This window comes from Seriola aureovittata, chromosome 24, assembly GCF_021018895.1.
Source record: "Seriola aureovittata isolate HTS-2021-v1 ecotype China chromosome 24, ASM2101889v1, whole genome shotgun sequence".
NCBI lineage: Eukaryota > Metazoa > Chordata > Actinopteri > Carangiformes > Carangidae > Seriola > Seriola aureovittata.
Window position 1 is genome coordinate 3,094,193 of NC_079387.1, and position 287,175 is coordinate 3,381,367.

The window sequence follows — 287,175 nt, forward strand, 5'->3', positions numbered from 1 at the left end:
AACCATCATGGATGCAAACGTGGAATATGATTGAAATACAACAACACCTACTAAATGGGCCGTGTGGCGGGATTGTTTTCCCAAGTGGAGTCCGATGCCTCGATGCCAGGTTTGTTGGGGTGATTTATTTAGCAGTGATCAATGTGGAAGCGTTTGAAATGGGATATTCCTCCATATTTAGTCTTATTTAGAATTGTGGCCCTTGGTGGATTCAGTCCTTGAGCTGGAACACAGCTGAGGGTGTAACAATATGTTTGTTTGCCCTGTACCGGTCGCTACAGGACGTTCACTTCAGTGTGTGTCGTTCGTCTGTGAAGAATGTCACGTGAACCAAATCAAATTAGCCAAATGCGTTGTAATCACTTCTCCATCTCAGCATGTGCAAAGCCACACAGGTGTTTCCACTTAACCCGACTAATCAGGCCTCACCTCAGGTTTGAGGGAGTTGCAGCTACACCGAGGATAACGAGAGGCACTTGGACACGGTGGGCCAATGAGAACGTTGAAGGGGTAAATTTGTCCCATTCTAACTGGTGCACTGAAGCTAACAGGAGAGTCAGGAGTCCTAGCACAGTCCTGAGAAGAACTCAGAAGAAAATAAGCTTTTTCCTTGGGTTAGCTGTTGTCTGGTAGCTAAACAATGCTGCTCAGTTCAGCCCCTGGCTCTATTGTAAACTAGACTTGGAAGAGTTGCTTGGGAGTTTTACAGCATCGCAGTAACTTACGTAACACTGGACAAAGAGTGGATGAAAGCTACGTCCCAACATTACTTAACCAAAGTTGAATGAACCAAACTGTAGCTCAGGCAAAGGACTGAGTGTGTTGCTAATATAGACACTGGTCTGACATGGAAACCTCAGCGCATATTTAGTCCCTGGCTTGATTCCCAAGGAAATCCCAGAACTTTTGTATCCCTATCCAGAGTAGCTAAATCCACCATCTGTACATCATATGGCCCATATAGAGAACGACTGACTCGGACCCAAACTATACAGGAAGCCCAACGTTAACAGACCTAACGGCGGCGTTTACGAACCCTAGCAGCACTTGGACCACAGTTCCTCTGCGTCTCACATCTGGATAAAACAAAACAAGCGTCGACGTATTAGCATTGCCAATATGCCTCTGGGTCGTAAATCATCAATTTATGAATCATAAATGTGCAGGAGAGTCTCAGGAGGATCTTTCAAATGGATTTTTTTTTTTTTTGGAACCTGTGAAAGACAGATGTGTCATGCAGGTTTCCATCTGAATGGCGCTCTTTCTTCTACTCCAGACAGGTAGCTGAGGGAAATGAAAGGGTTGAGTGGGCGACACCGAGCTGACCTTTCCGCCGCGTGTGACGTCTTATGACACCTGATACGGCGCAAAGGTCAATGGCAAAAGCCAAAAAGGGGTCAGATGATCTGAACGGAGCTCTCCGGCAAAGTTTCACAAAGTGGGGAAGGGAAAAAAGGGAAGTGAAACTCGATAAAGCAAAGGAACAAAAGCTTTGATCAGCGTGGGTTTTAAAAGGTCAGTTTCAGCACTGACTGATGTTGCAGACATCTGAGGTTAGAGTTTGGCACTTGTAAGACACTTAAACTCCATTTAAACAGCAAAATCAACATGACGAATAACGGGATGTGAGCAAATAATCAAATAAAACGAAATAATCGAGAAATTATACACAGAAGCAACAGCCTACTCCAACATGACCAGGGTCAAAAGCATTAAATTAACTTATCTTGGACTCTGCTGGGACTCTGTTTACTAAAAACAAAAACATGCTGATCATCTACAATCCTCAGACATATATTGCTATCTGCCAAAACATCAAGTGAATTATGAGCGTTTTGTCCTCAGCTCCTCTCCATGAGAGTTGACCATTTATCTCACTGGACACTGACCTCGCTGAGCCGTAAACTCAGGTCACTCTGAGTGCAGTGTGCCCTAATCTGGACCTTTTTTTTTTTTTTTTTTTTTTACAGCCAGTCACTGTGTCTTTGGAGAGCACATTTGTTATGGTTAAGACAGCATCGCACAAATATTTAAAGCTACAGTACTTTGGCAAAACAAGTCCACAGATATCTGAGGGGAATTAGGAAGCTTTCTTGTTTCACATGCACAAACACACCCTTAACTTTGGAAGAGTCGAAGCACATTTGGTGTCATTACACGGTCAAATTTCACCAAGTCGTTTCTGACAAAGAACAGATAACACACATTAGGGTTTGGGGGTATGGTGGGGTCCATCTCATCTGGCAGCTTTACAGAGGGACAATGAAAACCATGTTTGTGGTCAACATAAGTATCTCAATACTCTAATTGCATCTGAACAAGTATTTAGATTTTAGTGGAGATTAAGATCTGAGCTGTGGACTTTCTCCAGAGAACACATTATCTCTGGATTCAAGAAATCAAACTGGGAATCGAAGTATTGTGCGTTGGTGTGCAGAACAGTGGAGAATCATCAAGTCTGCTTATGTCTTGTGACAGATGTGATGATAAAAGGTCATTAATTTAGAGTTTTACCACAAGAAACCCTCATCAGTGTGTGGATCAACACTGTAAAAACGTCAATCTTAGCAAGAGCAGGAAGTTAAGGGAGTCTTTATTTGTTTTTATGGTTTCTGTGACCAGGGGAACAGGCGAAAATCACCACATATTTATTTATAAGCCATTTTGAAAGAAAAAAAAAATCACATTAAGGGACCAGTAATAAACTGGTCATAATCTCACCACTGAAATTTGGTCCATAAAAGCAATTTTTGAAAAACTTCACCATAAATCTTAACAAGTCATTCAGTCATGTTGACTCTAAATTTGTTTTCCTTAAAACCACATTTTCCTCATGATAATCAGCATGTGACATGAATTCTGTTCAGTTTGGTCTAATTTTCTTTTTCTGCCAAAATGTTCATGTCTTGCTTGTAGTAATGGCACCACGTGACTCTCACTCAAACTGTTTTTTTTTTTTCTTTAAAAATTACCAGCAACATGGTTTGGAGATTCACTGGCTCTCAGCCTTGTCAAACATTTAAATTAAGTTTTCAGAATCCTCTTGCTTGACGCCTGATCTTGTCAGAAGTGATCTGCCTCGTTCTTAAGCACAAACAACCAGAATATAATCGCTTTTAAAAGGCTGTGAATGCTGAATGGCCACTCTGCAGCGAGAGAGAAAAGGTCTTATTCAGTCGCCTTCAGGAGCATCGTCTCGTATCTGGCAGATCTGGAGACATGCCAGCACCCGCCCTGTGAAATCAGCATCTGAGCGCACGGAGTTGACAAGTGCGCCTCCCCCTCCAAACGTTGTTTGACATACCCATCGTTATAGGCTTCGCCTCTGGCAGTTTCTTTTTTAAAAGGCAAGCTCAAAGCCACAGATTATACATTCTGCTCACAAACCGTGTGGGTAAAATAACCAACAGAGAGAGCGCGAGTGGGAATCTCTTTCTCATTTGGAGACAAACAGCTTGCGCGTAAACGGCACCGGGCATCACTGAAGGGACAGATACGTGGTGTCTGGATATTTTATTGTCTTTTTTAATAAATTGGTGACTTCGAGGTTGAAGGACAACGCAGGGGGGGGGGAGGGGGGGTCAGTGTGTGAATCTCTTTGTGGATTGCGTGCATCGGATGCGGTGACATTTGGAACCTTAGCGCGCAAGGCACCTGTGGATGCAGCTAACACCCCCCTGATGGTTGGACTCAAATCTTTTGCCAAGAAAGGATTCACCACGAGATTTAGTTGATAATCGTCGCGGTTTCGGTCACACACTCTGCAGTTTTAGACGTGAAGCGCACCATGCTGCTGAGAGTTTCCTTCCTGGTGCTTCCCCTGCTAAGCATTACCGGCTGCGGCTCGTCGTACGTGCCGTGCGAGCCGTGCGATCAGAAGGCCCTGTCCATGTGTCCGCCGGTGCCGGTGGGCTGTCAGCTGGTGAAGGAGCCCGGCTGCGGCTGCTGCCTGACGTGCGCGCTCGAAGAGGGCCAGCCGTGCGGCGTGTACACCGGGCCGTGCACGCGCGGGCTCCGCTGCCTGCCCAAGAACGGCGAGGAAAAGCCGCTGCACGCGCTCCTGCACGGCCGGGGGGTGTGCAGGAACGAGAAGTTGTATAAACTGCTGCATCCCTCAAAAGGTAGGCCTGTGCAGAGATGACTGATTCAGATCACAGTGACTGTAATTACGCTTAAACAGGTCACTGACAATTTGAACATTAATTAACTGAATGAATTGAGTCATCAATTGATGGCTGCATAAATCTGTCCTTCGTTAACCAATAGTGTCAATACTCCTGATATTCATGTCAGCTCTGATAGTATTTCTATTGCATTGCAGAAATCATGTTTCAACCGAAGATCTAAAGGGCTCTGGTGCAAAGAAATAGCAAACAGCTGGACAGAGATGTTACTCCTCCCTTGTCAATGCAGGAATTTTAATGAAGCACACAAGTGACACCCACACCCACAGTCAGCTAGTGATGCAGTGGCATGTGAAAAAAAAAAAAGACCTAGACTGTAATCACCAGTCCAAAAATCAATTTCACACTCAGTCATGAAACTACTCGTCAGGTATGCTATGAACGTATTTTTATATTTACTGAGGCTGAGGGATGAAACACAAAGAAAGAGGGTGAAGGGAGGCTGGATGCCCTCCTCTGTCTTTGGGAGCCAGTGAGGCTGATACGGGTCAACTCACAGCCCTCCTTAAGACGAGTCGACACCTGTCGTTACCAAGGCACACGACTCAAAAGCCCTCATGCGTCTTGACCCTGTGAACTCTGTCAACAATTGGTGCCGAGTGCCGATCAACCTGTCATCTCTGTTTGAAAGGCCCTTGTGGGGCTGCGTGCTGTAAATCAGTAGGTTTCGTGTGAGTGGCCCATCGCCTCGGGGCCCATCAGCTGACATAAAACAAGGGAGAAGATTACAGGTGGTGTTCCTTTGAATGGCAGTTCAGGGACAGTCACTGTGTCTGCTACAGGGAGCACTGAGGAGAGCTTTGTGGGAATCTTGGCTTGTGGCCCTTTGCACTCACTATCTCCGAGGTGTGAAATCCTATTTTACCATCTTCCCTTCGTCTACAGTTTCTTGTCTTTTCTTTTTCCTTTTTTGTCTTTCAGCCTGTCTTTTGTCAACCCCACCGCACACCTCTACTTTTCCTCATCTACCACCTGTACCTTTTCCCACACCTAGCCCACCTTTTTGTCTCCGTCTCTCTATTCTCTCCCCCCACACTGCTTCTTCTCCTCTTTCCCTGCCTGGCTACTGTCCCTCCTCATCTTTTCCACCCTATTCTTATTCTCCCCCCATCCCTGGTTTCACCCGTTCCAGTCTGTCTTGTGCTTTATTTTCCTACAGATTGGAGTTTTAGTGTTGAAGCAAAGCTACTCTGGAAACATAAATAATCTCACTGGCTGAGTTAAACCTCAGTGGGCTGAGCCAAAGAACCACAGTTTTTCTGGCTAAGTAACATTAGCATTAAGTCCAGTAACAAACGGCAGAAGATAAGAAAGAAGCATTGAGACATTGCCAGACAAATATATCAGTGTCACATTCAATTTAGCTCTATCAAAGATAAGCATGTTCTCTAGCTATCCGTCTGACATTTACAGTCATTTTTTAGTTGTTTTTATCATCAGTTTTCTTTTTAGTCAGTTTGCACTCAAAAAAAAATCTTTGGCTGCACTCATTCAACCAGAGACTATTTCAACCTCCAGTGCAGATCTGCATCTGAGAAATTACTGTAAACTCCAATCTTCTATTCATCTCTCCTTCCCCCTTCCTCCCTTTCCCACACTATCATCTGCTCCCTCCCACCTCACTTTGTTCGTCCCACCCTGGTCCCTTCATCAGGCTCTCCCCCGCTCTTCTACCTCCCCCTTTCCCTCCCCTCCCGCCCTCTCCTCTCTCTCTCTCTCTCTCTCTCTCTGTCTCGGCACTGCAGGCAGGCCCAGGCTGTGCAGTGATTCAGCAGAATACAGGCTGAGCGTGGGTTACTGATCCCCCCCACCCCCCTCTCCCGTCTGTCTGCCCGTCAGCTAGCTTCTCCATTAACACCACATCTCTTGCTTGGCGCTCACTCGACACATAAATTAAACAAAACCTATGTGCACACTGATAAAACTGACATTTCATGCACAGTGGAGAAGATTTATTAAACCATATATTCATGATGTAAGTAAGCTTTTTGCACAGCTACTTTAATTCACTACTATGGAGGAGAGCAGTTATCATTAAACCTGCATAGAAGCTAAAAATAATAGGAGTATTTGTGTTATGCTTGCAAGTGCATGTGGCACCATGAAACTCTAGTTAAGAGCGAAGGAAGGGAGGAAGGTTTTCTGTTCCTGCAGGGATCCGGCTCTCCAGGATCCCTGAGTCTCTCAATTCAAACTTGAGGAAAAGAGAGAGGAAGAAAGAAAAAAAAAAAAAGAAAGACATGATCACTCAGCACAGGTCAGATTAGACAAGATGGAGGATTAGCAAGTGAAGACTTGATTGGACTTAGAGTGGCTGCTGATCTGCCTCAGCTTTCTCTGGAGAAAAGAAAAAACTGTGTCAGCAGGAAACTGGAGGGAATCTCTCGGTTTTTCCAAGAACCTGTCATTATGGGCACTGATGACATCATCATGATCTTCATCATCATCACTGCTGGGAGAGGGGGCTTGGGAGGTTTTAAGCATCATTTGAAACAAGGCAGTGACCTTGTTTCACCGCCCAGTTAGCTTAGTAGCTTAGCGATCACGTCAGCGCAGAAATGGAGGGGTTTATATGCAGAGTTTGCAATCTGCCAAAATGCAGCGGAAATAAGTGCGTGACACAGCAGTGGAAATGGGCCAACTGTGGCTTAGGACACATTCAAGGATAATGCATGTTTAAAGCTATAAATGAAGTGAAATATCAGTTTAAAGCTTTTGGGAAAGAACGATCCAGCCTCAACACAGTCGTTGTGGTCGAATGAATAGAGGGTGGGATGAGGGAGAGGGGTGAGGGCTGAAGTTTGTACAACTGTGTGAGACTCCCCAGAATTTCGCAAAGAGCTGTATTTTTGCACAGATGAAAGGTGCATGTACATGAGGGCTTCTGTGGGGGTTGGGACCCAAACTGGGCTGCGGCTGTTTGTGGTGGCTTGCCACATGACAAGTGTAATAGTATGTTTTCATGGGCCTGGGTGCCAGGGTGAGACTAAATGTCTCATTTAGGTCACTGGCTATAAAAGTTTTAAAACCCCTGGTCTACATATACCCCAAACTGGCAACCCAACTTGCCATAAATGTAGGCTATGTTGTCCAGTATGTCAACACATCCAGTCTGAAACTGGCCAGTAGCCACGAACTGTACTAAATAAGCATTTAGCTTGTGCAGTGAAATCATCACGTTGTGTTGTGACGTTTCCAAATTCGACACTCCTGTCCTGTGCCCTCCTGAGTTTGACTTTGCTTTTTAATTTTAGCCACTCAAATAGGTACATTTCCAGGTGGGAGTCATCATAGTGCTTTTGATTTTGACCCCTCTTCAAACAGTCTCTTGAAAGCAACAGAAAAATGCTTTGAAGCCGTGTTCGCACAGGACTAATATTACACCTGTGGACATTCAGTTGTTCGTAATAATTGGTATCATTGGTTATTTTAATCCTGCTACGTCTGTAATTTGTAAAGTACCGACCATACCGTGGCGAAGACAGTTCTCTGATAATAGTAATCCTGCGTGAATCAAGCTTCAGATAACTGCAGCTGCACATTCTTGTTCTTGCTTTTGTAATTGTGTTTTTATTCTGTTATCCCCATGCCTGTAATAATTTAAGAAAGGAGTCAGTTGTGAACTGAGGAGTTTTATGCCAGTTTAAAATGTGAATTTAATATAAACAATAACATGAAATGGATTTTGGATGGAGTTTTGAATTACTTTTTAGGGCTTTTCTTTTTTTAATTATGGGATTTTTCAAAAATGAAAGCACATGTTTGGCGGAGACTTTATTCAATTATAGTGCAGTGGGAGTGAGAGTGGACTTTCTGACCACTAGTAGCACTATGGGGTAATGTTTTGATTTGTTTGCATGTCACGCTCTACTAGCACATGCACAAGTACATAAACAGTATGTGCATGCACGAGCACGCATGTGCAAAACACATTCCTGCCAGATTCTGCATGCAAGCTATACGATGTCCTTCAGTCTAACACAATTTCCCAGCTGACTGTTGGTCAGATGTAAACAATGCAGTTTTCAAAATTAAATGCACTCAACCCTTTTATTAGGCCTTAAACCTCATGTCTTTATCCTCTCAGATGAATCTAACGATGACACCCTGCTGCCCGTCCCCGAGTCAATGCTGCCCCAGACCAAGGTGCCCTTATATGGAAGAGACCACATCAGCAGTCGGAAGTTCCAGGCCATGAAGCAGGCCAAGGACCGCAAGAAGCAGCTGGCCAGGGTGGGACATGCCAGCAATCTGGACTTCTCACCGCTAAGCTTGGACAAACTGGACCCCGAGTTTGTAAGTGAAGTAGACACTACAAAGATGCATACCAGAGTGAAAAACTGACTCAGCTCAGAGCAAAGTTTTTGCTCCATTGATCGAGATTTGAAGCAACTTTTCTGAAGCATATTTGGTCTGGATATTGACAAATTCAGCTTTACTTTAAATTTAGAGCAATCGCAGATACTGCATCCTACTGCTTCAGGCTTTATTTGTCTTGCACACTGGAAGGAAACCAGTTCTGACAAATCAGCCAAGATGCCCCGCAGGGCCAGTTTCACACGTGACAACGTGGTGTGAACACGTGTGAAATGTCAAATTACTGAAGTTCTCATTAGTGGAGGTGTTTCCCTCATCCTTATTCTTGATTTCTGGGGATTTTCGCAAATTTTCAAGGGCATTTTGAGTCATAGTTTTTAACTCTGGTGCACAAATACACACTGTGATCACACAAGCGCTCACACCTGTGTCTGTGTGTGTAGGGGCCCTGCAGGAGAAGATTGGATAATCTCATTCAGAGCATGAAAGACACTTCTCGGGTCTTGGCTCTCTCTCTGTACATCCCCAACTGTGACAAGAAGGGTTTCTTCAAGCGCAAGCAGGTATGGATACCATCTGGTTTGTAACAGCGTTGTGGTTTTGAAACAACTTTACACTGAAGCAGAAATACCACAAGAAATCATCAGAAAACAAGCTTCTCTAACCGCTTTTCTAACCACTTGTTTCTCGCAGTGTAAACCATCTCGTGGTCGAAAAAGGGGGATCTGCTGGTGCGTCGACCGGTTTGGCGTGAAAATCCCCGGCATCAACTACGCCGGAGGAGACCTGCAGTGCAAAGATCTCGACAGCAGCAGCAACAGCAACGAATGAGAGTCCAAGTGGCCGTACTCGTTGAGCCCTGTTCCTCTGAGAACCTGCCAATCAAGCTAGCACACGTAATGACTGCCAATCAGGAAAATATGGCACAAATGCTTCTATATGGTCAGGTGTGATGGACTGCGTTATTGTTTTGTTTTTTTGTTTTTCGAAGGGGAGCCAAACTGAAAAGCTTGCTTAGATGAAAGTCTGCACATGTGGGTCTTAACTGTGGCTCCCCGCTGACTGTGTACTATGTTTGAGGTTAGCTAACACCTCTTCTCTTTATATCCATAGATAATAGAGAATTATATATATTTGTATGATATTGATAACCTGTTGTGTACTGAGTCTGCGTGGCAAGTTCTATATTCCTAAATTTACTCCAAGAAATAGACATATTTTAAATGAGTCCGTTCTCATCTAAATTAGCAATGTTTTACTAACTGTTATTTGTGTGAATGACATGACATATAAGAGCCCTCAACCTACTGTCACTGAACACTATCCTACTTGCAGGAGACCAAGCAGGAAAGGGGGGGGGGGGTCTGCAGGAGACTGGGTGTTTTATACCGTCAGTGTGGGCAGAATGAGCTGATAGCCATTTCTTAGCTAGGGAATTAACATGTTATATGTTGTTTGATGAATCCGTACAAAAACCAGTGTAAAAATGCCATTTTATGGGGGAGTTGTGTACCGCTCTATTTCTTGGCTGGGAGCAGTCACTTCCCTGCGTCTCTGCAGGTTGTCTGGAGAAAATAGAAATCCGTGCTCAGAGTTCAGCATTAAATTCTAGGAAATTCAAATCAGAAACTAACAACAGTATGCTTATGATTTATGGAACTGTTTTTGCCAGTTAGAGATACTTATTTTCTCAATATTTTCTCTGGTCTAAAACTTTGTCCTCACGGTGCACTTAGCAGTAACTGTAGCTCATTATTTTTTGCCACTGTCATATGAGACTTGTTTGCTTCTACTTGTCAAACGTGACGTTAACTGGTGAAGCAGGTTGTATTTTGGACAATCAAACCTGTCTCAATGCCGAATTAGCAGATTTAAAAATTTTCCGTATTCACTGTTGGTGCTCACTAGATTTCCTGCTCTAAGCTCAGAAAGACTCAAAGTGCTGTCATGAACAAGCAATTAGGATAAAACCTCACTCATAAACAAATACTGTGCTGTAACAGGTTAGATATTTGACTTTTGAAAGGTCATTTTCAAGTCCTGACAACTGTGTCCACTGTTTGTTAATGGTCTTAGTGTGTGTGTGTGTGTGTGTGTGTGTGTGTGCATGCTCCTGAGTGTGTGTATGTGCTATGCCCGTATAGTTCTCAACTTCAAATATCTCTGATTTTAAATTTGTATGAGCCCAGCCTACCCAAGCTACCAGCCAGCAAACACGGCGCTGTGCTTTTCCCTCCACAACTCGCACCCAAATCATATGCAAAGGCCCCACGTTGCTTATTTTTCCATGTGTAGGGTCTTCACTGCCACCACACAGGCAAATCCGTCAGCCGATAGTGACTTGCTCTCAGGGCTCATCCGGTCCTTTATCCAGCGAAGAGCAAGGTCGCTGAGTTTGTATGTAAATTCAAGTGCCTTCTGCCCCACGCCACTTTGAATTTTGATTTGCATGTGGATCCATGGTTGTCGAATGCGTGAGAAAAGAGGAAACAAATTTCAGGTGTGGATGTGGTCTGGAACAATTTCTTTTTTGGTTTTCAGTTGGTTGCTGACAAAGATTATCATGATCTTCCAGTCAAGCGCTGCTGAACGTACGATGACGGCGGACAAATCTCTTTGTTCTATTGTTAAAAATTTGATCCTTTTTGTTATTGGTGTTGTTATTGTTGTTGTTGTTATAATCTCAATGTTCAGTTAATGACTCTTATAATCTCGGACATTCCTAATGTCAAATCACTATATTGTGATATTAGGAGAGCTTTGACAGGGGCTCATCAGCCTTTTCTTCCCAATACAACACCTCTCTTGTGCTGTTGATTCTTGCACACATGTAAACACAACACAGTGACACTTTGAACATTTCAGAATCTCAATTTTAAAAAAAGATTAATGTGAACATTATGGTGAAATATTTATCAGGCGTGTAATTGATGTACTCGTTTTGTTTTGTTTTTTTAAACGACAAAATCACTATTTAAATAAAGTTCCTGTACTCACAAAAATGCAGATCTGCACTTTTGTCTTGAAATGTGGAAACTTGGAGATGGTAAACCGATGAGTCAGCTGGTGAGCTTTTGTGTGATAGTCATCTCTGTGACCTTGACCTTGTTAAAGACGCTCAGGTGACGCTCCATGCAGGTGGTTTCCGCTGTCAAAACCCACTGTGACATCACCGATGGGGATGTTTCCACCCCTAGTGCTCGCTGTGTAGTTAGCATAGCTGCAGAGACTAAAATGCTCCACAGAGCTGAGGGGAGCTTCAAAGCTGGGGGACAATTACCTGTCAGTTCATCACTATGAGTGGCGACTATCACATTACACATTACATTTCACCCATTGTTAATATGAAAATATAGGATTAGAGCAGCTTTACGATTTTTTGAGCAAAATTCAACAAGCCACAATAGGGTGAAACAAGAACTTAATCATAATGGCTTCGATTTTACTCATGATGTTAAGGGGGTAGGTTCAAAAACTAAGGCTGCATGTTCATAGAACTCAGTCATAGGGTTTTTCCAAGGATTTGAAACGCATGCTGCAGTACAACCAAAAAGCTAAAACATACTGATGAGTCTGTTTTCTGTATTCACATTTTTTGGCAAAAAAATCATTTTTTTCTTTATTTTCCTCTAATTCTCAAATTAGCATTACAAATGCACTTGTATGCCTCTGCCAAGCAGCCAAGTTGCAGGAAGTATGTTCACAATCTTCTTGAAATAATCTTGAAATAATGGCCAGAAGTCTTTTTGCAGAACATTATGATTTCACAGTGAAGTTGACCTTTGACCTTTTGGATATAAAATCATCCTCACTTCATCATCATTTTCTCCTATTAGACATTTGTGTTAAATTGTGTCATGATTAGCGTACGAATTTGGGAGTTATGGCCAAAAAACGTGTTTTGTGAGCTCACAGTGACCTTGACCTTTTGACCTTTAACCACCAAAATGTAATCAGTTCATCCTTGAGTCCATATAAAGGATAATTACTGCGATATCGCAATAATGCACTGGCTCTCACTGGCGCAGAGGCAAAATAAAAACACAATGAGCACAAATTGAATTTAATAACATTTTAATAGCGTTATCTGCTTATGACTAGGCAGTCTAAAGTCATGTCTTCCCTAGCGCTGGACATTTAATGCACGCTACTGCCAACATGTACTATGTATCAACTGTGTATTAAAAGCCAGGTGTACTCAAAGCCTACAGTATAGCATGAGGCGTAACAGTAGTCTGCAAGCTAGGACACGAACACACACCTAAAAACACCAAATATGTTGAAGGCTTTTTCGTTTTTCAACACATACAGTACAAAACACTGATAACAGAGCAAATCTGAGCAAAGTCACAATTAGTAAAGCAAAGACACTGACACTCCAGCTGACGCCTACTGAATATCTATGAGGAAAAGGAGTCTTATCTTTACTGCTCCCCTTAAAAGTAATCTGCACTTACATCCTACGCAGCAAGCTGGACTCTATCTTTCAATCCTTTTTGGTGGTTAAGATTTGAAATGTCACTGTCATCAAATGAACTAGAGAAACATACACACAGAAAGATAATATATAGCTTACTCAGATGTTCTTTGTTCCCAAGTACTTTACAGTTTTTTAGTTTTTATTTATTTATTTATTTATTTATTTATTTAGTCTCATGCCGCACTATATCTGGGCCATGTCAGGGAGCTCCAGCTCCAGCTCTCTGAGGTACTGGCTGCAGTTGGGGTCGCCCCTCACGGTGGGGGCTGATGGGATAGGTCGGCCGGTGTGAGGGTTGACGCACCAGCACTCGCCCCTCTGGCCGTGGAGAGACATCTTGCACTGAAACATAAATGATGGTCGTAAAGCATCACACACACACCAATTCAAACAAGTTTTCACAGCAAAAAAACCTTGATTCATATGTTTTTTCCTCTTTTAGTTCTATATTCAGAGACATTTGAGAGGCTTTGTGTCATTTTTCCCTACTACATCCTTGATAATGATAGAAAAGTCACCTGTTTAGCATTTCTTTTTGTTAAAACTATCAATAAAGCATCTTTTTTCAAAGATATCTTTTTAAATACTGGTGCTTATAGAAAAAACCCTGATAATACACACTTTTGCTGTATACTATGGTTTGTCATGACTCTCTAGAATAACAATAAACTAAAACATCCTCTTTCCCAAAATGCCTGGACTCACCTGTTTGAGGTTATACTGCCCCCTCTTGTCACAGTTGGGGATGTGCAGGGCATACAGGTCTTCCAGGGGACCTCGGTTATCTCTGAAGGGCATCTTGGATATCCGCTCCAGGACCTGGTCAAGCTCCTGCTGACACTGAGTCTTGAAAACAGCAGAGACAACAACAGCAGTCATGTTTACAGGCCTGCATAGACACATCTGGGTGTGTGAGAGCCACAGGGTTTCTGTGACACATGGCGGCCAACGTCAAAAATTGTTTTCTAACAAAGAAATCTGATGTTTTATAGAACTTTAATTTGTTTTTATTTATTTATTTTTTTTTAAATGAAAATCTAATTTAGAAAATGTTCAAAAGTTTAGTCAAATCCATCCGCACAACAGAAAACTGTTCCAAGATACAGCAACACTAAGATGTGCTTGCATGGAAATCGGCACATTTTTGACACAGCACATAAAATCTAATAAAATGCACGTAAACACACACACACACACACATACACACACACACACACACACACATACAAACACACAGTAAACCTAGAAAGCTGAAGGGCTTTTTGTAATGAGCATATGAATCACGATTCTTGCCAGTAATGAATAATAACTCTTGCCAGTGACCTCGGGTTTACCCCACAATTCACTGAAGCCAAATGTCTTGTTGGGACACACGAGAAATAAAGTTTCTGGTAGAGCAATAACCTTTAAATGATTTTTATGGCGGGTGGAAAATACCATGATGCTGGTTACAAATGCCCAGGGTTCACCCATGTGTCTCGGCTCCAGGATGCAGAGCGGTTCAGGTGTATTTAAGGTCAGAAAATATCTGCCTTTTGATTAAAGGGCAGCTTTTGGTGTGAGAGTTAAATGGAAGGAAAATGAACTGGGGGAAAAAAAAAAAACTTGTCTTTGTACCATGACAGTTTTAATCCCCTTTAAAATTATAATTTGGTATTTCCTTCCTGAGCCTTGAAATGAATTCAAAGTGCTCTTCACATATTTACTGACACATTCAATTATTAACTGCACTTTGAATCATCTTTAAATACAGCAATAAAACACTTGTCAAGGAAAAATCCAAACATGACGGGCTGCTGCACCAGAGGGAGGCGCTGCTTTGTTCCACCCTCGGCGACTAAAGAATATTTACACCTGCACTACTATCATGATGCCATGTATTTCAAAGAGCGCAAGCTTTAACACAATGTTGTCTGATTGTTTTAGGAATAAATGATATGACTGGTCAGTTAATCAATTATAATAATCAGAAAATCAATAAAAAAATAAAAAATTAGCTCAAACTTCAGGAATATGTGATTATTTAAGTCATTTTATAAAGTAAAAATGCCGTAAACTCAACTGATTTCAGTGTCTGAAATGTGAATATTGGCTGGTTTTCTTAGTCTCCTATGACTGTAAACAGAGTTGGTTTCTCATATACAGTCACATTGCAATTATTCAAACAGAACTGGAGTGGCTTTTGTTCAAGTCCAAGATATGTCTTTTTGGTAAAAGACCTTGCTGATTCCCGGTCTTCAACATGAACACTGCAAGAGATCTTTTCCTCGAAAACGCAAGCTCTGCTTTGCCTCACCTGCTTGGGCCGAGTAGGTTTGACCTCTTCCACCTTGTTGGTCTTCATCTTGGTCTTCATCTCCTGTCTATGCTGGCGCACTGCGCTCTCTTTGGGTCCCAGCCAGGGGGTCTCTTTACTGGGCTTCCGGACGGCCGGGATCTCACTCACGCCCTGCTCAGGCAGCGGCTCCACGGTCTCACCTGCAGTTGTGGAGACACCACGTAAAAGCCATCAGATCAAACTGTGAGGATCTAAGAATTTCGATTTCGAATTGATCTATAAAATGAACTGAAACACTGTAAACAAAGTCCAAAAAAAAGTGTTGCCAACAAGAATGCATGACAGAGTAGAAATTAAACTGGGCTGGAAAGAATTTCAATTCTTGTTCAAGGACACTTTGATGGACACGTTTGCCGCTGAAAGCACTTAACCTGTGACTCCTCTGGACCGTCTCCCTGTGCACTCAGCCACCCTGCTGCCCTCCTGACATCATTTTGGTAATGGATTGGGCTTTTTAGAGGCTGGGAGTGGGGTGAGATAAGCTCTGAATTGCACAGATCATTTTTCAGAGTGACAAAGAGTGCGGGCCGCTCTGCTAAAAAGGTTTGTGGAAATGGATAGATGGACTTCGAGCAGCTGCAGAGGTGACGCTGACCCCGCAGTCTGAGCTCCTTGAGCGGAATAAAATGACAACTACTGCTTCTTATTCATAGACTACAGAGAGCTAGACTCCCTAACAGTCTTCTTTTCTCTTCTTATAGTCCATGTTGCAAATGTTTGATGCCTTCAGGAGCAACATTATGTTCATCAATGAATGTATTTTGGGTATTTTGTTGTATGTTTTATGCAATTTAATCAACTTTCTCCATTTTATTCATTTATTTTTGTTGGGAAAGTGGGCTTGGGAGGGAGAAGTAAATAAGAGGGTTTGGAAGGGAGGATGTTACCGCCCGCTGTGTGGTGTAGTGATTGGTCCTAATTGAAATGAGGGAGGTCGTTAGCTGATCCAGCGCACCTGTGCCCCCTCCAGGATATAAAAGCTGGCCCCGCTCTCATTCTGCTGGCGTCCACACTGTGCCTCTTTCTTTTTGTTTTGGCCTCCACAGCACAACGCTCACAACCATGCATTGCGAACACTTACACTGTTATTTATTTAGGTTCTCATTTTGTGTTTGTGACAATTTTTCAAATTAACATAAGAGATTTTAACTAATGGTAATATTGGGGGGGCGGTTGGGGTCCAAACTGCTGTTAAAGTGTTCTGAAATGCACCAGCACAATCAATGAGTCACTCGAATCCTTTTCCCTTCTCATACAGCGGAGGAACCACATGCAGCTCCATTAACAAGCTTGTGGGCTGAGAAATGTTGGCCACCGCTGAACTTTAGTCACAGTCAGGTTTCCATGGTTGCTTTTTTTCCCCAAGTTATGTGATTCAGTTTCATAGGCAGATGTTAAAAAGTGGTGATAAATGAACACAACAGTTGATATCATCGGAGATTTAAGGTTTTACACTTGTGCTTGGAAGATTACATGATGAGTTAATGGGTCCAAACCATATTCAGTCTAATAGGGTCGAGGCAGCATCTGTGTATCATTATATCTAATACCTGGGTGAATTCAAGCCAGCTCGGCCCCGATCATGTGGTGCCATCACATCCAAAGCTGCTGTTCCTGCACAGCAATCCAGAAGAAAGTTGTCCATTGATTTGGATCTATTAGAATAAGACTTTCCACTGCTTTTAACTTACAACAAAATAAACTGTCAATGAAACCATCATGTCAAATAGCTGAGTCCCATCCAGTGATTCCTCTGAGCAGTTTTCATTGACTTTGACCACCTTCCTCTCTCCTTGAAGTCTTGTTAAACATCAACCTAAAAAAAAAAAAAACCCTCTCTTCAAACAGATGGAGCAAGCAATGTGAGAGTGAGAGGCCATCAGGTCCAACCCAACTTGTTGTTTCTGACAACAGAGCATACTTTGCGGTTGGGTTGGGGTTTAGGGTTGATGGGGAGGGAGTGGAAGAGGAGTGTCACTCCGAACCAGCTGACTTCAGATGAAGAAAGAAGAAAAAAAAAAAAAAGTTAAATGATTCAAATTCCTTTAGAAAGCAACATGATCACATCTCAGCTCAGTTTAGCTACTAAGAAAAATGTTTCAAATAGTGACTATATGTGCTGGGAGACTGTTTATTTTCACATTTTCTCATTTCTTGCATGTATTTCACGTATGCAAGACTTCACGTGACACCTGAAGGAACGAAGGGAAATAAGCACAGACAGTGGAGAAGGTCAAATAGTCGGCCAGTAAGTGGAGAGTTCACAGTTATGCAAGGGCCAAGCTGTAACGTGCAGACTTGTGGAAAGGCATTTGTAGGACAGAGAATGAAAGCGAGTGTGTGTTACTGGTGGTGGTGGTGGACTGGAGAGGCATTCTCTGCACTCTGCAAGAGGTAAATTTGACGTCCGGTTGTAGAATATGATTACAAAAGGCCTAAGAGAGAACGGGAGAAAGGAAATTCCAAACGAAGCAATAACAAGGTGCTGGCGCCTTCTGCCATCAGATAGATGTGGTGTTGTTGGACTTCAGTTCCCCCTATGACGCTCCACCGTGTTCTCTCTGGCTTGTCTTTGAAGACCGAGTTTCTTCGCGAAAAGGGGCAAAAGTCAACTGAAATCAGGTGTGTCCTCACATGTGTGTGTGTGCACGCGCAAGTTGTGCAGATAAACACACAAAACACTCAGGAATATTGGCAGCTGGGGTGACTTTTGTTTTGCTGTCTTACATAATCCCCACAGTATCCAAGCGCAATACCATCACTCCCTCTCTTCTGAGGAAACCTGAGCTGTTCACTCAAATACACAGTGTGGCCGCGCGCACGCACACACACACACACACACACACGCACATACGCACATACGCACAAACACACACACATACGCACAAACACACACACAGAGGAATTGGACAGTTTATAAGCAAGAAAACAGCAATCTCCCACTTGAATGTACATGCACACACACAAACACAGAGGGTCAGGACCCCACTTTTAGGGGGCACTAGGCCTCTGCAGTACAAGCCGTCCCACAGCGGTGGGCTGGGGATCAGCAGTATCAACAGAGCAGCAGGCCTACTGTCCAGTCTACTGCTTGAATTAATCCTCACACAATGGCCTGAGAGGCTTCCTTTCTATATCTGATCCATGTTGAATTCCCAGATGGCACGTAAGCCAGAAGTGTCATGTCCGATTGTCCAGATTCTGGTCAACTGAGCAAATGGCAGACTTGGCCGTGGTCACGGAGAACGGACGGGTTGAAAAAGGGAAAGATCCGAGCACACCGAGCGTTCTCCCGCTCCATCGTGTTTCCATGGATACAAATCGACCCTTGTTTTGTGGGGGCGTGATGTGACGTGAAGGGATGGCGACTGGCTAGCTTAGCTTTCAAAAGTTACTGGATGTGAATGGAGTCAAGAAGCAGCTTCTGTCAAAAGCAGGACAATGGAACACTGAGACTTTCACTGCGCATCAAACGTGAAGGTCACACTTTAATTTCATTCAATGGGTCCCATAGTTTCAGGACCTGATATGTTATTGTAAATTCCAATTAATTAATTACATTTAATTGTTTGTGTAATCTTAGTCTTTTAGTCTTTTAGTCAGGGCACAGCAGGTCCATTTAACAGGCAAACATGTAGAATTTGTCTAATGGAAAGTATACAATTCAACATATAGGATGGAGTTTTAAATCATAAATAAATCCTTTAGTATAAATACTAAATTTACTAGAGAAAGAAAAAGTAAGAACCCTTTGGAATTACCTTTTGTTTCTGCATTAATTGGCCATAAAACATAATCTGATCCACATCAAAGTCACAAGTGTAGACAAACACAATGTGCTTCAGCTAATAACACACAAGCAATTATTATCTTTTGTGTCTTTACTGAACCACGCCCAGTTAAACATTCACAGTGCCGGTGGATGTTCAACCTCCTTTTGGCAACAACAACCTTTGTGAGGTCTTCCAGTAGCTGCTGATCAGACCTGCACAATGTTCAGGAGGAACAATTCAGCTGCTTCAGCTCAGACATATTCACAGGATGTCTGGTGTGAATGACTCTCTGAGGTCATTCTCTACTGGGCTCAGGTCTGGGCTCTGACCGGGCCACTCCAACAGGTGGATTTTCTCTGTTTGAAGTCATTCTGTTGTAGATTTACTGCTGCATCACCAAACTCGTCCTGAGCTCCAGCAGGTGGACAGCCACCCTGAAATGATCCAGTAAGCAACCTCGATAAACTTGGGAATTCATTTTCTCCTCGATGATGTGGAGCTGTCCGGGCCCAGAGGTTTGCAAAGCCGCAAATCATGATGTTTTCATGTTGGTATGCAGAGCCCTTTTTTTTTTTTTTTTCACAGCATGCATAGCGCTGTGTGTTCTTCCCAAACAATTCAACCTTATCTCATCAGTCTATTAAACATTTCCCAGTAGTGTTGTGGAGAGTCAGGCTGCTCTTTGGCAAACTTCAGAGGCGCAGTGATTTTTTTGGAGCGCAGCGGCTTCCTCCACGGTGTTCATGGCACCGTGATTTGCATATGGTAGACTCATGAACAGAGATGTTAACCAGCTCCAATGATTCCTTTGAGCTGTTACTCTGAGCTTCTTTGTTACGTCACTGATTATTCTGCATTGTGTCTCCGGAGTCATTTGAGCTGGACGCCCACTTTTCCAGAGAGTAGCCACAGAACTAAATCAGCTCCATTTACACACAGTTGGTGATGACTCTGTAACCCAGCTTTATGCAAATCAACTATGCCGGCTCTAAGCGCTAACCCACACCTCTAATCTGGTTTCACTGACTCCGGGTTTGATAACCCCCGACTCCAGTTAGCTTTTGTGGATGTCATTAGCCGAGAGTTCACATACTTTCCCCAACCTACACTGCGAATGTTTGAATGACGTGTTCGATATGGACAAAAACAACACGATGATTTGTGTGTTATTAGTGAAAATAGATTGTGTTTGTTCATCATCCTCATTCAAATGTAACTTAGGCCACATTTTAAGACATAAATGCAGGTAACTTTTTCTTGTCGCTACATCTGATCTAACCCAAGATCACACAAAGACATCAGAGCAGCTTTGGTTTGACTCTTGGTAAGTAGGAACAGAATTCACCCAAAATTGAACTATCCCTTTAAATCTAGGAATGTAGAAAGAGGTAAAAATGAAAAGAAAAAAACTACATCTCCTCAGTAAACCTCTTAACACGCCTCTGAAGTGTGAAATAGGTCATGTGCCACTTAAGACATTCATGAAAGGCACCGCATAGAGTAGCCGCAGTCCATCATCCATTACAAGGCCTGGTGGGACTGTTTTCCTAGAAACACAAACTCAGCAGAGTGCAGATGTGTTTACCTTCCAGGCTCTCTGGCCCGCAACAGTCATCTACCAAGCAGGCTTTGGACAGGCTCGGGCACGTACGTACACACCGTTGGCACCCACGGCCAGGCAACTCGCTGACTACCGGCACTGCTGGGTGTGAACTCTGTGGGACCTAAACTAGCCATTCCTCAGCCGTCCTGCAGCGTCACCAGCAAGTTAAAGTTTTTCATTGCTCAACATCCCAGAATGCACAGATATTCATTATTCACGTTAATGACTCGGGCGATCCCCTGAGCTTCCCTCTAGTGTCACCCATCAGCTGAACAGTGGGTGTGAGAATGAGCATGGGGTCTATAGACAACCTGAAGATTGTTTGTCTTCACCTACACATCTCCCTCCGTTATTATAGGAAAGAACAGCCGAGTGCAATTTAATATAATGTCTGGAAACATTCAAATATATCAAATATAAGGTTTTTTTATTTTATTTCGCCATCTTCAAGGATTGAATAACAGCGATATAGATCTTCCCTTTTTTTTTTTTGTCCCTCTCCCCTGCAGCGCCCTGTGTCCCCTTCCCCTCCAGTGTCAGTAGCATTTCAGACAGTGTTTGTATTGTCTTAAATCACCCTTGACCAAAAAGGAGGGTGGGAAGTTATTCTGGATCTCAATAGGCACGAGGAGATTCTTGGCACGGGTACATGTGAAGTTGACGCCTTGGGGGGAGATGGCACAAATGCCCCTGTTTTTTGGAGAAGCCTGGGGTGGGGAGGGGGATTATCTCGGAGCTATTTCAGTCCTGCGGGCTCCGTCTGGACGCCCCCGCAGGTACACAGGAATGCCCCTTGTTAGCTAACAATGTTATTTCAGCGACCAGATGGCACAGGAGGTTTTTTTTTCCCCTTTTCTTTCCACCTCATTTTTTCCTCTCTATAACGACTTTTATAACAGTACTGATAGAACAAAAGGTTTGTATCAGGTTTTCCCTTCTCATTGTCTGGATAGGTTTGGGCGACACTAACACAAAAAATAAAAAAATAAAGGGTTGTTTAAGGAATTAATACCCAATTAACAGGATCTCATCATGAAGAATGGGCCTCGTATCACGTATCACTTTTTCTCATTCAGGTGACATTCAACCAAAAACGGGCTCTGTGTGGGCTCCATCGAGCAACTTGCTCCCTTTTCAAGGTCATATATGGTACGATCCCAGTCAAAACATCTAAACGCCCATCCAATCTGATTAGAGGAACCTTTATTTGGGTCCAGGTTTCTGTGGGAACAGAATATCAAGTGATACTGTGCATAAACAGAGAGGGTGGTGGGAAAACTAGTGCGTGTTAGTTTTGAATAGGGAGAGATTTCAAATATGGACATTTCAGCTGGAAATTAATGAAACATGGAATCTTTTTGTTATTAGTAAAAGTCTGAAATTGTAATAAAAATATACTTTTTGAGATTTTATCTTTATGATATCGTTAACATCTCGGAATTTACCATTGTAATCAATTCTTGGGTTCATACCAGACCCGGGAGTACCTCCTTTCATCCTCCTGGTGATGTCGCTTTGAAATTTAAGATCTTCTATTAAACCTGATCTGCAATTGACAACAGTCATCCCTGGCTCATCACTATCGAGTCTCATCTGACGGAATCCATCCCAGGATATATATATATTCCATGAATACTTGTAAATGTCTGATACAGATACTGAAACCAAAACTAGAGAGGGCTCAGCGGAGAAAGATGTACCAACGTGTTGCCCTTCAGTTCGTCTGATATTGTAACATGTCTCAGTGGCTTTGGTTTAAAAGCTTAAACGTTCTCTCTATTCATTTATTTTTAGATACGAACATGAATTGAGATACCTCTGGCACCGAACTGAGACTTTACTTGAAGTGGTAGGGCTGTACATGCCAATATAATTCCTTCAGGTTATATTAATGAAAGCAGACTTGCCTGCAGTGTAACACATGCAGACAATCACTCATGCAGCACACACAAACAAACAGATCGGGGATGCTAAAGGCACAAGGGGAGGAAATAAGAGCGCACAGGATTTGGTTTTGGTCTTATTCGGCTTAACTGAGTGCAATGCATGTTTCCAATTCAGATGATCAGCTGAAATCAGTGGATCCACATGTCTGCGTGGCCCCATGCATAATTTGAAGGTTCGTCCGGGCATCCACAGAAACAACACAGGCTATTTGCTGAATTAGTGTCACAGCGACATCTCCTGTAACTCTGTCTCCATGGCTTCAATTAAAACAGATGTTTACAACCATGTCCTCAGAGATATAACCTTTTCTCGAGGTGCACCCAGAGATCTTTGAAATACTATTCAATAAATAAACCTCAAGTGAGTGCTGCAACAACCAATCTGCAATGATTTTACTCATCGTTTTAGTTGTCTTTTAAGCGAAAATGCCGAACATTTGCTCGTCCTAGCTTCACAATTGTGAGGATTTGATGCTTTTCTTTGTCATTTATGATTATAAACGGAGCATTTTTGAGTTTTTAGACTGTAGGTGGAACAAAACAAGGCTCTGCAGACATCAGCTTGGACTGTCAAACATCTTACTGACGATTTTGAATCTATTGCTAGTGTTTTTTCAGAGTGGCCTGAGCCTAAAAACATCCTGCTGAGCCAAATGTGACATTTCGAAATACTGAAAGTCATTTCATGAAGCAATATCTGTTCATTAATCATAAATTACTAATATGCTGCAATTAGTTGCTTCGATAGGTTAAAAATTCCCTGTGGTCTCGGCCAGAACAGAAAACGAGCCACTACGGTGCCAGAACATTTCATCCGATCAACATGTCATCATTAAGAACAGACAAAAACCTAAAATTCATTGCTGCACTTTATTTCCTTTGCTTTTTTGGATTCATGTTTTAAAGGCACTGAGGTATTTTTATATCTATTCAAACAAGAAAGGAACTGCAGTATAGTTTTTTTCATACGTGACGTCTCGTACTGAGCCTGTGCAAATGGTTTGAGTTCTTCTCCTCCTCATGTTTGCATCGCCCGTTCGCTCTTCCCTCCTATGACTGATTTGTTCCCACAAAAAGGATCCTCTACTCCTCTCTCTAACTTCCTCCAGGTCTCTTACATGATCGCTTCAGGGTCGAAGGATTATTAGCTATGACCTTTGACCTCTTTGCGGTTAGCTGCAGCGCCGTTGCAGGACGCATCAGATCAGAGATTCGACTGTTGCTGTCAGTGCAGCTCTGGATAATCCAGATCAGATCAATTCTTGCTCTGTAAAATCTGGATGAATGTCACCCCTGACAGGATATAGGGCCATTTCCTTGGTGTTCCTTGTTAGAGGTATACAGGGTAAATTGAGGGAGTGGAATAAAATAAACCAGAAAAACAAGATGTTGAGGGTTGTAAACATCCAAATAAAGCAACTGCAGTATTTCATCCTTTGATTCTTTGCCCACGGGTGTCAAATCAGCTTAAGAGTCACCGCTCCCCCAGCTCGGCTAAATACAACCAATTCATTATTGTATTATAATCAGCCTTTTTCTCTAATTTACAGATTAATTCCTGGAACAAAGGAGATGCAGCGATAGTGCCCAGAACGTTAAAGTTTGCTCTCAATCTTCCAAAAGAGCCTGTGAGCTGATTTCTATCAGGGATTTCATTACTTCCTCTTTTTTGCTGTGTATCTGAGAAGAATTTATTACAGGAAATCAAGTCAGTGGAGTCTCAAACTGGGCCAAATGAAAGCCGGAGACTGACAGTAACCATCTGTAACACCAACAGTAAATTTATCAAGTCTTATTACACAAACTGAAAGGCGTAAGTAGAGCAGAATTTAACGGACAGCTTGTCGACTTCTTCTGCAGCTGAAAATCTGTGCGTGAGTCCGCAGTTTTGACCAAAGAAGCAGAAAACTTTGAGGAACTTTCAGCTTCACTTTAATGAAAAATATCTTCGTCTTTCATTTTACGTCCTTGAGAGAGCTGCACACTTCACTTGGACCTCTCACCGTAACACTCTTTACCTCTGTCTTTGTCAGAAATCACTCTTCCATCTGCAGCAGCGAAGGCTTTTATCCAAAACAACTCCTCATTCAGCCTTTGGAGCCAATTTCTGAGCTTTTACTGTTTTCTTTTTTTTTTTTTTGATCACATCTAACCACATCTCAGAGCTTTCAACTTGCAAGCTGAAGCACAGCCTGACCCAAATGAGGAAAAAAAAAAAAAAAAAAATCTGCGATAACTAACAAATTGCCTCCCTGCAAGCAAGCCTTTACATGATGAGTTCATGTATTTTGTTCTGTTGTTTTGCTCTTACGTAACTCTGCACTCCCTGTTTTATTACTTGTCTGTTATTGCTTGAGGAGGGCTACAGAAATAAACTTTGCTGCATAAGGTAACATAAATGTGGCATTAAGTCATTATCGTGGCTGATTATGAAATCATAAATGTGTCATGAAGCTTCTGGCCTTTTGTCAGCACGCTGGAGAGTCCTTACAGAGAACAGGGTTACTCTGAATGCCGTCTCCGGTAGTTTCTCTACGTTCCAGGAGTTCAGTGCCAAAATAAACACGTGTCAGTCTGGAGGTAAACTCTGACAAAGCATGGATTTGGAAATGAGTAGAAATCACACCCCGGCTGGCTCCACTGGACCCTCATTGACTGTGTGCGTTTGCAGCCTCAAAATCAGCCAATTAATGAGGCTGTTTACTTTTCTTCTTCACTGTGACCTGTCTTTGTTTAAACACAAACCACATGAGCCTTGCTGGCTCTGGGCCACATGAAGCTTCATTGTGACCCTCCTGCACATACATCCAACTCATTTTCCAGCTAAACAATCCACTTAACGTAGTCACTGTCAACAGCACTTTACAGTTACTTCTGGTCAAAGCTTAAAGTCCACTTTTCCAATCAATGCAGCATTCCTCCTGCTGTCTCTCTCCGTTTCTTTCTCTCCACTCCCCTGTGGAAATGTCAACATCAATACTATGATGTTTTCTGTGTCCATCCCCGTGAGTACAACTTCTGGGAATTTTGCAGGCCACTACCTCTCTTCTCTGTTACACAGTTTTAAAGGCAGATTTTCTTTTTTCTTTTTTTTTTTATTGGTTGAGGGGGTGATATTGGGAAAGACTGGAGGGCCAGCTGTTTGGAGCATAGCTGCAGTTAACTTGTTCCTTTTTGTTTCTCTCACCCCATGCACACAAGGATGATTCACAGCACTTTAAACAGGTCTATGCAGCACAGGGATTAACGGGAGTGTAAGAATACCTCATGCAACACGCATAAAATAGGTCATTACCCTACTTGAAGTTGAGAAATTGCACATCTCTGAAAGTGCTGGCAGTGCAAACTTCAAGATTATTTCAAGTTTGTAGGCAAATGGCTCCAAAGGGGGCTTATAACTATCAAATTAACGCGAAAAGGCTGTGGACATCAAAGCAAATCTGTATGTAATGTCATAAAAATATCTTAAGAATATCATCCACTAGAACTTCAGCGTTGAGTAACAGTCTCTATTTTTCACAGATTTGGGCTCAGCCTTCGTGACAATGCAATATTTCTACACTATTCCTCAGGCTGCAGTCTAGACAGTGTCATTAAAAATTGATAGAAGAAAAGCAGGTTTCCAGTAAACTGACTGACCGCTGGTTTGCTCCCGGTGCTCCTGGCTGAAAGTGGTCGTCTCGGTGTCCACTTTGCGCCGGCACTGCCCCTGGCCCTGCACCAGTTGCTCCAGGGGAAGCTCCGAATCGGGCGTGGGGTAGCATCGGAGACCGGTGGAACACCTCGGGGTGTACACGCCGCACATCTCGCCCTCTTGCCGGGCGCACACGGGGCAGCACCCGCAGCCCGGTTCGCGCACTATCTCCGCGCAAGTCTCGGTGAGCTTTGGGCACAGCGCCTGGCGCTCCGCGGTGCAGCCCGGGCAGCGGAACACCATCTCGGCCAGGGAGGCGCCGGCGAAAGACGCGGAGAGGATCAGCAAGCTGCAGCCCACGTACGACAGCATCGTTATAGGCATGAGGTTTTTGGTCATTATCATGGGGCGATGGAAGGCAATCCCAAGTGAAAAAAAGGGGAAGAAATGTGCATGCGAACAGGTGAAGCCGGGGGCTGGGAGGTCTGCTGGGTCCTACAAATTCCCAGGTTTGCTCTCGGGGCCACATAAGGGTGTGAATTTGGGGGAAAAGGAGGACAGAGGATTCAGTTCAAATATTATCTTTTAGCTCTGTAAAAATGTTGGCAGAAAATTACATAAAGAAAAGATTAAACTGTTACCATCTCCTTATTTTCTGCTTCAGTGGTTTTATATTACCCAGGATGAGAATAATGGTTTTAAAAGTTTGACTGAATGCATTTGAAGTTGTGAGAATACTTGTACCAGCCCCTCTACTGACTGGAGATGAAGTGTTAATGACTTTTCTAGTTCCTAAAACTGGAAGGTAATGAGAACAGATTGTAGATTTAGACACATATTAACAAAGACACTTCTCCTCACATATAATAAAGAGCAAAGCGTACAGTTGTGTAATATGTCACTGTTAGTCTCACTTTTATTCAAATCAGGATGAAATATTATTCATAATTAACACATCCTCCCCTTTACATGCATCAACCATTGTCAGAAAAATTTTAAATGTGTCACAGAATCGCAGTATGTGTTATAGGCATGCAGGGCCAGGGTTGTCTCTAAAGGGACAGTCACACAATTTATGGACATGAACAGATTTGTGCTTCTTGCTTGTCTGTGTGTTTTTTGGCTGCACTGAACTGATGTGAGCCCCATCAGGATCTCCTACTCCGCCTCTTTGACATGCTGTTTATTGAACTTTAACCCCCACCGATAATACCGTCATCATCATCACAAGATAAGAAAATATCATGAGGTGTTATTATCTTATTCATCTTTCTACTCTCTGGTTGACCCTTGACCTCTTCATGGCGATATCAAGGGGAAACAGAGCTTCCAAACAAATAGAAGTGCTTTCTCAAATGTAAAACAGCATTCATTAAAAAAGAGAAGAAGATGTGAAACTCAGAAACAGCACACTGAATTATAACTGCCTGGCTGGAGGACTCGGTATTACTATACATACTGTGGCTTGTTTGTTTCAATCAGCACAGCCTGCCCCAACTGCCAGAATGCATAAATAAACAAACAAACAAACAAAAGGACTATGTGCAGAGCATTCCTTACATGGAAAGACCTCCCCACTGTGGCTGACATGTCCATTGACACTCAATTAAAAGTCACCAGCTGCTACCAACTTATATGCCTGTGCACAGTAATGCTACTGTGCACGTATACAGCAATGTTTCCTATCGATCGGCGAGGCCAAGCCTTGAGGTGTCGTGCTTGCCCACCGAACAAGCTCCTATTAACCCCGTCCAGTGTGGTAGACTAATCGGTGTTTATCCAAGGGCCCAGAAATAGAAGTGGCATGTGTAACCTTACTCCGCAGATATAAATGCAGATTATTTTGTTTTGTGGGTGCCCCCTGATTTAATACTATTTGGCCCTATTCACGATCGGCATCCTACCTCACCTTAGGAGCGGAGGGAGGGAGAAAGGGGACATTTGAAGCTGTCTTGTATCTCAGGGGTGTGAGTCAGGAGGATGCCCAGAGGGCTGTTTGCACATAGAACCTCATATGTCATTTTATGAAACCATGGATGGAAAAGAAGCAGGAGAGAAGGCCTGGCATTTTATAAATATGAGCCTGGGGGCGAGGATTTGTGTCTGGGATGGCCACTAGCTAATAGGCCTAACAGGCCGCAGTATCTGCCCATGTGTGCAAAGTAATCCCCACCAAGGTCAGTTACTTAAATTCCTCCCCATGGAATTGTTAAGCAAACACAAACTCTGGATAAACTCTACATTGATAGAGGAAGGTATGGGATCACTGATGGGCTGAGGACACATACAGTGCATGTGCCTCAGTGAGTATACAGAGAGAGTTTTGTATGCAAGTGGTCATCTCCCTAATTACAGTACAGTAAGTCCCCAAAACTCTGCACGTCCTTTCAACCATATCATAACACTTTATTTTATCCCCTATTTAGCATTTAGGCTATATGCAGTATATAAACACATATAAATACAAAACATATAAATAAGACACCAAAATAAGGACATTTTAAAGTGTTTATTAATGTATTTAAAAACATTTACTACTCCTCTTATGAAGCATCAATAACTTGTGATACAAGATTTAATTGGTAATCAATAACACAGTATTACATAGCTGTAATTATATGTAATAATATTAGATTTGATTACACACATAAATAATAATAATAATAATAAAGAACTGTTCATGTACAAATATTTCACAGTCTGAAACGTGGCCAATACACATGAAAACATATTGTTATATATGATGACTTCTCTAATCATTATCAGTTTTGGATGCCTCATTTAGCATATAAATGTGTAATATATGTGTGATGTAATTCACACAGGCTGGTGCTGATAATACTGACAGGCTTGACCAAGAGGTAAACCACTGCCAACAATAAGTGTATGACTACAGACTGAAAAACACCTAAATATCTAAGTGGAAACACCTTTCTAGATTTCACTTTCCGAGAAAGGCTCAGTCCAAAATAACTTCTCGGAATGAGCCAAATATGTTAGTCCTAATCGATGCAGCGGTGATATAAACCACTAACTAGGCAATTAATGTTTGTAACGCTACACTTCATCCAACTAATTTTGAGCTGCTAAGCCTCACAGCAGGCCGGCTGGAAGACTGCTGCAACAATGGCAGCAGCCTGTTTAAAACTCAGAAAGACTGGAGTGTCCTTAAACCCTCTTTTACTTTGTGTTATAAGACTTAAGACATCACAGCTGTCTCAGAGTCCAAAATGCATATTCCTAAAGAAAGCAAAGTATAATATTACTGTACTGTTGGCTCGGTGCTATACTTATCAACTGATACGGGTCCCGAAAGACATCCTCATGTTCATTTTTCAGACTTTGATAATGAATGTGTGCACTGTTTAGTGTTTGGTTTTGATTATACTTGATTAAGGCTCTCTTTGCTTGGACTACTGATTGGATAAGTAGAGCTAATGGGTAGGAGGGTTGGAAAAGTCATTTATCACCTGATTACTGGGCCTGTATAAAATGAAGGTATGCAAGTCACACTTACAGCAACTAAACAGCTGGATTACGTGTTTATTCCATAACTAAAATGTTAGAAATTCGCAACATAACATGTTTTTGAGCAATTTGAGTATTCCGTGGTCTTTTTATTTGAACGTATTACTGCTTGAGAAGGAAGTCCTAAGTAAAACTAGTTTTCATACAACTGTGCATGAGCTTTAGCTGGTGCAATGTGCAACATCTCTCTGAATGGAAATGTTTACCAAATTACACTACATAAATCCTTACATGGAAATGTTTGCATCACAAGTCCCAAATGGAAAAATGCTTATGCATGTGTGTTTTTTATATGTGTGTGTGTGTGTGTGTCTCTCTCTCTCTCTCTCTGTGTATGTGAGTGTGTGTGTGAGTGTGTGTGTGTGTGTGTGTGTGTGTGTCCAAGTGTGACTGTGTTTGTTTGCTGCCTAGCAACCAGTGATGCATGTGCAAATTAGGAAAGTTCTTGCTTTATTTGCTCATGCAAATCTTTGTGAAGTATCTGTTATGGAGCAACAGTGTTATGTACTCCCAAACGAAACAAAATAAAGACCTAGTGAAAGCTCTCCTAATGCGTTGAATAAATGTGTGGGTTTACAGTTTTAAAGCCCAGAAGTTGAAGCTCTCACCCTAGTTATATTCTGATGTCACCATTACACCATACACTAACACTGTAAACTCACTGTTCTTCTTGTAACAATGTTGAAATCATCACCGTCTTTGTAGTAATGTTTAATAGACATGTCTTGAGTTGCATCCCCTTAAAATCTTATTCTGTAGCTAACATGTTTGTTACAACATCAAGTTAACATAAAAGTCAAAAGCTTTCTTACAAGCTGGCTGGTCGGCAATTTTGCATGATAGTTGTGTTTTCATAATAGCTACCCTTAATTTGGGTCTTCAAATCAGACTTGATTTGATTTACTTTAGTCAGAAATCAGTACGCTTTCTACAGCCATGCAAAGTAGGCATGAATAACACTCATACTCCTTGCCCAAGGAGCTACCAAGCTCTGTTTTTTATTGGTGCCATGACTCGGATATGGTTTGACCAGCGTCTGCCAGCAGGCAGATGTGGTACGAGTCTCAGGTTGGTAAATTTGACAGCTGGCATTTATTAAAACCTCAGCCACCATGAACTCCGTGCCGCTTGGGTCTTAAAAACTGGGAAGCACAAAAGGTCCAGTATTGACCTTTAAAGGGTCCATACATGAAAGATTTGTAGTTCTGTATCTGGTTTTATGGATGAAACTTGGATCTTATGTTTGCTTTTGGCTGAAAATCATATATGTAAACTACTAATGCTTGGCACAGCTGTTTGCATTTGTAAGATAGTAATAGTTGGATGGATTAAGTGTCTGCTGGTTGTAGTGAGAGGCTAATTTGACATTTTCATTTACTCATGTTATCAAGTATGTGTTGTGAAGTCTAGACTCCTTGCTAAAGTGCTCCACCCAGTGGCCACCTACAGTACCCTCAACCTACAATGAAAAAGGAGCACAGAAATGTACTCGTTTAGTGTGATGTGATTTAGAGGTTAAACTGGTGCTAATTTCATGGAAATATTGTGTTTTCTAACATGACATAGCATTTGTACACTTGAAAATAAATCTGTACTGTGTTTAGGTAGGGTAGTTTCTCTTCCTTTGTCTCACACGCGCCAATTATGGGCTATAATAGAGGGAAGACACTAATCTATTCCTTTATTGGACAGATTACAGTGTGGGAAAGGGAGATGTTGCGCCTTATTTCGAGGAACATCCTTTTTGGTCTCTTGAAGCCACCGTAGAGGCTTTAGGCACCTCGTCATGTGATGCAAAAAATGTCAACATCACTGTGCACTGTGCTATTATGCCGAGAAGTTGCAACTAAAACGTTGTTTTTCTTCAAATAGCAAACTAACATGATTTAGCACTTTACGTGTCGACGTAAGAGCTTGATGTTAGCTATCTATTTTTTGGCTGTCACTGCAGAGGTATGTCGTTTTAGCTTAGCTACCAGGAAATACTGTTGGCTAGTTTAACGCTACATTAGCTGAGGCAACGTTAGCTGCAGCACGTGAAGTGCATAGTTTTCAATGTTAAATAACAATAACTTAAAGTATTTAAAGATAGGGACCTTTTTATACAACGACTGCTTAAAAGTGAAAATATGCTTTATTGCCACTGTTGATATGGAGTCGCGCTAACATTACGCCTTTCTCTTTGAAACGTTACAGGATGGCCGTATCTCACACTGCCCAGTCCTCCCTTGTACACAGCTTGGCCACACTCCTCAGAAATGATGGTAATGTTACACTCACTATGTCCAAAGTGTAGTTAAATAACAAGTACAAATTAATTATTAGAAAAATGATGTTGCACAGAGATATCTGATCAAATATGGAGTCATCCCATGTAAAATGGTTGTTGCTGTACCTCTCATTCAGTTCAACAGTAAGTGACAGCAGCTATTGGTAGAACAGTCTGAGCTTAGTTGTACTTAAAATTGGCTGCGTGATTCGTTAGACTTAACTGAGTTGTCTTTTGTACTCTCCAGGTGACTTGGTGCTGGATGGCAGCAGCACACTGACCTTATCAGCAGACAGCTTGCAGCACCTCACCAGGCTGTTTGAACAGTACTTGCTGTCCAGGAGCCAGCAGCATGGCTTCCTGGCGCTGCCCTCCCACCCTGCTGACACTGCTTCCCTGCTGCATCTTCAGTTCCTGTTCGACGTCCTTCAGAAGACCATATCCCTCAAGGTGGGCTTTGGAAGCCTTAAAATAGGTCAGCTGGTCTGACTGGGGGAAAAAAGTCTCATAAACTGTCATGGGAAAAATGCTTCACTAAAACTTTCCAGCTTGATACTTCTCCATTTGAGAACTCTGCATACCTGCTGAACTTTTTGCATTATTTAGGAGTTATCTTTATGAGGCCAGGATCCCCAAAATAGGGTCAGATGTTCTCCAGGAGGCATGTGAAGGGTGTAATTCTGGTGACTGTTGCTCAAATGCTATATCTATTACTTACACCCCTGCTGGAGTTAATAATTGTAGCATGTTGTGTGTGTTCATTTTTAAATGTAGCTCATCAACCCCCCAGAGGTTAGACTTCAGTCTGTGGTGAAAATCTTCCCGTTCAAGTCACTGAAGAGTTTGGAGGTATGAACCCTGACTACTACACACACTACACACTTCCTTCCACCCACGTCTCTTTTATTCCAACCCTGCTTCCTCCTCAGTTTCCACCACTAAACCTGTCTCCATTTTGTCTGACCGGACATGCAATCATACTCATATCAACCCACATCAAATTTCTTTTTCTCTCTTTTTTACCAGCTAAAGCGAATACCCCCGCACTGTCTAGAAGGACTCAGAGGAGTTTACTCCCAGTTGGAGGTTTTCACCTGCTCAAAGAGCCTCAGCTCCCTGGAGGTATTGTTGTCAGCAAGTGTCATTGAGTATATATATATATATATATATATATATATATGAAACGTCTTGCAACAAAAACCAAAGACTAAATAATATGTGTGTGTCTTGATCATTTTGTAGGAGCTGCTTTCTCTGTGCGGAGGCGACTTGAGCTCTGCACTGCCTTGGCTGGAACTGCACACCCTTAACTTCAGCTACAACTCCATTGTCTGCCTTGACCAGTCACTAGTGAGACAAACATACACAGAGATGCATCATTACTCACTTACTAGCCTGTGTTATCTTCATCTGACATCAGCCATCTCCACTCTGTCTTTCATAGAGTTTACTGAACGTCCTGAAATCTCTGGATCTAAGCCATAACAAGATTCAGGAGTGTGCTGAATTTCTAAAGGTAGGATAGGTGACAAAGTTTGTGTAAAAGTAATTGAACTTAAAATATATTTTCACTTGCTGCTTTTTTGTCTTTATTTTATATTTTATTTCCCCATTGCTTTCTCTCAGCCCTTGAGTGAACTGGAACACTTGAACCTGGGCTACAACTGCCTGCAGAGGGCGCCAATGCTGGGCCTGAGTGCCCGAGCCAAACTCCTCACACTCATTCTCAGGAACAATGAACTGGAGACTATAAACGGTATGCTAGACTGATATAGACAGTCAGATTTTCTCATCTTTTTCTTTAGACAAAGACAAACAGTCCTCAGCCAGAGCTGACAGCTGGCCAATCCGTTCACAGTCTTCACAGAGGAGTGAGCCAGTGAAACTTAAAAACCACTGGAAAAACAGGAAGCGGATCACGGTGCAGATACACAAACTTACGACTTGATCTGTTATGAGTTAGCAGACTTTCTCTGACAATGACTCCTACCTCCCAGTGGTTTGAAAGTCCTTCTGTTTGTCTTGGATGCTGTTTATCATCACACAGTGGAGCTATAAGTAACCTTATACCTGCCTGTTTATTATGTCTGAAGGGAGAAAAGCATTAAAATCAAATCAGATGTTTCTTTTTATTCACTTTACATACATGTGTGCGCATATGTTGTTTATATGTTCTTGATATCATGTCTTTTATCCTACATTGTGGCACCCTTTGATTAAACAGGTGTGGAGCAGTCGTCTTCACTCCAGCACTTAGACCTGGCCTACAACCTCCTGTTGGAGCATTCCCAGCTGGCTCCTCTCTCCTTACTGCACTGCCTCAAAACAGTAAGGGCACACATGCACACTCTTTTATCCTCTAAGGCTCCCGTATGGGATTTAGTGGATACACGTATTTGCTTCACATACCATATGTGAGACGAGTGCTCAGTAAAACGTAATATCTTCTTGTAGCTTAATCTGGAGGGCAACCCGCTGTTCTTCCAGAAGACTCACCGCACCTGCACCGTTCGACATCTCTCCCCAAAGGCGGCCAATCTCAGAGTGAGTAATAACCGTAGCCTGACATGCCATTTTTTGAACTTGAATGTTGAAGCATTAAATAATGATAATAATAATAAAAATGTTCAGCATGGACATTTGTCTTGGCAGTAGCAGCAATGGAATAATAACAGTTACTGTACAAAACGGCAGCTAAAGACTGAAGCAGATCACAAAATGTCCTGCTGTAAAACACATAAAATTGAAATGGAAGCTGTTAAATTTCCAAAGTAGGCTGCGATTTAAAAAAATACTGTTACAGTTACAGCAGCTGGTTCATATGCTCTGCATCAGCAGTTATTATGTCTTGATTTATCTGAAAGCACAGCCTCTCCACACATACAAAACAGCTGGCTATACCTCCCACTGGCTTGTGGTCTTCAGTCATATTGGGTTGTAAATCATCAACAGGCGGTTCTGGTAGTGACAATTGATTGAGAACAATGACATGCTATGTTTTAAAAAAAAAAAAAAAAAAAAAAAAAAATTTATGTTGTTGCATAACCAATGTTCCTTTTTTGTTTCTTTCCAGCTCAAACTTGATGGTTGCCCCCTTTCCTCATATGAATTATCAGTAAGTTTCTCAGTTAATATATGATCAACCCACCTTAGCAAATAATAATAAATGATATTAAATCATTATAAATATACATGTCATTTTAGTTTGGTTTGTTTCTGAGTTGCACCACTCTCAAAGTTAGACGACTCTCTTTTGCAGGTTCTGCCTAAACCAGGCCAGCAGATCGTCCAGGTCCAGACTTCGCCTCCAGTTGCCATGCCACCAGAACGGAGTAACCAAGAAGTGTCCAGTGGGGCAGGAGAGCTGAGTGACAGCATGTCCGTTGGAGAAGTGGGGATCTCACACATTCGCAAGAAGAAATCCAGGGTAAGAGAGCTGCTCCTAAGTGTTATAGTAGACTAGACAGGTGAATACTGACGGACTCAGCGCTGTGAAATAATTTTCTTCTTTCAAACCCTTTTGTGTTTCAGAGTAAAGTCAAAGTGCGGAGGGCCAGCATATCCGAGCCCAGTGATACAGATTACGAGAACAGACAGCTTTCTTCCACACAGAGTGGGTTTTTAATGTGAATCTGTGTCTGCTACAAGCTGCTTATAATGTTGACATTCAAGACTTAAGTGTTGTCAGCTGTAACTTAAACATAGCTGTTTATACCTCATTCCTCCACCAGGCATTGTCCTTCCCCACCAGCAGGAGATCGAACGCATGTCCAGCTTCAGAGAACAGCTGGGGGAGGACTGGCTGAGGTACCAGCACCATCTGGATGGAGCTTCCCCCTCTGCCACTGTCAGCATCAACCAGCCAGCCCCTCGCCATCAAACTCTCCCCAACGGCTTCAGCACCACCACCCCATGTCCATCCACCAGCATCGAGAAGCAACCATCACCACCATCCCTGCAGGTCCCGGAGGTCCTCCCACCTCCGCTTCTCTCGTCTGAGCCCAGGGTGGACACTTCTGATGTGGATGGAGACCTGGAAACAGAGTCCACTCTACAGTGGCCCGGTCTGAGCACTCGACAGACAGAGTCCACCTTGGAAGACAGCATGGTGGATGGTCAGGTGGTGAGCCATGGAGTTATGAGCTCTCCTGGGCCAAGTCTAGAGTCCCAAAGGTCGGTTATAGCAGAAAGCGGAGACACAAAGGAGGAAGAAGAGGTGGAGGACCTAGGAGGTAGGGTATTTTAAATTTGTTTCTCAAATTAAGGCCAATAAACTTACTTCTACAGTAAAAATGAACACAATCACAACTCTTCTGAGGAAATTAATTGGTACAAAAGGGTTTTTTAAGGTTTTTGTCCTCTTCTGATCTCTTTTCTTCGCTCTTTTGTTCATGTTAGTGGACCTGTGTCACCCCCTACTTGTTGGCGTCTTATCTGACAAAGAGGAGGAAGACGACAATGGCCAGCGGGGGAAAGGGGGGAGGAGAGAGATGTTTCTGTGCATAAAACAGGGCCTGGTGCTGGAGGTGGACATGCAGCGTGGCCAGGAGAGATGCCGTCTGGAGCTGGACAGCCTGGCTCGGGTGGAGACCACAGCTGCCGCATGGAACCGTGGGGTAAGAAGGGATGGAGAAAGAAATGGAAAGATGAGACATATAAAGAGAAAGAATAATGAGTTGTGGGGCTAAGTCAATTATAGTACAATTTACTCATCTCAGGAAAACATTCAAAATAATATGATGATGATTATCTGAACCATTTTAAAGAAAATATCATAGACTTGAGAAGTTAGTAAATGAGGTTTCTCTGTCCTCTCTCTCTTTGTCTCAGGATACAGAGGAAATGCTTCCAGCTGTGGAACTTCAGTTCGACTACATCAGCAGGGAGAAGAGGAGGAGACGCTATGTCCTGCTGGATGATGACCCACAGCAGGCTCTACAGGTTAATAACACACACACCCACTCCCGTGGGCACGGGAATATTTGCTTACTATCAGAAGCTTTCATCCTGGTAGATGACACAAGATCACAAAGTTCACACACCTGCTAAAGAGAGACTTGTACAAGTCTGGTCATGCCCACAGGCTGCCCACACCCCAACCTTGTTACCTTTGTGTTCAAATATGACGTCTACATCCAGCAGTACACACTGTACCATGTTTACTCATGAAACTTCCTCATGATTTTGGTCTCCTCATATTATGCAACATCAATTCTGTGCCAGATAAGATACAGGCCAATTCCAGTATGTTAGATTTGTGATGAGTAGTCAGGGAGTTATGAATCATGTTTTATAAACACAGACACATAACTGAGGTGACAAGTATAATAGTTGAGGCAAACACCCTGAACAAGACAGATTGTCCTCGTGTTTATAGAAACACTCACACATGTCCTGCATCTAATTATCCTCCATCTACAGATTTTTGGCCCTTTGAAAAACTTGATGTAGCTCCAACAGTTTCTAGTTTTCCGCTGCAAAGGTTTGAACATGCAAAAAACTTTCTGTGCATTTTTGACTATTAAAAAATCAGCAGAGAAAAGGAGGAGCCTTCATATATGATGAGCTCTTGACAGCTAAACTATTGTCCCCTGAAAAACTTAGAAAGTGGTTGTTGCTCACATTATAAACACATTGTTTAAAGTAAAAATGTTACTATTTGCTGACTAGGCTCTGACCGACGTGCTGTCTCACGTGGTGGAGGAAAACCAGCGGCGTGACTCGGAGCTCCATCCGAGCTGTGTTCACCTGCAGTGCCTTCGCTGCAGGTACGAGTTTGCGCTTCAAGGAGGGGGCAGTGGAGAAGAGGCAGGAGGGAGAGCGAGGCGGAGAGGGGCAGCAATGCTACCGGAGGGTGTGGAAGAACAGGACGGGGAGCAGCTGACAGAGCCCGAATGTGATGATGACACCAAAGGTGAGAACGATGGAAGGGCGATTAAAGTGAAGCAGGCGATCATAAATCAACTGTCCTGATGTTAAGGGGCATCTTAGAAATGCAATAACATCTCATAATAACAACAATGATTTATAAAAAAAAAAAGAAAAGAAAAAAAAGAACCCTTAGCACAGCTGGTGAGTGAAATAACTTGTCCAAGCACTGTGATGTTTGGCTTAGGTTTACATCCGAATCTGTCATCCTTAAATGTCAAAAAATCCCACACACATACACACACCACAGCCTTGACTCTGAATCATCCCTCAAACTGAGTCACGCACAGTCTCAGATGAGTCACGCCCAGCCTCACACACTCTAGACCATCCCAAAAAACAAAACACTGGATGCAGTCAGCCTTTTTCGCCAAATAATCACTTTTCATTCTTTTTCCTATCAATGTCAGCTGGTTGCGTGGTTGAAAATTGAAGATAAGAGAAAGGGTACAGGACAAGGTCACATGGCAAGTTCATGCAAAAGATGTTTATCAACTGACGTCAAAGCACTCCTCAACTACCAGGCTCCCATTGGCAGGCTGCAAAAGTCTGCGTTTTTTTCCCAAAACAAAATTTTGGTCTCAGATAGACTTGAGTGAAGCATCCCAGGACTTATCTCTTCTCTTTTATTGCCAAGTGGCCCATTCCGCTGGGTTCCCACCTCTATAATCAGCAGGAGACAGATAATACCCTTCGCTTCAGCAGCCACCTCCCAACAATTCGACCAAACCTGACATTAAGACCTGCTCCGGCACGCACAGACAGCACGCAGGCTTTGTTCAACAGATGTTTTGGGGATTTCTTGGATCTGTGCTCTTTTGTTAGTGTGCTTAGTTCAGTGATCTGCTGAAATTTCAGGCAACAAATACCCTTTTCATTCGCACGTGTCTGAACTTAAACATTGTTTGCCTGTGGGTTACAGAAATACATGTCCTCCAGACAGAAAAAAGTGTCTTGCGCATGTGAAACTTGTTATGAATGAAAGCGGGCATGTTTTATGTACATTTTCTTGCATCATTTGGTTGTCAGAATCAATCAGCTGTCCGCATGCTCTTGAACAGATGTGATATTCAGTGGAAAATATAGTTTTAAAATATAACCCTCAGGTAAGTTTTACATAGAGTGATAAGAACAACATTAGATTTTCTCTGTTTTTCCAATAAAACATAAGGTATCTGCATTTATAGAAAATGTCAACTTATGATTCATGACATAACAAGTTCATTTTTAAAAATGGATGACAAAACCTTAGGCTAGGGGTAGAAAACACGATAACTTATTGTATTGGAATAACTGATTAAGGCCATGGAGGGGAACATCTCTTATTCTTTGTCACTGATGCAGCTCTTTGGAAATCAGTTCCTTTACATGTATCTATTATCTTTTTCAGGAAACAGTAATATTTGTCCAGAGTGTGGAAGTGATCATGTGGTCCAGCTGGCTGTCCAATCAACTCCCTACAGCAGTACGCCCATCCATCGTCCATCCAGGCCTGACAGTGAGGATGATCACCTCGATATAACCCAGAGCACTCGCAGTGTCACTAAGGTCACATGCTTTTCTCAATGTTTTCCCTTCTGCTGTAATTTATTTCTAAAATTGTTTAGACACAATCTCATTATTGCCATTTTTTCTTTGTATCACAACAGGACGACTACACAGATGCCAGTATCAGCAGTAGTCCCATCCTGGAGACCGCCACCACTACAGAGGAGCCCACCTTCGTCGCTGCCCAGGGAAGCTCCTTCTTCGTCAGGGACGCTCCTAGTGATACCTACAGCCTCTCTTACAACACAGAGTGCCAAAGTAAAGAGGACCTGGCTGGGAGCTACCACTACACCACTACCGGTGCGACGCCACCTGAAGTCCAAGCCCAACCTGCAGGAAGATCCACCCCGAACGGTGGGTCAGCACTTTTTTAAAGCTGCAGCTGCGATTGTTCTTAACTCTTCGACATTAGATCAATGTCCACGCAACTAACCTCACACACACACTTGCATCTATCCATTCAGACTGTCAGTGGATTTAAAACCAGGACCTTCTTATTATGAGGAGACAATAGTAGGTTCTATGCTGCCCTTCAGTTTTGATTCAGTCAATAAAATCAATAAAATTGGCATTGGAGCATGAAAGTGCAGATTGGGCTTAAAATCAACATTTAAAAACCACATACAAATACAAATAATTAATGCTATTCCAACTATTTTTACAGCATAACACATAAATAGGTCTGATAAGAAAACCTTGGCATCACAACTGCTGCAGTGCTGGAAGTGATAAAGTTGTTTTTGATGTTTTGTTTTCTCACGACCCACTCAAAATGGACCCGTGCTCCACTGTTGGACCCCATCAGTTGAAAACCACTGGCTAAGTGAATAAAATGTAAGAAAACAGAAAAAAAACCCAAAACTTCAAGGTTGACCAACAGTCAGATTTTTTTTTTAAGCTGGAAGCAACAAACTGATGACAGAAACAGTTAAGATATCATTGTGATATTGGCAGGACTGTCTATTGGAGGAACGCCCAAACAGCAGTAAAATAAAAAAGGTATTTTATTACTTGATTCACATTCTGCATTTCATATGGTCACTGTAAAACACATCAGCTGTGGTCTAAACTGTTTACATCGGCCTCGCTGACTTTCCTGAAGATAAATCTAAATCTTAATTGAAACTGAGCAAAGATGGGAAGTATTTGGATCTTGTGGATGTTGTGTGGCACAAAAATCCTGTGTATCTCTGCAACAGCATCTGATTTCCGCCACATCTGTCTGCCATTTTTAGATGAACCACATGGTAACTGTGCAACAAGACAGATTGGAGTCATTACTGGAAGTGATGGGAGAGGAATGAAAGCCGAAGAGAGGGAGGGCTGAGTCGTAATAATAGCTTTCTGTATCTTTTCTTTTTTTGTAATACTGTAGTTGTAGAGCCAATACCACATAATCTGTCCTGAAACCACAGTCTCACACTGGAGACAACTTATACTCATCCTGAAGCACTGACTGACACTGAATATAGTGTCTTTTCTGGGTGACACAGTGCAGCTATTGTTGTGGAGCAGAGGTTCTGATTTTCTTCTTTCTGAAGAAGTGCTTTGTCTCCAAAGACAGGTCAACCTGTGTTTATGTGTGTGTTTGTGTGTGTGTGTGTGTGCGTGCGTGCGTGCGTGCGTGCGTGCGTGCGTGCGTGCGTGCGTGTACACATACACCTTTCACCTTTAGAAAGAGCCTTTTCTGAGGGTCCAAAGGCCTTTTTAATCTGATCTGTTTGTGCTCTCCTCAAATGAAAGACAGTGGGTTTGTTTTGGCCTCTGCAGGTCCAGGCCTTGTCATTTTTGATTAGCTGTAACCATTCATCAATGTTCAAATGACCTCCATTGCTGTTCATTGGTGGATTTACTGCTCTTAAATGCCTTTCTTTGTGAGGGCTGTTGGCTAATGCTAAGGTCTGCTGCAGTAGAATCTGGGTAAAGTTTCATAGAAGCCATGAAATATGTAAGTCTTGACATTGCTGCCAGGAAACTATGGCTTCAGTATCAATGCAAGGTATCATTTGAGGGGATAAATAAGGGAGACAAACAAAGATTCATTCATTTTTAGTATTTCAGCCTTAAGCCATGAAGATTTGTGTCCTGTTTTTTTTGACTAGCAGTTTTAATGTTGATCAATGTGTCTGTAGATGATGTGGACCTGCTGTCTGAGGACTATGAAGCGGTGGACCATCGGCTGAAGCTTTTTCTGGATGTGGAGGTCTTTGAGGAGGAAGAGGAGGTTCACTCTTTCCTCAAGGTGTGTAAGAGGAAGATGCATGTATTAAAACTTGTTGTTTCTAATCTGGAGAACTTTCGATAACACAAAATATTCATGTCTACAAAAGGACCAGTCAATGTTACTGGAATAGTTCAAACAAGTAGTAAACACTGGCACACAAGCCATAACCATAAGCCAAAGGCTAACCAGCTGCTGACCGGAGCTGACAGAAGAGAGTGGTGTAGATTCTCTCATCTGACTCTCAGCAAAGAAGCAAATCAGTCTATCTTCTAAAATGTCAAACTATTCCTTTAGAGTTTGGAAAAAACTTATTTTTAGAGGTTAAGACCCAAAAATCTGGAAACATGAGAAAGCAACCCCATAATTGTCATCACATTTTTTTTTTTCGAACATTGCTAAACTCTGATTGGTGCACGGACATATCTGACATCACACTTTTTCCAGTTGAGTCCTGCCACTTTAAAACAGCAAGAAAAGAGAGGGCAAAAACAGAAATGCAGAAATTACCACAACTGTTCCTACTTTGGTAGAAAATAATGAGTTCATGTAGGACCCCATCACTCATAATACATTTTTTTTTCAGGCTTTCACAATGTTTACTGGAGCTAATATTAATGGAGGAAACTGTATTAATGCCAGACTCTGCTGTTTAAGCAGAATTTAGCTCATCATGGCAGCCTGTGACTGATCACTCAAATTTAGCTGTGCAGTGTTTTTATGTTGCTGTTATTGTTTTTTTTGTGATTGCGGTTTTTAAAAGTCCTCTAACATATCTCCCCGATGGCCAAAAGATAACAGCTTAATGGGTGGTGACAACTTTAAGACCGACAACACTTGAGCTGTGGTTTCATCTCATTCAGCCAAGATGAACGCAGTCAGCAGTAAATCTCCAGGGTGCCCATTCAACTCCACTCTCCCTTTTCTTTCTTCTGTAGCTTCCTTGACTAGTTTTGTTCCCCCCTGCTGTCGCTCAACATTCTCAGAGACCTGTTTTAATATTCAGTGCATCCTGGGAGCTCTTCAAATCAGCAGGTTATTGCTTTTTCTCTGTCAGACACCTGGACGAAGAGCAAAGAGCAGAACAGGACCGAGCAAACCACAGCTGGAAACAGGAGGTCCCGCTCCATTCATTTTAGTTATGTTTATTTATCCAGTGACAGAGGCTGCTCTCTGTTTCCCATGTGCTTTCACTTCTGCTGTTGTTTAAGAGGAAATGAAGAAAGATCTTGGTTTACAGGTCTGATTTGAAACCTCTACAGAGTTTGTGAATATCAGACAAACTGGTGTCCGCTGGGAATATGGTTGTTAGTAGTTAAAAGTTTTGATTTTACGGCTTCATAATGCACATTATCATGCTCTAATAGGCAGTATTAAGAGGCTGTATATCACGTCATATCTTTTTTTTTTCTGTGCACTTAGATGTCAGCTGTCAAATATGGGGAGCCAGGGGAGGTTCCCTCTCTGTTGGTGGTGTCAAACCAGCGAATCTATTTCCTGGAAACAACATCAGAGATGCAGTAAGTGGAGCCACTTTAAGGGTGCAAAAAGTCTCTGCTATCTTAACTACTTACTTGTAACAATTCATTTCTAATTACTTGCAATGTGCGGTTATTTGCATTCTTGCAATAATATCTATTGTCTTAAGTGTTGCATATTTTTTGCATTAAATATGTCTGTGTTTAAACAATAATTATTTTAATTAAGGTATGCTGCAACTTCTAGGTGTCACCAAGCGCAGGTAGACCCCAACCAAAACTTAAGAAGTTTAAGTGGGGTTTGTAAAAGTAACTTGTATATGGTATAAAGCTTGAGTTAGTGAGATATTGACAAAACAAGTTCCACTTTATCAAAGGTTTAATCAAATCCTGCTGGTATGGACAGTGATTCAAAAGAGGGCGCCACACTGCAGTTAACAATTATGACTTTTGATGTTGGTGTGCAGCCCCACACCCTCTCCGTTTAAGATGTGGATAATATTGCATAACCTGTCCAGGTTTCTGGGTCACATCTTGAGAACACATTGACCTCAAAGTGTCTGTTGACTGTGGAGTCTTTTCTGCTGCTGCTTTTTTAGCCCCTTTCTTATTTATTTATTTTTTTTCATCTCCTCCATCACATAAATGAAGAGATTTTCTTCTCTCATCAAAACAAACTATATTTCCCCACAGGTCTGGAGCCCATGCTGTGATGGCTCTTACAGAATTACTACAGAGTTACAAGTTGCTGTGGTGTTACTACAGTCTTTCTTCTAGACCATAAAAACTGAGTTCTCTTGTTCCTGGCACTGTGCAAGAAACCAAACTATTATTTTGGATTTGACCTTTTATCTTAATCCTTGAAAAATGAGGTATTACATAAGCTATTACCATGGTTGCAATGAATAAACAGTGGTTTTAACAAACACATTTTAAAGTGTTGTTCTGGCAGTCACACCTCAAAGTGTCAGAGATCAAGTAAACCATTTAATTTATCTCAATTTGACAATACATTTTCTGCACTTTCTAATGCCTCATGTCTTTTCCTCCCAGCAGAGGCCAGCTCTCTGATTGGCTGCAGAAGAGAGACAGCCACCCAATCATGGAGCTCAGCTACCTGGAGGTGGGGCTGGGCTCTCAGAGCATCCACATGGAGTTTGGAGACGGGGGCGTGGCCTATACCCTCCTCGTGAGGGACAGTTTACGTTGCAAGCGCTTCTTTGGCCTGTTGACAGGTAAAAGAAAACAATGCCAAATGCAAGAAAAGTGGAAAATGGTTTCTGTTAAGTGTATGGAAAAACACATAAAAGGAAGTTTTCTTTTGTGACTATAGGCAGGGAGAGAAACTCGCTGACCTTATTCTCTCCGCAATTACTGGTTACACTGGTTTCACTTTCCTCAGGGCACATTTAGGGAAGATGCCACAAAATAAACCGTTTACTAATGTAGATAAAAAAAAAAAAAAAAAAGTTGTATAGTATTGTTGGGTCCCTGAGGCAGGTATTGGAACAGTGTGTTCCACTCACAGGCATTGTGCCACAGACTGAAAAACCCAAGCTACTCCCTCCTCACAGACTAATACTACACCACATGTGTGCTATGTGACGCAGATTTCTGCCCCGTCCCTCTCGGTATTGGGTTCACGCAGACTGAGCACATCCTGCCCACACCAACTTGTCTGAAAGGGAGGACCAGAGGCTGAGAGGAAAACCTTTTATTAGAAGGGGGCTCCTGCTCGGGTTTGGAATGTCTGGAAAAATATGGAAAATTAATTTGGCAATTTCCAGCCCTGAAACGTTTAGAGAAAACAGGAACTTGGCATTCATGGAAAAGTATTGATGCTCAGTTTCTAGTCCAGGCTTTTTTTGGAAATTTATAGTAGAGAATGTGACACATGAAAGTATTTTCCCAATATTACAGTGTCATTTCACCAATTTCACAGTTCAAGATACTGATTCAGTCAACAGACAGGAAGAGCAGTCCACATTCTTCCACTACTCTCTGCCTTCAGATGCTGTTTCTGTCCCAGCTTTCACTCACACACAGTCAGGTGAGATTATTCATTGAAGTTGCTGTTAACATTTGCAGTGTTGCGTATATGAATTTAACAGTATCGCATACAGTTATTTTAGGGTGCAGCATAAAAACATTAAAAACAATAAAGACTCACAGCTGCCACACATTACAGAAGAGTACAGACAGCATACACTTATGCAACCAAGAAAAAAAAAATGTATTTAAAAGCATTTATGAAAATGCAACCTCTTCATTTTCCCAAAGTAAATGTATGAAGGAGAAGCGTCGCTCAAAAACATATAGGTATTCATGAGCCTATCCTGTAGCATCAAGCGACATTTTTAGATGCGTTTCTCACTTTTTCCAACACACACTCCGCTTCTCTTTCTTTTCATCGGTCTCCTTCAATCTGTAGCTTGCCTCTGTGTCCTCTGAGAACTCTTTCTTTCTGTCCAGATTCATAAACAGCTCATTTACTGTGTTGAATTTTTCACGGCTGGAAATGATTCCAGATTTCTTTCAGCAAGACCACAGAGTTTGTCCAAAACAGAGCAGACAAAGTGGAAAACATGATAATAGTTTGTTGTAACCTTTCAGGTGCATCCTAAAAAAAATGCGTGAAAATCTGTGTTTAAGTGCCAAATACCTTCACATAAAGTGTATGATGCTTATATTTCCTTTGATCCTTGAAGATGAAGATAACTACTCCTTTTTTCCTAATACTGAATTAACCCCAAAACAGCTGTTGTAATATTTTATGGAAAAGCTTAACCATAACAAACCCCGTCTATCGTCCAACCTGGCTCCCATCATATGGACAAAGTTGAAAACCACAACTGGAATGACGAAGGACTTGCTGGCTGGGAGGCAGAGAGAGGATGTGGTTATAAGTGGGACAGTTTTCTGGAGCCCGAAGCCTCTTGCTCTAACCAAGTCTGACACAGCTTTATTGAAACATGAGCGATAACACGAGACCTCTGGAATCTGCAGCCAAAAGTCGGGAATCTGTCTTGCTGATCTTCTGTTCCTTTGGCCCAGTTGTTTTTTCTCTCAGAGGAATTTGTCACTTCGTTGTTGCACTCAAACTGTGTTGTAGGAGATGTGGTGAAATGAAATTTTAATGGTGAAATGCACCTTTTGGAAACTGGAAATTGAAAATGTCATTTTTACCTAGCTATCCATCATATCACAACAGTGTTACGGTGTTTGATTTAATGTGAAAACCATCAGGAGAGTTGGTGTTGGTGGTGGAGGCAGCCAAAGTAAAGTAGGAAGTAGGAATATTGACATAGACCAGAGCACCAACCGAAGTCCGTCCACGGCAAACTTGGTTCTCAACACGCTCGGCCCATCGGCCTCTTATTGCTCATGATTGAAATGTTGGATGGTACCTCGCTAAAACTGTCCATGTTAACAGGTCATTTAATCTTGCAGTTAGTCTAACGCCCACTGTTCCCCTCAAACATGTGAAAATGTTCTGCCAGCAGTGTGGGAGACTTTGACTCCAGCCCAGTGCAGATTTTCGTGACAGCGATCGAGCCATCAGCCATTTTTTTTTTTCTTTTGTCCAAAATATTTTGAGGCAAACCGAAACTCATCGCTGGCTTTTTACTGAACATTTTACTTAATTAAAAAAAAAAAAAAAAAGATTACAAGATTAAAAACAGAAATGAATCTGATTAAATCTGACGTTTTTTTGTTGTTATGGAGAGTATTTAAAAACATCGGAGACATTACACAGAACAAGACAAGAATGTGAAGCTTTTCATCCAACAGAAACATGTTTTGATGAATTCCAGGATCCACAACAATTTAACAATTCGACAGTTAAAGATTTAACAACTAAATATGATTTATTTTATAAAAGGAAAATGGCTCCGAAGCAGGAGTGGTTTGTAAGTAAAAACTTTGCATCTGGCTGTTGGTGGATGCTACTTTCTTACTGTGCATACAGTTTGTGTAGACCACCTCTCTCCTGTCCAAAAGGGCGGAAACAAAAAGTACAGTTTTAGTAAATTTAAACCACTGAGTCAGTGCAGCAGTCATTTTCCGCCTCATGCAAGACTGGTTATTGAAGCCCAATACTTTTTGACTGGTTGTGTCCATGAAATGTCTTCATACCCCTGAGTTTTGAAAACTGTCAAATGACAAAAGTTGCTTGGTCAGGTTTCCAGGCTCATTTACTTTTTCTCTGATCAGATACTTCCTGTTTAAATCAGAACTTCTATAATTTAAACAGTGTTTTCATCAGGGCCTCGCGTGGCTGTGTCGTATTTAGATAAAACTGAACACTGATGCATTTGTGGACGCTGGATCTTTTTATTCAAAAGCCAAAATGTTTTTGTAGACAAATGTTTGATCAGATAGTTGTTGTTCAAATTCATATTTTTGCAAAGACACAGTATTTTTCTAGGCACAGTTCTTTTATGGCTGGAAAAATTAAACACTGGATTCTAAAAGAGACATCATTTTGGTATCTGTAGTGAAACTGTGGTAACATATGGCCATCAAAATCAAACAATATTGGTCAATATGCAGCCCCACTGTCAGATCTCATCATTTAATCATTTTCAGAGGTCTCATCTCAAGAACTACGTTTCTCTAGGGGAAAAAAAAGAAGCTGGAAGTTAGATTAGATTAATCTCGTGACCCCTAGTGTGGGTCCCCGACCCGAAGGTTTGTGGATGAGATAAGTCATGTCTGCAGCTGTTTTGTGTCTCTCTGCTGAGACATAAAACAGAGTTTAGATTAGTTTAATTCAGCCTGCAGAAACATTCATGGACATGCCTTTTGCACAACTATAGAAGTATTTCTGGGAATGTAGGGATGTCATTATTTGACCCATATGGAAAACTGATATTAATGGACCCCCCCCCCCATAAGCATGGTATTGATAAGGCAGGGTTTATCTAATTTTCCTCCACTGTTAACCCAGTATGGTCCTCTTTCTTCAGTGTACCTTTAAATCCTTTTGAAGTGCCGCCCATTCAGACTTGACTGTGAAGCCACACTGCAGATATCCTCTCTGCCCCGTATTGTTGTCACACTCAATGACACGCTACAATTCGTGAATGTGAGCGTGACCCAGCACATTGTGTTGTCCAACATTTTCTCACCCACTGATTCTATGGAGCTGAAATTTTACACTTGCAACCGGAGACCTTTTGGCTTTCTTATCACAGCCTAGCGGAAGAAGGAGAAGTAGAAGTTTCAGACGGAGTTTGGCTTTTGTGTGAAGACGTCTTTCCATGAATGTGTGGGTGTGGCATTTTTAGGCTACTGTGCCTTCTCTGTGTCCTTTACAAGTTAGTGGTGGGTGTTGGCTTTCAGACTGGGGTTAGTCACATGGTTCACTTGATTGCCTCTGTCGCTGCACATGTTTGCCTCCCTGGTAAAGGCCCAAGTCTTGTACTGTGACAGTGTTTCGTCTCATGAAAGTGAGCAGAGAGATGCTTCCATTCACTTTCAGACATCATGGTCACAGCTCCGCACATCTCTTCCAGCTCAGAGCTGACTTTACCACAATTCTAATAGTCATAATGACGATGAGTATTTTCATTTTGGGAGATCTGTTGATTATTTTTACAATTAACCAAGAAATTATTTGTATATAAAATGGCTACAAATAGTGAAAAATACTTGTCACAACTTCCCGGAACCCGCGTTGACACCTTCAGATCGCTCATTTTCAAGATGTGCAGTTTACAATCATGTAAAAGTGAGAAGATTAACCGATTCTCACATTTGAGAAGCAGGAAACATCAAGTGTTTATTTAAAACTAAATTACTGCCAAACATTTTGGTGATGAATTGTTCAGGCATATCTCATTTCTTCAGTTTACTGAAGAAGCCTTTGTGAGCAGAGGAAAATGTCTACAAAAGTCTTAACTGTGGCCCCGAATGAGTCGGTTGTTTCAGGACTATTGTGATCGTAAAACCATCTGATTACTGTGTTTCTCTGTTGTTATCTCTTCAGGAATTGTGCGCGAGATGGCTCACAAATCAGACAGCAAGCTGCAGTCCATCTCCACCACCAGACTCAACCCTCAGCACCATCTCTGGTACGCTCCACTCTCAGCCTCAACGCTCACTCTTTTGAGGGGAGCAGCCACCGGACGCAGTGAGGGAAAATGGCAGACATTTGTGTGGATGCTGAAAGATGTGGTCTAAACAGTGTTGCGCGCATTTATATGCGGTCGGGAGGTGTAAGTTAAAGGGAGCTCTGGCTGCTGGAGAGAACACTTCACATTTCTGACACATCTTTAGTCGATTATAATCAGCTTTTTTTAGACTTCGTTTTGTAAAATGGCCCCACTAAATTAGCTGGTAAACCACATCTTAATTTGTAACACATGTTGTGCTCCTGAAGAGTGCATATGATGTGGCGTATTTTGTTATCACCTTGTGTAGCTTTTATTTTACACCTTTATTTGTATGTTTTTTCTCTCTTAAACAGAAGGCGACGGCTTTCTCTAGGTGGTCATTGAAAAAGAATGTGGTTTTCTTAATGAAAGTGTAATTTCAGAGAAGAAAAGGGATACAATTTCTCACAGGCAAGTGTAAAAAAAAACATGCTGTGAATAATCAAACATTTCAGTCACACAAACAGACTTTGTAGCAGTCTGGCCGACCTGGCAAATGTGCGTTATCCAACTAGTAGAAGTCAAATAAATGTCAACTTTCCTTTAGCTGAGGAAAAGAAAGATCATCTTGATCAGGAAGAATAGATAATAGGGATTTTTCCTCAGATCCTCAGCTCAGCAATCAGAAACGACAAAAACAAATCAGAGCAACTCATTCATGTGTTGTGAGGCAGTTAACCGCAGTCTCAGTACTCGTCCAGTGTTTGTGCAATCCAACTCCTGTCAGCTATTATTATGTCAATTATCCCCTTTGCTTCACAGTTGCTGTGAAATTCGCCCCACGATGTTGAAGCGATTCCACCTGCCACCCACAAACCACCACAGCCCTCTGTGTCTCTGCTTTTAACTAAACAGCAATCAGTTTACATTGATGGGAGATTTTTTGTGTGTTAACGTATTTACATGCAACGTTATGTCAACACTTTGTGTCATTTCTTCGGCTGTGTTAGGCCTCTGGTGTGTGAAGACATCCAGGCAGATGTGGAGGACGGCCAGCTGCAGTTTTTCTACATTCTGGCTTTTGTCCTGCAAGGTGACATCTCCTCTCACTCATGAGCTCCATCACTCACCACGTATCAGCAGAGAGATCTGCCTTCACCTGCATTCTTCCATCTCCTCCCAGCCTCATTTTCAACATATTGACTTCTTTCAAGACAGATTAAATTTCAAGACGCAACATGTCATGTCTAATGACTTAAGAGACAAAGATTGGTGCTGTTAGCACTAATAATCTAATATGTCAGCACTGTCTAGATTTCCTTCCCTCCTTTATTTGTGTTGGTGTGGTCTGTGTGGGTTCAGGTAAAGTTATCTCTGTTTGGCTGATTGAACTTGCAGTCTGGAGAAAAGGTAGAATAAGCTAGATCATAAACATTAATATTACCCAGAAGTAAGGAAGCTTCTGTGAAATGCTTGGAAAATACACTAAATGGAAGAAATAAGAATGAAAAAGATTTGATTTCCTTCGAGATTAAAGCAGATTACTCCAGGAAGAGGAAAATATAGAGGAGAGGATGTGATTTGTGGGCAGCAGCTGACGTCAGCCGCCTGTCCACGATCCAAGTCAACAACAGTTGCCATAAAATCACAAATCTCATGTTTTGATGGTATTGGCATGCATTTGGGTCTGTACATGTGTACCGCTGCTGCAGGATGCCTCTCTGTCTGTGTGTTTAAAAAGACACTTTTAAAGCCAAGGTAGCTGCAGGCTACACACAGCTGTGCACGTCCATGGAATTTAAAGTGCCGTAATTTTAGCATGCCTAGATCTGCCTTTCCCCTCTGCTCGCTTCTTCTGAAGCTGGAGCTTTTTGACATTAGATATATTACTAAAAGTCATCTTTGACTGTAGTAGAGAGCTACTTTGTAGAGCAGTGATCCATGACCATCACTGCTACCATGAACTAGATCAGAGGATAAAAGCTTGACTTGTCAAATCCTGTCTTTTAGAGCTATATTTACTATATTTGTTTGCTGATGTGGATCAGCTGATGGCATTAGGTATTAAAAACTTCATACAGTAAGAGAAAGATAGGAAGTGACAGCATTTGACCATTTTAATAGTATAGAACTGCTCACGTTTTCTTATTTTTCTCTCAGAGGACATCTGGACACCGTTGACAGTCCTGGCAACCCGGGAAACCCTCTACCTGCTCAAAGAGGATCACCAGTGGACGAAAAGCTCCAACAGCCTGACAGAGAATGAAAACAAAGAAGCGTGCAGCGGGAGCGTGGCTGTTTTAGAAACGCTGCCAATCAGCTGCGTGAGCTCGATCCACCTGTGGCCTTCGGACCAGTGCAGAATAGATATTAAGCTTTACGATGAGGTTAGTGGTATTTCCCCAGAAGTTGGCAACAAAAAGCTTAAATTACCTGCTTGTGCTTACGACGAAACACTCATGTCCAGCGACCCCTCATCATAACATGCTTCCACTTCAGCAGAAATACCATATCACTCTTGTTTCTATCAGCTCAGCAGCCAATAAAAGAAGATAGATTCATCTATTAAGAAAACATAAAACTCAAATGCTATCTTAGGTAGGAAGCAGCAATGAAATGCCATAAAGCTTGTATAACATTTTAAGGGAAATGTAACCAGTGGCTCCATCATGAACAGTGACTGATAAAGCCAAACCAATAAGAGTTTGTTCACTTGGAAAAGAATCAAACGTTTGTCGTCAAACTATTTAAAATGCAATTCTCTACAACAGTTAACAAAGGAGCAGCAGAAATGAGTATTTCCATATGATATTTGGTATCTGGGTCGTGTTCTGTTGGCTCAGTCGGCCATGCTGTTTTCATTTAAATACAGCCCGGATGTTTGTATCATCTCATCATTTCTTCTCCTTCATGCCTTTTGTCTCAGCTATGAGCTCCTGAATGAAACCAAAACTGTAAAAACATGTGTTATCAAGCCAGCTTTTGAATTGATTTGTCCCATATGTGCACAGAGCTGAGTGACTCCTCTAATTGTTCATCTTTTCACCAAGATCTGCAAACATGACCGCTCCATTTGTTTACTTGTCGCTACGAGGAAGAATTTCACTGTAATCGAGCACAATCAAGTTCTGTTTGATGTTAGAACATAATTCAGGGTGAGATCACTGTATTGTTAACTACAGCATGTGTGCTGGGATATTAGGCTGCACGGTGTTGACCGAAATGCATGTTGTCTTGTTTTTAATGGTTGTTACAACTGCGATATCAGTTCACATACATGCAAACAGAAAGCGGCCTGTTGCATCTTGCAGTGTCGTCAAGTTGGATTTTTCCCTCTTTTAATTTGAATTTTTTTTTCTCATGCTGTGTTTTCTCTTGCAGACGGTGAAACAGGAGAAGACGTGGTGTGTGCGCTCGGAGAGCACTGAGCTCCTCCAGGGTCTGCTGGCCTGGGTCAGAGCACAGTGGGAGGCCATGTTCGGAGTGAAACTGCACACAAGCCTGCAAGACGAAGCAGCATAATGGGGGAGGGCATAAGGAAAGACAAAAGATAGAGACTCTGCATGTGTGTGTGTGTGTGTGTGTGTGTGTGTGTGTTCATGTTCATGAAACTGTGTTGGTACTGGGAAATGTTTAGTGAGCGTGAGCGAGTGCGTCTTTATTTTCTCTTTACACAATCTGCACTCAGTCTGGTTCCATTACGCTCATCGCTTTCATCGTCTTTTGAGCCAAGAACTTGGAAGTGATTGCACTCATTCATGTGGTACACAAGCCTGTAAAAGCACTGGTTGCATAATTTCTCCTCCAGATACCATCCCACCAAACTTTTCTACAGCTGAAATGGAGTGTGCCTTGTTTCTTTAGCCGCTGCCATGGTTCTTATTGAAATGCACCTTAATGCATCTTGTATTGTTCTTCATTCATTGTAGCATCAAGCTGCTGTGGAGCAGATTTGGGGATTTGGACCTGAGAGAGCATTAAGTTGGGAACAAAAGTTGTGTCTGAGGATTTTTAGGGGAGTAATCCAACGAGCTGAGCCTTAACAATGTCCACCCCCTCGTGTTAAGCGGGACGGAGTCTTTCCTCGCCATCCTGGGGTGCAGCAAGTTGTGATATCACGCGCTCAACACGAGGTTGGAGTTTCTTCTGAAAGGCCAGGGCTCGAGTCTGTCACGGAGGGTCACTTCACACCCTTTCCACCCAATTAGGGTCTTGTGATGTGTCTCTGCACTGTGTTTTGTGAAAAGATGAACAGAAGCAGCTCTTCTCTTTAAAACTTGAGAAGTGCAGGACGTCTCAACTGAATCCTTTGTTTCTGTTTAGTTTATATATCAGTTTAAAATGTAGAACGGAACCGCTGCACCTGTGTGCATTGAGCATGTAGCCACTGTGATGTGAAATTGTACATGTTATATCCTCATGTACAGATGCAGGAAAAAGCTAAATGAATTCAGCATTGTTTAGAATTAGATTAACCAGTATAACTTAATTTATTTCTTTATAATTTTTTCATTATGAGTTTAGTCAGAAAGTGTCTTTTATTTTTGTATTAATATGAGGAAAAAACATCTGATGTATGATGTGTACAACCCAGTATAAAAGTCATGTGTTCATGCGTGTTTTGTGGGTTTTTTTGTTTTCAGAGACCAAAAGAGTCACACAAGAGAGAAACACACAACCACAGAATTGCAAGTCTTCAAATGTTTGTTTCTCCCAGTGACATCATAAACGGTCATCCATGTCAACAAAACGTACGTGTGGTCTTATGTAAGAAAGACTGTTCATCTCAATCACTGTTAATCCCATTGATACAATCACGACACAAACCACCAAAAAGAACACAAAGGCTGTAGCTGTAAAGCTGTAACAAAGAAACAGCAAACACACAAAAACCTTTCCATGACCTCTGACCCCAACTTGATTACCAGAGGTTTCACAGTTTGTTAGTCTGTTTACTTTCCGTGGCACCTGCTTGTTCTGTGTGGTGATGTTTTAGTCACAATTTGTGAACAGGGACAGAAGCCTTGCCAGTTATTTGTCGGCGCTGTAGAGGACTACTCATGTCTGACTTCAGTGACAAGTAGATTAGTGTAATTCCTTCTTTTTCATTTTTGCCAAGTGCCCTCGAAGCTCATTGAATCAGTGCTCCAGGTTGAAGATGAAAAGATGACTAAATGTTTAAGAAAATGGCTAAATTGTTAAGTTTTTCTTGTAATTCTAACTGCTCCCACAGCTTACTAATTGTTTAATTCCTTCATTGATGCTAGAAAACCCCTGCTGTCTTCATAAGCCATTTCAGCTTTATTGGGTCAGCTAAATCATGACTTTTCTCCTGGCCCCAGTTGAAAGCAGGAGCAGTGAAGGAATGCGAAAAAGCTGCAGGAGAAGTCAAACCTGTGGCCTTTTTAACACGCCGTTCTTTTTGGACACTCCACACCAAACTGCCAGTCCCGCCCTTCGAAGCGAAGCACGATTTGAATCCGATCTCAGCTGTGTGAAAGGTATGTTAACCAATTTCACAGTGTAAATATTTCCTCAGCCACCGGTGCTGTACATGTGTTGTGCACATGCTTGTTGGAGACCTGGATCTCCTTCAGTTGCACCCACATGGCCGACAAATCCCTGATCCTCAAACACACAAATGACTGGGGACTACTCACCCGTATCCTGGTTGTAAAGTTCCTCATAAACCTGATTCACACAATAAACAACAGCACATTTTATGCTCCATTCTCTTTTTCACTTTCCGTTTCTTGTCGCTGGAAAAAAAAATGTCAAAGGTCAGATGCAGGTACAGAACCTCACCATTGGAGCTGATACAGGTACAGTGTCTTGCTCAAGGACACTTCAGCAGGTGGCCTTGCTTTCTGAGGGGTGTGAACCTTTAAAATCTCCAAACACGGGGCAGATATTGTAGCTCTTTCACAGTTCACAAATCCAAGAGAATTAAAGGATATGTGTGGAAAATTTTTTACAAAGCTTTTAATAAGAACTCGTGTGTAACAGCTGCAGCTCCCCTGGTTTGGATTTTAGGATTTCATGTGGCACAAAAGTACAGTGATACTGTTTTTCGCACAACTTCTACAAGGCAGAAAAGACAAGTTCATGATGTGATGCCTGCAAAAACTTTCCTCCCTCTTACATGCCCATATTAAGCCATGCATTTCAGATTTTTATTATCATTTTCCATGGTGTATTTGTTCTTTTTTCAGTTGTATTTTATGGAAGTGTTAATTCTTTTTCATGTAGTTTCCTGCCATCCTCTTCCCCCATCCTGCCAGGAATAAACATTGAGTGTTTCCATGTTAAAACCTTTTTTTTCCTGCAATATGGTAAAATTAATGAGCCCAGAAACTCAGCCTTAAAAAACCCATGAGTCATAACGATTGCATGCTATGAATTTATGTCACAAGTTTATGTTTTGGGAGGGAACACGCAATCAAGCCTGATGCTAGAACGTAACCACAACGTGTACATTCAAGACACATGCAGGTGGACAAAAATCAAAAGTGCTCCATACCAGCTCTTATTCTAGCCATTAATATATTCACTGCAGGGGGGTAGGAAGGAATTTTGAGCTCCATGAGGCAGTCACCCCTCCCCCATTCCCATTTTGGCTTAAATTTCATAATCCTAGTGTCATTTTATGGCCTCTAATTGTGACACCTTTCACCCCTAAACAGCAAAAGTTCAGTGATATTTAGTTTGTTTACCAAATGCCAGAATGTTACATAAAATTTTTTAATATTCTCAAGAATTAAGAGTCATTAAGTGTTTTTGTGTGTAAATAAGCAAAGGTGGACAGCTGGAGATGAATGAGTTCATGCCTCACTTGGACCACATTTGAGAAGCAGAGGAAAGCAGGGTGGATAGTTAGTATGAGAGGAAGCTGGGATGCAGCCACAGCGATTTGGCTGGGCGCAGACATCTGGCCTGATTTGACTTCCCACCGTCTCCTCCAAACATTTCAGGTCCTCTGGTAAATCAGGAGCACTACAGCTGCAACGTGCATGACAGCAAGAAATTTGTTGTTTTGCTGAGCGCTCGAGTCAAACTAAATTCTTGGATGGTGGGCCTCCTCTTCGAAAGGCTGCAGTCACGCAGTGCTCCGTCAGGCCGCTGGGCTGCCAAACTCTGGTCCTGGGGATAACATGGGGTCCTCACCAGAAAGAGGAATGACTAGATTACAATGTTGTTGAACTCATTCTACTTTTTTTTTATTTTTAGCAAAAAACAAGAATGTAGGCAGATAAACAGATTCTAACAACACAAAAAGTGGAGTTCTTTTGCTATAGCAAATCATCAATGTGATCTCAACTAGTCTTTAGAGAATTTTGCCAGAAAGCCCATGTTGCAAACTGCACATAGAGATTTAAAAGACATGGATCTTTAGAAAGTAGGGATATTCTAATGGCAGATACAATCAAGTGAGTGGGAAAGGTTACATCTAACATTTTTTAGAGCTTAGGATATCTATTTTTCTAGTGTGTCCCACCTCTAACTGTATGGTGGTGGAATACTAAAGTGCTGGAGAAAACGTTTAAATACGTATTTGATGCAATGTTATGGCAGCAGCGCCTTCCTGTGTTTAACCCTCGTTCTACGGTGGGACCTAGTTTGTATGCTAATTTGGATGTGTAGTCCTTGAGGCATGATTGGTTGCAGGTGCTGGAGGCGTACCCACACCCCCACCCCCCGCCTCGTAGCTGAGTTCTGATTGGAGCGGCACCTGTTCCAGCCCACCAATCAACCTGACGTCATTTGGGACCGAGTGTACAAAAGCCTCGCCAATTTAACTATTGCGTCAGTTGTTACCCACAGGTGATTAGCATAACTCCTCCAATGGTGTGTATGCAAAGTAGTACGTGTGGTCCCCGAGTTATGATTAGCTGCAGCTGCTGGAGGCGTCCCCCTCCTGCCCTCGTTACCTGAGTTCTGATTGGATCGGCACCTGGTCGGTCCAGCCCACCAATCAACCTGCAGTCATTTGGGACCGAGAATACAAAAACTTGTCCAGCCCAACGGCGGGGGTAGTAGATAAGTAAAGTTAGCTAACGTAGGTCCTGCGTCCCAACACAAACTACAGCCTCAAGAACTAAACATAACATTAATTAAGTGGCAGTTGTGTAAAATGTAAAAAAAAAAAAAAAAATTTTTATGAACATATAAGAATAGCTTCTTTACTCAGTCTATTGTTCCAGTACAGATGAGCCTAAATTATATGTATATATCTTATGCACAATTAACCTTGTTTATGAACTCCACCTTGTAAACTATAACTATAAATGTATGAATGATACATTTATTTGAATGTGGGCCTGTACATATTCTATTATCATTGATGGTTGTCCCTTTTTTCATAGCAGAGCAGCCAAACACCATGTTTATATGCTATAATAATGTATATGTAATATATTTCTTTAAGAATTGGAGTGAGGAGAAGCAATAGAAAGGTCATAGAGGCTTGATTGTACCTCCTGTTATCTCCTATTAAAGTCCCCATGGAGGCCTGAGGTTTAACTGTGACACTTATACAGCATCATCATATTATAAAATGAATAATAGGATCCCCATAGTCTTTTGTCGTGAGGGCCGAACGGTAGTCAGCGTCGTGGATCTCAGGTTTCAGGCGAGGGGCCTCCTCTGAATGGGGCCGAGTTGTGGAGGAGGTGCGGGAGGAGGAGGAGGAGGAGGAGGAGGAGGAGGAGGAGGAGGAGAAGGAGGGGAGCAGCCAGGAGCCTGCGGGAATCAGAGCGCTTTCTTTTGTCCTCTTGTTCGGGACCCCGACACATGGGGTCAACACGGGCTGAATGGGTTCATACTGACGGCTGCCTTGGACGCGGACGCACGCAGACGCCGATGAGAGCGCGCACTTAATTAGGAAAACCTGGTCGAGCAATTAAGCACGAGGAGAGAAGACGCGCGTATTGGAGCGCAGAAGGTGGGTGTTTGGCACCGAGAAAAGTTTGTTACGACAGTTTAGTTTCTTTTTACAACTTAATTAAGCCTCATTTGAGTTCGTTTGACAACTAAAAAGTTTATTTTACGAGCAGGGTTTAGTCTAAATTTACCAAGTGGGTTCCGCGTTACGAGTTTTGGATCTTGCTCCTTGCCGGAGAGCGGTGAGTCGTCCTATTTTCTTAGTTTCAGGTCCAAAGGGGAAAATGTAATCAAATACTTTGTAAAAGTCATTGTTAGTGCGACTGAGAATGTTATGTTATAAGGTGATATGGTTTGATAAAAGTGCCTAAAAAGGCTGTTTCAATACCACAGGAGGTTCAAAAGTTCCACATCGGGATGACTAAATCACCTCACACCAGACTGTAAGCATTACAGTGATTTTCCTTAGTTGTTTTAATGAGTAATTCTCTCACTGACAGTGGTTTTAACTTTCCTGACGAATCGTGACTCTGGTTCTTTGAAATGATGGCTTCATTTTCTAATTCACCGGATTTTTGTTTCCCCACTGAAGCTTGGCAGCACTTTGTTTTCCTCCAGAAATGCCACAATTTCCAAAACAATTCAGTCTGACTCAGCAGAGCGTGTTCATAGCCTTCAACAGCTCTGCTGAGGAGCTTTTAAACTTCCTTTCAACTTCTTTTTACTGCTTGTCTGAAACAGAAAAGGAAATATGTGTTGTGGATAAAGTGCTTTCCCCAACTGGATGTCTGTTGCAGATTGAAGAGTTTTTTTTGTTGTTTTTTTTTTTTTTTCATGGTGACAGTGCAGAAGACAGAAGGGGATGATTGACATTTGTAGATGCTATGTTCTTCTCTTGCTGGTCAGACTGCATGGGGATTTCATGTGCCCCCTGTCTGCTCCCTGAACCCTAAAATCCAGCTTTCTGCTTTTGGTTAGGCAGGAATGTTAACTCGCCTTCGCTTTGTCCAGATCCTTTGCCCAAAAACTCTCCATCCCCCTCCTTCTCCTCCTGCGGACGAGTGGCTCCTGAAGCAGAAAAGCCATTAAATCAGTTGAGCTGGGTTTAGCCCATATGAGCAAATAAGCTTCTGTTTAAAACCTGCCTTTGGTCAGCTGTTGGGAGGGTGGCACTGCAAAAATGTTTGCCATTGCTTGAGCCAGGAAGCCAGTTTGTCTAAGTCAAATACACTGTTGGGTGATGAGCTACTTTTCTATTTGTGTCTTTTATTTAGAGAGCAGCAGAGAGCAGTGAGGATTTACAGTGTGTTAACAAGGGGAGCTGTAAAGGTTTTCATCTGAGTAAATTTAGTCTGCTGCTGCTGCTGCTGCTGCTGCTGTGGGTGGAGAGAAAACTTCTGAGAAACCTTTGAGAGGAGTCTTTACTCTTCCTCCTTAGCTCTGCACGCTTGGAAACTTTTAATGGACCCTCTAAGCAGGAGCTACACTCCTCTTTGGAGCACTAACACCTGCTGTATAAAGTTTATATCACAATGAACAGCCAAAATGAAAAACCTAAACTACGGTTTGACCCACTTGTGGCGACCAGCCAGCGTCTAAAATTACAGTCACTTTTTTCACTTGCAAGAGTCTGTTTTTTTTCAGACTGAAATAATTTACCAGACAGGAATAGCTCACCCACTACTAGGAAATACACCACCCTGGCTGTGACGATTCAGTGGCATTTTTTTTTTTTTATGTGTCAGGCATCAGTGGATCTGCTTTGTACTGGATACAGTATGTCTTAAATGGAAGTAACGGTGGAATTGAGGCATCACTCATGCACATAAAGCATTGAAAAACCCTGGAAAAAGGTTTTTAAAATGTACTGACAATGTGGATATTTGCCTGGGTTATCTCGCACTCTGCAGACTTTACAGTGACTCCATGACCCCAAGCTGTCACTCCTCTGCGCAGGTCAAACGCAGCCTGTACTTTCTTGTTCTGGCAGCTCAGCATGTTTTGCAGTGTGTTATTTTGTTGTTTTTTTTCAGTGTACTGATATTAGATGACCATTAGTGGTTAGCCTGCGGCTTCATGACGATAAAAGCCCTCATTTCTCCCAAGATGCTTTCGGTCACTGTTTTCTGTTACGGTTTGAGCTGGAGAGGGCTGAGGATCAGATCTGAGAGTCTCGGTGGAGGAAACCAAATAAGGTGGTAACTGGGTCAGGTGATGTTTAAAGGGACAATCTGCCTCATTGAATGTCAGATAAGACTATTGAGCTGTGAGAAACCAACATGGTTTTAATGAAGGTGGGCGGGGTTTGTAATTGTATGGTAGGGGTAAAACAGATGTCCCCCTTGCAGCTGTACTCTGGTCTCAGGGTCACACAGGTTGTCCGTTTTGTCAAACACCAGCCATTCCCATGACCGAAATCTACATTTAGCAGGCACAGGATGGTTTTATAGAAATAATGGTACAAAATCTCTGCAGTAGATGAGTCTTGCCTTTTTTTTTTTTCTTTTTTTAAAAGTGTGATTTAGTTCTACATTTAGTGCCTGAAACCCTTAAATACTTTGAATCTGAGTCCAAGTGTTTCAGGGTCCATAATTTTGACTGTCTGGATCTAACCAAGACGGGCCAACTTCTAACATGTGTTTACAGCTTTGGTGTGGCTAGTGGGTCCCTGGACCTCTCCATGAAGGCGTGTTTTTTTTTTTTTTTTTTTTTTCTTTTTGGTGGAATATTTTTCTGGTCAGGCTCAGGCAAGTCAGACTCAACATTTCTCAGCATCTGAAGGTGCCAGTTTTAGAGGGAGGATTTTGCAAAGGAATTGATGAGTAACCTGGCAAGTGGGGGCGTGAGTATCATGTCCTAATCTGAATCGACATGCCTATAGATGCTTGTAATGGCCAGTTGCTGTGAGTCCTGAAATGCTGGTTATTTTCTTTTCTTTTCTATTCTGAAAACAGAAATTTAGAGAAGGTCCAAAAATTCAAAGGATCTTTATTATGGAATTAATATCAGAGCCTGTTTTCGGGCCCTGCTTTAGTGAGAAATATATTCATCCAGGTATTAAACCAAACTGATATTAGAGACCTTTTTAGTAAGCTGAGTGCTGAAGTTGATGTCCTTTCAATTTCAAATTTTTTGCTACTTTTTCGAAAGAAAACTAATAATATCACTAAAAAAACTACCATATTAAGTTTTGTTCATTGTCTGATTTGTTGCAAAAAATTTGGTGTATCAGGCTTTCCTGTAAAACACAGAGATCCGGTTTAAAGGATGAATCACTTTGTTACTGAACTGGGAAAAAAAAAAAAAGAGCAGCTCCATTCTGTTCATGTCTTTGTGTTGAGGTGTGAGGTTGTGGTTTTTTAAAAGAATTTAAAGGGATAATTTCTGGAAGCGTGACAGGGAATAAATTCCTACCCCCATTCACTGCTTCAGTATCATAATACCTGGAGTGCAAAGCCACAGCAGGTCTCCTCACGCCTAGCAGCAACTTGCCAGCCGACACTTTGATGTTCGATTAAGCAGCTCAAGTTTGGCATGGCAGGAAGCTGGAGGAATGCGGGTTTACCAAACTGCTACCAAGACTAGTGCACTCCGACCAACAGGACAGATTCAGTGTTGTGTAGTTGACGCACGGATACCTGCATGTTCCAGAAGCCTGTGTCTTATTAAAACGAAGCATGGGGTCGGTTTGCTGCCTAGCCCCGGGGTTGAGGTTTACCCAGAATACTTGAATGCAATATTTACACGTGCATTCTTTAATCACTTTGTGCACATGCATCAAACTACCAGGTTTACACATTCACGCTTTCATGTTTGTCCAATGAGGAGCTTGTCAGTCTGGCCAGCAACAAATGTCTATTTGCATTAATAAATTATACAGTAATTTTAACTTTAAGTCTCTGACCAACAATCTCAAACTCAAAATATTCAGTTTTGAATTTTGTGTATTTCTGCTTAAAAACGACTGTTGTTGTTGACTAATTTTAAAACTTTGTGTGACTTAACACAGCTTGTAAATTGCATAGCGTGCCATGACCCTAAAAAGAAGAGAAGAAAAACTGTAAACCAGCACAAAAGCTTGAAATGATAGGTCACAGTGCAAAACAGTATCATCATGTCAGTGTTCCCACTTTCTCCCCACCCAGAGCTGATTTAGCTCCCCAGTCACCTTGGCACCATGAGTTGGAGCTTCCTAACTCGTCTGCTGGATGAGATCTCCAACCACTCCACCTTTGTGGGGAAGATCTGGTTGACGGTGCTCATCGTCTTCCGCATCGTGCTGACAGGCGTCGGGGGTGAAACCATCTACTACGATGAGCAGAGTAAATTTGTGTGCAACACGCAGCAGCCTGGGTGTGAGAACGTGTGCTACGACGCGTTTGCACCACTCTCTCACGTCCGATTCTGGATCTTCCAGGTGAGCTGCATTTCACTTTTGGACAAATGTTGAACATAAAAGCTTAAATGTCCTCCACAGTGTTAATTTTTAAACGATTGTGTCTCTGGTTTTGATTAATTTCAGCAACACGTGTGTTTTTGTCTAGGTTATCCTGATCACTACCCCGACTATCATGTACCTGGGCTTTGCCATGCACAAGATCACCCGCATGGACGACAGCGAGTACCGGCCCATCCAGAACCGGAAGAAGAAGATGCCCATCGTCAGCCGTGGGGCAGTTCGGGACTATGAGGAGGCGGAGGACAATGGAGAGGAAGACCCGATGATTGCTGAAGAAATTGAGCCAGAGAAGCCCGACAAAGAAGAAAAAAGTAGGGCAGCAATATGTCAGTCACCAAACCTTTTGATGTTCTGTTAAGTAGGTTCCCAAGTCAGATTCTAAGCAGTGTTTGTGTTTTCCAGACTCTCAGAAGAAGCACGATGGTCGTCGGCGGATTCTGCGTGACGGCCTGATGAAAGTCTACGTGTGCCAGCTGCTGTGGCGCTCCGCCTTTGAGGTCGCCTTCCTTTTCGGCCAATACGTCCTCTACGGCTTCGAGGTGATACCCTCCTACGTCTGCACCCGCTCACCATGCCCGCACACAGTCGACTGCTTTGTGTCCCGACCCACGGAGAAGACCATCTTCCTGCTGGTGATGTACGTGGTGTCTTTCCTCTGCCTGATCCTCACCGTCCTGGAAATCGTCCATTTGGGGATCGGCGGCATCCGTGACACCTTCCGCAGACGGGCTACGCTCAACTCCCGAGCCCCGATGCCGGCGCCACCGACCTCCTCACGTTCCATGCCGACAGCCCCACCAGGATACCATGCCACCATGAAGAAGGAGAAACTAAAAGGAGAGCTGAGGGATTCGCCAATGGCCGACTCCGGGAGGGAGAGTTTTGGGGACGAGGGGCCCTCGTCCAAGGAGCTGGAGCGGTTGAGGAGGCACCTGAAGCTGGCCCAGCAGCACCTTGACCTGGCCTACCAGGCAGACGAGGGAATCCCCTCACGCAGCAGCAGCCCGGAGGTCAACACGGCTGCACAGACAGCTGCCGAGCAGAACCGCCTCAACTTTGCCCAGGAAAAGCAGGGAGAGGCGAGCGAGAAAGGTAACAAAGACAGTTTCAGACTTGCTCGTAAATGCGTTTTACAGGCAGATTTATACCAACTCCAAACCCTTCTAGTACTGTGGCAATTAGTTGATTAATCTGTTGGCTGATCAACAGAAAATGTATCTATTGATCTTTTGGATGATGGTTGCAACTTGCCTCGTACAATTTCAGAGCTCAAAAATGAAGTTGGTCCATTGACTGATGGTTTAATCATAGTTTTATTACATACATAACTTTAGCCATGAATAAACCCTTTAAAAAAAAATCCAGTTTGTAATGAACAAACATGCTGAATAGTCTTGTTTTGTCTCTTCTTCTAGGAATACGTGCCTGAGCGTGCTTCCTGCCACAAACGTCTGTCCTTCCATTCCTACTGGCCTTAAACACATGGGGGAAGCACATATGGGAATGCAGTCAGACCACTGAGGGAGACCAAAGCGTGTATGTGTGTGTGTTTGTATGCATGTGTGGATGAGAGAAAATGAGCCTTTCAGTATTAGGGGTCAGTCGAAAAGAGAGGGAAAAAGAAAAAAAAATGCTGACCAAGCTGTGTTGTGACAAATGGTTCATCTCCACGACTCTAAACTTGAATGCCTGCCACATATCGAGTTTCTGCTTGCCGACCTACATCCAAACCTTGACTGTGCCTTCAGCTAAAACCTTGTCTACACCCTGTTCTTTCACCCACTCTGTTTTTGTGGTAATGCAATAATCCTCATCCATTTCAGACCTTGTAAGGATCGCCGTAAGCTTCAAACTCCTGGCTGAGTGTAGTGCTTTTTTTGTTTTTTTGTTTTTTTGTTTTTTTGTTTTTTTGTCGTCTTGACAAAAGCAAGGCTCTCTTTTTATAAAATGTCGCCAAATGTTAATGCCTCACTTCGTTGAGGCTTGTTGGCCTCAGAGAGAAGCTCAAACAACACAGCCTTGGGTTATGTCATTTCTGGAGCGTGTGCAGCAGGCTTAACCTGTGCTAGATGAATCGTGTTTACTTTAAACAGATCTGATGTTAGGGATTATTGTTTATTAGAAAGAGCCCACACCATTTCAGGAAATAACAGAAATTTGAAGCCTGTATATTTACTCCAAACATCCAAAATGTTTTACCTGGGAAATGCTTGAATTCTTTATCGACCAATGTTCCAAGGACATTCCAAGAGTAATTTTATGTACAATCAGTTCATTTAAAATACTCAATTTATTTTACCAGTACTTCACAAATGCCACCTGTTTCACATGACTGTTGAGAAGTAGGCACTTGATGTTGGTAATCCTTTTTCTTCCCTAAATTATGTAATATAAAAATGATTCATGATGTACATCATTGCAGAAAGTTTAAAATGTCGAGGATTTTTTTTTTTTTTTGCTAACCAGCTGGAAACATCTTTCTTCCAGGCTACTGTCAACAATGAAACTCCATCCTTGTCTTTTGAAATTTACATTCTTCTTTGGTTAGACATACTTTCCATCCTTGACATGCACCACTACTCCTCCTTTGTGCTGAAACATGGATGCTTTTGTGCATCATGGAAAAAAAAAAGAAGAAAACCAACCCAGCTGAGGGGAATGATGACGGTCGGCTGCTAACACACAGCCTGGTGCCATGTAAACACATAATCTTCGTTCATCTTGATCAATAGCTTTCAGTGCTCATGCAGAGTTCATACTTTCTCATCGCCTTGTCAGTTTGTTTTATGATCTGTGGCTGGAAAAAAAAGAATTGCAGATTGCCAAAGGAGCTGTTTGATGCTGTGTTCTTGTAATCATCTCACTTCCAGTTTTGACACTTATTGCAAGGTACGACATTCCATTTTGACTATTGTACTTCAATGGTTTATACGTTGTTTTCTTTTCTTTCTTTTTTTTTTCTATTGCAAGTTTTGTAGTTTTTGTAACTGTAGAGATTATTTTGTCTTCAGAGTAAATAAATAAATATATTTGAACAAGATGTTTTGTCTTTGGGCTTTTGGACTCTTTTTGGTGATTAAGTTGCAGCTTTTATAAACTCTTGAGTCTGACTCTACAGTGAATAAATCGTTAACTGATATACAAATTGTTGATTTTCGTATGAAGCATGAGCTAAAAATTAAGTATTTGGTTAAAATTAATGGAGTAAAAAATAACCTGTGGCAGAAGAGGAAAGTGAAATATTAACCCAGAGTTTGTGGCATTTACAGAACGCAACAGTTTCATGTTTTAATCAATGATTTAATATACATTACTGCGTATCAGTTAACAACAGAAGACTGTGAAGGCACTGATGTGAAATGATGCAGTTGAAAAGTGGGCCTGCACTGCCCCCTAAAGGTGAGAATCACAACACAAAGGAAAAACACTACAATCATGACATTAAGTTTTACTTATAGATTGTAGTTAATATACATGACAAATGAAAGACAAGAGTTGAATGATGGATAATTACTAAGAGAATTGGCTGATTTAAAGCAAAGGGGAAGTCCCCTAAACTACTAAATACATATATTTTTTAAAGCTAAGCCCCTGCTTGTTTCTGGCCATGCAAACAGTTTGGGTTTTATGTGCTGAGATATTGAACTACCCAAATCTAAATCTGCAGAAACAAGTTGTGGTGTGATTGACAGGCATTGATGATGATATTGATTCTTTTGTATGTTGACTGCAAAAACAGTATAATTGTATATTCAGACAATAAGTATATAATGTACTGTATAATACTGTTTACATAAACTTTCATGTTCAGATACAAGCACATTCTTCAGGTATGATGTTGGGCAATGTCTCGTACTTGAACGAGTATCCACCATCAGATGTTGTGGTGATCCTCAGGGACTTCATGGTCCCTGGGACTGGAGCGCAACACTGAGTGATCCCCAGCATCGTGGTGGTTCGATCCCCGGCCGAGCAGTTCCCATGGCAGTAGTAGAAGGTCAGCACTCTCGGATGGACAATCCAGTTGTCCCAGCCCAGCTCCTCAAAGCTGATTTCGATCGCTTCTCGGTGGCAGTCACTGTGCTGTGGTCTCTCCTGAGAGGTCCGCTGTAGCAGGTCAATAGCAGATGGAGACCAGGGGATGGTAACCGGCGCGTGACGGGGTGAACGGACTGGACCACGAGGCTGAGCGTGGAGGTGAAGAAAGGGCATCTTGTCTGGTTCATTGGCGTAGCACTGACAGGTCAGACAGCGGACCTGGAGTAGAAAAGGGCCTTCAGCCACAGAGACCAGCTGGCTCTGATCCAGGTGGAAGGTGGTCCATCCGTCTGAGCTCATCTTTGATGGAGTCTCTGCTGCCTGAAGAAGCTGCTGTGCTGAAGTGACAATGAACAGCTTGGCGGAAATGTTTGCTGTGGCTCCTTCACCTGCATAGAACCAGAGGTGGGCAGATGTGACCATGGTCTCCTGGTGGTTCATGGACGGCTGGAAGTAATATGTGAAGTGGCTTTCGGGGGTTTCACCAGGAACTGAGTCAGATTTGGCACAAGATGAGTCTGCCAAAGAAAGATTAGAGAGAGGTCAGTGAAGTTTATTAATTATTAATATATTGTAACTTCATCAGAGTCCTGCTGTTATTTAGAGGAGGCCTCAGTGTGTGGACTCTTTCAGATCAACACATGCAAACAGGAAGTCATCAGAGTACCATCAGTAATTTTAAAGAGTCACTTAATATGCAGTGATGCACAGGTGTACTCCGGGACATTTTGACAGCACAGGTATAGCTACAGGTGCAACAAAGCCCACTTCTGACCATTAAAAATCTATACCCTTTAAGTAAATCCCTTCTTGATTGTTTCCATGAACACATTTATTTTTTTATATCATAAACTAATGTTAAAGTGCAACTATCTGGCTTTATTAGTTTCAAATCTGCAGCACACAGAAAACTTAAAGATGAGACATTTCAGAATATTTGTAATTTAGATCCTTTAGCGCAACTCACTTCATGGCAATCATAGGTTGAGCGATTCTTCCCCTGAAAAACAACTTTTACCAACCGAGCAACTTTGCTGTTCACCGTAAATTATCTATACGTTATTTCATCTATAATCTGCAAACTCTAAACTTTCCAAAGAAGACTGTTGTATGGAAATAATCAGATGATGTTTATTTAGCAGACGCTAACATGCAGTTGCTGACTGGATAAAGTTCAATTTCACAATTCATTTTCACATGATTAGGTCAGCTTTGCTGAGCATGCACAAGAAAACTATGATAAAACTGTCTGTGCTATGATGTCTATGACATGCTGTGTTCTACACTTAGCTTTTTGAATTATTGTCTTGAATTTAAGGATCAAAAAAACATACAAACAAACAAAAGATTCTCACCAGAACTGGGAAAGATAATAATTTGAGACATTTCCTGGTTTGGACGGGTTTGATGGTTGACCCATGTTGTCCTGCTAGTCCTGGGGGCCCTACGATGCATGTGCCGTGCTTCTGGTGGTGCCACATCCACATCAGGACCCTGCACTGCAGCCGCAGGGGGCTCTTCCAGCCCGAGGCCCCCCAGGACCCGCTCTCTGAACCACGACAACACTGCCTCCCCAGACAGCTCCTCTCCTCTGCAGGCTTGAAGCAGACTGTGGATCCACAGAGGACCCAGAATGAGAAGAGCACAGGACACCATGACTGCAGTGTAAGACAACCACTCGACAACGAAAAAGTCCAGAGAGGAAGTCTGACTTTTTACTGGTCCAGAGGAGCACAGAGTTTCTTCTCCTCGAGATGGAGGCCCAATCAGCTCCACAAAACTGCTTCCCTTCTGTGACTTTCCTTATTCTCACATGTATTTGTTTGGCTCTGCAGCTATCTGGGTCTGTGTGAAGTCTGCAAACAAAAGCATTTTGTTGCCAACACACAAATGGAAGATAGCAAGGAATGGCCTTGACGGTTGGGATATTGCATTATCTGTTTTGTAGCTGTTTCACACAGCATGGAGGGAATGTGTCTGAATGTTTTATATTCTCTTAAGAGTTGCTTCTGGGTGGTTCAGCTGACTTATAGCTTGAGCAAAGGCCCAGACCGCAGCCACTGGCACATGCTGTACACGTGCATTACTAATGCAAAGCACAGAAGATGGAAACATTTAGTTTAGTCTCAGATTCTGTTGTGAAAGTTTTTTACACTCTGTTGCGTGACTAGTGACACATATGAGCTTTTTTTTTTTTTGCTGTATGGGAACATTTTAACATACACCTCACTATATTTTGATATGTTCCTTCACAAAATTATCATTACCTGTGTTATGTGGATAATAATAGGCTCCAGCAATTACACAAAATGTTTCACACTATGAACAGTTTGCATTATCTGAAGCTGAAAACATTCGTTTATAGAATACAGCCATGCCTCACACACAACACACACCTGTTTTCCCACTAAACAGAAAGTCTTTGTCTACTGTAAGGGAAACCTGTGTGTGCCTGCTTTTATCTGACTGGCCTTGAATCCTTGAACTGCGCCTCTGCAAAATATTTTTTCATAATGTGTGTTTCTGTACAAGGACAATTTTATCAGCAATTTAACAGGTCAAAGACCAGATGTTCGCAGAAGCATAGACAAAAAAACAGTGTAGTGTAGGATTACTTGCTTTAATGAATTGTCAGCTCTAATACAATGTCTATGGTTACATACCTGGAGAGCTAGTGTACATTTAAAACATGTCTTTGTATTGACCTTACAGACTTGTTGCAGCCAGTGATTCCAACAGACACGTGTTGACTCTTGTTTCTTGCATTAACTCTCTGAGTCTCAAAAGCACAATTACACCCACTGGAGAGCTTCTGTTATACATTTTACTCCTGGTGGGTGTCTGGGTTTGAGTTTACGTTTTCTGGTCTAAAGGCGCCATCTTGTGGATGTGACTGAGAGCTCCTCCTCATACAGGATGTGACTTAATGCAACGAAAGTGAAAGTATGACAGAAAGTACTGAACAGAAAGGACGCACGCCAGTCAAAGTTACAATGAGGGCTAAGAAAATCTGTCTGTGACCCGGTGCCACACAGGTAAGAAGGGTTAAACCGTTGTAAAAACCGCTGTGGAAGTGCTAAACTGTTGTATGCTAACACACGGAACCTGTCGCCTTCAACTTCCGGTTATTTCTGTACGCAAAAGAAGAGACCACACTGGCCTCCGCTTTGTTTCCACTTATCATTACACTTTTCCACTTTGAAGAAAGTCCCTGTGGGTGCTGAACACGTTTATAAATTTGCCGCCAGTGTCGCGTCACTTGTACGTAAAGTGATGCTCACCTGATCCGCTTTATTTAAAAGTTACATCTCAGCTTGTACTTTTCTTCCTGACACGTTGCACTCCACAGCAATTCATAGACTATGAATAACTAAGTATTGTACCCCAATACATTCAGTTACTAATTACTTTGCAGCTTCAGATTGATAATAAATGATACTATATCTAGTATTAATGCTTTAATCCTACTTAGAAACAAGTTTAATTGCATTGAGAAACCTGAAATAATAAATAATGATATGTAATTTGCTTATTAACTTAAAAGAACAAAGTCCTGTACTTTCTTAGGTTTAGTAGATGTTCTCAAAGAGAGCTGCAACGATTAATCAGTTTAACTATTAGTTGATTGACAGAATATCAGTCTGCACCTAACTTGATAAGTGAATAATCCTTTTTTTCTCAGAAAAAAAATGCCAAAAAATCGCTGCCTCCAGTTTCTCAAGGTGGGGATTTGATGCATTTCTTTGTAGTTAACCTGAATATCTTTGGGTCTTGGACTCTTGCTCAGACAAATGTATCATCAACTCCTCTCTTCTCTCATTTGGATGTTGGACAGTCAGAGCACACTGCTTAAAACAGATTGTAGTGAGTAAATCAAACTGTCTTTCAAACAAACAAGTCAGAGCATTTTTACTATCTAAACGCAGTTCGTTTCAGCCAGGCCATTGTGTTGCAGCCAATATACATGCAGTGTGGCAGTGGATCTGCCAGCATGAGACATGAGACTATAAAGGACTGGGAGTGTTTGGATTCCCTACTGTTATTTTGGTCAGCACATTCTTCATAAGGACTCAAATATCCATCCAGGATTAACACCATTAGAAACTGATGTCAAACTGTTAAAATGATCCAGCTGCATGAAGATTGAACATTCCTGCAAAAATGTTTGTTACTGTAAAAGATTTCAGACAGCATCGCAGACAAAAGAGTTATTTTAATTAACGTTTTATTTCTTGTATCTTCTTTTCCAGATCATTGAAGTTGGGTCTGTGTGCAGAACAAATAGAAATGGCTTGTTCATCACAGTCTGCCTTAGACTATGTCAGGCAAGCCAGAGTCCACCTTGTGAGAGAATTAAAGCATCTCTCTGTGATTGTGGAGAACCTGTATCAGCGTAATGTTTTCAGTGATGAAGAGGTTATCAGAATACAGGAAGAGATTAATGACTACGATAAAACCAGAAAAATACTGGACTTGGTCATGAGAAAGGGGGAAGCAGCTTGTTACGAGTTTCTCAGGATTATTAACATGACGAGGAAGAGGACCTTAGGGACGCCATTCCTCTTCCCTTACAACAAGAGCGGAGCTTGGACTGAGACCAAGACGTTTGACCTGCACCACTGGATCAGCTGCTATTCCTTCAAGGAAGACACGCAAATGGATATTAACTACTTACAAGGTATTTTTGTTTCTGAATTCTGATTGATAATTTCTTTCGTATTATTTATCACTGATGTGCTTATTGTATTTAATGCACTTTCATGTGTCTGTGTGTGCAATTATTTATCCACTGTTTGGCAGGAGTGTGCAAGGACACTACAGTCAATTCACAGTATTTATTTACTTTGCTGTTGGTTTTGTTTTTAGGTTCACGGCCGTGCCACAGATATCAGGCAAAGCTGAAGTCAAAAGCAGGAAGAATGTCAAATGAGTTTTGGAAGGCAAACAAATATCTGTTCGATGACAGCCACAAGCCTGATCTGTCATACACGCCACTGGTATTAGACACAGAAGGAAGTGTTTCTACATTTAAAATAAAGAAATCAAAGAGCAAGAAGATGAGTCGCCCTCAAAAGCTAAGGATGTACTTGCCTGAGGAGAAATCAGAAATTTCCCCCGGTGACCTGCTGAAAACAGATAAAAACATAGTCTTAGTTGGTAAGGCTGGAATTGGAAAGACAGCACTCACTCAGGAAATGTTGAAAGTCTGGGCAGAAAGCGATAGCGAGGAGCTGGATTACATGTTTTACTTTGATATGAGAGAAACGACGTCCGACTTCATGAGCATGAGCTTAGAGGATCTTCTTTTCAGTGTGTTCAGTGAACCAGACGAAGGCAAAGAAGAGGTTTTAGCTGATATGAAGAAGAACTCTGAAAGTGTTACAATCATTTTTGATGGAATCACAGATCTGTCTTCATCAGTGGTGCGGAGACTTGTAGAGAAAGACCTACTACCTGATGCGAAAATCATCATAACGTGCAGACCAGATGACGAGGAGGACTTCTTCTCCTGGGACTCTCTCAGAGTGGAGGTGAAAGGCTTTAGTGAGCAGTCCATAGAAACATACTTGTCTGCAACACTCGGCGAACAAAAGAGTAAAGTTTGGAGCAACTTGGAGTTGTTAACACTTTGCTACGTCCCAATGTATGCAGTGATGGTGGCTGCCTGCTTTTCAACAGAAGACCCACAGCCATGCACTATAACTGAAGTATACATCAGTATTGTTCGTTTTTGCCTTCAAACGAATAGCAACAAAACAAAAACCAGGCATCTAGAGTCCTACATCAACAGCAAGGGGATGGAAATACTGTCTCTGGCTGAGGTTGCTTTTCAAGCAACTGAAGGAAAAACTGCGAACTTGACCGAACTGCCCTGCAAAGACAGCTCTGTCCTTTCCTTCCTGAAACCACTTGTTATCCAACGAAACTTTACTGAAAGATATGCCACACATGCATTTCTTCATTACACAATGCAGGAGTTTTTCGCTGCACTGTGGCTCTTGAAGAATCCAGATAAAGCGAAGGATGTTCTTCAGCAGTGCCTGACGGAGGGGATGAAACACATGAGGCACCTGATCCCTTTCATGTGTGGATTGTTGAGTGAGAAGAGCCCAAGTTTGATGAAGTGTCTGATTCCAGCGGAGGAGCTGAAGAATACATCTAACTGGTTCTTTAAAGAAATGATAACCACATTTTCCCATTGTCTGTGTGAGCAAGATGAGGCTGATACTGAGGACAGTGGGTCTGACGTGGACATACTGTTCTTATGCCGGTGCCTGTATGAGTCCCAGTGTCCTGACGCATGCATCTACCTTCTGGACAAACTGGACTACTGTCTGGATCTCGCTGGAGAGAGTCTTGATCCTTACTCGTGCTATGCCGTGGCCTACGTGGTCACTCAGTCAAAGGAGAAGAAAATCCAGCTGAACCTTGAAGATGTCATGGTATCAGAACATGGAATGAGAAGCCTGTTTGGATGCCTTAAAAATGTCCAATGGTACGGTTGTGCATGTGTTTTAATTGTCAAATTGCTGCTTAGGTACCACATATAATGTAGAAGCTGTCGTACCCTAAAATGGTATCGAAAAAAGAATGGAAGATATAATGACAATTATCCTTTACTGTTGCTGCTTTTATAATGAGCACACAGTCTTTGTTTATTCTTCAAATTGTAGGTGTGATCCTCTCCCACGGCAGCTGTGGAAGATTTTCCTTCTCGGTGAGGGGCCGATGGACCACATCAGCTTACTTGCCCTTGATGGAAATCAGTTGCACCTTCCAGTTGAGGGTAAAAGACAGCTGTTTGAAAGAGCTGTTAAAGTCATGCAGAAGATTTCTACGAAAGTTAATGTCTGTCTCTACTGGAACAGGCCGACTCCTGTCTGTCAAAGTCTATGCGAGCTCCTCTTAGAGGCTTGGCCACACATCAACTCACTCAGGTATGAACCTTTATGTTTTTGTGCAGTGCCGATTCCTGGCGCGCTGAGTTGAAATGAAAATCCTTCTTTTTTGGTGGTTGAAATACTGGCTTTTCAAATTATAGTACAAGAAAAAAAAGCTTTCAATTGGGATAGCTGAACCATATAGTATTTGTAAACTCTGAATAAAAGCTCAAGGATGAGCTTATTCCATGGTCAGATCAGACCTCCAGTTTTGGATGTGATTCATGTATCATAGAAAACCTTAGAGAGGGAGAATTTATTAGTTTATCATCACCAATAAAAAAATAAAAAAGTTAATTCACCAAGGTAGAAAGACATTTGAGCCTGTTTCCAGATAACTAATTCACTACAGGGTGGAACTAGAGACCATCTTGTTATTCAGTAGTTGTCGTACCCCACCCATCTTTGAACACTGCGTTCATTTTGATCTAAACTATGCACAGATTTTCAAACTACAAAACCTTTTAGAGGCTGGGAGCTCGCAGAGTTCACATGGCTTTGCAGTGATCATGTGCAACAGGTGTAGTACATTTGCTGTGGCTCAGTTCAGGGGTACATGCTGAACTAATGTGTTTGATGTATTTGTTTGTTATCATTCAGCTTTAGGAAGACCTATAGAGGTCCAGGATTACAAGACCAGGACCAGCACCATGGTTCACTGGGGAGGGAAGAAAAGGGGCTGTTGCTGGACCTTTGCCTGAAAGCAGCACTTCACAAAGGAGAGAGTTTTCTCGGTGTAGTGAATGCGCTCTTCTCATTGTTTTCTGTTGAAAATGACAACAGTAACATCTATCTTGATTTTTATCAACGTGTGGAGAGTGAGCGGTGTTCAAGTGTCATTCCAAAACTGAGAGCACTTTTCCAGTCAGTTCCAGTCTGGTTCATAGACCTCTCGGAGAGAAAGGCCTCCATCCTCCTGGAGGTGCTGAAGCTCCAGTCAGAGAAGAAACAAGTGGTGTTGACAAGCTGGTCACATGAAGACAGTGAAGTGAGGAGTTTCCTGCAGTGTCTGCCTTACATCTCACAGCTCAGGTAAATGGATGGAGCTGTGCTCTTACATCTACACCAACTCACTCTTAGTTTTCATCTTAAGGTGATGTGCTCAATTGATCAGTGTACATGAACATTACATAAGGTTTGGTTGTCCATCTGTCCATCCGACTGTCCGACCGTCCATCCGTCCATTCCATCATGCGATATCTCAGGAAAACCTTGAGGCAATTTCTTGAAATTTGGCACAAACATTCATTTGGACTCACTTGGAATCAGGATTTTAGCAGCGGTGGTTAACATGTGGTCTTAATTGGCTGTGTTTCAGTCACTATTTCAAACTTCTGTTGTCTGACAACAGAAACAGCAAAACATGTAAATGAGAACAGCTAAATGGGAGAAGCAAACAGAGAAAAGAAGAATGCAGATAGGATCCGATGTTATTTGTTTATAGCAGTTCCACACCAGTCTTTAACCACGTCCTCAATCACTGACCATGTGCAGTCCAGCCATATACTACGTTTTGACCTAGTCTTGATTCTTTTGAGGTATTTGGTGGACTTTTAGCAGCTACACTCCCTGTATGTCAGTATTATGTGTCTCTCTTTCTGCTACTATCATCATATCAAAATGTTTTGTTCTGGTTCCAGTTTCTCTCCCTGGTCAACAGCCTCAGATCCATCCAAGATGTTTGCAAATCTGTTCTGTGCAGCAGCAGAGAGAGAACAGCAGACAGGAGAGAAGATCCTGGAACTGTTATCCTCAGTGTGCAGACATGAAACCTTCCCTTTTTATGACACAAACATGGATAATGATCTTGTGAGGAAAGATCAGTGTGATTTTCAGCTGGATCTTTTCTTCCATGTGAAGGACTATGAGACTAAAACAGGTCTGAGTGTCCTTCCAGCGTTACAGTCAGTTTTCCAGTCAGCTCCTGCAGTCTGGTTCATAGACCTCTCAAAGAGAAAGTCCTCGATCCTCCTGGAGGTGCTGAAGCTCCATTCAGAGAAGAAACAAGTGGTGTTGACAGGCTGGTCACATGAAGACAGTGAAGTGAGGAGTTTCCTGCAGTGTCTGCCTTACATCTCACAGCTCAGGTAAATGGATGGAGCTGTGCTCTTACATCTACTCACTGTTAGTTTTCATCTTAAGGTGATGTGCTCAATTGATCAGTCTACATGAACATTACATCAAATTGGCACAAACATTCACTTGGAGTCAAGGATCAACTGATTAGAGTTTGGTGGTCAAAGGTCAAAGGTCACGGTGACTGCACATAGCTATAGATCAAGAATTCACATACAAAATTATGACAAAATTCCTCAACAGTCTTCAACTGCATCCTCAATCACTGATCATACACGGCCCAGCCATATACTAGGCTTTGACCAAGTCTTTATTCATGTGTTTTTGTTTAAGTACATCAATGTAATGTTGGATTTACTGTATGAGTCATCTTAAGAGATTTATTTGAAGTCGTTCACACTTTTGAGGATTGAATGATACATGTTCAAAATTGTGGTCTATTATTTCAGGCGTCGGATTTAATTGATTCATAAATAATTTGAGGATAAAATCATGAATTATTTTGTGAAGTTAGTCAGTCAAAGCCATTGTCATTGTTAGTTGAACTCTAGACTGATTGATTTTACTTTATTGTTCACATTAGCAGGTATTTGGTGGACCTTTAACAGCTACACTCCCTGTATGTCAGTATTATGTGTCTTTCTTTCTGCTACTAACTAACATGCTACTGGTTCCAGTTTCTCTCCCTGGTTTACAGTCTCAGATCCATCCAAGATGTTTGCAAATCTGTTCTGTGCAGCAGCAGAGAGAGAACAGCAGACAGGAGAGAAGATCCTGGAACTGTTATCCTCAGTGTGCACATATAAAACCTTCCCTTTTTATGACACAAACATGGATAATGATCTTGTGAGGAAAGATCAGTGTGATTTTCAGCTGGATCTTTTCTTCCATGTGAAGGACTATGAGACTAAAACAGGTCTGAGTGTCCTTCCAGCGTTACAGTCAGTTTTCCAGTCAGCTCCTGCAGTCTGGTTCATAGACCTCTCAAAGAGAAAGTCCTCGATCCTCCTGGAGGTGCTGAAGCTCCATTCAGAGAAGAAACAAGTGGTGTTGACAAGCTGGTCACATGAAGACAGTGAAGTGAGGAGTTTCCTGCAGTGTCTGCCTTACATCTCACAGCTCAGGTAAATGGATGGAGCTGTGCTCTTACATCTACTCACTGTTAGTTTTCATCTTAAGGTGATGTGCTCAATTGATCAGTCTACATGAACATTACATCAGGTTTGGTTGCCCATCTGTCCATCCGACTGTCTGACCGTCCATCCGTCCGTTCCATCACGCGATATCTCAGGAACACCTTGAGGCAATTTCTTGAAATTTGGCACAAACATTCACTTGGAGTCAAGGATCAACTGATTAGAGTTTGGTGGTCAAAGGTCAAAGGTCACGGTGACTGCATATAGCTATAGATCAAGAATTCACATACAAAATTATGACAAAATTCCTCAACAGTCTTCAACTGCATCCTCAATCACTGATCATACACGGCCCAGCCATATACTAGGCTTTGACCAAATCTTTATTCTTGTGTTTTTGTTTAAGTACATCAATGTAATGTTGGATTTACTGTATGAGTCATCTTAAGAGATTTATTTGAAGTCGTTCACACTTTTGAGGATTGAATGATACATGTTCAAAATTGTGGTCTATTATTTCAGGCGTCGGATTTAATTGATTCATAAATAATTTGAGGATAAAATCATGAATTATTTTGTGAAGTTAGTCAGTCAAAGCCATTGTCATTGTTAGTTGAACTCTAGACTGATTGATTTTACTTTATTGTTCACATTAGCAGGTATTTGGTGGACCTTTAACAGCTACACTCCCTGTATGTCAGTATTATGTGTCTTTCTTTCTGCTACTAACTAACATGCTACTGGTTCCAGTTTCTCTCCCTGGTTTACAGTCTCAGATCCATCCAAGATGTTTGCAAATCTGTTCTGTGCAGCAGCAGAGAGAGAACAGCAGACAGGAGAGAAGATCCTGGAACTGTTATCCTCAGTGTGCACATATAAAACCTTCCCTTTTTATGACACAAACATGGATAATGATCTTGTGAGGAAAGATCAGTGTGATTTTCAGCTGGATCTTTTCTTCCATGTGAAGGACTATGAGACTAAAACAGGTCTGAGTGTCCTTCCAGCGTTACAGTCAGTTTTCCAGTCAGCTCCTGCAGTCTGGTTCATAGACCTCTCAAAGAGAAAGTCCTCGATCCTCCTGGAGGTGCTGAAGCTCCATTCAGAGAAGAAACAAGTGGTGTTGACAAGCTGGTCACATGAAGACAGTGAAGTGAGGAGTTTCCTGCAGTGTCTGCCTTACATCTCACAGCTCAGGTAAATGGATGGAGCTGTGCTCTTACATCTACTCACTGTTAGTTTTCATCTTAAGGTGATGTGCTCAATTGATCAGTCTACATGAACATTACATCAGGTTTGGTTGCCCATCTGTCCATCCGACTGTCTGACCGTCCATCCGTCCGTTCCATCACGCGATATCTCAGGAACACCTTGAGGCAATTTCTTGAAATTTGGCACAAACATTCACTTGGAGTCAAGGATCAACTGATTAGAGTTTGGTGGTCAAAGGTCAAAGGTCACGGTGACTGCATATAGCTATAGATCAAGAATTCACATACAAAATTATGACAAAATTCCTCAACAGTCTTCAACTGCATCCTCAATCACTGATCATACACGGCCCAGCCATATACTAGGCTTTGACCAAATCTTTATTCTTGTGTTTTTGCAAATGTCAGGAAGAAGCAGGAGTTTCCTCCATTAAAGAATAGCTACAAATGCTGCTTCCCCTTTAAGTACATCAATGTAATGTTGGATTTACTGTATGAGTCATCTGAAGAGATTTTTTTTGAAGTTGTTCACACTTTGAGGACTACTAACATCATATCAAAATGTTTTGTTCTGGTTCCAGTTTCTCTTCCTGGTTTACAGTCTCAGATCCATCCAAGATGTTTGCAAATCTGTTCTGTGCAGCAGCAGAGAGAGAACAGCAGACAGGAGAGAAGATCCTGGAGCTGTTATCATCAGTGTGCAGATACAAAACCTTCCCTTTTTATCACACAAACATGGATAACGATCTTATAAGGAAAAATCATCTTGAATTCCAGCTGGAACTTTTCTCCCACGTGAAGGACTATGAGACTAAAACAGGTCTGAGTGTCCTTCCAGCATTACAGTCAGTTTTCCAGTCATTTCCCAGAGTCTGTGTAAAGTACGAGGCCTCCGACCCCCTGCAAGTGCTGAACCCCCAGCCATTGAAGGATGTGGGGTTGACAGGCTGGTCACCAGAAATGTGTTCCATGGAGAGTCACCACAATATCTCAGTACGCAGGTAAATGGATCGTACTTAACATAACTTCAGTTTACATGTGTGGAGCTGTGCTCTTACATCTACACCAACTCACTGTGATGTACTCAATTGATCAGTCCACATGAACATTACATTGTGTGTAGTTTTAGTGGTGGAATATTGTTTTACTTCACACTACAGTGAATTCCTTCATTACCCATAGTTCCTTAGGGCAGAAAGGTAACAATGACTATTGCTCGTTTCTAATGAGCTGATACAAGTTCACTTCACCAAGCTCATAGTTTATTTTAACGTTAAAGATCCCATATTGTGGAAAGTGAGATTTCTTTTACATGAGGCATTATGTGTCTGGATTGTCCGTCTGTCCATACATACATCCTGAACTCTGTAACGCCTTGAGGGAATTTCTTCAAATTTGGTTCAAATTCAATGTTTGTGGCATTTTCAGTCCACTTTGATTTGGGATTATCAGTTTTGGGTTTAGTAAAGCTAACTGAAACAAAACCTGATTATTCTCCTCTCACTTTGTAACTGTTGTGGTTTTGTTTGTTCCTGCAGGGGCAATAAAATGGTGGTCAGAGCTTACAGAACATGTGAGTACTGAAACAGTGTCTCCTATTACTCAATCTGTCATCAAAAAAATCTGACTGCACAATGAGTGTGTGCTCATTTCTTCAACCAAATATTTACTGTATATCAGAGTTAATGCATAAAAACGTGTGGCTGGTGAATTTGGCTGGATTAAGGAAGCTACAAACGACCAGCTATGTTGACTCAGTAGCGGATATTTGGACACATGGAAAGTGGAAAGTGATGACAGGAGGCTTCGGGCTGCTGCTGTTGGACTCTGCTCACATTCTCTGACTCAGATCTGATGACGAGAAGGAACGGGGAATGCTGATTTCTGACATTTTTCTCCTCTTTCCAGCAAATGACTCTGGTATCGTAGAGGAGCCAAACACAGCAGACATAAATATGGACGTATCTGAGGACGACACAAAGCTGATGACGGTGAGAGGAAAACCCACCCACTGTGTACTGATATTCCAGGCCTCAACACACGTGCAGGAAATGAACAAATATTCAAAGAATTCAACAATCTCCTGTAGCTGGGTACAGGTGGAGAAAGAGAAATGCATAAAGTGCCTCTTTGGATCAGCAAATTGAAACATCTATTATGTAGATGCTTGCAGTGTGTGATAGAGGAGTTTCTCAACATTTTACAATTTAAAAAAAATAGGAACATTTCATTTTTTTTAACACAGACAGACACTGTGTTGATTCAATTTCAATTTTTGCCCTTAATTTGTCATTTCAAGCAATTTCAGAATCTGGACAGATTTCTGTGAGATTGGCTACCTTCACATAGTTCGAGCTAGTAACATCCTCTTCAGCTATTCTTGAGCAGACGCTTGCCTATTACCATTTTTATGACTTATTATACTTTGACAAATTATTAAACTTTTTTTGGTTTAAGTAAGTTATTTCCCCACAGACTGCAGAATCTGTTACGGCTCGTTCGAATCTGCACCCAAACACAGACACAAGGAGACAGTGGATTTATTGTGAAATTAGGGGAAATGGTGAATAGAGATGGGAGGCAGGCTGAGACAGAGGACAGGTGGCGCTGAAGTGGTGTGGATGGAAAAGGAGACATGATGGGAAGAAGAACACGGGAGACAATGCTGAGGAAAACACTGGAAATAACTCTGATATAATAAACACTGGTCAGGTGTGGATCTATAACAGGTTCCAGATAAGGGCTAGACGTACAGCCGTGCTTCAAACCACTCAGATGTCATCTGTAAATAATTACTTTGGTGTTTTCTAGTTGTGTCACACTCAAACTGCTCGGTTAAGTATGGACTGTGTAAGAATATATGAACACAAGTTGGTTATTTTTTTAACTGATGTTGTTCCTTTCTGAATCCCAGCCTCCATCAAGCTTCACGCCTAAACTGCAAACTGAATCTACGGGAGTCTCATACAGGTAATCGCATAATAAAACCACTCAATGCTGTTTTAGACAAAGTGCCTCCTTCTTCTTCTCACATCCAGCTTTCTCATGGATGGCTCTTTTCCCACTCTCTCCCTCGACGCTGAGCGTGACTTTACTGTCATATTGAGTTTGTTCATCATGGTCATTCAGATGTCTATGTCCTATAGTTTCAGGTGTCCTGGTTCAGGTGGGTTCCAGTGTGCTTTAACTGGACTGGTGTTTGTTATGGCGCGTGAGGCGGCGCTATTCTACAGGACTGTCCAATGGGATGAGAGCCTCCTCCAAAGAGCTGGCAAGATAGCTGCAGGGCCGCTGTTCGATATCAAGTGTCCTGAGGAAGCCGTCTGTCGGCTCCACCTTCCACATTGTGAAACAAACCATGGTAAGCAAAATGTTTTTATTTATGGCAGTGATGAAACTAACGTCCTGTAAGTGTCCACTTTAGGCTGCAGAGTCCATCACAACCACTGTCCCAACACCCACACTATGACGTAGGTCAGGTAAGAGCCACAGTGACCATTCAGACCTCAAGCATGACGAGGTTTATCAGAGCTCGCTGGTGCATACTTGGTTAATGTGGACGTCCTGTGCTTCTCACAAATACATGGTGGGAATTTTGTCCTCAGGATAGCGCAGGAAAGATCAGGAGGTCACTTAAGTCACCAGGATTTATAATCTGGGGATCCTAAATATATTAAACACCATTATCTTTTACTCTTTTCCTCCAACGCTGACGGTTGTGTTCAGTGAATTTTCGTGGGCAACTGTTTAATTCTTCAATGACTAGACTAAGTGTCCTAGATATAGAATAAAATAATCACTACCATTGTAACAAGGCTGTCGTCACTAAAATAAGACATTGAATGTCTCTGTGTTTTCACAGCTCTGCTCTCTGATGGCCTGCTGTCTGTAATCCACATCACTGATGATGGAATGAGCGTCCTCAAACCACTGGAGATCACAGACACTCATGTGATTGTCAAAGTCCCTCATCTCTCTTCCTTTGGCCTAGCCTGGCCTTTTGATATTTTATGGAGGTTGTGGAACGACAGGAAACTAATCAGCAGCCAAGTTTTGTTGTTCCTCCGACCGCCCAACCCAAAAACACAGAGGAAAAACCTCAATGTGTTTCTCCTGCCAAGAAACATCCCCCTTGACGAGGTAAAGTTTAATGAAATGCTACAGCTTCACTTTGAGTCTAAAATCTTTAATCCTGTTATTGTGAAACTTGACAAAACCTGGGTAATTTAACAAAGACAAGAATAAGGCAAAGTCTTTACTACCCTGTCCGTCCAGCCCCATGCGTCGCTCACTGCTACCAGAAGCCTGGCGCCGGCCCACAGAGCCAGCTAACCCAGGAAGGCCGGAGTACAGTCAGAGTATAAGTTGGGCTCTACTGAGGAAGAACCCTCTAATGAAAATGTTATGATTGTTCTTCAGGTGAGCGTAAAACAGCGGAATTCTGATTACATCGAGGCGCCATCCAAATGCAAACTCATTAAAGATCAGTGTTACTCTGTTCACTGTTCGCAGGCCTATAAAATACAACCCAACGTGAGTATTTCAAATAAAAGGTTTTTTTATTATTAAATTTACTTTGGAGTCCATAGAGATACTCACACTGGTGCTACTGGTTTTCAGAAAGAGGAGTTTGACCTGGATTTTGGACCAAATTACCACCCAACATTTGAGATCCGCCTGCCTGCAGACACAGAAGAGGCGACTATAACAGTCCGAGACCAAACAAATGCAGTTGTCTGGGAGCGTGAAGTCGACCTGACTGGTAAAGTCTTCATCCGCCTACAGCATCACTTCACCTGATAGTCAAATAGAAAAGGAGAACAGAGTAATGGTTATTGATTGATCCAGTGTGCCTTTATTTTTGATCATCTTCAGTCTGCTTTTATCAGTGTGTATAAAATTAGTAAGAAATGGTTGAAAACTTTGACCTGTGAGCCAGAAAATTCTAATAGGCATGACTTAAGACCTTTGTGTGCAAACCATAAAAGTTAAAATCAAAGTCAATGTTGGAAAATAAGGACTATAATTATTTCTACTCACACAGCGCTCCATCAAGTCCTGAATCAGCCAGTGGTCGAACTCCTCTGTGTTTGATTGACAGCAGATGGCAGGCTGTCAGAGTGCTGGTGTTACAAGAGACAGGCCAAAAAATTTAAGATACATTTCTCATTTTTGGTTTCTGAACACAGGACCAGTGATTTACAGAGCAGATGCTGCAGCAGACAAAAAAACATGGCATTTCATCTCTGTTGGTCTTTTGTAACTAGATCTCTGTTTAAAAGTGATTGTTGGTTATTGAACAAAAGTATTTTCCACCAGGTGGTCCAAGAAGGGAAACTGTACAGAGGAGCGTCCCGGCAGAGGACTGCCTCGCAGGAGAGGACAGCCTCGCAGCAGAGGACAGCCTCCCAGCAGAGGACAAGCTGCTCTTAATTCGGAGACAGTTTATTTATAGAGTGTCTGAATCTGTTCTAAACCAGGTTCTAGATAAACTTTTTGAGAGTGGCGTTGTAAATGACGGCGAAATGCAGTCACTCACACCTAAAATCAAAACAGAAAAAGCCAGAGACATGATTGACATCGTGCGAAGAAAGGGGACTCGAGCCAGCTCAATTCTGATTGCCGCTCTCTGTGAGGGGGACCAATGTCTTTCCAAAGAGCTCAAATTAAGTTGAAGCAGAAGTGTGAGAAGGAATCTCTGTTTTACAGTCTCACATTACTCACTGTAATCTTTAACTGAGATGTTTTGTCGGTAAAGTCTGTGTTTTTAATAAGTGGACTTTGACTCTTAAAGTGAACCACTCAAGTTTGGAAAAAAAAATCCCTCCATACTTATTATATAGTGCACTACTGTCCACCATTTTATCTCTTTAAATATGTGTGTACATATACTCACTATGTAGAGCCCTCAAAAAACAATACAATGATGTGATCATTTCCAATGTGCGACTCAACAGCTGATGGTGATGATCATCTGTAATTTTCTGAAATCTGAATTTATTCTTCACCACAGAGTAAACAAGTGAACAAAAGAGTGATTTCAGACAGTTTTGACGACACTGGATGGATGTCGAGCAGGAAAACAGTGACATGGTGTCCTTTAACATGAGGTAAAACAGACAGATGCAGATCTATGGGCTCAAATTAGGGTCAAAAAGATTTTGTGCCAGTGATGTTATATATACAAATTATATACAAATAATAAAAGTTTGTTGTTGTAAATAGGCATGAGAGATTAATTTTGTACTTTTGTAGAAAATTTTTATATTTGTGGAAAACAACAACCTTTTAATAAAATAACTGAAAAACTGATGTCAGTGGTGAATTTATGAAGTTTGATCCTGTTTTATCACCTGAATCTGATTGGACAATGACAGTCCAATCACAAAGCGGGTTCAATCAGAGGGTAGGTGGTTCCTTTAGTTTTAACTCTGTCGCAGCTGCTGAAAGGTGGAGTAAATTTTCGAGATGGACGACAGGGCGGCCTCTTCCACGACTCAGGTAGATTTGCATTTTGTGTACATACACAGCACATCAAATGTGTACAATTTTTCTAAAGCGTCATGAAGTTTACTATCATTAATAAACATTCCGCAGTCCAGCCTCACTGGTTGCTGTGTTTTTTTTTTTTTTGAGAAACCTCCTCCTGATCTTTTCCATGTTTTCTTCAGTTTTCTTCTCCTTTTTTTTGTCATTTGGAACCATTCGTCAGCGTCTTCCACTGCTTGTAACCATTAGATAATCACGTAGGCTTAAAATACGACTTTGTTTTTGTGAAACTGTTTAAATTCCGTAAGATGTAGGTATCTTGCAAGAAAAATTAAGGCTGGCCCTAACGGTTGGTGTGAGTACCGTGCTGTATCTAGCAGTAGAGGGCGCTAATAAAACACATAACCAGATGAACACTATATAGACATTACATTTGTTGTTGAATTTACACATTTACTCTTGCTTAAAAAAATCTTGAAACCCCTATGAATGTAGAAAGAGTAACATACTAAAGATGGAGGAAATGCAGGTGCTATTCTGTGGCCGTACGCATATCTGAATTCAAGCTTTTTCAAAAATTGGAGAAAACGGCATGAATAACTGAATTGTTTGGAAAAACTCATATTTGGCATCATAGGATGTGTTCATATATCATTTTAAAGTGCTAAGTTAAGATGTGATATTCTCAAAAAAAAAGACAAAAACACAATCATTATTTGCACTGCTTTAATTTGATTAATCCAATCACATTATGTTTGATTTGTGATTTCTGCCACAGAATGGGATGAAACCCATGATGAAGAGCTGCCTCTCCTCTCTGGGACATGGATGTCAGAGGTAAATCTCCTAGAAATGACAAGAAAACAGCATGACGTGTGAAATGGTTTAGCTGTTTCTTAAATCATGCACAGCACATATCTTTTGTTACACTTACCGATCAATAACAAATGTAATCCACAGAGAGATACAAGGGATTATCATCGCAGAAAGTAGGTTCTCCCAGATGTTCAGCACTGGCTGTGAGGTTGCACTCTTCTTTTCCATTACACCTGGCGATACATGTTAAAGAAAGGCAACGATTATTAATGGAAAAAACAAACCAGGACATGAATTAGTTACATATATGAAAATATATTCAAGAAAAACAAGAATTCAGAAAAAATATTTAGTTTGTCTTTTGGTCCAATACACACAATGCTTTCACTCTCTGATGAGCCACAGCACTTGTACAGAAGGTCTTTTTTGAAGGGGTTTCGCTGCAGGTGTTCGCATCAAGACGTCCAAAATTGGAACTCATTATATGCAGGGCTCCCTCCTCTAAGGATGGTACAGACAAAGTTTATTTCATTAACAATGAATGCAGCTTGCAGCTTGCTTGATAAACCCGTCAAAATAAATAAATACAAATCTTATTAGAATTAAATACCTATATGCCAACATTCAAAAAGCGAAGTCTGGATTAAAGGAAGATGAGTATGAATATGTTTTGAAAGAATATCATAGAGAGATGTGTGATCCTTTTTTAATATCCAAATATTTCCATGCAGAAATTATTATCGACGCAATCTTACCACACTGAATAGCCGCACTTTCTCCTTCACATATAATGGCAGTGTCCACATCTGTCAAAATATCAGATAAAGATAAAGTGAGATTTTACCTTGAAATCTTAAAAATCATCTCAACATTTTCACTGTCAACCAGCAAGTACTTAAAAATACTCACCGGTGATCTTGTTACACCTGTAGGTAACTTGAAGGAAGTTATCCGGTGAGTAATCGCACACAAACATCTTCTCATTGAGCTTGGGCAGTAGGCAGTGTTCCTTAGAGTCACAGCTGGAGAAATGTTACAACGTTCAAGGTTATTTTATGCACAAGAGGATATCTTCACACAGACAGTTAGACATTTGAACTGAATAGAAGCAGCATTCATCTAAGCAGAGCAAGATTTTGCAATTCAAATTACAGGGAATGACCAAAAAGTACAAGGTAAAAGTACCTATACAACAATGTAGAAATACAGGTATTTGTCCCGTATCTGAAATTCTATCTAAATAAAAGTACAGAAGTATTTTAAGTATATATAGTGAAAAGCACTTTAAGTATTAAAAGTTAAAGTACTCGTTCTCCAGAAAAATGGCTCTGTGACTGATGTGTTATCACATGACATTTTTAGGTTGTTCGTACTGTTTCATTAAAGTTTAAGTAGCATTTTACTGTTGTAGCCAGTTGAAGTGGAGCTACTTTTTAACTACTGTATTTTCAGTTAGGTTATTTAGTCCAGTGGTTCCCAAACTAAGGGGTCAAACCCTCCAAAGGGTCAGAAGATAAATCCGAGGGGTCATGAGGTGATTAATGGCGCAGGAAAGAAGACATTTGTATAAATTATTTGGACTGTTCTCTAATGATAGCTTTTTTTTCTGAAATATTGGCACTGCAAACGACATAGAAGTCTGAAACATTACAAGACCCTGCTTTTTTTGTAAGGGGTCACAAGCCAGAAAGTTTCACAACTGGTTTAACCTTTAGTAATGCATGTAAAATCTGTAGGAAGCATCTTACTGATAATGTTGCTCGTTAAAACCTGAAACTGTAACTTTAAATATCCCTATTCCTATTTGCTCAGTCTACAAACTGAAACACTATAATAATGTAAAACAAAATAGAAAACCAATCTTACAGTTGCTTGGCCCATCCAGCCATCGCTGTATGCATGCAGTCCTTCTCTGAGACCGTGGCAGGCTGGTCTCTGGCATCACAGTTGGCGGAGCTTTTCACACCATAATCCATTGCCACCAGTACAATTCCATGTCCTTCAGCTGAACATACGCAAAACAAGGAATTATACAGCAAAATAGTCATTTGGTGCTAGTAGGAGAGGGAAGATCTAAAGGTCCTGAAGGTGGTGAGAGTAAATGCATTTTATATGATGTTAAAGAAGTACTAATAATAATAATAATAGAATACATACGGCATTTCAGCTCTCCATTTACACCAGGACATGCCACATCGTAGAGGAATTCTTCAGCTAAACAAAATACAGGGTTACTCAAAGATTAGGGCATCGTTCTTAAACAGTATTTTAATGGTAGTTTACAGAACAAAAAAGAGGACAAGATAAAAAATTAAAATCATGACATTACAAAACCAAAAAAGTAAAACCAAACAATAGGTAAGGAAATCAGAAGAAAAGAAATCAGAAATTGTTATAATTTACCTTCAGATGACCAACACCAAGCTGCAGCCAGGACTAAAAGAACAATGAAACAATTAAAGGTATAATTGATCTTAAATGAAGACATGTAACATAATTTGCTCCCATTTCTACAGTTACCCTCTCAGTTAAAGACAACAGAACAAGTTCCATACTCACAGGTGACGATTTTTGCTCTTGTAGAAAACATCTTGTCAGTTGTGGATGACTGCACAACAGACAGCAGCTTTTTATACAGTTTCTTTTTTCATTTTTTTTTCATATGCACACACAGCCTAGGAGTTAGGAAGGTGTTGAAACAGTAAACAGCCCTGGGGTACCCAGACTGAACTGTGCATATAAGACAGAATTTATCATACCTCAATATTGGTATCGTTACTTGCAATTAAACATCTTTAATATTTGCAATAATTGGCAAATATTGTCTGTCGCTTGAGGATTTTTAGTGTTTGCTCTGTGTCACAAGACTGAGAAAATGAGTCTGTATTACAATGGGAAGAACAAATTAAATTTTCCAGTTTTTTATTTTATTTTTACCTGTTTAGAAACCCCAGTGAGTGATTCTGTTTCTTTTAATGCATCTGAGAAGCAATTTGGGTTTATAGCCCGTGACCAATGATGGAAAGTTGCACACCTTTTTTTTTTTTTACCCCCTTTTTTTTTAAGGCTTGTTGCAAAAATGTGGTTCACTGGTGTGTTTTCAATTGTTTTGGGGCAACAATCGAACACAGGGTAATGAGATACAGTATATCTGGCTTCGGCTGCATAGACGATATTGAATCAATTCATTGCTTGTTTAGTTTGTTTCATGGAATTTGTTGACAGCAGGTTTTAACTGCAGTACCTGAGTGAATGTACTTGTGCTTTACTTGAATATTCCCATGTTAATTAACTTTATAATTCTACTCCACTTCATTTCAGGAGGGAATATTGTCATTTTTACTCCACTAGATTTATCTGCCGGCTCCAGTTACTACCTTTCACATTAACGTCTTGCATACAAAACCAGAGTTTACAAGACATGATGCGTTGTTATGGATTAAATTACCCAACAGTATATATGAAGTGATTCAAATTAGCTCCATCTCAACCAGATAAATCATTAAAATACATCTTTCATGCATCAGTAATAATGGTTAAATGACAGCATGCCAGCACTGGATAATGACGGCTTTTGCTTTTGATACTTAATTCTGAGTCTTTACTTGTATTGAAGCATTTCTACATATTGGTTCTGCTGTTTTTAGATAAAAGATAAGATTACTTCTCTCACCACTGGACCACCTTCAGCTAGGGTAAACGCCTCATTATCTCTGTGTGCTGTTTTTTCCCAGCCCGGCGCCCATAAATTCAACACCAAAGGGTAGAAACGTACAAGAGAGCTGATGATCCCCATCTCCTCACCACCTGCAGGTATGTGACAGTGTTTGTTTTTCGAGCGTGTTCACATGTCTCTGGGTGTTGGTTTGTACTGAACAATTTGTCTCCTGAGTTCTGACAACTTAATGCGTGCTATCTGAGAAATGAATCGCACAGTTTCATTTGCCACGGAGCATTCACAGAGATAATTTGGTCTTGATAAGGGGTCTGGTTTATTCATCTCACCTGTAATGCCACCTGTTGCCGGTTGTGTCTTACAACTTGGGCAAATATAACCATAACCATCTGCTGAGTTAGAGTCTGGGTGAGCTGCACCTTTAACATTTAGTTTTGTACACAAGTTAAATACTACTTCTAGAAGCATAATTGGGCTGCGTATCAACATTTCATAGTACTGTATATGAATAAATAATCTCTAAGATTTATATAAGAAACAACAACAACAAAAAAGCTTTCTGGATTGAAATGAGTATAAAGATATAAAGACAGAGGGAGAATATTTCCACACTGAGTCACAGAGTTGAACACAGTGTTAAAGTGAAGGCTAACATTCAACATTTCTGCACAGAAAAAAAAAAAAATATATATATATATATATATAAATAAAAATATTACATCATGTGACATACTGCATATCCTGCTGCTGGGACAGATATCTTCAGGTAAGACTATTGTGTATGTAATCATATTGCTCATGTAAACCTTATTTACACTGTGGGTTACTCTCAAGTATTATGTTTGACTGATGTAACTGATGTTGGTCTTGACTTGAACTGAAGCCTTTTTGGACTCAGCCTTGGCTCAGTCTGAACTCTTGACCTTCATTCAGTCCAGTTACGTCTTGGTATCAAGTCGCAGATTTGACGGGACAGCAACTCTCCGGCATCATAAGTTTCTCTCTGTCAACACTCTCAGTAAAGAGAAAAAGACAGTGCAAGCTGAACTGACTGAAAGAAATTGTTGATTCAATAGTTAGAAAATATGACGGTTGATATGGGGATGGTGCGTTTTAAAGGACTTCAGGATGATTTTGCGGATAAGTTACTTTTTTCTTTTTTAATATAAATATAAAAGACTTTCAACAGGAGAGACACTGCAGCTTTGGAAAGAAAAGAAAACATAAGATGAAAAAAAAAAAATCCAAAACATCCACTTTTACATGATTTTGTTCTCTCTGCTGAGATAATATCAAATCCTTGATTGTGTTTTATATAAAGTGGTCTGGTGCTGTGAAGGTGAAGCAGAGATCCTTAGAGAGTTGCTGATACCTGCCATTTTTTCCCCCACCCCCATCTGCCAACCTCCTAAGGGTATTGACTAATAGCAACCAGCACAGGATGGAGAAGTTGCTCCGTCCTGGCAAAGTCTGTTATTGATTTACATTTTTTTAGGGGCCACAGTTGCCTATCCAGCATTTCAAACCTGCCTCACTCGAGACAGAGAAAATATTGGTAGTCATTACTTTTCCAGTTAGTAAGTTCTGACTCAGTAGTTTGTGGTTGTGCTGAATATTTTTGTAGTACTTTGTCCACTAAAAGCCAGTGAGTGAGCTCTGACTGAGCAGGACTCCAGGATGCACTGAACAGGCCAGATGCAGGGATTGTGGAAGATATGAGAGTGGAAATTCTCTATTACTTCTCTGAAACTCAGAATAACAACTTCATAACTAATGCATCTACAATTACTTGATTTTTCGTGCAAGTGCAGTGTGTTTATGACATATAAAAGAGCTGCAATTGAGGGAATATTTTGCTTAGGAGCATCCTTATTTGTGTAATTTAAAGAAGATAAACTATGAAAAAAATGAAAAAGGCCAGTGAACTTATATTTTATAAAATCTTAAAACTGTTTCACAAATTGCTGCATATTTAAAAAGCCCATAAGTGGCTGAAACCTCAGTCATACAAAGGAGAGATGAAGAAAAGGTTTTGTTTTTGAAGGCCAAATATCATGTAGATTTATGTAACCAAAAAAATAAACAATAAGGATTTATGAAGAAATAAGTGGGGGAGAATAACACGTATGAATAAACGTATTAAACGTGAAATTCTATTGTGTCTACTGTAATTGTTCCAACCAGTTACATTATGTTGTGTTGTTATATCACTGTCCTACAATTGTATGAATCACTAAGTCCTGTCTTTATTCTTAGACTTTCTTTTTATAGCCGCTCCAACTGTCACACGCACGCTGTCTCTGCCTGTCGCACATAAACACACACACGCACACTCACTTTGGTTGATAACACTATCTACAGAGCTTTTAGTATGGGAGCTTTGGTGTGTGTGTGTGTGTGTGTGTGTGTGTGTGTGTGTGTGTGTGTGTGTGTGTGTGTGTGTGTGTGTGTGTGTGTTTGTGTGTGTGTGTGTGTGTGTGTGTGTGTGTGTGTGTGTGTGTGTGTGTGTGTGTGTGTAGGTCATACATGGCAGCTCAAGAAATGTGACCTATCTGTGGCGGTGGTGCAGCTGTCGTTTGCAACCTGAGGGACTTGGGGGGTGAAGCAGTGAGGTGGTGGGAGACTGGAGAGAGAGAGGGGAGACCTATAACATGAGCTGATTTAAGTACTTAGGAAACAAAAAGGTTAAAAATGTGTGTTCTTAAATAGTACTCAAAGGTAGTTACTGAAAAACACACTAGACCAGGAGGCCTGAGTGGTTTGACATTTAGGAAAAAGGATCTCTGTCTCCCTGTCTCACCACTCTTCAGCGGGGTTAAAGCTGTTGAAAGGGACCATGGCAGTGGCTGCTAATGCTACATGATCTAGGGTGGACTTACACCTACAGCCCATGCTCACTAAAGGACACAGAGACACGGGCTTTCGTAAATGATTTGAGATGAAATATTTTGCTCCATGGATCTTGTTACCTTAACTTGGACTTTGCGGGGATGTCCAAAGGGATTCCTTTCGGCTTTAATGGCAAAAGTGAGGTAAGGTGCATTTCTTCCTATTATCGGGTAAAGTCTATTTTTATGCAACTCTTTGGATCAGCATATTAGTGGAATGTCATGAATTAGCAGAGGAAGCAAATCCAAATGCTGACGTCCATTCGTTGATTAGTAATTATGGTTTTCCATTTATTGCCATTTTGAATAGTGATTAGATTTATTTTCTAAATATGACTTGAAATAAAGTAGAAAAATAGCAGGAAGTCCTAAAAACCTAAACAAAACAAAACAAAAAAAAACAGTAAACACAGACACAACAGTCTGACCTTTTTTTAAGTTCAGCCGGCAATAACCACTTGGTTACTATTAGGGAAAGGTTCCCAATGTTGAATAGGGGGGTGCAGAGGGGAAACAAATTCCGGTCTGTGGTGTCAAAGTCCTTCCAAGAGCCTTCCTACCAACCTCCCACTTAAGACTTAAAAAAAAAAGAAAAACCCTTGGCCATTGTTTTCAGTATAAACTACACACCAGTAGCTTCTTGACATTCATTATAATGGGTGGAGGTGTCAGGACTGGACTTCTTTGCTTTTGGCGTATTAGCTGTGACAGACACAGCCAGAGTATAAGAGAGGAGTTATGTCATATCTAAGAGTACTCCAGTGATTCAGAACCTTTCATACATTTTAAGAGACTTGCAAAAAAAAATGGGGATTGTCAAGAGATGCAGCGATATCTTCCCCAGTTATAACTCAGGATTTGTTTTAAAAATGTACTATACAGGCCAAAGCTATGATACCTTTGCTGTCACTTGAGTAATTTTCTCAGAGTTGACGACGCTCCTCAAGAGCAGCGGAACACATTATGCAACTGTTTCACAGGCTGAGTAGCACTTCAGTAGACTTTGACATGCAAAGTAGGTTGAGTACCGCCTTGTTTTCTGAACCAGTGCTGTCATTTCTATGGAGAGAAAGACACTGTTCGCATTACTGCAAGAGGTTGCTTGTCATAAAAATGTAAATACAGGTTTTTTAACCCATTTTCACAAAGGATCATGATGATGTCTTTTTATCCCCGTGATGAGCACATTCATTAGGAAACGTTGTCTGTAGTCAAAGTTCAAAATGTCTAAAGATAATGTTGATGTCATTCTGATTGATGTACTCTGATTGTTACAGTCCCCAGTACAACAGCCCAGGTCCAACAGCCTCCATACTCCCTGTGAGCCCAGAGATATCTGAACTGATGGAGCCTTTCAGAAGAGGCCTTCAATAACTGCAGCTCATCTTGACACCCTAATCAATTACCAGATAAAAAGTGCAGTCTGCGTAAAGAAGTGTGAAAGAAATCAAGATGGCAGACGGCCCTGGATCCAGTCCCAGTCTCAACATCCCTTCCAAGAGGCCCAAAGTCACCAAGGTCCATGTTGTTCCAGACGCCGGGGCCGCAACGCAGGAACCCACGCCACCAGTTTTCACCCGGAAACTCCGCAAGGCAGCTGTAGGAACAGGCTGTGATATCCGACTGAGGGTGTCGCTGGCAGGATTTCCAAAACCTTCGCTGACCTGGTACCACAACGAGGAGCTTCTTCCTCCGTCAGAGGCCCAGGACTCAGGGGGACTGTGGATACGGGACTGCCGCACAAGCGACGCTGGCTTGTATACCTGTGTGGCGACCAATGAGCTGGGAGAGGCAAGCTGCAGTGCTGTCTTGGCCATTATGGACCTTGGTGAAGGTAATCGCAAGCAATTGAAACTTTCTTTAACAGGAAATCCTAAATCATGACATTGGATTTTTAAGCTTTCGTCATATTTTCTTTTAAAACGGTTTTTGTCTGGTAATAGATTAATGGTCCTCAAATGGACCAGTCACTTACTTCCACTAATCATGCATTTCCTCTTCCCATTTCTCAACACTTTCCATTCTAATTAATATTTAATCTCATTATCCCAAAAGCTCACCAAGACAAAACAGTCGTAGATCAAAGACTGTGTTTTGATCATCAGACAGTAACCACGTCTTCCACGTCGGGAGAGCAGCACTTTGAAATGATTAAAATTAGCTGGTGGATTTAAATAGAGACTCAGAGGTGAGATTTGAGGCTCGGGTACTGGCCCAGGCTCACAATGGCAATAATGTCAACATAAGACTGGTTTTTATTCCACGGTTTGAAGTCCTCATTGTGTAGATTGTTCTGCAGGCAAATGAGTGTGGAACATTTCCAGAAACGGCAAAAGTGAAACTCGCTCATACTGAAAATGGTCACTTTGACAGAGACCTCTAACAGATGGAGCACAAGTTTATTCTCTCATGAATATTATGATTTTGATTTGAATCAATATTATGCAGATTTCTAAGTTATTGTTTGGTGCTTTCAAGTCTGTTTGCGTAGGTTTCACTTTGGATGAAACTTCCTAAAAGACTCTTTGCAGAAGTAAACTTTTGGAAGCTCAAACGTACCTATTGCTGTTGTTGTGTCTCCGTAACATCTCCAAAGTTAGAACACTATGGTGGGACAGTGTCGCTCCGGGTGGCCCTTCTGTCAGCATAAATTCACACAGCAAAGTATGCAAGATGTTAATGATCTTTTTGAGCAGTTCCATCTTCCACGTCATCTTTATCATGTGTCACTTACTTCTCTCTTACACTCAGTAACTGTGCCCACAGCTGAAGAGCAGTGTGAAAGTGTGTGTCTAACATGTATGGATTTGCTCTCAGTGTCTTGCACAGTGATGGATTTGAATGGCTTGTCTATCATTTCCCAGTTTGTCTTGTCACCTCTGTCTTGAGGAGATAAGGATTTGTCAGTGTGGCGTCTGTGGCTTTTTTTAAACTCAGCTCTCATGCCTCAGTAACTGACTATTAGAAGCATATATCAGAGCCCTGTATGTCACATATCGGCCTATTTTCATGTAGCATCGGACAAAAAAAATGACCTTTTAACTAGTTACATGATAAAATCAATGACATTCAAGCAAGTCGCGCACAATTCATGTTGAATTCTGTTACAGTCATTTGATTCAAACGATTTTCGATTTTCTACTTTAAGGGTCTAATGAGCAGAAATTATTTTTACGAGTTCTAGATCTGGCTGTGATCTGTGATAAAACTACAGCATGAAACTGGGCGTTCGCTGGTATAAATACTCCTGACCAGTTTGCATCATCCGTCTGAATGGCAGATTCCTTGGCGTAGAATGGTTTGCAGTGAGATCATTGTACTGCCGTGTATATTTGATCGTGGTCTTGTTGCCTTGGCCTGTGAAGAAAGTTGACAGTTAAGCTCACATGTCACCAGCTCTAACACTACGAGCTGGCACGTATGATCCAGCTGACATATCACTCAGCACCTCTCTGTCCTCTCAAAGCAATCCAGCGTCAGTTGCTACCTTTTGACCTCTGTTCCCATCACGTATTTCTGTTCTTTGCTTCTTTCTTTTCATCCGTCTCTTCTTTTGTCTCTCTCTGCTAATTTCAGTGTGGTTGAAGTTATGATTTTGAGGGACAGTACAGATGGAATGCATTTCTTTTGGTCCATTTTTATATTTCTAATCTCTTTATTACTTTATTTTCCACATGACCAGAACTGTAAACTAGATGGTTAGACTTGTATGAGACTTGCTTGACTTACTTTGAAACTTGAGTTCTGACCTGGTGAAATCACGGAACAATAAAAAAAAAAAATAAGACAGCAACAGCAGGCCTTACATAGGTGCAAACTGTACATATTTAACTCTCAAGCCAATGCAGTGACAGAACTTGGTCTCAGAAATGTATAGAGTCATTAATATGGCTCTGAAAGGACAATATTGAAATGATGTGTCTTTTTAATTGTCAGCTTTTACACCTGGAAATAATCATTATCTGATGAAGACTTGTGGCTCGACTTGAACTTGATTTAATAAACTTGAAATCAGCCCAATCTCTTTGTTTCTTGACGAGCTTTAGTTTGATTCGTGTTACTATTTGCAAGAATAGCTAACACAAGCTGAAAGTCAGCGAAGTAAGATTTTTTTTTTTTTTTTTTACCCATTTTCTGGGTCTTAGCTACCTGACTATCTCTCTGACCTCTGCCTCCCTCTTGCAACTCCCCTGCTTTCTCTCTCCTCATGGTTATTTATGGCCTGGTATGTGTCGTGCCGGCCACAGGGCTCGTGCTCTAGTGGATGCCGCCGGCCCCCTTCTCCGATTGCACCGGCAGACATCACAGATAATTATAGCATCACCACAGTCAAGACGCGGCGCTGTCACACTCAATCACGGTCAGTGTGATGAAAGAGAGACGAGGAGGGTGTGCTAAGACGGGAGGGAGGGGCTGTGACTGGTGTATTTGTGTCGGTGTCTGGTGTGTATCAGCGCACGTGTGTGTGGTTATCTTTAATGACTGTTCTGGCTGCTTTTGAGCATCGCTCAGTGAGTCAGACAGTCAGGTCTGTCACTTTGTGATATCACAACTAGAAACCAGAGTAGTGCAGTGTCACAACTTTATTGATATCACCCTCTGACATATAGCTTTTGATTAACATGCTGTCAGGCATCTGAAGGCTGAGCAGTTTTGGTGGAAGCTCTGGAGAAGCAGCACATCAGTCACCTGTGGTATTTTAAGCTACGTGTACAGTCATCAGGAGATCATTGTCGTACTGTGACGCAGGAGCATGAACCTTCAAGGCGTCATAAGATAACATTTGAAAAGGTCTTTGTTGCACCTTTAACCCTTGGCTTCCCAAGGCTCAGGACCCCTAAGGGCTCGCAAGATAAATCTGTGGGGCTGCAACATGGTAAAAAAAATTCTGCTACAGTTTTTTCAGCTTTCAAAAAACCCATTACCTTATTAAATAACTTTATTATTAACCATGGTATTCATCCTGCAGGTAGACATAGTTTCATCAAATCTGTCATATGTTATGAAAGTTGTTGAGGATGGATGGATGTGAGAAAGAGGTTGAAAGTACAGCAGTAAGCAGGAAGTCATTGGTTTATTCTGGTCTAGACATTTGTTATGGAAGCCAGGAAGGAGGAGAGGTAACAGTAACAAGCTGTTGGTATGAAGTAATAATTCTAATGTTTGAAACTTTACATTAGCTCGTAAGCTAATCATATGTTAGGGGCTAATTGTTGCCGTTAGCAAACTAACAAGTTGATTTTCCGTACACCAGATCAATCAGATGACAAATCATTACTGTAGGTCAGTTAGTTACAGCACCGAGATCAACCATTCCTTATGAAAACAGCTGTTTAGATACACTCATTTGTGAGAGATGTAGTTTTCAGCAGCATCGACACCCCCCCACCCCCCATGGTGAATGCCAGAGGGTCCATTACATCACCTGAGAGACATCTATAAAGCAGAGTGACAGGCTGACGGAGAAGGTCCACACTACTGTACAGCTCCAGTAACACTTGCAGCCAGACTGTGGTCAGCTTTTGATGCCACGATGATCTGTAATCGCATTCACATTCAGGTGAATTCCACACGGTCAAAGCATCAGATACATGAATGAACTCAGTCACACAGTCTGAACTTTATTTTTAACACCTGCAAGGCTACAGTGTGATTTTCCCCTCCAGCTCCAAGGTGTATGAGCGCTCAGCTGTGTGAAATAGATCCATCTGTAACTGTCTCATTGTCCCGTATTGTGTGTACAGTCGTAGCATATCATTAGTGGTGTCCGACAGCATGTCAACCTTGTGCTAGAGTTTCAAAACTCCCTTTAATACAAGCAGAGGGATCCACAGAGGACGGCAGAGGTCGTTCAGTTTCTCTGTGGCAGTGTGTTTAATCTCTGGCTACAACTGGGGGGGTGGGGGGTGGGCAGGCTCTCTGAAAGGGGGTGCAAAAGGAAAGTACAGTACGACTGGAGGGGTCGTACTATGCAGGGCTCGAAATAGACTGCTGAAGTTGGCAGTCAAAGTAAGGGAGGACTGGGGGAAGACAGGGAGAGGGCAAGAAAGAGAGACATGGGCTGAGGAAGATAAAGTTTTAAGGTCTAGCAGCCATCTTAAGACAGCTCATCACTGCTTGAGCAGTGCCTCATTTCATGCTGCAGAAGAAGCCATTTTAAAGAAATCATAGGGAGAGAAGATGAAACTGGGAGAAGTAGGCCTGTCGGAGTCGTTTTGAGGAGGTTCCCTCTTTTTAGTGGCGTGTCTTGAGGAAGACTCAGATAAGTTCTTTTGGGCAGAAGTAGCCATCTAGTCGTTTATTTAAAGGACCATACAAAGGGAAGACGAGAGCCATGTTGCGGCGGGAGCTGCTTGATGCACGGAAAGCTTTGAGGAATGTTCGGGAAGGTGTGAGTGGGCCGAGAAGCAAGAAGCAGAGAGGTGAGTGGGAGCTGGTATCAAGACAAAGTGTATTCTATGATAGCATAAAATGGTTTGTTGGGGATCCTTTTTTAATACTGCAGGGAATCATGAAATGCATACCCAACCAAGTGGAGCAGCTGTAATGGAAATGAAAACAAGGCAATACACTTGAGGCCGCTCCTGTTGCTGCTTAATTAGATTTAGTTTGTCTCTCTTGTATGCTCTCAGATTAGCCTTTTTTTCCTGCAAGCTTTACTTTAAAGTACAGCAGTCCTCTTTGGCATGGTGCAAATATGAATATTATAGCCTATAAATACTCTTATTGTTCCTGTGGGTCATCCTGCCCTCTCAGTCCAAAAAACCAGTTCAGTTCTAAATACAAACATGCAAACTACCTGAAACGTCTTGTGCACCTTTTTGGATTTTTATGGATGATTGTGCAGCAGTTTAAGCTTAAACCTGTTTGTCTGCACAGTCGGTGTCTGTTCGAGGCAACACACAGCATGGCTTCCCTGCTCTCACCATCTTTTATCGACCCGGTCCTCTTGTCTGGACCACCACCAGCTCAGATTTGGCACACTGGAGCGGAGATACTCTATAGCTGTTTGATGATTTCACATTCCCGAAATATTATCTTCAAGTGGATTAAGGATACAGTACAATTAATTAGGTTCTCTATTCTCACAAGGCAGCTGAGGCAATATGTGAGGGTGAAGCCAAAACGCTTGTTTCTCCGGTGTTTGGTTTGGCTGAGGACGTGTTTGTGTTCCATCCCGCTGGTACACAGTCATTCACAGGAACCCTGAGGGATTTGGTCCGGATTAGGTGGTAGGATCAGGTTGCAGTGTGACTGTCAACATTGGCCACTGTCATTTGGGATTTCCAGATCAGATCCCATATGAACTGAGTCAACATACCACCTCTCACATTTGCCGCCTAAAGGGTTTTTTGGTGGCATATTAAGAAGAGTCAGCTTTAGTGGAGTTGTTTCTTCTCCATTGTGCAGATGAGTGGCTGCCAGTGGTGGTTGTGAAATTGGTCTATGCTTTAGCCTAAGACTACAATGCAGCGATCAGATGGCATTCACATAACAATGCTTGTATATTTTCCTGTTTCTTTTTTAAAAACCCTTCAATGATGGCGAGAACTCATCGTTTCCTGGCCTGTGTTTTTTTCGTGTGGTTATTGTTGCAGCATTTTTCTTTGTGATTTAGTTGATTGTATAAAGAGTTGTGAGAGCACAAGACCGCTGGAGCATGCATGTGCTACTTTCCCAACTTTTTGTATTTTGTCCCTTGTATTTTTTTTCTTTCTTTTAGAGAAAGACTGAATATTCTATTATCACTGGATGAACACCAGGTGGACATAGGATAGGACAGTCCAATGCCTTTTTTTAAAGAAAAATTATATGGAAAAAAAACAAAAACAAAGTAAAGTAGTTAATATGATATGGAAGGTCTGGTTTGATGTGGTCTGTAATGAAAAAACAGAAGCAGTGTGATCACAGTGGGATGTAACAGCAGCAGAATCTGTTTTCCTTTGTGAGGAGATGATGCCAGACTTGCTGCTGATAAAGCTGTATGCCTGGGAGGCATTCATCAAGGCCGCTCCACAGAATGCAGCCTCTGTCACAAAATCAATGGGTTTCCGTGAAGTCTGCTTACTCTCTCGTTGTTGTTTTAAGATAATTAAACTAAAGCGTGGTCCAAATTGCATCTGTCCAAATTCTTTTTTAATGTTCATTCAGTGTCTATGATTTCTCCATCTGTTTTGAGATTGCAGAAGCCAATTTTTGTAGCCGTAGATTGAGCAGAGAGGTTTAAATCTGATATGCACAGGCATGTCTGATACATGTTGTGGGTCAATAATGGGGATTGGCTTATGTCCAGTTCCGAGCATACTGCAGGTTTCAGCAGCGCTGAGGACAGTGTCACCTCCTGAACCATCACGCAATCTGGATTCAGAGTAAGATAAATGACATGCACCGACAGAATCTAATTATCTTTTCTTAATGGCTGATATTGTATGATATCTCCAGCCCGAGACCGGTTGAAGCTGAGTCGTGGTGGCTTTTAGCGAGCATAAAAACTCGACCTCATGAGAGATCTTTCCAAGCAGCGTGAAATGGAAGCTTTGCCACCGTATCTGGCCTCTCAGTGGATGATGGTCATGGAATCTCATGTTATGATGGGCTTATTGATCCGGGGGCCGTTTGAACTGTTACTTGGGGGTGTATCCCGTATCACGCATAAAGCATCGGTATTGATCGCTGCACTTTCTGCCGGACCGAATGCCTCTCACCGGTGATGGATGGAGGAGGAGTGCGAGGCAGGCGAGGGTGAAGAGAGGGAGGTTTGTTAAAATAACAATTGCAAACTGTGATCCACTGCATCTAGGTTTGTCTTTAGTGAAAAAGGGATGTCTATTTAAATACAAATCTAGTCAGGGATGTCTTGATAATCAGATAAATGGAGAGAAATAAAAAAAGAATCAAAATCCACTGAGTAACTCCTGATTCATGATGGCAGGAGTAAATCTCACCTATTGATTCTGTGTTTACAAGGCCATAAACAGTCACAAGCCTCACTTAACAACGCTAAAGAGCAGTGTAGCAAGTCGGGGATGGAAGAGCTGTGTGGATACGTGGATGAGGATTCTGGGTTATTAGTTGGAGAGTGAGATCTGGGTCTGCCTGTAATTATTTTTAGCTCCGTTTGATGGAGGAGGTGTGGGGAGCACAGATGTGTCTGAAAGAACAATTAACGTGTGTCAGAGTGCGTATTAGAGCCAGAGAGAAGTTTGAAGGAGGTGGGAGAGGGTGGGAAGCAGTTTGCTCAACAAATCAGACATCTGGAGGAGAGCGTTTCATAATATTCCCTTTGCCTGAGATATACAGGCCTCTATATAGAAATAGATATATGTATTATATCAATGATGGTTTAGTGAGATGAAGATGAGACAATAGTGGATGATGGGGTGAACCATTCAGGTCTGATTAGCTGAAATGTGCCAGTTTTGCTCTGATTTATTTTTGTATCAGCGATGGATTAAATGACTTAGTAATGTGAATTATCAGCTGACTGTACAGCCTCAGGTGTGCGGCGTTTTTCAGCTCATCATTTTGGTCCTAATGCCTGCAACTTCACTTGTTCTGGTTCACTATGTATCCAGCTGCAGTGGGCGGCTGTTTCCAGTGAAAAAAGATCTTCGCTAAAGCCACTGCACACTACAAGTAGACAGGTGGACAAGGTGAGCCACTGTCCTGTGAGCATGGAGCGTTTGGCACCTAAAGCCAGATATTTCTCTCAGGAGTTGGTGCCAGTTAAACCGGCGCTTAAAGGGGAGAGCATATAAGCAGCTACTGTGCTTGCCAAAACGTTTTGAAGTGAAAGTATGCTAATGTTGTGTTTACAACTTGCTCCATTGCTCTTAAACAAAACATCAACTTATAATTTTAAAGGCTTAGTTCGTTATTGTCATTATTCCTGAAATTTTCATTCATTTAACATTTACTTGTTTCATTTTCCTGTTCTTTTTTTTTTTTTTATGTTTTTCATTATTGGTGAGATGAAAAAAAAAGCAATTTGAAGACATTGCTTTGGGGTTTGGAAAATTGCAATTAGCATTTTGCAGTATTTTTCATCATTTAATAGACAAACCTATAATGAAAATAACCATTATTATTATTATTATTATTATTAGGTTGGACAGTGGCTGCTGCTTGTTGTGTGCCTTAGAAATAAGACACATGCATCATGCTGTAATCCAGTGGGAGAAACGTGTTTGCCTTTCCAGTCCAAATAGCCCTCGGCTGCTGGATGCTGTGGTAGCCTTGACCCTATCACTGGTTAAAGCTTACAGACATAGGAATATAGATAAATAATTGATTGGTTCTGGGTTTTGCTGGGGGCTTGCGCAGAGAGGAAAACAAAGAATAGAAAATAGACTGACAAGTATAAGAATGGAGTATATTTTATATTCATATTTCTAAGAAGACAGATATATATCACCCCCCCCCTTTTTCCATCATCCCCTCTGTCCTGTCATCTGTGCCTCTTCCTCTAGCTCTCTCTTCCTGTTTCTCCCCTGTTTTGCCTCCTCCCCCATGAATCTTTTCCCCACTGTGCTTGTGTCTTGCTCTCGCCTCCACTCTCTGTCTCTTTTCTTTGTCTTTTTCCTCTCCCTCTATCTCGCTATCTCTCACTCTCATCCTTCACTCCTGCTGCTGAGGGGGGAAAAAAAAAGTCAACATGCTCTGCTGAAGCCAGTTGTTTTCTTCCTCATTTTCTTTCCTCCTCCTCCTCCTCCTCCTCTTATTCTCCAATCTCATCACTGCAATCAAGACCAACACACCCCCTTCTGCTGAGACTTCCAACCCCCACCTCCTCTTGTACTGAGTGCGCTCTCGACCGAGGCAGAACCGACAGAGGGGGGAGTTGGACAAACCAGCTGAGAATTGCCTCTCTAACGGCAGCCTCTACGTCAGAGAGGGACGCGGTTCACATCAGCGGATACACACTCAGACACAAAGACACCTGGCTCCGGTTTATTTGCGTCCCCTCTCTTTCTTTCTCTCTCTCTCTCATTTTCCCCGTCTTGCTGCCAGACTGGAGAATAAACACACCCACGCACAAAAGGCAGCCGAATCCTGTTTTGAATCTTGAATTTTTTTTTAAATTTCTTTGTTAATGCCACACCCTGGGCTTTTTCGGGTTGTAAGGATGTTTTTGTGAGCCCATGCCACAGGTAATCTCGCACGTTTGACAGGACGCACTTCTTCAAGATGAAGAAAATCTGGTCAAAGAAGAGATTTCAGGTGAGTTTGCTCCTTTATGGAGAAGAAACCACATTTAATGATGGTGTTATTTTTCCATATGTATGTTGTTTTTCATTGGGATTAGTAGGTTTTTACATATTGAGATGTCATGCCACACCCTTCACCTGATGATGAGATGCAAATGTGTTAATTTGTAGAAGATAACGCTGGTAAAATAAACATTTTAGGAAGTATTTTTAGGACATATACTAAAAACGACCTAGCATTCAATTCTGCTGGGGAAATGCTCATGGAGCAAATCTATGGATAGATGTGAAGCTTGCTGTTTGTTGTCTAATATCTGTCAACAAGTTAAGACAAATCAGGACAACCTAAAAAAGAAAGACAGCCCAGAAAAACTGCCTGCCAGATAGAAAAATGTATTTTTGCACAGTCTAAAAAATGAAAATTAAGACCGAAACTAAAATGGCACAGTAATCCACTTTCACGACATCAAACCGTCCAAATTTCTGCTCTGCTCCCTCTGTGTCTTTGTGCACATTCTGTGTCGTGAAATATGCATCTTGCCTTGGCAGTCATGACAGTTTTGTTGTTTAATAAGTAATTCATATAGCAGGTTCCCCAAATTCGGAGCATATGAAAAGTGTGTCAGTAGGCTACACTCCGTGGAGACACGAGAATCAGGGCAGACAGTCACAGCAGCTCTGAAGTGAGCAAAGCCGGTTTTCTGATGGTCGCTTTGCCTCCTCTCAATTCTGCATCAATATCAAACCCTGGAGATGTGTCCTTTTACTTTCAGCAGCAGATTTGTTGGAATCATGCTAGTAGGATTTGGATTATACCCATAGAATCTTTTTTTTCTTTTTGAAGTATTTGCCAAATTCAGCCTTTTCAAAAGGATGCTGTTCGTGGCTGTGTTCTGCTGATATGATTGCCTCGAGGCCATAACAATGGAGATCACGACAACGGTGGAAGCTTCTAGTCAGAGTCTGTCAAACAACAGTTACCACCAGGCAACAGTTAATCAAATTGCCTGACACGGAAAGCATTAACCAATGGGGAGTGCGCAGCAAAACGTAGGGGGAAATGAGTGTGAAATGAGTCATTTCAGTTTGCACTTTCGCTTCTTTCCATTCGCTGCAAAGAAGTGAGTCATTCTGAGGAGCTCTCCTTGGTGCTGATTGACAGACTGTCCAAGAAGCAGTTTCAACAACTGCTTTATCAGCAGGGACACTCACTTAAACATGGCCTGGAGAGTTTGTCAGATATGTTTCATTTTATTATAGATACGGCTGGGTGATATTTCAATGTTATCATTAATGGTCTGGTGGTGTAATCTTATCGCGATGATAGGATCAACTCATGTTACAGATTTCCAGAAGTCTGTCGTCTAGATAGTTGTTTCTACCAAAAATACCAGTTCCATCTTCTCACGTGTGAAGATGTGCTGTGTATCGGTCTTATAGTAAACCACGAGTAGACCAAATTTCTTTGGTATATTTGGTATTGTTGGTATTGGACTTGTTTTTACCATTTGTGATAAACGAATGATTAATGAAATACTTTATGGATTCAAAGTAAAAATGGATGGGAAAAATTGAGAGTTAGGATATTGATCCAGGGTCACATTTCGCCAAACAATCCGCGATTTGCAACATGACATCATTTCCCATCCTGCTCATTTTGACACATCACTACTTGCGGCCCTTGTAAGTAGAACTCTGGATTTGTTGAAAGTTGAATTCCCTCTATGAAATGGGCCTCTGGACAGGACTTTCCAACTTATGTGCATTTTTCTTTTATTATAAATCTAAACTTGAACTCAAAAGTCCACTTACTGGCTTCATCAGCAAATGGAGAAACATGAGCAATGATATTCGGTGTTTCTTGTTGTGCAGTTACGATATGGTTAAAAGTCAATCAATCATAAGTGAAAGATCATGCTACTATTCACACATTGTACTACTTAGAGTTAAGGATGTGACAACAGCGGGACTTGTGGGTAAAAGGGACCTTTTGTAGTGTTTTATGTGAAGCATAATCTTTGCCTGAGTTCACTGTTGAATAATGCATTGTACTTTGTATCTTGTTTCAGAGAACTGGGCATTCCACACGGACATTTGGCAGATTTACCCATGGTGTGTTGTCAGTATGAGCTTTACACCGATTCTCTTGTATTCTATTGTCTATTCTTTTCTTTTCCGTTGAAAATCCAGAGTAAAGTAGCTTTATCCTTTTTTTTTTTTTTCCTCAGGCCTTTTCCTTTTTCCTCCAACAGCATGTGCTTCATTTTGATTTATTCCTCTAATAACTCTTTTATATATGAAAGTTGCTGTTGTAGAACATCTATATTGCTTGAGTGTATTTATGTTTTTACTGCTTGACTGCTTACAACGACAGTGGGTTTTATTATTGTACATCCACCCCCACAATGCAATATTTTAGTAATCACGCTGTTGCCTCTCTGCATAAAATCTTTGGGTGAATAATGTCTGGCCTCAGTGGTTTATGGGAGAATATTTGTCAATATTTAAGCAGGCTATGATTCAAGCCAAAACCGAGGCTAGATGCACTCGACTCCAAATCATATTTACATTAAAGTCCAGGCTATACAGTGAGAAATAAAGTATATTTCCTCATAAGTACATGGCTGAATCGATTTCCCCTGGCCTGGTGTGCAAGCTATTTAACTTCATTTGATACAGATGGGTGGATCTACATACCCACGCCCACGAAACCACACACATGCAGCTCGCAGTGTAATGAGTTAATGGTGATTGTTCATGTTCCACTAGCTTTCTTACCTTCTGGAATGATCTAATCAGGATCTGACTTGATGCGAGGCGCGATGAGGTGCAACCTGCTTTGTGGTTGTCGCTCCTCCTCCTCCTCCTTCACGAGCTCTCTAACCAGTAAACATATCTGTCAGCCACCCAGCAGTTTGGCTGGTGATTTTTAGACTCTAATGGGTACGAAGAGGATTGGTCGTGTGGGTGAGAGAGATGGTGGTTTCCATAGTAACGGTGCTCTCCCGTCTGCCCTCTCTTGCTGCCACTATGGAAGCGAAGTTTTCCGCTCCTGCCGAAAGCAAAGCTATGGTAAACCTGCCTGTCTTGATTCATCTCCTGCCTGTGTTTTTTTTTCTCTCTCTCTCTCTCCCTCTCTCCCTCATCCCTCACTGACTTCATCTGTTCACCCTGCTGATGTAACGTGATCTCAGCCACAGAGATGTGGTTTATTATGACCCTGTCTGTGGCTTCTGTTCCCCTCAGTCCTTTTCCCTTTATTGTGTTTTCTTGCTCTTAATATTTAAGCTTGCTCATGATATTTTATGTGTCCACCCTTATATTTGTTTTTTCTTTCTGTTTTTGAATGTTCTGTATAAAACCAAGACCACAGTCAAGTGATTATCATCCCTCTTTCTTTTTGTGGACATGGATTGCGTTTTTGTGGTTTAAGTTTCATGTTCTGTGAAACACATCTCCCGTTTATCATGTCATTTTCTAAATGGCTGCCATTCTCTTCACTGCTCCACAGAAATATCAGTTTGTGTTGTTTTCACTCCCACTGATCGAGCGTTCATCCCATAATTTTGACCAAAGTTCAATTTGGTTCTTTCATCAAAATATTTTGAAAAAAGAAAAGTAAATCACTTTTTAATACCTGCTATTTCTCTAACATTTGAATCATCTAAATTTGCTTTGTTTAATAGGTGATGTGTTTTTGAATCAATTAAAATGGGGAAAAAAAGGACAAAAAGAAACAAATGAAGCTTCATAAATTCAGCTCACCCTGCTGTTTTATTACCAAAGTCAAATGGATTCAGACCTGAGGGAAGAGCATTTATACATACCGCTCTCCCTCATGTATCAGCTGTGTATTTTTATAAGCCACAGCTGGCTTCATGTCACGCTCGAGCTTCAACCCATTTATTTCACTCTGGGGGCTCTCTGCGGCTCTTTTCAAGGACCCATCAAAGTGTTTGCTGCTAAGCAAATCTGAAGTGTCATTTTCACCCGGACTCTGTTGTTGTTTTCAGCCTCCTCTTTTCCTCCTCCACCTCAATTTCTCTCTTTACTGAATTTTCACCTTCCACCTTAACCCATCTGTGTGTTCTGCTGGTTTTTATTTCAGACTCTGAGACCACAGAGGATGAGACCACAGAACCTCAGATGGAAACCAAAGGAGGGCCCGGGAGGCACCAAGACAAGGCCGGAGGGAGAGGACCTTCAGGTATTTTATTGAAAATCTTTCAGATTTTTCTGTACACTTTCAGCGTCTTAGATTAGCTCTTTACAACTGACATTTCTGCTTTTTTCCTTTTTGAATTTATTTATTGTTAAAGCTGCAAACACACTTCCAGTCTGTGAGTTCAGCATGCACATGTTCCGTAGCTCTGAACCCTTATTTATGAGCTGATAGTCAATATGATTTACTGCAGCAACAACATCACTGCCAAAAACACACTTCTACAAAATTATGATTCAGTGTGGATTGATAGATTTAATGGACGGTCGTTATCATCTTGGCCCAAGACGTGCGTTGGATGAAATCCGATACGGCAGAATGCATTAATCGCTCCTGGTGTGATGCAACAGTGTGACACACTGCCCTAGTTTCCAGCAGGGAACCTGTCTCAGGTCTGGATCTCACTATGTGCCTCCACAGGGAACGAGCACAGCCCAGAAAACTGGAGCTGATTCTGCCTATAAATGAGGCTGAAGCTAATGACGGTGATTATTTTTACTATATTGTGCTTTGCCAGTCTGATTAAATTAGGATATAAATGTAGATTATTGAAAATTTAATACAATTATTTGCTGATTAATCAGTCAAAAGAAAAGAAATTAATTGACAACTAATTTGATCATGTCTTTTTTTGGGGGGGGGGTCTCGGACTGTTGCCTGGACACAACCTGACATTTAAAGACATCACCTGGGAAACTATTTCCCTGTTCAAACTGTCCTCTTAGGCAGCAAGTAATGATTATAGTAAAGATGAATCTGTCGACAATTTTTGAATCAATCTATTAATAATTTAGTCAGAAGTGTCAGAAATATATATTTTTTTTAAACACTTTCCTAGAGCATCTTCTTGCTTTCTTTGTCCAACAAACACGCCAATATATTCATTTTACACTGAGGTTAAAAAAAGCACAGAATCCTCACAATTGAGGAGCTGTAAATTTTGTATGATGGGTATTGCTTGATAAGCCAGTGAAACGATGAGTCAGTTATCAAACTTAAAGTCAATTCATTTTCGTTTGGCGCTGTTATCTTATCCAGGAGATGTTTTTAATCTCACTGAGGACCTTTCCTGGTTAAATAAAAGTTTTTTCTTAAAGACGGGAGGCAAAGAAATGTTGATTCACTCACTCTTGATCTCTTAATGTCCAAACTGCAAATGTAAAAAAGGATTTGATGAGCGGCAGGCATTAACCAATTAGAAGCTAATGAGCCTTTTCCTGTTAGTATTGCATAGATGAAAAGAATTCCCAAAAGAACATTTGCTCATTTGCTAAAGTGGTGTCGGTGCATTGGCGTCACAGAACCTGCATGCCCTCAGCACCCGTTCCCAACCAGGCAACAGGATGTCTGAATATAGATCAGAAATATTGACACCCTTCTCCTCTACCACAGAGAAATTTTATATTCTTCCCTCGCTTGTACAGAGTGTTTGCACTTTCTAAGCTTTCGTGTTGGCGGGCTGACTACACCCTCATCACGTCCCTCTAGACATAAGCAACAAAAAAAAAAAAAACAGAGAATATCAGATGAGGTGATACATCATTTGTTCAAACAGACCCTGCTTCCTTCCACTGCATACAAAAGCTAGAAAGCTTTGTTAAAGACAAACAAGATGCAATTTCTTCCCACATGATGTATTTCTGCAGAAGACTCATTTCAGTGTCCAGATGGACCTTGTTTCGATCTTGAGGATTTGTATGAGACAATGCTGTCTGTGAAAATTACACTCTCCATTAGCCTCACAACCCTCCGGCGCTAAAAGCCTGATCCGCCTGCTCTGAAAGGTGGTGTCCAACCTCACAGAGAAATTAAGCTCAATATGTCAAGGCCTTGAAGTGCGTAACATTTTCCTCTGTGGCTCTTTATAAAGATTTCTCTTTTTAATTTTTTTCGTGAGGACCTGATGCAGTTTGTTTTATGAACATGTTGCTGAGTCAGTATCGTTTGTGATTGCAGTAGGAGTCTACGTTTTACACCCTCGACTCCATCGCCGTTTCAAGGTTTCCGTGGTGAATGAAAGATGCTGACTGCTCGTTGTTTTCGCTGCCAAAGCATTCCTGTCTCTGTCGCTCATCACTAAAATGTCAATCACTACCTGATTTGCGATGGGGGAGGATCGTTCTAAGTGGTGCACGCTCCACAACGTAGCGCTTACACTTTCTGTTTCATTTCCTGTTTTCAACCAATCAATAGACTCTTTATCCATCTTACCCTTTTCATGCTTAATGAGGTTCCTGCACTCCATTCTACCTCAGTCATTTTCTACCAACTCAGGATTCTTGCTCTTTGTATTGCGTCATCTTTCAGTTAATGAATTACATTGTTTGAGTATTACAGCCATTAAAGCAAAATATAGGCCTCTATTACTTAAAAGCTGTTATGCATTTTATAGTTAGTAAATAAAATATTTTTAAAAGAAAAAAAAAAAGTCTAAAAATTAAAATGTGTAGTATTTACAGTACAGAAGGGTAATTAGGAAGGGCTTTGGAGATATTTTACATTTGACTTATTGTCACCAAATCCTACGAACGAACCAGATCCAACAATGAGCTGAAATGTTTCCTGTGGATCCAAAGCCGGTGTGCCACAAACCTCCACATGGAGGAACATGTAGTAAAATGAAAGTATATGAGTACATATTTGTGACTTGTGTTGACGCCTGCAATAGGAACCACTGGGTTTAGGCTTTAAAGTGCCATAGATGAGGCAGGAGAGGTGGAAATTTTTTCTTTGGTCTTTTCATGGGATTTGTTGACAGTAAGCAGAAACACCAATCCTTTAAATTCAGACCAGCCTGATTGACAGTTCAAAGGACGTTGTGCTGTTTCAGGCAGTACACTGTGTGATAACTAAACTGTACTCAAACATCTCTCTGTATCCCTCTGCAGGTGAGGGAGGACGGCTGATGGACTACAACCCAGATGTTTCAGATCGCAGGGCCACCCTCCCTGGTGCCTACGACCCTGTGGTGGAGCGAGAGCTCCGCACTTTGGGCTCCCGCCCTCCGGGGCCCCACTTGGACCCCACAAACCCAGCCAGGCAAGCTCTCGGTGGGGGTCCCGCTGAGGGGGCCCCCCCTGTCCGTCACCTGGGTGTGGAACCGCTGATCCGGGCGTCTCACGCTAACTTGGCCCGGCCTGTTCAGGGGTCAGAGGAAAGTGTTTCTGTAGGCAGCGACTACTATGGGAGCATGTTCAGCCTCTACAGAGGGAGAACATTTTCTATGCCGTTATAGCACATGGCTTTTTGATTTGAGGATTTCACAAAACAACAAAGACTCGCCACAAACTCCAAATTGCAAAGAAAACTGACACATAAGAAAAGACATTGTATCCTCCGTAGACCCAACTCACAAAAATTGTATTATATATGTTGTAAATTACAAAATTATTAATTTTTTTCATTTCACATATTTAAGCCTTTTTTCAACCAGTGTTGTTACTTCCCATTTTTATTTCGATGTCACACTTTCCTTTGACTTTTTATTGGTGTGAGTGTGGTTTGATTTCAACCTAACAAGTCTTAAAATATCATTGCTGATATTTCTTATAGCCATTAGAGAGGACACAATGGTACAACCTGCAGATACATATTATACAGCACTTCTGAAAACTGTGATTACTCTTTTTACCCACTGCATGTTTTCCAGAGCAGCCCCTCACTTTTGGATTAACACCATATCTTTATAGGTTTGCCGTGGCATGCATGGGTTGCTGGCTTTGGTCCAAGCTAATATTAGCATGAATATTCTCAGAAATTAATGATCATGTGATTCACAGGTTCTTTTTTGGCATGATATTTTTGAATTTGAAGTTAAAGCAGGGGCACCTTTCCTGGCATTTTGTACAAGTTCATGTTGTAAATCTGCAATTGTGTTGCTGCAACATGCTACAGTTTCCAGTTATCAGTATCTTAGAGTTTCTTCCACTTCACCACAGTTGGATTAGGTTTTTCAGAAATCCTATATGTGGGAACATTATGTCTGTTATTTTTTTATTCCTCTCTCTGTCATTTCATTTTACACTGTCTAATGTGTTGTTCTCTGAAAATGAGACACAAAAGAGCACAGACGATACACAAGGGACTCATTGGTAAATATGAAAACATAACAAAACAAAATGACACAAAGGGACATTCATCAGCTTTTCTATTACTCCTCCAACATCTATGGCAACAGCACCAGAGCTCTAATTTCACACCTCCATTTCCCCTCAATCCTCACCCCTCCAGGACTCAAACTGCTGACGAATCACAGGGGCTCTCCTCCCGTGTCCCCCTGTCTTCTCCCCAGCCACCTCCCACTACACACAAAAACAGCATCAGTACCCAAAACCAAGACCTGGATAAAACCAAACCTTCAGATTCCTGCTCTTCTAAAGCGGAACAGTCGGCTAATGTTAACAGTATTACTATGACACCCAAACTGGCTCGTGCAGGGCCCAAGATCTTTGACAAGGTCCGCGCTTTTGAGGAACGAAGGGCGAGTGTGGATCTGCCAGGAGGAGTCGGGCCGGTTTCAGGGTTCGGACGGGCAGCTTCCTTCGACTCGGACGACAGCGGAAAGAAGACAGGAGGCCCCAGCAAAGAGGAGGGCCGAATCCTGCATGGCGCAGCTCAGAAGCGAGCAGTGTTCAAGCAACGGGCCTCTTCTTTAGAGGACAAGACGAGCTACTCCCAGAGGGTCCAGAGCTACCAGAGCAAGTTCACCGAAGAGCTCCAGAGGATCAAGAAACTTGTGGGGAAACCGAGCTTGAAGAAGGCATATTCCACTGAGCAGCTGTCACAGAAAGAGAGGCTGACCACTGGAAAACTAGAGCCCATTCCTCCCCAAGTGGTTAAAAAGTTGGAGGCGAGGGAGCGAGCCTTGGAGGAAAGAAAAGTTGGAGGGAGGGAGGGGGACAGCAGACTGCAGATTTCTCCCCAGGCCCCAGGCAGAGATCTGGGCAATCAAAGTAACAACCCTGTGAAAGATAAGATGACACAGCCAGATTCACAGGGGAAAGCAGTGGACAGCTCATCGCAGGGAAGCACAGGGAAAAGCTCTGTTACCATGGCGACGGCACCAGTTCACCAGTTACCAAGGCAACCGTTGCCAACAGCCACAAGGACAAGCCTGACCAGGTTTGAAGATGATCTATACTCATGAATTTGTGTATTTTTAAAAAATGATATGATATCTGATTTTTTTGTATTTTCGTTGTCAGATTAGTAAATTCCTCACAAAATTGGATACAGAATGGAAGATCATCAGTTGACATGTTGTCAGTGTTACATAAGTTTTCTTGTCTTTGCACACAGGGAAAAACTACAAAGCTCTCCAGCCGCTGACAAAGACTCACTTGTTGCCACGTCCCACAAATCCTCATCATCAAGAGACCTGGAGACGGACTCAAAGAGAGACACCAAGATGGACAACAAGACAGACCACAGATCCCACAGTCCCAACGGAAAGAGAGCATCCCAAGTCACTGTGAGGGAACCAGGGTCCCAATATCCACCCAAGCCCCCTCGGCTCACCCCATCACCCACTCCTTCCATCAGCCCCCTCCTGAAAAGGAGGAAGGCGGAGGTGGGGCGGGCGTCTCCGGCCTTGAAAATGAACATCCCCACTATCCTGGTGGAGGATGAACCCATGGAGACGGAATGTGTTGCAGACAGGAGCAACGAGGAAAGCAGGACCAGGAGGAAGGAGGGGAGAGCACGTAAGAGCAGGAGGGGTCGTTCTGCTCACCCCCGGTCTCCAGAGGAAGGTAGGACATATTTTATGATTGTTAATCAGCGTCTCTGTGAAAGTCTAAATCAGACCAAGCAGCAGCCACCACAGATGAATAATGAAGGCAATACAGAAGTGCCTGAAGACGTAGCTGCTGGCCCTGAAAAGACTGTCTGCACCAGAGTCGATGAGAAGATGAAAAACACCAAATCCATATTTTTCTATTTGTCTTTTTAGGTGGCATTTTTGCTTTGATTGACAGGTCTTTCAGGCTTCTCAATATAATGGTGGCTGTTACCTGCTTGACCCAACTGCTGTTGTCTTCTTGGCCAAAGTATCAGCTGCACAACATCCCTTCAAAAATCTGCATCCTAGACGCTATAACCATGTCTGTCTGCTCTGTTTGTGAACCCAGCATATAAACCAACTTCCTATAAGAATGTAAAGTAATAAGCCCAAGTGAGGGTCCCCTAGTTGGGGCTTGGATCCTTCTTATGCTTCTTTTTTTTAATGTGAAATTATAGATAATTCATCTTTTTAGGCCCATTAAAATCAATAAATGAAACAATCTGAGACAGTAAGAAAAATTTCACACAGTTCACAGAAATATATAACTGTTATTTTGTGGTTTGAAGGGCCAGCGGTCTAAAAGGTCGGGGTCTACTCACCTCGCACACAGTAACATTAAAGAGTATCAACAGAGACTGAAGACTTCAAACATGCGTAGTTATGGATCTAATCCTGAACAAAAAAAGTACAGCGTGTATCTGTTATGTTGTCCACCGTGGAAAATTAATCATATCCAATCCTTGCTGCGGGGTCCAGACTCAACAAGTGAACTCATTTAATGTGAGGACCCAAAAAAAGGAAACTAGCCCATGACTCATTTCGGAGCCCGACCCATTTACAAAACCAGGTAACGGAGCACGGGCAGGTCCTCATAAACGTGACCTGTCGTCTCCAGGGGGCTCATCCGATGACTCTTACCTGTCCGCTGACGAGGAGCCAGCTGAGGGCCCGAGGTTTGAGAGGCCTATTGAGGACACCACGGCACCCAGCGGCTCGGAGGTCACACTGAAATGTAACATCACTGGTAGCCCACCCCCCACAGGTACAACTGAGAGCATCCTGTATGTTAATTAAAAGACTTTTGTTTTTTTTTTTTGTATTTTTGCTGTTGTTTTTTTTTTTTTTTTTTTTTAAATCTCTTTATTTTGAAAATTAGAAATCAATATTGTATAATTAAAAATCTCAATCTGAGGAAAATGTTTACTGAAAAAGTGTGGTAGAAAACACAGTTTTTATGTGGGTACATCAAATTCTGTTTTATAATTTTTTATAAATTCATCTTAAAAGAAAGAAAACCTTGGTATATTTCTTTGGGAAATGTAATAACCAAAAACAAAGAGCCTTATTCATGCCACATCTTTGAAAGGTGGATTGTGCTATATTTGTATTTTCTGTGGGAGGGTTTTACTGGCCGTTTGTCATCTCTGCCTTCTCAGTGACATGGAGGAAGAATAATGTGGAGATACGGAGCGATGCCTTCCATGTGGTGAAGGCTGAGGGTGAGAGGCACAGTCTGTTGATAAAGCAGATGAGGCCGACCAGCGCCGGCTCGTACTGCGTCACAGCTGTCAACGCAACGGGCAGAGCGTCCTGCAGCGCCACGCTCTACATCCAGTCAGGTGAGACCAGACCGGAGATGGGAGGATATCCCATGCAGAGGGGTTTGCTGTTAGATTTGATGTTACAGCGGCACATTTTCACGCACGTAGCACAGATTTAAAGACAAAGGCGTTGAGGCACATGAAAAATGATACCTTCCTTGAAACACATGAACATGTTGACTCACACACAAACTCGCTTTAATCCACTGCCAGCCCTCCTCCGCCTGACATTCTGTCTTAATGACTACAAAGGCCTGCTGGAGCTCAGCATCCCGACCGCGGGTCCTCGCAGCGATAGTTGCCATAGCAACCCATTAATTCTTAAAAGCGCCCAGCTCCCCTCGGCGCCAATTCAAAACGCAGACCTGCCCCCGTCACACAGAGGTCTCTGGAGTCTTAAAGGCAGCCGTGGCATTCAGAATCAGCAGAGAACAAAGTAAATATTCCTTCTGGAAAAGGTTTGTGTTATAAATGCGCCTGCAGTTGATGTGTGTTTATATTGTGTGTGGTGTGTGTGTGTGTGTGTGTGTGAAAAGTTCGATTCAGCTTGTGTAAGTGCAACCTGCTCTTCCACAGTTTTGTCAACAAATGTGAGCGTACACTCTGCTACTGTCTCACCAGCAGCACGGGGCCTGTGTTGCCATATTAGGCCTGTGGAGTCTAAGGAGTATTTTTAGCCGCCCTCTTGTTCTCTCTGGTAATTGCAGTCTGCTTTATGCCCCTGCGAGAGATTACTGCTGCAAGTTTTTTTATCTCTCTACATTACATGCTTGGAGTTGGAGTTGTCAAAGTGTGGTGGGAGATTATTAGTCATTTTAGTTGGTTTAGCTGGAAACAGTACATTTTTAACACGGCGAGCCAAATAGTGGGAGAGAATGATTTATAGAATACAAAATGTGTCAGCTCAACATCAAGAAGGAGATTAATACTGTTTTACTGTCATTTCTTTAAAAAAAAAAATCAAAAAAAAGTTTCATAATTCCCATCTGTTTGTACATTTCACAATATCATCGTTCTCTGTGGAGTATAATAATCACCAAAACCTTAATGAATCCAGACAATATGCAACTTTTCAGCAACTACTGTGTGAGCTTCAGGATGTCAGCAGTGTTAGAGAATATGGGCATGACAGTGACGGGAAGCAGAGGAGAGAGTAGAGGACGAGGCTGAAAGCGAAGGTTAGCTGGCTCAGACTGTGCAGCGGTTGTGTAAGAGTTGGCAGGTTTACCTAAATACTCCCGGGAGTTATCCCCTGGTGCACGGACGCTGCTCAGAGATGTGACTCTAGGTAGGTTATTTTGTTATTTTTTTCCTTTTTAGTACCAGCGTAATGACAGAATCAACAGAACACTTACTTAACTTAATAACTCGACATAGATTGTGTCTTTTGGTGAAGAGGGAATCTTGTTGATGTTTTATTGCCATAACTCTGTTTTTGAATATATACAGATGTCTACATGATTTTTTTTTTTTTTTGATCTGTGCGCACTAATGATCTGTGCGTTTGCATGAGCCTGTCTTTGACTTCTTTCACCTGCAGCTTACAACAGATGACCCTGTTTCCCTTCTTTTCAGACTGTTCAGTTACTTTAATAAGTAGTTTGTATGCACTTTTGTCAATTCACTCTGCTGTTGTTGTCTTTCTCAAAGAAGGACATGTCTTAATTCTGTTCCACTGATGGATTTTATTCATTTGACTGTGTTATCTGCTCGTGCCAGATGTCAAGTCTGAAAGAGAGGCAGGGTGGCGGTGTTTTTATATTTCTCCACCCAGCTGTGAATTCATTCTGACTTCAGTAGAAACTGCTAGGAGTCTAGACACAGTGTCTGCTCTGGGACTCCATGGGAATAAGCGAATGATTGGGTCAGGGATTAAGGGATTAATTCATTATCTGTTCAGTTACGGTCACTTCGGCAGAGGTGAACTATGCTCTATGTGAGTGCATGCGCGTGTGTATATGTGGGTGCACGTGGCCCACTCATCTCTAACTCACCGCTCTGTGTTGCCAACTGTCCATCTTGGCAAAGATAGTCATCTCCAGAAAGACTGTAAACATCAGAGCTCTGACAGACTGTTCCCATCTAAAGGTTTAACGAGCCACCCTGGTGCCGTGGTAACCATATTTCAAAGAGATTTGCACTTAATTACTCAAATTAAGAAGTGTGCAAATCAGAGTTGACATTTTCATGAACCCAAGGAGAAGTAAATTAGATAAAGCAGCAGTGTGTTTGAAATTCTGCTATACTTACGTCCACTATCACTCATCTGTTCCTCCAGAGCCGACCCACATGCAGTTTCGAAAACCAGCTGTTTCCCAGGAAGTCAGTCATCAGGCCCAGTCAGATGAGGAGTATCTGAGCCCTCAGGAGGAGGTGATGGAGGTCGGGGGCCCGCCTGCTCCGAGCAAAAGCGTCCACTTCAAAGAGCTTCCATCGTTTCAGGTAGGAGAAGCAAAATCTCATTCAAATCTGATCTTCACTTTCATTTCTCTGCTTCCGACCCAAAGACACTTTCCTCGCTATATCTAACTCCTTTATCACATGTTGGCAGAAACAGAGGACGAGGTTTTGAGTGTTTTGTATTTTTTGCTTGAAAAGTGACTCAGATGAGAAATGAATCATCAAAGTAGCTGCAGAAAATGATTAATCATCTAATAGTTACAGCTCTTGTTCAAATTAAGTCTGATCTGCTTGTATGAAAGCGAATGCATTCTAAGCCAGAGAGCCTTTCTAGGTAACTGTGTTGTGATTTTTTTTTTTTTTTTTTAAAGGTGGCACCATGTGACCAGGGGATAACTGAGTGTCAAGATGTCATCATCTCAGCGAAGGTCAGAGGGCAGCCCAAACCCATGGTTTACTGGTAAGACTCCTTTTCTGAAAGCTTTATTGCACACAGGATATCTTAGGGAGACACCTGAAGCCATTACCTCAGTCAAGGTCACTAACTATTTCCCTGTCACACACACACACACACACACACACATACAAACAACCTCTATTAAACGCCTGAGTATAAACGACTGAGACAGCCACTTTGTATTGACCCAGGTTGAAGGACAGAGTCACCGTAAAGACGGCGGGGCGCTTCGCTGTGCAGGAGACGGATGATGGCACCACAGAAATGAGAATCAGCTCAGCTCAGAGGTCGGACGCCGGGCTTTACGTCTGCAAGATCGTGAACAAGTATGGCACCGAGCAGGCGGAGTGCAGAGTGGAGGTCGTATGTGAGTAATGAAGAAGTGAATCCGTGTCGTTTTAATCCTGCTGTAACAAACATCCTGTAATATTTCTGTTCCATTCGTGTTTTAATCAGCGCCTGCAGCACAAACACTGAAAATCACCAGGGAGGTGAAAGACGTGGCAGTGAGGGCCGGAGAGTCGGCCATGTTCGAGTGCTTCATTACAGGGCCGCCAAATGTGGATGTGGACTGGCTGTCCGATGGGAAGCTGATCCAACCGGCACTCCTCAACTGTAAGATGCACTTTGATGGAAAGAGGTGGGTTGATGTTGACGCCATTTCTTATTTTCTTTAAATCAATTTTGCTTATTCGTTAATCAGCGTAAGTTGAGGCTTTTTCTAATGTATAAGAACCTGGAAAACTGGAACTCTTGAATTCTTTAAAGATGTCAGTTGCTGAAACCCTTTAGTCTATCGATCTTGGCTCTCCAAAATTCATCGTTCTGTCTTGCTTTACTGTGAGTGAAACACTTATTTTGCAAGATAAGTTTAATTATTTTCCAAGGCTGTTGTGTTTTCTCTTTTAGGTGCCGCCTGCTGCTCAATTCAGTACATGAGGATGATAGTGGGACATACATTTGCAAGCTAAGCACTGCCAAAGGTAAAACTACAAACACAGTTACCTCAGTTGTTTATAGAAGATGGCGAATGCATATTCATAGCTGCTCTTTTTTGTTTTTTTAGCTCTACCAAGTAGGTTATGGTTGTTTATATAATAACAAGTACACCATGATGAATGAACCATGGAAAATAGGCTGCATCATTTCAAGTTGCACCAATCTTTCTACAGATTTTTATTCCAGCTTGACTAGATTTGACATGTGCAAGTCCTTTAGAAATGTGTGTCATTGCATTTACAGAGGAGTTGACCTCGAGCGCTAACCTGTGGGTCACTCCGTCCAAGGAGCCTCTGTTCACCCGTAAACTGGACATCCTGGAGGTCATTGAAGGTCGCACCGCCCGGTTTGACTGTAAGGTGAGCGGGTCACCTGCTCCACGAGTCACATGGATGCATTTTGGTAAGTGTAGTGTTTTCTTGATGATTAACACCGATGGCTTTTCGGAGGAAGTGTGCTGTTTGTTTTATCACATTAACATTTCTTTCAGAGACACGAGTGGAGGAGAGCGATAACGTTCGCATCCTTCAAGAGGGGGGTCGTCACTCGCTTGTCATCACCCACGTCAGCAGCAGCACAGAGGGCTTCTACACAGCAATCGCTCAAAATGTTCACGGAAAGTCTGAATGTACCGCTGAGCTCTACATGCAAGAACCCCGAGCTGCCATCTCCTCTCACATGTAAGAGACGTCATTCATATGGAAAACATCTCTATGAGCCACCGTGTCGTTTTAAAGGCTTTGAAAAATAAAACTAAGCTGTCGGTATAAAAGTAAGAGGAGCTGTTTTTTGTTTTCAAGGGCAAAGAAAAATGCTTCAAGGAAGGAAATCCCACTAAAAGGGGGGGAACTGTGTTACAAATATTAAATAAACTTGTCAATCTTTCAACCCGCCCCTCCTTCCTCCCTGCAGGGCCAAGCTGGAGAAGATGCCATCCATCCCCGAGGAGCCTGAAATGCTGGAGAGTGAGGTGGAGAGGAGGACCATGCCGGACTTCATCAAGCCTCTGGCTGATGTGGAGGTCATTGAAGGGAAAGAGGCGATGCTGAAGTGCAAGGTGGCAGGCCTGCCCTACCCGACCATGGCCTGGTACCACAACGGCAAGCGCATTGAGAGCAGTGAAGAACGCAAAATGACCCAGTGTAAGCAAAGGGCCCGATAACAAACAAAGCTAAGCTGTTTTTTTTTTTTGGTGGTGGAGATAGTGAATAAGTTAACGTGTGTGTCTGTTCTTCAGACAGGGATGTCCACAGTTTGGTCATTCGCAGCACCTGTCACGCTCATGGGGGCGTCTACAAGGCCGTCATCTCCAACAAAGTGGGCAAAGCAGCCTGCTATGCACATTTATATGTTACAGGTGGGGATGGATACTTAGTGTTTGAATTACATACAAGAATTGCCACTTCATATGTATATCTATATATATACTGTATATATACTGTCTATTTATTTGAAAACAGATATAGTCCCTGACCCTCCCGATGGCCCTCCAGTGATAGAAGCCATTACAGGCAAAACTATCAGCCTCAGCTGGAAGAGACCAAAGAGGCTTGACCCCTCATTTGGTAAGTTCACTGAGCTTCTTTATAACGATTTGATCCTTTGGCCTGAACATCGCACATTTATTTAGTGAGAAAAAACATTTCTTCTGCAGATTAAATTAAATTTAACACTATTTAAAGCATACGTGCCTTGGGCGTTTTGCTTTCTTTTCATTCTAAGATGTTTTTTATCTCATCAACACATATTTGAAAACAAAACTCTCTGTCTCTGCATCTTAAGCTCTTCGACTAAGTGACTAAACACCTTCTCTGCAGATGCCGGCTCCCTGCTGTATGTGGTCCAGCAGCAGCCTCTGGGCTCTATCCAGTGGTCTGTTGTGGCCTCTAACCTGAGGGAGACCAACTACACCGTCACCTCCCTGTCCAAGGGAGTGCGCTATGCTTTCAGAGTCCTGGCATCCACCGGCAAGACACTGAGCAAGCCGTCACCCTCCACTGACCTGATTCAGCTGCTGGACAGAGGTACCGAGACTGCAGGAGTCTTTAAGTCACTGTCACCTGTATAAACAAAATCCCCTTTAAGCAGATAATATATAAATGTCTTCTTCTGGTCTTTGTGCAGGACCCTATTTGAGAAAAGCACCGGTCATTTTGGACAAACCAGACATCTTGTATGTCGTTGAGAATCAACCTGCGAGCATCACGATCACGCTAAACCATGTGCATGCGGTTATCACCTGGAAAAGGTTAGTTCTTCTATCCCTTGTGACAAATAACGGGCTTGTATGTAAAAGACACTGTGCAGTGCAGGAAGGATTTTTTGTGCAAAATAATACAAGTGGTAATACGCCTGGGACTGGGGTTGTGCAGAATTGATGAGTTGTTTAAATCTTTGTTTAAATACTGAGATATTGTCTGATTTCTTGACAAGTGCAGGAAGCTCATTTCAAACAAAGAAACCCCTGCAGAAGAAATCTCTCAGGGGTCCGGCTCTGCTGGTTTTCATCTGGGTTCTGTTCTCAGCAGTGACAGTTCTATATATTTGGATAGAACATGTGAACATGAGTGTAGATCCAGAGGGGCAGGACTGAGAAGCACTGCTGTGCAGTGGTTCACATTGCTTTGATAGAATTTAGAATGTGACGTTCAAGCACATGTTGTTCTCTGTGGAGTTTTGCAGTTTCTTGGAGGAAAGCTTTGTTCATTTTTTAGTATCCCTGAGTCAAAAAAATGAACTACCTAACTAAACTAACTAAAAATACATATCTTCACTTAGTTTATTGTATTTACTCAAAATCACTCCAAGTTGAAATTTCAAAATGGGAGTATGATCACATCTAAAGGCAAAGATGATCCCTGCATGTACATGATGAATAGGACAAAAAAGCTTTGGGGAAACGGGGTTCAGGTCTTGATTTGTAGTCTATAACTGTGATATACTGCCTCTGTCTTCCTCAGGAGGGGGGTGGCGCTGGTCAACAGACCGGGGACGTGCGAGATGAGCATGCCAGATGACGATCAGCACACGCTGAAGCTCCAGCGACTCAGGAGCACAGACATCGGCCAGTTGGTGGTCACAGCCAACAACCAGTTTGGCAGTGACCTCTGCACGCTTCAGCTGGCCATGGCGGGTCAGTTGAGTCCAGGCCCAGAACCACTTCATAAATTTTAGTAACAACTTACTACTTATCCCTGGCAGCAGTAAATAACAGCAGTTTAGAATATAAGTTGAGTCATAGCTATTTTTGAAGTAAAGAATCATGAAATTTAAATAACTTCTTTAAAAATGACTTTTAAAATTACATTTCTTGTTTCTTCTTATAAATTCATATATATGTCTTTTTTTACCTCTTCTTCCACAGTGCCTCCTAAGTTTGAAACCATCATGGAGGATGTGGACGTGCACGTCGGGGAGACGTCCCGTCTGGCTGTTGTGGTTGAAGGGAAACCAGACCCAGATATTCTGTGGTATAAGGTACGATGTTTGAGTGTGAGAAAATGAGCGTCTGTCATTTTATGCTAGAATATCTACAAAATAGTTTAAAGACAATTTGATGTCAAATGTTGTTTAATTTGCATTAATTTCACAGCCAGGAATTTTCAACTGCTAGAGAAAACAGATTGAAGTTAGCAGTATTATCAGTGTACTCCAAAACCTTTTAATAATTGATCGGTCTGTTGCAGGATGATGAGCTTCTCTCTGAAAGCAGCCACTTCACGTTTGTGTACGACGACCCAGAATATTTCCTCGTTGTCCTCAATGCCCGCCCCGAACACTCCGGTGTGTACACCTGCACCGCCAAGAACCTGGCCGGCTCCAACTCCTGCAAGGCCGAACTCACAGTTCACACAGGTCGGCAGTTAACAGCATTGTATGCACAAACATATGTGGCATATAGACAGATTTGTGCCATGTTGAAGGGATCATAACTGTGTGGAATGAGGAAAGAGATAACACAATGAGAAATAAAAGACATGGTTTCCTCCGTTTGCTAATTTAGTTTAGATTGTATCCAGTTGCTGATGCAGTTGCAGTTGCTGACCTCTGTAAGCTAGTTGTCGTTGAAAATTGCACCTCTAAATCTGCACCATATGGGTGGGACAACAAGGTTTTTGAGACTGCAAAATGAAACCATCTGTCCCTATGCTGGCACACATGTACAACACACGACCCACAACACACACACACACACACACACACACACACACACACACACACAACACACACACACACACACACACACACACCCAAATAAAAACGCCTGTGTCTGTGCTCTCTGCAGAGCGAAAGGAAGCTGAAGAGCCAATGGAGGATGAGGGAACCATCCTGAGGAAGATGAGGCGTTTGACGGATTACTATGATATCCACAAAGAGATAGGGAGGTGAGTGAGTGAGTGTGTGTGTGTGTGTGTAACCGCACACAACCACGCACTGTTGTTTCACATCCCGTCACACACAGCATGGGCATTAATGGCTGTTTGAGAGCTGAAGGTGGGGCTGTGTGTGTGTGTGTGCGTGTTTGTGTGTGTGTGTGTGTGTGTGTGGGGGGGGGGGGGGGGGGTGTCACACCTGCTTAACAACAGTAGACAGTAACAACAGATGAGTCACCAGCCCGAGTGGAGTGAATACATTAGCCGACAGATGATTTGTTTTGCTGTGACTTGGTGGGGACAGGCATTCACTGTGAATTGTAGAGCAATCAGAACGGCTAAACAGGCAGACAGACAAGGAAATGTGTTTCCCAACAGCCGGTGAGAGACGGTCATTAAACGGAGCAGCCGTCTCAGAAAGGGAAGTCGGATTCAGATTTTCTCTCCTTCACCCAAGCAGGATGAAATACAATGACATACAACGGCGATGCCTCCTTTTTGTCTCCCTATGCTTCTGTAGTAGTGCTAATTACACACTGTGGATCTGTGTAACTGAATTACAAAGATCCACCCTTGAGATTTTGTTTTTCCCCGTTTCCTTGTTTTCCTTTTAAAATTAAAGGCTAATTGTTTCCGCTGTTACGGGCTATGTCATGACAAAGAGGGTGCCAACACAGAGATTGCACCCAAAAAGTAACTTAATTCCCTTAAAAATGGCATTTCTGTTTCTGCTGATCTCTAGTGGTTGAACTGTTCACCTTGCTACAGTGATGTACAGGTGTACCCCCCCAAAGGAATGGCTGTTATTTCTTCCATGAATATAACAATGCTTATGTTTTGATCATCAAACCGGTATGATCATAAAAAAAAAAGAGGCAGGCTGTTAATGTCTTGTCCTGTATCACATTCCTTTTTGTACATTTGACAGTTAAATAGAATAAGCCTAAACCCATAATGTCATCGCTATGTGACTGTGCAGGGGCGCCTTCTCCTATGTGAAGAGAGTGAAGGAGAAGAAGGGAAAGGCTGAGTTCGCTGCCAAGTTCATTTCTGCACGAGGAAAGAGGAAAGCCTTGGCCCTTAGAGAGATGGAGCTGCTGTCTGAGCTGGACAACGAGAGGATTCTCTACTTCCATGACGCCTTTGAGAAGAAGGACGTGGTGGTGCTCATCACAGAGTTGTATCCTTTTAGTGCAATCTAATTTTCAGCTGTTGTTGTACTTTAATTAATTATCCTCTGACATAGGATTGCAACAGAACAAACAATACGAATTATCAATGAGGGCAAACACACTACCTCTCCTGCAGCACTGTTTCAAATTTAATCTGCTTCACTGTCGACCAAAAGTGCACTTAAATGTATCTCAAGGACACTACAGATCCAAAGCATTAATCCTAATGTCTCCTGCAGTTCCCTGGAGGCATGAATGTAACGCAGCACATCTTTTTCTCTCCGACTCATCGCCGATGAGTGGAATTAGCAAGAGACGGGATGTGTGGGAGTTTTGCTCATTTATAATTCATTTCTCATGCACCTCCCGTTTGAATTGTGCAGTCAAGTTCCTCGCTTTGTCTTTTCTTTTTTTTTTTCTTTTTTTTTTTTTCCTCAACTCTTGCGCGAAGATGTCACGAGGAGTTTCTGGAAAGAATGGCCAAAAAAACAACAGTCATGGAGCTGGAGGTTTGTGTGCTTCCTCTGACTGCACTGCGCCATCATTATGTAACATGACTTTTAAGTTCGTTCCCTTATGTTTTCTCCACAGATCCGTTGTAGTGTTCAGCAGCTTTTGGAGGGTCTTCGTTATCTTCACCAAAAAAACATTGCCCACCTTGATATAAAGGTATCACCGCTGCTTCTGTATCAAATGTATTCTATCAAGATTGTTCACATTCATATTTTCATTCTTTTATAAGTAACTAACATTGTTGTTTCTGGGTACACCCTCTTCTAGCCAGAAAATATTCTAATGGCAAGTCCCGGGAGTGACCAGATCCGCATTTGTGACTTTGGAAATGCCATAAAATTGGAGACTTCAGAGGGGTACTACTGCAAATACGGCACGCCAGAATATGTTGCTCCAGAGATTGTTAATCAAACTCCCGTCTCCACGGCAACAGACATATGGTGAGCCACCTGTTCTCCAGCGTTAAGAAGTGACTACACGCTCCAGGCACTGCCTTGTTATCTGCAACTGAATCAAATCTGACTGTCTGTGTTGTTCCTGAATATTCACGTGTTCTTCATCTGTCCCGCTCACCCACAGGCCTGTTGGTGTCATCACTTACCTCTGGTATGTTATATAGTATTTTGCCACATAGTGTGTATTTTTTTTTTTATAGTTTCAGCATCACCAAAATCAAAGAATGATTTCTTTTCTTTTCTTTATTTATTTCAGTCTGACTGGTGTGTCTCCTTTTGCCGGGGAGAACGACAGAGCCACCGCGTTAAACATCCGCAACTACAACGTGGCGTTTGAGGAGAGCATGTTTTCTGACCTCTGCAAAGAAGCAAAGGGATTTGTCATCAAACTTCTGGTGGTGGACAGACTGTAAGCATCCCGATGACTCTGTCCTATTGTTTGTCGGTTTTAGCAGCGTTTGAACTGTCGTATGCGGCTTCGTCATTTGCATATTTTCCCTCTCCTAGGAGGCCCAGTGCCATTGAGTGCCTTCGTCATCCTTGGTTCAAGGTGAGCCATCATTTAGAAAAATAGGTCACACAGCCTCAAACTCTTCAGTGTGTCATGGGGTTTCTATTTATATCTCCACTAAGGTTAATAATGACACCCCTCTTTTTTTTGTCCCGCAGTCGCCAACGAACAAGAGCATCAGCACAGCTTTGCTAAAACAAGTCTTGTCTAGAAGGCGGTGGCAGGTAAGGCACTGTAGATGACTTATTTGTAAACACACATTTAATTTGTGGAAATAAGAGACTGAGACACATAAAGACTCTCAGGGCTGACTCCTCTAGAACTAGATTAAAGTTAAAGGCTTTTTATACCAGAATAAGTCACATTGGATTTCTCAGACATAGTTAAGAACAGTCCTTCTTTCACCATACTCTAAATATAAAATATAATCATACTTTAAATGAACAGATTTCCTAAAGGAAGATTGGAAATGGTCCAGGATTAAATTAAAGACCTAAATTAAACCTTCAAAGGTGGCAGGACTAACTAATGTGATGCTATCTTCACATATGAAGAGAGGTTGCTGGTCAGATAACCCATATTCTTCATAACAATGATTGTAAACTCTTTTCAGTATGAAATAAAGAATTAAACGCCTCTGTTGCCTTTTTTTTTTTTCTTTTTCTTCAGCGTTCCCTTATCAGCTACAAAGCCAAGATGATTATGCGGTCTATCCCAGAGCTCCTGAATGACTCATACAGCCACGTCTCCATAGCTGTGGCCCGGCATTTAAAAGACGGCTCCCCACAGCTTTCCTCCTCCTCTGACTCAGATGCAGATGTGGATGAGCTTCCCTTCATTCCCATGCCACTGTCCATGGTCTTTTCTGGTTCAAGGGTCTCCCTTAACGAGATCCCAGGTGACGAAGATGTCACTGGATGGCCCAGTGTGCTTGCAGACGGGACAAAGAAAAATATTGAGTTAGCAAGTGCAAGAGGGGCTGGTAAAGGGTTGAAAGATGAAGAGGAAGCCCCAAATGGAGAAAAAGTGGAAAAGACAAAACGAGTTCCCCTTAAAAAAGGATCAAGTCTGGAGTCTGACGAATCAGATACAAGAGCGAGGAGGGCGACCATGAGGAGAGGAAGCTCTGCTGATTCAGCACTGCTTCTCCACATTGACCCAGAGGAGGGAAATGTCAATGAGGCTTCAGAGGCAAGTAACAAGAGCCTGAAAAAGGCTGTTTCTATGGAGCTACCCAATCGCAGCCCAAGCCCCGGGGCAGCGAAGTTAAGCCAGGAGGATTATGCCCTAAAACTGGAACTGATGAGACAGCGGCTGCTCAGGGGAGGAAGCGTGGACAAGAAGATGAGCGGCCTGCGAGGGCCCTTGTTTGAAACACTGGGCATGGAAGATGAGAGGCAGACAAGGTCTCTGGATAGAAATCTGAGGAGATCCAGAGCAGGGCCGTCGACAGTCACCAGAGCAGCGTCTTCTGATAGTCCTGGAGAGGACATGCCAAAGACCAAAGTTTTTCGCAAAAGCGCCTCCTTCAGTCAGGGGGATTCTGAACCCATGCCGCTGCACCGCAGGTTTGGAGCACCATTAGAGATCCCGTCTGTGAGCAATGAGAGCATTGAAGGGAAAAAGCTCCAGGAGGCAACCTCAATGTCGGCACTAACTGAGCTAACAACACTGGAGTCTACATGTACCTCCCCCACAATGAGGACTTCCTTTGTACTCCCAACACCAGGAGGGGACCAACAGCAAAAGCAGAGCATTGTGAAAGTACACGAGGACATGGATGGGATAACAGAGAAAAGGACCAAAAACCAGTTAGAAGTGGCAGATAAAGTAGAACTCGAGTCTAGATCACCCTCTGTAATTACTCCTATAATTGTGATAGAGGAAGATGATGAAGAAGAAGAGAGGAAGGAAAATCAGCAGTTACATATTTATGAAAAGGATGTGAAGGGAGAAACACCACAAAATAGTAAACCGTCATCTGCATATGCAAGTGTCATTCAAGCTGTTGCAGGGCCAGTTCAAACATCTGACAAGGCCCAATCCAAAGACCCTTCAGCTACAGCCAAGCCAAGCGGTACGAAGGGCGCAGATACCCCTACGTTACCTGAACATCCAGCAGTATTTGCCAAAGTAGCAACTGCCGACCGATCTCCTGGTTCTGTTTCCACATCATCAAATCCTGATCTTCCTGCCAGCCCCCGCCAGCCTGTGCTCAGATCAGACATCAAAGACATCGACTCAGAAGAGGTCTTTGAAGCCAGGTTCAAGAAACGGGAGTCGTCTTTGACCCGGGGACTCCGAAAACTGACCAGAAATAAATCAGAAGAGAAGTCCCCGGTACTAAGCCGGAAGGCAGTCGAGGGGGGCGAAGAGGTTTACAGGCCGGGTCCAAGGGGGGCACCTCTTGAGATGGTATCCAAGGGACTACAGGAGAGATCTAAATCTGTTCAAGATTTAAGAGGAGAAGATAAGGAAACGGGTCTGGGAATAATCGGGAGGTTGTCGTTGCGGAGCAAAAGGTCAGCATCTGTTGATAAGAAGGGTGATAAGCCAAAGGAGGAAAAGCATCAGAATGTGCAGGAATCTGCTGTAAGCAAGAGGGTTTCATGGGCTATTGGTCGCAGTAAGTCCCTGGACACAAAGGAGCTGAACAGCGCAGGGGCACAGAGGCAGCTCGAGGAGAGAGAGCAAAGAAAAGCCGAGGAGTCATCGGTTTCTGCCATGAGACGCAAGTTTGAGTCCAAAGTGGCTGGAATCTCTGCCAAAATCAGGACACAGTCAGAGGAGAGAAAAGATAAAGATGTTGGGGGAAGTCAGAAAGAGCTGGTGCAAAAGGATCTAAAGAAAGTCACAGATTCCCCTGTCCTGGCAATGCGGCACAAGTTCGAGAACAAAGTGGCAGAAATATCCACAAAAATACGCAGTCAGTCCGAGGAGAGACAAGGAGACGCAGAGGGGAAGAGGACACCCCTGTTTACTCGCCACCGTCATACCCAGTCAGAGGGGCGTGGGCTCAAAGGAATGGGCATCCCTGAGAATCAGCTCGCAAAACAAACCGGTGCCGGTGCGTCCAAGGAATCGATAGAATCCACGTCTAGCATCCATTCCGAAAAGGCATCGGAGAGCGACAGGCGATCACGGTGGGACAGGTGGGGTTTGACAAGGGGCAAGAAAGACAAAACGCCTTCCCAACCCGATCTGCCCTCATCCGTCTCCAAGGAGGAGGGTTTATCAAAAAGCCAGCAGTTTATCCGCTCCGCTTCGGATTTTGCTCCGGTGTTCCACATCAAACTGAGAGACCACATCTTATTGGAGGGGGAAACTGTAACTCTCAGCTGCCTTCCAGCCGGAAGCCCGCATCCAGAAATCACATGGATGAAAGGTGTCGTACAACTGTTTGGCTTTATTTTGGTTTTAATCCAGAAGCTGCTGCACAGTTACTTTTTCTTTGTGTGTGTGTGTGTGTATTCCAGATCGGAAACCGCTGGAGGTGGATGACAGAATCAGCCTGGTCTCCCACCCAGATGGCAGGCAGCTTCTTATGATCATGAAGTCCAGTCGGAGGGACGCTGGAATTTATGAGTGTGTAGCTACCAACCCCATAGCTACCATCACCACCTCCTGTACACTCTCCATAGCGTGTAAGTAGCTTGTTTAGCCTATAGTTAGTTTAGCAGTTCATCTGTTGTTTTATAAAACGGGTTCCTCTCTTAGTAGAGGTACATCTGCTCCTTTGTCTTTCATGGGCATACAGTAATTATCTTCATAATGTGATGTATTTTACATAATTGAATCTTAATTGCAGGGAGAATGGTATGATTATTAATACAATTGAAATGAATATTAATGTCAGCAGATTCATTTTACAGTAGATTAACTAAATGGATTTTTTTCACTTCTCTCATATTCATCATGTAATAGGAACAAATGATACTTCCTGCAAATTGGTAGATGTTGCGTTTTTAAAATTGGCTGTGTCAGGTCATATTCAAGACTCCGGTCATGCCTTCACACAAATAGCGTGTAATGAGAACAACGGAGCTTCAACACGGCCGATGCCGCTCACAAATGCAACACAAATAATAAGACTTTTGATGCCTCAGTGGAAAATACATTTCTTAGATGTCAGAGGCAGTCGATCACATTTGAACTTTATTTTCTTACAGCTTTGTACATGTAGTATTACCTATCTCGACCGCTGATGCTATTTGTCTTCCCTTGATAATCTGTTTGCAGTGTGAAAAATATTTCAGACAGCTGATCTTGCCAGAAGCACTGGCTCAACCGTCCATGCCAGTGCACAGCCTTAATGGGAAATGCATTGTGAGATACAGGAACGGCAAGAGCTGCGTCATGTTTGGTTTGGTTTAACAACAAAATTTGAAGCGTTGCCTGGCTCCTTTTTGTACCCTGGGTTTGTCAAAAGGAACATCTTGTCTTTTTTTTTCTGACAATTTCATATAAATAAATGATCATACACCATCACCAATTGTAGTAGTTGTAATGTAAACTATACATAATTCATGTTATTCTAAAGAGTGTCTAATAAGACATCAACATCTGGCAGAAAATAGAGGAAAAACTGAACATTAAGCATGAAAAGCTCTGATTAAACAGAGACCCGAACGACAGGAAGTCAAACATTATCAACAAACAAAACAGATCAGGGTATTGATGATTGAGTGTTGGCCTGTAGGAGTGGCTGTTAAAACAACACCAATTAGCTCTGGGATCAGTAACATTGGAATAAAAAGAAATGTATGAATTTCCACTTCAAATATGTAACATCACCTTTTGTGAAAGCCTGTACAGGGTACAGCTCAATCTTGCCCACACACGCTCGCGTAGAGAGACACAGCTGTGCACATAAGCCACTGAAACCACACAAAAATAGAGCTTTGTACACTGATCTCATTTGTTCTTTTTCACTCTCCTCCTTTCCCAACCCTCTCTTTTACCTCGTTATAAAGGTGTTCCAAAACGGCCGGGGACCCCTGAAGTCCCCCAGACTTATAACAACACGGCCCTGGTGCTCTGGAAGCCAGCAGACACCAAGTCCCCATGCACCTACACACTAGAAAGAAAAACAGAAGGTGAGTGAGTATTGATAAATTCCCTTAGCTCATCCAAATAAATATCCTGATTTCCTTTTTAAAATAAGCTGTGAAATGTTTTATTTTTACCCGGCCTGTAGGTCATTTGGGTTGTTTTCAAACTACAATCCTTTTATGTAAAAGTCAGTGTGATGTGGTGTAGCCACAGGAGTGAAAATGAAATTAAACTAAAGGATTCAATCTCCAAGGAGGAAGCAGTGTTTGAAAAGCTTAGACAATATTTGGCTTTTTTACTGTGTGTGTGGAGAATGCTCAGGAAAATAAGTTTTCCAATCCCACAGACGCTACTTAGACAGAGAAAATGAGTCGGTGCACGAAGGAATAGTGACTGTACCAGTGCTGATCTCAAAGCTTTTTGTCATTATGCATGATGAATCATCATTATCTCATAATGTGGTGGATGAAAAATAAAATTGGAGTAGCAGACTCAGAGTTCATGAATATTTATTGACCTTTATTGTCTGATAAATTTATTCTGGCATGTATCGCCTTGTAGCTGCATTCACAATCAGATCTCTGTCAGGCAACACTGATGTAGGTACTCTGAGTCGTGCGTCATTACCTGATTTACATTTTAATTCAGGTCTGTTTCATCACGCCTGCATATGAAATAAGATGCTATGACAAATCATTTGTCAGCAGGCAAACTGAGCATTAACTTGTTTTTGTATACAGAACATTTTGAAATTATCATTTGAAGCTTTTGTTTTTTTTCCCATGTGCATCAGTCATTATTAGTTTGACAACACCTCCATCTAGTGTTGCTTATGAGAACTACAAGTCATTTAACATTAAAACACTTGATCAGGGTTTACTTTCAAGCTTCTGTTCACTGTTTACTTTTTTTTTCTTCAAGACTCATCTTTCTCCTCAGCATAATGTCACTTTACATTAATAAAAATCCAATATGCATATCTTAATATATACTATATTGTAATATAATATGTGCACAGCATTTGGTTTCTGTGTACACACCATTCTCTGTCTATGAAGCTCACAGCAACATCACACATGCTCCCGTCTTTCCCCTCGTCTCTGCAGGAGAATCTAAGTGGATGACCGTAGCGACTGGAGTTGTTGATTGCTACTACAATGTCACAAACCTGCCACCAGATGGCACCTTTAGGTTCCGTGTCTCCTGTGTCAATAAGGCTGGACAGGGACCGTACAGCAACTGCTCAGCTCCAGTCCGCCTGGACCCAACAGGTATTTTATACACTGTCAACCTTTTCTAAGAGGATGTGCCCTGAGTAGATTTTCAAATGAGCATCTGGAGTTTGAGCAGTATTTTGACTGGTTTTATTTAAAACATTTCATTTGTCACTTTCCCAGCTGAAGGCGCGTCACCCGCTGTTGCCGTTGTGAAGACTGTCCCAAACCCACCTGAACCGGTTGTCACCTCTTCAGTCACCATGCCTTCACTCAAAGCGGTCCAGAACAGCACTCCCAGGATAACTGTCTCCACCATCACCTTCACCTCCACCTCTGCAAAAGATTCAGCCGCCCCTGTTGCGCTCCCACTTCTGACTACGTCCCCATCCAAAATGGTGGTCACGCCCGCCCGTCCGTCCTCTCTGCCTTTCAGTCCTACAACAAATCCTTCATCACCATCTGTGGGCGCGACGCCCGAGGAGGCTCAAAAAATGAGCTCCAATCTTCCCTCTTCACCCACAGTCAAAGCACCTCCACCCTTTGTCCTCCCCAAACCCCAGAGTCCAATAAACGTGGTGACCCCTATGACCCAGACCCCACCCATATCACCCCCACCTCCTCTTGTAACACCACCTTCAAACCCCACAAAACCAGCAGTGGCGTCTGTGCCCATGTATGTCCCCACCACCACGGTCACTGCTCGTGTGGCCCCAACTCCCGTCTCCTTTGCCCCACAAGTGCTCCAGGCGTCCAGCCTGAGCCCCATCGGTGAAGGGGCCAGTACCCCCACCAGAGGCACCCCATCTGGACACACTATGACCTCCACCGTTCTACGACAGGGGGTTCCACAGAAACCCTACACTTTCCTGGAAGAGAAAGCAAGGTACTCTGGGAAATATTTATGGATTTTTTGTGACTTTACAATGGATTAATTTAACTTAAACCAAATATCAGTGCAAAAAGAAACCTAATGTTGCTAAGCTGTGGCTCATATTATACATTGTATTTTTGTGTTTTTTGTTTTTTGCCAGGGGTCGATTTGGAGTGATCCGCGAGTGCAGAGAGAACGCAACAGGCAAAATGTACATGGCGAAGATCATTCCCTACAGTCAGGAGAACAAGCAGGAAGTCCTGAAGGAGTACGAGATCCTGAAATCTCTTCACAGTGAAAAGGTCATGGCTCTACACGAAGCCTACGTCACACCGCGGTACCTGGTGCTGGTGGCGGAGTACTGCACCGGCAAAGAGCTGCTGTACAGCCTCGTGGACAGGTAGGATGCACTCTTTTAGACTCTTATGAGTTAAATATCCTTTTTAAAATGAATAAAATCAACTCTCAAAAGTTGCACATCAGTTAAAGCTGTATTTTGGTCCACCTAAGGTTCCGCTACTCCGAGGACGACGTGGTGGGTTACCTGGTCCAGATCCTCCAGGGAGTCGAGTACCTCCACAATCGGCGCGTCCTCCACCTCGACCTTAAGCCGGACAACATCATGGTGACCAACCTCAACGCCATCAAGATTGTGGACTTTGGGAGCGCTCAGAGCTTCAACCCTCTCAGCCTCAAACACAGGGACTCAGAAGCAGGAACACTGGAGTACATGGGTGAGGACAAGAACTTTTAATGACTGGTTTGTTGATGTTTACTTGTTATTTTGTGTCTATCTCTTGAGTTTTATTCTTCAAGCTGTCATCGCGCAACGTTTGGCTACACTGATCCATACTTTTCTAACTTTTTCGTTACTCTCACTGTGCACACACATGACCCAAGCTCCTGAGATGGTGAAAGGGGAAGTGGTTGGTCCTCCTGCAGATATTTGGACTATTGGAGTTGTCATCTACATTATGTACGTCGACAAAATTCATTTTGTTTCTTTTTATTTCACATCACTGTAATTCATCATCACAGTCATCAGCATTGCATATATGATGGAAAATTTGAAGTTTAATCCCAGAAAATCATGTTTATTTGTTAACTTTTAAAGAAGTTGTATAACAGTATTTTGTGAAAGTAGGTGACATATTTTACAAATTATGTGAATTTTAAATTTTAATAGTTTTTTTCTGTGTTTACAACCAGGCTTAGTGGTCGACTGCCCTTTGAAGATAAAGACCCTCTAAAAGTCGAATCTAAAATCCTGATGGCGAAGTTTGACCCAGCAAAACTGTACACAAATGTGTCCCAAAGTGCCTCTGCCTTTCTCAAGAAGATGTTGAGCAGTTACCCATGGTCAGTACCGGCAAAAGTTGGTTTTACACTTCCTTTGAGAAAGAAAAAAAAAAAAAAGTGAAGTTCTGTGTATTTGTATGTGTATTTTCAGGGCCCGTCCTACTACACGAGACTGCTTCACGCACGCCTGGCTGCAGGATTCCTACCTGATGAAGCTGAGGAGACAAACGCTCACCTTCACCTCCAGCCGACTCAAAGAGTTTCTGGTGGAACAACAAAGCTGTCGCACAGAGGGCGCCACAAAGCACAAAGTGCTGCTGCGCACCTACCAGAGCTCGCCCCAGTCCCCGGCGTCTGGGACTGCACCGCATGTTCCCAGCCCAGAGTGAAATGATGGTGGAAATGCTGCACCAGACGTGACTTTGCAGAGTCTGATCTGCACACAGTGAAGCAAAGTAACAACTTTTTCCATCTCAAGTCCTCTGTGAATTACCGCTGCATGAAAAATGTCAGCCTGCCAAGTGAGGCACAGGAAAACACACAGGGGACAGGCAGACAGCTGGATATGGCTAAAATATCCAAAGAAAGGACAGTCTGCGTGTTATTTTGGGAGAATTCAACATTCAACACTAATGGGATTCTGAGATGAAACGACAATGCAAAGAGAAACGGAAAGAGAAGCGGACTGCCTGACGTCTGAATTGTTGAAGTTCAGAACTGCTCATAAAGTTTTAATCCACTGAAAGGACACAGGATGTTCTTTGGTTTTCTTTGATTGCACAATTTCTCAGTCATATTGTGAATTTTGAAATTGCACATTATTATTTGGTTTAGATGAACACTGGTCTCCATTCTGCACGATCAGCCACTGCGCAACTTTGTTTATGTCACTAAATTTAGTAGTAGACAACTCATGTGAATGTACCATGATTTAAGCTGCTAATTAATTTTTGCATTTACTTACACTCAAAGCCAAAAATATTCTTTTGTTCTTGAAATTGTTTACTTTTTCATGTTAATTTATTTGCATGTGTGTGTGTGTGTGTGTGCGCGCAAGCATTTTTGATTCACTTCTCGAATTGGCGTCGAGGCAAAAAAATAAAAATAAGGAGTGTCTTTGTGATTGGTGTTAGGATTCACACAGTAAAAATGAACTGTTTTAGGATGAGCTAGGAATTTGTGGTACAACTTCTTGTTCTGTGGTTAATACTGATCTCTAACTGTAATACAACTATGAAAAGCAGTCTGTAATGTAGATAACGTTTTAGTTTGAAAAGTCATGCACACTGGTAAATTACTGTTGTTTCTCAGTATTGCCCATTGGTTGGTCAGGTTGCTTGAATCATGATCACCCAGTCAGTGCCTGAATCGGATTAACATCCAAAATATTTATCTTGTCAATGCCTCCATTGGTTCTAATTTACAATTGAATTATTTGAACAAAGCAAAAATTTGACTACAATATTTGGACTTTACAAGAACAGACAGATGCATATAGATTCTTAAATACATGCACACATTTATACATACAGTACATGCAGTCCTTGTAATAATAGAACGTCTTGTGTATTGCTCTATCACAGTGTTCTTTTTTGTATGAATTTGGACGGTTGAAGATTTGTAAATGTACCAATTTGCGGTGTTTATATGTGGAAAAGTTGAAAATGTTTTTATGAGATAGTATGTAATAAACTATTGATACAACTGAGAAAATTAACGTTTCTTCTGAGTGGGACACTGTTTTGGGATAAGCACCTACATTTTGGATTTGCAAGAACCACCGAGAGCTTTAAGAATTCTTCTGTTTTTACAACATGTTTGCAATTAAAATACATTTATACAGGCAGGCAGGAGTAACACAATGCAAGCACCTTTGTATAGTCTTCCATTGTGTGCAAAACTTAGCTGTTGTTTTGCTGAGGTTCCCATGGAACCCTCAAGGATAGTTGATAGTGATGCGGTTCAGGAACCTTAACATAAAAGGATACAAGTGAATTGTACTTTAAAATGCCGACATAGTAAAACTGCTTGATCTTAGAGTGTAGTATTGGACAGTTTGCCTCATCAAGCCCAGGTGTGATTAATAACAATAATAGCCTCATTCCATTCAGGTGTACCTGTTCCATGAAGCTGCTATTTTGCATGCTGGCTTACTGTCATGGATTACAGGCACACTTACATGAAACAGTGTCAGCATTAGTTAATGTTTTACCCCATGTTTTTCCTATACTCTGTTCACTCATAAAGTCTGTTCCATTGCAAAAAAGAGTCTGTTGTCCCACAATGCAATACACAACAAAAATGAATGAGCTGCTCACAGCTGGACAAAGGAATAATTAAGGACAGCTGTAGTAAAAGAAGTATTCAGATCTTTTACTTAACTTATACATCTATGTAAAAATCCTTAGTTACAAGTGAAAAAAGTACATTAGTATTATCTGGAAAAAAAATCTTAATCTTAATAAACAAAATAAGAAGAAGCTAAATCTGTAAAGTAAATGTGGAGCAAAAAATAATTATAAGTGTGAAATTGTACTTTAGTTCAGTATATATAAATGTACTATTCCATCACTGTATTTCAAATTAAGTTACATCAGAGTGTAACACATCATTGCCACAGAAAGGAATAAGATGTAAAAACTATGCAGAAATTAACATATTATAGTATCTTTCTAATGAAAAATGAAGGGAAAACATTACAAAACTGTAAAAGATGTGTTTCAAACTAAGTGGGGGAGTAAAAAAAGCAATGTCTACAGCGAGTAGGTAAAAAAGACAGAGACAGCATTTGTGCGACGGTCCCTGGCTGTAGGCAGTTTCAAGGGGACCCAAACTGGGCGTTTCTTTGCGGCTACTCCAACGAAAGGTTTTGCTCTTTAGCAAGTTTTTATCAACAGCGGTCATTACATAATGTCCACTGTAGTGTAAACTCACGTATACATATCTAAAGCTGCCGGTCAAAAAGTAGAGAGAAGTAGTTTCCGCCTCCTGTTGAACAGGGCAGTTAGTTAAAGTTCGTGAGTTTAGCTTGCTGTGTGTAGCCTGTGAATAAATAACATCGTTTATTTACTGTTAAACGTCATTTTGCATGGCAAAGCCCTGTTCAGATAGCATAGGGGAAAATATACATCGTTGGCCATGTATATGGGGTAATATATCTTCTGTTGATATCTAAGAATAGTATGTTTGACTAAGTTAATTCCGGTGTAGTTAGCCTGCTAGCTTAGCTAAGTTTTGAGTAACTTTATTTCAGGCTACTTTAAGGGACCATCGTCAAAGTTGTAGGCGTCAGCAGAGGGAGTGTAGCACACGGCCATTCCCTTACTGCGCCACTTTAAGTGAAATGGGAAGCCTTGAAACCTCCATGTTTGTATCTTGAAATTGCGAGCGGAGTTGAGCACCATATTGAATCAAAGTTGCCAACTCCTTGTCAAATGTTTTATAACTTTCATACTTCAAACTTCAGCGGGTATCTGAGCGGACAAATACACCCGGAGTGTAATGGACTTGCTGTAGGCGACTCGTTTCTAGGTTTCCCGGAGCGCTCCAGTTTTGTTTTCGTACAAGTTAAGTTGGTTTCATGCAGCACCGAGTCAGCGAACAATCTCCAACTTTAAAGTGTGAGGTCAGCACTCTGGACCAGACCTGGATGTGATGGACAATCCGTCCTCAGTAATCACCCAAGTCAGCCGGGATGAAGAGGGAAGTAAAGCCGCAGGAGAGAGGGGTAAGTGGCTTTACTTTCGCCCCGCTTTGCTTCTGCACTTATGTCAGAAAAAGTTTTGCAGCTCCGCGGTCACAGCTGAGTCAAAGTTCACGATCCTCAACTCAGAAACCGCACAGTAATCTGCTTACAGTAACAACACATGACAATAGGCACGGCTGTGCAGATATAAACACTACTCTTTTAGAGAAGTGAACTCAAAACTTGTTCGAGCACTAAAACTGTCAGTTTTCTATTCTGCATAGAGTATGGCTGCGGCCCTTTGGCCTGTGATGAAAGTAAAGGAAATGACGTACCAAGACAGCTATAATATTTTTAATAACAGCAAAACAACATCTTACAGTCACCACAGACCCACTTTAAATCCATACATAATATTAGAGTGGTGTCATTTGGTGATAAGAACAAATAAATAAATACATGCAGCACTATAGCAGCATTTCTTATACATGTGTGTGTATATATATATATATGTATATATATATACTTTCAAAAACATCTATAATAATGGCACCAGTATCATAAATATCTATTGTTACAATGACATTTTCATACTGAGAATGAAAAAGTTTAATCTCCTCCATCTTTAGCTCTGTTTTACCACAATGCCTCTCTGTTTCCCTCTTAACTAAACAACTGGCCTGTGAAATTCTGATTTCCGCAATGTAACACTAACTTTATCAGTTCTATGTTCACTAGCACGGATCTGTGGCACTGCCACTGTACACAAACCAATGACAAACCACAGACTGTAAATGCAGGTTACTGAGTAATCAGGAGTTCTGTCAGTCAACGTCCCTGAGAAAATGCTGCCAGCCATCCTCGTGAAGGCCATAATCTAACTTCATTAATGGCGAGTGTCACTTCCAGCCTGCATGCTGTCAAACTGATAGTTAAATTGTGGCTGGAGTTAAAGCCTTTGTTCAGGCAAACTGTACACACAGAGATGCGGTGAGCAGATGATCAGTGGCTGAAATGTCAAGCAACAGCCTTCTTGTAAATGTGTAGTAGCCTGATCTATTACATAACCCTGTCCCCACACTTTGAGAACATGTTTATGCACTGCGACACATGGCCGCTGTCTCAAACAGCATGTTTACTCTGCCCAAAGAGATTCTGACGAAGACCACGGCTTGTTAGCTTCATTAAATGAAAACAAAACTTTTAGTTTTGGTTAAAAACTTTTAGTTTTGGTTTCATTGTTGTGTCGGGTTGTGTTTTAGAGGATCGCCACAGTTCTGGTTTAGTGGTAGCCACTGAATTCAGACATATCCCTCTACGTTTGAACATGAGAATCTAAACTATGGTTTCACATTAGTAAATGTGGACTGAATGGCTGTGAAAACACCTGAGAAAAGTTTCTGGTGAGCAAGAGTACTTTGTCAATTAAAGCACACTTACTGTTGTTTTATGCACCTCTAGGACGGACCTAAAAGTGGGGTCAAAGGCCAGGAAAGGTAGAGAAACACTGGGCTAGTGATGGTCACTGTTTTTACAGATTTTTATTTAGTCTGATCCACCTGACCTCCAGTTGGTGGACAGACTCCATACACTTATAGATTGGGGTCAGAGTGTATGTGTTTTTGAGATCTGTATATTATATTATATTATATTTCTTTCTTGGTGTTATTTTCTCAGGGTTATAAATAAATAATAAATAAAATGCAGAATATACTTGGGGGGGACATTAAAATGCGAATCTAAGACGTTGTTCTCTTGCATTTTCTTATTGACCGATGAATAACAGCGTGTCTGTAATCTATAAATATGATCTATGAATAATTATTGCTTCTGTAACCAGATCTCATACCATGCTGGTGCAGTCTCATATATCAGTTTGTCAATCAAGCAGGCGGATATCGTCATTTTATGAAGTATCACATGCAGCCTGCGTGATCACGAATAAAATGTGCAACAAGCCGCACGAAGTTGCAGCTTGTTGCACATTTTATTTATCGGTTTGTTTTAATATGGCGTCTCTTTTAACTGGAGCAGGTCAGGTTCACTTTTACGTCACTAACCAGTGTGAAAGCTTCATTAGTCTGTGTTTTATTGGAGAGATTTATTGTCACATTAAAGTGTAGGAGCTGTTTTACAGGCTTTTCGTTTCAAAGAATTAAACACTTTAAAATGGTTAAGTGTCTCTGATTAAGGCAAATTTTAAATAACTGGCAGCCTAGTCAACACCACCATCAGTCACACGGGTCAAGAGATGTGTCTTAATAAAACTGTGACTTTGAAAACTTTTGGAGTAAATCAGACAGGTAGGGAAGCTTTGTGGAGAACGACTCCTTTTTGTTATGGGTTGGTTTTCCTTATGTTTTGAATCATAGCAGCTACAGGAATCAGCCAAATCTGCTGCCTGACTAAAGCTCAGGAGTGAGGGAAACATAAATGACCTAGAAGAGGAGTGGAAGCGTTGATTACAGGAAACCATTGACACCGTCACACTTTAAAATGGATCCCAGGCTGATAAAATGAACTGATAAGGCAAAGCATCTCATCATGAGTACATCATGGTCACTGATGTGATAAAATGCAGTCTGAATTATTCATTTTCGGTAAAGTTATGGGACAGGAGATAACATTCTGAGAGTAGGCGTTTGTGTCTAATTCACAGGTGATGTTTTGGTCCATTTAGAGCCACATTTCATCATCTGTTATTTATAATTTGTTTCCTCAGCTTTTACTTGTGTCAGTGGTACGGCAACAAACGGTCTAATTCATGATTACCTACGGTTTGTTTCTGCCTGCCTGTCTGGCGACACACTGATAGTATTTCTCACTCCTGGTGGTCGCCTGTTTATTTGTGTTTTAGCTTAAGTGTTAATGTCGGCGTAGTCAAAATGAATAGCAGCGTTGAATATGTTTTCACCTCAAGCTGATGGAAGGTCTGAAGACTTTTCCAGAGACTTCCCACAGTAATACACATAAAACGATTGTTCATTTTTTGTTTGAAGCCAGATGTGTTGAAGGGTTTTTTTTTTTTTAGCAGATTTTTCAAAACAACTTACAGTATATTACTTCAGATTGAATGGTAGTTCTAAAATCATCATTATTTGTTGAATTGGAACACTATTTATTTGTAGCATTTGTACATTATACCTTTTTTATTTTCTTGTGTCAGTTTGTCTTCAGCTGAAGGAGATGAGATGATAGTAAGGATCCATTTGATCCTTTTCAAACACCAAATCTGACATTTGTACTGAGGAGGGGCCCAGTGTTTTTCACTGTGTGCCACAATGTAGTGTTAAATGTCATAAAATGGACCATGGCCTGTGTTAGAAATGTCAAAACAAACTAGAGGAAATATTTTTTTCATAATCGATTCAGTCAAGCATAAATACCAAATATTATCTGGTTCCAGCCTCTCAAATGTGATGATTTGTTACTTAATGATAGTAAATCACACAAATAAATTAATAACTCATTAATAATTGATTAATCTGCTGATTATATCCTCAATTATTTGATAACGAACGTAAACAATACATTGCCCTAAAACGTGCAGACCGAATCCCTCCTCAAATCTCTTTGTGAGTAAAATGTGGATGTCAGATTTTTCTATGGCTCTCTTCACTGTGTAAATCATCTGGATTAGAAACCTATTTTAAGAAGAATGACACACTTGTCTGAACATTGTTTTGGCTGCAAAGGAATGAAACACGTGGAAAGTACCCACTGAATAATGGAAGTGTAAATACCACACAAACTTTTGAAGAGAAAATCAAAACACTTTATTAGGGTGACATCCAGGGTTGTCATGTTTAATGATCAGTCAGGGGATATTTTTTTTAGCCCAATGCCTGCAGTATGTTCCCTCCTTGTCATCCTCATAATGGCCCTTTTTATAAATTAATGCATGCTCTGTGTTGTTTGGACAGCACCCACTTAGCAATTTCTTCTGGTGAAAGGCCTGTGATTAAAGGCATGAATATTGATGTGAATAGATACTGAGGGATCAAATAAGGACATGTGATTGAAGCCTGGAAATTGTAAGGGCATATGACAAGGGAATGGGAGTGAAAATCTAAGGAGATCAATGAATAAGGACATAAGGGAGTAAATAAAGTCACAGGAGACTAAGTAAGACCACCTAAACTTTGGATTTATTAAGCTATTTTCTTCTTGTGATTGGTTTAGTCTGAAGTTTTGTGGAAAGTAGGGTGTGTTTTCTGGCACAGATTGGGACTATTTCTCCTCATTTAAGCTTTGCAATCATTCACATTAGTAAAATGAAAAAAAGTCATCTTGATGTCACGATTGCTCAAAGAAGGACAGCACTCGAATACATGAGTAAAAATGTAAACCTGTCTTGACATGAATTCAGCCCAGTATAAAGAAGAAGCTGCGTCATAGTTTCACAATCTTGCTCCTGCTGCACTACAACATGATGGCAAGTAGCTTCCTCCACTGATACCCGTCTGTTTCCTCTTCCTGTTTTGGCCTGAGCGCGGCAGAGGCCAGCGGAGGGTCAGACGGGGTTTGAATCCACAAATGGAGTAGGAGGGAATGGCAGAGAGGGAATGAAAGAGGCGTGAGAGATGGACAACAGAGGTTTGTGTGTTGGTAAAACAGTCACGTCCGGACAGACAGAGAGAGCGAGTATGGTGCATGAAGAGACACAAACAAAGTCCAGTGAGAGACAGAAAAGTGTGGAGGAGTGTTGATCAGAGATTAATGGGACATGGAGAAGAACTTAATGGTGATTTGACTTGACAAACATTCGTGAGAGCAGAAATAATGTGACTGAGTGACTGAGATAAACTTTGCTTGAAGGAGATAAAGAACTGCAATTTTTTTTTTTTTATTTATCTTAAGGCAAAAAAAAAGGCATGTTTAGCTGCAAAGCTCGTGATAACTGATTGAGTTCTTCCCCTCAGAAGTTATGAGGTGAACCATTCCCCCTGCTGACCTTTCATGATGACGTCATGAAGATGAAGTCATAAATGAATGACAAAAATAACCAACACACACATTTTAAAAATTGTATTTAGACGGTGCAGTTTACATAATTTACATATAAAATATAATACAAAACAAATGAGTCAAATGTATTCAGTTCTGTTTTTATATACATATTTTTTTCCATTTTAATTTACGTGTATTTACCATAATACTAGATTATATAAATGATTACAGTAGACCAAGATGGCATCTTCGGATGCCTGTCTTTTCTATCCCACAGATACTCGTTTACATATACTAGTATATATACTATACTATACTATATACTAGTTTATATACGACTGAGGAAAGCAGAAAATATTCACATTTGAGAGGCTGGAATAAGAGAATTGAGGATTTACTTTTTCCTAAAATAATGACTTCAAACAATTAACAGATTTTCTGGTGGTCATCTCATCGTTGCAGCTGGATTACAGTGGTGCCGACTGGTTTTTCCTCATGCATATTTTCCCCACACTGTAAGGAATGAGGTTAACGTGCTGAGCTGTACAGGTGCACACTTCCTCCCCTGTCACAACCACAGTTCCTTTGTTCACCATTTGCAAAGTTTCTCTGGTTCATCATCTGTTCGGCAGCTGGAGCTTTTGTTCTGTTGTTAAAGCGAAAAAAACCGATGAGCACCTGAGGGAAAAAAAATGGAAGTGCGCTGCTTTGAATCTTACTTTTTTATGCTTCTGCTTTTACTGCTTTTAAATGTAACACTGTTGGTTTGTTATTATCATTGTTAAAACAAGACATGCATACACAATACAAAGTAAAACGGGTTTTTAAAAAAAACACATTAAAGCCACAAATCCAACAGCAAGAAGACAAAGGACTAAAGCTTGTTGGGATACATGCATTATACTGTTGTTCTGACCACATCAGAAAGTTCATGTATTTACGAATGAATATATGACTATTTATGAATGGTCATATGACATTTGCCCACATCTGACTGGCATAGTACATTCCATAATAAACTCATGATGTGCTCATGTTGCCTTTTATTGCGCCTGCTCCCTGCACCGCTCTTTAAGCGTAGTGAAAAAGTGCTAAATATTTATTTGTGGCAGTTCAGGCTGTTTGCTGCTGACATCGGAGGCGATTGTGCAAGAGCTCCTGGCAGGCACGTGTGTCTCTAGCATGGTTTGTCCAAATGCAGAAAGTATGAGGAAAGCTGCGGGATGTTTTTTTTTTTTTTTTTTACTGTTTTTAGACACTCATTGACAAGATGAGTCTTCAGTTATGTGGCAATAAAACAAACATCATTACAGTTTCATTTTTCTGTTTTGTTTGTTTCTTCTGTTTCTTTTTAAGGCTGAAATCTGAGTCTCTATAGCTGCTCTTTGTTTGCTTGTACTTTGTTTTTTAAAGGTTTACTTCATTTTGCAGTTTTACTTCATTAACTAGATAGAACAGGAGAATATTAGCAATTCATCACAGTTCCTCTTGTGGCAATTTTGCTTGATTTGAATGACAAAAATTAGTCAGTAATTAGTAAAATACCACTTTTAAGGGCTCATTCTACATCAAAAGTTTCATATGGCTCAGGAAGAGGGTAAGTCAGAGTCTTTGAAAATAACCTTGGTGACATCCTCCCCCCCTGTGTCTGCAGGTTCCTCTCCCTCTCTGTCCTCCAAGAAGCCCAGGAGCAGAGGCCTCTTCTCCAGCCTCTTCTGCTGCCTGTGTCGGGACCAGCCTGAACCCCCACCAGTCAACAACAACGCCCCTCTGCTGGTCGAAGAGAACGGAACCGTCTCCAAGGTGTGTTTGCCTCTGTCTCACTGAGAGCATTTATTTGTGGTTGCATTTTTTTTTGTCCTGTTTTGACAGCAATGGAGATGCTGATAAAATCAGAGATGAGAGAAAAGAGATGTCAGGGTAAAAGACGTATTTCAGCTGGCATTTAAGAATCAATTTATAGGGTTCTTTCTCTTCTATAGAATTTCTCTGTGCGTGTTCAGGTAAATATCATTTTGTGGTATTTTTTAGATCCAGGTGAAGCCACTGCTTCCTCCAGCGAAGTCAAAAGACTCTGGAAAGATCTGCGTGGTTATAGATCTGGACGAGACGTTAGTTCACAGCTCGTTTAAGGTAAGACGGGTTAAGAAAACAATACTGTTGCATTAACTACGAGCAGCTGTGTCCACATCCAGGATTGCTAGAGTGTTCGTGAATTTCTTCGATGACGCAGGGACTTTAAAATATGATTTGTGCTTTTTTAAGAACAAAACGGCTTTACAGCACATATTTGTCCCCTGTGATCACATTCCATCATGAGATAGTTATGTTTAATCATAAGAATCACTCTGTAAGATCTATATTTTGCCCTACCTTGTTGTTATTGGCTCTGACAGTCACATTTCTGTCATTGCCAAATCTAAACTAGCTGGTTCTTAATCCCAAATAAACACAGTCTCTCCTCCATGTACACACACTCTGCAAACACACTGTCTCTTCCTGCAACTGTCCTGTAATAATCCCACAGTCAGTGCTATTTAGATAAGGTTATAGAGAATGTTGTGTTTTGTGCTTTCTCTCCAGTGATTGTATCTGAAAATATCTTGTTTATTTAAACCATCTTTTTTCTGTGTGTGCTTCCGACAGCCTGTGAACAATGCAGATTTCATCATTCCTGTGGAAATAGATGGAACGGTACACCAGGTAATGTCATCATCACACTCCCGCTTGATAAACCTGGCATAAAATATTCATATTGTAACCCGTTGTCATCTGTGGCTCGCCGTCCTCGTGGTTGTGTGATAGCACTGCTCTTGAGTTTAAATTGCCGAGTGTAGAGGGTGCAGTCGGCATTTAAGGGATTTGAAGATATGGCTGCTTGGAGATGGATGACATACAGTGGGTCTGGGCCTGATTCAAGTAATCCAGGATAGGTTTGTTCAGACAAGCAAAGCCTATTCCGGATGACTTGGTTCAGGAACGCTGCCCTCAGCCGCCGACGCCGCAGAAAGAAAAAAAAAATGGAGGAACTTCAAGAAAACAAGTCTTGTGTTTTACTTTTGGAGCCAGATGTTTGTGTGTTAGTGATCTACATGAGTATCTTTTATATTTAGTTTCCTTTGCAATTGCGGTGTGTGGAATTTGCATATTTGACCGATATGTAAAACAGGTCTGCTAGATCCATATTGCACAGAAAACCTTCACATTGTCCAATCATTATGTGCATATGTTATATTGAATACCAGAAGAAAATGTCATGGGTCCTGAGGCAGTTAAGATTTGTAGAAACTTGTGTAGAAGCCTTGTTTGAAGATTACCATGTGTTCCAGGTGTATGTCCTGAAGCGGCCCCACGTCGATGAGTTCCTGAAGAGGATGGGGGAACTGTTTGAGTGTGTCCTGTTCACTGCCAGTTTAGCCAAGGTAAGACACTTCACAGCTCGTTGCCCAATAAACCAGTGCACTGAATAGAATACTGTGTTTCATACATACTGTTTATACATGCTTATATAATATGTTTTGTACATCACATTCATGTCTTACTGTATACACAATATACTGTATGTTCATTGCTAAAATTAAGTTTATACTCTTGTATGAAAACAATGTCAAAATGTATTATCTTTGAGGTGCACAAGCTTCAATACTTTTTTTTTTTTTTTTTTTGCTGCAGTATGCAGACCCAGTCTCTGATCTCCTGGACAAGTGGGGCGCTTTCCGCTGTCGCCTCTTCCGGGAGTCCTGCGTCTTCCACAGAGGAAATTATGTTAAGGACCTGAGTCGCCTGGGTCGTGACCTCAACAAGGTCATCATCGTGGACAACTCCCCGGCCTCCTACATCTTCCACCCCGACAACGCAGTGAGTGTCACTAGACACAGCACCTGAGTCATGATGATGACAGTGGTGTCTTTGGGGTGGGGCGGCAAGATATTCACCTGCTGAATAAAATCTGTATCATGAATAACTGTAACACAGTACACACATCAAGTTTTTATAAGTTTATTTGACTTTTTCTATACTGGACTTTCCTACTTTTGCCATTCTGGTGTAGTCATGCAGTGTTGATGATAAAAACAAATAACAGGGCACATTTCCCAGATGACGGTGGTTAAGTTAAAGTAAATAAAAGGGGTAGTTAACTTTTCTTCTTTGTTCTCCAGGCTGTTCTGTTTTGTTCATTTTATTTTTTGCTTTCTTATTATGTTGTGTAATTCAGGGGAAAAGGCAGTATGTCACAATATCCATTTAGTTGTGAAAAAGTCGTGTTAGTGTCTGTAACAGTTTGAAAGTGAAAATATGACTTTAAGCCATTCTCATTTATTTCAGAAATAATTCTTTCAGAAATCTGACTGTGATTGGAACATCAAAACTGTACATCATGATCCACATTAGTTAAAAAAAGGATAAATGTGGTTATGTTGATTTTTGCTTTTGTCCAGGTGCCTGTGGCCTCGTGGTTCGACGACATGTCCGACACCGAGCTGCTGGACCTCATCCCATTCTTCGAGAGGCTGAGCAAAGTGGACAACGTCTACTCAGTCCTCAAGCACCAGGGGGCCGCAAGCTAACAGTGTTCGTCTTTTCATCTCAGCTCTGAACAAAGCGGCGTACTGAACGGAAATACACACCAGCGAGGCTCCATCACCAGCTCCAGCTATCACTGCCCACCAGAACACAGACTGCTTCACAGCTGACAGAGCCTTCACCTTCCCAGTATCAAACCAAGATTATGTTTGGGAGTTTTTCAGTGACTTCGATGGCGTCATCACTGCCACCTTCTGGTCAAACAGAAAACTGCCTGAAAATTACCTTGCAATTCTCCCCCCATGAACCAGCTCATGTGAGTGAATGCATGAAAGGATGAATGAATGTTTAAGGACATTTCACTGAACTTGCAGTACATTTAACAAAACAGATGTCTGCAGCCATGAATCCAATGGACACAGACTGGGTACCGGACATAGACTTCTCTCATGGACTCGGCAGTTTGACCCTGCAAACCGAAGCAGGTTTGGTAAGCAGGAATTAAGTGGAAAGGAATTTTTGGAAATGTTTATGTGCAAATAAACTTGATCAGATTTGTCAGTGAAAGAGCAGAAAGTGAACACATACTGTAGATGTCTTTTAAATATTTTGGAATAGCATTACCTTTGTCACACACCTTAATCTTGTCAATTATCACACTATTTGTCTGCAGTCGAAAACGTGATCCTCGGGTGTGATTTTAGAGGTTTTAGAACAAAATTATCAGGTATTTTTGAATAATCATGACAGTGTTACGGATGAATCTGATTTAATTAAAAAAAAAAAAAAAAAAAGGTTTCATTAAAAACCATCTGGGATTGTACTGTCAAATATAATCAGGAGTTGTTAAATACATTAATAACTAAATGATTGGACAGCACTTTAAAGTCTAGTCTAGAGTACAGTCCTCGCTTTCACTGCAGTTTAGAAATTGGTTTTAGCACGATTTGAATACTAAACATAGTTTGAAAACTGAATAATAAATGGGGATTATTATTTTGGATTTTGGATTTACTAGTATTAAATAAAACTAGTGGAAAAAATCAATAATGTGTAAATAATAATGTCCTCTTACAGCAGGAGGCAATACAAATTTTTGATGCATAGAAACATTACTCAGTGGGAAAATCAATCATTCTAAACTAAATGTTTCAGCACTGAAACAAAATGACTGCAGTATTTTCTTTTTTCTCCAAAATTCAGACACTAATATGAATATCAAACCATCCGCATATGACAGTGGAAGAGCAGCTGCTATGCTTATCGGTTGTGGATTTCCAAAGGCGGTGCAAAGATTGATGGACAGCCAAAATGCATTGTGTATCTCCACCTGTGTGTTGATAGATGCCATGACCAGTTGATGCCAGAGACGAGAGGACCAGGATCGACTTCTAAAAGCGGGTCATTTGTCATGCTACATCAGAACAGAGGCTCCGTTGGTGTATGATTGGTCTTGTTACTTGTTTTAAAGCCACACTCAAAACTTGAATATCTCACAGCATTCACAGACTGTATTTGAATGGGTAAAGAAAGTCGCAGAAAAGTTAGTTTGGCTTGTCAGTTTTGGTCTCATAAGCTTAAAAGTACAACTTTTTTTTTTCTTTTCAGTTAAGCGGTACACATACGCTGGAAACAATTTCAGGACTTTGTAATAAAATGTGTGTCGAGGGGGGGAGTCTAGGATATGTGAGGTGTTGTGCCTGGTGAGCTGGCACCCCTTTGCAAACAAAAAGTGGTTTAATTCGGTCCAGATTTAAAGGAGAAATCCATCCCGAAACACTTTCAACACCGTCAATAAACAGCTATTGGTGATTTTTCTTGCACCTCTGGGTCCTTTGTTATTTGGCTGGTGGTCATATTCTGGTGTATAGACATCACGTAATGTTAATGGGAGTTAAATGATGATGTGTTGTAGTGTGATTTGAGGGTGGAGTTTTCCTTTAAAATCTCAATTATAACAGATGTGGAGTTATACATTGAGGCTGTGCTGCTTTTTTCGTTTTATTTTTTAAGCTCTATGTGGCGATGTTAGTTGGTCGGTTTCTTGAGCTGGTCTGTTTTAAGGAGCGGCCTGGTCTCTAGCAGGAGTCTCAGACTCTTGTTATGTCCTTCATATGCGTTGACAATACCATGTGTTGACACTGATGAATGAAAATGGTGGATTTGACTAAGAGCCTCAATAGCAGCGTTGATGCTTGATGTGACTTTACCTAGATGGAACAAGGATGACAATTAAGTCCACCATATTAAGAGCTATTACATTATTTTTCTATGTTTAACAAATTATTGTCAATCAAATTAGCCTTTTTCTTTTCTAAATAATTACTGATTTTAATTCTTCTCTTTGCCCAGCAGTGGTCCTCTGATACGACATTGACAGGTTGTTTTCCAGAGGGGAAACACTGTTGTGGCCGTTTTCATGCAAGACGTGATTGGTTACCTCATATATTAATAGGTAGGATATGGATCAGAAACACCAGCAACTGACTAAAAGATTAGTATCTTACTGTTGTAGGCACATAACAGGGTAATTTGTGTGTTTCATGTAAGCCATCATCACATGTCTCAATTAGATTTAATGCTGATACTGTTGTTTCTGTTTTTGGAATTCATTGGCAAAAAGGAGTATTTATAGGGATGTTAAGTCATTTGATTACATACAGAACAAGTGTTGTGTCACTACAGGGCCCATTCGCTGATACTGTACTTCTTACACATTCAGTAGATATGTATATTTTGTTTTGCACAATAATAAAGCAAACAAATTTCATTAATATATGGAATATTCATGTTACTGTACTCATGATTCAATAGATGTAACCTAATTTTTGACCTTTGTTGTTTTATCATACCAAATTATATATGGACTGTGTAATAATGCCATTTTTTCCATAAATGCTAAATGAAAGATGGTCCATGTGCTGTTTTATTGAGCATTTCCTCATTTCCTCATTAGGCCTGGGGATTGGGTTTGTCAAAATCAGATGGTAATGCTTCAAATGATGAGACTTGCATCAATGGGTTGATTAATCAATTAATCCATAGACTGAAAGATAATCAGCTTAGATTTTGATAGTTGATTAACTGTTTGGAGAAACTGTAAATGCTTTACACTGTGATTTAAAACATTTTATAGAGTAAAGGACTAATCGCTTTATCAAAAAAATAATTGGCATTTTACTTAATGAAAATAATAATTAAGAAGAAGAATAATTAATTGCAGCCTTTATATTGGGCTATTGTTTGTTTGTTTTTTATGTTCGAGCAACATTACCTTTTTTTTTCTTCCATTTATTTATTGACAACTGGCAGCATGACATAACACTATGTAGCATTAATTTCCAACAATTAGCTGTGGACTAACCACCTGTTAGCAAACTAGTTACGCAGCTAGCAGGCACAGAGAAACATTAGCATGTTGGTCGCCTCACGAATGTAAGTAAAAAAATATTTACTCTCCTTTTAGCTGTTTTGGTGTCCACCAGCTCCTTAGAGAAGTATCTCTCTCTTAAAACGTCAAGTCATGAGCTATGTAACGTTTTGTGTTTTATGGTTATAGTTATATGACTATGACAAGCACAAACTGGGGCTAGCTAGTCGCTAGCAAGTAGCTAACTTTTTTGATGGCGGGCGGGTCAAATATACAGTAGAAATACAGTGTACAATTTTCTACTGAAGTATTATCATTATATACTACTTTATACGTGTACCATCAAACTATATAAAGTACTGTAGTTAAATTAGTTTCAGCTCAACCAAATACAACAGTAAAATGTTGAAGTGTCGGTTGAAATGAACCAATAATGGAATACGTAACAATATACCCCTCATGGGGATGACTTTTGTCTGAGTGCTTTTACTGTTGATACTTAAAGTACATTTTGCTGATGATACTAATGTACATCAGAACCCCAAGATACTCAGTTTACAATAATATAAGAGTGAGAAAAGCAGCACATCCTTACTTTTGGAGAAGCTGCAACCAGAGAATTTTAGGCATTTTTACTGAAAAAAGGCCTGAAAGGATAACGTGGTTATTAAAAATAATCTGCAATAAATTTTTCTATTAATGCGCTAATTGTCTAATGGACTACCACATACCTCTGGGTGAGAGCTAGGCCGGACAGAGTCTCTTTCTGACCATTATACAAAAGTCTCACAGTTTATTTAGGGTTGGAGATGTATGGATACTGTAAAATCTGAACACCTTGCTCAGGATTTTTGAGTGTTCCAGTGCATTTTTAGTCACATTAGTCACAAAATATTAAAAAAAATATTTGACTCTATGGAATTAACCACTGTTACTTATTATTTTAATTTGGGGGGTTTCCATCAGAATACAACAATGTAAAGTCAACTAGGCAAATAAATATCATCTATGCTGTAAAAAAAAAAAGGAATAACTGGACTGAAGAAACATCCTTCAGGTTTAAAATGCTTAGTCCAGCTTCACCGAATAGCCTCAATTTGAAAAATCTCAGAATAGAAAAGTGCAGGCCATCCAATCACAATAATTGGATTTTAAAAAGTTCTAAGGGACAAGAGTAAATCCAATTTTTGCAGTTAGTGTATTCACTTTCTGTCTTTCTCTCAGAGTCACTTGCTTTTCTCTCTCTTGTTCTTCTACTCTGCCATAACACTGAGTGTGGCGCTGCTCTTGGCCTTGCCCATGGTAAACTTGACCGTGCCACTCATGTCCACACATGTGTTTCTCAGGGTGAGTTTGTGGACTGTCCCGTGGTTTTCCAGCCGGACAGAGGGGCCCGAGTGAAGGGTCTCTCCATTCAAAGTCCAAACAGGAGGCTTGCTTATGTCGACAGACACCTCACACTGGAAAGACGCTGGCTCAGGCTCCATCACCTCCATGTCCTCAAGCTCTTTGACCATCAGGAGAGCCTGGGCTGCAGCAGCATGAAGAGAAAGAAGTGTTATCACGGTATGAGAGAACATAGTAAGAAAATAAACACTTTAACTTTGGAAAAGTATTAGAAAACCATAAAACTTGACACCTAGAAAAATAATTTTTTTAGACACATTAGTATTCGTAAAAACTGATCACACCTAAGTACAGATGGAAGTTTTTGGAGCTGGAGCATTAACGCTGATGTATAACCACTTAATCCACCTTTAATTTTTGGCTCCCCCAAGGACACAAATTTCTTAAAAGTCCTCAGCTCTCCACCCATCTTACCTTCCACCATCAGTTTAGCTTTGGATGTGTGCTCCCCAACCTCGATGCTGTACGTGCCCTCATCCTCCACAGACACCTGCTGGATCACCAGTTTATGGGAACAGCCGTCAACCAGAATGTCCACTCGATCAGAGGAAACCAGCTCCTCCCTGCCCTTGTACCAGGTGGCGCTGCAGCGAGGTGAGGAAACGGTGCACTCGAGGATCACGCGATGTTTCTCCAGGGCTGTTCGGTCTCGCAGAGGTTTAACGATGGAAACTGGGAGTTCTGGAGTGAGGGGAAAATTTTGGAGATTTGGTGATGAACGTTTTTAAGATGTTAAGTCAGATATTTTAGATGTAAAAAGTAGCTTACCTTCTACCTCAAGGTAGGCTGTAGATTCAACATCTCTGGCTACAAAGCGGATTTCTCCAACATCTTCAGCTTTGACATTACACATCAGCAGGAAGTGTTTGGTCCCTGAAAGAGAACAACAAAATATTCGTAGAATCTATTTCAAGGAATATTGAAGCGGTTTTGTCGGCTTGTGGTATAATACCTCACAAAGACACTTTTAGGTTTTCCTTTAATTTCTCACCCATCTGTATGTTTTGTCTCTGTCTTTGCTCTCTGCTTACTGCTAGGCCCTACAATTCCCTTTTTGCCCACCATATGTCCTGCTACACACAATTTATTATATTATTTATTGTGGGTATTTGTTTCACAGTCTTATCAGAATCACTCAGTCTAATCAATAATTGATCCGTGCCTTTTCTGACCTTCAGTGCGGATCTTGATGGTGCTGGTGGGCCGGATCTTGTGGCCATCCTTGTACCACTCTCCTGTCACATCCTCCAGAGAAACCTCGCACATGAAGACAGCATTCTGGTCCTCCTGAATGTAAAGATCCTCCAGATCCTGCACTATCTCCAACTGATGCTCTGTGAGGTTAGTGAAGAGATTTAGATCAGGGATATTAGATTAGCCAGAAACAAAGATATTAAGTGTCTTTTTTGGAGACATGTTGATGCATTCAGTTTCTCCCTAAAACCACTAGATGGAGGCATAGTACAAGCTCTACTCCAGCTACTTCACTTGATGCAGAATGCAACATGAAACTTGGATGAGCCTTGAAATGTCAAATATTGTCAAAATGTAACTTTTCATATAAATGTTAATGGGACATGTGGTATGGTAGTATCTCTTCAGATAATTACCATACACCTCCAGTGAACAGTAAGTGTTAATTTCTCCTGCATCACATGTGTAGGTGCCAGAGTCAGCCCGGGAGCACTGCAGGATCTGACAGAACCGCTTCCGACCCATGGAGTAGATTCGACAGTTCTTCCCTGGCTTCAGCTCCGTCCCGTTCTGATACACAGGAGGAAAAAGACAAAGGTATTCTTCATGAGTTTAAAACCTGTTGCCATCAAATCTTATATTTTTTTCTGCGATGAGCCAAAACGTAGACAAGCACAATGATAGGATTTATTGGTTTCTCTTACCTTGAGCCATCTGACTTCAACATTTTGTCTGGAGAATTCACACTCCAGAGTGGCAGGAAGATCCTCCTCCACACGGACATCAGCCAACGTTTTCAAGATAGACACTGGTGTCTCTGTAGGTTCAGTCAAAGAACTTAATAAGTGAGTGAATCAACAAATCAGAATCGATCAGTAATGCTTATTCTTTTCTGTCCGTCCTCCTGGACTTTTCCAGGAGGATGAGTCTATACCTAATAATCATTAGCTAATCTAGTTACCTTTGATTGTGAGCCTGGCAATGGTGCGTACCCCTTCAGCAGAGAAGATGATGGTACCTGTATCTTCCAGAGTGAGGTTCGACAGGGTGAGGCTGTGGACTTGCCCATTGGTGCTCACCCGCCACTGGTTGTTTGGTTTCACCCGAATACCATCCTTCTGCCAAATTCCCTCCACATCTGTGTGAGAAAGCTCCACCTCGAAAGAGGCAGTCTCTCGTTCAAAGGTTTCTTGGTCAGTTAGGCCTTTACGGATGGAGATTTTACGGGCTGGATTGGAAGAGATGAGGGACAGTAGTGTAGTGAGAGGAGTGATGTACTTCTTAGAAAATTGTATCAGGATTAAATGATGCCATCCAGATATTCAGAAATGATACATGTGAAGAATAATTCCTAAAAGTCTGGGTAAAAGTTGGGTGATGCATCTGTTTGGCAAAACTTGATGTTGAATCTCATAATTGCATTTTAAATATAATCATGCTGCTTGAAGGCAGGGCTAACACCTCTACTGAACACTCAAATAACACTGAGTTTCAAGGACAGTAAAAGGTGGTTCAAATATAGACCCAGCTCAGTTTATCACATTACAGAAACAACACCTAGAGTAGCTCCATGGTCCATTGTCACAGTGTCATTCAGTATACTATTGTATAACAGCATGGCTGTGTTTCAAAAATCTTTTCACACTTACAGGTCTAGCCCTGCTCTTCTCAGTATCTTTTTGCATGTGACATACTGTGAAAAACGCTCTGCTCTTCTGCTGCCCAGAACTCATCGGTGTCAGATGAGATGCCAGTCAATAAATGACGCACCGCTCTGACTCTGAATAATTCACAAGAACACTAGAAAGTATTTGGATAGTATGTCCTTTAGTTCTCAAATGATAAGTTCATTTTTGCTCATCTATCAAGCAGAAATTCAAAATATTTATTGGATCTGTTTCCTCAAATCTGAGGATTTGTTGCTGTTTTATGTAATTGGAGATTACATATCTTTTTCTGACATTTCATAGATTAAGATATCAATTGATAATCATTGATATATATACACACACACTCAATCACATCCCACCTCATATCACTTACGTTCTACATTGAGTTTGACCTGTGCTCGGTCATGCAGAGTCTCGCAGCGGTAGGTTCCCCGGTCTGACAGAGTCAGGTTGTTGATGGTCAGACTGCGTTTACAGCCGTTCTGAGCCAGTGTATGTCGAGGGCCGGGCTGAATGACCACTCCCTGCCTCATCCACTGAACTTCCCCTGTCTCCAGACTGATCTCTGTTTCCAAGGTGGCATCGCCAAACTCTTCTGCCATGACAGCCTCCATTTTCGTAATAAACATGACCTGAGCCTCTGAACGTAATTGAAAGAGAGAGAAATAAAAGTTACAATGGCAATTTTGGTAATACACCATTTCCTCTCTTTTCATTTAATTATCTTACCCTGAACTTTGAGGCTGGCTTTGCTCAATTGTCCCTCTGCCTCTGCTGTAATCTTCGAACAGTCCAACACCTGGCATTTCTTAATCACCAAGGTGTGGCATAGGCCATTCCGGGTTGCCTGGAAACGATCACCCAGCGTGATAGCCTCATTGTCCATGAGCCAGACCAACTGAACATCCTCAGGGGAAACCACACACTTGAAAGTGGCATCTTCTCCTTCAAGCACGGTGGTGTTGTGGAGCTCTGTGAGGAACTCAACCACTCGAGGCACTGAAAAGACGTAAGAAAGTTCATGAAGCAGCTGCCGTATGTAAGAAGAGACAGAGTGCAGACATACTTACTCTCTACTCTCAGTGAGGCCACAGTCCGGTCATCTCTGGACTCACAGGCGTACTCCCCAGCATCCTCTCTGGTCAAACGGTGGATGGTCAAGCTTCGCTCCACTCCATCCGCACGAATGGAGAACCTCCTGCTTGCAGCCACCTCCATGCCATTCTTTAGCCACTGGACATCTGCTTTTGGCTTGCCCACTTCACAGCGAAGGGTTACCATACCATCAGCATGGGCCACAGTGTCCCGGAGTGGCCTCACAAACTTGATTCTCATTTCTGTGATGCAAAAAAAAAGAAAAAGAAAAAGTTAATATGGCTTTTCAGCCCACACTGAAGTGTTCTGTAATGTTATTGGCAAAATGAAATTGAAATTTTAACCTTTGACCAGCAGGCTGAAGTGGATCTGGTCGGTGTTGACATCACAGGTGTACTCGCCAGCATCAGAGCGCCTCAAAGGCTCGATGGTGAGGGTGCGCTTATGGCCCTCCACGAGTGCTCTGAAGCGCTCACCTTCAACAGGTGTCCAGTCTTTCAGCCAACACACTATGGCACTTTCTTTGGACACGTAACTCATTAAGGTCACACTCTCTGCTTCGTAACCCGTCACAACAATGTCATCCTCTTTGTTCACAAACTCAACTGGAGGTTCTTTGATGTAAAAGAAAAGAGAAGCAACTATTAGGTACCTTTTTTTTTTTTTTATCAGAAGCTTACTTTTTTTCTGAAGACTCTTGAGACCTTTACCCTGGGTCTGTACCTTGTATTCGGACGACACTGATCATCTTGTCATCCACAGCGTCACACACATACTTCCCAGAATCTGAGGGCTGGATATTAGAGATGATAATTTTCCTCAGAGTCCCATAGCTCTCAATGTAGGTACGAGAGTCATTGGTGAGCAGCCTCTCATTGCAATACCACTGGACGGGTGCATTGGCGCGGGACACCTCACAGGCCAGGATCAGTTCATCACCTACCACCATCTCCTGGTATTCTGGGTCAATTGAGTTTCCTACAATTGTCACTGGAGGCTCTAAGGTCATAAGAGGGACAAGGTTAGTGATTTATTCAAGTGAGAATTTTTGTACAAATTCCTTTCGACAATAAAATGAAGTAAATGTATTTTACCTTCTACTGTAACCTGGAAGCTGATATTGTCATCTCCAACATCCAGGAAGTACTCTCCTGAGTCTCTGAGTTCAGCGTTGAGGATGACCAGCGACCGGAAAGCGCCTTCTTCCTCTTCACAGAACCTTTCATCGTCCTCAATACGACAGCCATCCTTGTACCACTTGGCGACAGCATTGGCTCTGGAGAGTTCACACTCCAACACAATGTCATCAGAAATCAGGGACTTGAGTTTTGTCTTCATCTCTGACTTTCTTAAGATCTTCACTGGAGGCTCTGAGGATGCAGAATTACATGTTGACACTCAATATGATATTATGGTTGTCTTTAAAATCGCTTTATGAGCCAGAAGTCATCTCCAAAGCCAACTTTTGCCTCTTACCTGAAACTTTGACCTGGAAATCAATTTTATCATCACCAGCATCGCAGGTGTATTTTCCAGAATCCTTTGGTGTAGGAACATGGATGGTCAGACGACGGATGAGCCCCTCCTCTGTGATGGTGACATTACTGTTTTCCTCAATTTCTTTGCCATTCAGCCACCACTTGACTTCTGCACTTGGCCGGGACACCTCAATCTCCATCACAATTGGTTTGCCAGCAAAGCTATCCAGTTTGTCAGGTGTGTTTTTGGGAAGAGTAAGCGTCACTGGTGGCTCTGAATGAAAAGGAGGAATAAAGTCATTAAAGAGGAAAGAGTCATAAATGATAGAAATGCTATCGAATTTATGTACATTTATTCATCTATCAGGATGCTAAATAATTACCCTTGTGTCCCCATTCCTACCTGTAATAGTTACCAGGAGCGCCACAGAGTCATCTTCAGTGTCACATATATACTCCCCTGTGTCATCCACAGTTGGCATGGGTATAACTAGCCGGCGTTGGGCCCCATCCACCTCCAGGATCAAGTTAGGACTCTCTTCTACCTCCAAGCTGTCCCTGAACCAGCGGACAGGAGCATCTGACTGGGAGATCTCACAGCTGAGCACCAGCCTCTTTGATGCCAAATGGGTCAATTCCAGCTCTGATTCACTGGGGGAAACAATTCGGACTGGTGGTTCTAGAGTTGGAAGAAAAAATGTAACCTTTATTTGACCAGGTTATTATTGGAAATCTTATGAATATGTGGAAAGCATTTTGGTGATGTAACACCTTTCCAGTAGGAATATAGCAGAACCAGAAGCGAGTACAAACCTGTGACATTAAGCTGGAAGAAGACAGAGTCTCCATCTGTTTTGCAGACATACTCTCCCTCATCCTCCACCGATCCGCAGAGGATGGTCAGCCTCCTGTAAGGACCCTCAGATATCACCTGGATATATTTGCTCTCCTCTACCTCCTGGCCATCCTTGAACCACTGCACCTTCCCGCTGGAGCGGGACAGTTCACACTGCAGGTGGATCTCCTCTGAGATATAGCTTTTCATCACAACATCATCCTTAGGTTCCACAATCATCACTGGAGGCTCTGTGTTTGTAGATAGTTGAAGCAGATTGAGGCAAATTTAGCTTTCTTATGTAACTAATGTGTGTGTAAATAACACCTCTCATCTTATCTCATTCATGAATTGATACATGTGTCACAAATTTACTACTCAGACCAGCAGGAATCAGAACTGTCCCTGTACCTCTGACATTGACGGTGAACTCCATACTGTTGTCTCCTGCCTGGCAGGTGTAGCTTCCAGCATCTGAGGTTTCTGCAGAGCGGATTATTAACCTCCTCACAGTTCCCTCTGCCTGCAGAGTGATGTTGTCACTGGGCTGGATCTCACAGCCATCTTTATACCTGGGACACAAATTTGATAAAGACAACTATAAAATAAATGGTATAAATAAATCACAGACTAAATACAAATAAATCAAAGTAGCCTATTAAAGAATACGTAGATGAATTAAGTGAGACCTTCCAGCAATGTCTGTTGTAAGTATCTGCAACAAATGAACCAAATAGTACTACAACATGATCAACTCACTTTATCCTTTTTAATGTCATAGCAGTCTTACCAAAACAGTGTTTATGTATATGTAATTATGCAAAACCTCTGAATGCAAAGCTAAGTGATACTACATGTCAAAAACAACACTTCAAAAAACAGAATCATTAAAAAACTGAATTTGAAAAGAGAGCAGTAAATAATACTTCCTATTCATTTCTCTAATAGGACTTTACTCCCTACCATATGACTTCGGCTTCCTCTCTGGAGACGTTGCAGAGCAGCACCACAGGGTCCAACTCCATGCTGCTCTTATGGAGCTCCTCCTCTGGGACCAGACTGAACTCCACAGGAGGACCTGAAAAAGAAAGGATGGATACAAGGTACCATGGTAACACAAGGTACGAGAGGATGAACTTGCTATTCAAATATCTTTTACCTGCAACATCCACGTTGAATTTGATGACATCCCCTGAAGTTTCACATGTATAAACTCCAGAGTGACATGCATCAGCTGACTGAATGACAATCCTCCGCATATTCCCATCTGATTGAATGTTGACACCATCGGCCATCTGGAGCTCCTCGCCATCTTTGAACCAGGATACTTTTGCAAAGGGGTGGGAGACTTCACAGTAGAGAACAATAACATCACCAGACTCCACCTTCTTATTGCTGTCTAATTCTGACAGAGGGCTGAATTTTAAAACAGCAGCTGCAAAGAAATGAACATACAAATTAAACAATCTCCCAAAACATTCTTCTATCACATACTAGAACTAGCAAGATTAGCAGATTTTAACACCTACGTGCAACTTTGAGCACAGCTGAATCCCGGACTCCATTGGCTATGAACGTGACCTCTGCTGTGTCCTCTGTAGTGCGGATGTCACGGATAACCAATGAGTGCTGTGTTTGTGAGTGTTGTATCAGGTATCGTCCGCCATGTTGCAGTTGGGCGCTATTCAGAAACCAGGTTCCAACCATTGAGGCAGACAATTCGATGGAGAAGCGAGCATCTTCTCCCTCCACAACCTCACAGCCCTGGAGGTGACTGCGAATTCTGGGCCCAGGAACTACGAAAAATGCAAAAAACAAAACTACAAGTTAACAAAAGTAAAACTATCAAAATTCAAAGCAATTTTTGTGGCCAATACTGATATTGACATTTTTAAGGGGAGAAAGTTACCTGTTTAATACAAACTGATAACATTGGTTAGTAAAAAACAAAAATAAATTGATTAGTAAAGAACTGTGATGGATTTGTACCAAGAAAGTGACATGAAATATAATAATTCATTATGAAAATAATGGTAAAATATATACAGTATATAAAATGCTTCCAATTAAACATATAAGAGCTTTTTTTTCTTTCTACATCTGGACAAAGTGAGGACAATTTAGCAGCGTTATACTCTCTTTAGGTTCACAGTATGATGAAATGCGCACAATAACATATGTACAATTTTACTTCACAGTCATTTCCTCACCCAGATGGACGACTTTGGGAAACTCCACATGACCACTTCGTCCGTACTTGTTGATGCAACAGACACGGAAGCGGTAGTCGCCTTCGCATGGCACGCTGTCACCAGTGACCTCAGCTGAGGTGGCGGTCTCTGTGGTGAAACACTTCTGCCACTCCTGGGAGCCCACTTCTTTTCTCTCCAGCACGAAGATGGAGCGGGTGGACGTCTGGCTGTTGGGGGCAGGAACCCAGGTGAGAAGGGCACTGTTGGGTCGATCTACGTCCATCTTGACACCCACAGGGCAGATAGGGGGACAGTGTCTTGAGGCTAAAGGACGGGGGAGAAGGATGAAGAATGTAGGAGTGAGTCATCGTGGCAGAAGGGCCTGGTTGTTAGAGAGTTCCTCATGGAATCTATTCAAGTCTAGCTTTCAACAATTTTCTTTAATATCATTCTCAGAATGTTTTGCTAACCAGCCAGAAAAACCATGAAACAAATTTTGAAATTGGTGTCTCCTAAAAGTACCTTTGACCTTGAGGCGTGATGAGGTCTTGGATCTCCCTGCGACAAAGGTCACTACCCCTGAGTCTTGATAGGCCACATTGACAAACACCAGAATGTGAGTTTTGCCAAAAGACTTGAGGATCGTCTGGTGTGTCTCGTGTAGCTTCAGACCATCTTTAAACCAGTGGACCTCCATGTCGTCATCCTCCACCTCCACGCAGAAGGCAGCGTTCTCGCCCTCCAGGACCTCCAGTTTCCGAGGAAGTTTACGAACAATAGTACCTGTAAGTAGGAAAAATATTTCATTAATTATTACTTCTCCGTTGTAGATTTACAGTTTTATATCAGACTCACACATTTCTCTTTTAATGATGATATTGAATTATTTTCAAATAACTTAATGTGTTACTAATGTGTCTAGTTGCTGGGGATAGGTTACTTTGTACTAAATGCTGTATTTCTGCATTCAGTACATCATACCTTTAACTGATAGCTCTGCAATGCTCTTTGCACCATCAGGCATCTCACAGAGATACACTCCGTCATCATCTGTCCCAACATCATGGATCATGAGTCTTCGCTTGGTTCCTTTCTGCTCCATCCCGTATTTACTGCTGGGCATCAGCCTCTGGTCCTCCAGGTACCAGGTGGCCGGGACCGACTCATCGGGCACCTCGCACTCCAGCACAGCAACATCCCTCTCCCTCACCTCCACGTCTCTTAATGGACGCTTGAACCGCACAGCTGAGCCTGAAGAACAAGGGATATAGGTATTTACTGCATTTTAAAGTTAACAAAAATGACGGCTATAGATTTTGTTTATAGGTCTCAGTTTACTGTGTAGGTTAAAATACAAACAATAATAATAATGTAGTATAATGACAATACTCAATGGTGGTTTAAACTGAAAAAATATTTTAAATATATGTTAAATATTACATCCATTTGATATGTGCAATTTCTTGGATTGAATTTCCTAATTGAAATTTATGTGAGGTAAATTATCAGTAATTTATTTTATACCATACTTCTTCAGTTTGCTGAAACATCTGATGCCACCACTGTATGCTTTTGCTCAGCTGTTGTTATGCCGCTCCATATTATCGGTATATTAAGGACTGATATGTTGACCCCAGGGCTAAGCTGGCACTTATGATAGAGGCAGCTGGCACAGTACAGGACAATACTTATGAAAAGTTATGTGACCCTGAGAATTATCTGCCCTTTATGAAGGGATTAGGACAAAATAATTAGCTGCTTTAAGAGGTGATGCTCATACATTTCAACAATGCACACAAAACAATTAGCCTCGACAAGTGCAGTTTATCACTTTACAGATTATCTATGTGGATGGAGATATGAGACACACTGACTCATTCATTTGGACCATTAGTTGTTTCTTTAAAATGTTCACTTAGAACGATGAGTGAAACTGGTGCAGAATCTCTTGAAGTGTGTGTGTGTATGATCTTTGCTCTTGCACTATTGTTTGGCATGATGAAGACTATGACTTCACACCTTTTAGATGATTCACTTCATTTTGAGCAATGATATACACCATGTCATGTTGAGAAATCTGTGTGTTTAGCCAGTTAGAGCTGCAGTAAAAGCAGATTGTTTGCAAACCGGGGAAGAATATCCTACCTTTGACGGACAGGTGAACGGCACTGAGGGTGTTTCCAAGAGCGTTTGATGCTGCACAAACATACAGCCCTGTATCCTGCTCTTTACAGTAAAGGACCTTTAGCGTGTAGTAACCCTCTCGGTCCTCAAATATCAGATGACGTCTCCCGGGATCAAGGGGAACCCCGTTTTTCTTCCAGATGATCTCAGGTTTCGGCTTCCCCGTCACAAGGCAGCGAAACTTGGCATGTTTCCCCTCTGCCACAGCAAACTTCTTGACTGTAGATGGTTTGACAGGTTGCTCCTCTGTGACCCTCGACAAACTGAGTCGCCCGCCCCTGTGTTTTGGTGACCATTGGCTGTTAGTGTGACCACTGGAGGACATTTTACTCTCCTCTCGCTCTGGTACGGGCTCGACCAGAAGGACAGCCCCGGCCAAGGCGTTGCCGTGACAGTTGATGGCTTTACAGGTGTAGACACCTTTGTCTGGCATGCGCGTCCTGTAGATCTTCAGTTGGAACCAACCACCATCTTGATTGCTCACGCTGAAGTGTGAACTTTCAAAGATGTCATTCAGCTTCTTCCCGTCTTTCTCCCATGTCACCTCTGGCAAAGGAGTGCCCCAGATTTTGCAGGAGAAGGCGGCATCTTCTCCCCTGTCCACACGCAGAGACAGGGGCTTTATGAGGAATCGGGGTTTCTCATCAGATGTCAAATCAACCTCTTCTCTTTTTTCGATAAACTTGCCGTTCCATTTGTGTTCTCCATTTATCTCTGCTCCATTTTCTTTCCTGTGTTCACCATTTTGCATTTTGCAGTAGCCATTCAGGTGTCCTTCAAGTTCTCCATTTTCTTTCATCGGCTTATTCACACCATTAACCCGTAATTGCCTTTGTCCCCCGTCCTGTGGTTGGGCCTCTCCTTCCACTTTGAGGGAAGCTGCTGCATATGTTTCACCTATGCTATTTCTAGCCTTGCATATGTACTGGCCAGCATCCTCTTGGGTCACCCCAGTGATGGTCAGCAGGTAAGCTTTTCCCTCCTCCGACAGTTGGTATCGTCCCTCGAACAAGATCTGGACATTTTTACGCTCCCAGATCACATCAGGACGAGGGTCCCCACCAATTTGGCACCTCAGTGTGGCATCTGTGCCACACTGTGCCACCACAGGGCGCGGGTAGCCCAAAACACGAGGAGCACCTCCGAAAATATCCATGATAATGTCACACTCTCTCTGGTTTGAGTGAAGAAATTTCTTTTGTCGTGGGATTGCTTGGAAATGATCCCCTTATCTATGACGAAGGAGCTGTGTGACAAGAAAGTAATCAACTTCAATAGAAAGACAGAGTCAAACAAAAGTTTTACATTTGCAAAACTTGTTTTCCTGCTGCTGAGACATTGTACTCTGTACATGTCTGTTTACAGCTGACCCAAGCCAGATAATTGCATATCAAATGTGAGATATTTTTAAAAGAAATTTTATGATTATGGAATCTGACTTAGATGATTCAAATCAAAGAAGACCGTATTGAAATGTTCCATCCGTCAAAACACGCAGTGTAGTTAGCAAAGCTGAACTGAGGTTAACGTGTTAAGGAAGGTGTTTATCACGTTCAGTGGTTTAGTTAAGTGGGTTTTGAGCAAACATAAACCACTCTCGGTTCTCTCACACCTGGTGCTGTAACTCATTGAAGAGTGTATTTATAAAGTAGTCTATCCAAAAAAAGACTCCAGAGACCATGTGTCACATAGCACACAAACTGTGGAGTGACACACCTGCAGTCACTAACTAAGACGAAACTGAACCATATACCCATGCATGTATAGAGCATGTATGTCAACTGTATCCTCCCTGATGGATTTTCTTTGTTTCTGGATTCTTTCATTGTTGTCATGTTGTCTACATCTTTAAGGTTTAGCAACAACCCAAGCTGTTTGTTATCTGGAGCTAAGTTCCTCTTTCTAACATTCTAACAGCTTTTGGTTTGATCTGGGAGCATCCAGGGGAAAATGTTAGTGTGGCTCATTTGCTTCCCTCATGTTGTCACCATCTTTCTTTTGGCACAACATGACACACCATGCTCTCGTGTCTAATGCACATCCTGTAAACAGCGTGGATCATATAGTGTAGTGTAGTGATCATGTCTGGAAAATAGCTCTTTGTGTAGCATGTCAGGTATTTCTAAAGACTTGTGATCAATAAATACATGAAACAGACTCGGCTTCCCTTTAAGCAGTTTGCTGGCACATGGAAAGAAATTATTCTACTTACAAGAAGCTGTGTCTAGAGAAACAAAAGAACAGTTAAAGGATAAACTTACCGCTCCTATGAGTAGGTTTCTTTAAAGCATTCTGTCACTGTTGTGGTGTTAACGTAAAAATTATATCCTCAAAACATATGACCCTTGACCCTTCCTTCAGTTATTCTTTGACTAATAGAAATGGCCGATATTCGTTCTGTTGCTCTGTGGAGCAGTCGCGCAGCTCTCTGAGACTTTTGTTCCTTGTCTCTCTGGTTGGGTTTGTGGTTTGTAGGTTCTGGCTCACAATCGACACACCTCCTGTTCACTGAGAGTCAAAGCAAGTTAGAGAAAGTAGATCTTCCATTCACAATTGGTGGCCCATAGTCACAGGTATCACGTCTTGGTTGTGTCCGGCGTTTTGGTGTTAGGTTGTAGGTGGCAGAGAAGAAAATGACCACAGTCTTTCAGTCAAGTGTTGGCTTATGCTTCAGCTCTGATGCTGTCATTGTCCAACAGTGAGAGAGTGACAGAGTGAGAGAGAAAGACAGAGAGAGAGAGAGAGAGAGAGAGAGTGAGAGAGAGATGGAATGGGGGGCGGGCAGCATTAAATGCTTTCACAGCTGCTGCCACTGCAAGCCACCACCTAAAAATACCGGCAGCTTCGATGACAGTGGGCCAGATAAAGTTAGGCTCTCCATTCACAGACCGTGGCTCACTAAAGATAGAGGGGAGGCAGAGGTCTGCGATGGATCACACAGCTCAATAGACATCCTTACTTAAACCTCACAAGAGAAAGGACACCCCGCCTGCCGGAGCTCCTTAAGTCATGAGTCACGCTGGCCCGTAAATGGGGTCAGATTGATCTCACATAAACTACTGTTTGAAAATGTATTTTTAATTTAAATAAATTGAATAAAGTATCTAAATGTTCAAACTGTTTATCCATTACCTTTCTGGTTTGTAAAATGTTAAATTTTCAAAATTAGATAATAAAAGTGTTATATTTATTATTATATTTAATCCTCCAGGAGATCACTTGTTAGTCTTACTATAGATCCCCAAACAACATCATTTTGAAGAAAAATCACACTTTGTTTGAACTGCTCATAACCTGTGACAAGGGGTCTCAACTAGATTTTGTTTGGAAACCTCTTAAATAACTTCTTTCAGGGGACCTGAGGACTTCAGTAGTTCAGTCTGAAATAATTCAATTCAGAAATAATGTTAATCTTCTTCCTCAAATTACCATAATCATATTTTGACTACTGTAAACTAGCAACTGCATGACATCCAGATAAAGTTTATTATTATTAACTAATGAGCCTATGCTTAACTTTTCAAACATCTGTACTAGATAATATTATTATTTGAAAGTTATACTTGGAAAAAAACTAGACATTTGGATGTTGAAATTCCCTTGATAGTTTGACTGTCGTCACAAATTCAAAAATGACTTGCAACCTGAGGAATGTCCAGTTTGCTGTGCACAACAGCAGGCAGTCACATAATGGCTTGTTTAGCACATAATACACAAAGTTTAGCAAAGTTTAGGTTTAATGTCTTTTCAGCACTTAAAAGTCAGAGGGAAAAAAATATAATACAGCCAACATGTTTTGATAGTGCAGGTCTAAACATGTAGCTGAAAAAATTTAACTAATTATGAATGGATGGAAATACAAATTAAATCTATACGACTCTGTGGATGATGCAGGACTCCTTGGGCTGAGTCAAGATGGCTCATCAGTCCAAGATTCATCAAAATCAGACAGTTAATGAGTATTCAGAATTTATCATATACTTTTTAGATATAGTGTCCAATTCCAGTACGCTTTGTGCATGGATGAGTTGTATCTAAAATGTATGTTTTTTTAGATATTGACTGTAAACCTTCTCCCTTTGTGATATATTGTAAAGATAACTCGGTGTGTATAGTGCATTTTATGTAAATTTATCATTTCTACAAGCTGCCACACCAGTGGTATTTGAGATGTCAAAACCGAAGTATATTCGGACACGTATCCAAAACATTTAACATTTTTTCCCTTTGCGCTTTTAACAATTCCCTCCTGTTGACACTTGTTGCCTGCATTCTCAGACAATGGCTCTCTAAGTTATCTCTTCAAGTGGAGTGTTTCGGACAGCCAAAGCCACTGACACACACTGCAAACTGTCGTCATAGATATTTTGACATTCAGTGCAGGTCACATAGCTTCGACCCCTTTGTGACGGTCGCTGACTTAACGCACTTGGCATACCATCTCGAGCATAGAAAAGTTCCTTATAGCAGAAATACAATGAGGAGAAATCAACATTGGAGTAATTCTTGAGTTAAAAGTAACAAATGATGTCTGCTAACAAGGATGTGTCGGTAAACAATTTGCCAAATGTATAACAGAGTCATTTGGAGGACTCACACCAGAGTAGTGGCTCCATTTAAGGCTGCTGGTACCTCTGACATTCTCATCCCTGCAGCTGTTAGGTACGATGACTGCACCAGGAATCAGTGCTGCTCTTTGTCCTGAGATTGGGTTTCAATATCAAAAGCTGAAGAGGATTGACAGGGACCAAAGGGTTCTTAATTGTGTGTCAGTCAACCTAGTTTCAAATCAAGGAAAGCTTTTTGTGTTTGTCGTCAAGCTCTCTTCATGACAAAACCACATTGCTTTGGAGGTTTGGTCAAGGCTAAGGAAATTGGAAATTTCATTTAGAGCCACATATACAGTGTTTAACACCCTAAATTGATCCTTGGTTCAAAGATCAAACGGTAGAAAAACATCCCTGGATCTAAACATGATTATTGTGCTTTGAAATTTTCTCATATGCTTGTGTAAAGCTGAGGAAAATGTACCTTACGTGCCTTTAAAGGTGTCCAGGTGCTGACAGACTCAGAGTGCTTTAATGTAAGCAAGCAATCCACTGTATCTCTCAGGTCAGGGCTGTACTTTTTAAACAAGCTGGATTGAGAACAAGTTTTTGAAAACTCACATTGCTCGGTCGGTCCACCTACATACCACTGAATGGAAACTGTTTATTTCAGCTGGCAGCTGTGGGCAAGCAACTGTTGGAAAGAGATTTAATAACGGTTAGTTGCTGTAGATTAAATCTTGTATCGTCACCCTGGTGGAAATCAGGCTGAATATGAGAGAAATGTCCCTTTAAAATTGTAGGTAAATATGTCATTACTTTAATGTAAGTATAGTGAAGTATAGTGAAGTTTTAGTGTTGCAGTGCTTGTGAACTGTATTCGTGGTGTATAGCAACCAAGAAATGACTCCACATGCTAAAATTCTTTCTTAGTAGAGAAGATGATTGAGAATCTGTTCATTAAAATGTAGTTTGATTATGAAGAAAATTAAAAATCCAAAAAGTTCTGTGCTGACAGTGCTCAACACTAGATGTAAAACAGTCACTCAAGCACACACAGATATTCAGTGCAGAATAGGTGACTTGCACAATATTGTCCAATAGATGGAGCTACAGATACATTTTTATTTTTATTTTACAACAACGAATCATTGGAAACTGACACAAAATTAATACATGGTAAACTCCACGGAAAAGGAAATAGATCAACAAGGTTTATTCTTTAAGCCACATGACTCTGACCTCTGACCTCCCTGAGGAGGAGGAGGAGGAGGAGGAGGGCAGGATAATCGCATATCAATAAAGTATCAAATATTTCTATCTTAAAATACAGGCGATCTGGTCAGAAAAGGTATAATTTTACCAGCAAGGCACCTCTGTGACCGTTTGTCCTTAAAGAAGAAGCATGACTGAATTTAACTTTCCCAAATCGATGTCTCATTGTAGAACTGACATCTTCAATAGCGTTTGTCATTTTGATCTAATTAAGAGGGAAAGTCTGGCCATTTCATTGGAAATGTTGTTAAAGCATCTTGGTCCAAGGATGAAACGCTGGTGACCCCAGAGACTAGAAGAAGTGTGTCTAAGCTCACGTACACACTTTGAGGCAGAGCCCGGTCCCTCCATCTTAAATTTGATCACGGCACTGAAAGAGAAGAGTGAATGTATACTGAGAAATATACAGAGGAGGTCGTGGTAGTGGTAGATGATAGAGGGATTTGCGGAGAGGAAAAAGAAAGATCAAACATTTTTGTCTGGTGACCTCTGACATCTTAGCTCCTCCTCTTTCTCCCTGCAACCCGAAAGCATGCTGGGAGCAACAACAAGGGATTCTGGGAAAGACAGGAGGAGGGCTTTTTTTTTATACAAACAACATCTGTGTGTATGTGTGTGATAGAGAAGTACATGTATTCAATCACTGGTTGTTGTTTTGTTTTGTTTTTTTTATTATTAGATTTTCTTTTTCTCCTGAGAATAATTTTAGCTCTGATTCAACATTTGTCCCAGATTTAGTTGTAGTGGACGTTAAAGCAGCTTTTTCAATTGGAAAATTTAGTGTCCTTGTTTGGCCTGCTTGTGGGAAACTGACATTTTCCAGCTGTGGAGACAGGGGTCCATGGAATATACTAGTTACACTTGACTGACTAACAGAAAGCTAAATAAAATCAAAGAATCAATCAAGTATAGGGTGAATCCAAGAAAATAACGTCTAAATATTAAAGGCCTCTTGTGTCCTGGCTCTGGTTTTGTAATAAATGGACAGATACTTAAATGAATGAGCCTGGTATCACTCTTTTCATCTAAGTCCAAGCTTTATTCCCAAAATGTCAAACTATTCCTTTAAAGATGTCATCAATGAGCCACATCATCACACTGCGTGAAATGTTTCTTCTTTATCATGAGTCGACGAAATACACTGTGCTGTTGTTAATTCTCAGTAGTATGCTACATTTGTGTTAATCCGCAACTGAAAATAGTCCCCAACAAATGCACTGTACTACTGTTTGAATATCATTTGCTAAAAGCTACAGTGCCCAGCTTTAGGATATTACTGTGAAGCAGTTATATATAGAATAAGGCCAGCTTTATCCTTTAACCATAGCAGCCGTTATTTTCTGCCCTTGGATGCTTTGACAGGAAATATAACTGTCATCGGGATCAAACATGTGACCCTCAGATTACAGGACAGTCTCTCTAACTTCTATCTCCAGCCAGCACTTATATTGTGATCTCAAACTGCCTGTGTGCAAAGAGGATTTCTCCTGACTGAAAGTTGAAAAAGTGTACACAATCAGAACAACAAGTCAACACTTCAGTTTGGCTGTTTTATTCGTGCACGAAGGACAGATCTGGTGCAGGTTACACCAAGTCTCTCACTGAATGCCAAAACTTTAACCGCTTATATCGTATTTTGCTCTCGAGGATGTCACTTACAACTGTTGACCTAGAGACCTTTACCTCTGTGTGTCACTTTTATAACTTCCAACCCCACAAAGGGGTGCATATCTAAAGTCTCTGGCAGATGTAGATAAATCAACAAACAACAATATAGCTATAAAACCCGGATTTGCAATGGATCCTTTGGCAGTTTACTGAAGGCAGACATTCCTCACATCCTAAAACCAAATTTGCATGCATGCAAAACAAGTACTACTACACTGTGCATGAGTAAAAATTCTCAGGGCGACAGTTCATTTTCTTTCCAAAAAAAATCCTCTATTCTCAATCCGTCTGTATTTTCATCTTGAACCCTTTCGTATTTGTAAGAGGACTTTTATTTCCATTACAGATTTATTCTCTTGCTCACATTTAATCAAAAGTTGTTCATGGTGACTGAGCTCACAGCAGTGGGGTTAAGATGTCAGAGCTGCACCAGCATTTACTCTGAAGCTCTGAACCGTTCGTGTTTGTGTTGTGTGTAAACTCAGACCTGCATTTTGTGTCCTGCTACACTCTGATCCTGGATTTGGCCTTTAAGTCAACTCCATGTTATATCTGCTCTAATAATGAGAGTCAGATGTTGTATTGGAATAAAATGCTGTGTTACTTTTCATGATCAGAAGCAGATGTGGACCAAGGTGGGGGGAAAAAAAGCTCTCTGGTGAAAAAGCAGACACTCAGCTGATAGAGGGCAGAAGAGTACTTTGTCTTTGGCACTTTGAAGAACTGTATGGATCAGTCAGTTTTCAAGAACGTGATATATCCTGGAGTTTTATTTGTTGTCTCATCTTGTGTGGACAGTCAAAGTTAATGACCAGTAGTTGCAAGAAACAGACACAAATTGTTTAGCCTGGCTATGTTTGTTGGTAGGTATCCAAAATATGGATTTACTGCATCCATGCAATGCATTTTGAGTTTTAAAACTTAATCAGCAAAACACGACTAACTGTAGCTGTCAAATAAATGAAATGCAGTGACAAGTACAACATTTAACTCTGAAATATGGTGAAGCAGGAGTATGAAGTAGCATAGAATAGTATGGGAACCTCTGAAATGTACTGTACTTGATTAAATGTATTTAATGTCCGCTGCGACACAGTAATCATCTGTTATAATAGCAATACATTATTAAGTATTCACTTTGCTTATGGGTCAGGGTTGACTTTTTTTAGCTTGGTATTACATTGTGCACAAGCTCTAACTACACTTTTATCAGTACATTTATACCTTACATACCTTGTATTTTATTTAGCCTGTGTGAAGATTGATTAAATCACTAATCTAAATCTGATTAAAGTGGAAACCAAACTCCTAATCTATACATCCTGCTTCAAAACACAGGAAATCAAAATGTAGTTACACGATAAATTGCATTGTCCTAATCTTTCCATCCGTATTTACCACTATATTTCTCATTGCTATAAATAGTCCCGGTACACTGATGACAATTTATTGACAGTTTATGCCAGTTCTGTGAATAAAGTGTTAGTGTTGTAGTGGAAGTGAGCTGCCCTGAATGCACAAGCGAAGCAGCCTGACCCTGAGAGCGATTTACACCACACTGTCTCTCGCACTCAAGCAGTCACGTAATGTACAAAGGGCTTTAGCAGCAGATGCAGATGTAAATTACATATGATCACACACACTCAGATGGATGTCATGACAGATGTGAGGAGAGCGGTAGATGCCGTCACAGCACTGTGTGGCTGCTGGCAACCATCTGCCGCACACGCTGACTCTTTACTTGAGATGATCTGCCTCCTCTGACTCTTTCACACTCTCACGTTATCGCTGGTGTTTTTACTTCTGTTCTTTCTTTGTCTCACATTTTCCTTGGAGAAGGAGGCCAACACCAAGTTTTTTTTTTTTTTTTGTAGCTTTCAAAACAAGAACTTACAAGAAACAAAACAAGAAAGAAATATAAAAAGAATATGTGTATACATTAGGATGTGTTAGAAAGCACACTTGTATATGTGTTTGCCCCTTGGCAGCATGTGTTTAACTGTACATGTCAATCATGTGCTCACAAACACACATGCTCACACACAGCTGCTCATTGTGAAGCCCCACACTCTTTAGATAACCTGCCACTAATTAGAGACAACAGTTAATAAAGGCCAACTAACTGCATGGTGTGTGTGTGTGTGTGTGTGTGTGTGTGTGTTGTGTGTGTGTGTGTGTGTGTGTGTGTGTGTGTGTGTGAGTGTGTGAGAGAGAGAGAGAGAGAGAAAGAGAGACCGAGTAATTCAGCGAAAGGCAGGGAGAAATGTGACTGCTGCAATGTGTGTGTTTTTCTCAAACTTTCAGCCTCCATCCTCTGCACACCAATGCTATCTCCCTCTGAAAGTGTAGCTTTAAAAATGCTCTATAGTCTGGATAGCTTGCTTGATTGAAGACAGTGAAAGTCAGACTGACATTTCTTTGTCAACCATGACAGACACAGTGGAATACCCACACCAATACACTGCATTGGGTGTTCGGCTATTCTGAAACACAAAATTACTGAACACAGAGAGTCAGAAGTGACAGAATGGATGTCCAACAACATCTTAAGTCTCTGAATAATTAAATTTAACTAGGATCCCAAATGTCTGACCCTTCTTGCACACTCAGTCGGCCTCTTCACTTCCTGTTGTCAAAGTATATCAGGCCATTTTAGCTGGTGTCACATCTTTTTGCCATCGGAGGACTCCCTATGGAAATCAAAACAACACTAATTATTGATTAATGACAAAATGAATGATAGAATATTGCAATCAAATTAGGAAACAAGTAAGTGTTTTATGTATGTGTCATTCCTTGAAATGTGTTCGTATGTACTATAAAGAGAGACCTGCTGGTTGTGACTGTTACAGTCCTCCTTATGAAGCAAAGGTGGGGTTTGCAAGCTAAAAGGGGGTGAGGGATGGGGTTTATCTATTTATTTGAGGTAGGTTGTTGTACACTACTGTTGTGGAAATAAGTGTGGAAATGATTCCAATGAGGTAACAAAGTTTCATCATAGAGACAAAGTTGTCTCATTTGGATGGAAAAAAGGTGCTCAGTTCACAGGCGGATATAGATGAGTGTTATTTCAGGCACACATCCTGGTGCTAGAGATGCTGTTACCACGGCAACCTGTGTGTGTATGTGTGTGCACGCGCTAGCAACAATATCCCCCACATGAACCCTTCTTAGTTACTTTCCTTTCTGAAAGAGATGCCGAGCACAGAGAAACTCGTGCTTACACGTTGCAGATGTACTTGCTGTTTTTCTGCTTTCCTGAGTAATTATAGTGAAGATATGTGCGTTCTATAATAATTTTGTTGTCTTGTTTTTGCCCTTTTTCTTTTCCACTCAAGTTGCCAGCTTGCATGGCCCCCCCACAGGGAAAACATCTTATGATCCACTTAACAAGCCAGGCCATTCATAAAGGTTTTTAACTTTTACAACTGAGCAGTAATCACGGGGGGAAAAAAATCACTCTTTAACTCTCAGCTAATTCATCAATTGAAATGCAGATCACTGAGAAAATCCAGAGTAAAAAACATACACTCAAGAATTCTTAGAACTTTAGGTCTTTTTGTTGAAAGTCAAAAACTTTACTGAATCTGTCGGTCATGATCTTTATTGCTTTATGGTTTTGGCTTAATTAAAACTTAAATTATTAATAAGATGTATACAATGCACATTAATATTAATACCAGATTGTATTGTTATAGCAGATATCTTGAGTAATGTATGGCTTCCAGCTCGGTTCTTGTTTAGTTGTGCTCAAACGGAGGTCAAACTAACAAGATGTGGTTCTTGTGGCTAGTACTCCAGACTGCATTAATGAAATGCACATAAACAAAAGCAAAAGGAAAATCTACTGCTACTCAGCCAATGTCTTGGTCTTAGAAAAAATGGTGTAAGCTTCTTATGAAATTTGGTGGACAGATGGACACTGAGCCAAGGAACAATTGATTAGGTGCTGGTGGTGATCCAGATCTGAGAATGGACTTTTAGCCATAATAAATGTAATAAAGATCCTGTGGGTATGAGTGCAGAGTCAGGAAGACAGTCTCTTTAAAGTTTATTGCAAGTGGAAGGAATGATGTCTGTGGATTCAACAGCAAAGTGCAAAGTGAACAATATACCTTCTGGTTTGAGAGATTGAAAGCTGATTTCAGAATCATTCAGTTCAACATTTGTCTGGGATATTTTTGGCTAAAACATGTCTTGAGGAAAGGAAGCACCTAGATTAGAGTGGAACACTGATGTGGATAAAACTGATAATATCTAATTGAGTTTTTATTCCCAGAGAAAATACACAGCTGCAACTCAACATTGTGAATGATCACGATTAGTTGTCATAAATTGTGGAATCTCATTATACGAGAGGAGGATTTTTATACACACATTCATTACATTTTCTCCCCGTGTTTTGATTTCAGACTTTTCCCTTCACTTTGTTTCCTCTACTTCTCTCCCCACTGTTTCATTAAAGATGAAGTTGGCCCACTTCTCAGGAACTAGCAGCTCCAACTAGGGGAGAGAATGATAACGTGAAACTCTGGCTTCCCATCGGTGATGATTCACACATACACACACACACACACACACACACACACACACAGAAACACATTGTGTGTCTAACTATACATTGCACTCATGGCAGTGCCATCATTATTACTCTTAGTGACACTCAAGGGAAAACACACATGCACACACACTGAGGTGTTTTACTGATGCAGTTGAACTGAAAATGCCTATTCAGCAGGGAAAAAAAGCACAGAGAGAAAGGAAGTTTCTTCTGCCATGTTGGTGCCTCCAGTGAGAGACAGGCCAGACATCAAAAAAAGGGACACCAGACAGATAGGAAATGAGAATAATTTTCTTCCCTCCTTTCACCACTCCAGCTATCTGATTGCCATGGTTACCTGAACACCTGTCTCATACAGACATATACACATATATACACATACACACACACACTATCTAAAATTAGCAACTGCAACAGTAGTCTGGTAGCAAAGTTAAAAACATGATAATTTCCTCTCTGACTTTTCATAAACATCCTGTTTAGGAAATGTGCTTATGATGAATTGACAATTTCAGAATTTGCATACACAAACACATACATTTTGTCAATGTCAGGAGCAGAGACACACACACACACAGCCATTCTTATATAACAACATGTGTGAGAACTTCTTTTCCTTTGAACTCAATCCCATTGCAACACTAAAAAACACAGCTGTTGGCGATGCATTTTACGCTTGTTGTTCTCCTAAGAAGACGTCAAACAGACGTGGATCCGCCTTATGTTATGTATATTTTGATTTATGTCTATTGCAGATCATAAGTCCGAGACCTGAGTTGAGGCAGTTGAGTTGTAGTTTTGACACAGTACAGTTTGGTGCAGTAGTTGTTAGTTTTCGGTAATCATTATCTACCTTTGTGTGAGCGTGTCTGAGCGGTGAGGTAGCTTTGGCTTTGTTTGAGCAGATGAAATCAACTATCAAGTTTTTGTTTTTCTTGGAGTTGGAACGATGAATGGAGAGCAGCAGAGAGGTGTGGCTGACGGAGAGTAATGAATGAAGGCATAGGGGAGACTGAATGAAGTGCTTTTCCTGATTGAACTTTCACTAAGCTCCATTAAATATCTTAAGCCCACATTATGAGTAGAAGTAGATTAAATAATGACAAGCACAAAATCCCTCTTTTACAATAAAGATAAAGCCTATGGGATTACATATAGGTTGTAGTATTTGCTCCTTCATGTGCTCCTTATATCTGCCACATGACTTTAAAGCAGCGTAAACCAAGGGTTAAGGGTTCAGCAGTTTGAAAGAAAAACTTAACTTTACTATTTGAGCAGTAGCAGTAATGTGATCACTGTAATTGGACCACTGATGCCATACTTTACTTCATTACAGGAAAACATGATGTGACAGTGTTGCTGGACACAGGAAAATCTTGACGTCTTGTTAGGTTTCTCTGTGTTTTCTTCATCAACATGGAAAAACTAAAGCTGAATGCAGCAAAGTTAGGATTTGGGAAAATAAATTATACGTAAAATCCAATGTCCAACAGAACATAATTGACTGTACACATTATTTAAATGAATTGAGTTCATTTCAGATGAAATATACATTTATTCCTTATTTCATATGATGATGTTCTGATTTATAATTGTAACCATCTTTAAAATGATGGCAGTTTAAGACTTAATCTATTCTGTGTGGTCATTGCCTCGAGACCCATACATAATATATTCACCTGCATTTGATTCAAACTGGGTACATTAGAGAGATCACTCAGTAAACATAACCTCTAAAGCATTTTTGGATACAAATTCACAAAGTTGTTTCCTCTATTGAAGATGATGTAGGTGGTTACAAAATGAATGAGCCAATATTTCTTTCAGTCAGGTCATGAAGATAAATGCATTATGTTTATGATTATCCATACATCCAAACTGCAAAATTATAATTTTATAAAAACCTCAATTGCCAACATGCTTTATTTTGTTCTAACCGTGTGTTCATCACATATGTATGAGTGAGGTGATGTTTCAGCCGTCATCACTTCTGTATTTCTGTGCCAGGTTACGAGCTGTTGTCATCTCTTTGGCTGCCGGTTTCATGAGGCACTTTGTGCACGCAGGAAACAACAACAGCTATTAATTACATGATGATTGGATGGTTACGTAACAGGTTGCACGTGCGTGCTATATTAAACTGAGGCAGCTTGGTGATTCATTGCAAACACGGATAACTAAATGGCAGAAAGTCAGAGCAGGGAATGAAGTGTTATATAATGTGAATCCAGTGCACATGTGTGTTTGATCGAGTAAACCAGGCTAAAGAAAAAAAATCCCTCATTCACTGATAACATGCATGTAATAGAGTGTGTATGATTGTGTGTATTAGTGTGTGTTTGCGTGAGTGCGTCCGACACTGACTGGCAGATTGCTTGCAGTGAAATGTCAGCTGCCCACACCATACGACACGTTGTGTTGCTGCTATGTATGTCCGTATCTTTGTGTGTGCATGTGTGTGATGTGTGTGTTTCAGTCACAAGAGTGTGTGACAGGCAGACAAACAGATGGGGGGGAGCTGGAGAGACAGCAGGGAGGGGAAAAAAATCAATACATAATGTCACAAGACGTTCATTTTTCATCACATTTAACTGAGTTCTACTTTGACACAGTATAAATGATGTTAGACAGATTTATTCCTCATCAAGGATTTGATTTTTTAATGCAATGATCAGATTGAGTGTGTTTCTAAAAATGAGGCTTTTGTGCCGCAACAACAGCTGACCTGCAAGAGACTGTAATCCACAATACATTTATGTTTGCTGATTATCAAGGCTGGTCAAATATATTAAAACAAATACTTGAAATAAAATGAATACATATGTACAGTACAGCACTGTGATATAGAGTGTTATTTAGTTGGTCAGACTGTTGAGTAGGATGTGAAAGACTGAATTAGCTGGAAACATCTGATTAAGCTGAAGTCCCCAACATGGATAAATATAGATATTGATGGAAAAGAAAATTGATGACGAGAAAGAGAAACAGAGAGCAACGGCAGACGCTTGACATCTCGCTCTTTGTTGCCCCTCATCCTACACACACGAGATGAACTTGTTCACACTGTCTGGCTGCCTCCTTAGGATAAAACATTGTCTGCACGCTGTATTATGTCTGTGTGTGTGTGTGCGTGCTACTTGGTGTACTGCTGGAATGGTTATCTTGGTAGATGGGGTGTGGATTGTTGTCATGGCAACTAAGTAATGGGGTTAAGATGACGAGCGTGTGTGTTTGCGTCTGTTGTTTTTTGCACACTTGACCCTTCTCCAACAGGAGTGTCTCTTTGGAAGTGTGTTTGACTCTCGTCTTCCGTGTCGACACGTAAAAACGATGTTCACGTGTGTGTTTGTGTGTGTTGATGGAATGAGAGCAGAATAGCAGAGAATGAGAAGGAGAGAGAAAAGCAGAGAAGATCAGGACTCTCTGTGCCTCAGTAAGACTGCTATTGATTTTTTTTTTTTAACGATCCAATCCTGCTGACCATGTATTTGCCTATCTGTGTGTATGTGCGTGTGTGTGTGTGTTTTTAGTGAAAACGTCCATCAGGCCTGCCCTTTCTCATCCCTCCCAACCACAGTAAATCCATCTCTCTGGCTTATCAGTAAGAGGCTAAGATCAGTCCCTCGGGCTCTAGTGAGAAATCCATGCACATCTCGAGTTTCTGCGTCCATGCATTATGTGTACTTTTTTTGTTCATTCAAATCCATGCTCATGCTGTTTCATTTGTGTGGCCAGTGAGATGATCCAGCAGGGCTTTAAGAGGAGTCTAAATCTAAATTCAGGCTTTTCCGCAGCAGAAGCTCAGAGGAGATCTAGAAATATTTTAGTTCGCATCCAACGTCATATTGGCCCCTAGAGGCCCCCAGTGCAAATCCATTTCCATTCCTGTGTGTGTGTGTGTGTGTGTGTGTGTGTGTGTGTGTGTGTGTGTGTGTGTGTGCGTGCGTGCGTGCGTGCGTGCGTGCGTGCGTGCGTGCGTGCGTGCGTGCGTTTGTTTGTGTGCCTGATTGAAGAATCCATCTGCTCTTTCCTTGTTAAGATCAGCCCCTGAGGGCCCCTCAAGCACAAATCCTCTCCTTGCTCTCTTTTAGCAGATAGGAGAAACAGCTGCCTCAGTATGTGAGCGTGCCCCACCTTTTACAACGTTTGTTTACATTTAGATTAATTTCATTAAAATTACTTCTTTGACATGCCTTTATTTGATAAGGAGAGTGGAGAGAGACAGGAAACATGGGAGACATGCAGTAAAGGGTTCAGCCAGCTGGGAATCAAACCGGGAATCTGCTGTTCAAGGCTCATTATGCCCATATGGTGTGTGTCCTAACCACTCAGCCATCAGGAGGCCCCACGACCAAGAATTTCAAGTGGTAAATCTGCCACTGATATCATTGTAGACCGCATATGTGCTGGGTGAGATTGGACGGCTTAACAGGCGTAGCAACAGTAAATAAGTGGGCTTGACAACCCTTTTGATTTCAAAAAAGTGTTCTGTGGAAACTGTTTAACTTCTGTGTGGCCTTGCACCGCATTCATAAATTGACGATAAGTAGAAAATATTCCACGGCTCTGGGAGCAAACTGACCCAGAGATAATTGTAGTTTGACTTGCTGAAATCACAGAGAGGTCGGTCAGGATCTTCCATAACTTTCCTTTCACAGTCTTGCAAGTTGATTGTGTGAACAAGAGACTTCAGGCGCGCTTTCTTTTGAGAATGTAGCTGAAAGCAAAGGTCAGAGCAGTAAAGTGTGACAGCTCAGACTTCGATAATGCCACACTGTTCAGATACTTTTCACACACACACTTTCACACAGACATACACAAGCTAAATCTTTCTTGGGGCTTATTTTATTTGGGTCATTTAGAGTTCACAGATGTAACTGTACACACCAACACACGATTACTACTTTTTCTCTCTTTATCTCACACACACCAACATGCTGGCAGTGCAGACAGTCACTCTCTACACTCGTACATCGTGCATGAGACCTTGTTGCTAGGCAACACTGGCCTATGTTAAAATGCCCCTCCACAAGAGATCAGGCTCTGGAAATGCAGTGTGTGTGTGTGTGTGTGTGTGTGTGTGTGTGTGTGTGTGTGTGCGTGTGCGTGTGTACGTGTGTGTGTGTGTGTGTGTGTGTGTGTGTGTACGTGTGTGTGTGTGTGTTGACACTAATCTGGATTGCTGTGTATTGTGTGTGTAAACTGCAGTATATACATGATGTTCCCGCATATTTCCTCTGCTATCAGATTTAAAACTTTGCAACAACAAATGACAAATATTTTCACTTTCTTTTAAAACTTCTCCAGTGTGTTATATTACTGCTGTTTCCAAGATGGAAATGACCTTTTCATCTGACCCCTCTACACAATTCCAACAAAAACTCAACATTCAAATCTTCATGCGTATCACAGGGCATATAAAAGTATAATGCAGCACATTTTTTAAAGTTGTTTAGAACAAATTAGATTCCGTGTGACATCACAACTGACATTTTCAACTGACAAAGTAACATTATGATGTCATAACATTCCAGGCTTCGAAAACTGCTTAGCTGAACAGGTTACAGGTTCACGTGTGAAGAGTCGAGACAAAAAACACAATAGAACAACAATAACAGTGTATTCAGTACAACAAATAAACAAAAACATGATGGGCAAAAAGATGAATAGATACATCTTTCACCACCAATACTCACCGATTCATCTGTCATCAAGACAATCAGCTGCGAAGAGGCCCAGGGCTGCTGGTCCAGTAGAAAGAATGGAATTGATGCCATATCCCATCTCCTATGACGTCCATGCCCAATGCAGGAGGTACTACAGCGCTAGTGATGAAGTTCAAGATATGATTTGGGAGCCATATCCTGTTGCTTACTTCATCAGATCCAGGTGGAACAGGTTCAACAAGCCCAAACAATCATTCCCCTTCAGGAACCTGCAGCCAGCAGCTGATTCACACTACACCGGAGGCAACGCTCAAAACAGCTTTCCCACCTACAGCCACACACCTGGAGAGACTGATCAGGTGGAGAGTATGGACTGGCAGTGATAACCCTCCTTCCTTCAAAAACAAAGAAAACACGAAAAACTAAACCAAAGATCTAATGGATCGACAACCTACCTCTGATTTAAGAAGAAAAAGAAGAAAGAACCAAAGTCCATAAAACACACATGCAGCCAAGGCACAACAGCTCAGATTTACCTCTCAAAGTATAACACGTTGATAGGTAAGTTTGAAACTTTTCCTTCTCTCCATCCACACCCTGAAGACTTGTGGACGCCTCCATGTAAAAGTCCTGACACATCCCACCAGAAGAAAACACACAGGCCGGCAGGCCCAGAAGTAAGCTGGTAAAAGCAATACTAAATGTGAACAAAGCCTTCATTCTATTAGAAGATTGTTCTCTTTTGAATTTTAACTGTGTATTTCTGTGCATCTTCTGTGTCATTGCAAATAAGGGAAACCTCAATGGTTTTGGAGGCTTAAATAAATAAATGAAATGAAATCTGGAAAGCTAGTGCTGTTTGTCCCCATATATGTTGTTTTGTGCAGACAGTTGCAACATTTATGAAAAATACTTCAGGTTTAAATGAACCAGAATGATTCTTTCAGAATTTAAGTAATTTGAGTTTATTGATATGAGAGCTCGTGTTGAGGGGAGGAAAACACTGAAACTATAGTAAATGCATAACACACATTAATATTCATGCAATGATACCTCAGTAAGCAGCAGCAAAGAGAACACAGTGTAGCCACACACACTGAGCAGAGGACGACACAGATCGTGTACACTTCCTTTGTCCCAATACACACACACACACACAGATCAAATTATAAGAAGTTGTAGCTCAGAGAGCTGAAATCCTTTTGCATTATTGCAGGTTTCTGATTTTCTTTCCACTACACTGCTAATTCATAAGCTGCTTCCTCCTGTGAGCTGTGCACATTTGACCACTGGACCACTGGAATCCATTGCGAAAGACTGGTTTCATTATTTTGTTTGTCTGTTTGTTGCTCATTAGGATTTGTGAAAATGCAAACAAGAAGGATGGAACCTACATGTATGCACACAGGAAGTGAGATCCAGAGGGAGTCATAGACAGACACCCAAAATCAAACAGTAGGGAGGTCAGACAGTTCAGGACTGTAACAATATGAAATAATGCGCTATTTTACCCACCTTTTCTAACTTTTCTAACTTTATAGCCGACAGCTGTTCGTGTGGGGCATTTCTCTCTTTCTCTTCCTCCCTCCATCTCTCTCTCATTCCTCTAATTGCAGCTGTAATCCTTTGCCAGATTAGAGGGAAGTGCAGGATCTGTGTTTGGTGTTTGTGTGTATGTGTGTGTGTGTGTGTGTGTGTGTATGTGTGTAGTCTGAATGAACGATGCATAGATCTCTGAGAGATTACTCGATCCATGTCATCATCACACGGGTTGAAACTGAAGAATCCAAATCCAATTTACTCTCTGCTGATGTTTATTCAAACGAGTAATGTGATCCAGCAGCTTGTGAAGCAACTGAACCAAATCACTGGGCGTTTCCTCCACGACAGAGATGCTGTGATGTTTATTATTGTAACCAAGGTAGATAGAGTTTGATTTATCATGACTCTCGCTGATTTGGTTGCTTAATATATTCACTAATTCAACAACAGTTTTCCTCCTGCTCTAATACTATTTTGTTTCTCTCTCTTCATCTCTCCTGTCTGACCTGGTTGTCATCGGCCTCGACTGATGTCTATTTATGTTTTTCAACGTGTTGCAGGAGAAAAGATGGTACATAGAGTTATGAAACATCCTGCCAAAAAACATTTGAATAGCCAAATAAATTTAATTAGAGCTGAAATGGAGAGGACATTTAGTGGCCTCATGGTTGAAATGCATAATCTAATGCTGTGAACTCTGATACTGTGATCAGAGGTTTTAACTTTGTTGGCTTTTTTGGCATCTGGCTTGTGTACATACGTGTTTTTCTCTAAATTGTATTGAAATTGTAAGCTATTAGTTGTTCATTTGAAGACATTGTTTTTCTTTTAACTGGCGTGACAAAAGCAGTTTGCCTTACAGTTGAAAGCCCCACCCCAGTGTGCCTGTGATTATCAGGAGCCTAAAGCAAAGTTATAAAGTTTAACTGAGAGGGTTTTAATTAATTAATGATTGAGCCAAATAATAGACACAAGCCTTTTATGATTGTGATGTATAAACTCTAGTATTTAGCTTTTCTGTACCAACCTGAGGACCACAGAAGAATCACTTTGTCTGCTCAAGGACACATTTAATTTCAGGGGCATTATGTGGCTCAATTGTTAATTAAAACCCTCTCAGGTAAACTTGATTGCTTTGCTTTAGGTTCCTCCAAACCACAGGAACAACAGAGAAACAGAGAAATCAGTAAAGGCACATTCAGCTCATTAGCTTCTCCTCTCTTCCTCACCATCTTTTCCCCTGGTCTCTGTGGCTAAATTAATTAATCAACATAACAGTACTTTTTTTAAACCATATTGTTGCATATAGAAGATTTTCAAAATGGCTGTATGTATCATGACATTTGGAGAGATAATAGCCCGCTCTCTCCAGGTCCACCTTTTAGGTTAGGAAGCCCATTTTGGTGTTTTTGTTCCCTGATGAGACTGCATCAGTTCAAACTCACATGTCAGCAAAACATACTGGAAAGCAGCACATTAGCAGAAGAAACTAATCAGCCTCAATTAAAAAAGAAAAAAATGCATTTGGAGCAGTGCATTATCAGGTTTTTGAGTAGTTTCATTGTTGTCAGCAGAGAGGACACTCAAAGAGATGAGGAGAATACATCCTCAGCCCAGAATCCTCACATTAAACATATCAAACATGCTCTGCCTCATTTTGCTTACAACAAGCTTCTGAATTAATTCTAGTAGGTCGGTCTCAAAAGCCTAATGCTCACCCCTGAAGCTTTTCATGTGCTCTTAGTGAAACTTCAGCCAAACATAATGGCATTAAAGTCTCTGCACCACTATTATTCACTAAGTCAGTCTCTCAAACAGGCCTGGAGGAGTGCTCTTAAATTTTTTGTCATATGTCCCTCTGTCCATCCATACCTTAGGCCATGTTGGTTCTGTGCCTTCCCCTACTACCTCCTCATCTTCCTGTATAGATGATGATGTCAGAAAATATATCCTCAGACACAACCCAGGCAGTAAGACCTTTACTGGCTCTTCTCTCTGCTTCCCAAGGCAGTTAAATAAAAAAAAATGTGCTGTGTCACATCAAACTTGGTTGCTGTCCAAAAGAAAGATAAACTGAGGGTTAAAGCGTTATTATCCTGCATCTTAAGCTAGATAAACAATTTAAAGACATGTTGGGTTAGCTGAAAGAAGTTGTCAAGAAACAGAAAAACAAGGATTTTTTTCTTAGCTAATGACTTCCGTTCAGTACTGATAGGAATGTAAGTGTGTTCCCATATATAGAATCTACTAAGATGATAATACAACAAAAAAAAGAGCAAGAACAACAATCAAGAAATTAAAATTCTTGCAGTAGATGATGTTAACTAAAGATGTTAACTAAACACTCCAGAAATAATGAATTCATACTATGCTATACCTCCTCTGCTGATGTGATGTTACAGTCCTCATGGTGTACATTAGCTGTGCACAGAGAACAAGGGCAAGGTTGTCTGGTGAATAGTCTGTAACAAGTTTTGTGACCAACACTGAAAATGAATCACAGGTATGTACAGTATATGTTTAGCATCAGAACTGCATTGTGTGTGTGTGTGTGTGTGTGTGTGTGTGTGTGTGTGTGTGTGTGTGTGTGTGTGTGTGTGTGTGTGTGTGTGTGTGTGTGTGTGTGTGTGTGTGTGTGTGTGTGTGTGTGTGTGTGTGTGTGTGTGTGTGTGTGTTGCCACTGCCACAACAGGGGCCAGTGGGATTTGAACCCTCAACCTTGCCATTGTTAATGCCTCATTCCACCTACAGATGGGTGCAGTGAGCAAAAGATGCAAAATCACATAATTTAAGCCTAAACACAAAGGAACCACACTGACTTCTTAAATAGTTTTATTGGATTGTTTGTACATCTAATGATATAGGACCCAATATATAAATGTCTGGCTTTTGAGCTACAAGGCCAGGTCAGTGTCAGCTCTTCCCTTTCTTCTCGGGGAGATTATGTAAGGCCTCAAGGATGATACCATCATCTCATGAGCAACTTTGAGACAAAAATGCCACAACCTCTGTGTCCTGCAGGGACGTCTTAATGGCATTATCAAGACAGTCATGGCAGCATTTGCTCTAAATTCAGTAAATGTCTCGCACGCACTCTCCAGTCCACTCTAATTTCTTGAGGCAACATGAGGGATGATTTCATCCTGCAGCCTCAGTGCAAAGTTAAAGGGCAAGAGCTTTTAAGATCTACCAAGTCGCCCATCTTGTTAAACCCCTTCTTATGACATGTCTATGGAAGACAACAAGGAGAATTTAACATCCCAAAAGAATATATAGAGTTCAAAGGGAGACAGGAATTTAAGATACATCAATTATGAAAAATGAGAAACAACTCTTTACATCTCACATAGAAAAAGAGACGTTTTACAGCAAGACAGGACCACTAGTGACTGAATGATATCAAAAATATGAGCATACATGTTATTCAATGCCAATACAGATTTCAAATGCATTCATAATGTGTCATCCATGGCTTGAATCACTCAATCCAGCACACACGCACATACACCCCACCCTGAAGAGTGTGATCTGCTCCTATATTGGACTTTACCTTCTTTAATGTAATTATCTTCACCTTCAAGATACTAAGGACAAGAATGTCAGAGCAGTGTGTGTGTGTGCATGTGTGCCCATTATCTCAAGAGCCAGTGCCACATTGCTGTTTGTGACGGATTGCTCCATTGGCTACTGATGCAAAAAGGCCCTCAGTGAGATCACTCTCGTGCTATCTACTTAGTGTTTACCCTGGTCATTACGAATGCCCCCTTCTCCTTCAACCCCTCGTGTGTGTGTGTGTGTGTGTGTGTGTGTGTGTGTGTGTGTGTGTGTGTGTGTGTGTGTGTGTGTGTGTACACGGTATCCCATCATACCAACTGATCCCAGATGTGCAGCTTCACACACATACTTGGAAATCGCTGGAGCAAGTAGGCAGAATAGTAGCAGATAATATATGTCATTATTAGTTTAAATTCTGCTCAACAAGTCAGTGGAATGATGTTGGAAATGGAAGTGGTTATAGCGAAGCACCTGCCTGCCATAGTCAGGTCAGTGGAGGTTTAGTCCATTGGGAGGTGGTGTTGCTTTGGAAGGGACAGGCTACGTTCTCTGTCCCTCTCTCTCTCTCTCTCTCTCTCTCTCTCTCTCTCTCTCTCTCTCTCTCTCTCTCTCTCTCTCTCTCTCTGCAGCTTGTACAATGACAGAAGAGGCTCTGTGTCCATTTCACCATCAGTCAGCCTTTCAAGGCTGTTGGGAGTGTAAATATTGGTGTTGTCACGTGTGTGTGTGTGTGTGTGTGTGGGCAGAAGAGTGCGGGAGACTTAAAATTGATGTGTTAGTTTTCATCAGATTTTATGGATGTCATCAACAACTCCCTCTCTCTCCCTTTTTCATCACATATCTCTCTCACACACAAACACACACACTCTGTCTCTTTCTTCCCATGATTCTGCTGTCCACTGTTAACACAGATCTCGTTGTGTGTGTCTTTGTGTGTGTGTGTGTGTGTGTGTCTGTGTGTGTCTGTGCACTGGTAGTTTTCCATGAGGGAAGGCTGCGAGGGCCCCAGGGGAAAGTCTTCACAGAGGGGAGGAGTCAGCAAAGAAATTCTGTGTGGTGTGTGGCATGCGTAGGTGTGTGTCAGGATGATTATGATAATGAAGAGGAAAAGGGAATGTTGGGGGAGGGTACAGGTGTGTGTGTGTGTGTGCGTGCGTGTGTGTGTGTGTGTGAATGTGAATGAATGAACTCATATTGGGAAATAACAGCTGTAAAGCGGAAAACTCCAAAGTACAACAGGGCTGCAAGTGTGTGTGCTTTTTTTGTGAGCGTGTGTGTGTGCAGTGTCAGGAAATGAAGTGATTTTGTGCAATAGCGAAGTCACCCATCTTTGCAACGTAAAAGCTGAAACACAGGGAAGGGAACTTCTGTCACATTGGTTGATAATTTTTTCGACAAGAGTTGAACAAAAAGTTTTCTGAAGTGAAAAGAAAATGCGGTGGAGAGACAGAAAGACGGCAAGAGAGATTAGGACAAAGGAAGGAGAAAGCAAGGGAGGTGCAGACAGATAGAAAGACAAAGAAATCGTTTGTTTTGAGATGCCGGTGTCCTTTCCAAGGACAAGCAGACATGCCACAACTGTCATGTGAGGAGACTCCTCCTCCTCCTCCTCTCTGTTAAACTCCTCCCTCTCCAACTTCCACTTGTCTCGCGTCTGACTGTCTCCTCTGCTCTTAACTTGTTAACCCTCCTTATTCAGAGGTGAATGAGAAGGTGACAAAGCTGCTGTCTGTATTAAAACTATGAATGTCAGGAAGGTTTCAAATAACCTAGTCAAAAACATATATATGTAAAAAAAAAAAACATATAAACCCCTTTCTCCCACTCCCATATATTTCCTCTCAAAATAATAAGTTTCTCCTGCCCAATGCAACCTTCAGTATAGATCAGTACACTGTGAGTTTGGGGTTATTTACCCTTCAGCAAGCAAGGTACTGCTGGTGGTTTCGTCATTACAAACTCAAGCCGTGCAGCCAAACTTTGTCAACAATTATTTTAAACTCTAGTGGGGGTCTCAAACTTTTCAGTGATTATTTGGCATCATTTTCAGGGATTAAACTGAAAGAGAACTTCACAATGTCGGTCAACTGTCAGCCTGCTCTGGCCTATCTTTCTCTCAATCTCCCCTTTATCTTCTTATCCATGCCCTTCAGTTAGTTACCACTAACTCAGTGACCTTTGACCCAGTTAATGAGCAGAGGTCCTGTCGCTGGTGTCTGTTAGGGAAGTGAAAAACAGCTTTGGTTTGTATAGGCAGTTACCAGCAGGGCGTTTATTCTGAAAGCCTCCCTCAATACACGCAATGTACCACAGCTCTGTCACAAATGAACACTGCACAATCATTGAGGGAGAGCTGGCAGTGATGAAATGACACATTGATAAGTCATGTTGTATTTCTAAACATACTTGTACATCCCATTTTTTCGCAATGTACTTTTTCTGGTTGCCAGTTTCGGACGTCCACATTTCTTTTACTTGCTGAAACAGGCCAGTTGTGTTGTGTTGACTTAAGGTTTTGTTTAGCTCGATTTCATGTCGTAATTTTCTTTTTCTTTCTAATTTGTTGTCGTTTTCTTAAGACCAGACCATGGATACACACATTTACGGCCATTTTCAGCTTCATTCAAAACCCTTTTCATAACACAGCTGGTATAAACATAATCTTGGTTTTAAGATGACAATTATGTGTAGTTTTGTTTTGGTAGGTGCAACCAAAAATGAATGAGTAGCAGCGTGTTTACAATTATGGCAAGTCATAATGATAGCTTACTGTATGAAGTGGTCGGCAGTCAGCTGAAAGCCTGAGCTGCGGATGTTGATTTTTTGATAGTACAGGAACGATTTCCGAGCACAGACAATTAAGCAACGCCTTCGCCTTATCGGGAGGCTGAGTTCATGACTCGTCAGGAGTTTGCAATATTTGACGGTTATTTCAACACATTCACTCACATGAACTTCTTGATCTTTTGACCCCAGTCTAACTCCCACCCAGACAGATGGAGGAGTGTATAATTGATTTGTCTATAACTGAATCTTGAGTATTGGGACTTGACAGCCAAACCAGCCAACACTGTTTTAGTGCAGTTTCTCTAGATTTATTTTAATATACATATATTTTGTTATTGTTAATAAAATATATCGAAATCATTATCATTATCAAATCTGTCTTTATTCAACACAATTCCACATATATTCAATGGTACACTAAATGTGGACTTTAGTTCTTTTAGCAGATAATTGCCAGACCACCATTTTAGTTTAGTGTATTTCATTTAAACCGTCCACGCTATTGGTTCAGATGAACAATTAAGGGATCACCAAAGTAGTTATAATTCATTTTGAGAGGCGACATAAATGTCTGTAGCAAAATTTTCTGACAATCCATCAAACAGTTTGTTGATATGATTCAGTCTGGATCAAAGTGGAGAACTGGATGACATTGACTGGACTGACATTGCTACCCCTAAAGCTATGAAAAACACTGCAGCTGTAACATTCACTGCCCACAGATGGCTCCACCGTCAAAAACATAGCTGCAGTTACTCCCCTTGCCTGTAGGTGTCGCAAATCAAACGAGAGCAACAGGTGCAGATGTGACCGACCTCTGGCGCTCAGCCTGGATTCAGACGTTAGTCCTTAATTTAACATGATTTTTCTGTCACTTACTAAGCTGAGAAAGAAGAAAATCACACACACAGACACACAAATGATTCGCTTCTGGTGGTCATTCTGGTGTGTGTCTGTCAGCAGACTCATTGCGTCCACACTCGGGTTTACACAGTGGAGTATGCGTGCATGAGTGAGACAGAGACAGTGGCTCTTTGTTGCTGTTGCCAGGGTTTTGGATCAGCCAGGCTGGACGTGCCTACAGTGACTCTTTCTTTCTTTATCCTCTCTTTCACGCTTTCACTCATTTTCTGTGTCGCTGTGCTCCTCTACTGCTTAATATTGTGGAATATAAAACTATAATGTCACATATCCAATCCTGAAGAAGTGACATCTCACTCTTGCTATTTATTTATTTGTATAATGAATACATTTTTAGAGTTACATTGTTATATCCAGGGTTTTCCACATGTTCCTCTGGTATTTGTTTAAGGACAGTCTTCCTGTGAAGGTGTATCATACCTCTCCCTTGGTTAAAAGACAGATATTCCAGAGTTATAATTAACGCTGGCAGACAAACCTGTTTGTTTCCACAACAGGATGAATTTCAATACCAAGATCAAGATCAAGATGAGCACAGAAATGAAAAAGTGAAAAGTGAAAACCTGAGGAAGCCTGTGGACTGTTCACACAGTTGTTCTTGCGATGTTAATGAATATGGTGTTATGAATGCTGATACGAGCCCTCCGGGGCTGCTGCTTGTGTCATGAATGCTGCACCTGCAGGAATCCTTCTTTCTTTACAGCAGCTGATATTTGCATTTGACCATATTTAAGATATTTTAACTCTTTTTATGCAACGACCATTTGAAAGGACGAATCCTCAAAAACAACATGGAGGTTAAAGGTATACGATGTATCAGTTAGTGAGACCTCATTGCAAAAATTCATGTGATTGACCTTTTGACCTGTTTGCAGCTTTGACAGTGACCTTACACTCATGCTGACAATCAGAATAATCAAAATTATAAACATACATCTCTCACTTTGTCTTTCTCTCTTTCGCATTCCTCTAATTGCAGATGTAATCCTTAGCCAGATTAGAGGCATGTGCAGACACTCCGTGTGTGTGTGTGTGTGTGTGTGTGTGTGTGTGTGTGTGTGTGGTGTGTGTGTGTGTGGTCTGAATGAATGATGCATAGATCTAGAGATAACACAATCCCTGTCATTATCACATGGGTTGAAACTGAAGAAGCCAAATCCACTTTACTCTCTGCTGATTTTTATTACCACTGCAAAGGAGGACTAAACTTGGGGGAGGGGTGGGGCACGGGCCAGGGAAGAGCCCATTACCTTTTGGGGCAGATCCTAATGGTTAATTACGAATTGGAATTGTTCTTCTCTGAAGTCTGGTGCATGTTGTTTGACATTGGCTTTGGGATAGATCTGCACTCTGAGAGCCCTTCTAGTTCAAACCAGGAATGTGATCCAGCAGCTTGTGAAGCAGCTAAACCAGACCACTGAGCATTTCCTCCTTGACAGAGATGATGTGAGGTTCGTTGTTGTAACCAAGTCTGACACAGTTTGATCCATCAGTCATATCTCGTGTTGAGGATGGAACTGATTTGGTTCGTTTATTATCTCTACAGTAGTTTTCCTCTGATATAAAAACCTGATTTCTGAAATCCTGCCTGTTCCCTCTGTAATACAGGTTGGTCTGATAAGAACAAGGTTTCAGGCAAATGTTTTGGACTATAAATAGCAGCACTTTCTGTTTCTTTTGTATCTCTCTCTTTGCCTCTACAGCATAGTCTGACCTGGTTGTCATGTACCTTAATAACCAGCCATATGTGTGTGTGTGTGTGTGTGTGTGTGTGTGTGTGTGTGTGTGTGTGTGTGTGTGTGTGTGTGTGTGTGTGTGTGTGTGTGTGTGTGTGTGTGTGTGTTTGGCACAGTGTATAAGTCTCTTTGATAATATCACCTTGCAGGGTGAGATGGTCATGGGACCAAGCTGCTTCCCTTCAAATTAAATGTCTTTCTTTGTAGACATAAATTAAGTTATTTTTTTCTGACAGAATATGACTTAATGACACTAAGTAATATCACATCAAATTCCTTTATCTGACCTCAGCTTGTAGTAGATATTAGAGGAAAGGCAGCTCAAGATGAGGGAACAAACTTGTCTTTATCAGTACCATCCTGGGTTAGAGTGTACTGTTTTCTCTTTCTGTCTTCACTGTTATCTGTGTTTTTCACACTCTCTGGGAGAAAGATGTTGGACCTTGACACGAATATCCCCGGTAGCAGACGAGTGAGAAGACTGCGGTTGATGGAGTCTGGTATCGATGCTGTGTTTTTTCTCCTTCATCTGTGATTTTTTTGCTTGTAGAAAAAGGATATTTGAGGCTTCAGAGCACAGCACTTACATCTTTGTTCTGTTCTGCTGAAAGGCACCTGCATCCAAACAAACCAAAACGTCGACAAAAAAAAAAGGTTTAAATTTGAAACTACTCTTGGTGAATTGAGCTTGATCCTGGGTGCAAAGAGTCAATAGAAAAATTCCACTTCTTTTCCTTTTTTCAGTCTTCAGATAAACACTTAAGATGGGAATTTCAAGCAGGTGTGTGAAGTTTCCTTTCAAGAGTTCTGACCTCCTATTGGAGAAAATGTTTAGGCCGAGTCACTGACCATAATGCTCAGTAGATTTCATGTTTTTATCAGTTTGCTCTTAAAGGCTCTTGGCTCTCGAACCAAAACGACTATTACTGGTTTGTTAGTATGCTTTATACTAAAACAGACCTATTGAATGAATACTGGTGATGGCATTAGCACTGCCAGCATTGAGCTTGTGTCTGGCAATAACAGCAGTGTGCGTCAGAGGGAAACTGCCACGGGAATTGCAGATGTCACCCTAAGTCAGTGCTTCAATTTTCAATTCCATCCTCTTTGGTTTGATGCACCAGGAGTAAAACATGAGATAGTCATTAGTTTTACATGACAGCATGAGGGCAGTTGTGAAGTTCACTAGGTCCATAGAGGGTCTCATCCTCTGGTATAAGGCAGGTTCTGCTCTCAGCTGAAAAACTGAAAAATAAATAAAATATTCAAAACAAATGGAAATATTCAGATTGATCTAAAATAATTATAGGAAAAGTACATTGGAGAAATGACACTGGGTTAAAAATAATAATTTTTGAAAAGATGTCAGAGTAAAAGATTCAGTTCATCATATTTACAAGTCATGAGCACTGTAGTAGCTTGAAAGGAAGCAAAGGAAATCAGTGTGGATAGGTGACTGTGGGACAATTTTCCATGAATAAATGCACGTGTTCTCGCTAGAAAAGGTAATTTAAGAGTAAAGAAAACTTTTGGGATTTTTTTGAATTCTAAAAATAGTATAACATGTGCCAGGAAAACTTCCAATGGGAGGCATTGCTACTGATGCCTGTCGATCTCATGCTTCATTTTAGTCTTATTCGTGAACAAGCAGCAACTATCTTCCAACCCAAAAGAAGCAATCCACCATTTTCCGACATAGACACTAAATGCTGAATTGAATTTAACACTTTTTGGCCTACTTGGCGTTCCCCCTTCTTCCTGTGGTATGCCATGTGGTGTCAGAACCTAAGGGGGAAAACTCCATCAGAGTATAAATATGAATTTAAAAAAATAAAAATAAACCCAAGAAAGTATAAATGAGAACGAGTTGTAACTTTAGCAACCACAGTCAGAGGCTCAGTAGTTGAAATCTTGTGATGGCTGCCGGTGGAGACAATAGCTCTTTGTCTGTGCAGGCTCCTCTGGAGGAGGAGGAATGACTTAACAAGGCAAATTTTCTCCCCACGTGAACTCAAGATTTCACTGTCCCCTGCAACGCTAAAGTGGACATGAAAAGTAGCTCAACAGCCTAGATGTCTGAAGTCACTGCACTTGTGTTTGGCGTTAAATCAACCACACATGTCGTGGATGTAGTGTCCTGGTGAATGGATATATTCCGAGATGACAGACCCACCAACAAGGAGAAGTTTGTCGTTGTAATCAGCTCATGATTTAACCAGCCACCAACATAAATTGGACATTTTCATGCTTATGCATATGCAGACTTAGGGTCAGTGTGAGGACCTTTGTAACAGTGTCACTATGATGTGTTGGGGATCATTTTAAAGGGTGTATTTTTGGCTTTCATTCAAGTTCAGATGTGAGTCTCTGCTGTATGCTGTATATAACCAATGTTAAATTTTTGTTTTACTAGTAATTAAGTGGCACTAAGGCAAAATTCCAGCATAAGGCATGCAAGTTCAGTAAACACACATATATATAACTGCCAAATAAACTTCAGACAGTTTATAAATGTAATCTCAGTTCGTAGTGTTGGGATCATCATTTATCTATGTGCATCCATGCTGACTATCTGTAGCTGTATTTACCCTCTTCCCCTTCCCTGTCCGTCTCTCTCCTCTTCTGTCAATCAGTGCTGGACTTCCGTCAAGTAGTAACAGTTACAAAACACGGGCGCTTTTGGTTTGATTATTAAACATTTAAAATGCCTCTGCGTCACACTTGGTCCAAAGTTCATGACAGTTGGAGTACTACAGGGGCAACCTGCAGCAGAGTGAAACATTTACACTGTACCTTTATATATATATATATATGTATATATACATCTGCACTAGCCAAAGACAACTTTGATATAGATTCACCTCAGCCTCCTGCAGCAAGAAGGGATGATGAGTTTGAGTTGAAATGAAAAGGTTAACATGTGAAAAGCATTTTTGTTTTTCAGGGGGGAAATTCTCAACACAACAAACAGGATAGATTCTGAATTATAATGTGTTTATCAAAGGGCTGGTTTAACCAAATTATAAAAAACACACTATCTCAATTATAATGAATGTGAATGGACGTATTTCAGAACCTCAGTACACAAAACTCAAACTGTTTGCATGTCTATGCCCTTTTCTAATCTGCATAAGTACTTCTATGTACTTCTATGGCTGTTAAATGATAGTTATCCTACATCAGTTGCTACTAATGTGTTTTCCATTACTACTCATTATACTCACTACTACAGTGACATTCCAAAGGCCATGTTTTATTTCTTCCGGTCATACACTGTTTATGTATGACAGAGAATTGTTTGGTGTTAAACAAGAACCTATACTACATTGATTACAGAGCTGAAACCCCCATCAGCCACATGAAAAACTCAGAGGGAGCCACTCAGACTCAATCACAGTCTGCTGCTTCTGGTTTTATTGATGCAAGAGTGAGAGCACTGCTGCGTGGGAGGTCGATTTCCCAAAGATTTAAACATGCTCACGTGCTAATCCTGCATATTAAAGTGTAAATACAAATTGTCAAGGGGTGTCTGCGCATTGTGTGGTCAGAAGATGTGGTCGTATGTTATTGTGAAGCTAAAGATACAAGTACTGGAAGTATATGCACAAATGAATAGCTGCTGAAATGATGTGTGGTGACGCACATGTTGTTTGTTAACAACCCAATGAATTTCATCAGATTATTGTGAGTTACTGCACCACAGACCAATTTCCTTTGGGTTCTATTATATTGTGGTGAACTGTAACTATTATCTGAGCGGATATACAGCAGTCTGGGTAAGAGGAAAATGGGGTTTTATTTTTCTTTTGGCTTGAACTCACCCCGAAGGGTTTTCTCAACCATTCTCCTTTCCTCTGTCTCATACATCACCATCTTCTTTCTCCTGGATCCATTTCATGTTCCTGAATAGAATTGGAACAAAGTGAATTCAATAAACTGCCGGCTCTACTGCTAAGGCAGGTCCTCCTGTCCTGAGTCCTGCTAAAGCAGTAGCAAAATGAGCTGCAATTATTGTACAACAACTAAAACAATAACTGAAATGTGCTCTCCTTCTGTCTCTTATATCCCATTTTTCTGCTATTTTCTCCTTCCCTCCTATTTTACAACCTCCCCCCTCATTCCTTCTCCCTTTTTCTCTCTTCATCCTTGCATCAACGCCCCCCTTCATCCCTGCATGGTCTAGTGACTGTAAACAGTTGGAAGTTTACTGCAAACACATCCAACAACCCCCAGCAGCCAGCCAACAAGGACGATCCCTCCTCCTTGCTGCAAGTTTCAATGAACAGGAAAAGCACTCCTCGGTTTCATGAGGGACTTCAGGGTCATTAGTGTCCTTTGGTGCAGCTAAGGTGGCCGCCATAGATGTGAGATGACATTGTGAGTGAACTGAGCCGGGTCAGAAGAACCTTTGTCTTGTGCACCTCATGCTCAAACACACATTTTCAGTGTCTCTGTACCAACCTGAGACGTCACTTTGTGTGTTCAAGGACACGGTGTATTTCTGGGGCATTGTCCTGCTCAGTCATTCATGGGAACCCTGTCACTTATCCTTTGTGGGTTTGATTTAGATTTCTGCCAGCCACAGGAACACTGAGGTGGGGCTTCAGTTGTAACTGCAAACCTTTTGTTGTCCTGTTCCTGTTAGTCTATCAGCTGGGCCAATTAAATATGTATTTGTATCCGTTTCTGGATTTAGCAGCAGCTGAACTTTGCCCAAGTTTGGACCTGAAACCTAAATCTCACCTAACGCTGAGAGCACAAATTGGGTCTCAACTGAGATTTTTGTGTTTTTCTCAGGATGATTAACGTATATTAATCCTTCAGCCACTGTATGAGAGTAGCGGGCAGGAGGCCAAGGACCTCCTTAAGCTCACTCAGAGTTGCAGCAGTATGAATCTATTCTAAACACAATGGCTTAGCATTGTGAAATACATTCCAGTGCTGCTCTTTTGACTTTTCCTCAGGTGAAAGTACTTCAAAATCAGTGTTTTTTTTGACAGGGCACATTGACCTCAGAAAGAGAGGGGGAGGCTAAAGGCTCACTGGATTCCTCTCTTTGCATTCCACGTGTTATCTTTGCTGTGAGTAACAGTTTTGTCCAACCGCCTTTTCCTGAATCCTCATGGGAAAAAAGTCAGTTTTAATCAGCTTCTCACCTTTTTCTCTTTCAGTCTTTGTTATTCAAATTGATCGTTCAGCTCCAAGCAATAAGTCACTCGCAAAACTGGACTTTCACCTTTCTAGGTCTGGCTTTATCTCTGCCTACCTCTCATTCTCTCTTCCACTACGTTGCCTTTTTTTTTTTTTTTTTTTCATTCATCCCTGTTTGTACTGTAAACGAAGCACATACAGACAGAGAAAATATGCACATGCACAGGGATTCACTGTAGTTTCTCGGGTCCGTACCACCTACCTGTTGCGAGGGGAGGTTGTAATTACAATTAATGGAAAAAGAGCAATGGATTGAGCAAAGAGAGTAAATGAGTAAAGAGTGAAAGAAGGGAAGCGGTGAGAACAAAACCGGGAAGTTGAGCAAGATTCACCCCTCCCCTTTTCTCCCATAATCCACTACCATTACTATTACCCCCCCCCCCCCCCCCCCCATGCACCCCTTTCCCTCACCGACACTACCACTCACCTGCCCAGTTTCACCCCACCCTGCCTCCCCTCCCCCAAACTCCTCCTCTCAAGGCAGGTGAGCCAGCTGAGGGTATAAAGGTATGGTAATGTGAAGAAACCTATCTTCTCTGCTCTGGGGAGTGCGGAAGACACAGGACGCAACAGGGCTGAGAGAGAGAGAGAGAGTGTGTGTGTGTGTGAGAGAGAGAGAAAGAGAGAGAGAGAGAGAGAGAGGCGGGGTAGGAAAGTTACAATTTAAAAAGACAATTGGATTGACTGCGCTCAGACTTGTGTTGCAACCATGGGGCTGGGAGTAAGTAATGGAACCATGTCACATGTTTTTGCCTGTAAATTCTTTAGATTCAGGTTAAGATTATGTTTTTCCAGTTTTGAGCTGAGTTGTAGTCATAGGTTTTTGAGTAAACTTGACAGTTGTGGGTAGCCTGAAGTACTTTGTACCTTAGTTTCAATATCTGCTGCACGGTTGTAGGAATTTTGGGAGCTTTTCAAATTAGTCGGATTGGAGATTTTTGGACAAAAAGAGGAAGTCTCAGGGCAATTTTTCCACTTGTGCTCAGTCTTATTCAGGAACTCATTTTGTCTCACTTTCTTCAATTCAGAGAGGGAAAGATGAGTACAAACTGGCGTCAACCTCAGATGGCGGGGAAAAGAAAAGCAAGAAAGGTAAAGGGCCCAAGAAGGATATGGACGATCTGAAGAAAGAAGTTGACCTGGTGAGTACACAAACAAAAATAAAACCTGTGTGTTTCTTAAGTAGCTTTACTTTAGTAATATATGTAAACACTCAAAAACTGCTTCTAAACCACTTGTAAAGAGTTTAACTGAAAGGAACAGGCACTAAATAATAAGACCTGCTTCAACTTTACAACCCATACACATTGCTTGCCTCATACTTAATGACAGTCCTATCCAGTCTATGTTAATACTTTTGGACACTGTAGGTCACAGCCATTGGTCACAGCAATGACACAGTGGCGGCTGAGACCTCAGCACTAGTCACATGAGGTGTAGCTGTTTGCCCTGTATTTCATAGAGATTGCTACTTATACCACTTCATGTCCTGTCACATGTTATTAAGGAGTTCACAGCTATACTTTAACTTCTAAATCATGCTTATCTAGATTGAGTTTCAGCGCTGAGACGTTCTGTTGTCATTACAGAGTTAAGCTTCTCAAAACATATGAACTAGTTCCTCTTTGCAGCTAGTAAACATCTATTATTCTGCTTCTGTTTTACTTTCAGACTCAGATCATGATTAGTTTAATTGGTAGGGCATTTGATGTCCAGCCACAGTCTGCACTGAGCTGCTCTGGATGCATAGAATTGTAAAGTTGCATACAAAGAGGTTTAGGTGGGATTGAAACGTCACGTGTAGATTAGTAGTTGACCAATTTCCACTGGTGTCAGCTTTTTCTCAGTCTGAATCTGTAGCTGACTGAGGTCATTTCCCAAGGTCAGCGGGGCACTTGCTCTCTGTTCATCGCCAACTCAAGGAAAAGGTCTGATGAATAACTTCACACCACAAACTGTTCACTAATTAAATTAAATAAAATGTGCACTGGTGGCAGTTTATAGGCAGAAATGCATTTGTTTAAGTTTTTAAGTGTTGTTGAGGTCTCATCTGTAACTTAAGTTCTTTCCTGTGGGAGAAGTTTGCTGTAACTGCTGTCAATTCTGTATTCGTCCACAAACTACCTTTAAAATGTCTCGTTAAAAGACAGAGCACCTTTAAACCTTGGTAGGATTGTGTCCTTGACAAGGTCAGTTAACAAGGAGGCAGATTCAGGTCTCATGTTCATCTCAAAGCACTAATAAGATATCAGTAAAGATGCCATTTTAAAATATCCAACAAATGATTCAATAATATCAAAAATATTATTACAATTTTCTGTCATTTTTGCTCTATGATGTACTCTAGATGTTTGACTTTCACAAGGTCATTAAGTATAGATGGATGCTGTTAGTTTATTGCAGATGTGCTGTGTGTACCTTTAAAAAAAAAAAGTTACTTACTTACTTAAAAAAAACTACAATTACAATAGATTATGAATGTCATGTCTTGTTGCCATTTTTATAAGTAGTTATTTAATAACTGCAAGAGTCTCTGCACAATGTCATCCAGTAGGTCACAGAGTGCTGCAGGTTATTAGGTAATAAAACTCCCATCTAGGTGACATATTAATGATTATTACCCTTCATAGGACCTAACTAGATCTCAAAGTCCTGCCGCAGCTGAAGGACATATCAATGCCATAGCAACCGTATCGCCTGTCTGCCTTAACCTCCCCAACTTAGCATATCATTGTCTGCAATTAACAGCAGGCACTGTCTCTAATGTGCCCCCCTGCTTTTGTAAGTGTATTTGTACGTCATGAGAAAGGCTTTTAGTTTAAAATAAAGTTTGACTTTGGGAGCACAAGAAGGGCAACATCATGTATTGATAATTCACAGGTTTCAGATTTGAACAGTGGTTAAAGAATAATAGTCTATTGGGCAGCAGTTGGTGGGTCATAAGGAGCCCATGAAGCTGACATGTTAATGATTAGTGCACCAGCATACTTGTATCATCATACAATAAAGTGAGGCACCAAAGTCCAGTTTAAGACAATAGAAACTATTTCCATAGCAACAAGAAGCAGCTGGTGATTTGCTAAAATCTGACCAACAGAAAAAGCTAAATATAGATTCCTGTTTAATGTGATCGATCGGGGTCCAGAATTTATTTCTTAAACTAGTTTAAGAAATGAGTTTGTGTGTGGCTGGCCATCCAAACTCAATCCAAATGCGTGTGTTTGTGAGGCGGAGAATCAAAGCCAGCGAATAAATTTCCTCTACAGGCTTCAAAAGAACTGCTGACTAACAGTTAAAATAAGCAACAGTAGTTTGGAGCATGTGATAACACATTATGCATGGCACATTTGGTATGGAGCACTATGCCTGCTTATTATAATGTAAAACTGTGGCAGGACTGACAGAGCCATGCAGTCACACCAGTTTCTACACTGACTCTGAAGAGTGCGTATAAATGTGAAAGGACTCACTTCAACCATTAAAAGCTGAGGACTTCACATTTTCAGTGGTCAAATGAATATTATGCAAATGTATAATTTCATACAGTATTTATATATGTATATATATGTACTCCAGGCAGTGGGTGATTGGGACATGAAAACTTTAATAAGGTCAGAGAGAACTTGTTTTTACATAATGTAATGGAACACTAAAGTCTCATTCGTTTGTTCACTCATTCGTCAATCATTCAGTCATTCTAAATTAGCTAAGACCCAAGCTTATAGGAAACTTGATGGGTTGATTTTACTACAGATCATAAAATGGTAGCTTTAAACAAATAAACATGTTATTCATCAGACAGGCCAACAAAAAATCATATGATCAAAAGTTAATCACAGATATTTTCCATTCTGCTCTGTCTAATAATAATGACTACAAGCAGATGATTACAACAAGACACAGTTCCCATGTATATAAGGACACATTGCATTTTTTCAGGATGTAGTAAGCTGCATAACTTCTATTTCATGAAACAGAAAAACAAATATTAACACCATACTGAAATGGACACTAAAATGAGGTTATTATTCATTCAGTGGTGTAGTCAGTATTATTTCAGTCACAACAAGTGTTTGTCACATATTTGAGATTAATATATCACCACAGAATCCAGTATGGGCATCTTTACTTGGGATGTTTCACTCAATGGCAGTTTCTGTAAAGATGACAATACTTTGTTGTTCCACAGTATAAAAAATGAAAGGTGGGAGTCAGATATTATTGCACCCCATCCAAATTATATTGAAAGAATCTCTATTCATTCACTCGCCGTAGGCGTTATTCAAAAAGCACCGTGTAGGCACATGGATTTGTCAGCTTTTCTCGTTGTTCATTGGCAGATCCACTTTTATTTGCATTTTCACCCATTTCTTTTTAAAAATATAAACACTTGAGCAGATAAACATAATGAAATTCATTTTGTTGACGCTGATGTTGATGCATCTAAAGGAGCGAGCTCCAATCCCGGTGAGCTCCACCAAAACGTCAAACACATGAGCAATACACTCGGGAGCAAACAGCAGTATATCAGTTGGGTGACATTGATTGGGCTGGATGGACTGTTTGCTCACAGCAAACTGACTGTGTGGATGAGACCATACGTAACAGAGCTCATGTTGTGTTTAGCTGCGAGTTCTCAATCATCAGTAGACTCTAGTTTTACTCGAATGTCTGCTTTGACTGATCTTAAAGTCACGCTGTATGGACCAGCATGCATCCATAATCCTGATCAGATAGACGACTTTACCTTGTCATCTTTATGTTCCCAGTGTCCCTCTGGAGGACATGACGGGACATTTTTTAATCCTCAAAGGAGATAATATCTGCGGTTTTAAAACGACAGGGATTTTGGTTTGTTTTATGCAATGTCTCTCAATCTCTCTCTCTCTCTCTCTCTCCATAGGATGATCACAAGTTAACCTTGGATGAACTTCACAGGAAATATGGGACTGACCTAAGCAGGGTGAGCACTGAATGTGTGTGTGTGTGTGTGTTTGTTCTTTAATGGGTGTGTGAGTCTATCAGAGTGATAGTAACTCACTGGAGTTGTTGTACAAGCTGCTGGTGATAGTTTCACAGAGGCAGATAAAAGTGAAAGGCCAGGTCTGATCCTGCAGGACAAAGTGAGGTCACAAGCACAAAACTGCAGAGATATACTTTACACTTGTGGACATTTTTTCTCTCTTATTTATCTCAGAAGATTTAGCAGCATGTAAAACTTGTAAAGGGTCAGTGTACCAAATTACAAATAACATATTTTCTCTAGTCTTGAGTGGAATTTAGTGAAACTAAAAGAAAGTAACATTTATAACATTAAAAAGCAACAGTTTTTTGTCAGAAACCATGTCTCGTACGTTTGACAGTTTATCTCCGCTGTGTTGAGATGGCAGCAGAAATCCTACTGACAAGATATTTCAAAAACATGTCAAACTGTACAGAATGAAGGGAACTCAGCTGCTGCACAAAATGTTCTCCTCTTGGTTTTTCATCAAGCTAAGGACACACACAGAATCCCATTACACAACACAATACAACCCCACAGTGGCCAAATGCTTGACTGATGGTGATTATCAGCTGAAATCTGATCTGTCTGAGTTTGCCCCAAAACAAAGACTTGATTCATGCAGGAAACACCATCTTATTGGCTCCACCGACAAGAAGAAAATGCAGCTTTTCACTTCTGGTATCTGTCCAAAGAGACTTTACTCTTAATTTTTTTTTTTTTTTTGCTGTGGAAGAAAATGTGACCTTGACCCCTTGTTGAAGTACGCACTGCCCATTGATAAGAGAGAGACAACCTGATTGTCCTATCATCATTGTTTATTGTTATCACTCTTTTCATATCACAAGCTGTGGTTTACCACTAGCTTTATTTCTACCGTATAATTACACAGGATAAAATGAATGAAAGATGAAAAGAGGAGGCTGTAATTATAAGGTTACTGGGATCATTCTTCCTGTGGAGGTGGTATCTTTTGGTTTTCTTCCAACCAAACTTAAATCCTTAGGTTGTAGTTGTGTACCTGTTCACCACATGAAATAGCTGAGCAGGAAACGTGGCTTTATCCTTCATCGTGTTTCCCTCCAGTAGCTTCTGAAGACATCTTTAGAGAAGCAAGGAAGAAAACTGGACTAACAGGTTTTTAAATTGGGGTTTTGCTTGGTTTACACACGGTGTATACTGTTTTGCTCCAGGCAAGACAGCCCAGTCGCCTCTTCTATCTCTCTTTTTCCGTCAATCTGCATGTGCTTTTAGCCAATACAGTTAAACCTTTACCTTTTTTATTTGTGTCTCTTTTTAGGGTCTTTCCACCTCCAGAGCAAAAGAGATCCTGGCCCGAGATGGCCCGAACGCCCTCACCCCTCCTCCCACCACGCCTGAGTGGGTCAAGTTCTGCAAACAGGTAGAAGCCACTTCTTTGCATATTTAAACTTTTGGGGATGCAAATTCATTCTTTGTAGCCAGTCACACCAGCAAAGTCTTGAAACTTGAAGGTTATTTTATCTTGTTTCCAGCTGTTTGGCGGTTTCTCCATGCTGCTGTGGATCGGTGCCATCCTCTGTTTCCTTGCTTATGGTATCCAGGCTGCCTCAGAGGACGAACCTGCCAACGATAACGTAAGGAGGTTTTGTTTGTATGTAAATTTTAGAGTTAATAGCTCTGCAGACAAACTAACCAGCAATTGTTTCTCCCTTCCTGTAGTTGTACCTGGGTGTCGTGCTTTCTGCTGTCGTCATCATCACTGGTTGCTTCTCCTACTACCAAGAGGCCAAGAGCTCCAAGATCATGGACTCTTTCAAGAACCTGGTCCCACAGGTGAGTTAATTTACAGTTAAATACATTTTTTAATAGTCCCCAGTAGCTCAACATGTTGCTCAAATCAAATTTAAGACAAATCATCAAATATGCACAAAGCAAGGAGCAGTATTACTCCATCAGTGTTCGTGCACTGATGACACATTCTTCGTGTATCAACCGGAATAAAAGCAAAACCTATATAGAAGGTTATGCTCCTTCTAAATATGCTCAGAAATGGCCACTGACATATGTCATCTTTTTTCTTACAGCAAGCTCTGGTCCTCCGTGACGGTGAGAAGATGAGCATCAACGCTGAGGAGGTGGTGGTCGGAGATTTGGTGGAGGTGAAAGGTGGAGACAGGATCCCCGCCGATTTGAGAATCATCTCCGCTCACGGCTGCAAGGTCCATACCTCAAAGACGTTTTGTTGTCACCTGACAGACAGTCTGATGTAGGAGTGGTGACACTCCTGTCATTTTTCTATCTTCCCATTTTTGTTCAAGAGCTACAATACCAGTCATTGTTTTTATCTTGTCCTCAAGAGAACATCTTCTCTTCTCTATCTTTGGTATTTCATTCTGTGTTTTATTTTTCTGCCTTCAGGTGGATAACTCCTCTCTGACTGGTGAATCAGAGCCCCAGACTCGTACTCCAGACTTCTCCAACGACAACCCGCTGGAAACCAGGAACATTGTTTTCTTCTCCACCAACTGTGTTGAAGGTAAACAACTAGTGGTTGGCACAGAAATCACAGCGTGAAAATGAATTCATGTAAAATATTATTTAGATGAAATTTAGTTAAGCTCAAAATTGCAAACATCTAACTTTAAAAATGTTTTGCTCTCAGGTACTGCCAGAGGAGTCGTCATCAACACTGGAGACCGCACCGTCATGGGTCGTATCGCCACCCTGGCTTCCAGTCTGGAGGGCGGCAAAACTCCCATCGCTGTTGAGATCGAGCACTTCATCCACATCATCACTGGTGTGGCCGTCTTCCTGGGTGTTTCCTTCTTCGTCCTCTCACTCATCCTTGGGTACGGGTGGCTGGAGGCCGTTATCTTCCTCATCGGTATCATTGTCGCCAACGTGCCAGAAGGTCTCCTGGCTACTGTCACTGTGAGTCCTGGTGATTCTTGTGCATTAAATGTCCAATTATTGATCCAAAAGATGACTCAGCTCTTAACTAACCCGAGCAATCTCATCTCTAGGTGTGTCTGACTCTGACTGCTAAGCGTATGGCCAAGAAGAACTGCCTGGTGAAGAACTTGGAAGCCGTCGAGACCCTGGGCTCCACCTCCACCATCTGCTCAGACAAGACCGGCACCCTGACCCAGAACAGGATGACCGTGGCCCACATGTGGTTTGACAACCAGATCCACGAGGCTGACACCACCGAGAACCAGAGCGGGGCCTCCTTCGACAGGAGCTCACCCACCTGGGCTGCCCTGGCCAGAATCGCCGGGCTTTGCAACCGCGCCGTCTTCCTGGCTGAGCAGGGCAACGTTCCCATCCTGAAGGTAAAAAGCTTATTGTATGCATGTATGTATGTCTGCCTTTAACCTCTTGCAGTTACCAAACACCAAACGTTGTGCTCTAGTTGATCTCTTCTGATCTGCACAAAAGATTAAATAATTAATTTGGCTTTGGGTGTAACACCTGTATCTCTTTGTCCTGGCTGTAAACAAGTACAGAGCTGAATTTACGGTTGTTTTCTCATGGAATATTTTCCATTCTTAGAAAATTATGTTGAACTGGATACTGGGGCTAGATGGAACATGAAATGCAGTGGCTGTGTGGGAGGTGTCTTGGCATTATGACTTGGCAAGGAACTTTTTGAATTCAGAAAAATGCAAATGCAGCCAAACTGCACTACAAATCTTTATAAAAGGCACTCAACATAATTAAAGGCTTTTTCAGAAATATGTAGCTGGTGCTATAGCAAGAGGTCGCCAGACAGACCCATTGATTTATTTCTTAATGAGTACTGGCAAGTATATTTCTTTTGAAGCTGCACAACGAGGAAAGAAATAAATGTGGCAGGGTGAGCTTGTTATTGCAAAATAGCTTCCCAAGTATTTCTTTAAAAATTCATTGGATGAAGTATCCACTGTTGGTTGAATGGTGGTATTTTCTTCTGGAGTGGATCACTGAAACTTAAGCTGATCCAAAATGAACTAGATCATCTACCTACTGTGTTCTTCTTCATAGAGAGTGGTGTTTATAAAGCCTCAGAGGCTGTAATTGTAAAAGTCTGAATGTAGATGAACAATAATCTTTTGTAGTTAGTGTTGTCTTATATCGACACAGCTCTTATTGTCAGTGTCTGCGGTCTTATTTTCAAATAATGTCACTTGTAGAAATGCATACATTGGTGGGAGGGGTCAGTGGTTCATCTTGGCTCTAAGTGTATGTAATATTTTCCTGTCTTTGTTACATTGGCTGTCATGTGCAACAGACTACTCTTAACTCTTTTCTCTCAATCCACAGAGAGATGTAGCTGGTGACGCCTCAGAAGCTGCCTTGCTGAAGTGTATTGAGCTGGTATGTGGATCTGTTGGTGGCATGAGAGACAAGTACCCCAAGAATGCTGAGATCCCCTTCAACTCCACCAACAAATACCAGGTAAACAATCCATTTAGTTTCCAGCGCAGTTAAAACAGGCAAGCCTTGCATTGTGAGACGATATTTGAAGAGGGAAATGTTGATTTACTCCCCCTAGTGGTTGTCATCATTCACCTGTTTTTGACTGATGATAAAAAATCCATACCTGGATAGTTTTTATTCAAATGGAGCTTTGCTTTATATAAATAACTGATAGTAACAAAAAAAAACTACCATTCAAATCCAACCATCCTCTCGTCCCACAGCTTTCCATCCACAGGAACTCCACTCCCGGAGAGACCAAGCACCTGCTGGTGATGAAAGGAGCCCCAGAGAGGATTTTGGACCGCTGCTCCACCATCATGATTCATGGCAAAGAGCAGACTCTGGATGAAGAGATGAAAGACGCTTTCCAGAACGCCTATGTTGAGCTGGGAGGACTTGGAGAGAGAGTACTGGGTACAACATAGCTCCACACTAAAAGCTATATCCTTGTATCTTTAATTAGTCGTTGGAGAAAAAGGAATTTGTGAACTCCTGACAAGCATTTTCTTCCTGTCTTATTCAGGTTTCTGTCATTTCAACCTGCCCGATGACCAGTTTCCAGAGGGCTTTGATTTTGACACTGAAGAGGTGAACTTCCCCACTGAGAAACTGTGCTTCATTGGCCTCATGTCCATGATTGACCCCCCTCGTGCCGCCGTGCCCGATGCTGTCGGCAAATGCAGGAGCGCTGGAATCAAGGTGTGAAACTGTCTTTTCAGGTGTCCGGTGTTTGTTGTCTGCAAGTTTCTGCAAGACAATGATTTATAAAACTCAACGCAAAGATCTATAGCTCAAGTGTTTTGTTTCACCTCCTCCCCCCTCAGGTTATCATGGTCACAGGTGACCATCCAATCACAGCCAAGGCTATTGCTAAGGGTGTGGGTATCATCTCTGAAGGCAACGAGACTGTTGAGGACATTGCTGCCCGCTTGAACGTTCCAGTTTCAGAGGTCAACCCCAGGTTAGTGCTCTTACCAAGCTTTATTCAACTAGTTTTAATCATCTTCCTTCTTCCTTCTAAATGTGGCTTTTTAAGTAGCATAGTTGCCAATGTTTGCCTAATGCCAGTACTAATACGTGCAAAATTAAATCAGACTTGGCCCTGCCATCCACTCAGCCAAAAAGGCTTTAATCTTTTTATCACTGCAGACAAATAAATCTAGATGTGGCTCCGAGCTGGCAACTTTACGAATCCTTCATCAGCAAGTTTCAGTCTATTTGTTCAGATCACAGTCAGACTGTAAAACTACAAACACCACATATAAAAAATACTGTCATCCTGGGCAGATTCCTCATGCCAGATGAGAAATGACAGCTGTCATTACAACATTACACTGTACTCTACCATGCCTCTGATATAATATTAAAAAATATGATTCACTGTCTGCAGTGAAGATCTAATGTTTCTTCAGGTCCTGAAGAAGTGAAGCACTTCTAAATATTTGATGACAGTGCATTCATTTTTCTTTTAATGGGTGCCAAGGCCGATAGTGTTTGGTATTTCCTGTTTACCCACTCCCCATGATTTTCTTTTTGTGCATCCTCAGTTTTACTCTCAGAAACAGGATGTAGGATCACAACTGTTGTCCTAATGCTGCTGTGATTTCCTCTCCAGGGATGCCAAGGCCTGTGTTGTCCACGGTGGTGAGCTGAAAGAAATGTCCGCGGAGCATCTCGACGATGTGCTGAAATACCACACTGAAATCGTCTTCGCCAGAACCTCCCCTCAGCAGAAACTGATTATTGTGGAGGGTTGCCAGAGACAGGTATGTAAGACATTTTCACAGACACAAATTGGAATAAAAAGCTTTCAGAAATGTCTGTTGTCCTAGATTTTAGTTTTTACATGACTTTTTTTTCTCTCTAGGGTGCCATTGTGGCTGTGACAGGTGATGGTGTGAACGACTCTCCTGCTCTGAAGAAGGCCGACATCGGCGTTGCCATGGGGATCGCTGGATCTGACGTCTCGAAGCAGGCTGCTGACATGATCCTGCTGGACGACAACTTCGCCTCCATTGTTACCGGTGTGGAAGAAGGTAAGAGCCACGGCGAGACTCATATCTGAAGACATGGGGAAGTGCAAACTGTAACAAGCAAAATGGATTTCAGCATTTTTTCACAATATTAATTTCTAAATAACTTTGTCAGGTCGTCTGATCTTTGACAACTTGAAGAAGTCCATCGCCTACACTCTGACCAGTAACATCCCTGAGATCTCACCCTTCCTCCTCTTCATCATCGCCAACATCCCTCTGCCCCTGGGAACCGTCACCATCCTCTGTATCGACCTGGGAACTGACATGGTGAGTTCTTTGACTGAGGGCATGAGAGACTATCTTGTTTCTTGACAACATAAAAGTCATTATGGGATCAAACCTGTCCAACAAAGTTATAAAATAAAGATACATTATGTGAATTTGCGTATGTTATTTACTTCATTTACTTCCATTTACTTATTTTATAATTACTTGTTGTCTCCCAGGTCCCTGCCATCTCCCTGGCTTATGAAGCAGCTGAGAGCGACATCATGAAGAGGCAGCCCAGAAACCCCAAAACAGACAAACTGGTGAACGAGAGGCTCATCAGCATAGCCTACGGACAGATCGGTAAGTACACCTCATGATATCCAGTTAATAAATCAGTGATTTATCCATCCACTATCTTTGCTGTACACCTACCGCCTCTGCAGAGGGCGACAAAGTGCGAGAAGCTGTGTATTATAGCGTGAACAGTATCCTATATTAATAATATGTAATAAGTTCTCAAACTCAATGTGACCGATATGTAAGGGGAGAAGTGATAGGCATTATTTGGCTCTAATTTGAATTTATGGAAGCACGATGCTGTGTCTAATAAAAAACTTTCTAAAATTAAACTTTCTCTTGTCCTCTGTTAGGTATGATGCAAGCCACAGCTGGGTTCTTCACGTACTTTGTGATCCTGGCTGAAAATGGCTTCCTCCCCATGGACCTGCTGGGGATCAGAGTCTATTGGGATGACAAATATGTAAATGACCTGGAAGACAGCTACGGACAGCAGTGGGTCAGTAATACCAATGTTTCGAATAACGCTATGATCATAAGCAGTAGTTCTTATAAGCAAAAATGAATGGTTCATTCAAAATTCAAGAGAAGAAAAGAAGTGCTAAGTTGTTTTCATTTTCTATCTCCCAGACATACGAGCGCAGAAAGATCGTAGAGTTCACCTGCCACACAGCTTTCTTCGCCAGTATTGTGGTCGTCCAGTGGGCCGATCTGATCATCTGTAAGACCAGGAGGAACTCCATCATTCAGCAAGGAATGAAGTATGTGCACTTGGAAATACATAACCTCAGAGTATATATCTGTATATAGAGAATCAAATACCAAAACATCTAAGTGGGATATTTTAAAGTATAATTATGGTTATTTTGTGGCTCCAGATATTTCTGAGGGGAATATTTACTGGTTTAAAAGTGGTCATTACAGCATTAATCACAGTGAAGAAGAACGTTCTCAAGCTAATAAAAGTAACAGATATTAATTAACTTGTTCTTCACTTCCACAGGAACCGCATCCTCATCTTTGGTCTATTTGAGGAGACAGCTCTGGCTGCTTTCCTGTCATACTGCCCGGGCATGGACGTTGCCCTAAGAATGTACCCCCTCAAGTGAGTGTCAGACAATGATTTTACATCCACTACCTTCTGTAATTACAGAACTATCTTTGATCTGCTGTAAATGCACATATTGGCTTTCGCTGAGGGTTTTCTCTGCATCTCCTCTGAATATCTGGTTTCTGTTCATATATACATGGGAATTTATCAGCACAGTAAACAAGTATGAAGTTTAAATTAGTAATCTGTGAAATCCTATTTATGTTGTCAATTCACCAATATTCACTGCATTTCCCAGAGATCAGTCGTCAATCAATCAGTGCAGCCAGTGCTGTGACACTGTTTAACTCCCCTGATGATGAAGTTTGAGTGGTGCTGTTATAGTCTTATTATCTTATTGAAAAAGTTGGATATTATCTAGTGTCATTGGTAATTCCCACTTCAGAGGCAGAAGAGTTACAGAACTAATGAGACTCTTTTCAACAGAGAAATAGAGGAAGCAGTAAAGACTCGTTCAGCTCATTAGCTCAGGAGTTTCACACTCAGCTCATGTCTCCTTGTTGTCATCTTCCACTTCTCCTGCTTCTGCTCTCCTCCTCACCATCTTTTCAATTGGTCCCGATGCTTTAGTCTCCTCTCCTTGTCTTTCTCTCCTTCCTCACCCACCCACTCACCTGTTTCTTAGGTGACTGCTGATGTTTGACTAACCTAGGCTTCTCTTTCCCTCTGTCTGAGTCTGCGTATCCTCCCAGACTTTGTCCTCCTGTCCCTATTTCTGTCTCGTCTGCCTTCTGTGTTTGTGTTCTTCTATCTTTTTTATTTCTGTTTTTACCTCTGAGGTTCTCTCTCTCACTATGTAATTAGATGTGACTTGGAAAGGTACTTATTGCAATGGAAAAGCCAACATTTGCAGAATATGACAGCATTTACAGGCTAAATCAATCACTTAACGGTACTGTTATTGTTTCCTTTTCCTTTTAAGACTCTTTTTAGATTCTAGATTCTCCTTCTACATTTTTAACCATATTGTAGCAGTTTGAAGATTTTCAAAATGGCTGTATCTGTCATGACATTTCGAGCAGTGCATTATCAGTATTTTCAGTTTCATTGTTGTCAGCAGAGAGGACACTCAAAGAGATGAGGAGAATACATCCTCAGCTCAGAATCCTCACATTAAATATATCAAACATGCTTGGCCTCATTTTGCTTACAACAAGTTTCTGAATTAATTCAAGTAGGTTGGTCTCAAAATCCTAATGCTCACCCCTGAAGCTTTTCATATGTGAAATTTCAGCCAAACATAATAGCATTAAAGTCTCTCAAACAGGCCTGGAGGAGTGCTCTTATATTTTTCGTCACATGTCTGTCTGTCCCTCCATACTTTAGGCCATGTTGGTGGTTCTGTGCCTTCCCCTACTCCCTCCTCATCTTCCTGTATGATGAAGCCAGAAGATATATACTCAGACGCAACCCAGGCGGTAAGACCTTTTCTGACTGTTTTTACTTTTGTATGATGCATTTTTTTTGTCTCAAAGCTGAAAACAAGGATGTCTTTTTTTCTTTGCTCAAGGAAAGTTGACATGGTTTTATCAGGATGGTGACAATTCATTCTGAAAACACTGGTAAACACTTAATTAGTGTTGCCATGACACCAGATGTTTTACTTCAATACTGAAAATGAAAGTGTATTTTTGTAATAATTATAAGAAAACGATACTTTATTAGCCAAACCTTCCACCAAATTACAGTGAAAGTTTAGACAGACATGTGAGACAGAAAACATGACCTCAGCAGAGAGATATAGAAGTATAAAAGTAATGTTGCGATAGAAAGAAAATGTATACAAACTATGACATACTGTATGATGCTTAAGACAGAGCAAAGGCTGTGGTAGCTTATTGAATGCACAGGATGAAACACAGGTGTACATGTGTTTAGCATGAGCACTGTAAGTCCCCCTGTGTCTATTTTTGTGTCTGGTGCATTTTTTCTGTTGCCACTGCCACAACCGCGTCTCCACACACACCAGTGAACTATGGCAGATAACAGGGGGCAGTGGGATTTGAACCCTCAAACCCTGCCCATTGTTAATGCCTCATTCCATCCACAGAGCTGAGCAGAACCTGCATGCAGCGCTGGCTCTGATACAGCTGTGTTTGTGTATGCGTGTGTGTGTGTGTGTGACAGAGTGTATGTGCGCTTCATCTGAGCCCCACAGCACAGATCAGTGAACATCTCATTGCTCATCCGTGGTGAATAATGTGTTACAATCAGACACAAAAAAACAAGTTAAAGTGACATTTTCAAACAACTTCTGAAAGAAATAGAAAAGCGGATGAATAAAAAATAACATGTAGACAGATTTAGACCTTTTTTTAGTTAAAAAAAAAATCTAAGAAAGTGATATTTTTCCTCTGTGAGCATGGCCCAAAGCTAACTCTCTTCCAGATTATTTTCAACCCTGGGTTTTAAAAGTGGAAACCATGATTCCAGCCCGGCTATTTTTTTTACTGCTGTGAAACACAAATATCCTTTGTGTTGAAGCCTGAAAATAAAATGTAGCTTTGGGCTCAGTGGGAAAGCATCAGCACATTGGAACCACACTGACTTCTAATACAGTTTTATTCGATTATGTGTACATCTAATGATATAGAGCAACTATGAGACAAAATGCCAAAACCTGCTTGTCCCTGCAGGACAAACCTCTTAATGATGTTATGAAGAAAGTCACGGCAGCATTTGCTCTAAATTAAGGAAGTTACTTGCTCAGGCTTTCCAGTCCGGTCTAATTTTTTGGATTTGCTGTCAGGCAACATGAGGGATAATTTCATCATGCAGCCTGACTGCAAAGTTAAAGGCCCCAACATTTTTAGATCCACCTTCTATACCCTTTCTAACCTTTTATAAATTTGACCCCTAATAAACATCCCAAAACTCTGACCTTAATCCTGTCTCCTTTGGTTTCTAGGTTGGGTTGAACAGGAGACATACTACTGAGTCAACACAGCACATTCACGGAGGGAGCAGTCAGTGTTTCATTGTTATTTACTGCCATGTTACATATCTGTCTGACATAGTCAGACCCCAAAAACACAAAACATGGATAAATTAAGAATATCTTGATGTATATGTCATTCACAATAAAACATTTCTGTACCATTGTACACTAATGCTGCTTGGACATTTTGTTTCTTTTTGCACACACTTTTCTTGTTGATCTCTCTGACACATGGGGGGTGAAAACAGTATTTCACTGGATGTTGTTTGAAGGTTCAGTAGATACGTACCAATGAGTCAGGTCCGGTGACCCATGCAGTGGGATTATCTACCTCAACAGCTCTGCTGTCAGACAAAGAGAGAAAGAATTACTTACACTATGTAAATTAAATTAGTAGTGACTGAACTGCAGAATTTAAAACCATCACATACAAAACCAACGGCTCCCATATCCATCAAACCTTTCTCACTTCTAGTATATCAAAAACAGAAAATTAAATCAAATTGTTGAGAGAGATTTGCGATGTGTGATCAAAGTAAATAACTAATCATCAGAATGAAAGTCTGTTAATTTTCTCTTGATTGACAAATCAGTTAATAAACCAATCATGTCAGCGTTATCTGGTGCTACATTGGATTTTTTTTTTTAACCTTATTTTGCGAGAATTTTATCTTTACCCGCCAGCTATTAGGGACAAGCATGTCAGATCAATGTGTGTGTGTGTGTGTGTGTCCATTATCTCAAGAGCCAGTCTGCCACATTGGTGTTTGCGATGGATTGCTCTGTTGACCGCTAATGCAAAGAGGCCCTGAGTGAAAATTAACTGAGACCACTCTAGTGCTATCTACTTTGTGTTTACCCTGGTCATTATGAATGCCCCCTTCTACCCCAATCCCTCTTAATGTGTGTGTCTGTGTGTACATGGTATCCCATCATCATGCCAACCTGGTTGCAGATGGCCAGCTTCACACATTTAGGAAATACTAGACCAGCAGAATAGTACCGGGAAGTGTGGGTTTTCTTTTGGCAGAACAGTGCATGCTGCCAAATTGAGGCTGAATGGACCAACCAATCAGGCTTTTCTCCTTCCAACTTCACAGCAGAGGGAGCTAGCGTAAGACAGACTGCAGGTCACCAAACAAAAGGATGGAGGGATGTAGACAAAGTAGGAAGAAAAGGAAAGAAAGAGGGAGGGGGAAAGAATGGGGTTGACGGATGGTGAGAAAAGTGAATCGATATGATAAAGAAGAAGGAAGAGTCGGAGCAGGAGAACAACAAATATTGGCGTGATATAGAGCACATTTTCAAGATGTAATTAATCATCTTATTATGGATTGGATGCATAAACTTTTGTTTCTTTGCTTCTTCGGTAATATTTTTCTGACGAGCTGTCATGTCGATAAAGCAATTGAGATGAGATGACTCGAGAGGGAAGAGAGAGAGAGAGAGAGAGAGGCAGCAGACAGAGACTAACATTATCATGCCTTCATCCTTCGTTCACAAGCAGGGCCCCTGAACGTGCCTGTTGCTATGGCAACTCATTTGAGAGCCCTCTCTCTCTCTCTCTCTCTCTCTCTTCAACATCTAAATAAAATCTAGGCTATTTATAGAGCAACACTGGCAACACGTGAGCTCCACTCATCGCACATACATGGATGTGAATGCACTCACCAAAACAAAAATACAGTATACTGACTGTACGTGTAGATGCACCTACACATGTACATGTATGAGCACATGCACACGTACTCCTCCACAACTCCAGGGCTTGCTGCTGTGTGTCCATCTGTGAATGAAGTCCACCTGTGGTTTTGTTTGTTTACTCCTGTTTTATTCTAATTTAAGAAGTAGGTTATGTAAACCTAAATAGATATAAGAAAGGAGGGCTAGACAAACAAAGCAAGGAGCGTGTGTGTGTCTGTGTGTGTGTGCGTGCGTAAAAAGATGAACTCTTCGCTGAAGCCTCGCGGTGAAATCTTCCCATTGCTGTTTGATCTATCTCAGGTTTATCCTGTCACTCGGTGCAGAGTGCTCTCCAGGCCAACTGATAAGGTCTATTAGAATATACAGGGAGGCAGACAGTGAGCGATACGGTCCACCTATCAGGATACAATAGCACTCCAATGACAGGCTCATGCTGCACAGGTCTACTTCATGGTTGAAGAGGTCACTTTCAAAACGTAATCTATTACAAGCCTGCTGGTTAAAGCTGCAGACAGGAGTGCAATGCAGGGAATTTGTTACATTTGGCAAATACTGAGATTAGAAACTTGAGTTATCTTATTACAGGTTTGGCTTCAAGCTATATAAAGTATAAAGCTCTGGGTAGGTTTGCATGATGCATTAAAGGCTGAAACTCATGTTACTCTGTCTGCACATAGAATAAGAAGTGGATGAATGTTTCTGATTTCAGGCTTAGATCCAGGGATGAAAGACTAAATCTCTCATTTGTATTGAAGGATGAAAGGGTTTAAAAGCTCCTGGAACAGATGCAAATAGCCATAAGTGTGCTGTTGCCTGGGTACAGAACAGCTAAACTTGCTAGCACAGCTGCAATGTGATAATCAATGGGGTCTCTTGGTAAGGGAGCTCAGGGGTCAGAGAGCATCCTGGTGACAGCATGGATTCAGAGTTCCACAGTGGTGACAGAAATATGTTATAGGAAACAATAAGAAAAAGCTCCACTGGTCAGGGGGAGAGGAGGAATACTTTGATGGGGCCCCAGAGCTACAGGGGGCCCATACATGTGGAAGCTCAAGCAGCACTTGTGACATTTTGGTGTCATAAAACAACTAAACAGAGGCTTTAGTTTTGTTTGTCGATAGTGCCAAAACACATGGCTGACCCGGTAACACACTGCTTCTAAGCATCTATACCAAAAGCAGTGTATCTATAGTGTTACATATAAACCTGCTTTTGCAGCTCTGCATTTAGAAGCAGTTCAGAAGTTGGCTGTCCGCTATCTGCACGCAACAACCTTGTCAAAGCAGCAGGGGAAAGGAGGTGTCGGTGAACCCAGCTGTTAAGGCGAGTGAGATGTAGATGAATCAGTGAGTGTGTGTGTGAGTGTGTGTGTGTGTGTGTGTGTGTGTGTGTGTGTGTGTGTGGCAGAGTTGGGTGCGGTGGGCTGAGTTTTAACAGGAGAGCAGTAAAGCTGAAATTTAAAAGAAGAGTTCCACATTTTGAGAAATGCTTCCTTGATGAATTTCATGAGAGGATTGATACAACTCATGTATAGTAAATGTGAAACAATGGGTTAGCTTTACTTAGCACAAAGACTGGAAACTGGGGGAAACAGGTAGCCTGGCTCTGTTAGAAGTTAACAAAATCCATTGATCAGCACCTCTTAAACTCACTATAAAACATCTTATATTTAGTGTAACGTTGAAATGACAATTTATTGTTTTGGGCTTCTCGTAAAATGTTGTTTTTATGCTTCAGTTTAGTTATGAATTTAAAAAAAATCAGATATACAAATTTGAGCTTTCTGGGTGATAAGCAGATTTCATTACCTTGCACAGAGCCTTGCTAGCTTTTCCATGTGGTTCTAGTATTTGTGCTAAGCTAAGCTAACTGGGTTTTCCAAAAAGTTGTACTATTCCTTTAAGAAATATAGAATTATTACTTTTAACACAAGGGATTAGAAAATGTGTATTATTTTTCTCAAATTGCTGCATCATCTTCACTTGTTTTTTTCCAATGTTATAAATGTTTTTTTTCCTGCAATATTTTAATAGGTATTGATAATTTGATTGATTTTGGTGAACGAGTGTGTGTGTGTGCGCGCGCGCGCGCGCGTGTGTGTGTGTGTGTGTGTGCGTGCCTGTGTGTGTGTGTGTGTGTGTGTGTGTGTGTGTGTGATGCATGGCATGCTTAAAAAAAAAAACGCCCAGTAATGGCGGACGCCCCGCCTCCATCCGTGGGGTTACCATGGCAAACGGTGTCGACGTCACAATGGAAGGAACGCCGTCTATAAGTATTGGAGGGTCTGCCGCGGCGGCTTGCGAGCTCGGATGTGTGTTCAGGAGGAGTGACACGTGCTGAAGAAAAAAATTAAAAAACATAAAAAAAAATAACGGGCACATCCAGGAGTTTTCTTTTATTTTAATTTTTTTTTTTTTTACTGTACATAATTTTTAAGGAGGACTTTTGTTTCTCAATTTTTACTTGAACTGGGAAGAATTAAGTCCACATCTCAGCAACCATGGGAAGAGGAGTAAGTATACATACATTTTCTCTTTGTTTCACTTCATAGCTGCTTTTTTCGCTCATGGGGTGGGGAAAAAGGATTTAAAACTTCACCATTCAAACAAGTGGTTTTGCGCAATATATGTTGTTGTCATCACGGGGGGAGGTGGAGTATCAACATGTGTTAAAATAAGCTTCCTTTTTCTCTCAAAATGCCTGCTTCTCCGAAGTACTTTGATTACTTCCGTGTTGTCGATGCCGAGAGCACAAGACCCCCTTTCTCGTTTTACTCAGACAGGCGGGGGAAAGTAAATAAGTAAGAAAGAAGTAAGTTTCCACGGCTCACAAAGATGCTTCTCAAACGGGCTCGGTGTCCGGTTACATAACGGGATGTTCTCAAACGCCTGGGCTGTCAAAGTTTTCACTGTGTATCAGCATTAGCTGCGACGCTGTATCTGTGGAAATCAACCTGTTTGTACTGATAAAATAACGGTGTGAATGGTTGCGGAGTTAATTCGAGCCGTGGAAGGCTATTTCAATTTAATATGTGTCGAAAAAGTAGTCCAAGTGTTAAATATACTTTTGATACGTGTGAGTTTCATGAAACTAAGCAAGATGCGTGAAGTAGCCGATGCTCTTTTCTTCTTTTCAGCAAGAAACATGTTAGTTTGAAACATTTTGCTGTTTTATTGTAGCACTTTTCAGAGCAGCTGTGTATCATAGCTTAACAGTGGGAGGGATATGTTAAAAAGTCCAACCCATTTCTTCCTCTGCTGGGAGATTCGGAGCTCTGTGACCAATTATCTTCAACTTATCTTAAGTCACATCTCCACACCTTTTAGGGGTAATATCTTGGAGTGTTGCTGTATTTTAGGCTGACACTTTTGTGTGGCGCAAAGTCAGAATGTGTGTTGCAGTAAATGGAATTAATGCGGTGCAAGTTGCAGGAAAAGAAGGATAATATTTGATTATTTTGCTGCTTTTTGTCCACCACCTTTGCAAGCTGTCCTAAAAATATAATATGTGCACCAACAAGCAATAATCCATCGCTGACAAATTATTGATCTCGCATTGAGAAGCGTTAGTATCACATATCAATAGTCTGAAAGTTGTGATTTAATGTTATGAGCTTAGTAGGAAGGTTTATCTTTCTGTGGGCTTCATCTTCAGACAGTCATTAAAGCTGGTCATGTCAAAAGAAGAATACACAACCTTTACCCAGCAGCACATGTTCTGCTTCTTCGCATTATTATTAGGCACAACACAGCTGTTATTTTCCACAGCCTTGAATTGTAAGGTGTGAAATTGAACCCTGTTGTAAGGAATATCAGTCGTGGTCGCCACACCCTGGCATGCTGCGCAACAGAAACACTCATTACAGATTCAGCCTGCGAGGGATGGAGAGGTAGATGGAGCGAGTGAAAGGGAGAGAAAGATGGACCAAGAGGATCTGGCGGGAGATGTGAAGCAGAATGGCTCATTCAGTTTCTCTTCCTTCCTCCTTTTCTCCATGACTCTCATTTAACAGTCTGAAAATCTTTGCTCGCTCTCTTTTGGCTTCTTGGCTTGCTGCTGCTGGGTTTTTTTCCTCCCATATGTGAAGAAAGCTATGCCCTGCCCCCCATGCAACCTTCCTCCATTTCCCCACTGCATCTCCTCTCCTTTCCTGCCCCCTCCAGTCTTCCTCTCTTCTCCTCTCCTCTCCTTCAGTGCTGGAACAGACAAACAGCTAGACTTGGAAGAGATAATTGCCTGAGCTTTCCTGGTACGAGGACAGAGAGATGGAGAGGGAGGAGAGAAAGGTTGAGAAGTTGTTTTGTTGTAATGGAGACGAATCAGGGCAGTGAGAGGGCACACAGGTATGAGAATTTTTTTTTCTCGCTCTTTTCAGTTTCCCCTCTTGTTTTGGACATGCACCCCCTGTTCATTTCTAATATGAGATCACCCTTTTGCTGGCCTTCTCATGCTTTTCAGTGTTTTCTCATCAGATACGCAGCACATTGCAATAAACAGACAAAAAACGAGTGAGCTGAGAGGTGCAAGAGGAGGGGCTGATTGCTTGAAAGAGAGAGGTGGTGGTGGTGAGTGGTGGTGGTGGGGGGGGGGGGGGGGGGGTTATATTAAGGGGAGCCAAGAGGCACCAGTTGCCGCATTGCCACCACTGAGCAACTTGGCTCCCAGACATGATAGAGAGGAGGGAGAAGAGGCTGGGGTGGGGCTGATAAAAGCAAAATGTCTAAAGTTTAACACCAATCATTGTCTCTGATGAATGATCCATTGCAAAGCTTTAGGTTTATGAGGGGAGCAGGTAACTTGACTTTATTTCAGTGACGAATTTTCTTTTTTTTCTTTATAAAATGAATGTTTAGGCATAAACATGAAATGGATAAGGAAGGTGAGCAGTCTAAAGCATCACGTCTCTCCTCTGACTGATTAACTGGGCAGCGATACAGAACAAGAATTGGGAGACAGCTGTCAAAATCATAGGAGACCGATTGGGGGGGGTCCAACTGAATACTTCATGATCTTACCTGACTCGATCGCTTCTATCTTTTCTCCTCAACTGGGTGAATTTTAAAGATGGCAGCAATAAAAAAAATAAATACTTCATCCCAAAAGCTTAATCTCTTAAGCAAGTTTCAGCTCTGATATTTGGATACTTTGAACACTTGTGCATTAGGAGATAAAAAAGTGAGCAATGCTTTGCTGTCATTTCAGTTGATTTCCACAGTAAGGGAAAGGTCCATATTCTGTGTCCAAGACATAATATACATGAATAAAAAAAATCAAATTTATGACTTTTCAACTACAGAACATTAAATGAACATAAAGAGGATTGTGAGGTTAATTAAACTATTTCAAAGTTAAGTTCATTCGGTTGCCTTTCAGGCTTTAATAAACAGGGAGAATGAAAGCCAGTGCATATTTAAGTTAGTGATTCCTGCATTTTGTCTCTGACTCTTGTTAAAAGCACAACTTGTCATAAGCTGACAGGTTTTCTGATGTTCATCAGCCCAGCTTTTTGCTTTTTATTAAATGTTGCAGAAAATGTTAATTATGTGAGTGCAGTTCAGTTACGCCATGTAAAAATCCTGTTTTTGGAGAGAAGTTTAAAGGGATTCTTCTGGTGCATTTTACAGGCATCCATGAATTCATTTAAACTAGGCCTGTTCCTCATGCCTTCGCATTTCACAGACATGAAAAGGCTTTTATAAGTTAGTCTGAGTCAGGGGGGAGCAGGAGATATGATATTCCCCAAATGCAGAACTACCTCTTTAGTGGCCAGAGATGGCAACACTCGACCAAAAGCAAGTTTCAGAGCGAGGGCTCTGCCAATTATTTTTCACACTGTAAAGTGAACTAGCATGTCAGCCCTCGGCCACGTTTAATCTCAGCCGATGGGGCACCGCGACTACACCTTCACATCCATTCTTTACAGCCCGTTTCACTCTTGTTCCCTGTGTTTGTACCTGTTTTCCTTCTCTCTGTCCCTCTCTCTCCCTCTTTCTCTGAGGATTTAACATTCTTTCCGCTTGGCAGTCATTGTGTATTAGCCGGTGCTTTTGTCACACGCCACCCCTTGTCTGTGACAGAACACAGCGTACTGCCTCTCTCCTTCTTTCTCTCTCTTTTCACACTCACTCCATCTCTGACTCCCTCTTTCCGTCTGTAATTCCCCCTGCATCTTGTTTCATCTATCTTTTTCCTGTTTCTCTTGCTGTCTCTTGCTCTTTTGTATTTTCTTTCCTTCATTGCTTTCCTTTTTAGCTCCCTCCCTCCCTTTCTCTCTCCTCCTCCAGTTCTTTCACATGCCAGCTCGCTCTGTCTTTGCCTGTTTGGCTAAGCAGCTTGAGCCGTGCGATTTGTTTTCTGTGGCAGCTCTTTGAACTTTCACTGCAAGCCTGTTGCTCAGCAAAAGTTGAACATTCGCATAAGAAATAACAAACTCCAGCGCTGTCCATGCATTTCCTAGATGAAGAAATATGTTTTTTCCTATGCCAAAATCAAGATTTATCATATTCCAGGTCTCCAGTACTGTAGCCAGAATCATTGGGCAATTTGTTCATGTGATTATGAAAAGGCAGGGAGTTTCAATATTTGAAAAAGATACCAGTGACCCACTCAGCTTTTCCCCCTTATGAGGAAATGATGCAACTTGTAGCTATGTTGTCTTGGCTAATGAATGTCGTGGAGGTGTGGCTAAAGTGTGAAGGTAAAAAAAACATCCATCGATTTACTGGTTCATTCATTCCAATCCAGAGCAGCTCCAGGTTGCCTGTTCAGCTCTTTACGATACTATTTTTCTTCCCACATAGGGAACAATTTATCATGAAGGAGTCCTTATACACAATCAAATATTTGCCTGTCTTGTAAGATGACTGAAGATCTTTGCTTGCACATTAATTTAATCTCCTTGATAAATAAGGAATTAACAAAGCCTTGCTAAGGGGTGACATCCAAATGAGTGATAAGCAAGGAAATGCAAGTGGCTCAATGAAAGTTGATATTTCTGTTCATTTAAAACTTAAAACAAAAACATGTGAAAGTACCATAATATAAAATATAAGCTAAAAACAAAATATACCTCATAAGTTTACAAGAGGTTAATGACCTAAACACATTATACTATACAAAAAAAAAACATTAGCTAAAAATAATGTGTACCTTGAAGTGCTGAAGGTTTGCCATTCAAGAGTCAAATAGCCTCAGGGAAGGTATTTCTTTGTATATAAGCTCAAAGAGGGTGAATGTTGGGTGAGACTCGTTCCTAACGATGCTCAGAGCCTTTTGGTGAAGCTGAACTTTATAAATGAGGGAAACAGATGGGAAGTCTTAACTATTCGGATGGTGGCAGTTTGTGAATTTGTCATTTCAGTTGTGTTGTGCGTCACCCTGGCAGAAGAGAAGTGCCTGCAAAGTTTCCAACAAGGAGAGGCATTGATTCATTCATTCACTTTTGTTCTGCCTGGAAAAAGCTCGAACATTGCACAGGACGTGAAGGGAGTGTTAAACACGACCCCGTGTAAATTAACACACTTTCTTTTCACTGTTTAAACAGAAAAAAGGGAGAGTTGGAGGAAATGAAAGAATAAAGGAGGAGGGGGAAAAGGGGGAGAGGAGAGAGGGGACATGGGAAGAAGGAGGGAGAGTGAGAGGGGGGAGGGGCTACAGCATGTGACTGTCCATTCACATATCTCAAGAGGTGTGGTAATAGTCGTCGGTAGCAACCGGGCAATGTCCCAGGACTGTGTGTGTATGTGTGTCGGCACAGTTGAATGAGCAGCTTGTGTATCTGGCACCAGACTGTGGCACAGAGAAGGGCCTTTCATAGGAATTCAAGTCTGCCCGTAAAAAAAGTTTGTTCTTTAAAATATGCGGCCGCTTGACCGAACGCTCTCTTCTGACATGTGTGAGCCTTTACGATGTTGTTCTCTCAGGCGAGAAATAAAGGGAGGAAGAGAGAGAGGGGAGGGGGCCTCAGAAATTCTTGGTGAAGTTGTATTTTTTTTTTGGGAGGGGGGGGTTCATTGCTATTCAAAGAGGCGTGTTCATTCAGCTATTCGATTCCCAGTGTTCTTCTAACACAGATCCTTTCTTTTCCCTTCCTGTTTTTCACTGTCTCTTCACTGTCCAGTTAAGTCTCATCCAGTTTCCTGACCAAGCTATGCGACTTGAGTTTGCAACGTTCGAACGGGTCACTTTGCACGCCGCAGCTCAGTCATGATCAGAGTCGGGGCTTCATTCACAAATTAAAACAACGCTTAAACCGGTGTAACTGAACATGACGTCACCGAATGAGGGATTTCAGTCTGTAATCTGCATAAAGAATGTGATCAGGTTTAGCTGTCGCCTGGTGTACAGCTCCAGGACAACGTAAGAAAGGTATTTTGCAAACAAACATCAAATAATAAGGCACTTCTTTTTGTTCATGGTCATAGTCCATTGTTATATTCCCACAAATCTCCATAAAGAGTGAGGGAAATGTGATGTTGGTCAGCGGCACTGGCAGATAAAGTTGCCCGCATGCTCGTGGTCTTAACAGTCACATGAAAAGATTCGATTCTTTTGTTTTTGTTTTTGTTTTTGATGCAGATTTTATGGAAGAAGTACAAAGGGCCATTGTTCTCTGTCCAGTAGGCTTCTGTGTGTGTGTGTGTGTGTGTGTGTGTGTGTGTGTGTGTGTGTGTGTGTGTGTGTGTGTGTGTGTGAGAGAGAGAGAGAGAGAGAGAGTGAGTGCATGGGAGAGATTCAACATCAGTTTATGTTGTTTTATTCTGAGGAAATTCCTCTTAACTTCTGTCATCTCTTTGCTGGAGAGCTTCCGTCTCTGTTTTCCATTCCTTCGTCTCGTCTCTATTCCCTTTGGTCCTCCTAACACTGTGATTGTCTTGCTTTTTCTATCAATATATCCATCTCCCACTCTCTCTCCCGTCCTAACATCCCCATGGCTGGTTGGTTGGTTGTTGTGGATGACCTTGGGTGCTTCTTCTCAAGGTCAGGGTTTATTTTCTCGTCTCCTGTGGGAGGATAGTGCTGCATATTACACACATTTCACCTTTTAATGCAGATGGGGAAGGATTTTCTAACCATTTGGGACAAAATACACTACACAAGAAGCATACAAGTAAATCATATATGGAAGAGAACCTGCTTGGCATTTAGAGGTGGCACTACAACTGGTGGCATTTCCAGAATCTCTGCTGTAATGGCTTCCCTGTAATATTTAATGCAACATCTAATGGCGGTCAAACAGTACTGGTCATAAAAAGCCTCACTGTATGATATAATGAGGATTAGTTAAGTATCTGGGCTTTGAGCTGTGTAGCCTCGCCACATAGACGATAAACTGTAAGTATGAAGAAAATGAATGTGCTGTCCGGCTCTGTCACAGTGTTGCAGAGGATGTGACAGGACTGAGGGTTAAGTACAGGTGTAACTCGCCTAGTCAGTCGAGTGGCAAGTGCAGTGCTGTTATAACATTTCACCAGGAGTGGTTAGGGCTGACTGCACTCATTTCTCTACAGAGAGAGTAAGATGAGGGAGCTGACAAAATCCCCAACAGGTCAAGACCACAACAAGTTGATTGGTTGAGGACTTGTTAGTTAAGAGTGATACCATTCTATCAAATGGGAATTTCCCTTTAAGGCCCAAGTACTCACACACACACACACACACACACACACACACACACACACACACACACACACACACAGACACAGGTGTTTTCAGTTTAGGCTGGTAATTACTGTATGTGCAGTCACCAAACTACACATACTAATAAGAATAATGAAAGTGCAGAAGACAGAATGAGGAAAATGTCAGTGAGGTTCAGTGGTTGGGGGTTTACTTCTACCAGTTTCTCAAGCAGAAGTGTGAATATATTGAGCTGAATATAGACTTAAAAGTGGTTCAAAACGGTTCAACAAGTAGAGGGAGGAGATGTGTCATCGTCACCTTCATTTACTTTCCTTTAAAGTGGTTGATTGGAAGCGCCACGTCTTGGTGTTGGACTGCTCATTAGCACCGTTTGTGTTGTATGTTTTAGACGAATGGATAAGCTATCGATGCTCGGCCGCAGCAGTAGAATCAGACTTTAGCTTCAGTGCTGAATATTATCAATCACCACACACCTTTTGTGCCTTGAGATAAAAAATAAGATTCCTGTGCAGTGAGTGGAAACTTGCCAATCCAAAGCGATGACTGAGCAAACAGCTGCTGAGAGACAAAAACTCTGGCTGAGGTGCAAAGGGAGAAATCACAGTTGGCCACACTTAGAGACAGCTCAGGCGGGTAACTCAACTTTTCAGTTTGCTCCGTCTTGTAAAGGAAAATGTCAAGAGCAGACGCGGGGGGGGGGGGGGGGGGGGGGGGGGGGCGCGCTGCAGCTCCGACTCGACTGTCGCCTGTCACATGTAAACAACTGCCAGTCCAATATGGGAGCAGTTTTTGTTAGTTTAAGTGTTTTAATATCAGAGACAATGTGCTTTGAAATGGCTTAACGTTTCCATTGTAGCATTTCCTCCGTCTCTACTCATTCACTTGAAGTGGGGCACTTGAAATATCAGCTGTTAGGATCTTGCAGATACACAGGCCTTATTGGTTGCTATGCAAACTCTTCAGGTGAGCAAAGAGCGAGTAAACGAGCTCTTCTGTTTGCTCTAGCAGTGCTTGACTGCTGCTTTGTAACATCCATTGTTAAGAAAATACTCTTGTCAGTATGCCATGGCACAACTTATGGATGATCTAACCTGTGTTTTCGTTATCAGTGAATGTGCTAGTCATTTTCTCAATGAATTATTTAGTCAGGAAATGTCAGTGACAGAAGGTCAAAACTGAAATATATTCAACAACATTCTTTGATAATATTTTATATATATATATATATATATATATATATATATATATCAATGATCTGCCAGTATGTTAAAGTTTTTTTGAATGTAGTATTTTGTAGTATTAGTATTTTGATGAGGCTCAAACAAACAACTGGTATTCCTGTCAAATCTGTTGGAAGCAAGTTTGCATTCCAACTTCAGGCTCCGGATCGCCGTGTGTTGTGATTTATTTGCCTAAAGCCAGATGGCCCCTGGGGGCCCTTAGGGGTCCAGAGGCTAAGATCTGACCGCAGTGATCCAGAACCAGGCTCAGTGTTTTCCCAGCTTAACCAACCAGGGGGCTCGAGCAACAATAACAACATGTGCAGGGATCACACACTCTGCTCTGGTGGGTCCCTGGGAAACTTTAAAAGGCGAATGCAGTAGAAAAACAATATTAGTTAGCATGTTTCCATGACTGGGGCTGTGTCCGGGGCGTCCATATTTGGTCATGTGGTGTGTGGGTGAGCCTCACGCGGGTCATTTTGTGTCCAAAATATCGCCTTGAAAGAGTTTTCAAAATGGCTGCTACACACTGTGGTGTTGCATGCAGACAAATGGCTCATTAGTAGTCACTTGGTGTTTCCGCAGCCTCCTTCCCTCCTGCTAACACGCTAACACCTCTGATCCCTGTACAGTGCTGAATTATAGATGAGCCTTAACTACTAATCAATGTTGGCCTCTAGTGTTGCGATCTCCTGTTACCTGGCTGAAACACACATCGGCTTAACTTTCTCCCTCTCCCTCTGAGAGCAGCACATACACTAAGAAGCCTACACATGTTTCACCTGTTAAGTGATGCTGTGCATTAGGGCGACAGCTTTATTTTGCAACATAAATGCTGTTACTTTAGATGTTCAACAAGTGCTCACTTTCCCCACCTCCATCTCTTCTACTTATAGAAACAAGAGTTTAGGGCAACGCTAGGGCTCTGTGAGGCTGTCCTGTGAGCTACATACTAACGTCAGCATGCTAACAATGCATTGTGATGTTTAGCAGGTAAGCAGCCGTGCCTTCAACCTGTGGGGAACATGATGTCTGAGCCAAAATGTGTGCCATTCCGTCTTGTTTATGTAGAATGAACATTTTGACCTGCTCGTGGTGCTAGAAGACACGTCAGGGGATCACCGACGTCAGTAGGATTCACCTGTTGAGATATTTCGGTCTGAGCTAAGGTGATGGACTGACAGATAGATTGGCATCGTCATCCTGAGTGGCAGATGGAAATGTCAGTATTTGACTGATCCAGTGAATGAAACAGCTTAGCCACTCACCTGATTATACCTGCTGCATGACAGAGGACAGGATGGAGAAATGAAATGGATGGTGTAAATGAAGGATTTTTTTTGTCATAAACCCACTTCTGCTGAATTGCAGCATGTTTTAGACTTCAGCTCCGCTTCTGCCCCCCGCCCTCTTCCATCTCGGTTTCTTTTTCTTCCTCTCTATCTCACCTTCTCTTCTTTTTCTTCTCCTGTCACTCTGTCTCACACCCCTCTGGCTTACAGCCGTCTAAGATGACACAATCTTTGCTCGGGCCTTTCAGCTGCAGTGACCGCTGATAACGAGAGGGGATGACTGTGGGGGAGACGAGCAGAGAGAAAAGGGGACAGGGCGTGCCAAAGTGCCAGAGAGTCGCACAAATTAAGGACATTTCTGTACCTTAAGTGTGTGTTGTTGTTTATTTTTTTAAATCATATTTGAATTATTGATAGGATATATGTCTTTCTGGGAGATCCAGGTCTGAACTTAAACATACTCTTCATTTAATTAACATTTTTCTTGCCTACAGTGAGAGAAGTCGGGTATAATCAACAAAATGTCCCCAAGTGTGATTACCTCCCGTCTGGGGTTTGGCTGAGGTACTTAACTGGTGAGGTTATGTTTAGGAAAGCTGTTGGTGAATGAATAAAGCTCTGTGTGTTCAAGCCTGAGTCAACAACACCCTTTATTGCCAAGTAGGTGTTTAAACAAGTGAAATTAGTTTCCCCCAGCAGCCTAATCTGTCTCATCATGTGAAAAAGGCGCTTATCTTCCAACTGACCAAAAACCACACAACGCCTGCTCCTCCCTTGGGTTTCATTTCTGATGCAGACAGTCACACTGTCAGTCTTGAGCTTGACTGATCCTTTTGAAATCTTTTTTTTTATTTCAAATTGGATTATTCTTAAGTTTGCTAAATCTTTTGCTGATCAATAGAAGCCTGCAGTCAGTGATAATCATTGGTTCAAAAAGAGCAGAATGTTGATATACTGAGTTTCACTTCTAGGTTTAATGCTCAATAATCAATGTGCCTACTTAAGAAAGACTACATCTAAAGCAAACAGTGTAATTGTCACATGATTAAACGCAAAGTTGAGCTGAAACCGTTTATTAAATAAAAAAATAAATAAAAAAAGGAACTTTCACAATAGGAAGTTTTCAAATTCTGCAAAAGTAAAAGTTCCCTATGGAGGTCTGTTTGCAGCGACAGATGGCCGTGGTAAAGATAAAGCCCGGATGCAAGACTTTATTCACTCCCTGCTAGTCCCACAAAGCTCTGACATCTCCGCCTAACTCTCTGTGACAAGTTAAGAGGTGACTCTTTTTTTTTTTTTTCTTGGACTGTCTGTTAAAGTTTGTGACCGTGTGTCTCCACAATTTAGGCCACATTTTTCTCAGTTTTACACTGAGCTGTGTTCAAGGCTTTTTTTTTTTTTTTTTTTTTTTTTTTTTTCCCCATATCTGGTTCTAAGTGCATCGACCCACATGGAGGCTTTAAAAAGATGCAGTATGACAAAATGTCTTCTTGCATTTTGAGTCATCGGACATCAGACATGCTCTCGTTGCTTCAGACACACCTCAGCAGGGGTCGGCGGGTTAGTCACGCGTGGTCTCTTTTGTTACCATGCAGAAAAAGTTTCATATTGAAGGCGAAGGTGGACATATTTTTTAAAATCTATCTATTTATTTAGCATTTTATGTTTTTCAAGATGATTGACAGAATAGGAAAAGCTTCAAATGTGTATTTTATTTAATTTCTTCCTTTTTTGCTTTTCATCTTCAGGCCCCTAAAAGTACTCAAATAAAACACTTTGAATCTTCACGCACAGATGCATGTAATTTGCGATGAAGAGTCACAAGTAAACAAAGTTTCTTTTTTTAAGTTTTTTTAAGGGGCTGTGAAGCACTGATGTAAAAAAATGTCGCCTCTATTTGTGCCAAAATGACTTTCTGAAATGTTCCATCTTACACTGCTGTTTTAATCACACAGATGTCTTCAGTGAAATATTACCCATATAAAACTGCCTCCACGTCTGCCAACTGCTGTGCATCTCTGTCCAAAGGGAGCCATAAGGACATACACTAGATTTTGAATCCACACCTCAGAATATCCTGTGTGTTGTGGCTTTGGTAAAATATTTCCCAGAGCTTATGTGCTGCTTAAGAAGTCCTCGACAAAGCACAATCGGAGTCAAAAAAGAAAAAAGAAAAGATAAAATTCCTAACCAGCTCATTGCCAGTGGCTAAATTCAGTATAATGATACAAAGTATGGGTTCAAGCCTTCAAGTTGCTCGGTTGAAAGGGTCTCTTGTACTGTCACTGTCTATCTCATGTCCATTTTCCATCTCTGCCTAATGCAGTTTTGTTCATCACTAAATGTCATCCATGAATCAGCCAGCACTGTAACAATGGGGGCTTAGTTTGAGATGAAAGATGAGCCTTCTTTCAGACTTGTCAGGTCTTGGGGTTACTAAACAGCGTTTCTCATTTTGTATTTTTCCGCTTCTCTTCCCCTCCATTGTGTTTCCAGGAAGGACGTGAGCAGTATGAGCTGGCTGCGACCTCGGAGCAGGGCGGCAAGAAGAAGGGGAAGGGGAAGAAGAAAGAAAAGGATATGGACGAACTGAAGAAGGAAGTGGATATGGTGAGAGTGCAGCTTCGTCCTCTGATTTTCCACTGTCTCCCGCTTTCAATATGACCGTCCCATTCTCCGGTTTTATTTCTTCTACCTCTCCCCCCTCTGTCTCTCATGTGAAACCACAAACAAGAACTAAACATATCAATATTCAAGGTCTTGAAGTGCTAAAATACAATAAACAAAAGCTTGGAAATTTATTTTTCTATTAGATTTTACATTTATCAAGACATAAAAGCAGAAACAGTTTGATTTCTGGATCCGTTACAGCTTATTTTTTTATTTATCAAGTATTAGATTTATCTGTGATTCAACTTTAGGTTTCAGTATTTGGTGTGATATCTTAAAACGTGCAGATACTTTGAATTTGTCTTTTTTTTTCACCTTTTATCTCTGCCTACTTGTCCTTTTTTTTCCTACCCAACTCCCTCACTCCATTTCTTATCATCACCTCTACCATTTTCCTTCTGCTGCTCTTCCCCCGACTTATTCATTTGTGTCCCTCCCTTCCTTTTCTTTCTCCTCATCTCCTCTTCTTTCTCTCGCTCTCTTGCTCCCTCCCCCGTGTCCTGTGTCTTTTGTTGGCTCCTCATCCATTCCTCCTTTTCCCTTAACTGTGAATGTTTCTCTGTTGTTGTTGTGGTTGTTATTGTTGTAGCACTATCTTGTGACAGGTAGTCATTTTAAATGAAAGGTTGGCAGACAATGCGCCGCAAATGTCACTGGATTTTGGCACACACACACACACACACACACACACCATTATACAGTAGATACAAACATGCACACAGGACTGAAGCTACTGTCTTTTCTCTTTGTCCTTCCAGGATGATCACAAGCTGACCCTGGATGAGCTCAATCGCAAATATGGAACAGACCTCAGCAATGTGAGTGGGATTTTTTGTGTGTGTTTTTTGAACGTGTTGTTTGGTAGCCGTTGTTCTTGTCTCCAACCTTTGTCATCATAATGTAATTTTGAAAAGAGTATTTCTATCAAAGTGTCAACATTTATCACGGAGATTATATGAATATCTAATATCAGCAGCTTATTGGCTGCTGTTTGCCATCAACCTCCATTTTTCTCTTCAGTCTGACAGTTGACATTCAGGCGGTGAATGATGAATGAGGCTTAGATCCTTCAAGAGGGAAGAGATCTTCTCTCACATCATGAAGAGCCACTGAGGGTGTGATCAGCCACTACAGGCTCAGGCCTCCCAGGGTTTATTAAACAAAGAACAAGAGCAAGAGGGGGGGGGGGGGGGGGGGGGGGTAGATTGCAGGGAAAAGGAGATTGATCAAGACAAAGGGAGGAGAGACAGAGATGGATGTTTATTTTTTTTTTTTCTAACTTTTGTTTGTGAGTTAATAATCATCCCCGCTGATATCGGCATCACTGTGCTCCACACTCACTATAAATAATGTAAAAACTAGCTGGTGTTCACACAGCAGTAAATGCTGACATGTCAGTTGTGACACGGACAATTTTATGTTGACTAAATGTGTGGCATGAAATTTCTTCTGCTTCCCTTAAAGGGCAGTTTTCTTACTTGCTCTCTTGCCAAGAACTAAATAAGAGGGTTGATAACGCTCTTGTATTTATCCAATAAATATGAAGCTATAACCAGCAGCCAATTAGCTTAGCTTGGCCTCGCTTAGCATGGACACTGGAGACATTGCGACACAGCCAGCATTGTTCTGTTCAGTGGTAACAATCTGCTTACCAGCAGCTCGATGATGTCATATCTTTGTTGTTTAACCTGTGCAAAAGCTGAAGTGGAAAGATGATGGCTGCTCCTTAGCTGGGAGCAGTAACTACCTAAACATGTCACGGCACCTAGGAACCTTTTAGTATGAAACAAATCAGATATAACTAACATATATAATTAGTGGTCATTAGAGGTGGTAGGTGGATTTACCTTTTGGCCGGGGCCTGTTGGCTGTTTTCTCTGGTTTAAAGTCTTTGTGCTAAGCTAAGCTAAGCTAAGAGATTGTGTGTTGGAAGCACACAGAATCCCCCACTTTCTTCAAAACACATTTATTACACACTCCAACTGGCCCTCTCTCCTTATGCAAATGTGCTCCTGGTCATGCAGGAAAGATCAAGGAGAATAGTTAATCAGAGCCTCTAAACTGGGGTCTCCAAGCTCTGCGTGTGCGTGCATGCAGCGGCCGTGAATAATTTATCAGCTGCAGAAGCCCCTCTGCCCTGATTTCATATGGTTCTCATCTGTTTTTTCCTTTACTGTCCTCCTTTACCTCACTTGTTACCTGTTTTCTCCGTCCTACCTGCTGATGAAGGAGGTGGCCCTGTTTGTCTGTTGATGTTATGTTGCTAGGCAACTAGTAACACCCACATTTCCCCTTGGAGTTAAATATGCATCAGTGAGTTCATGTCTACATTTGTGGTTAGCTGGAAAACAATAAGAATGTGCTTAAAATGATTTTAATGTATTTATAATTATCATGATCTGACTTCCATCATGACACTACTTGGAAGTATAATCACCATTTTTTAACTGAATCTCTATCTTCTCCTCATATCAGGGTTTGACTAGTGCAAAGGCTGCTGAGATTCTGGCCCGTGATGGGCCCAACGCCCTCACTCCTCCTCCCACCACCCCAGAGTGGGTCAAATTCTGCAAACAGGTAACATCAGCTTTGTTTTAACTGGCACACTATCTGTCTTGGTAGAACAGGGCTGTCAGTGACATGACTGAAAATCAGACACATTCTGCCTCAAACTGTTGTTGATAATGAGATTTTTTAGCTTTCGTGTTCAAGTTTAAATGGATCCTTAGTTTCCGGATGTAGAAGTTGCTTACTCAGATTTCAGACTTCAGACTTCAGTGGTAAATGTTCACCCCTGTTCTCTCCTCATCCAGATGTTTGGCGGTTTCTCCATGCTTCTGTGGACTGGTGCCATCCTCTGTTTCCTGGCCTATGGTATCCAGGCTGCAATGGAAGATGAGCCCGCAAATGATAATGTAAGAAAAAGACCTTGAAATGTTTACGTTATGTCTTAATGTGACAGTAAAGCAGAGCACATTTTAACCATTTAATCATCATTTACATTTAAGTTTAATCATCACAGTTTAATCTTAGCATGATACAAATGAAAATTTTAGTTCTGTTTTATGATGCTTTTTGTGTACAAGATTTGTTGGTGCGATGAAATATACAATATTTTGATTGATTGACAGTACCAGTGTAAAAAAGAATAAATATTTCTTTATTGATCAGTAATTATGGTTCAAGATTAGTCAGTTTAACAGCACAAAACAACAGATGCCGTTTGAATCCGGACCTTAATTATATTGTCTAAATCTAAATGTCACGTTTTTATGTTCGCAGTTGTACCTGGGTGTCGTGCTTTCTGCTGTCGTCATCATCACTGGTTGCTTCTCCTACTACCAAGAGGCCAAGAGCTCCAAGATCATGGACTCCTTCAAGAACCTGGTCCCACAGGTACCCCTCACAATTTAAACCTTTATGCATTTGTCTATTTATCCTCATATAGTTTTATTTCTGCAACTGCATCAACATCCAAGCCCCATTGACTTTGTTGTACACGCTCATAAATGAACTAAGAAATTACTGAAACCTCGGTTCATGTCAACTCTTAAATGTAGTATCTTAATTCAAGGTCTTTCCCGCTTTGTCGTACAAAAAACAAATCCTCTTGACATCTGAATCTCATTAGCTCTGTTGAATAATTTTAGTTTTCATTACTATGAAAGTTATCCTGCAGGATGTGGAAGTGGAGGCAGCCAAAACAGCTAGAAAATAAAGGCGTCAGTCTCACTTGCTCCTGTGTCTGACATAAGTGTCCGTCTCTGTCACGTCTTGTCTTGTAGCAAGCCCTGGTCGTCCGTGACGGTGAGAAGAAGAGCATCAACGCCGAGGAGGTGGTGGTCGGTGATTTAGTGGAGGTGAAAGGTGGTGACAGGATCCCTGCTGATCTGCGAATCATCTCTGCCCACGGCTGCAAGGTTGGTCTTCTCGCGGGGGGAGTTATTTTTCCTCAGCCTCGGACCCATGTTGAAGGAATTTAACCCTGAAAAACATTCCTCCATCAAGGCATCAAAGGAACACCATGACTGCTTTAGTTGACACTTGGGAAAAAAAACTCCTTCAACCTCTTGAAATTTGTGACATGTACTTCTTTTTGAAATCAAAAAGCCTTGACTTTATGACGCCTCAGCGCAAGACGTGAGCTACTTCCTCCTTGTTGACAAGTCTGTGACCCGTTTTGGCCGCTGAACTAAACCCGAGGCCCAAGAGCAACACTTGACCCCATTTTTTTTTTGTCCTGAGGTAGATGTTGTTTTTCTTGTTTGTTCCATCCATCACAGTCTCTGTGTCATTTCTCAGGTGGATAACTCCTCTCTGACCGGTGAATCAGAGCCCCAGACTCGTACCCCTGACTTCTCCAATGAGAACCCGCTGGAGACCAGAAACATTGCTTTCTTCTCCACCAACTGTGTTGAAGGTGCGATGACAGCCTCTCAGAGACAGTTGCACGTTTTTATCTGCAGTTCAGAGACTTGTGTTGTGAATCAAAGAGTGAATCTGCGTTCTCTGTTTTTAATACTATCATATCATTGTCCTCGCTTCAGGAACCGCTCGTGGTATCGTGATCAGCACAGGAGACCGCACTGTCATGGGCCGCATCGCCACGCTGGCCTCCGGACTTGAAGTTGGACGCACTCCCATCTCCATCGAGATCGAGCACTTCATCCACATCATCACCGGTGTGGCCGTCTTCCTCGGCATGTCCTTCTTCATCCTCTCCCTCATCCTCGGATACACCTGGCTGGAGGCCGTTATCTTCCTCATCGGTATCATTGTCGCCAACGTGCCAGAAGGTCTCCTTGCTACTGTCACTGTGAGTTCTGGTGATTCTTGTGCATTAAATGTCCAATTATTGATCCAAACGATGACTCAGCTCTTAACTAACCCGAGCAATCTCATCTCTAGGTGTGTCTGACTCTGACTGCTAAGCGTATGGCCAAGAAGAACTGCCTGGTGAAGAACTTGGAAGCCGTCGAGACCCTGGGCTCCACCTCCACCATCTGCTCAGACAAGACCGGCACCCTGACCCAGAACAGGATGACCGTGGCCCACATGTGGTTTGACAACCAGATCCACGAGGCCGACACCACCGAGAACCAGAGCGGGGCCACCTTCGACAGGAGCTCACACACTTGGGCTGCCCTGGCTAGAATCGCCGGGCTTTGCAACCGCGCCGTCTTCCTGGCTGAGCAGAGCAACATTCCCATTCTGAAGGTGTGTATATGCTCTTAACTTTCCTTTCACTGCAGGGAATAATACTAAATATTAAGCTTTCTTTGAGACAACACATAAATTGTGTAATTTAATTTGGGAAATAATTAGCTCTTAGAATTAAAAACAGAAGTCTGACATATCTTCCATCCTCTGTTCAACAACAACAAAGCATTTTCTGTTGTTCCCGGCCTTAAGCTTGTTTGCTCATTATGTGGCTAGGATTTAAAAATCCTGTAATGCTGACTGAAAGTGCCCAGTAAAACCACACAGTTGTTCCTCTGTCATATGTTTTTTGTTCCCGATCTTGACTTCACTTCAACCCTTTGTGAAAGCTGCTTATTTTTTCTGATGAAGGACGAGTGACTGAAACATGACATTATAAACTCGTTTTTATGAAAGGAAACATAAGCTATGGTGATGCAATATGCATTTCACTTTAATTATATTACTTTTACTCTTTGATAACATCAGACATTTAATAACCTATAAATTAAAAAAAAAAAAAAAAAAAAGGAAAACAAAACATCTTTATTTTGTTTATTTGACTTCTGCTGAGATGTTTGCCACTCAGACCAACGGGCTTGTTGCTTAGATCACTGTCCCTGGAGTGTCCACACACATGTTGTAATCACATAATTATTCTTAAACCCACCCCTGAAAAACACACACGGGCAAACACACTCCCAGTACGTCTCCTGGCTCCCAGACTTTCCTTGGAGCCCAGTTTCTGGTTTCCACCCTGTGTTAATAACCTGTTAGTGTGTGTGTGTGTGTGTGTGTGTGTGTGTGTGTGTGTGTGTGTGTGTGTGTGTGTGTGTGTGGTGTGTGTGTGTGTGTGTGTGTGTGTGTGTGTGTGTGTGTGTGTGAATCTGAGCGTGTACTTGTATGTGTGTGTCACCTGTAAGTGTCTGGCTGGTATTGTGGCTCTAATTACCAGTCGTTCACTCTCACTGCTCATCACTTCCCTCAGTCACTTCAACAACAGTGAAAGGAGGGTAAACACGGTGTCTGCGTTTATCAAAGCCGGTGTTTATGATGGAAAAAAAAGAAATTAATAGATTAGGATTTTTCTTTCATGACCAGCTTCTCAAAAGGATCTCAATTACTTCTTATGTTTTTGCATTGTACATGGATAAAAAGAAATCTGTAGTATGTCGACTAAGATGGAGGTTTTGTGTTAAAGGAACCAATGATGGTGCATAGAGTAATCACATTTGATTGACAGTGTTTGTTATTTCAACTCAGGCTGTATATAAAGAAAAGTATTTCACAAAGGTAATTGGAAAGTTAGCTATATGGTGCCTGTGATTTTATTGTCCCCGTGTTCCTCCACCAGAGAGATGTGGCCGGTGACGCCTCTGAGTCGGCTCTGCTGAAATGTATCGAGCTGTGCTGCGGATCTGTCCAGGAAATGAGAGAGAAAAGCCCCAAAATCTCTGAGATCCCGTTCAACTCTACCAATAAGTACCAGGTATGTACGGTCATTTTTCTTTTTTTTCTTTTTTTTTTTTTTAAATCAGTCACCTTTTGGTTTTTTAATTGTTTGGAAATGTCGTGGCCTTCCTGAAATATTAAATGTCAGGTTATTTCCACCTCATGTTGACAGTAAATCAGCAAGACCTTTGGAAAAAAACTCACCCTTAGCTGGAATAAGTCTTTGTGTGACCTTAAGGAACTTTTTAGCAAATTGATAAATAGACTTCTCTACACAACTGACCCGCTGTCCCTTTTCTTATGTGCCCCTAGCTTTCCATTCACAAGATTGCCGCATCTGAAGGAGAGTCCAAGCACCTGCTAGTGATGAAAGGAGCCCCAGAGAGGATTTTGGACCGCTGCTCCACCATCATGATTCAGGGCAAAGAGCAGACTCTGGATGACGAGATGAGAGACGCTTTCCAGAACGCCTACCTGGAACTGGGAGGTCTGGGAGAGAGAGTACTGGGTAAGGATGGACGGATGTTGTTGGTTTTTGTTTTTTTTTCATCCCCAGATCTTTGCATAGATACTTGCTCAAAGGTTGAAATAGATTAAGAATATGAGCAACATACCAGTCTATATCTTAAAATTCATTTCTGTCATGTTCCATCCAGGTTTCTGTCATTTCAACCTGCCCGATGACCAGTTCCCAGAGGGCTTTGCTTTTGACACTGACGAGGTGAACTTCCCCACTGAGAACCTGTGCTTCATTGGCCTCATGTCCATGATTGACCCCCCTCGTGCCGCCGTGCCCGATGCTGTCGGCAAATGCAGGAGTGCTGGAATCAAGGTGTGCCCTTAAAGCCTGTAGGAAAATAGAAAATTCTTCCTCTTCTCTAAAAAAGTCCCCCCACTGCTCATGAATTTGTATTTTGACTGTTCCTTGAACTCATCAGCACACACGTCCCTTGTCCTAGGTAATCATGGTCACAGGTGATCATCCAATCACAGCTAAGGCCATTGCTAAGGGTGTGGGTATCATCTCCGAAGGCAATGAGACTGTTGAGGACATTGCTGCTCGTTTGAACATCCCAATCAACGAAGTCAACCCAAGGTACTGACCATACTGAGAAACCCTGTTGGCATAGGTGCAGACACAAGGACAGTAAACGGCATCACTAGGTTAAATTAAAGTCTATTTGTCTGAATGAGTTTAAGTGACCTAACATTAACGGCTCTGTAATCCCTCCAGAGATGCCAAGGCCTGTGTCGTCCACGGTGGAGACCTGAAGGACCTGAGCGCAGAGCAGCTTGACGACATCCTGAAGTATCACACTGAGATTGTTTTTGCCAGAACCTCCCCACAGCAGAAACTGATCATTGTGGAGGGCTGCCAGAGACAGGTAGGAACACAACAAACAAGGAGATGTGTGTATGTTTTTTTTTTTTTTTTTTACAAACCCAGCATGTGCCTTTGCCTTATAATGTAAATGCTTGAGTGAATATGTGATATCTCCTCCCCCTTATGCTTATTTATGATTATTGCTTTGGTCGGACGGCTAAGTCAGCAGAATATTCAAGCATAACATCTGTCAAGCTGTGAGCTCCCCCACAGATATGAATATTCACATGTGCATCAGTAGGCGGAATGAAATATTTTTAGTCTTGAGTGGACTTTGACCATTATTTATTTATTTAGGTTTTTGTTAATTATGGACAGGCAATCAGCAGAATATTTTTCTGCAGAAAAATACCTGAAAAAAAACAAATTTAATACAGTTCAGTTTGTGGAAGTTCCTCAAAGTCTGTCAGAAAGCTGCAGAACCAATTAACATAATCTATTCCAGTGCGTCCTACATGCTTCCTGGAGCGGGAGTGGGAGGGAGATTATTGATGAGTTGGTGTTAGCATTTCATCTTATGAGCCCCATAACTTCAGTTCAGTTCCTCAGTAACGCAGCCACACAGTCTTGTCCGAGCTGTCTACGTGGCAGCATTAGCTCACTGTTGAGGTTCAATTTCAAATGTCTCTCCATTCACTCAGAGGAGGATCTGTGATCGGTGCAGCCAACTTAATTATTTACACTATCTTTAATAAACCTTAAAAATATACTTGTTGAGCTGTTTATTTACTTGAGTAGAAGGCATAAATATTGACATCGTGTGGGGAAGTAATTGTCACTTTTTTTGTCATTTCAAGGAGCTCCCACAGCATTTTTATCTGTAGTCACCTCGAGATCAAAAAATCTTTTTCACGATACCTGTTTTTTTATTCACTTTTATCACAGCTGCCTGTACTGTCAAATGCAGCAGAATTGCACGGAAGCCTTTCAAAACTCTGGGGCTTTTCTTTCACACAACAGGAAATTATTCTGTGATTCAGTGTAACTTCGGAAAATGGAAACTCAAAAACCTGTTATCTCAGTTTGACTTCTCGTGTCAGCTGAAGTCAAACATTTCTTCTGCTGAAAAATTGGGTGACATTCTTTGCTCCTCTGTATTTCTCTTAATAAAAATCTCTCATTATTTTAGAACAACCACTACTAAAAGGATAGAAATACAACTGGCAGCAGAACAAATAAAATCTTTATTCTTGATTATGCAACATGTTCACAAAGAACAAAACAGTGTGAACTTTTCCTTCTCATCTCTCTGAGTCTAATTTCCGCACTCAAGTGTTATTTCACTCTGAACACTCTCCTCTTCCCTCTCTCTAGGGTGCCATTGTGGCTGTGACAGGTGATGGTGTGAACGACTCTCCTGCTCTGAAGAAGGCCGACATCGGTGTTGCCATGGGGATCGCTGGATCTGACGTCTCGAAGCAGGCTGCTGACATGATCCTGCTGGACGACAACTTCGCCTCCATCGTTACTGGAGTGGAAGAAGGTAAAAGATTGTGCTAAACAATTAAAGACGGAGAAATTAGACTTGTTCTTATTTAGCTGGATGGTTAAAATCATTAAAACAATGGCTTTAATTATTTGTGTCATATTCTCACCAGGTCGTCTGATCTTTGACAACTTGAAGAAGTCCATCGCCTACACTCTGACCAGTAACATCCCTGAGATCACACCCTTCCTCCTCTTCATCATCGCCAACATCCCTCTGCCCCTGGGAACCGTCACCATCCTCTGTATTGACCTGGGAACTGACATGGTGAGGACTGACCTGATTGATTTCCTCTTATTGCCTTTGTATTGTAATAGCATTGAATTTTTACAAATGAGAGACTCATTATTGGTTGGTATGACAAGCTAAGGAAAAATAACTCGTGTTTCAGGGTTAGGGTTTGGTATTGTATTAATGTGTTCATTGATTGGTGCTGTGTCCTGTCTCCCAGGTCCCCGCCATCTCCCTGGCTTATGAAGCAGCTGAGAGCGACATCATGAAGAGGCAGCCCAGAAACCCCAAAACAGACAAACTGGTGAACGAGAGGCTCATCAGCATAGCCTACGGACAGATCGGTAAACCTTGAATTCAAATCCAATTCCACCATGTATCAAACTGGAGCCAGGAGTTTGCTATCCATGGTTCCTTGGTAGAGTTTTCTGGAAAGTCAGCTCTGTATCTGGGTGGTCCAAGATAAGCAGAGGAGTGGCATGCACCAGAAATAGGCTTGTGCTGATAGAGAAGCAGAGTGTGTGTGTTTGTGTGTTTGAGTGATGATAGAGCGGAGCCTCTGGCTTTTGATTTCTCCCTCTTGGGTAATGAAGCCAAGAATAGGAAGGAAGCCCTCCTGAACTTCCTGAAGCACCTTATAAGAGCAAAATACAAGCAGATCATTTGTTGGTACCAGTTTTGCGTTCCTCAAAGTTGACATGACAATGTTTTTTCTTTTGGCCTTTTTTCTTTTCCATTGCAAGACGCTGACCACTCTTATGTATTTTAATAAGAACATGTGGCCCGCCATTTAAAAATTTTGCTTTGATTTCAAACATTTTTTTTTTTTAGAGTTTGATATATTTTAATCCTCTAGATACAACCATGTATCTCTACTAATTCTGTGATTATTTGTCTTTGCATCTTGCCAAATGAATTTATTTAAAATAATCAAACTGCATCTTTATGGTTTGTTTATCTCAAAACCTTTTTTAAAATGGTATTTACTAAATCTGAGTTTTTGCCCAAAAGACTGACTAATTAGATTTAGTGATTCAGTCTTTCACTTTCTCATTCATCTTATTTCCCCAAAAGACCACGAGGCCAATTTGTTTACCTAATCATTTATTGATCCCTCGTTTAATTTCAAAAAATAAATAGACTTTTATTCATTCAGTCTGAGATTGCTTAAAACACAAACTTATTCCAGTCACTGATTAAAAGATTATAAAATATCAGATATCATTTGGTGTCAGGTTTCTTAACATCATCCTGTCACATCTCTCTCCTGCAGGTATGATCCAGGCGCTGGCAGGCTTCTTCACCTACTTTGTGATTCTGGCTGAAAACGGCTTCCTGCCTGCCACCCTGCTGGGCATCAGAGTGTCCTGGGATAATAAATACGTCAATGACCTGGAGGACAGCTATGGACAGCAGTGGGTCGGTAACATTTATTGCACAGACCGCAAGTAAAGGTTAGAGTTTGACCATCAACACCTGGTATAAACTCTTGTGAAACGTTTGTTTTTTTTGTTTGTTTTTTTTTGGTCAGACTTACGAGCAGAGGAAGATCGTGGAGTTCACCTGCCACACGGCTTTCTTCGTCAGCATCGTCATCGTGCAGTGGGCCGATCTGATCATCTGTAAGACCAGGAGGAACTCCGTCTTCCAACAGGGCATGAAGTGAGTAGAAAAACAACCACTGTTTGTGAAAGTACACCGACTCCAAACTGTTAAAATTCTCAGCTGTGGATGGTTCGCCTTTAAAAAAAAAACAGCTGTCATTGTGAATGTAATGCCATCTTTTCCACATTGTACTGCTGCGCTTTTCTAAGAAGAACTCCAGTTAACCTCTGTTTATTTTGGGCCACAAACAACATGAACTGTATTTTAAAGACTGATGTGGTTTGCGTCAGTTCTGTGGCTCGGTGTCAGTAGTTTGAAATCCAGGCACCAAGCTGATAAAGTCTTTAAAATCCAGCTATTTTCAGTCATTTGAATTTGTTTGTCTTACTTAGGTTTCAGTTTTAATAATATTAATTCCCCTGTGTGTTTCAGGAACAAGATCCTGATCTTTGGGCTGTTTGAGGAGACTGCCCTGGCTGCCTTCCTCTCCTATTGTCCAGGCATGGACGTCGCCCTCAGAATGTACCCTCTCAAGTGAGTAAAAACACAGGAACTCACCTCACAATCCACCTGTAAGGCATTGTGCATAGCTAGATTAATCTTTAATCGTGCTTGTTCCACCTACCACATGTTGTCCATCCAGGCTTGGGCCTCTGGATCAGTTTCTCATTTCTTTTTCTGTGTGTTTTCCAGGCCCAACTGGTGGTTCTGCGCCTTCCCCTACTCCCTGCTCATCTTTATCTATGATGAAATCCGTAAGCTGATCCTCAGACGCAGCCCAGGAGGTGAGCCCAGGATCCATGCTTTTATTATCTTTCCTACTTCTATCTCCCTCTGCACTCTTGTTGTTTTTCTGCACATTTGTGCCTCTTCCTCCCTCTCTGCTGCCCTTTTCTCTCATGTTTTTCCTCTCTACTTCCCTCTGCCTTGTGGGTAATTATTAAACTTGGTGTGGGTGGAGAAATTCAGGTCTTATTCCTCTAATATAAATCGTATAAAAAGTAAATCTACCCAAGAAGTTGCCTCTAAATCTTGTGTGTGTTTGTTTTCCTTCCTTTTGTGTCCAGGTTGGGTGGAACGGGAGACCTACTATTAAAGACCCATCAGCCTGTCAGTCCAGTCAGCTCGCATCTTCTCCTCCACTCCCGTCTTTGCATGAATATTGTCTTGCTGCTCGGAATAAAATTTTAACCTCTGTGGAAAAAAAAAATTGGAACGTGTTTTTATATTAGGGAATGCTTGATACTACTATTAGACAAATACTGAGATGGAACATGCTGATGATGCTGATGATCATGTTGATAAATGATAATGCTAATAATGACATGAACACTGAACATTGACATGACTATGCGTGCCTTGTTTCTGAAACAGGACCAATTTTATACATGTTTTTAACAGTTATAAACGTTCAATAAAAATGCGCTTGAGTCAGGTCCCACAAATGTTTCCTGTGCTCATTTGTCGTGTGTGTCTGTATGTGAAATTTCATCTATTCAGATTATTTGTTTGCCTTCCCATAATATTAAGAATACTTTCAATTCCGGTATATGAAGATGCATTGGTTCTTGAGAATAAGGCAACTGTTTGAAATGGGAAACTGAATTGAGATGATACATTAGATTGGAGATATTGTCTTCAGTACTTGATGTATTCCCTCTGTTTAACTGCACAGTAATAAACAGTACAATAACACTGCCTTTAAGGTCATTTGGTAGTTGGTAGATAAATCTTAATGTATGTTTTTTTTTCCGCCTCTCTTCTCAGAACTCGGAAATTAGTATAATAAAAAAAAAAAATCCTTGTTTAGTCCTAATTAAACAACTCCACACAAATAAATAGGATTATGTATCCACATCTTCATATTCATTTAATGTTTTCTCGTACTGTTTCTCAAGGAATATATTGGTAACAGGAAACCTGTTGACTTAATACATCTTAATACATTATGCTCTTCTTTTTTGGGGATTAACACCTTAATCTGACAAGAGGGACTTGTTTCCCTGCAGCCTAATATCTGATAATGGGACTATTTTCATCAAAGTAGCAGTAATTAAAAATAAACAACAGAATGTTCTGTTTTTGCTTAAAAAAAATAACACCCTCCGATAAATAATAGTCTTTATCTTCCTTTAACAGTTTACATTAAAACCATGCTGCCAGCTTGGCAAGGTCAAAGCAAGGTTTTTTTTGTAATCAGTAGAACAAGGGAAAGTCTTATCAGTCAGCTGCTTTCAGTTAAGTAGTGCCACTTGATATCATTCATGCTGTACATACAGCGTGTGGTAACTGTACAATTATATAAACTGTTTTGTAAAATATATACTGTTTTGTAGGTTATTGAGCTTTAATGAAATAAAATTCCTGTCTCAACCAGAGCACTGTGTTATGAAACCACTAATTCTTGCGATAACCATAATTTTTCTTATTTTTATACTGGTGGAAAATATATTACCTTGTTGATAGGAGACTGATTGAGATTTGGTTTAAAACTGTTTTCATAATACACTTTGCAGTTCAGTATGCTCCTACTTTTAAAATGCACACATTTTAAGACAAAGAGAGCAAAGGAGATTCAACAAAAATCAAACTATGTGAAATAAGAGCAACGAGATGAAAAACGTATTTCACCCATAACAACTCCACAACTTTATAGGAGACAACTGGAAAATCATTTCCTCCGATTATGTTTGTAGATATACTATTTTAAGTAACACTCCCCCCCTAGCAAAGAGGAAATGGTTCAGTCCATGGATGCACAGGTGGAGTAGAGTTGCCAATTAAGCACGTTGACATGTTTCCACATGCTTTCACACAAAACTCAAGTAAAAACGAAAAGAAAATATGAAAAGTCAAGAAAAGGGAAAAGTAGCATGTTTGTGAGAAGAGCGGTGAGTTTAGAGTGTCGTAATCTGGGCGATGTTGTACTTGTAGTTTATGCAAATGACTCAAGGGAAAATAGGCTAGCCAACTCATGGCCGACATTTTGTCCAGTGGGGGAGGAGGAATTCAAACTAGTTAAATTAGTAAAACTGCACTGTAAAGATACCCCAAAACAAGCAAAACTATACTTAACATACTACTGAAGTAGAAGTACAAGTTGCATTGGCAAACATGTTCTTGCAGTATCAAACTAAAAGTACTCGTGCAGAAAAACAGTCCTGCGCATGTCATGCAGTCACGTGTAAGCATTTAAATGTTGTAGCTGGCTGAGGCAAAGCCAATTCTAACTATTTTATGTGTTGTTAGATGGGTTAATTTATCGCAGTGCATCATTTTATAAGTGCGTCACGTTTTGTTCGTGTCTTACCCCGAAAGTAACAGTTAGATCTGTCATATATTAATGTACAGGAGTATATAGTATAATAGTTTCCTCTGATATGTGGATTAATTGTAGGAGAAGATGGAAATACTCAAAGTACACATACCTAAAATATTTACTTAAATACAGTAGCCTACTTGTGTATTTTGTTTAGTACTCAGCAGCATACATCATGAACAGAATACACTATGTTGGAAATATAAGGGCAAATATAGTTGTTATTAGTAACACCTGTGTTTGTCTGACCAGGCATAATATCCATAATCAGAACAGGAGCTAACATCCAAGAAGCTGTTTGGACTGAAGTGGAAAGGGGAAGAGGTGAATATAAGATTAAATCATTAACATGTGAGATTATTATATCACCTTTGTGACATTCTGTACATCACCCTCATGTTACAGAGACAGAGTGAAGCAACAGGTTCCTGCCCTGCGATGACGATACTGAAGACAACCACAAGGTGAGCTCAGATAAGATGACAGAAGCTGCGTAAATATATTTCAAACAATTAGTGTGGAGTACAAAAAGGGCTGAATGATAAGCAAGGAAAATATTTATTGCAGTAAGAGTTGTATGCAATGACAATGCATTGTATTGTAAGACATTGAGACAGAAATCAAGATGTTAGCGTTAGAAAAAGAATACATTTCCAAAATGAGAGTGTGTCTCTCAACTTTGCCATTTTCACCTCCACTTAGAATCATAACAAGGAAAACAACAAAATGTCGACACCTCTCTCTCACCTCAGTGAAACATCTTCATATAGCTGAAGACTGTGTATCCTGGGAGCTCATTAAAGGAAAAATCTCTGGATGTATTTGATGGTGGTCCACGTGTGACACTTGCAGTATTTCCCCACATGTGTCACAGCACTCCAACGCAGCTGGCCACCGTGTCTTTCTCATAAAAGCTAATTTGGTTTGGGTTTTTTTTTGCCTTCAGACCCAGTAATTTAAATACCAATGCCGAGCCTTTGAATACAAGAACTTCTCACATCATATGAATTATAATCAGCATGAACTAAAGAGCCTATTGTATTTACTTTACCCAGAAACCTGGATATCTATATTTCTTAAGCTTCCACTTAAAGGTGGAATCTCCAGAACTACAGTACAGGCCAAAAGTTTGGACACACCTTCTCATTCAATGCGTTTCCTTTATTTTCATGACTATTTACATTGTAGATTCTCACTGAAGGCATCAAAACTATGAATGAACACATGTGGAATTATGTACTTAACAAAAAAGTGTGAAATAACTGAAAACATGTCTTATATTCTAGTTTATTCAAAGTAGCCATCCTTTGCTCTGATTACTGCTTTGCACACTCTTGGCATTCTCTTGATGAGCTTCAAGAGGTAGTCACCTGAAATGGTTTTCCAACAGTCTTGAAGGATATCCCAGAGATGCTTAGCACTTGTTGGCCCTTTTACCTTCACTCTGCGGTCCAGCTCACCCCAAACCATCTCCATTGGGTTCAGGTCCTGAACCCAATCGAGATGGTTTGGCGCAGCACTCCATCACTCTCCTTCTTGGTCAAATAGCCCTTACACAGCCTGGAGGTGTGTTTGGGGTCATTGTCCTGTTGAAAAATAAATGATTGTCCAACTAAACGCAAACCGGATGGGATGGCATGTCGCTGCAGGATGCTGTGGTAGCCATGCTGGTTCAGTATGCCTTCAATTTTGAATAAATCCCCAACAGTGTCACCAGCAAAGCACCCCCACACCATCACACCTCCTCCTCCATGCTTCACGGTGGGAACCAGGCATGTAGAATCCATCCGTTCACCTTTTCTGCGTCGCACGAAGACACAGCGGTTGGAACCAAAGATCTAAAATTTAGACTCATCAGACCAAAGCACAGATTTCCACTGGTTTAATGTCCATTCCTTGTGTTTCTTGGCCCAAACAAATCTTTTCTGCTTGTTGCCTCTCCTTAGCAGTGGTTTCCTAGCAGCTATTTGACCATGAAGGCCTGATTTGCGCAGTCTCCTCTTAACAGTTGTTCTAGAGATGTGTTTGCTGCTAGAACTCTGTGTGGCATTCATCTGGTCTCTAATCTGAGCTGCTGTTAACTTGCGATTTCTGAGGCTGGTGATTTGGATGAACTTATCCTCAGCAGCAGAGGTGACTCTTGATCTTCCTTTCCTGGGGTGGTCCTCATGTGAGCCAGTTTCGTTGTAGCGCTTGATGGTTTTTGCGACTGCACTTGTGGACACATTCAAAGTTTTCGCAATTTTCTGGACTGACTGACCTTCATTTCTTAAAGTAATGATGGCCACTCGTTTCTCTTTACTTAGCTGATTGGTTCTTGCCATAATATGAATTCTAACAGTTGTCCAATAGGGCTGTCGGCTGTGTGTCAACCTGACTTCTGCACAACACAACTGAAGGTCCCAACTGCAAGAAATTCCACTAATTAACCCTGACAAGGCACACCTCTGAAGTGAAAACCATTTCAGGTGACTACCTCATGAAGCTCATTGAGAGAACACCAAGGGTTTGCAGCGCTATCAAAAAAGCAAAGGGTGGCTACTTTGAAGAAACTAGAATATAAGACATGTTTTCAGTTATTTCACACTTTTTTGTTAAGTACATAATGTTTTCATTCATAGTTTTGATGCCTTCAGTGGGAATCTACAATATTAATAGTCATGAAAATAAAGAAAACGCATTGAATGAGAAGGTGTGTCCAAACTTTTGGCCTGTACTGTACGTCAGAAAAATATTTAAGATTGGAAAGAACTAATGGATTTCATTCAATCTTGCTGTGTCTTAGTCCTATCACATCATTTTTAAAAAATTATGTAAAAATATTTTTTATTAGGTTAATTTATAATGTTGTTGATAGTAAATCCTATGGATGATTTTCAGTACACCTGCTTGAGCTAAAGTATTACCGAATAAGAGGCAGTCATATCTTCTCGTGTATCCCTTAACACACACACACACACTCTTGGTCACACAAAGGGACAGGGACAGACTGTGAGGCTCCGCAGTGTGTTGTGTGTGTGTTTCTGTGTCAGTGAACACTTCAGCTCTGTCAAGATATCGCACGTCTCCCGACTGACCCCTGTGACAGCTCTGGAGCTCTGATCTCTAGTGTGTCTGTCTCTGTGAGTCTGAACCCAGTGCTCTATAGAGCATGCGCTTGCGTGCTAACAGTGCAATGTTAAATCGGCTCACATCTCTCCTCTGTCTCTGAGGATACGCTTTGTTCGGAGAGGGTTAGTTTGTGCTGACAGATGTCATATAAGCTGGCAAGGAATTGTCTTATATAGGGAGAGAGTATGACAGAGACACAAAAAGAAAAAGGTGTAGCCTTAAATTATTTCGTCTCTTTCTCCCTGTTTGTGCATGGATAAAAGCCAGTGAGTTCATTCATTTGAATGGGGCTCATCCGCTCCGGCAATGTCATCTATCAAGGTGTTGGGTTGGCTAGAGAAATACATGCAAGCGCACGTTCCTGTTGAATTAAAATTGAATTCCATATTTCTGCTGTTTACTTTGCAATCATTGGAACAAAAGATAAAACAATTGATGCTATGATAACTTTCCAGAGTTGTATTATGGGAAGTGTAGGGATTTTGAGCTGTCAGGATATTTTGGCCTCTGATCCATCAATTGTTACTGTTTTACTTTTAATGTGTCTCTCGCAAGTCCAGCAACTTTATGGAAGTGCTTTTATTTATTTATTTATGCACTATTTAGTGTTGGTTAATTGTCCTGTCCTAATGGCAATGAGGCCGAATGATGGCGATTTGGGTGATTGATGAGTATTTTCAGGAAGGCTATGTCATGTATGGCTTTCAGACTCATAGAAGAGATAATAAGAAGAGTGAGAAACAATAAGAGAAATTTAAAAAGGGAAACTTAAAGTTTAGTATCCTCCAGTGTCATACTGTGTTTACCTCATACTAACCCTCCATTCACTTTGTCAACCAAACCCATTCTTAAGATAATTTATGATTATATCAACCTGACAGAAAAGCTTGAATATAATTGTGGTTGATGCAGTGTTATTAATGACTTGTTGTAATAGCTGTCTGTCTTGCCTTTGCTGTGCCGGTGAAAACGTGTTATCAGTGCATCTGCAAAAAGAAATCTTCCAGGGAACTCTCTGTGGGTGCTGTTCAGTGTAGACTACAGTTCAGTCAGGTGTGTGTGTGTGTGTGTGTGTGTGTGTGTGTGTGTGTGTGTGTGTGTGTGTGTGTGTGTGTGTGGATATTCAGGTTGGTGATTGGTAGCTGTCTGGATCTATATTTGATCAGTTATTGCTTTCCTGTCTACCGTTTTAATGAAATAATGACTTTAGCTGTGACATGTCTTTGTACTATCATGTTGTATGAGCCTGAATTGTGAGTTAGAGTCTTCCTCCTGTGGTGAATATCAGTCCTCTCATCCTGTTGGTCTTTCCATTGTGTAATATCTTTATTAATGTTATAAACATAATCATATAAAGATGAAACTTATCCCAGCTGAGCTCTGAGATTTTGTATCATTTAACAGTGTTAATATCATCATATCCATTACCATCCACGTGACTGGTCAGCAGACGATGTCAGTCTTTGGTGTGTGTTTGGTTTTGTGCTGATAAAACACCAAGAACACAAACTGTTCTTACCTTGCTTGAGAAATTAAAACAATTTGACATGTCCCTGTAAAAAGTAACTCTTAATATCTTTATTTGACAATGATGTGGCACACACAGTATTTTGTTTTGGCTCTGCCCTGTTCCTGGCACAGGAATGGTTTACAGCTAATGTATTAATTAGCTTTTTAACACTTTATAAATAAACAAGTATAAACAAGTTATAACAAAGTTTTCATACATTGATGCAAGCTCACTATTTGGCACGATCAAGTTAATGCTAACTAACTAATCTGACTAATTAGTTACTGCCATTTATAACTGGTGTGAAACACATCACCATTCATCAGAATAGTTGCAGATTAATTTTCTGTCAATCGACTTATTGATTAATCAACTAATTATTGCAGCTCTACCTGAAATGCTGATAGAAACTTTATCTTTAAAATCTCTCTTTTTCAGAAGGATGGCCACTTTTCGATATCCACAACATGAAATAAAAATAACCCTCTTCTGAGCTGCAGTACCTCAGCTTAGTTCAGTGTAGAAATGGGAAGATGGTTAAGGCCTGCTGATCTGAGCTTGTTAACACATTAACATATCGAATATCTTACTGGCTCCATTTTATTGGATTGAGTTTTTTGTACAAATGTTTGCCATTTTATCATGAACTCTGTCCTTGAACAGAATTAGTGTTGTAGGCAACATTTGGCCTCAACGTTCACAAGATGATTGTTAGAATAATCACATTTCCAGTGGGCCTGTTTATTCTCATATACATCCTGCTAAGATGTAAGGGGAGTCCACTGCAGGCAGCACTGCTCCAGTCTACTGATGGTACAGCTCTGAAGGAAAGACTGACAGAGCCATAAAACACTGAACTGCTCGGTAGAGTCAGCTGAAATGACAAGTAGCTGCCTATCCCGCTTAGAGCATCGATGAAGCAGATGACAGCAGTCACATATTAATCTATTTAAAAGCCTTTTAGCATCTTTGTCCCAAAGAAACATCATATCCACATATTTCTGTCTTTTTAAAGCTGTTGCTAACAGCTGACTTTGAGTACCGTGTGTGGGATGTGTTCAATAAATGACTCAAACTGAGCTACAGCAAAATATCAAAACTTGTGACACATTTACTTGGAAAATCTCTGTTCGATCAGGTCCTGGAAAGTGAAGCAGCTTGAGATACAGGCATGGTCAGGGACACAGTTGCCAGGTTATATGAAGCACAAATGGACATGAGCCAAAAGAAATGGCACAATAAATAGACTTTTATGAGTTTATGGGTCTCATTGTCGTTCTAGCTACAGGCAGACCCTTGTAACGGCTGCGGCCTGCCATTTCTAAAAGGACCCAATGAGCCAGAAAATTTGTCCAAGAGCAAAGACGGAGCCACTTGTCCCTGTGTTACTCTTTGTATGACTCTCTCTGTGTGTGTGTGTGTGTGTGTGTGTGTGTGTGTGTGTGTGTGTGTGTGTGTGTGTGTGTGTGTGTGTGTGTGTGTGTGTGTGTGTGTGTGTGTGTGTGTGTGTGTGTTTTGGAGTGGATGGGTGTCTGTGTTGTTGTTCAGTTCCGTTCTCCTGAGGGCTAAACCAAGTTGCAGAAATGTTTTCCCTCTTTCCATCCTCTTGCACTATTTCTTCCCTTCGTCCACAGTGCTCTCAATCTCTCTCTCTCAGTAAGAGGCAGGAGGCAGCCCTCAGGCAGAAGTTATTTCTCAGACAACTGCAGCTGCCTACTCTCAGTGCAACACACAGACTTGCATACACTGAAACTTTACAGATGAATAAACCGTGTCATCAATGTAGAAATAATAGAGGGAACTGTAGGAGCACGAAAATCTCTCTAATGACGAAATTGTCAGCTGGAGGAGTGTAATAACCCAGTTTAGGACTGAATTAGAGCACACAGAGATCTGCTTGGACAGTTCGTAGACTGGCTAGCTTGCATGGCTTGGTATCTCTCTATGTTCCTGCTAATGCCATCACGCTGTGAATTCTTAGCATTTCAACATCTGACAATCATGACACAGTGTCTGTTTTTTAAATTGGTATAGCTTAGTATTACTCTTGTTATAGCACATTACCATTAGCATTTCACTTAGCAAATCTCTGTAGTTTCACAAAGTCTGCCTTATGAGACGCAATGGTGACCTACTGTTAGGGATTACTGACCGACAGGGACGTGATTTATGCAGATGTAAACCCACCTGCCTAAAAACACCCGAGACGAGATGAGACTCGAGTAGGTATGATAAAAAAACAGACGATATTTCTGCCTCACAGTCCCTGTTATGGGCTTGTGCTCTGTGAAAAGACTCACAAACCTTGAAATTTAATTGGACCTGTTTCAGTGTGTGGCATCATGACTAAATTTGTCTTTACAGCACAGTGAGCACTAATTAACTTGACTTTTCTGCAAGGACAAAAATAGAAATGGAATACATTATGTCGCTGAACTTAAATCTATTTGTTTCATACTATCGGGCAAATATATAATGTATCTGCACTGGGTCTAAAAGGGTATGACACATAATCAGCACCTTTTTTTTTCTGTAATGATGATGTTGGCATTTGAAATCACAGCAGAGTTAATACTGGCCCGCAGGAGCTCTAAACCTGCATGATTATATGCTGCTACTGTTTCTTTAATTTTTGCTGGTTTTTATGTATTACATTTTACCAATCAAGTTCTTTTTGTTCCAGTTTTCTATAGTGTATTTTCAACAGATGATCCGAAACAAGCCATCTCAACCAACATTTTGTCTACAGCAAAAACAATCATGTTCTTTTATAAAGGCTGAAGAAGAACAGACAGAAATATGATAATGTGATTACAAATAAAAACATGGTTAGTTGAGGCGAAGGGAGTGAAGGAGGAAAAGAGCGGAGTGGGAGTGGGAGTGGAAAGACAAAAGGAAAAGGGCATGTGTCTGTGTGCATAAAATGTTGTGGAAACCCATGGGGGCAACTTGAGGCTGGGTGGTTTGATTAGATTAAAGCTAGCTTAGATCTACAGACTGTTAATTACCTGACCCAGTACATATGTGTGTGTGTTTCTAGTGGGTGCGTGACGTGTTTGTGCTGCTGCAGGGCTGAACAGAATTACCTAGTCCTGAGTGGGGGGAGCATCTGGTTCGAGAAGGATGGGTGATTATAGCAGCATGAAAATGATAAGCGCATTGTGTGTTATGTGCATATATGTGTTTTTTGTATAACTGTGTGTGTCCTTGCAGCATGAACATAATAATTAGACAGCCCAAAGGGAGGGAAGGTAGTGCACTGTATGTAGCTTCAGTGCTGATTTTGTTTATTTTTGTCATAAAACACCTTGTCACATCTTTAAGTAGCAATCCTTGAAGGCCTTTCGGTCTTGTTGTTTTTTAGCTAATGTAAAATCTCCCTTAAATGGTGTAGGGTGTATAATAGGATGACACTCAAGGGTACCACTTAGCAAAGTATTGCAGGAAAAGTTATACTTTAGACTTCATTCCAAACCACAATCAGTTAAAAGCAGAAAGTCTCAGCTGGAGCCAATGAAAGACAGAGAGAAGAGACAGAGAGAGAGGAGGACTGTTGGAGAGAGTGTGTAGTGTTGAATAGGTTTTCAGGAAGTAGTTTGTTCTTCTCCACTCTGCCAACGTCATCGTCTCTGGCCCACACATTTTCCACTGCCTTGGCCAAGTAACTCTCTCTCTTCCTCTCTCACATGTTCTCACAAACTCACACAAATGCATTCAACGAGGCACAGATAGACAGGCTACAGTAACACATGTGGACAAATGCATCAGTAGACATGCAGGCTTTTTAAAGTAGCAAAGTCGCTCTGGCAAACTCTGTCCTCTCCCCGACTAACACATGGACACAAAAAATAAGAAGCCTGCTCTTAGCTACGAATGGAGGCTCTGCAGACCTGTGTGTGTGTGTGTGTGTGTGTGTGTGTGTGTGTGTGTGTGTGTGTGTGTGTGTGTGTGTGTGTGTGTGTGTGTGTGTGTGTGTGTGTGTGTGTGTGTGTGTGTGTGTGTGTGTGTGTGTGTGTGTGTGTGTGTGTGTGTGTGTGTGTGTGTGTGTGTGTGTGTGTGTGTGTGTGTGTGTGAGAGAGTGAGAGAGAGTGAGAGAGAGTGTAAGTCGAGCATTTAGCCACCAGTGATGCTGGTGGCACCACAACAATGTGGTCATTATTGGACTCGACACAAAGCCAGAAGGAGAAGAAGACCAGGAAAAACACAGAAACAGAACTCACAGAATATACACAGTTCTTGCACCAGCCCTGTTCAAACATCTCTCAGTGAAATGAATAGTGTTTTTTTTTTTTTTAATGATCTTATTAAAATTACTAAATATACAGTAAATATTAGGATTCACCCATATTGGCGCAGTCTGTGTCTTCTGTTGGTCTATTTACCTGATCTCTTATTAGAACATGTAAACACAGAAGGTCTGTGAGATGATGACAGTAACACATTTTGCCATTTGTACTGGGGGGCTGTCCCCTTCACATATCTAGGTATATTAGAACATCAATACAACAAAATTATTTTTGAAACTACTATGGGGCTACTTTCTGTATTTCCATAAGATGAGTCGCCTCTAGTGAATTGTAGTTATGATCTTTTCTAAGTGGTGTATGTCTAGGAAGGTTAGAGGGTTCAGTAGCAACAGGAAGCAGTTTGTCATCCCGGCTACACTCTCCTGCACTTTCTCTCTCTCCCCTGTTCTCTGTGGTCTTTGTACTTTGGGGTTCCCCTCAGTAATTACTATGCCGAGTGGCCCCAACTACAACAACAGCCCACTGTGGCTTCATGTCAAGGCAGGAAACTAACTTTTCTGTTCGGTGGCAGGCAGAGACAAAGACAGCTCTGTTCAATCAATTGTTTACCTCTCTGTGAGTATTTTTGCTAGTTTACTCAGTCAAATCTGGGAAAAAGTGCGACTTGATGGCATTTTGTGATGATGGAGGACATTAACCCCCGAATCCACTATCCTCAAGTGAAGCGAAGCAGAATTTAGATGCAGTACTTTGCTCTGGAGAACAGTCTCATTTAAAACTGATTACCAACTAGGTCGTGTGTGCTACACTATGTTAATGAATTGTATTTTGAAAGAAAACATTTGCACAGGAACTGCTTAAAGCTCTGTAGCAGTGATTATGCAACACTGTTGTGTCTTTCTACGAACTCTTCAAGTGTTCCCTTGAAGGAATAAATCCTGTTATCATCAACCTGTGTGGGTGAAACAATATTCAAGGAGCATTTCTAAATGTGGCTGAGGGGGCAACATCCACTGTGCCAGTAAGTGATAACACATCTCCCTCAAGAACCACGCGTCTCCAATTACTCTCTTTTAAACTAACGAAAAATTGATTTCAAGTCTAATACAGCACTGCAAAATGGAAAGAATTTTTGTTGTTTTTTGACATAGATTTCTCCATGACAGATTTTAAAAAACAAAGCGATTGAGACTTACACTCTGTAAAAATCACACTTTTCGAGGTCTAGGAAAAGCTGGTTGGTGTTAGTATTTGTTGCTACATTTTTAGGCTTTTACAGAACCACATAAATTATTTGCCTTCTTTTTAGCAACACTACACTATGCTAAGTAGTTAAAGACAGTCACATAAAGGCAAAGTGTTGTTTCAGGTCACTAGAGATGTACCTATTCATGTACCTTCCACTTTGTTTTCAGTATTCTGTGTGCAGCTGTTGTGCGACTGGCTTTAGGGGTTAAGGTTTTGGAAAACCCTTCTCGTTCCCTTCGTTCCTGGTAGTAGCCTGTTAAACTCGGTTAGAGGCCACCGGGGACTGGGAAAATAAGATTTAGTGGCCATTTGATCCTGGGTGAGCCCAGATGAAATGAGATTTGAGTGTCATTTCTTGATATCAACCCTGGGGCCAAAGCAGATACCAGATCAAAGATCACAAATAACAGGAAACATAAATACCCAGAGAAAAACATGGAGAGGGAGAGAGCAGAGGGGAGAGGCCTGGATGTTATTTGATGTGAGTGGGGGGGAAATGCAGTAAGGTTAGACTGTTGCTGGATGGGGATCAGTGAAGCAGTAGCAGTCAGTCTTGACACATTTTCTCCCAGCCTCTTTTTCTCTTGTCTGTTTCATAATGCATCTTTTAATTACTTTCTTTCAACAATTTTTCCTTTGCAAAAAAACAAATGAACTGTGCTTCACTCATTTCACTTACAAACTAAATTTACTTTAGCCAAGAAATATGTCAGAGAGGTCCCGAAGAACATATTACATGTTGAAAATATAGTCATCAAATGTTACTGAAATAAAGGTTATTATCTAATAACCTTAAAATTAAAAAAGTAAAGTCCATAAGCTTCTCAAAATGAAATTACATTCATGTTAGTTCATTTAAATTACAACCTGAAATTTTTCAAGTTTACTATAACATAAGACAAAAATTAACAATTTAGAAGCATCGGCAAACAATTATTTGTTTATAAAGATAGTTGTAGATTGATTTTCTGTCAATATTCTAATTAATTAATCAATTGACGAATTGTTGCGGCTCTTGTCCAGAATCCTAAAGAATTTAATTCATCAGCTCATAAAAGAGAGAAAAGCAGAAAAGCCTGCACAGGTGATGTCGGGATTTGTGCCTGAAAAATAGCTGAAGCCGAGCAATCGATTTTCAGATTAAGTTGCTGATTAATCTTATTGTCAATTGGCGTTTATTTAGCCAACTCGTTCAAGTTCTGAGTCACATTGATCATTCAAATCATACAAATTTGTATCAAGAACACAGAACTGAAAGCTAAAGTATATGATTGTGCATTATGCATATGCACTGCAGAGAGCAAACTGATTTCTTTTGGGAAATTGATTTTTTTTTTTTTCCCTGTTGCTGCTGTCGGTGTTAATGGTGTTTGTTTACCCATTTACACATAAGCACACACACACACGGGCAAATATAAGTAATAGATGTTTTTTCCTTTTTTGTGTGCTCGGCTGGCTCTCTTGCGCTCTGTCATACGTGCTCACGTGATCTCATTTGTCAGGTGCTGCATTGTGCACGCTGAATATTGTGCGTGTATTAAGATGGATGCGTGTTTTGGAATAGAAAGAATTATTGCAATAGATTTATAGGCCAGGCAGCCTTTGGCGAAATCAAGCACCCAAGGACCACACACACCCACACACCCCAACCATGGCCATTTTTCCTGTGTACTGAAAGATGTGTGTTTCGTGGTTACTGGGGGGAGGGGAGACGTGATCACACCTTGGGGCTGACACAAAAAAGAGTAATTATTTTTGCTGTAATTATGAAATATTGCTATACAGCCAGGGGAGAGGATGGTGGGGGATGAAGAGGAGAGAAACTGGAACAGAATGGGGAAGGGAATGACGAGATGTGAAGAGGAAGCAAGGGTATAAGGAGCTAGAGAGAAAAAGAGGAAGTGGGGATAAAAAGACAGGTAAAGCCTTGCCTGGAGGCATAGAGATAAAAGTATTACCTTCTAACATGAAGCTCCAGTACTTGGAGAGGCAAGAGAGTATTAGTGACAAGTCTGTTCAACCAAAACCAGAGGTGTCATTTCAAATATGTCCACATAGAAGCAATTAAAAAAATCATCCTTCTCGTCAGACGGTCTGTTTTGCTCCATGAGAGCTTCATTAAAATTTAAGAGCAGAAGAGATAGGAGAAGAGACAAGGCATTATTTTTGTCTTAATTATGAAATATAGGCTCATTAATTGTTATACAGCTTCAGGAGATACAATTAAGGAGGTAGAAAGCATGGGAGCAAAGAAGCAGCAGAGGAAGAGATAGAAAGACTCGGAGGATGAGAGCAAAATGTTTGAGGCATTATAAGAGGCAGGGAAGAAAGAAAAAAGAAGAGCAGGTGTGAATAATGTGTTTGGGGGCAGAATTACACCTCAAGGCTGACGGCAGCTATTATTTATGTTACAATGATGATATAGAGCGTCTCCAGTCTTAAGGGTGCAGACAGGGTCATACTCTCTTTGTTGAGGAAGGGGTGCTACAGTGGTAAAATGACTTTTTCAGGCCCCGCTAATGGTGCAAGGAGATGATTCATTGAAGGAGTATTTCTGTGAGGAACAACTCACTCACAACAAACTCTGTGCTGCCATACACAGTTTTAGTATAAGGCATTTACACATGGCTGTGTCCAACCCAATACAGTCAGTACTTCACCCTCCCTGTTTGAATAAACATGATGATGCCAGTATTCATATATCATTCTTACAAGCAGAATCAGCCAACAGTCTGACTCTGAAGATATTTCCCATAATGCATGTCTAACCATGCATTATTAGTTACTATATGACAGTTCTTGTGGTGAACATGGACTGACTGTAGTTACTAGGGGAACACTTTTTATTCAGTGCTCTAATTAAAGTTTTTCTTTCCATTAATTTTTAATTCCCCCTGGATTTCCCCTGAAGCAACTCTGGAGTTAAAGGAAATGTTTCCTTACTGTTTGAAAATGGTCAAGTTTTTACATTGTCAACACAAATACTTATTTCTGACAACTAAGGCTCAGGCATGGCATTAACTTGCGTTGCTGGTGATCTGATCACAAGTGGACAGCTCTAAGTTCAGCATCTCATTTGAGAGCCGATCACTAAGACCACATATGGAGGTGGTGTGGGCCACATGTGGCCACATTCTTCATCATCACCATTACATTAGATTCGATATGTGTTGTAGATCATATTGCATAACCTACAGTTCCGATATTCAAACATACAGTAAGAATTAGTGAATAATAAATTAATTGATAAATAAAATTTTGTAGCACTCAACGTTTGTCTGAATGAAACAATTTTGTATTTTGAGCCCAAAACAGCCGGAGCAGCCTGTGGATAGATAGCTGCAGTTTGCACCTATTACATCAACAGTTCACCTGAAATCTGTAACTATCTTAGCATTGTTGCCGTTGCATGACATAAATAGGTCATTCATTACAGTAGTGGAAACAGAGGAAAAGAGGAGGAGCATGTGAGGAGAGAGGGAAGAAGGAAAAAAAATGGCAGGAGGAGGATGTATTATTCTGGCTTGTAATGAGGTGGAATATTTAGCAGCAAAACTGCATTTTGATTGGAATCTTTCCTTCCAATGAAAGAATTCATTAAAAATTGTTGGCTCTGTAATTGGTTTGGGCGCTCTGGGCGAAAGAGCTGCTGTTGCACTGTCATTATCGAGGTGATATAACATCTCTCATCTTTATCTTTCACTTTATGAGAGCGTGTATGAGTGTGCATGCATTACTTTAACGCTGTCTAAGATGACTTCTGCAGAAATCATGTCTGTGATGCCTCTTTTCTCTCCTGGAAAGAGTTGTCAGACTGTCAGAGGTGGCAAAACATACATGTGAGAGAGAGAGAGCGACATAGAGGGGCTCACTGAAGATTTTACATTTGCTTTCTGTTTAGTATGTTTGGTAATTATCATATCCACCATCTGTCACAGAGCATATGATAAGTAGAAGGAGCAAGGTTGCCAAGAGGAGGTGGAGGGAAGAGAGGGAGCACAGTGGAGAGATGGGAAAGGGGGAAAGATAGAGGCAGAAAAGAGAGGAAAAGCATGTCAGTGTGGCAGCGTGTGTGTCTTCATGTGTTTGTTTATGTATGAGAGAGGCTGGCTTGCATGCATATGTCGCTGCATACATTTATGCATGAATGTGTGTGTTTGGTTGTGTGTGCGCACGGCATGGTGGGTGGGTGTGGTGGGTACAGCGAGAGCTATTTATAGAAGCTGCCTTACCTAGCTGTTAGCAGTGTGTTTACGAGGAGCCGAGAGGTATCATGGGAGTCCCAGTGGACAGAGCCTCGCCTGACAACGTTATGTCACAACTCACCCCACCTCTCTCCCGCTGTCTTCCTCTATTCCTCCTCAGTCTCAGTATGAATAAGCCTCCACACATGCCTTGAAATAGTCAGCCTCTCTGCAGTCAGCACCACAACAACTCAAGCGGTTCCTGCCAAATTCAAAGACATGCCACCATTTAAAAACAAAAAAGACTCATTCATAGACCAGCTTGTCACCATGGTATAAAGAAAATAAATGATTTATTCATTTATTTCTCTCTCAAACTACAACGTGATATCTTTTCTGTTTAGCAAGCACTTTTTAAAATGAAATTTAGAACACGCTTTACAGGATGGAGAAAAGGGAAGGAGGTAGATAGAAGACACAGAGGAGACATCATGTAAAACGAGTCGAGAAAAGAGGTTTTTTAAAAGATGATTTGGCTTCGCTGAGAGTTTTCGGGATAAATTCTCCCAATTTTCTTTTCAGGATCAAGATATAAGGACGTTAGGTCTATGACCAGCAAAAGGGCTTCAGCAGCAGAAAAACCTAGGATGGATAGGACCTGGATAACTTGCTAAGAAATTAGGTCACTTAAACATTTGGCCAGCTTCATTCCTACCTACACTAGCATGTGGCAAAGTTACTCTTCAAATTAACCATCAAAATCCTGATCCTCCTTGTGGGAATTGATACGGACCAGGATCCAGAGAAAACTCAAACTGAACTTCCACAAAATGACCGGGTCTGACTTCCCTAATGCTGCCATCTGTTTATTCATTGGTGTTACCATAAGAGCAGAAGTCAAAGTTGGCAGCCAGCAACCACTTTGTGACGAACACTTAACAGTTCCTGCCTGAAATTTAGGACAGAGTTGGCATCAAAAAGAGCACTGTTCACCATAAGCTCAATACCTAATCAGGAGTGCATCCAAGAAATGCTAACACTGAAACCTGTGTTGAACAGTTATCCTGATAACCAGTAATAAGGAATCAAACATTAGTGGAAGGAATCGTTGTGGGCCAGATATGACAAGGAAAGGCCAAGTGTAAATTAAAGCAATGCGGTTGTTTTAGTTGTTGAACTCTCACATTTGGCAAAAATTCGGCTGTAATTTTTTATTCCCCGTTTCTTACACTTCCTTTAAACTGAAGCAAGTGATGTGGGTTTGTTTTATACACTTGCAAAGTAGAGTAGAACATATTTATCAAACAGATTTTTTTTTAATTGGTATGTTTTCATTCATTATTTAGCTAAAGAACTAAATGACTATATATTAGCTGAAGTGGATTGTTTTTTTTCAAGCACTGCATAATGTGGGTGGAAGTGAAAATCAGATTGTATTGACTTATTTCAAAGGTTTGTTTATGCTGTTACTGACACTCACTGAGAATGAGGGCTATTTTTAGCCACTGAAAAGCAGTTTCATGTGCCACTTTGAATGGACTGAATTCAGAGAGATTGAAGCCCCTTTGAAGCTGCTTCAAACGGCCTCAAGAGTGGACACAATACTTACAAGGTATGATAAAGCAGCCGCTTTATTGGGAAAGGATGAACGTGCTGACGGAAGCACAGCTGGACAAACTGATCCAATGAGCAAAATCCATTTATTCAAATTAAAACTACATTAACCCCAAAATAGCTTGAAACTATTTGAATCATTATTGTTGATGCAATAAAAAAATAAAGGGAGAAACTTGAAAAAGAAGGACTTGTGCCATGTGTTTCCAACACACTCCTAGATCTGCTTAATGGGCAGATGCAGGGCTTCTCAATCATATTGGTTAAATAAGTCTCTATGTGCAAATTGTATTGGCAAATGCTTGTTACTTGCTGAATAAGAGTTAGTGAATTTAAAGTAGCTGGTCTCTCTGTGTGAGTGTGTGGGTGGGTGTCAGTTTGTATTACACGGGACATGAACAGCCCTGGGCACGGCAGGATGTAAGCATAATTACAGTGCATTGTTTATTTATAGGTATATTCAAGTCAGTATTGAACATATTAAACATCTAACAAATAATTAGAGGCACCTTTTAGTTGCTTATGAATGATTTCATATCATCAGTGTTGTGTAACCATGTATATTTAATAAAGTACAGTTCTTATGTACAAATTTAAGCTGCTTGCATTTAAGTACTACTATTACTACTATATACTTTTGTACTCCTGGCTACAGTTCAGAGGCAAATACAGTACTTTTACTCAACAGGTGCTTCCCTAATTAAACATTTCACATAAAGCATCAAGCATTGTCAATTAAATTATCCAAAAGTATCTTGAATATGTATTTAAAATGAAGGAGCGAATGGGAAGTGTTCTCAGCAAAAAGTACCTCATGTTACAAAAGTAAAATTTTCAATACAGGACTTTTGCTTATGTTGCAGTATGTTTACGTTATAGTATTGCTTCTTTTAACTCAGTATAATATCTGAATACTTCCTCCACCACTGCATGTAATTTGCGTGAAACTTTCTAAACTGTCATGATGGCAGAAAGCCACAGAATAAGGTTAAATGTTATATTAATTTAAGTTTGATATCAACAGCTTGTATTGTGGTTGGTTCATCTAATCACCAGGCCAGTGATTAGTACGGCCAGTAACGAACAACCAGTTTGTCAGTCAGTCAGACATGTGAGGCAAAATTAAGGTAAACAAGAGATGCCCGGTGTTTTCAGCCAGTACTTAAAGCCTATAGACCATAAAAAGGTGTTTCACTTTATCTTAACACAATTTCATATCTCAATACCTGTGAAATGTATGTGCACCGTTTAATACCACATTCATTTTGTGATTTTCACCATACTGTTTTTGTACCCAAATAATTCTGAGTAGTACCAGACTGGCTGAGCATCTTCATCACATTCATACTGTCAGGTACACAGGAGCAAAGTCAGTCAGAAGCCGCCTCAGTGAGCCGAGAGCAGTAGCCAGACACACACTGGCAAAGCGGTCCTGTTCAAGCTGCAGATGCATCTTTATTCTGTTTGTCTCTCTGAACCAGATTCATGAATAATAAATAACGGATGGAGAGATGGATGGATAGAGCAAATGTGAGCGGGGGGGAGATGGGATGAAAAAGAGGGATCAGAGGGTTAGAAAGAGGAAAAGAAAAAGATGGAGAGCGCCATTAAGACCGTCAGTGACACTATGGAAAACTGGACCACTGGGGAAAGAGAAGACTGGTACGATTTAGGTGAAGAGGTAGAGGAAAAGGCAGCGAGGCGTGAAAACAAGAGCAAGACAAGCAATGTGCCCTAGGGGGAAAAAAAAAAGAGTGTAGCAGAGTAAAAGAAATGAAATTGAATGAGAAAAGGGGGGGTGGGGATGGACAGGAAGACGGAGAAGGTATGGGGGGAAAGACGGGGAACGGGGAGGAGAACAAGACCAATCAGTTGGAGATGAGCTCTGCTTCGACGCATGAAGGCAGTCAGAAATGAGCTAAACTGTTTGGCTGATTCCTCATCTGGTTTTTCACTCCAATTCTGTTGTAATGACATAACAGATGACAGATTTTGGTTTCACAATTGCCCCCCGAAATTGAGAAAGAATAGCTGCTTAAATATTAATATCCTTTTTCTCATTTCGCTGTTGACACTCCTTCTCTCTGTGGCACCTCTCCCGATCCTGTCTCTCTGTCACTTTTCTGCTCATTTGCTCCATCATTACCGCATCTACTGTAAAACAGACGAGGAAGCAGAAACATTAAGTGCTATATAGCATCTTCAGCACTCACTCTAATGGTCGTTAATGGGATCTCTCTCTTTCTCTCTCGCACCCACATAAATTATGTTTTCCACTCACAATTGGAGAATGAGAGGTGAAAGAGGCGATCATCTTTATCATTTGATAGAATGAAGGAAGATAGTTAGGGAGCAGGACAGAGAGACTGATATTGGAGGAAGGAAAGAGGTTATTTCTAACTGAGGTGATAATAACAGTAGTAAATTTGATAGATTTGTTTTGCATTTGGATGGAAACTTTGCTATATTCACCAAAAACATTTAAAAACAATTACATCTCCATTAGGGATTCAGCAAAGAATTATTATTATTTATTTACTGATCATTCTGTTGATTATTTTTAGATTAATTTATTAGTCTTACTCTAATTGGTATGTGGGACTAACAGTCCAAAACCGAAAGATTCAGTTTACATTGATGTAACAGAGAAAAGCAACACATTCTCACATTTTAGGAATTGTAATGAAGGAATGTTTGGCATTTTTTAAGTGAAAGTTAAAAGACGAAATGATTATCATAAATGTTGGTGATTTATTTTCTTACCAACAATTTCAGCTGTAGACTGCTGAAGGTTTGACCCAGAAGGTTCTAAATGGAAAGCAAAACAAGTTAATGGATAACAATACAAAAACAAATGCCTGTAGTAGTCCAAAGTAAAATATCAGAAGATTGCCACAAAATTGATAATTAAACATGCAATTTACAAACTATCATAGATCCCTTGCCTCAAAGCTACCTTTAATGTTTAATACCAGTGTGACTGCACTCTGTTGTTTATTTTTACCACCATACAGCATATGGCAGACTGCCTGCCTGACTTCCACCATGCTCCAAACAAACAATACAAAAGAGGATGCCAAAAATACACACATGCATGAAAACACACCTATATGCCACACACAAGGTTTTGGAGAAGCATGAAAGAGCTTCACTCTGATTAAGTTAATTAATTCCCTTGTGGTGTCGCGCTGAAACAGAAACTTGTAACAAACCCAGGAAAACAGATACCCACCCCCAAGCACACTCTCATTCTTATCCTGCTCTTTTCATCTTCCTGTGTCCCAAGCCAAAGATGTGAATGCAGCAACCCAACCCTGTGAATGTATGATTTTTTCAGTGATTTAGCACCAACATCCTCAAAATAAAAACCCTGCAGATAGATAGATAGATAGGTAGGTAGGTAGACATCATTTCCATCAGTGAAGAAATTCAACTGTAGGAGCCTCTTTTGTTCTCCCTCTTCATCCTCCTGTCTTTCCTCTACTGTTGTTTTTACTATAAATTACCATGAATACACCCATTGCCCACACAGCAATGCAAAATCAATTCTTAATTTACAACTGCTGGGCTGACTAGATGCAATACTGATGAGCAGTAAAAGTGGGAAAGTGGTACATATTATTTTCTCAGAGCTGAGCTGAGAAATAGGAGTCACAGATGCAGTTGGAAGTTTCTTGCATTGTGAAACTTAAACTCCAACATTTTTGGATGTATAACCTCTTGATTACAGATTTTATAGAAATATGAGCAAGCTAATTTTTTGATAATTCAATATAATGGAACAGTGTTCAATTACTAAAAACAAAGTCATTTTCTAGAATTATGATTGTGAAAGGATAAATCATTGACAGATAAGGAACACACTGCAGAGACTGGTAAAGCTATTACTTGCATTCACATTCTGTCTGAGGTGTAATCTGAATCTGTGATTAAGATGGATTTAAAACCACTGATGCAGATGGTTTTTAAATTTCAAATTTTGCATTTTGTTAAAATCCAATGTGTTGTTTTTCAACCAGCCAGAAGTGAAGCGGTGACACAAACCCTGTTTTTGTTTTCCAACAAACAAAAAGCAAAGAATCTGAACAGGATATTTTTCAGGCAGCTCTGCTATTGTGTAGTGAGAAAGTTTAAAATGCAGACTCAGATTTTGTTTACATGTGTTCTCTCTGCTGTTGTACTAATTGGAGGTACTGCACCTCTTTTAGGAGGTAAATGTCTTTGTGTGCCTTTCAGCACCTGGTCTTGCTATTCTGTGCCATTTTTGGACTGTTTACATTGGGACTTTCACATTAGATTTCTCTCAATTTGTGATCTGAGGAGATCTTGAATTTGATTTGATTGATGATGATTTACAGATGAGCAATGCTGACAGCATCTCACTTCAACCTGATGATATGAAAGATGAATGTTTAGTTGCAGTGTACCCGCTCCGTGTTTTTGTTTTGCATATATGGACTTGTAAATCTTACATGTGCTTCCACATTCGTCTGTATTCCTGCTGAATGAACAGAGGAGGAAGTGCTTTCCCTCCCCCAGCAGAGGAGTTATCTGAATGCATGTGGGCTGCATTATAGATGCATGAGAAATCTAATGGAAAGTGAAGGATGCAGCTGAGTCAGACACAAACACACACACACATACACGTGCATAGATGGTTGCATAAACTGGCATATGTTTTACTCAAATGCATGCACACAATGCATATCAGTACACAGCTGAGTTCCTACAGGTATAGTGTGTGTGTGTTGATGCTGTTAAAGCATGATTGCACGTGGGCTTCAGATATAGTACATTCACCGTGTTGGCCCAGAAATGGCTTCCCGAGTGTGTGTGTGTGTGTGTGTGTGTGTGTGTGTGTGTGTGTGTGTGTGTGTGTGTGTGTGTGTGTGTGTGTGTGTGTGTGTGCTGTTATGTATGGAGGCATTTTATAGAACTGATCAATATGCTGTTGATTGATTCTCTGATAGATAAATCACTTTGATTACCTGCCACAGTGACTCCAAACACTTATTGATTACACACACACACACACACACACACACACACACACACACACAAGTGTATAACATCTGATCACAGGCCTTTGCACTGTTTCTCGTTTATGATGTGGGCGGAGCTGGCTTGCTTGTCAAAGGAAAATGGGTCATCGGTAACTTTTTGCCAGGTGTGCTTGAGATAGCAGGAAGAGGCCGGCCGCAGATGTGGTATGGCTGATGAGATGGCAGGGTCATATGCTCACACATAGGTTTCACAACATAATAAACTTTCAGGGTCCTTTGTAAAAGCAGATGTTTTGACTTGCCAAAAAGATGTAATATTAACAGTCCTGCTTTCAGTGTAGGTATGTCAGGACCCTGGAATTGTGCATGCTGACTCAGCAGCATTTCTTGTTGTCACATGTAGCTGAATGGCGTTATTTAAAGGGAGACATATCAAGTTCAATTTGCTTGTCATGTTTACTGCAACACATCCTGTGAAAATAGCAGTATAATATAATTTGCTGCTTCGGAGGGTAGGTTCCCATAGCCTGTAAAAATAGCCCTGATGATCTCATTACAGATATCGCAGCTTAGGCTTGAGACTTAATGTTAACAGAAAGTGGGCATTGCAAATTGAAGGTGAGGTGGAAATACAGGAGCGAGTGTTTTTGAACCTTTACCCAAACAGGGACTAAAATTCAGGATATCTTCTGCTGCATACATTCTTTTTCTAATCTGCCTCTTGTGAGTCCTTTATGTAATTGCTATTCTAATGCCACACTGTGCTTAATGAGGCAAATTGTCAACATTATGATGGGTGTACTGCTTTACAATGGGTTATGTGGTACCTTAAACTGGTCCTCAGTGGGGTCAGTAATGCTTGTTTTTGCTGCTTCGTCTACAACAACAGAATGAAACCATAGTTTTAAAAGCTCGGCAACAAACAAACAGCACCACTTAGAGAAATTTGACCGTCTGCACTGTTTTAATGAGGTTTTTGGGGAGGTGCACAGCAAAAGAGCTTTACACCAAGTTAATGCCAAAATGAAAGTAAATACGTACCTCACTGATTATCACATTAACTTACAACTCAAGTTCACTCCAAGTGAACTTTCTGCTGGGTCCTTTAAGAGGAGCTGAGCAAGCAGGCAATAAAACTACAACATCCATCAAGGCATGGGCTATTTAACGGCACCATTCAGCAGTTTGGATTGGTGAATTGATGGCCTCTCTTTACATAAAAGCCATTCATTGTTGCAGCATAGTTCAAGTAAGCAAAGACAGTAAATGGTGAAATTGTGCTCATTTTTTTTGTTGTGCAAACACTCATACACCTCCTCCTCTTCATCTCTCTCTGCAGCAGCTCATAATTTTATTAAATGCATACCATGACACTGTCTTTCATTTGCTCAAACGCACACTATCTTTCACTTGTTCACTCACTCTCATGCAGACCCTGCCTCAGTCTCTCTTTACTGCAGGGTATTGTATTGTATGGGTGTGTCTTTCTCTGCATTTGTCTGCAGTGAAGAAAATTTCCTGCAAGGCTCACAGATGCAGAGACAGACTGGGGAGCAGATCAGTGCAGCAGCAGGAAGGCGATGATCCATTAGGCAAGTTTTTCTTGAGCATTTAAATGTGAGTGATGCCATCAGTGACAGGCATTGCACTGGGACATAATCAAAAATAAAATATATAAAATATTTAGATGACCAACAGTAACATGCAGTGTTTACAGAACATTTTGATCTAGCAGTAGGCTAAACCCAGAGTTTCCAATCATCTAGTAATTAACTAGGTAACATTGACATGGTGCAACAGGATCTTGCCGTTTCAGCTCAGCAGGTGACTGATTGATCAATCACTCTGTTTGCTTCACAGTAGTAAATCAGTACAGCACATCGCTATGTCAGGAAAAATAAGTTTTCTGTTTTCTGATGTGTGAGAATAAGATGACAGCTGCACTGCAGGTCAGACGCTTGTCTGAAGTTAGTTTGGTAATCAACAGTTGGTCACATTCAGCCTCAAGTTAAAGTGTGTGTGTTGTGTCAGGTTGAGTCTGCCAACCAATTTTTTGGAGGAAACTGTATAATTGTTAAATTCTAATTAAACTCTAATTATTTAGTTGAATGAATTTATTTTTGGATATTTAAAATACTTAAGTAGTAGTATCTTTTATGCTGTGTTCATTCAGTTTAGGGAAAGGAAACGAGAGAGTAAGAGAGAGGCTGCAGTATATTTAGTATGTATACAGGGTGTGTGTGTGGCTGAGGTCAGGCCATTACTGACAGCAGAGGAGGGCGGAAGAGGAACAACAGAAAGATGAAGGAGTGGAGTGGTTGATTAGAAGAAGAAGCAAAGTCCATCATCAGCAGGAAAACTCCCAGACATTTGATTACTCTGTTGTTGCGGTGTGTGTGTGTGGTTGTGCACTGGGAAGCCCTGCCCAACAGAGCTGTGTAGCTGTCTGGTCGGGGAAGTTATCCTCCAAATGTAATCCATTTACTGATGGTTAATGTCCTGCTGTAAATGGAAGAGTTTCCTTCCAAAACAAGTTACTGACCATTAGAGAAAGACACTCACTCTTTCTGAGCGATTGGTGGCATGAATGTGAAGGACATAACAGTTTCCCATTAAAGTTAGGAGACTTGGTGTTTATGAAGTAGTTCTGTTTTTGAGGTTAGAATAACATTTACTGATGAATTTCTGTTCACAACACTTTCATTGCAGGGGGAAATCTTTCCCCATAATATTTGTCTTTAAAGAGCTTCATAAGTCTGCGTGCATCAATTATTTACAGGTCACACTCTGCACTCCAAACTTGTATCAACCAGTCTGCCAGTCTGAAGCAACCACTTTCATATGAGCAGAGAAACACACAAAACCTTCTCTGTAAGGAGCCATTACAAGTGGCAACATGGCTGCTGTTGTCTGTCAGCTTCCCTCCTCACCTTTGTCTTGCTTTTCTTCTTCGTCCCACCATGGTCTCTTCTGTAACAGGGAGAATTGTAAGGCTGAGTGAAAGCAAAGATATTTAGAAGATAGTGCTGCTTTACTGCGAGTGATGTCTCAGTCTTTCAGGCTGCTGTAGCTGGAGCAGATTGATGAAATCATAAATTAGAGCCCTGCCTCGCCCTGTCTGGCTTTATAGCTGCAGTAAAACACAGCAGCTACTGTTGAGGAGCAGAGAAAATGCTGTGAATCTTGACTAACATTAAGTTCCATGAAACAAAACCTCAGTCGGTTGAACTGAAAGTAAAGCAGGCTTTCTCCACCTTCCAGTGATGAACAGGAACAAAGGATAAAATGCAAATTAATTACTTGCATAGATAGATGGATATTTGTTGGCATTTATGCATCACAGCAAGTCGTAGTAATATGAGCAGAGTTATATTTAGTATGCACTTCTCTGATGATGAAATATGGTCAATTAATTTTTTGTTACATTTTGTTTCTATTGGTTATCATAGTTTTTTACTTATCATTTTATATACTGCTGCATCTCAAGGAAAACAAAACTCGGGTCAAAAGCCTCTTTTACACTGATCAAAAAACGTGTGTGTGTGTGTGTGTGTGTGTGTGCACGCTCTATAAGTGCATGTGATGACATTCCTCCCCGCAGTTCTGTGTGTCCTCTCCGAACTGCAAGGCAAACTTGGCTGACAGTGTAAAAGGAGTCAGGCGTTTAAAACACCTGCGTATACCTGCTAATTTGGCTGTAAAAGTTATTAGTACATGGCTGGACTGCATCGTCTGCCCAGTGTCAGCTGGTTTTCAGTCTCAGTGCCTTAGTCCCTTGTGTCCCTGTCATCCAGCTCTCCTTCTCAATCATTACTTCATTTTTATAGAAGAAATTATGATTTTTTTTTTGTTTTACAGTTCAATCCATTTCTTCTACACTGATGCTTTCACTGTGAGAAATAAGTTGAGGGACCACGGCTTGACTAACATGCACTCCCCAAAACAAGACTGGATTCTGATTTTGAGGCTCTTGAAAGGTTTTTATTTGATCAACAATTGGTTAACACGTTCATGTTCTGCCAGAAATGAACATTTTGACCACAGGACTCCAGTGTTGCATGTGAAGTACATGAAAGTGCTTCTGAACCTGTCGGAATCTGAGTTCACTGTTCATCTTTGTATTTTTCATTTCTTTCATTTATCTTCACTCCTGCTTGTCACATCCCTCTCATTGTCCTTTTCTCTCTCACTGGCCCCCTTTCATCTTTCTTGCTGCAGTGCTGTGTAAAGCCCCTGGTGTATCCTGCTCAGCGCTCAGCCTCTCAGGCTATATTGACCATTAAAGTTTAATTATTAATAGACAGAGGAGGTCGGATCCTGCTGCTCTTACCCCAAGGCTACACACACACATATGCACACTTAGACTTGCACGGCTCTAAAAGATAGTCAGGAAAGGTTAGTGTGCAGACTAGAGGCTTAAACACACACAGTAGGATGTTAGAATCTGGAGTACTCTTCAGATCTTAGTATGGTTGACAGGGGTTAACTTGAACAGTTGGTTTGCCATTTAGATTATTATTATGAGTGGAGAAAAACAATTTTACTCCAAGTGGCTATTAACAAGGACATTTTTTATACAGTAAAAAAGAAAAAATGGCATGATGGATGTGCTCACTATCCACCATTTTTTTGCACCTGCATGTCTGACTCAATCAACCTCACACAAAACCACCAATAATGTTACTCTCCAGCTACCAGTTGTGTCGACTCTAATATGATTATGACAAATATACCACAATGACACTTCATTTTGCAGTAATGACCTGAATATATGTGGAACTCTTCACATATTCTTACTCAGTCTGGATAACGGCTTGACTCATGTCATAACTTTGCTTGAGATTAAGTTTGGAGCTGTCATGCATGCAGGGTACGTATTGTCAGTTTGTCTCAGAAAGAAGGAAGACATAAGGACAGGACAGTATCGTGACAGTGTAGTGAATTGATTTTAAGGAGGTGAGTATGATGTCCCACTATCTTCCCTGTATCTTCATCCAGCTCCAGGCCTCATGCTGTCATTCCTATGCGTTTGAGCTCTGACCCTGTCACATGGTCTTGAACAACAATCTCTCTCTCTCCTGCTCTCTCTCTCTCTCCCTCACATGGTTGTGAACAATAGGACTTCTTTCTCAGATTCCTGCAGTCTAATCGCGTTATGCAAGCTCCCACAGACCACAGTTGGTTAGACCCCCCCCCCACCAGCCCCCCCAACACACACATAGTCTCTCACTCTCTCTTCACTTTGTCTCTTTCTCACACTCTCTCTAAAACTGACTAGTGACTAGGGAAACGTGAGGGAAATACAAAGTGCTTGTGTGTGTGTGTATGTGTGAGCTCAGTGGTGCCAATGGGAGAAAAGATCTTTTGTTTTTAAAAGCCAAGTTTCAGCCGTTTTAAAGGAGCAGTGCATGCAGCAGCGATGCATTTTGACTGAGAGAAAATCTTGGAATATACAGTTACCACTATGTTAATGTGTAGTTTGTTTGTCATGTTATCTGTAACTCACACAGCTCTGTGTTCGTAAGTGCAGTCCAGAGTGTATCACTGGTTTGAAGATGTTGGAAAAATGCTTAAAATCTCAATGAACATTTGTCAGGGATGTTTGGACTTGAACACAACCTACTCATGATTCAGTAACTTCCTTCTGATAATATCAAATAAGGTAAAGAGTTATTAAGTTTGTGCTGCCTGTTCAGGTTACATCTCACATCTCACTTTCTCCTTTGTCAGTCCATACATTATTCACTGCTTGCTGTGAATCGTCTGACGCCTAAAGGAAGAGGTGGAAGTCTCTGCCAATATATACTGATTTGAAAGCTGTTGTGCTGCAAGCTTTATTTTTTACAGCCATGTCTCATTAACAAGCCTCTTCACTAATTAACATCAACTTTATAGTACAACAATAAGCAAATGTCAGAAGATGTGTATATGCAAATGGTAAACACTGGTGATGAGCTTTAATTCAAAAAAGTATTGATATCGTTAAAGAGAACAACAGTTCATTTCCACTAGAACTGCAATTGACAATTGTTTTCATGATTGAACCTGAAGATATTGAATTCACTATCTTATAAAACAAAAAAAGCAAAAATTTCTCACATTGAGAAGCTGTAACCAGAAAATCTGTTGCATTTTTGCTTGAAAAATGGAACAGTTGAAACAGTAAAACTAATAATCGATTAATTTTCTGTGGACTGACTAATAGGTTAATTGAGTAACTGTCACAGTTCTAATTTCCACGACTGTAGACTGGCAGCAAGCTTTCAGCTTAGCAGCCTAGCGTCATACCATTAATTACTGTGAACAGCATCTGAACTCGTCTCTGCAGAGGCCCCGAAGCACCGTCCAGATTTGTGATCCATCCATTTTGGTGCCACTGTGCTAAAGTACAGGCGCACCTTTTGACATGTCATCCATCATCTGACATGCATTCACTCACTGAATCTAACCAGCCAATTATCACATCCACGGAAAGTGAATATAGTACGTACTGCACACACGGCACACATACTGATGACCTAATACTGCCTCACACGTGAAACATTTCAGTATTGACTCACGGCTTTAATGAAACAGTTTAATTGGAAATAGATTAGAAAGATGATTAAGTCATTTGGTCATAATTAAACATGAATGATATGTGTGGTGAATTTGGGTGCTAAGAACAACTTGAGGAAAGCCAAGAAAAAGATGACACACTGTAAATAGGAACAAAGCCAGTTGGTTACATAATCATACAAAATTGATGATTTCAGCACCAGAGCGTAGCTTGTTAAGTGAAATCAACACAGCAGAACATATGGATGGAAGCTGTTTTTGAGGCCAGTGCAGAACATTCAGAGAAAAAACACACTGAATGCACATAGAAATATACCTGACTACAGCTGAAGGGATTTCATTTATTAAACTATTTCAATAATTGACTAATCGTCGTTTGACAAACAATTATACCAAATGGTTGATGCTTCAAGCTTCTCGAATGTGACAGTCTGGTGGTTTTCCATGTCTTAAGTGTCAAGAAAATAATTTGCAGGTAAATCCATAATGAAAACAATCATTAGTTGCAGCCCTATAGCAAACATACATGAGCATGCAGAAAGAAGTACAACAATGGTGCTATGATATGCAGATTAGATCATTTTATTTAAGACGATTTCTTTCCCCCCAAGTAATAATTTACATTCAAGTGAGCCTTAACAATGGTGCCATATCGCATTAAAACAGATACTATACATTATGTGTCTGTACGCCTACGTCTTCCTCTCCGCCCGTCTCACGTACACACACATGCAGGGAGGTGGGGAGGAATTAAAGCATAATTCATTTAGCAGGATAGAAAATGGTACATTTCTAATGACCCATTAATCCGGGTTTACATTTGCACTCCCTGCAGGGGAGGAATCATTTAAACAGTCATCACAAAGCAAAAGGTAATAAATCAGGAAGGGCGGCAGTGGGAAGTCACTCTGAGTAGATGTGCCAGAGCGAAGGTTGCTGGTTCAAATCCATACATACATACAAATAAACAATATAAAGAGGCTGTTTGCGGTTAACGTCCCCTCCCTGTCTTTCTTCATCATAAACCGATTCACCCTGTGTGTGCTCGTGTGGCCTCTGGAGGCCTCGTACAGTCGATTACATAAGCTTTTCGCGGCTGAATCCCTCTGCAGGTCTCAGTATCGTTTGCCCCGATGGGACAGAAACCACTTACACTGGATGTTGACAGCATTAGACCAACCAGTGGAGTTACATGGCAGCAGCATGCCAATCTGTCTTTTTGAAGGAGGATTGAGCTTTTCCAATCTTTTCCAATCTGCCACTCTCCCACTCTCTGCTTTAATGTTGTAGTTTCTTTTTTTTAATTCCTTGTATTTTGTATGAATGAAAGACTGAAGAAAAGAATGAATGAGAAAGGAAAATTGCCAGACATCTCTAAATAGTAAACAAACAGTGTTGTTTGAGCTGTCATGCTTAATTGAATGCTGTTGCACATTGTTTTTTTCTTTCATTTTCCTGTCACTCAATAATCCTCATGAGTCAAAAGGCATTAATCAATTACCCGATGGTTTTAGCAGACGCTGCCTCTTGGATATTGTCGCTGTGGCTTTCCACACAGCCACTGAACATGGCTGCCGGGATTGCGTGACAAAGTGCAGAAATAGCTTTTGCATCCGCTAACAGCTGATTGTGAATAACAGGACTTAGCAGTTGTCTGGCATCTATGGAGATAGATCACTGCAGATCACTGAGGGCCCCTGGTGGTTCATAGATTTAATCCTCTCCCACTCTCTGTCACCAGATGTAGCACATGCAACAGCAGCTCAGTGATGTGATTAGAAAGAGCAGTAACTGTTATCTGTATACGTTTCGGGAAAATACACGAATCACAGAAGATACAAACAGATGAAGGTGAGATCTATCAGTCGAGTGAATGACTGCTAATTATGTAAATCGATTATAATCATTTCACAGTCTCAGATTACTTGGGATAAGTAGTTTATCCTCATTTTCCACAGACCTAAGGGTAATTACATGCAAAGGTAACACAGTAATTGTGTCATGTAATGACAAATTAAAGTAATGCAGTTAACCAACACTCAACTGAGCTGTTCTTGCAAGTAAAATAATAATTGTCCTGTGGGGACACCTGCTGGATGCTTCTACACACTGCAAACAGAAATGGGGCAAAAAAGAGCAACAATCCTGGCAGCAATAATAACAGGAAAATGAAATTGATGTTATATATGTTATGTACAGCCTTATGGGTGTGAATGGTGAAAACCTTTGCCTTTGAATTTAACCTTGGATTAGTATTAGTAAAAGGAGGTTAAGCTTTTATTCTGAAATTACAGTTCTACGTAGATGGTGATTAAAAAAAGGTCTGATTAAAAAGTAACAAGCTTTCCTCTCACACAAACAATATTGAGGAGCAGATGATAGAGGGAGAATAAAATTGGCAGCCACATGAGCTACAGTTAGTCTGTCATGTAGTTTGCATAGGATGGCCTCAAAATAAGTCACATTGAAATGCTTAATATTTAAGCTAATATGTTTTAGCCATGGTGATGGTGTCTGTTAGGTATACTGTATTTACTTTGATTACTTTTTACTTTAATTCAAATTTTAAATTTTTGTGCTTTCCTCTCATTCTCATGTCAATGTAATTAATCAGAGGTCATTTTAAATGCGAAGTGTCTTGTTTTAGGTTAGATTTCAGTGACTATGTTGTTCTAACACATTTTTCGGCCAGAAAGTCAGTCTTTCGACACACATGAAATTCAAATCAAGTTAAAGTTAAGAGTATGTTTTATGAAAACATCAATGCTGATTGGTTAAAGTTAAGGTGGATGAAATCATACATGGAGTGCTAGAGCAACACTTTGAGAGTGATTATTTCTTTCTGCTATATTGAGAACCATAGCCTTCATAGTACATTAAAAATAAGGCCATTACTACTTTTACAGCAGCAAACTCTTAAACTGAACTGTTTTTACAGCTTTCTTGCTGCAAATTAAAATATAGTGTTGGGTGCCCATATGTAAATATTGAGCTGCCAGGAAGAGATAACCACAGGAGATAACCAGCATGCATCACATTAATTCAGCTTTGCACAGCGCCACTTTAGGTTAAATGCACCTTTAAATTACATGTTTGTATTGCAACAATAGTAATAATTAATATAACTTTTATGAAGAATTTCCCCTATGTTTCCTGAATGCAACAACACATAATTAATACAACTGGTCAATTGTATTCAACTTATTTCAAAGGAGAATTCATTTGTAGACGCCTACATCTCATGCAATTCCTTGTTTTACCCCTAGAGTGTCCTATTGTTTTGGAAACGGGATTAAAGCAACAGGACGTGAGGTCAGGGATAGGGGGTTATACTATATATATACGTATATGTCTGTGTGATTGATAGACAGATAGACAGGCAGAGAGACAGACAGACAGACAGACACTTTATTTATGGCCTAGGGGGAATTTATGTGTCCATTAGCTCATTGTTGATAGTAATAAAAACAGTGAATAATAGATTAACTACAATAATTAAATGAGTCCACTTCCTTTGGCTGAGTTGTTATATCGCCTGATGGCAGTGGAAACAAAGGATCTCCTGAACCTCTGCTGCAGCTGCTTCTCTGTCCTGCCAGGATGTTGTGGAGAGGATGGTTGGTATTGTCCAAGATGGCTTCCATCTTACATTGCATGCATCTCTTCACAACAGTCCTGAGTGAGTCCAGATTCCATACAAGCAGAGACCCAGCCCCTTTTACCAGCTTGTCCAGTCTCCTTGTGTTCATGTCTGACATGCTGCTGCCCCAGCAGACTGCAGCATAAAAGAGAACACTGGCCACCACTGACTGATAAAACATGTGCAGCATTTCACTGCACACGTCAAAGGACCTGAGCTTCCTGAGGAGGAGCACTCCAACACATACTGCTGATCTTCTAAAAGTAAAAAGCCACAATGTGCAAATTACGGATGAAGAACAGGCATGATGTTATTGCATTTCTACAAGAATTCTTTAGGTAACATTTTGTTATTTTTAAATGGACAAATTATTTTAGACTTCAGCTCCTTACTCTGTTGAAGGTGAATGACACATAACTGATAATCCTCAGTTTCTTCTGGGCTTGAAGTACAAGCATGATTTCTTTTACTGTTGTACACATCAATGCAAAAACATTTTTTTCTTACTGAGAACTTAAAAAAAAAAATTCTCTGAACTCTTAAACTTAAATCCATGTACACTCAACAGTACTGTCAGTGTTAACCATCAAGAGCTACCATGGTGAAGACTTCAAAATGTCCAAAGCCCAATAATATTCAGTGTAAAATGATATATGACAAAGAATCCTTACATTTTGTGAGAGGAAGCAGAGAATGAATACAGGTTTTCAGTGAATGATGATGATGCACTGACTGAAACGATTTAACAATTTATTTTTCTCTCAACCGTCTAATGGTGTTAGCTCATTTTTGCTTCGTCTTTAGTGGATGGAAATGTATGTTGTGCTGGATGGAGAGATGTGAAGCTTCTTCATCGTCTGCAGCCCATCCTGATGCTAACTCATGGAAATTGGGCATCACTGACTTCGGATATTCTAAATATACTCTTTGTTTCTCTCTCTGTTATACAGTCTGGTCAAAGCTTAAACTGATTGTTGGATTTGGGATTGAAAGAAAAGCAGGCCGAACCGAACAGGGGATGACCCCAGCTTCTTATCTCTCGTCCCCCCCTCGCTCCCTCCATCCATTCCGCTCCGCCCTCCAGATATACCCTATTTCATTTTTCATCATTTACACCCCCCACCCTCCCTCCCTTCCCAGTCCGTCAGAGATGAAGATTTGGCTCTCGCTTATCCACTCGGCCCCACGCAACCGCTGTAATTCAATTTTTCCAATCTTTCTAATCTAAAGATTTCGTTTTCATTTTTCTAATACTATCAAAGCAAAAGGGAAGTGGTGGGGGAGAGGATGTGGTGGTGGGTACACAGCGTGGGCACCATTTGTGAATATTACAACCTTGTTTTATTCCTTGTCTTGATTAATAAGAGACTTCTTTGAGCTCGTCCTTCCCTCTCTTCTCCCTCATGTCACTTGTCATTATGTCTCTTTTGCTGTTCTCCCACATCATTTTATCCGTCTTCTTTTTCTGTCACTCTTTGTATTTTCTTTCTTTTTCATCTCTTGCTTTTCTATCCCCCTTGAGTCAAGTCCCAAGTCCTAAATCATTACGATTATTTGGCTCTGGGAGGGGCAGCGGAGCGTATGGGGAAATCGTTAAATCCATGATGGATTACGACGTCCAGATTGTCATTTTGAATTAAAGAAAATGATAAGGAATATATGAAAAAGAAATCTAAAAACAATCATAAGTAGATTTAGTTCTTAAGGAGAAACTGTGTTATAATGACAAGAGGGTGGGGTGGGGGAGGGCACTACATTCAATCACTGAACATCGGCTCGCCGTGTCCCCTTAAAACCTTCCCCTGGTAAAACGCAGCCGGGCTTAACCGGGACCTGCATCCACTCAATTTAGGCTCCCATCAAGAAAGCACTCGGCAGCCATATTGTTTGTCATTTTGTGTTATTACTCTCCTTCTTCAACCATCTCAAGAGCAGAGCAGCTTTATAATAGCTGATTCTGCTCTGTGTGTGTGTGTGTGTGTGTGTGTGTATGCCAACAAATGGTTGCGTACTTTATCTTCAGTACACTGTTTTTTGTGGGTTATCTCCAGTTTTTCTGTCTCTTTCATATCTTTTATTTGCACTATTTGTTGATTTCAGCCCAGTTCCCAACATCACTTGTCAAAATTTAGTTCTTCAGGACAGACAGTTGGTGGCGCTGCTACTTGAGTTAGGTTCCATTAAACCACTGTAAAAGAAGAGGCTGCAACAAGATGACGTAATCAAAACAGCACCAGTTCAACCTCAGATGATGGAAAACCATGTGGAAATATTACATTTATGTTTGTTTCATTTATTAATTTAATGTTGTTCCTGTTAGTTTCCTCATTGCTCCACACAGATCCGTTGTTTAGTCCTTGCATTTTGTTTTTATTGATACACCAACAAACAAACAACTTTTTGCAATATTTTTTCTATTTTCATTTAAATTTCCACTCAGATTTTTTTTTAACAAACTGAAAATACTCAGTAGCAACAACCAATCACGTTTGTTTTGATAACCTTGTGAAATGGAAGTACATAGTTGTGTTGTGCTACACTCAGTGACAAATAACGGTACATAAAACAAAACTGAGAGCAGATCATCACTGTCAACAGCTTCCCAATTCTCTGCAATACAATTTAAACACCATACTAAGACTTAAATAAAATGCATGGAGACACTTCAGAAGGGAAATTAACTTTTTGTCATATGCTATTAGTGGCGATGTGGGAAAAAAAGGCTGCCAGGCTCACAACAGAGCTGCCAGTGCCTTTATATCCTTATGTGTATATTAAAGTTACGGTTAAGGACTGCACAAGTTTAATGTAATGTGTGCATGATTGCACATGTTCATAAACTTGCTGCCTCCGAGCTTTATATGCTCAAACATGCAAATAACTTCAAAAATCTGGGAACAACTCAGCAACATATTTAATGACTGAGTGTCCAGATTTCTGTTAGTTAACCATTACAATCTACAAAACTTAAGGAAGTCAAAGGTTCAGTCATAAAATTAAGGCATGTTTGGTATAAATGTAGCCAGTAAACACAGTCAGATTGTGAAAGATTTAACGCTTACGATAACGAGTCATCAGGTTATCTGTTTTTAAGAGAGCTGCTATTTTCCATCTACAAATCTGTTATTTATGTTATTTATTTCATTGCTCATCTTATTGTACTTTGGAAGAAAGAGATGTTCGTTGAAAACAAAAGGAGCCAGAGGTTTTCAAACTTCAAGATCATCATCAGACGTTAACAAATGTGAATTATTCTTCCTACTAGAGACAAACATGAATGAGAATGAACTCTTGTCCTGTGCTTATACCTTTTTCATGAGGCTCATGAGGAGGAGTGGGATCAGTACAGGAAGACTGAGTGGTCTGTGGAGAGATTATGCCCTCAGGTCGCCAAATACTTCAACTCAGATTATATTTATGAAACTTTTTTTTTTTTTTTTTAATTCTTGGCATGTGTTGTTAGTGTGAGTGCAGTGATGGACTTCACCTTTGAAACTTGGTTTCAACCCAGTGGGAACTCTCATCTGTTTGCCACTATAACCAGTTCATGTTCACTACATCATTGTACTGTTGCTTCGGGTTGCACAACACGCCACTATATATGTACAGGAGGTCATGTGCATTTGTACAATATGATGGATTTATATTATCATTTTTTTATATCATTGTTTAATATTTCTACAAACAGAAACTTGCAGTCAGCGTGATTTGAGAGATGCTGTAATTGCACAACAGTCAAGTATGACATACTTAGCAGATCCCTTCTGAATGTGCTTCTATTGTGATGAGAACAAAATCCACAGTACATTATTGGACAACAGAGACCTCACAGTAGCCACTGATAAACTTTGGAATATATTTTGCACTGAGTTAACAAACCTTTATTATCTTTAAAAGTTGATCTTTTTAGTGCAAAATTCCCTTGAATGACTGTAACTTTGAAAGACAGCTACTTGATTTGGTTTACTCAGACTGAAGCCTGCTATAAACTTCAGATAAACTTTCAAATACATTCTTCTGTGGCGTGGGGACTGTGGATTGTGACTCCATCACTTGCACTCATTTATTCATTGATTTTAATGTTCAGTATGACCAGGAGTGATAACAGCAAGCTGCACAGAGTCACTGGTTGGTGATCCATTAGGGTCAGCTAAGGTCAAGTTTGGGGGTACACAGTCTGTATAGATGTAGCTTATGTTCACCGCTGACTCTGCTCTCTATAGTAACCGTTAGTTCATTTAAGTATTTCTCACCCATATGATTTATATATGTTCGTCCGTTGTTTGCTGAATTGACAGATTTGGATTTCCAGATTTTTTGGAGATGGGCAGATCCTGTTGCAGCAAAGTTGAGTTCAGGTGGAAGTTTGTTTTGCTCAGTTTAAATCACAGGGTTGGGAAGCACTTGTTGATGTACTTGTGAGTCGTTGTTGTATTATAAGTGATTGACTAGTGATTTTAGATTATAGTGAGAAGATTCAATTTCAGGTTTCGTCAGAGACTTGTTCATTGAGTTGTCATTTCAGTTCCGTTGATTTCAAGGCAGCCAACAACAGGATCTGTCCGAGCATTCAATTTCACTCTCCACTCCACTAGTCTGCTGTTGTAATCTGTAGTGATCCTTAAAGCCATAGCAATATATTCTTCCAAATATTTCCAAAACATTTCATTATCATATGTTTGTCTCTATTATTCTCATCAAAGGCTTATTCTCTGTCTGAAAAGAGGCCCTTTGTCCGTCTTTTCTCTCACTTTTCTGTTTTCTCTCCATCTCTTATGGACTGCCAAGAAAAGACAGGGGGCAGTAAAAGAGCATTACATGGTAAAAGGCAGGACTGTGCCCTGTGCTGTATTATACACTTTGATGCCCTGGCAATGTAAGAGGCTTTGAACAGTAAAAAACATGTAGCGTATTGTTGTGCATAAACAATGTCTAATTGATTAATGTGTGCTGGAGACAAGGAACGTGAAAACTCCTCTTTTGTTGATTAACAAACTTGCTGCAAAGTGACAGAAGAGATCCACTAGTATAACCAGTGCTGGATTTTAATATGAAAAAGGCTAGACTTGTGAATAGTTATGGAGCCACGTGCTGACACCCTACAAGCCCACCTCCTTTCAGTATAACAGATATCTGAATTTAATCATCTTAATAATAACATTAAAAAGATAAATAACAATAAAAATACATTCTTGTTATGAAGCCATTTGTGTCACAACAAATTCAAATCAGAGTTAATTGTGTTTTTTTTTCCTTCAAATATGGATTTTGAAAACTGGAAAAAGATTTTTGTCAAATTTGTATTTGACTCACTATCAGTCCATCAGGTTCATGTCAGGTCAAAAGAAAGATGATTATATAATATTTGAGCCAAATGTCTACTCATCTGGCTAAAAAAAAACAACTTAAATCTGATGCTGCAAAAGCTGTTTGAATACGTTCGTTGGACTACTTTACTGTCGCGGTGCAGAAAGTGTGTATGCGATGCAGGTGCAGATATAGGACTAGACTAGACATGACCAGACTAGACTGGAGCTGAAACAGTGACACAGATTAAGGCAAATGAAGATTCACTTGGCGTTTTAGAAAGTTTTAAGGGGATTCGTCATAATTGTCAGATCAGTTGATACTGAAAATATTTGTTAGTTGCTGCCCTAATTTTCACTTTGCCATAATTACCCCTTTTGCTTACATGACTGCTTAACATTACCTTTTACTCTCCCCAATGTTGAAGCCTTTAGTTTCTGGTTCAGTGTGTTAGAGGCTGAAAATTCCTCAGTGTCTCGTTACGTGCGCAGTAACTGTAAAAAGAATTGGTGTTGGAGGATGTTTGTGTGTTATAAACACACATAAGATTCCTGGCGTGTCTCATACTGATGTACCATGGCACATGCCAACCTGAGAGCTTAACCTTGTTTTAACCCCAATAAAGCTCTTTGCTGTTCTCCTTCAGCCCCATTGTTTCACATCAGACCTGCTTAGCTGCCAATTGACAGCTGTCCACAAGTGTCTTTGTTTGTGTGTGTGCAACTGTGCGCGTGTGTGTGCATGTGTGTGTGTTTTATTTTCCATGTTCTGTTCCACCCAGTCAACCAGTTGACCTGCCAGTGAACCTTGACCGCTGCATGTTCAAAGCAGCCGCACAAGCTTATTTGTAGTCTGTCTGTGTGTGGACAGATGAGCGCTGGAGGACTGACATTCTTCCCCTCTGTCACTTCTCTTTCATTCCACTTATCAAGCACTTGTTCAAATTTATCTTCATTTCTTTCTCCCTTCTTTTTATGTCTACCTGAATTTCATGCATTTCCCCTATACCTAAAAACCAACATGCTTTCTTTTTCTACCTGTTGTAACTCCACTCCCCCTTCTTTCCTGTGAACGAGTAAGCAGCTTCACTCTGGCAGTGCCTGTTGTCTCCTTTAGTTATTTATAGTATGTGTGTATTTCTGAAGAGGGCTCCTCGAAGAGCCATATCCATTTCTTGATAAATGAAATTCCTTGGCCCACTCTGAGGTCTTAACAATAGGACAACACAGACACTGAGCTTAAGCAACTCAGAACATTTAAACACACACATGCACACACACACACATATGCACCTGCTACACACCTCAACTATTTGTCTCCAGTCACATACAGATTTTATCCACGAATAGAGATTTCCTCTCTGCTCAAGGATGACAACATGCAGAGATATAAAATAGAGGAGATGACATCTGTGCTGGGCGTCAGTCCATGTGCTGTTACAGACGTGAAATGGAAACTCTCAAACCAAGGACACTCACAGGAACTAAAGACTCTCCAGAAATAAGATTTTAAATGTCCTCTAAAAACTTTAGTTGAGTATTTATTGTTAGTTATTTAGGTGCTGAAATTAGTTTGACGATCAATCAATGCGTCTGTTGAGAGAGAATTAATCAACAACAGATTTAGTAATTGATCATTTAAGTCATTCATCAAGCAAATATCTGGTTCCACCTTCTTCTCTCAGTCTGTGTAAAGTGGCTATGCTTAAGTTTAGGACTGTTGCTCGGAGGAAACAAGCAATTTGAAGACTTCACTTTGAGAAAAAGATGTTGTGATTATGACAGTTCACTATTTTCTGACATTTTACAGACCAACGATTCATCAAACTAATAAAATAAATTTACACAAAACCAACAGATTAATGAAAACAATCGTTAGTTAGCCCAAACTCAAGAAGTAGTCGATACTGTACGCTTTCAGGTGATATGCAACGACCGCGCTGCAAATGCACAACTCCAGTCCGCAGTTTTAGATGAGAGATTTTCTATTGGTTTAGATGGGCTGATTAACCTCAGCTATTTGTTGCAGTTATCATTTCCGTCCTGCATGCTGTTTGTTGGTTGTGTAGCTACTTGCTTTGTCCGAGCAATTGTTACCTCACTTACTGTGGTGTGGTGGAGTTGGATTTTAAGTTATTTGAGTTGGAATACCTCCGAACACGTTTGTCGAAATAATGGATGGCATTTTCCAACATCTTGTTTTTGAAGGGATTTTTATCCATTGTTGTATTGTTTAATCATTCTCATCACATTATCCTGAGATGCTTTCTTTGTCAGAGAGTTTTGGTTTCTGTCAGGAAAAGTAGCCCTGAGCTGGATTTGGTGGCTTGCTCAAGGACACTTCAGTGAGCTGGATATTCAGTTTAGTCATTTTGTCCAAGGCCAGAGTTTGCTGTTCTTTTAATGGGATGAAATAGAGCAGTCACTTAGGTGGCTGTATCGCCCTTGCTCCAAAAAACATTTATTTTATTTATTTATTTTTTGTAAAATTTTATTTGGGGTTGTTGAAATAATCTCAAAATCCCTTAAATCCTTTTGAAATCCTAACTTAAAAATGTTTGCGAGTGCAATTAATACATTCAACAGATACACAAATGCATGATAAATCAGACCCATCATCAAAAGTCATCACAGGCATCTGACGCATTACCTTTGGACAAATACATAAAAAGGGGGCTGATCCATGGCGCTTCCTTAGATTTTCATCACAGGGGACAGAAGCCACAGAAAAAATCAGTAAAGGGGGAAAAAAAACGTAAGGAAGAAAAGCGACAAAGAGGAGGAAACTGACAAATGTGTGAGTCGGGGGATGTCAGGAGGGGTGGGTGATGTGGATTAAATTGGAGCAGCCCCAGGCTTCTCTCCATTTTTGTCTGGTTAAAGGACAAAGTGTGAGGGGGGAAGTTAGTCCTTGTGTGTGTGTGTGTGTGTGTGCTGCATGTGTGTGTGTGTGTGCACAGATGAGGATGTATTATCTCGTGTGTATCTGTGTGTCAGTTGATAGAACCCCTGGTATTCTTGAAAGGCTCTTATTGACAGACTTAATGCCCTTATTGGACATGAGACACGTGGCTGACACACTCCCTCAAGTGTGTGTGTGTCCAAGCAAATGCTGAAAGTGTGTTCATCTATAAGCATGTATTAATGTGTGCGTGAGCCCCCTGTATCTGCGCTGTGTGAGCCTGAATTGATTTCCACACCAGAAGTCTCCTCTCTCTGCTGGTTGAGTTTTGCCAACACAGGGTGTCCAGCTCCTGCAGTCAGGATGTCTGATAATACGCAACAGAAAAAAAAACATCATTTGACAAATGAAAAGTTTAAAAGCTTTGATTTCAGTGACTAATACAGCGGCTACCAAACTTTATTCATGTCAAATAACCTCGAAAATCTTTAGTTATTAGTGCCTCTGATTGTATCTTTGTAATGGTCTCTTGTTACAAAAGTTTCAACTTGCAAGTCATTTTTATCCGTTTACTCTGCTTTGGTGTTGAATTTGACGGCATGACATTGTTTTAATGACTCGCCTATTGCGCAAAGCTTATCAGCTAGCATTAATTGGAAAGCACTGGCTGCAGCGAAAGATGATTTCGATGTGTCCTCGAAACATCATTTTCAATAAATGAATTCCTGTTACTCTTTGATGCAAAGAGAACTGTGAAGCTTTGAATAAATCTGCTTCTCTGCTTTTTTTTTTTTGCAGCTTCCTGGGGCTTTTGTTTTATTAAATCAAACCTGTAAGAGAAAAGGAGGCACATACATTTGACTGGCAGCAGACTGTGGAAAATGTTCTTCAGCCATCCACACATGAGCTGAATTTTTCTTGTAATTCAGTCGACATACTGTATATGCACAATGTAAGCATGGGAAATCAAAGTGAATAGATAACATTGTGTAATGTTGGTTGTAAAGGAAACCTAATTGTAAGGTGGATCAAGGTTAAGTTTCAAAGTCTGTGTTGAACTTCAGTTTGAAATTTCATGTCAGTCCAGAGGATTCATCCTCAGAGAAACATGAATATCTGAACCACATTCCTTGACAATCATCCAGTAGTAGTTAAGACTTTTCACTGAAAACCAAAAATGGTGGTGCTAAAGGAAAAGGCAAGGGCTCATCACAGTAGGTAAGGTTAACCCTCCGGGGGCCGTTAACATATCATGACGGTCCATACAATAGTACAGTCCACCCCTTGAACCACACCACTGAGGGTGAATTTAAATGTGTTTGTTCTGAACTCTCAGGGTTTATGTGCCACACAAAATGTCATCTGTCATAAAGCACGATGTGAAAAGAAGTCCTTTTAGAGTTAGAATAGATTGGTCAGCAGAACTGCTGTTCTTCCCTGCACCGAGGTCCTTATAACATCTTTATAATAATAATGAAATACTTCATTTGTTTATTCAGCACCTTTAAAACCCAGTTAAAGATGCTCTACATGGAAAAAATAAACCTTAAAAAAATTCCTCAACAACTAAATTGGCCTTAGATAACTTTTGAGGTGTAACTTAAAAGATGTAGGGCTTGTGGGCAAATAAATCAAATTAATTTGCTGAATCCAAATTACTTTTAATGATGTGTAACATATCTGTATTGTGAAAAATTGGGTGTCTCCCGATTTCCAGATGCTCAGGCAGTCTAGTACTAAGTTTAACGGTGGCACGTACAGGAGGAACAGAGTGAAGCCACAGAACACGACTGAACACTGTGTGCACTCCTCTTTGTTCAGTCTGCACCCACCTGCCAGGTAACGCCAGTTAGCAACTGTCTGCTGAGATCAGCCGGAGCAGATGAACTAATGTGTGGCTCTATCTGTGCTGAAACTGATTATTAAAGTGGATGGATGCGCTCTGCTTAGTTGAAGAAATCCACAGCAGTGTGAGATAACCTACATTAAATATGTATAACACAGACAGCCTTGCAGGTTGGTTCAGGTCTTTTATTACTCTTGCCCTACTGTCTTGCACATTGAGTTCTAAGTAGCATGTTTCAGTCCTCTTTTAGTCTTGTTGCATTTTGCAAAAAAAAAAGCCGCTGACCATGTGAGCCTTGGATTCTCAGGCAGGAGGCTCACAGGCATGTCTTATGTGACAAATGTGGGGAAATCTTTTCTTCTTCCCCAACAAAGTCACTCAAAAAAGAGAGAGATTAAAAACCATTAACAATCTGCAGGATGTATGTCCTTATGTATGTATGGTCAGGCATTATTATTTACCTGAAGCAGCTGCAATCTCCACTGCTGCTGCATTTACTGATTCTGTGATGTTAAATAAATCTCTATCTCACATAGTCCCTCTTTCCCATTGACTCCTGTGTATCAGTCACACTCTTTCTCTTTATTTTCCCCTGTATAACTCTGGCTTTCTGTCTATCTTTTCATTGCCTCCTTTAATTCTTTTTCCCCTTCTCACCCTTTTTTCTTCCCCTTTGTGTGATGAAAAAGTGCAGTCATGGCGTTTCAGTCTCATATCAAATGCTCATATGCGTAAAGGGAGAGAGAGACAAAGATGCCAGCCAGTGTGTGTGTATGTGTGTGTGTGCGCGCCAGGAGAACATTGCATTGAAGCACAAGTGAACATCTGGCCTATGTACCAATGATTGGTTGGGGAAGTTCCTCAGGATATAACACTTGAAAATGTCTTGGCATGTTCACGACAACAGCAGTGCAGTTTGTTCAGCGTGTGTGTGTGTGTGTGTGTGTGTGTGTGTCTGTGTGTGTGTGTGTGTGTGTGTGTGTGTGTGTGTGTGTGTGTGTGTGTGTGTGTGTGTGTGTGTGTGTGTGTGTGAGAGAGAGAGAGAGAATATTGGAAGGTGATTATGTTTGTGATGCGTATGTGTGAGTGATGATTGTATCATGTTTGAGGAAATTATTATGTTTGAATAACTTTAAGGTGATTGTTTTCTTGAAATGATTGTGTGTGAGTGGTGATTGTACAGCAGTCGTGTTAAAAATTGTATTCTCGTGTGTGTGTGTGTGTGTGTGTGTGTGTGTGTGTGTGTGTGTGTGTGTGTGTGTGTGTGTGTGTATTGGGAGCTTTTACTTCCCACCATTAGCTCCAAACCCTTTTTTTGAGCAGGCGGCTGATTCTTCCCTTGATTACTATTTAGACTTCCACTTGTTTACCGTGCGCCATCTCTCCTTTGTTTTATCTCTCCGTTTATACTTTCTGCTAGCTCGTTATTCCTCTTTCTCTGGAATCATTTTATTTTCTAGTTGATAACGGTGCTACTTAGGTTCAACAAGAGGTCAGAAGAAGTTTTTGTTCTACTTTCACCTCTGTTTTCTTTCTTTCTTTCCTCCGTAACCACCTCCTCCTTTTCTTTTCTTTTTATTCTCCTTTGTATTTTCATTCTTATTTCCATTCTTTCCAGTTTTTTCTCTGCTGTAAGTTTTGTGTGCTACTGATAGCACATTTGTCTGCTGTGTTCATGTGAGCCTGTAAAGGAGGTGGTGGCCCTGATCGGCGGCGTCCGCCCGGTGCAGGCGGCGGCGGGTGGCGGGCCGTGGAAGATGCGGCAGGGTTGTTAAAAGTGTTGTTAAGAGAGCGGCTGGCAGCTGTTCCTGACAGGTTGGGGATGGAAGGACAGATGGTGTTTGATTAGCGAACAGACCGCTGATGGAAGGAAAGATGGAGGGATGGTAGGAGGAATGAGGGAGGGGGGACGGATGTCGGTTAGAAGGGGGATAAAAAGAAGACGGAAGGATGGAGGGATGATTCTTGGACTTAAAGATGGATTAATGGATGAAAATACATAGTAAAAGGAAATGATATATGATCAGTGATAGATCAATAGATGTATAACCTTTTGACAAATGGAAGGACTGATGAAGGATAGATGGTTGGCTGATTTGGCCGAAACATTACATAACAGACAGGAATCAATTGAATGCAAAGAGAGATCGAAGAATGGATAGATAACAAAATGGATGGATGAGCTGGAGTGAAACAGAAGCATGACCTGATGGAGAAACAAAGATATACAGAGCGTGCTGGGAGGAGGAAGTGAAAACGCTGTCGGGGCAGCTGTTCCAAATAACAATTAGCTTCATTCACCTGGGTGCCATCTTAAAGAACCGATGCAAGTGAACATGCAGCGCTGACTGATTAAAGTCTGTTCAACAAGATAACGGTGATCGTTGCAGCGAATGATGGTCCAATTCAATCAGTCAGTTGTTTGAATGATGTCTTAAAGTTAATGTGTTATAATGACTCGTAATTAAAGCTGAATTTAGATTCGAACAGGTCAGTCTGAGGTCAGACGGGGCTCCCAAGTCCTATATTAGCTGCGTGAATGAATGATGTGCAAATGTGCTGATGAGACAGAAATGAAAACACTTGCGACTACAATATTTTCACAGACAACCATGGATCGGCT

The 287,175-nt window shown here is 41.2% G+C and overlaps 12 protein-coding genes across 17 annotated transcripts; 8 read left to right on the plus strand and 4 right to left on the minus strand.

Moving 5' to 3' along the window:
* The first annotated feature begins 3,208 nt into the window (after positions 1-3,208).
* Positions 3,209-11,503, plus strand: igfbp5a (insulin-like growth factor binding protein 5a). Its single transcript, XM_056370550.1, has 4 exons — positions 3,209-4,121; positions 8,272-8,480; positions 8,945-9,064; positions 9,195-11,503. Exons 1-4 carry the CDS (start codon positions 3,788-3,790, stop codon positions 9,330-9,332), a joined length of 801 nt encoding a protein of 266 aa, XP_056226525.1. The 5' UTR covers positions 3,209-3,787; the 3' UTR covers positions 9,333-11,503.
* Positions 11,504-12,558: 1,055 nt separating this feature from the next.
* igfbp2a (insulin-like growth factor binding protein 2a) lies at positions 12,559-26,833 on the minus strand. Its single transcript, XM_056370549.1, has 4 exons — positions 26,281-26,833; positions 15,278-15,459; positions 13,687-13,827; positions 12,559-13,323 (listed from the first exon to the last, which is right to left on the minus strand). Exons 1-4 carry the CDS (start codon positions 26,678-26,680, stop codon positions 13,165-13,167), a joined length of 882 nt encoding a protein of 293 aa, XP_056226524.1. The 5' UTR covers positions 26,681-26,833; the 3' UTR covers positions 12,559-13,164.
* Positions 26,834-31,596: 4,763 nt separating this feature from the next.
* On the plus strand, positions 31,597-53,960 carry stk11ip (serine/threonine kinase 11 interacting protein). 2 transcript variants are annotated; one of them, XM_056370616.1, is made up of 26 exons: positions 31,597-31,756; positions 32,000-32,067; positions 32,320-32,522; positions 32,847-32,921; positions 33,099-33,194; positions 33,315-33,422; positions 33,517-33,588; positions 33,699-33,828; positions 34,297-34,400; positions 34,527-34,616; positions 35,146-35,187; positions 35,332-35,499; positions 35,604-35,685; positions 35,804-36,304; positions 36,471-36,688; positions 36,903-37,013; positions 37,743-37,986; positions 39,391-39,548; positions 39,650-39,902; positions 41,681-41,790; positions 43,192-43,289; positions 44,301-44,482; positions 49,240-49,324; positions 50,356-50,438; positions 51,506-51,732; positions 52,727-53,960. In XM_056370616.1, the coding sequence occupies exons 2-26, from the start codon at positions 32,001-32,003 to the stop codon at positions 52,865-52,867; spliced, it is 3,648 nt and encodes a 1,215-aa protein (XP_056226591.1). In that variant the 5' UTR covers positions 31,597-31,756; position 32,000; the 3' UTR covers positions 52,868-53,960. The 2 variants fall into 2 exon arrangements, with proteins under 2 accessions (XP_056226591.1, XP_056226592.1); XM_056370617.1 differs by having other exon boundaries at positions 44,304-44,482.
* Positions 53,961-58,073: 4,113 nt separating this feature from the next.
* Positions 58,074-65,724, plus strand: LOC130165259 (gap junction gamma-1 protein-like). Of its 2 annotated transcripts, none has more exons than XM_056370361.1 (5): positions 58,074-58,286; positions 62,371-62,642; positions 62,770-62,995; positions 63,087-63,776; positions 64,100-65,724. In XM_056370361.1, the coding sequence occupies exons 2-5, from the start codon at positions 62,403-62,405 to the stop codon at positions 64,111-64,113; spliced, it is 1,170 nt and encodes a 389-aa protein (XP_056226336.1). In that variant the 5' UTR covers positions 58,074-58,286; positions 62,371-62,402; the 3' UTR covers positions 64,114-65,724. The 2 variants fall into 2 exon arrangements, with proteins under 2 accessions (XP_056226336.1, XP_056226337.1); XM_056370362.1 differs by lacking the exon at positions 58,074-58,286 and adding an exon at positions 58,321-58,467.
* A 195-nt stretch (positions 65,725-65,919) lies between these two features.
* inha (inhibin subunit alpha) lies at positions 65,920-68,539 on the minus strand. The gene is made up of 2 exons (XM_056370363.1): positions 68,078-68,539; positions 65,920-67,240 (listed from the first exon to the last, which is right to left on the minus strand). Exons 1-2 carry the CDS (start codon positions 68,376-68,378, stop codon positions 66,492-66,494), a joined length of 1,050 nt encoding a protein of 349 aa, XP_056226338.1. The 5' UTR covers positions 68,379-68,539; the 3' UTR covers positions 65,920-66,491.
* A 920-nt stretch (positions 68,540-69,459) lies between these two features.
* On the plus strand, positions 69,460-84,398 carry LOC130165258 (uncharacterized). Its single transcript, XM_056370360.1, has 17 exons — positions 69,460-69,757; positions 70,973-71,400; positions 71,589-73,218; positions 73,397-73,660; positions 74,264-74,695; positions 75,304-75,750; positions 76,417-76,863; positions 77,626-78,072; positions 78,668-79,087; positions 79,625-79,659; positions 79,995-80,077; positions 81,001-81,056; positions 81,233-81,447; positions 81,949-82,226; positions 82,506-82,619; positions 82,707-82,848; positions 83,406-84,398. The coding sequence occupies exons 2-17, from the start codon at positions 71,010-71,012 to the stop codon at positions 83,759-83,761; spliced, it is 5,757 nt and encodes a 1,918-aa protein (XP_056226335.1). The 5' UTR covers positions 69,460-69,757; positions 70,973-71,009; the 3' UTR covers positions 83,762-84,398.
* Positions 84,399-84,547: 149 nt separating this feature from the next.
* spega (striated muscle enriched protein kinase a) lies at positions 84,548-135,790 on the plus strand. Of its 2 annotated transcripts, XM_056370359.1 has the most exons (44): positions 84,548-84,587; positions 85,354-85,412; positions 89,126-89,204; positions 93,233-93,789; positions 107,271-107,369; positions 110,273-110,423; positions 111,615-112,505; positions 112,683-113,134; positions 114,062-114,208; positions 114,603-114,785; positions 117,046-117,209; positions 117,539-117,627; positions 117,816-117,991; positions 118,081-118,264; positions 118,534-118,607; positions 118,867-119,025; positions 119,114-119,303; positions 119,536-119,765; positions 119,861-119,980; positions 120,084-120,188; positions 120,441-120,647; positions 120,748-120,871; positions 121,584-121,756; positions 121,988-122,100; positions 122,310-122,478; positions 122,909-123,008; positions 123,976-124,176; positions 124,620-124,677; positions 124,760-124,837; positions 124,949-125,121; positions 125,261-125,287; positions 125,393-125,545; positions 125,644-125,686; positions 125,806-125,871; positions 126,317-129,032; positions 129,124-129,291; positions 130,621-130,743; positions 131,806-131,970; positions 132,097-132,799; positions 132,948-133,187; positions 133,298-133,521; positions 133,688-133,763; positions 133,997-134,146; positions 134,238-135,790. In XM_056370359.1, the coding sequence occupies exons 4-44, from the start codon at positions 93,408-93,410 to the stop codon at positions 134,473-134,475; spliced, it is 10,284 nt and encodes a 3,427-aa protein (XP_056226334.1). In that variant the 5' UTR covers positions 84,548-84,587; positions 85,354-85,412; positions 89,126-89,204; positions 93,233-93,407; the 3' UTR covers positions 134,476-135,790. The 2 variants fall into 2 exon arrangements, 1 of the variants encoding a protein (XP_056226334.1); XR_008826760.1 differs by lacking the exons at positions 84,548-84,587; positions 85,354-85,412; positions 89,126-89,204; ... (2 more) ...; positions 110,273-110,423; positions 133,688-133,763 and having other exon boundaries at positions 110,615-112,505; positions 134,238-134,377.
* Positions 85,294-87,973, minus strand: LOC130165261 (rhamnose-binding lectin-like). The gene is made up of 9 exons (XM_056370364.1): positions 87,951-87,973; positions 87,795-87,827; positions 87,549-87,605; positions 87,258-87,396; positions 86,301-86,413; positions 86,147-86,197; positions 85,769-85,892; positions 85,510-85,624; positions 85,294-85,421 (listed from the first exon to the last, which is right to left on the minus strand). The coding sequence occupies exons 4-8, from the start codon at positions 87,365-87,367 to the stop codon at positions 85,513-85,515; spliced, it is 510 nt and encodes a 169-aa protein (XP_056226339.1). The 5' UTR covers positions 87,368-87,396; positions 87,549-87,605; positions 87,795-87,827; positions 87,951-87,973; the 3' UTR covers positions 85,294-85,421; positions 85,510-85,512.
* Positions 135,791-136,941: 1,151 nt separating the features above from the next.
* On the plus strand, positions 136,942-150,157 carry LOC130165251 (carboxy-terminal domain RNA polymerase II polypeptide A small phosphatase 1-like). Of its 3 annotated transcripts, none has more exons than XR_008826758.1 (8): positions 136,942-137,813; positions 144,376-144,524; positions 144,753-144,854; positions 145,368-145,424; positions 146,051-146,143; positions 146,394-146,579; positions 147,161-147,735; positions 148,449-150,157. XR_008826758.1 is itself a non-coding variant. In XM_056370349.1 (7 exons), the coding sequence occupies exons 1-7, from the start codon at positions 137,741-137,743 to the stop codon at positions 147,287-147,289; spliced, it is 789 nt and encodes a 262-aa protein (XP_056226324.1). In that variant the 5' UTR covers positions 136,942-137,740; the 3' UTR covers positions 147,290-150,157. The 3 variants fall into 3 exon arrangements, 1 of the variants encoding a protein (XP_056226324.1); XR_008826759.1 differs by having other exon boundaries at positions 148,590-150,157; XM_056370349.1 differs by having other exon boundaries at positions 147,161-150,157.
* A 1,384-nt stretch (positions 150,158-151,541) lies between these two features.
* Positions 151,542-165,639, minus strand: obsl1a (obscurin like cytoskeletal adaptor 1a). Its single transcript, XM_056370348.1, has 25 exons — positions 164,932-165,639; positions 162,632-163,916; positions 161,468-161,737; positions 161,009-161,269; positions 160,505-160,810; positions 159,824-160,090; positions 159,454-159,729; positions 159,258-159,372; positions 158,706-158,866; positions 158,273-158,545; positions 157,863-158,138; positions 157,458-157,733; positions 157,076-157,351; positions 156,705-156,980; positions 156,326-156,595; positions 155,957-156,223; positions 155,616-155,885; positions 155,260-155,526; positions 154,178-154,444; positions 153,921-154,033; positions 153,633-153,786; positions 153,195-153,356; positions 152,791-152,895; positions 152,437-152,703; positions 151,542-152,146 (listed from the first exon to the last, which is right to left on the minus strand). The coding sequence occupies exons 2-25, from the start codon at positions 163,824-163,826 to the stop codon at positions 151,869-151,871; spliced, it is 6,648 nt and encodes a 2,215-aa protein (XP_056226323.1). The 5' UTR covers positions 163,827-163,916; positions 164,932-165,639; the 3' UTR covers positions 151,542-151,868.
* Positions 165,640-196,697: 31,058 nt separating this feature from the next.
* On the plus strand, positions 196,698-212,348 carry LOC130165289 (sodium/potassium-transporting ATPase subunit alpha-1). Its single transcript, XM_056370403.1, has 23 exons — positions 196,698-196,860; positions 197,168-197,281; positions 201,043-201,102; positions 202,442-202,543; positions 202,656-202,757; positions 202,843-202,956; positions 203,208-203,342; positions 203,542-203,659; positions 203,786-204,054; positions 204,147-204,455; positions 205,426-205,560; positions 205,806-205,998; positions 206,108-206,283; positions 206,409-206,545; positions 207,200-207,350; positions 207,452-207,620; positions 207,733-207,887; positions 208,067-208,190; positions 208,481-208,626; positions 208,758-208,888; positions 209,131-209,232; positions 210,565-210,656; positions 212,147-212,348. The coding sequence occupies exons 1-23, from the start codon at positions 196,849-196,851 to the stop codon at positions 212,173-212,175; spliced, it is 3,075 nt and encodes a 1,024-aa protein (XP_056226378.1). The 5' UTR covers positions 196,698-196,848; the 3' UTR covers positions 212,176-212,348.
* A 3,824-nt stretch (positions 212,349-216,172) lies between these two features.
* LOC130165300 (sodium/potassium-transporting ATPase subunit alpha-1) lies at positions 216,173-241,509 on the plus strand. The gene is made up of 23 exons (XM_056370449.1): positions 216,173-216,392; positions 228,534-228,647; positions 229,466-229,525; positions 231,183-231,284; positions 231,521-231,622; positions 231,990-232,103; positions 232,493-232,627; positions 233,010-233,127; positions 233,255-233,523; positions 233,616-233,924; positions 235,261-235,395; positions 235,671-235,866; positions 236,015-236,190; positions 236,318-236,454; positions 236,593-236,743; positions 238,057-238,225; positions 238,341-238,495; positions 238,680-238,803; positions 239,733-239,878; positions 239,991-240,121; positions 240,497-240,598; positions 240,758-240,849; positions 241,132-241,509. Exons 1-23 carry the CDS (start codon positions 216,381-216,383, stop codon positions 241,158-241,160), a joined length of 3,078 nt encoding a protein of 1,025 aa, XP_056226424.1. The 5' UTR covers positions 216,173-216,380; the 3' UTR covers positions 241,161-241,509.
* The last annotated feature ends 45,666 nt before the right edge of the window (positions 241,510-287,175 follow it).

Excerpts from the sequence above, each read along its gene's own strand:
- LOC130165289 (XM_056370403.1), top strand. Across the intron at positions 202,544-202,655 it reads GGGTCAAGTTCTGCAAACAG|CTGTTTGGCGGTTTCTCCAT; the intron begins GTAGAAGCCACT and ends TCTTGTTTCCAG. Across the intron at positions 207,888-208,066 it reads TCGACCTGGGAACTGACATG|GTCCCTGCCATCTCCCTGGC; the intron begins GTGAGTTCTTTG and ends GTTGTCTCCCAG.
- LOC130165251 (XM_056370349.1), top strand. The coding sequence starts at position 137,741 with ATGGACAATCCGTCCTCAGTAATCACCCAAGTCAGCCGGGATGAAGAG. Across the intron at positions 144,855-145,367 it reads TAGTTCACAGCTCGTTTAAG|CCTGTGAACAATGCAGATTT; the intron begins GTAAGACGGGTT and ends TGCTTCCGACAG. Across the intron at positions 146,580-147,160 it reads TCTTCCACCCCGACAACGCA|GTGCCTGTGGCCTCGTGGTT; the intron begins GTGAGTGTCACT and ends GCTTTTGTCCAG.
- stk11ip (XM_056370616.1), top strand. The coding sequence starts at position 32,001 with ATGGCCGTATCTCACACTGCCCAGTCCTCCCTTGTACACAGCTTGGCC. Across the intron at positions 36,305-36,470 it reads AGAGGTGGAGGACCTAGGAG|TGGACCTGTGTCACCCCCTA; the intron begins GTAGGGTATTTT and ends TGTTCATGTTAG. Across the intron at positions 41,791-43,191 it reads AGGTTCACTCTTTCCTCAAG|ATGTCAGCTGTCAAATATGG; the intron begins GTGTGTAAGAGG and ends CTGTGCACTTAG.
- spega (XM_056370359.1), top strand. The coding sequence starts at position 93,408 with ATGGCAGACGGCCCTGGATCCAGTCCCAGTCTCAACATCCCTTCCAAG. Across the intron at positions 120,872-121,583 it reads GCGGTTATCACCTGGAAAAG|GAGGGGGGTGGCGCTGGTCA; the intron begins GTTAGTTCTTCT and ends TGTCTTCCTCAG. Across the intron at positions 130,744-131,805 it reads ACTAGAAAGAAAAACAGAAG|GAGAATCTAAGTGGATGACC; the intron begins GTGAGTGAGTAT and ends TCGTCTCTGCAG.
- igfbp5a (XM_056370550.1), top strand. The coding sequence starts at position 3,788 with ATGCTGCTGAGAGTTTCCTTCCTGGTGCTTCCCCTGCTAAGCATTACC. Across the intron at positions 4,122-8,271 it reads ACTGCTGCATCCCTCAAAAG|ATGAATCTAACGATGACACC; the intron begins GTAGGCCTGTGC and ends TTATCCTCTCAG. Across the intron at positions 9,065-9,194 it reads GTTTCTTCAAGCGCAAGCAG|TGTAAACCATCTCGTGGTCG; the intron begins GTATGGATACCA and ends TGTTTCTCGCAG.
- LOC130165259 (XM_056370361.1), top strand. The coding sequence starts at position 62,403 with ATGAGTTGGAGCTTCCTAACTCGTCTGCTGGATGAGATCTCCAACCAC. Across the intron at positions 62,643-62,769 it reads TCCGATTCTGGATCTTCCAG|GTTATCCTGATCACTACCCC; the intron begins GTGAGCTGCATT and ends GTTTTTGTCTAG. Across the intron at positions 62,996-63,086 it reads GCCCGACAAAGAAGAAAAAA|ACTCTCAGAAGAAGCACGAT; the intron begins GTAGGGCAGCAA and ends TGTGTTTTCCAG.
- LOC130165300 (XM_056370449.1), top strand. Across the intron at positions 233,128-233,254 it reads CTCCACCAACTGTGTTGAAG|GAACCGCTCGTGGTATCGTG; the intron begins GTGCGATGACAG and ends TCCTCGCTTCAG. Across the intron at positions 238,496-238,679 it reads TTGACCTGGGAACTGACATG|GTCCCCGCCATCTCCCTGGC; the intron begins GTGAGGACTGAC and ends CCTGTCTCCCAG.
- LOC130165258 (XM_056370360.1), top strand. The coding sequence starts at position 71,010 with ATGGCTTGTTCATCACAGTCTGCCTTAGACTATGTCAGGCAAGCCAGA. Across the intron at positions 71,401-71,588 it reads GGATATTAACTACTTACAAG|GTTCACGGCCGTGCCACAGA; the intron begins GTATTTTTGTTT and ends TTTTGTTTTTAG. Across the intron at positions 73,661-74,263 it reads CCACACATCAACTCACTCAG|CTTTAGGAAGACCTATAGAG; the intron begins GTATGAACCTTT and ends GTTATCATTCAG.
- inha (XM_056370363.1), bottom strand. The coding sequence starts at position 68,378 with ATGGTGTCCTGTGCTCTTCTCATTCTGGGTCCTCTGTGGATCCACAGT. Across the intron at positions 67,241-68,077 it reads TATTATCTTTCCCAGTTCTG|ACTCATCTTGTGCCAAATCT; the intron begins GTGAGAATCTTT and ends TTTCTTTGGCAG.
- igfbp2a (XM_056370549.1), bottom strand. The coding sequence starts at position 26,680 with ATGATAATGACCAAAAACCTCATGCCTATAACGATGCTGTCGTACGTG. Across the intron at positions 15,460-26,280 it reads GCACCGGGAGCAAACCAGCG|GTGAGACCGTGGAGCCGCTG; the intron begins GTCAGTCAGTTT and ends CCACAACTGCAG. Across the intron at positions 13,324-13,686 it reads GGCAGTATAACCTCAAACAG|TGCAAGATGTCTCTCCACGG; the intron begins GTGAGTCCAGGC and ends TTTATGTTTCAG.
- obsl1a (XM_056370348.1), bottom strand. The coding sequence starts at position 163,826 with ATGGATATTTTCGGAGGTGCTCCTCGTGTTTTGGGCTACCCGCGCCCT. Across the intron at positions 158,139-158,272 it reads CTTCCAGCTTAATGTCACAG|AACCACCAGTCCGAATTGTT; the intron begins GTTTGTACTCGC and ends TTCCAACTCTAG. Across the intron at positions 155,527-155,615 it reads AGCCAGCCTCAAAGTTCAGG|AGGCTCAGGTCATGTTTATT; the intron begins GTAAGATAATTA and ends AATTACGTTCAG.
- LOC130165261 (XM_056370364.1), bottom strand. The coding sequence starts at position 87,367 with ATGGATTATGGTGTGAAAAGCTCCGCCAACTGTGATGCCAGAGACCAG. Across the intron at positions 86,414-87,257 it reads GCTGGATGGGCCAAGCAACT|CTGTGACTCTAAGGAACACT; the intron begins GTAAGATTGGTT and ends ACATTTCTCCAG. Across the intron at positions 86,198-86,300 it reads CAGGTGTAACAAGATCACCG|ATGTGGACACTGCCATTATA; the intron begins GTGAGTATTTTT and ends ATATTTTGACAG.